Genomic DNA, 238,775 nt, shown 5'->3' with positions numbered 1-238,775 from the left:
GTGACCAGAAGGCTCGCCAGACTCAGACCACGGACTTTAGCCCCAGCCAGGGGGAAAGTTGAAAGAGAAGGCTTCCAAATGCTTTGTGGGTGTGCAGGTATCTCCCAGATACAGGGTGCTAGGCCAGACCCGTAGACAGAGCTGCATCAGACACCCCTGGCCCTCCAGGGGGAGAAGTGGGGCTGGAGTGGCAGGGAGACCTCCCTGGAGGAGGGGACATTGGGCTCTGCTTTAAGGGGTGAGGAAATACGAGAGGGTCCATCTTGCAGATAGGAGAGAGGCATGTAGGGTACTGGCACCACAAGAATTGAGAAAAGTCAAGAAATGAGGCTGGAGATTCAGATCAGCCCAGAGAAACCTGAGCTTCACGCATGAGCAACAGGCACCTGGGGAAGGAGGCTCTCAGGTCAGGGGCCAGAAGATCATCTTGTCACCCAGGCTCAGAGATGGGACCCAACTGTCCCATGGAGAAGGGGCCGTGGCTGGGCCTGGTTGTGGGTATGTGAGGGTTAGAATTTCCCCCCAGGGGATTCCCTGGTGGTCCAGTGTTGTGGCCCGTGTTCAATCCCTGGTCGAGGAACTAAGGTCCCGCAAGCCACGTGGCACGGCCAGAAAAAAATAAAAAATAAAAACTGGACCCCCTAGGGCAGGAAACAGGTGGGCACCGCTCACCCTGTTTCCTGAACCCACGAGTATCACGTGGGCAAGAATCCGAGGCTCGTTGGAGGGGTTGACAAAAAGCTGCCTCCTAATTCTCCACCCTGCAACCCCCCTCCCTGGTCCAGCCCTGCCCCCTTGCATATGCCCTCAATGGAGCCCAGCCTCCTCGAGGCTGTTCAGAACGCTCCCAAGCCCACCCCACCTTGCTCCATGACCCCACCACCAACCCCAGCCTTCGGTGCCTCCTTTCTGCTGCTCATCCCCAAGCCTGAGCTATTTTTTCCTGCCAGGAGCACCATTACCAAACTCCTCATCAAACTGACTCCATCCCCACTTTATAATCTCAGCCACCCCTTGGACCCCATCCCTTGGACCTCGCCCACGTGAGCAGGGGTTCAGGCTACACGGAAGGAACACAGCAGAGAATCACGGAGTCCTTCAAGGTGTCCCCAACCCTGGTCCCTGACCGTCTGCCTTGAGTTGGCCCCCGGGACCAGTTAAAACTTCACATCTGCACACATGTTTAAATTTGTCTGTGGCCACCGCATGAAAACTCAAATCCAAGGGCACTAAAGGGAACTCTGCACCCAAGCGGATGAGGTTCTTCTGTCAGCGCGCACATACAATGTCCACTTGATCCGGGGCTGGAGGGAGGTCTGCAGAATGTGAAGAGTTTAAAGGGTCCCCCTTCGGGGTCGAGGTCGAGGCTAGGATGCCTGTGCCTTAGGGTGAAGAAAGAAGTGCAGAATGAGGCCCAGGGAACGAATTCCCTTAGACTGAAGTGGCCTCCAGGACACAGAAGCGGAAGCATCCTGAGGCATCGTATTCTAGCATTGGTAGAGAGGGAAACCGGATGGGCGACGGGGACTGCCACTGGGGACAGCGCAGAGTCCGGCGAGGCTATCAAGGCGGGGAGGGGCCACTGCGAGAGGGAGGGGCCTCGCAGGGCAGTCACAGCGGGAGCTCGAAGGGCAGTCACAGCGCGGGGGCGACCTTTGCGCAAGGCGGGGCCGAGCCGGGCTGGGTCCCTGGCAACTCCGCGCTCAGAGGCACCGCCGCGCAGAAACCAAGCCGGGGTCCCGGCGCCGCCGCTATGGACATCCCGCCGCTGGCGGGCAAGGTCGCAGTTCTGTCGCTGGGCGCTCTCCCGTTGTCCTACGCGCTCAACCACGTCTCGACGCTCTCGTAGTGCGTGCGGGGAGGGGCCGGGGCGGCCTCCTCGGGGGCTGCGGGGCTGGGCTGGGGTGTGGAGGGGGCGGGATGGAGGATGCGCGGGCTCCCACGAGCCCAGCGGCCCCGCGCCGCTCCGGCCCGCGAGGACAGGGGCTGGGTCAGAAGAACCCCCCCACCTCCAACCGGAAATCGCCTTCCAGCAGGCCCGGAGCTGTGTGGTGGAGCTGGGGGCGCTCCTGGGACGTTTGGGGCCCGGGGAGGAGGGACTTTGAGAAGCAGAGCCCCTAACAAGGCAGGGTTTTGGAGGGTTTCTGGTGTTTTCCCAGGGATGTGCCCAGCACAGGTTCCAGAGTCCCCAAGGGTCAAAGTATTGCCCCAGATAATGCCCCAGTGACCCGGCTCTTGCCACACACACGCTCTGCTGCACCACCCCTACCAGACTGTCCCTCCATTGCCTGTCTCAGGCCTAGGACTTGCTTCTCTTCAGGGCTGGCCCACCCTGTCCCTAGCCTCAGTTTCCCCTACATACCTCGGCCTCCCCTGTCCCTATCTCCTAACACTAGGCCTCAACCCCGTGGATCCAGCTACTGGGTACCAGGCAAGCACAAGCCCCTCACACTCCCAAACCCAGTGCAACCCAAGACATGGGGTAGAGGGAGTCTTGACTGGGGAGTTGGCTCCTTGGGTACAAATTCCTGGCTCCATCCCCCTGGACCCAGAGTGAGCCAGGTTGCCCGGGAGCCTCAGTTTCTTCACTGTGTAGTGAACATAATTATAGAGCTCATCCCGTGGTTACAGTTAGGGATTACAAATTGTGTGCCAAGACGCTGGTGTGGTCTCACGTGATTACTATAATTGTCATGTTGGTTAGATGGGGCCAGGAATGGGGATCCTAGGGGTTAGAGGGGTTCAGGAGAAGGTCGGGGCCTGGAGAGAGTGGGGGGGGAATGTGTGACCTTGGGTATGTCTCCCACCGTCCCACCCTTGGCCTTGGTTTGCCAAGAGTTGGGGGCTGCCCAGAGACCTGGCTTCTGTGGCTGGTTGACTTGCCTTATCAGGTTGATGTGAACACATCAGGGCAGGGGTGGGGTGGAGTTGATGGAAATATTTGGACTTTACCTGAGGAGTCAGGAGCTTCAGACCATGAGGCGTACAGAGCTGAGCACTAGAGACCCTCTGGCAGGTGTGGGCACTGGGACTGGCCACAGAGGGTCTTGGAGCTGTTGAATGACAGAGCAAGCAAACTGTCACACACATCACCAAGTGACTGGATAAATCATATAGTCAGAAGTGTTGACAGATGCTCTCTCTGTGCCTGGCCCAAGTCAAGCAATGATCCTTTCTGAGGAGTCAGGGAGGGCTTCCCTGGAGGAGGAGCGATGTAGATGGGCCATGAAGGATGAGTAGGAGTTTGCCAAGTGGAAAGGAGACTTTTGGAAGGAGTTTCCAGAAGAGGGAAACAGCTGGGGCAAGAGCCTGATGCTAGGAAAGGGGAGTTTCAGGGAATGGCTTTTCTGGATGGACAGATGCTTCAGCCTCCTCACCTGGAGCTTCCTGGTGTCTGCTCTTGCCCTAGGGTGGGGCAGGACCTCAGAATGGGCCTGGCCTCCCTGACTTGGTTTTCCTCTCCACAGCTCCCTGGGGGTGGTGTGGATGAGCGCCCTGATCCTGGGTCTGCTCTTCTTGGCTATATACAGCTTGTCCCGAAGTGACATCTACTATGACCCACTCTATGCCGGTGAGTTGGTGGGAGGGTCTTAGGGAAGAGAACTGCCTGGGCAAGGGCCTCCTCCATCAGACTGGCAGCCCTTGAAGGGCCTTCATCAGACTGGAGAACCTCAGAGACTGGAGAACCCCTACTGATTGGGGAACCTCAAGGGGCCTCCCCCTTCTGACTTGGGACTCCTGAGTGCAGGGACAGCGCCTTTCCCATCAGCCTGGGGACCCCTAAAGGCAGGGACTGTGCCTCCCTCTGAGGCGGGCTGTGGGTCATGTGACTTGTGGGGTGGGGCCTGGGAGCAGGTTTGTGCAGAGGCTTTGCGGGGAAACTGGGAGGCCGGTCACCGACCTGCAGTCCTAGGCCCCGCCCACGCGTGGTCTGTGCCCCGCCCACACCCTGCCCATGCCCTGGCTGCTCTCCCTGTAGTGTTCGCAGTCTTCTCTTTCACCTCCGTGGTGGACCTCCTTATCGCTCTCCAGGAAGATGGCTACATGGGGAGCTTCATGGCGTTCTACACCAAGGAGGTATGTAGGGAGGGGTCTGGGATGCCCGCAGCCCTACTGCCCGTCTGAGCCCTGCACCTGCCCCTGCAGGGTGACCCGTACCTGCGCACGGCACACGGGGTCTTCATCTGCTACTGGGATGGCATTGTTCACTACCTCCTTTACCTGGCCATGGCTGGTGCCATCCGTAAAAGGTGCGTGGGGTGGGCAGGGTGGCACCTGGACCCTGGGAAGGAGGTCGAGTCCTTAGGTGGGAGGTCCCAGGTCAGGATGAGGCCAGAAGTATCTGTAGGGGAAATCAGGAAGCCTCTCTAGGGCTCTAGACAGGAGTGGCCAGGAGAAGGATCCAGGGAATATCACAGGTGTCAGTGATGGTCGGTTCTCTTCTCTACCACCTTGTGCCTGGGCAGACAGTACTGTCCTTGGACAGAGCATTTGACTGTTCATTCCCTCATTCAACTTCCTGTTGTCCCTTCTGTCCTGGGTGACACTGAAGGGATCCAGAGCTGGGGATCCCAGATTGGTCTCTGGACCCTCTCGGGGGCTCTGAGACTGGGAGACAGGGATCTACTGGTCACCTCTCCATCCCCTGCCCAGGAAGAGGTACCGGAACCTTGGACTCTACTGGCTGGGATCCTTCGTCATGAGCATCCTGGTGTTCCTCCCAGGGAACATCCTTGGTAAGGACTTGGCTCTGAGGAATCCTGTCTCCCTGGGCTGGGTCACTGCCCTGTGTCTGGAAGTTCCCAGTGGATCCTCCATACCCTCTCCAATGTCTGCAGAGGGCACCCTCCTCCCCACCACATGCCTCTCCATTCAGAGCCTAAGCCAGCAGCCTTTCCCCACCTCTCCCCCATTTTCCTCTTGGAGGAGCGGAAGCACATTCCATTTCCTCCCCAGCTAGCAGTTCCTGACCCCAGGGACTTGGCCCAGAGTGCTCTTGACACAAGAAGGGAATTTTAAGGTGGATCCAGAGGGCAGAGTGAAACCTTTGTAGGTAGGTCTTAGGAGGCGAAGCAGAGAAGGCAGCCAGGGATGTGGGGATGGCTGTGCAAGAGGAATATCCAGGGTGTTTCTAGGGGGAGCAAAGAACAGCTGAAGTGTAAGAGCCGTGTCCAGAAGGTAAATTGAGGCAGGCCAGGCTGAGGAGCATGGACATCATCTTATGGGCACTCGGGAGTTCAGACGTGTTAGGGCTGAGCTAGGATGGCATTTGTGAATCACAACTTCCAGCCAGGGGCTCTGACATGGCCCAGCTAAAGGGTCCAGCCGGGCCTGGGAGATCCTCGCTGCGTGACACCCTGTCTCTCCTACCATGGCAGGCAAATACAACTCAGAGATCAGGCCTTCCTTTTTCCTCACCATCCCCTACTTGCTGGTCCCCTGCTGGGCTGGCTTGAGGGTCTTCAACCAGACCCAGGCGCCAAGCTGCTGTACTCCCAACATGGTGAGTCCCTTGCCCCCAGATAGGCCTTGTGCCAAATGCCTGAATGTCCCCCATTTGAGTTGCTTCTGGTCAAAGACGTTATCTCCTTGGAAAGATCTCCTTGGTCATTAGGGAAGAAGGGATGAGCCTTCATTGAGTGCCTGTTGGATACCAGACTTCTCATGCTGTTTCTCATGGGGCAGGTGGAGGAGGAACAAAGAAAGGGTCTTCTGCAGCGCCCAGCTGACCTGGCCCTCATCATCTACCTCATCTTTGCTGCATTCTTCACCCTCTTTCGGGGCCTGGTGAGTCTGCACTGGCCAGCCTACCTGCCTCCAACTCCCCAACCCCAGCCCATCCCTCCCTCCTTTATCTTCATTATCCAGTGCAAAAAGGCCACTGCTCTCCCATCTGATCATCCAGGGAAGTTCATCGAGTCTAACCTGAGTGTTCCATCACAAAGCCCCATTCCCTGTAGCCTTCTCCCCAGCTCAAATATCTGTGGATTCTCAGCCAGAGGAGGGAATCAAAGCTGGGGCAGGCCAGAGCAAGGGGTATGGGCCCCTCCCGGGAGGCCAGGGAAGGCTTCCTCTGGGAGGGATATTTGAGGCTGTTGGTTTGTCTGTGGGCCCCAGGTGGTGCTTGACTGCCCCATGGATGCCTGCTTTGTCTACATCTATCAGTATGAGCCATACCTGCGGGACCCCGTGGCCTATCCGAAGGTGCAGGTGAGAGGGCAGATGGGAGGAGAGGGCCACAATCCTGCCGGGTTAGGGATCTACTGGGCCCCTTTGAAGCAGGTGCCAAAAACATAAGTCAAACTGGTGGAAGCACAAATGGAATTTATTGTCCTAACAGAAAAGTACAGACATTCTCTTCAGGTATGACCGGATCCAGGAGCTCAAGGATAGCTCTGTCTCTAGACTGTGTTTTCTGTACATGTGCTCCACTCCCAGGTAGTGCCTTTGTGGTATGGCAGAGACAGCCTTGGGTAGCTCTAGGCTTCCATTCTTTCTACTTAGCCACCACAGAGGAGTGTGAGCCCTTAATTCCTCAGCTTAAGTATAAGTCTCAGGCAGCCTCTGATTGGCCAAGTTTAAATCACATGCTCATAGCTGATTATTATGGCCAGGGGGCTGGGGTGTTCTGATTGTCTAGGCCAGGGTCACATGCTACTTCTGGAGTAAGGTGGGTGGGCTCAGTGTGTGGGAGTGGGATGGGTGGGGAAACCCAAGGGAAATAAAGGAGCAATTTGCACAGGGTAAGATGTGCAGAGAGCCCCAGTCTTGGGTGGGGTCTGAGGCTGGCCAGATTCTCCTTGGGGCCACCACCTGAGGGGTATCAGGAGACTCAACTGGGGCAGCCACTCAATCCATCAGCTGTGTGCCCCCCAGATGCTGGTGAATATGTTCTACGTGCTGCCCTTCTATGGCCTGGCCATCTATGCCCTCATCTTTCCTGGCTGCTCCTGGCTGCCTGACTGGACCTTGGTATTTGCTGGAGCCATTGGCCAGGTGAGGTGGGGTGGAATGGGGTGGGGTGGGGTGGGCCAGTGCATAGGGAAGAAAGTTTCTTCCTGCTCATCAATTGCTTTCGTGCTCACCCTGAGCAGGGTGATACTAGGCCCCTGACAGGCTCCATCCCCAGCTTAGTACCCCAGGATTCCCTAGTGTGGGGGAGAAAGAGCCAGACACAGACACCCCAAACCCCATGAGATTAGAACTGAATAGAGGGAGGCAGAGAGTCTGAGAGGGATTCCAGAGGGGACAGATTTCTTAGAAAAGGGGGCATAGGCTTTATTTTTTTCCTCTATTGTACTTTACTATTTATTTTTTACTTTGTTGCGGCATGATTGTATATTCAAAGTACAATAAAAGAAAATACTCATTGTCTACTTCTCTTCTGGATATTATTATCATTGTTATTATTATTAGTTTTTTCACTAACGATGACTGTCAAAAATAATTTTGTTGTACAGAAGAGTGCTATAAAAATCTCAGCCATCTATCAAAATTGTTAAGAATGTCTCATTTCCATCCAGCTCTTTAAAGGCAGAAGAACTACTCTTAACTTGGTTTCTTTCTTCTCTCTATTTTGCTTTGGAAGCTGTGTTCTGAGTCCGAAGGCTCTGATTACCAATATTTAAAGTCAAGCTTTGGAGATATTTTTGCTATTTCAAAAGATTTCTCATGCATAGGCTTTAAAAATTCTTACACACAATATTTGGTTCTTTATTCCATCTGTAATTTATTTTTCTATGTGATGTGAAGGAAGAATCTGAAAATTATATGTTTCTCCTTATGATACTCAGTATCCGAGGTATTAAAGAAGTTGGAAGTATCTAACTTGACAAGTTGAAGAAATTGGAAACCTTATTTCAGGAGGAGGGAAATCTTCTAACATTGTAAACCAGAAGGACTGGACTGATCTTGCTGAGCCCCAGCTATCATCCTACTCTCTGTTTTTATTTTGTGTATTCCTATCTAATTATAAAGGGTTATTATTAAGGGAGAATAGTAATTCAAGCATATTCAAGGCTTTGTGTAGAAAATTTCTATACTCCTTTTAAACATAGATTTTACTTTTTGCATAGTTTTAGGTAGCAAGCCAGTTAGGACTGTTCAGAATTTCTGAAGCAAAGAAAATTTACATGAAGGAATGTTTTGGGCTTCATGAGGTTTCTGAACTCTAAACCCCTATACAGAAAAAAGGGCTTGGCTGGGCTTCCCTAGTGGCACAGTGGTTGAGATTCCACCTGCTGATGCGGGGGACATGGGTTCGTGCCCCGGTCCGGGAGGATCCCCCATGCCGTGTAGCGGCTGGGCCCGTGAGCCATGGCTGCTGGGCCTGCACATCCAGAGCCTGTGCTCCGCAACGGGAGAGACCACAACAGTGAGAGGCCCGCGTACCGCAAAAAAAAAAAAAAAAAAAAAGGGGCTTGGCTAACACTGTGCTAAGAGAGTTGACCAAACTTCAGTTTGACTTCCACTTGAACTAGGTTGTAGTTTGTGTCCATAAAGATGACCCCAGCCCTCATGCTGAGTCTTTGCTCAAGAAAATGTGATCCTGCCAAACCACAAAATGTACATTGTCTAACCCACCTTGCCAAACCATTTGCAGTAATTTTTCCACTTACCCTTTTTGTAATTTTCCATTTCTTTTTTTTTCAAATAAATGTTTCTTTTTTTTTTTTTTTTTTTGAGCTCTGGAAAGATATTACTTTTTTTTGAATTTTTGAATTTTATTTTATTTATTTTTTTATACAGCAGGTTCTTATTAGTTATCCATTTTGTACATATTAGTGTATATATGTCAATCCCAATCTCCCAATTCATCACACACACCCCCGGGGGCATAGGCTTTGATGTATGGGTATGAGTTCTTCAGGCAGGGAAGGGCATTCCAGGAATGGGAACAGCATAAGGAAATGCACAGAGGGGGACAGTGTTTTAGAGACCCATAACGTGGGTAAAGGCAGAGACAAGATAAATTGACAGCTAGATGCTAAGGGCTTTGAACTCTGGGCTTGGGGGCTTGTGCTGAGAACAATGGGAAGCTGTAGAAGGTGTCTGAGCAGTGGAGGGCCCAGTCAGAGCTGGGGACATGTTGCTGGGTTTCTGATGCGAAGTGATAAAGGCTGGGCCCTGGCCAGGGCAGTGGGGCCAGGGGGACATCCATTGGATATATTATTATTTTATCGATTAGGGGTAGAATTGAGAGGATTTGTATCAAGGCTGCCTGGGGTGGGGAAGACCAGGGGGAGGAGCTGGACTTAGGGCAGAGAAATAGGGTGCAGGGTCCAGCAGACCCTGAAGATCATTCTGGTTAGGCAGCTGAGGAGAGGCTTACAGATAGATGGATGAGGATAGACAGGACATGTTGGGACAGGGATATTTAGAGACAGATGGATTGAAGAGGGGAGACAGGTAGGTCAGCAGAGCCAGCGAGATAGGGATGGGGACATTTTGAGCTCCCCAGGGTGGGATGCTGGTGACGCTGGGACTTGTTTTCTCCTGGTCTGTGACATCCATCCTCCCTTTTTGGCCACCAGGCACAGTTCTCACACATGGGTGCTTCCATGCACCTGCGCACGCCCTTCACCTACCGTGTGCCTGAGGATGCCTGGGCCAGCTTCTTCGTGTGCAACCTACTGTATGCTCTGGGGCCTCACTTGCTGGCCTACCGCTGCCTGTGGAGCCCTGCCTTCTTCCTACGCCCACTTCCTGGCCCCCCAGCCCACCATGAGAAGCAGCACTGAGGGGGCTGTGGGACTCCCCAAGATCCTGTTTACATACCCAGCTGGCCCTGCCCCTGGGAGGGTGGGTTGGGTTTTTTAGAGGCAGGAGGTGTGTCTCTGGGTGCCTTCAGTCCTGGCTATGGTACTTTCAGGGTGGGATGGGGGGGCCCAAGGTCCAAGTGTTCCAGCAGAGAAGGTCACGGCCATGCTCAGCTGTCACCTCACCCAAACTCCACACTGGCACCCTCCTGGAATTTATCCATCATCCCCCCATGGATCGTTTCAGTAAAATTCCTTTTGATGCATAAAATGTTGCTCTGAGTGTTTCAGGGGGCAGGGTCAAGGGACCCTCTCCTCCGAACCCACGAGGGCCCACTCATCACTGCCAGAATAGTCATCAGGAGCTGGAGGTGCCGGACAGCAGAAGTCTACCTCTGGTTGGTGTGCCCAGCCCCATCTTCCAGGTAGGGAAAACTGAGGCTCAAAGAGGACCAGAGACCTGCCTGAGGGCACAATCAGGAGAGAAGGGTCCAAAGTCTAAGCTCCACCAATAAATTATAATAACTAACAGTGTGGCACAGTTATTAAGCACCTACCATATACCAGGCCAATGGCTAACCTCACATGCTACATGCTGGATCGCACCGCATATTCCAGATGGGGAAACTGAGCCTGCAGGAGGTGAATGTCCTGGTCCCAAGTCACGCCTCCTGGATGCAGCTGAGTTAGGCAAGGAGCCCCAGCCCCTTCAACCACAGAGCCCATAACCCTACCTCTGCTGTCTGACTGGCTTATATTTGGGGGAAACTGAAGCTGGGGAGGCAGCCAAGAAGCTGGGAGAAGGGCTCATTGCCTCCTGGTTTGATTTTTGAAATTGAGTGCAGGTCCAGGTTCAGGGGTAACTCCTGCCCAGACCACTCTGGGTCAGGGGGTTGATCCCCCTGCTCCCTGCCCTTACCAACACTTATTAGGCACCTGTGTCTAGCCATTAGATCTTCACGAAAGACCCAGCACTCCATATCTCAGATGTGGAAACTGAGGCATAGAGTGAGGGGCAGGGTCCCTCTGCAGAGTGTGATTGTTGTAGGGCCCGCATCCCACAGAGTGAGCACCCTTTGGCTGCTGGGGCCCAGGACCCTTTGATGGTCACCCAGTGACAGATGGGAAAACTGAGACGTGCAAGCCAAGCCCCTTTCCCAGGTTACTCAGCGCCCCCTGCCCATGCAGGGCATCATCAGGCTCCCCCCCTCCTCCATTTTAAAGAGAGTTAAACTGAGACCCAGAAAGTTTCCTCCGGTGGCCCAAAGTCAGCCAGCAGGGAGGCTGGGACCTGGCTCTGAACTCACTGTTCAGGGCAATCCTTCCTCCGTCTGTGCCCATCATCACCTCGCCCCCAGCAGGCGTCACCACGTCCCCTTTAACGCCCCCCCCAACCCCGTCACCTCCCTCCTCCCCTTGCAGGCAGACGCCGGGATTGCACCACCTGCAGGGACCTGCCCAGTCTTTCCTGGGTGTGCGGGGAGCGCAGTCCCAGCACATAGGGGCCGCTGGTCGGGGGCCGCACCGGCAGAATGGTGAGTGGGGCTGTGGGTTCGGTAGGTCCTTCTCTGGGATTCTGTCTCTGTGTCTCTGATCTACATCCCTCAGTGTTTCTCTCTTCAGTCCCTCTCTCCTTCTCGTCTCTCCCATCTCTCTGTCTCTCATCTTGTATCTCTTTCCCTCCCACTCTCTCCCTCTCTGCTTCTTCTCTTATTCTCTGTCTCTCCCTACTTTTCTCTCCCTTTTTTGGGGGGAGTCCCTTTACGCTCCCTCTCTCTGAGTCTCTCTGTCTCTCCCTACCCCCATGTCTCCCTCTTCTCTGTGTCTCTCTCTCCTTTCTCTCTTTCAGTCTCTGTCGCTCCCTCTCCATCTCTGTCTCTCTCCATCTTTCCTTACTCTTCTCCGTGTCTCCCTCTGGCACTCTCTTCTCTCTCTCCCTTTGTATCCCTGTCCCTCTCCATCTTTCCTTCCTCTGTCCGTGACACTTTCCTTCTGTCTCCATCTCTCCCTGCCCTTCTCTCTGTCTCAGTCTCTTTCCCTGTTCTCGCCCTCTTTCTGTGTCTCCCCCTCTCTGCCTCTACCACCCCCACCTGCACGGGTTTGCTGCAGTCTCCTGGCGCACGGATAACCTTGCCACTGCCGCTGCTCCAGCCCCTCCTCCCTCCTCCCTCCTCCCCAATCCTTGGTCTGGGCCAGAAAAGAGAGAGAGAGAAGGGTGCGGGGCTCCGAGGCTCTGGTGTTGGGGTCAGGGGGTCAGGTGGGTTGCCCGTGCAGAACTAAGGGAGAGTGAGTCCAGGGGCGTGCGCTTTGCCCAAGGGCAAGTGTGTGAGATCTTGGGAGAGTGGGAGGATCTGTGGGTGGGAGGGTCTGCTAGCCTTCTCCTTGGGGGAGTCCTCTGGGATCCTGGCTGGGCTGGGGACCTGGGCATGTAAGAAGTCCTCGCCACGGGAAAGGAAGGCCAGGGAGTCAGTCTTCTGAAAGGCAAAGGCCAGGAGGCTGCACTGAGCGCTCCGTGCCCCCAGGTGTGTGCTCCGGCGGCGGCCCTCGGTCGCGGGGCGCTCTGGGCAGCTGCATGGGGAGTCCTGCTGCTCACCGGCGCCGCGGAAGCGGAGCATGGCCGGAAGAAGGTCGTGCACGTGCTGGGTGAGTCAGGGCCATGGAAGCGGATCTTGCCCCGCAGAAGCCATGACCAAGTAGGATCACCAGGGTGCATGGAGCGGGGAGGACGGAGGGTGCTGGGCGGTCCTGATGGCCACAGTCCCCGCCCCCTCCCTAGTCCCCTTACGGAGCCCCTTTACCCTTCTGATCTCCTGATCCTCACCCAAGTTTTCTTCCCACATCCCTTTCCGTGAGTCCCCCTCCCCAGGTTCCCCTGCCGCGCCCCTAGAACCTCTTCTTAACCCTCTTTGGTTGCCCATAGAAGGGGAGTCGGGCTCGGTGGTGGTGCAGACAGCGCCGGGACAGGTGGTCAGCCACCGGGGTGGCACCATCGTCTTGCCCTGCCGCTACCACTACGAGGCAGCCGCCCATGGCCACGACAGCGTCCGCCTCAAGTGGACCAAGGTGGTGGACCCGCTGGCCTTTGCCGATGTCTTCGTGGCGCTGGGTGCCCAGCACAGGGCGTTTGGCAGCTACCGCGGGCGGGCTGAGCTGCAGGGCGATGGGCCCGGGGATGCCTCCCTGGTTCTCCGAAATGTCACGCTGCAGGATTATGGGCGCTATGAGTGCGAGGTCACCAACGAGCTGGAGGATGACACTGGCATGGTCAAGCTGGACCTGGAAGGTGACTAGCCTGTGGGCAGGATGAGGCTCATTTCTAAGGGAGAAGAGAGGAGGGTATTGCAAAGGACAGAAATCTAATCAAGTCGGCCTGAAGGAATTCAGCGGCTTGGTGGGGTAGGATAATGGTTCTGATCTGGGGTGATTTTGCTACCTGGGGATATTGGCAATATCTAGAAGTAGGTTGTGGTGATATAGTGGGTAGAGACCAGGGATGCTGTAAACAGCCCACAACACACAGGACAGTCTCCCCCACAGCAAAGAATAATCCAGTCCAAAATATCAATAGTGAAGACACTGGGAAACCCTCTAGTAGGATCCAAGCACAGTGAGATCCAGGCATTCACATCACGTCAGAAATCCTTCCTTCAGCTCTGTTTCCCTGGGTGGGCTTTCCTTGGAAAAGTTTCTCCTGATGGAACCAAAAAGTAGTGCCAGGCTTCCACCCTCCCAGCTTGGCAATTGATTTCCTAGGAGTGCTAGCTAGAGTCCCAGAGTTGTCCTTCATTGGCCCAGCTTGAGTCATTTGCCTATCCCTGGGCCAATCACTGTGCCTGGGAGATGGGATGCTCTGATTGGCTGACTGTGGAGCTGGGAAGTAGGGTTTCTATCTGAAGAATTCCCTCCCATGTGGTTTGCCTTCTTCACTCCACCTCAGAAGATGCTAGAGAGATTTCAGAGCCCTCACTTGCTGAACTTCCCAACAATAGCGAAAAACAGCAACAATAATAGAAGCAGCTCTCCTTTATTGGGTGTTTTCTATGTGCCAGGAGCTTGGTTGAAGAGCTCTCTGAGCTTTCATTTAATTTTCCCAAAAACCCGGAGGGCAAAGATATTACTCACAGAGGGGCAACTGGCTCAGAGAGGTTAGAGCCTTGACCAGGGCACATACCAGTGAGTGGCAGAGCCAGGACTGGAACTCTAGTCTGTCAGGCTCCAGCTGTTCTCTCTGGCTCTTGTTTGATCCTTCCTGCATCTGCTGAGAGAAGCATCTGCACCTGTACCCCTAAGGTCCAGCCCCAAAACACAGACACACAGAACGCTAGTGAGCTGAGATGACTGTGATTCTGATGAGGGACGAGTTATAAGAACTGAAGGTAGAAGGGAAACCAATGGGAATTGGCCTGGACAATGCTGGAGATCAAAGAGGTCTTTGCCCAGGGTCAAACTTTTGTGGGCTCCCAGTGTGAGGGAGTCAGTTTTGTGGGTTCAGGATTTGACAAGAAGGAAGATCCCAATGCTGGAAGAATGTCAGAAGCACGTAGAACTGAATGCAGGAGGGTTGTGGGAGCTGGGTTTTGAAGGATGAATAGTAGTTCGACAGGTAGAAAGGTGGAAAGAACGTGAACAAAGGTCTCCAGTGGTGGAAAGGAGGTGGACATGATTAAGTATGTCAAGGGGGAGGGTCAAGTGAATCCCAAGCTTAAGGCAAAGGGAGTATGAGGGGTGTGAACTGGGGAAAGGCATGATCAGCTCTGAGGCCATAGTGAGGGATGGCCTGAAAGGTCTAGGTTGAAGAGTCACACGGCACCACAGACGTCAGGTAGGTGGGTGAGAGTTGGGGGGTCCGAGCTGACCCTCGTTTATCCTCTCAGGCGTAGTCTTCCCTTACCACCCGCGTGGAGGCCGCTACAAGCTGACCTTCACGGAGGCGCAACGCGCGTGCGCTGAACAGGACGGCATCTTGGCGTCGGCTGAGCAGCTGCACGCGGCCTGGCGCGACGGCCTGGACTGGTGCAACGCGGGTTGGCTGCGCGACGGCTCGGTGCAGTACCCGGTGAGCCAGCCCCGGGAACCCTGCGGCGGCCTGGGCGGGGCCGGGAGCGCCGGGGCTGGCGGCGGAGCCTCGGGGGGTGTGCGCAACTACGGCTACCGCCAGAACGCCGAGGAACTCTACGACGCCTTCTGCTTCACATCCAACCTCCCGGGTGCGTAGGCTCCACCCCTGGGAGAATGGTCCTGCCCTCCGCTGGCCCGGGCCCCGCCCCGCGTATGAGACCCCACCCCCACACAGGTACCCCTCCCTCTCAGACTCTTCCCCACTCCGCCCAGGTCTCTCTCCCTGTCCTTCCTCTCCACACCCGCCCTCGGGGGTCCGAACCAGGAGATCCCTTCCCTAGTGCTGCCTAGGCACGGCAATCAAAAATCGCCTGGCAGGGGCTTCCCTGGTGGCGCAGTGGTTGAGGGTCCGCCTGCCGATGCAGGGGACGCAGGTTCGTGCCCCGGTCCGGGAAGATCCCGCATGCCGCGGAGCGGCTGGGCCCGTGGGCCATGGCCGCTGGGCCTGCGCGTCCGGAGCCTGTGCTCCGCAACGGGAGAGGCCACAACAGTGAGAGGCCTGCGTACCGGGAAAAAAAAAAAAAATCGCCTGGCACCACTGCTCTAGCCGAGGCTGTGGTCCCGGGCTGCAGGGGAGGGGGTGTATCTGAGCCCTGAGACTGAGGTCCTAGGCTGCAAGCGGGAGGGTGTCCTGAATCCCGAGGAAGCCGGGTTCCTAGAGCGGCCCTAACCACTCCTCCCCACTCCCCTGCAGGCCGCGTGTTCTTCCTGAAGCCGCTGCGGCCTGTGCCCTTTGCGGGAGCAGCGCGCGCCTGCGCGGCGCGCGGAGCGGCCGTGGCCAAGGTGGGGCAGTTGTTCGCCGCGTGGAAGCTGCAGCTGCTGGACCGCTGCACCGCAGGCTGGCTGGCAGACGGGAGCGCACGCTACCCCATCGTGAACCCGCGCGCGCGCTGCGGCGGCCGCCGGCCAGGTGTGCGCAGCCTCGGCTTTCCTGACGCCACGCGCCGCCTCTTCGGCGTCTACTGCTACCGCGCGCCTGGTGCACCGGACCCCGCACCTGGTGGCTGGGGCTGGGGCTGGGCCGGAGGCGGCGGGTGGGCAGGAGGCGCGCGAGACCCCGCCGCCTGGACCCCGCTGCGCGTCTAGGGCCGGGCCGTGGACCACTGGGGAGCTTGGCGGCTGGCCGAGTGCCCTATGGCCACTTGGAGATGGACCACACCCTGGAGACTGGCCATGCACCCTGCGGTGCCCTGCAAGTTGACCAGGCCTCCTGCGGTCCTTAGACCCTGGCCACACCCTCTGAGGTCCCCAGAGTCTGGCCAGTCCCGGGAGCCAAGTCCCCTGGAGTCCCCTGGAAATCGACCAAGCCCCTCCTCTCCTGGACAGTGGATTCCTCTCCTCTCCCAGCTTTCTCCAGGAGACAGGGCACACCCTCTGAGAACCACTGGGGACCAACGGAACCCGAGGTCTCCTGAACACTGGAAACGTCTCGCGAGGTCTTCTGGAACTACCCCCAAGGTCGCCGGGAGGCTGGACCCCCGGGATTATCTGGAAACTGGGCACACGTCCTATGCATCTCCCTGGAGACTGAAGACTGGTCCCCTAAGGTTACCCGGACACTGAACCCTCCTCCCTATCACCTGTAGAGAAACCAGAAACCTCAGAGTTCGTCAGTTGACCATGCCACCGTGGTCACATGGAGACTGTGGGCTCCTGTCCTCTCCTCTAGGGTGACCTGGAGATTGGTTACTCCCATTCTCCCCCCTTCTCCCACGAGTCCCCCAGTTTCCATAGTAACAGGCCATGTCCCCAGGTCACTGTGGAGAACAGCTCCACCCCTCCAGTTTCAGGGGAGACCACCCTTGTCTGTCACTGTTAAGACAGATTGACATGCCCTAGCTGGCTCGCATTACTGGCAGCCCTGGCCCATCCCTTAGGTATCTCTCTGAGGGAGCAAATCCGTCTTGACCTGACGGCCCCTTTCCTGGCTGTCACCTAAGAGACCATCTCCCAGGCCCAGAGACCCATAAAATCTATGTCATTCACTATAGAGAGAAGCTGCCCCACTTCCCATTGTTACCAAGGCGACCAGCCCAGCTTCTACCTGTCACCTAGAGTCACACAGCCCTTCCTTCATCAGTCACACCCATGGAGTTAGTGCCTCCCTCCTGCAGCTGTAACCATGGACACCGCACGTTTACTATCTCACCCACCTTCACCCCAGAGACCTACAACTTCACTCCCACTGTCCTCACCCTGACCAACAGCCATGGAGACCAGCTTCTCCCCTAACTGTCCTGAGAGTGACCCAACATTCGGTTCTCCAGCTCTCACCATGGAAACAGGCTGCTCCTTTCCGCGGGGCGCCCCAGCTCCTTGCTACCCTCCAAGCTCCGCCCCCAAGCGGCTTGGACACACACACCCCGCCCCCCACCCCCCACCCGCAGCTGTTGCCATGGAGACCACTCTCCGGTGTCTGAGGTAACAGAACACCTGTCCCCCTAGGCTTTCCGTTTCCCCAGGACAACTGACTTCCCAGTTCCCAGGAACTTCTTACGCCCCATAGGGCTTAATGGCTGCCCCTTCACCAGATGGGCCCAGCTCCAGGCAGCATCTCAGACCCAGGTGGACTTCTGGAGCTGCTGGATATCCTCCGTTTGCACGCTAACTATATTCCAGACAACAGCTGTTCACGAGACACACTTGTAGCACCCAGATGAACAAACTGAGGCTCTGGCGTGCCCCTACCCTTTGTGCTATGCAAGCACTAGCCTCCCGCTTCCTCTCTGAGACCACGTCCCCATTCTCACTGAGTTCCTCTCTCCTTTCCTAACCTCCCTCCCCCGACATTTTCCTTCTTAGAGGTCCAGGAGAGGTTGAATTGTCTTTAAACCTCAAAATCCTCTCTGAGCTCCATGTTCTAAAGGGCAATTTGTGCCAAAAAGTCAGGACCCAAACTCCCCAGTGTTAATAGCTAGCTCAGGGAGACTGTCCATGAACAAGGCCACCCCAGCTTTTGGAGACCCCAGTTTCGAGGTCTTGCCTGGAGTGGCACTGGGGTCCCTCCTGGAGCCCTCCATATTGTCACATCCATCTCCAGGAAACCCATCTGTGGGTTTTGGAACCAGGTGTGCCTGGGTTCGAATCCTGCCTCTATGACCAAGTGACAAAACCCCTGATCCTATTTCCTCCTCTGTATCAAGGCTGTTCTAAGGTCCCGGTGAGTGCAAAGTGTACAGCAGGGGCTCAATAAATTTTTTTTTTTTGATGAATGAGAAAATGAGACTGCTCGTGGGTAGTTACTTCAAAAATGCATTTTGGTGGGACAAAATGTTTTTCAGCTGGGGGTGCTTGGTGACGATTCGGTTGGGAAGCATCTCCTCTCATTCCTCAGGACCATCCCCTCTCCCCAGTCTCTCTCCCCTCCCTTCCCCCCATCATCGTTCCCTCACTCTGTCCCTTGAGCCACCTCCCATGGGTCTGGCCCTTCTCAGCCCTGTCCTAATTGGGTCACTAACCAATCCAGTGATTCCTCTCAGTCCCCTGGGAATGAAGTGTGTGAAACTGGGTGTTGAGTTCCTGCATCAGGAAGGCAGAGAAGGTGCAAATTTTCCCTGGGTGGGTGTGGAGGTGGGGGTAGGGAGAGTGTGGGCCGAGGAGTATTGAAAGTTTCAGGCATACAAAGAAAGGGAGAAGAGGAAAAAAGTGTAAATGTCTGATATGGTTGTAGAAGTGGGATGGTCGATTTAACTGCTCATGCTTCCATGTCAGATGGGACAGAACTCCTAGAGATTCCAACCACTCATCTGAAGCCAGGGTCCATTCCCTTGGTTAGACTGCCTTGGGCTCCAGCTGTGCCTTAGCTTCCTTGACTAGAGGAATGGTAGGGGCATTTTTCTGGAGATGAGTGCATGGGATTTCTTTCATCCCACCTTTTCCCTGCTGAACATCCTTTCTCCCTTCCATGGGTTCCAGCATTCTGATTTTACTTCGGGTATGTAAGTTTCCCTCCTCTCATTCTGTGAGTCAGAGGGGCTGACTCCACTGGGCAATGAGTGCTCTGGCTCATCTTCCTGGGCAACCCTAATTGGTCCAGGGGTAGACATGGACCCAGGCAGACCAATGAGACTGCCTGAGATTTTGACGGACCAATAGGACCAAGGGAACCCTCTTTCTGCTGGGTCTCTGCACTGTTGGAGTGGAGGTCTTCGAGGGTCCACCTGGAGGAGACCTAAGGATGGCAACCAGGGTAGAGCCACTCCTGAAGCTAGTTATTCAGAAAAATTTCTCACTCCTATCTTCCAGCACCCACTGCACTTCTCAGAGACATCTAAAATTTCTTACATGTCCTTCAAAAGATGTTTTATATTCATTCAATCAAACATGCATATATTGTTTTCCTCCCACTTCTACACAAATGAAAATATGCAACGTATATTTTTTATGTTGTAAAACTTCACATAATATGAAATTCAACATTGTAAACATTTTAAAGTCTTCAATTTAGTGGCATTTAGTACATTCCCAGTGTTGTTCAACCATCACCCCTATCATTTTCATCACCCCACAGAAAATCCCATACTCATTAAGCAATCACTCTCCATTCCTCCCTCCCCACTCCATGCCCTGACAACTGTTAATCTACTTCCCATCTCTGTGGATTTGCCTAGTCTTGACATTTTGTATAAGTGGAATCCTACAGTATGTGTCCTTTTGTGTCTAGCTTCTTTCACTCAGTATAATATTTACGGCTGAATAATGTTCATATATATGTATATATATCACATTTTGTTTATTCTTTTATCAGTTAATGGATATTTGGGTTGTTTCCACCTTTTGGCTATTGTGAATAATGCTGCTATGAACATTTGTGTGCCATATATACTTTATTTTATAAACTTATTTATTTATTTTTGGCTGCATTGGGTCTTCGTTGCTGCGCTCGGGCTTTTCTCTAGTTGTGGTGAGTGGGGGCTACTCTTGTTGTGGTGCACGGGCTTCTCATTGCGGTGGCTTCTCTTGTTGCGGAGTGTGGGCTCTAGGTGCACGGGCTTCAGTAGTTGTGACTTGAGGTCTCTAGAGCGCAGGCTCAGTTGTGGTGCACAGCCTTAGTTGCTCCGTGGCATGCGAGATCTTCCCGGACCAGGGCTCGAACCCGTGTCTCCTGCATTGGCAGGTGGATTCTTAACCACTGCGCCACCATGGACGCCCTCATTTTTTTTTTTTTTTTTTTTTTTTGCGGTACACGGGCCTCTCACTGCTGTGGCCTCTCCCGTTGCGGAGCACAGGTTCCGGATGCGCAGGCCCAGCGGCCATGGCTCACGGGCCCAGCTGCTCCGCGGCATGTGGGATCTTCCCAGACCGGGGCACGAACCCGTGTCCCCTGCATCGGCAGGCAGACTCTCAACCACTGCGCCACCAGGGAAGCCCTACACTTTTAAAGTAACTCTTATTTAACAATATATTTGGGGATTGGTTTCCTTCAGCATGTAAAAATCCGCCCCCTTCCCCCACCAGCATTCTTTTGAAGGTTGGCAAAGTAGTCCCTGTTTGGATGCACCATAATCTTTGTAATCAGTCTCCTAATGGTGGACATTTACATTGTTTCCCATATTTTGCTGTTAGTAATAAGTACCATGGTCATCACATAAGTGCAAGTATAACTGGAGGATGATAGCAGGAATTGTTGGATCAAGGGGTCAAAACTTGCCATTTTGTTAGTGATCTCGAACTCTTCTTAGAGGTGAGGTCAATTTATAGCCCATCAGTAACAGATGTACTTGCCTATTTCCATACGTCCTCAGTAGCATCGTGTGTTATCACTTGTTACCTTAGCCAACCTGATAGGTGAAAAATAATATCTCATTGTGGTTGTCACTTGCAATTCACCTGTTATATGAAGCTGACTATCCTCCACTTTGACTTTAGATGCAGGCAGTTGAGTAAATCATAAATCATTCTCAGTTCAGGTACATTGTCATCATTGAAATATGCAAGGCCCCTCTCTTGTGAGATTTGTCTATTCCCTTTTATTTATATGTCCTTATTTGTGTATCTTGGTGATCTGAAAATTGTGTATTATTTTGTTGAGCATATGTTGTAGTTTAGGAGCCATCTGTATTTCCTTTTCTTTGAGCTTTTTGCTCATATCCTGTGCCCATTTGGCTATTGGATTATTGGGGGATTTTTCATATTGATTTGTAGGAGCTCTTTATATATTAAGGCAAAGTTCCTTTATCTCTGATTTGAAGAATTGTTTCCAAGCTTGGCATTCGCCTTTTGACCTTGTTTATGTTGTTTGTTGCCACTATTGCTTTAGAATAAAGCCCAAACTTCTCATTACAGCCCATATTGCCCTGAGTGATCCATCCTCTGCCTCTCTGACCTCATCTCCCTCCACTGTCTACCTCTGTCACTCCGCTCCAGCCGCTATGGACTCTTTGCTGTTTCTCAAATGAACCATATTCCCTTCTGCAAGAAGATTTGCACTTTTACTCTTCCCTCTGCCTGAAACTCTCTTCCTTTCTTCCCTTCTTAGTCTAGTTAATGCTATTCATCCTTTAGATTCCATTCACCTCCTCTAGGAAGCCTCCCCTGACCACCTCCCAGGGGTCACATCTGTTCTGTCCACCACTATCTCCCCAGCATCCAGCACAGTACACAGCATATAATAGCTGCCCAGTAAGTCCTTGCTGAGTGAATGAATGAAGGAAGGTGTCAGGAGGCAAGTTGAACTGTTAAAAAATTTTATTAAAATGTCCAAGGAGTACATTAATGTCCATAGTGTCAGATACCACAGACCCACGGAACACTGCAGCTGACAGCATAACCAACAGAATCCAAAGCTGTTCACACGCACACACACTCACACGCATGCCACACACGCGGCACACGCAAACACACACGCACATCTCAAAGGGAAAGACCAAAAGACAAGCCACCCACCTTAGAAAATATCAGAGCCCTGTCCCACCATGGAGCTGGGGTGGGGGCAGGGCAAGGGGCTGAGGTGGTCAAGGGTAAGGAGCATAAACCAAGACACCCCCAAAAAAGTTGCATCCCCAGAGCCCCCCACTCCAAACAAAGGAAAATTCTTTTGTGACATGGATGACTGAAGATGTGTTATTGTTTTTATATTTCTTAAACCAAGAGGAATTATCAAACCTAGAAGGCAAACCTATATCCCTGGGTTTTCTCAACAATAACCATAACATGGAACAGTGGATAATGTCTGTAGCAGGGAACACTAAAGACCATGGTCAAGGATGCGGGTCTAGTTTGCACTTCTCAATCTTTTCCTAAATCTTCCTGTGTGTTAGAGCATGATTACGTTTCAATTCCTTCCCCCCAAAATAAAGAGCAGGGTTTGGAGTCAGCCAGAGGCAGGACCGAATCCTTATTCCTGTCTTGCAAGCCAGTGCCTTTCTCTTATCTGAGCCTCAGTTTTGTCTTGTGTAAAATGGGAAAATAATGGTTCCTAAGTCACTGGGCTGTTGAGAAGATTCACGGAGGCAGTGTGTGTAAGTCCTTAGCATGGTACCTACTCCATAGTTGCCAACTATGATTAGTACTTCCCAGGAGGGATACAGGCTCAGCCAACACGTTTCTTTCTCTACTGAACCCTTAGATGGACTGTATATTTGCTTATTTTTCTTTCCTGCAGAGGGCCATTCTCCACTGTGGTTTTTAACACTAATCCACAGATGTTACCCAGACTAGAGAGGTTGAGAGTGGACAAAGGACATGGAGGAAAAGCTGTGGATCTTTCCTGCCAGAGATCAGGAAGCTGAATCCCGACTTCTGGCTTGGGGAAAATTTTTACAGGTTTCAGATTCTGGGGAGGAAGGCAAGGTGAGTTCTTTACCACTTAAAAAATTTAAAAACTAAGAGAAAAATGTGTGTGTGTGTGTTTCAGTTTTAACACTGCACATCTCTCTACATGACCGCAGGTAGATGTCACTACTTCAAGTTTTAAGGATTTCTAGTCCACCAGGCGATGAATGGAGGAGACAGGAATAGAGTAGGGGTAGGGGTGGGACCCATGGCAGGGGCACTACCAATGTCTGCTTGAGGGATGGATATGGGCACTGAGCTAGAAAACTTGGCACCTCCTTGGCCCAGGAAGGAGGTTCTTTGTCTCCCTGAGAGATGGAGGGGGAAGAAATCTGGGTTCGTTGAGCCCTAAACATCCTCTCATCTGTGTGTGCGTGCGTGCGTGTGTGTGTGTGTGTGTGTGTGTGTATATAAAATTCACCACACATGCAGAACCACCAAATCTCAGCACTGGACTAGACCTGGGAGGGCAAGCAATACAGCTTCCCTTCATTGCCCACAAATTTCTCTGACTATTCTGACCCCTAACTCTGAGGGCATGGAGGGATGTTGTTCTAAAAACATTCCTAAAATTCAGTACATAGGAATTCCACACTCAGTTCATCCACCAAGACTAAGGACTGACTTAGGCTGAAGTCCAAGGTGAAGGAAGAGCAGTCATCAAGTTCAGGCAGTGTGTGTCCATGTAATTTTCTACTCCCAAAGCCAGTGACCTTCACTATAGGCTTCAGCCTGCATTTAGGAGATCTGACAGTTTACTACATCTGAATCTCTGGTGGTAAAAGCAATTCCTTAGTGCGAATCCAAACACACATTCTTGCACCCTTATCACAGCCTTATTTCCACAACTGGCAGTCAGCCTTGCCAACAAAAGACTAAACCAGTGCAAAGAATGATCTTTGCCGATTGTGCTTCCTTCCACTGGGAGATGCTCCCAGAGTTCATTCAGTCTGACTAGAACTGACTTTTCGGACACATGGCTACACCTGCCAAGAGGACCTTGTATATGTAAGAAAAAGGAGAGAGGAGCTTTTTACAGATGGTTATGTATGGGGGGATGTGGTTTGGGACTCAGGGGCTTCCAGACCCTCTTGTTTCTCTCTGGGCTGTGCCTCCCCAGGTGAAGGCTCCAGGGGAGGTGTGGGAAGGGGATTGTGCTTTCTTTTGCCTGGTTCTTCAGCAGAAATTCCCTTCCTCCTTCTCCCAGTCCTCTGCTGGGTGCTTCTTGTGTTTTCTGCGCTCCTTGCGCGATTTGTGGTGGTGATGCTGGTGGTGGTGTTGGTGGTGGTGATGGTGTCGCCGCATCCGATGGGATCGTCTGGCTGCAGGGAAGCGAGGGATGACAGGGACGTGGCAAAAGCTGATGAGAGGTGGGTGGCCTGATGGGACAGGCTTCCTCGGGGGAGGGGGAAATGGAGGGAACACCAGGCAAGCTAGTAAGTTCTCACTTATCTGCAAGGCCATATTATCAGGCAGACATTCAACCAGCTCAATGTGTGTAGCCATGAGATGCTTAATTGGAGACTACAAGTAGCTGGAAACTTTTGTTGGGGTGTCTGGGGGAAGCCACTTACGTTTGGTGCAGACGATTTGGGGCCGGTCCCATTTGCCATTGCTCCGGCATCGGATGATGGCCACATGGTGCTGGGCAAATCCTTCATCGCACTGGTAGCGTACAGTGGCGTGGACGTTATACTTGGCCTTGCGGGCACCGATGGGCAAGGCATTCTCCACTGCTGGAGGGGGACCACACAGCACTGGGGACAGAGGAACCTCCAGTTAAAGAAGTGGATGGGACTGGGGCTGAACTAGTTTCATCTCTTGTTGAGATGAACCCTCAACAGATCCCACCTTTTGCCCAGCTGTGACCTCAAAGGGCTAGAAGTGAATGTCTCCTCCACCCAAACCAGGAGCTGCTGAGGGGCAGGAACCTCCTGGACACATCCCACCCCCTAATTCTTGTGCATGATGGGAATGAAGGAGATGGGAGGCAAGAATAATCTGAGCAAATGAATGGAAAAAAGGATATGAAAATTGGCAAAGAAACAGAAGCAAGAATGAAGAAAAGTATAAGAAAGGTGGACTTGAGAATATACATATACATATATATGTTTCCTTAATATGTAAAGAGCTCTTAGAAATCAATAAGACGAATGAACCGATAGAAAATTAGGCAAAGGAAATGAACTGGTAGGTCACAGGAAATCAAATACATATAAACAGCTTATCAACATATGAAGAGCTGGTTATTCTCATCCCCGAAGACGTGCAAACTATGATAACAATGAGATACTGTTTTTCAGGACTTAGATGAACAAAGAACAAAAAGTTTGATAACACAGAGTTGGCAAGGGTGGGGGGGAAATGGGTACCCTCACATAGTGCTGAAGAGTGAAAACTGGGCTGGACTGACTCCTACATTTACAAACTTAAATAAAACAACCAACCAGTGATAGGTAGGAGGGAAGGTCAGGGGAGAAGGGGTGGGAGGGAGAGTAGCAGCATACCTGTGCCCTTCTTACAGACATAGGGGAGGTTGTAGTTGCAGGGAACATCATTCCAGTGCCCACTCTCATGTGACACCATCACCACACAGTCCTCCCCACCCGCGAAGAAATTGTCGGGCTGGTTCTCCCTCCAGTTCTCATATTGCTGTAAGAATGGGGAGCAGGGGGTGCTCAGGGGACATGCAGCCTGTCCCAGGCTCTGGCACTGGCACTGTGCGATCCCCCTGGCCAGACCACTCAAACTCTTAGGGACTCAGTGTTTCCATCTCTACAATGAGCACTGTTCTGCCTGCCCTGAGGGTGGCTGCCACTACAGTCCAAGTCAACCCTCCTCTACCTGCGAGGCTGTGGTGCCCTCCTCCCTGGTCCTCCTGCCCCGGCTCACTCCCTGACAGTCTGTTTTCCACATGGGTCACTCATTGTTAGGTAAATAGTTGAACAAAAGGTGACCTCAGACTGGAAGTCCAGGAGAGCTTCCCTGAGGAGGCAACAGGAGAGCTGAAGGAAGACTCAAGGATAAGAACAACGCAGGTAGGGAACAGAGTTCTAAGCAGAGGGAATAGCTAATGCAAAGGCCCTGAGGCAGGACTGAGCTTGTCCTGTCTGAGGAACAGAACAGAGGCCAGGAGGGCTGGGGCTACTTGATCCAGTTTGAGTGTAGTCAGAGGGTGGGCCGGGGCCAGTTCTCATGGCAGAGGAGAGGAGGTGGATTTCTTTTCTAATTGTGGTGAAAAAGACATAATATAAAATTTACTAAAGTGAAGCCAGAGGGCCGGTTCATTGCAGCTTACCCAGAACTCTCCATTCTAGGCAGGGCCCAAGTCAACAGTCTGACTGCAGGGACCCAGGTCCCCAGGCTGCCACCACTCACCAGCCCCGTGTTGTCCGTCCACTGGAAATCCCTCTCCACGATCCTGTCGTTTAGGCCGATCCACGTGTTTTCACGCCCAAAACCTGTGGGGTGGGGTGTGTCGTGAGGGCTGGGTACTTGCACCTCCCCCAGCCTAGGTTGCTGGCTGGAGGTCAGGTGGGGGGTGTGGGAGGGGAGACTCAGCCCCCTCCCCAGCCTGAAGGTGGGCTGGAAGGGGAAGTGGATGAAGATGAGAATGGAGGTGGGGGGTACCCAGAGCCCCTCCCCCAGTTTTGGGTTTGAGCTGAAGGGGAGGACCCCAGCCCCTCTGCCAGCCTGGGGGGCATGGGCTGGAGGCCACATCCCCCCATTCCCTAGCAGGCTGAGGCTCTGGCTGCCCTCATACTTGGGGAGTGGGGTTGGGGCATGGAAAGGGCTGGAATTTGGCTCCTGGCCTTGTCACAATTTGTGGCTTAAACAAAAGGCCAGAGGAAACAATAAAGACAACTCAGATCTTTGCAGAAATGAGAGAGTAGGGGCTAAGAGAGCCAGCGAGCAAGGCTGGACAGGGCAGGCAGGTGAATCTAAATGAGCCAGTCAGTCACTGAGGAGGGAGGAAGCAGCTGGATGCATGTGTGTTTGATTACATAGAGGAAAAAAGCCAGTGAACCAGGGAATGAACAAATTAAAGAATTAACAGGGGATGGGATGGGGAAAATGTGAATAAATAAATGGACGAAAAAGGGCAGAAGGAATAATGAGTAAATCACTAAATGCTGGATATAGTTTATGGGACACCCCTCTTTCTCTAAATCTCTGCTCCTCCTTCATTTCATCCCCTGCACCACAGATGCTTCTCTGTCACCCTCTGTCCCCTGGCCCTGTTTTAACTGTCATCAGTGCCCTGAGAAACAGCTAAATTTTAGGATAGACTTATTTAATTAGATATTTACTTGTTTGACTATATCCTCTTCAAGAACGTCACTCCCTAGGGACAGGACAATGTGTGTCTCTGTGCCTGGAACAGTGCCTGGCACATAGCAGGTGCTCAGTAAATAGTCGGAGAATGAATGAAGTGAATGAATGAACTGACAAGTGAATAAATAGACACTTGAATTAATAAGTGGTCAGGGCTTGCATTAATGAACATAGCTTCAGAAAGGTAGTGTCTTCAGGACCCTGGGGGGATCCCATGACAAAGGGACTGTAAAGGCCACCCCTGCCCACCCCAGAGTCCCTACTGTTAATGAAGCCGTGTTCTTCGGGTGAGTGGATGCTGGTCAGGTGGCCGGCTCGACGGCGGCAGTCCCTCTCGGCATCCTCCCATGCCCGCCGATGGGCGAAGTAGCGGTAGCAGTGGCCCTGAAACTTGTGCCAGCCATGGTCACAGCCCTCTGTGTCTGGGAGGTGGAAAGGGAGCATGAAGGGGGCTGGCCTCAAGCCGAGGCCTGCCTTGCCAGCCATGAGCACACCAGCCTACCAGAGAGAGGGCCCAATCCAAGGTCACTGTGGGGCTAAATCAACCCTCTCTCTGGGCCCATCCCCCAGACCCCACTCTGTCCCCCCCCCTTTTCACCTCCCTCTTCCCATATTCACTTCTTTTCTCTGTTGCAGGAAGAGATTCAACTGGAAGATCATTACACCCATCCCCTCTTATCCCAACTCTAATGTCTCATTCTCTGATCTGGCCGCATCCTGGGACCTCAGGAAATGGTCTCAGGAAGGCCTAAAATTTCCCTCCTGGGAAAAAACTCAAATAGACATTTCTCCCAAAAAGATATACAAATGGCCAACAAGCACATGAAAAGATGCTCAACAACGTGAATCATTAGGAAAAACAAATCAGAATCACAATGGGATACCACCTCATACCCACTAGGATGGCTATAATTCTTTTTTAAAGGAAAATAATAAGCGCTGGCAAGGATATGGAGAAATTGGAACCCTCTTGCATTGCTGGTGGGAATGTAAAATGGTGTAGCCCCTGTAGAAAACAGTCTGGCAGCTCCTCAAAAAGTTAAACATGGAATTACCATATGACCCAGCCATTCTACTCCTGGGTACACCAAAAAGAATGGGGAAAAAACAAAAAGAATGGAAAACAGGTATTGAAACAAAAACGTGTACATGAACATTCATAGTAGCACTATTCACATTAGCCACAAGGGGGAAACAACCCAAAGGTCCATCAAGTGGTGAATGGATAAACAAAATGTGGCCCATCCAATGGAATACGATTCAGCCATAAAAAGGAATGACACTGACACGTGCTACAATGTGGATGAACCCTGAAAAACATCATGCTGAGTGAAAGAAGCCAGATACAAAAAGATACACAGCGTATGACTACATTTATATGAAACATATAAAATAGGCAAATCCATAGAAACAGAAAGTAGATTAGTGGTTGCCAGGGGCTGGAGGGGAGGAATGGGGAGTGATGGCTAATGGGGACAGGATTTCCTCTGGGGCTGATGAAAATGTCTTGGAACTAGCTAGAAGTGGTGGTTGCACAACATTGTGAATGTACTGAATGCCACTGAATTGTACACTCTAAAAAGGTTAATTCTATGTTAGGTGAATTTTATCTCAAGAAAATTATTCACCTCCTGCCTGTCTGTTTCACGGCCATGGAACCAGAGGCAGAGATCTGGAGCTCCATGTGTGGGAAGCTTGTGGTCCAGCACCCAACCCTGCTCCTGGTGCTGTTTCTGGGGTCTTGGCAGAGACTCACCTTTCTCACAGAGGCTGCCCCCGTAGCTGGGGAGGCAAAGGCAGACGAAGGCGTTGACCTCGTCAATGCAGGTGCCTCCATTCTCACAGGGGCTGGAGATGCAGTCATCTATATCTGGAGGGGAAGGTGGGGCTAAGTCAGAGGCCAGCCTCCCCGTGGCTCCCAGTCCCCATGGAGAACCAGGCAGAAGATGCAGTCATAACCCTACCATCTATCCCAGACCTGAGTACAACAGCGGTGGTCTGCACTGATGGCCCAATGACTCTGGAGGTCAAGGGGGTGGAACCTCACACAACTCATGTGAATTAGCATCAATGAGAGGAGATGACACTGGGCTGGCTGAAAGCCAGAGTGTGCAGGACGTTCCCCCTGACTCCAGAACAGTGAAGGTGTGTCTGGCAAACAGACCCATAGAATGTTGAAGCTGAAGGGTCTTCAGAATGTGGAGCATTTACAAGAATTGCACAGAATCACGAAGTTGTTTGTAGGTACAGGGAGCAATCAGTTGAGCACCTCTTCTCCCAATCCCTGTGTAGATAGTGCCTGAGGCATGTACGATGCCAGGCAAGTCACTTGCCCTCTCTAAGACTCAGTTTCTTTTTTTTTGCAAAGTGGTGATAATAATAGCACCTCCACAGTGGTGGTTGTGAGTAGAGTAAATGGAAGAGCTCAAGAAATTATATCATTTATAATTATTGTTATAATTTCATAATTTGTCATATGTCTTGTGTTGGGCTTTGGGGCTAGCTTCCAACAGTTCTGGTGGTGGTGCCTATACCCCTGCCCACCCAGGAGAGAGTAGGCGACCCCCTGGGGCCCTTTGCTGGTGGGAGTCTGAGCCTTACCATCCTTTTGTCTTCCCCTTCCCCACCTCTGCCTGGTAGTAATGGGAGGCAGCACACCAGAGCCTCAGCCCTGAGGATGAAACCTCAGACGGTTGTTGCTGAGGCTGATTTACTGGAGCCAAGGAGTGAGGGAGGGGAAGGGAGCATCTGAAGCCAGCATTTTGTGATCCCTGATCCTCATGGGGATGGCTGCTGGGATAGACCCTAGAGCTCTGAGTCAGACAAGTCTGTGATCAGATCCTGAGTCTGGGGTACTCACCGATCTCACAGTTCTCTCCAGCAAAGCCCTGGTCACAGCTACAGCCATACATGGTGCCATTGGCTTTACAGGTGCCCCCATGCAGGCAAGGGTTGTTCTCACAGGGATCCGAGGGAACTGCAGGATGGACAGGAGTATGGGAAGGAGTCAGACCACCAAGTCTGCCTCCCAGGGAATCCAGACCTCAGACCCCTAAAGGCCCTCTCGTTCCACCCCTCTCTGTGGAGTCCCCTCTATAACTTCCCAATAACTGATTGCCAACTTCCTCTCACATACCCTTGTGATGAGCTTACTCTTTCCAGGAACTGGCCAAAGCACCTGTGGGATGCCCTGGCTATGGCAAAGTCCTTCCTTGGACTGAACTAGAATGGGATTCCTGCAGCTTCTCTTAGGAAGTCTTCTCATAGAACATGGTTTAAGTGTCCTCCTTGACTTATCCCCATTTTTCTAGAAATACCCACTGGTCATTGTGCTTCTCATACTTTGGAGCAAAGAAGTGGACATAGGTTCTAGATGGGGTCTGAACGGCACTGGGACCAGTGGGAACCATCACTTCCTTCATCCTTGTGGCTCAACCTCTTCTGATGCAACCTCAGTGGTTACAGTGTGGAGAAGTGGTGGATTATAGCAGTAATAACCATAGGCTGTGCAGTCAGAGAGGCTGGTTCAATTCCTGCCTCTGCCACTCACTAGGGAACCCTGGGCAAATTACTTCTGTGAATTTCAGTTGCCTCATTTACAAAATGAAAATAAAAACAGCTCATCCTGCTCTCCCAGTCCTGACCATAATGCCATGACTGGCTCTCTGTATATCAGCCTGGGGCCTCTTGAGGGGTCTCAACATTGCTTGACACGGACAGGGCATCCAGGGGGAGTTGAATGTGAGGCCCTGTCCACCTCTCTCATTCCTCAGCTGGGTTTCCCTGGAGGCAGGAGGGTCACCCCTCCCCATCTCAGGGGCTCAGAGGCCTTGGTGGGTGGTCTCTGGACCACCCTGGAGTCTTGGAGGGGCAGAGCAAGAACCCCCATGTACCCCAGATGACCCCTATCCCTTGTCAGGACAGTGTCAACACTTCCACTGCAAGATACCAGAAATGAGACCCAGAGAAGAGCAGGGCCTAGCTCAAAGCCACTCAGCAGGACAGTACAAGAGCCAAGACTGGCCTACGGGGCTCTGGAAGCCCAGTTTAAGGCCCTCTCTCCAGGCCCTAAAACCTAGAATTTGTTTCTGTTTTGTCCTGGTCTGGAGGCCCACAAGAAACTGAGACGATGACAAGCAGTTACCTCCTCCCTGATCTTCTGGACTCTGCCTTCACCCTTAACAGGTTGCTCTCCCCACAGCTGCCATCTCTGCATGGCTCCTCTCTCACCTCCTTCAGGCTTGCTCATCCTAACCCCCCTTCCAAAACCAAACCACCTGACCACTCCTTCTCTAGTTCCTTTGGCCTTGGGCAAGCTTACCCCCTCCCCAAGACCTCAGGGCATTTTGTTTTGTTTTATGTCAATGAAATAAGCATCTTAGAGCCCAGTGATTGAGACAGAGACTGTTGTCAGACAGCCTGGATTCAAACATCATCCTGGATTCAAACATTATCCCTCCTCTGCCTAGACTCCTCCATGGCTCCCCATTGCCCTCATAGGAAAAGCCAAAATCCTTACCTCAGCCCACAGGGCCTGGTGCAATTTTCCCAATATCTCCCTGGCTGATCCTCCTCTCCCTCCTTCACTTACTCCGCTCCAGCCACACTGACCCTACTGTTCCTCCTACACACCAAACACGGTCCAGCCTCAGGGCCTTTGTACAAGCTATTCCGTCTGCCTGAACTGCTTTTCCCCTAGATCTCTGCATGGCTCCTCTCTCACCTCCTTCAGGCTTGCTCAAATTCATCCTAACCCCCCTTCCAAAACCAAAACCCACCCACGGGCATCCCTCACCCCTTGCTTTACTTTTCTCTTTTATATTTATTACTTTCTAACCTCCAATATAATTTATTAGGACCATCATTTCTTATCCATGCCTCCCCCCAGAGCTGTGATGTTCCACATGCAGCCACGCACAGCTATTTAAGTTTAAATTAATTAAAATGGAATAAAAGTTAAAACGTAGTTCCTCAGTCACACTAGCCACATTTCAAGTGCTCAGTAGCCACCAATGGCTCGTTGCTATTGTATTAGACTGCGTAGCTCGAGAACATTTCCATCACTGGGAAAGTTCTAGAGCATTGCTCTAGAATGTCAGCTTCCAGAGGACGAGGGACTCGGTCTCAACATGGTGCCTGGAATACAGCAAGCACTCAATAATTGCTTGCTAACTGCATAAAGGTAGCTGCTGGCCTGCCCACAGTGACTGAAGCCGGTCCCTGGGGCAGTGGCGTGTACCACCACGGATGGCCAGAGAGGCCTGTGGCTATTTCTGTGCCTGGTGCCGCCCTGGCACGTGCAGGCACATGCGTGGGGCTGCCAGGCGCCAGGACGTGTAAGCCCCACCAGGTGCCCCGAGCTGCTGACACCTGCCCACAGACTGGCGGTGACTCAGTCGCTTGCTGGTGCTGCATTTATTTTTGGCTTCATTAGCATTTCTGCTGCAAGCAGTAGGTGAGTAGGCGCCCAGGTCTCCCCCAGCACTGGCTGCCTCCCTCCACCCCGGCTGCTCATGGCTTGAGTCTGGAGCTGAAAAACCAACAAAGTCCAAGACAAATCCAGCCGTGGCCCTGGGGGCTCCTTTCAACACACTTTCCTTAGCACACTTCTTTGTGGTTTCCCTCCCACCTGACCACTCCTTCTCTAGTTCCTTTGGCCTTGAGCAAGCTTACCCCCTCCCCAAGACCTCAGGGCATTTTGTTTTGTTTTATGTCAATGAAATAAGCATCTTAGAGCCCAGTGATTGAGACAGAGACTGTTGTCAGACAGCCTGGATTCAAACATTATCCTTGACACTCCTCAGCTGCATGACTCTGCACAAGTCACTTGACTTCCCTGTGCCTCAGTATCCCCATCTGTAAAGTTAGGATCGTACTAGAACTTGTTCTTCAGGACATTAAAAAGATTAACCAAGATGATTCCACTAAAGTGCTCAGACCAACCCAAGCACAAATGCAGTCACCAATAAGCATAAGCCTTTATTGATGCAAGTGCCCCTGCCCAGGGTCCACCTGCCTTCTGGGCATCTAAGAAAAGAAGATGCAGCCCCAGACACAACCCAGAGATGACAGGGTGGGTGATGAAACCCTTCATCCGCTGTTTCCATCACCACGACACTTTGCCTTCAAAAAAAGGAGCAAGTGGGGCTTCCCTGGTGGCGCAGTGGTCGAGAGTCCGCCTGCCAATGCAGGGGATGCGGGTTTGTGCCCCGGTCCGGGAAGATCCCATGTGCCACGGAGCGGCTGGGCCCGTGAGCCATGGCCGCTAAGCTTGCGCGTCCGGAGCCTGTGCTCCGCAACGGGAGGGGACACAACAGTGAGAGGGCCGCATACCGCAAAAAAAAAAAAAAAAAAAAAGAAAAGAGCAAGTGTTATTGATTGATTGTAAAACCAATCGTGTTAATAAGAGTGTTTTGCAATTCAGAAAAAGTGTGACTTTTAATTAGCTGCTTCTTCTTCGTTTTTTTTTTTCTTATGCTCACTTGACCGAAAGAATAGCTCAATATGGCAGGACCTAAAAAATAAAGGCCTGCAGTTTGCAGGCTGAGTTATGGGCAGACCTGGCCCCAGGAGAACAGGGTGATGGCTTTCTCTGGACTCCGCTGGGCATACAGCAACCAAGGCACATGTGGATTTGGGTACCAGTTGAGGTTTGACCACTGACTAGCTGGTAGTGACATACCTCCCTGAGCCTCAGTTTGCTGTCTACAAAATGGGGGTAATGCCCACCACTCCCACCCCTTCCCAGCACCCACTTTACCTGTGGCTTGAGGTCCCCCACGTTTTGCACCACTGAATTCCAGCTGCAATTCAACACTTGTCCAGGAAGGCCTCCCTGCCATGCCTCCTCCCTCCGGCCCCACCCCAGGGGGGTTGCCTGTAACCAGCTCTGTCTTCCCCAGACTGAGGCATCGCTGAAGGCAGGACCCCAGCATCACACAACACTGTCAGCTGAGAGTGGTCATGAACATGATTTGCTGACTGTACTCATCCCCAAAACCAAACTCCGCCCAACACCTCATCATCGCCTCATTACTCGCTGTGCATAAAACACATCAAACGTAACTTCACCTCCTGGCCTTTGCCCAGGCTAGTGCCTCTGCCAGGAATACACTTTCTGTAATTCAACTCTGCCTAATGAACTCCCACATTCAATATCATCCCCTGCTAGAAACCTTCCCAGGCACCCAAGAACAATCCTTCCTCCCAGCTCTGGCCTACCCCAGCCCCTGGTTCCTGAGCACAAACACAGTGACCTGGATGAGACCACGAGCTTCCAACTCACCCTCCTCTGCACTCCCATTTGCAGGGGTTCCTGGCAGGGCTGGCTCTTCTCCACTTGCTGCCTCCGCCCAGAAGCTCTCCACACCTGGGCTCCCCGCCAGGACCTCCAGCTCAAACTCCTCTGGGCCCAGGGAGGCAGGCAGCAGGGTGCTGGGGGAGTCCCACGGCACTATAGGCTCCCCCGAGGAAACTGAAATGGGCTTGTCCTTGCTGGCTGCTGTCGGTGTCCAAGGAGGAAGAGCAGGCTCCCCTGAGGGGCTGCCCTCATGTGGAGGCTCCAAGCCTCTCAGGGTGCCCTGGGTCACCATCTGGCCCTCCGGCTCTGGATGGGGTTGGGAGCTTGAGGAGGCCATTGTGGACATGGCCAGGACCCCAACCTTGTCCTCCAGGTCCAGGGACATGAGGGACATCACCACACTTGTATCCACAGCCATTTGAGGGCTCAAGGTGGGGCTTTCAGCTCCCTCAACCACGTGGGATCCACGTTCCCAATTCCCACCAGCACCACTGGTGTCTAGTGTGGCCATGGAATTCATGGGACCCACTGTGGCTCCTCCATCTGTAGCAGCCGAAGGCTCCAAACGCGGGGTGACCTTGGGCATCAAGGAGACCCCAGGGACCCCCAAGGGTGCAGATGGGGAATGGGGGTCTAGCCCTTCACTGTGCAGTGACGGCCACATGCCCTGTGCCTCGTCCATGTTGGCCTGCAAGCTGGAAGTGGGGGTCTCTGCTGTGTTGAAGACCCCAGCCTCAGACCCCAAGATGCCTCTGGTTCCCATGGGCTCAGTGGCAGTCTCAGTGGGAGTGACGGCTGCCACCACATTGCCATCCACAAAAGCCTGTGGGTTGGATCTGGGGTGCTCAGCTTTGCTGAGCCCAGTAGGGCTGGTCCCCCCAATTTTTCCGAAGTCTGCTCTGAAGGAGTTAGGACCAGCTCCAGCTTGTGTGTCTGTGGCTGCCTGCAAAGGAGCTGTAGGACTTCCTTCTCCATGGCTGCTGAGTGTCAGGGATGTGGCCTCTCCACCTTGTCCCATCAGGCCCGAGGAGGAGGGCAGGGAATACACTTCTGGATGGATGGGATCCTGGGGGCTGGCCTCGATCTCTGAGGCAGGGGAGGGTGGGGCAGCGGCCATGGCTTCACTATACCCCTTTACCTCACTGGCATCGGTGGGGAGGGGCGTAGGGTGTGACAGGAGCCACAGTTTGGGGGCACGAATCATGGCCATGACAGGGAGGTCTGGAGAAATGACTGTGGGAGAAGCCTCCCAGCGGGCAGTGCTGGGGCCCTTCAAGGGGTTGGGAGCCAAGGTAGTGGCCTCCGAGGAGGACCAGGGCAGGTCGGGGGTGGCTGGCCTCACACTGGGGCCCTTGGCTTCCTCTAGTTCCAGGCCAAGGGTGATGGGTGGGACCATGGTTGGGGGCCACAGCCAGGGCTCTGGGGGGCTCCTGCCACCAGGGGAACCTGAAACAATATCAACAGTAATTATAATTATCTCTCAGCAGCTTCTTCTGCTGATTGTCTCCTTGGCTCCAGGCCTGAGGAAGAGGGGTCTTCTGAGGCTTGGTGAGGCCAGGGGACCCAAGTGTGATTCAGAGCCTCCTCCCCTGTCCCCCTTACATCCCCAGGCAGGTCCCATCTCCCCCTTGGACCCCACTCACCAGCTCCAGGCACATCCACCTCATTGGTCAGCACAGCCCAGGGGCTTTGGCTCCGGCCACTCCCCAAGGCATCAGTGGCTCCTGTGGCCAGGGGAGGCTCCACGTAATTCCCAGCAACCTCTGGGGTGGGGGGCTGGACGCTGGCCTGGAGCACCCCCTTCAGCCCTCGCTGGGGTTCCTGTTGCTGGAAGTGGCGCCCGTTCAACCCTTTAAAGCGCCCCCTCCTCCTGGGCATGGGGCTGGCTGGGGTTGCCTCTGTGTGCATGCCCACCACAGTGCCTGCCTCCATGTTGCTGGGGGCGGGGGACACCGTGCTCAGCCACACCTCCTCAGCCTCCAGAGCAGGCCTTGAGGCTAGTGTGAGGCCCCCAGTGGCAGGACTGGGGGTCTCTCGAGACTCCTGCTTCTCTGCCAAGATCAGAGGCTCTTCTTCCCCACTGGACACCAGAGGCTCCTGGAAGTCTGGGGTGACTACCTCCTCCTCCTCCAGGCTGGACTCCAGTTCTTGGGTGGGGGGCCCTTCTGCTGACAGAATCTCCCCCTCATCCCCAGACGACAGGGTCTCTGGGTTTCCATGTTGTGATGTAGGGTGATGAGCTATGGGAAAAAGCAGAAGAGGTTGTGTTAGGCCCAGGGGCTGGCTGGGAAGTTCTGCCTGAAGTCTACCCACATTCCAGCATGCTACAGCAGAGACCTTCTATGTATCTTTGTCTCTCTGCACCCCTCTGTCTCTCTGGGTTGTTTCTGAGATCCCCCGACTGAGAAACCGAGGCGCAAAGTTATCATCCTCACTGTTCAGGCTGGGGTCCACTGTCAAGGTCAGAGTCAACTGGTCACAGTAAAGGGTAAAGAGACAGCTTGGCTGGTGGGTGAAGCTCAGGCAGTGGCCAGCTCTCACGGGGGCAGGTCAGACCTAGGCCATGGCTCCTCCCACGGAAGGGAAAGCGCCTAATGGGCATGGCCTTCCAACGAAGAGATTCCTCCCCCCCCCCCGCCCCCCGCACCGCTTACACATAAGACTCAGCTCCTTGGACTTGAGGTTTTCAGCTTCTGAGGGTGTGGCCCCATCCCTGGTCCCATCCCTGGGGGTGTGGCCTTGCTCAGGGGTTATGGCTAGTTGAGGCATCACTTCCTCCCCAGCGGGTGCTCATAGGCAAGTCTCCAGGTGAGAACTGCTCCATCCAGGGGCGTGTCTCTCAGACATCTCTGGAGACATAGCCCACCCACTAAACAGGACTTCCCCCCAGAGCTTGGTCTTCTCTGGGGCTCTTCCTCCTCTAAGGCGGGGCTCCTACGGTAAGCTTGTCTCAGGGGTATGACCTTTCCCTCGGGGCGTGGCTCACCGCGGAGCAAGTTTTCTTGTGTCTCTCCCCTGCCTAGCCTCCACCTCTACTAGAAAGCAAAGCTCCCGGGGGCGCGGCCGGTTATCAAGGTGCATGCCCTTGGGACGTGGCCACCCGGGGACGCACACTCAAGGGGCGTGGCCTCACGCGCACCTCGGAAGCAGTAGGCGTCGTAGCGCTCTCCCGGCGCCGGGAAGCCGGTGCGGTTGGCGAAGCTATAGACGGTGCGCACGCCCGGGACTGGGCCCCCGCAGCGTCGGCGCGGCGTCTGGATCGGGTAGCGCACGCTGCCGTCGGCCAGCCAGCCCGGGTCGCACTGGTCCAGGCCCTCATGCCAGGCCAGGTGCAGCTGTCCTACCGAGGCCAGCACGGCGCCCTGGCGGCGGCACTGGGCACGCGCGCCGGCCAGTGTCAGGCGGCGGGCCAGGCCTACGTAGAAGACCTCGCCTGCGGGAAGGCGCGGGAGAAGGTCAGTGGGGCCCCAAGAACCTTCCCACGGAGCCCGGGAAGGGGGTCCCACCACAAATAGCCCTGATCTGGCTGGATGTGGGCTGTGGCAGCCGCAGCTGCGTGCCCCCATCGCCAGAACATCACTGTCGTTACCTCTCATGCAGTGCTAAGAGGGGGCTTCACTTTCTTTTTCAAGTGAGGTAACTCAGGCCCCTTAACGAGTTGAGCTTCAGAGAGAGGGAGGGCCTTGGTGAGGCGGGCTCAGTGAGGAGGGAAGTAGGAAGAGGGAGGGGGGGCAGGAAGGGGGAGAGACTCAGAGAAGGGGACAAGGCCTCAGAGAGGGAAGAGGCTCAGAGAGAGGGAAGGGGCACAGAGAAGGAGAGGGGCTCAAGGAGTGGAGGAAGGTTCAGGGAACCGGTGGGCTCAGATCATGGCTGCAGGTTTAGAGAGGGATGAAACTTAGGAGAGCTAGGAAGGACTTAGGGAAGGATGGGGGTTAGGGAGGGTAATGGGGCTCAGGGAAGGGGGTGTTCTGCCAGCCCCAGACTTACCCCCCAGCTCACGGGCAAAGCAATACACATCGTAGAGTTCCCGTGGGTCTCGCCTCCCATAGTTCCTCACCCCTGGAAGGCTGCTACGGTCACCATAGCAACCAGGACGGGACTGGGTGATAGGATACCTGACAAGACAAGGTGGGGGTCCCTCTCAGATGTGTGCTCCTGCGGCCCCCAAGGACCATCTTTCTCCAGGGGCTAGCTCTCCATCTCCCCACCCTGTGTACCCCCTCACCGAACAGTGCGGTCAGAGAGCCACCCGGCATCACAGTTGTCAAAGCCATCCTCGAAGGCAGCCTGCAGGTGCCGCGGGGCTGCAATGGTGGCCGAGTTGAGACGGCAGGCCTCCTGGGCCTCAGCGAAGGTCAGCGAGTAGCGATCCTGGGCTGCTCGGTAGTGAAACACAACACCTATGGGGAAACATCCAGGATGATTTCTGCTGTAATCCTCAAGAACAGACCTCGCTCTTGCAGAATGCCCCCCCCCCAAGTCTGATAATAACAGACCTGCTGCCCTACACTGCCCTGTACCATGTCTGTTCACTCAGCAACAGGCATAGTGCTAGGGTGATGATGGGGAGTGAGTCTGATACGCTCCCATTTTACAGACGAGGAAATGATAGCAATGGCCATAAAGGGCTAGAATTTGTTAAATATTTGCTATGTAAAAAGCATTTATAAGCATTATCTCATTGAAATCTTACAACAACCCTATGATTATCCCCATTTCCAGAGGAGCAAACTAAGGCTCAGAAAGGTTGAGGGACAGGTCTAAGGCCACATAACCTGTATGAGGGAGAGCCAGAAGTTATATCCAGAAAGATCTGACTCCAAAGATAGCACTCTTCATGCCTAGGGTTAGGCTCTGGAGGTGACAGGAGGCATGGAGAAGAGTGAGAGATTCTGCCTTTTAGGAATTAAGTACATGCATACATAGGGGAAGCAAAGGCAGCAATGGGTGATCAAATGTGGGTTTTTAAAAATATATATTTATTTATGTATTTATTTTTGGCTGCATTGGGTCTTCGTTGCTGCGCGCGGGCTTTCTCTAGTCGTGGCGAGCGGGGGCTACTCTTCGTTGCGGTGCACGGGCTTCTCATTGCGGTGGCTTCTGTTGTTGTGGAGCATGGGCTCTAGGTGCGCAGGCTTCAGTAGTTGTGGCACGTGGGGTCTAGAGCACAGGCTCAGTAGTTGTAGCACACAGGCTTAGTTGCTCTGCGGCATGTGGGATTTTCCCAGACCAGGGCTCAAAACCGTGTCCCCTGCATTGGCAGGCAGATTCTTAACCACTGCACCACCAGGGAAGCCCCCAAATGTGGTTCTTGCCCAGCTTAGAAATGGAGTCACCGGAGGCTTCCTGGAGGAGGTGACATGTAAGCCAGGACATGAAGCATCAATAAGCTCACTGTGACTCAAATTCTGATTTAGGGATGAGAGAAATGGCTGAGCAAAACAAAGGTATTAAACATTTCGCTCCATTTTATCAAGCTGAGAGCTCCCAGAAGGCAGCATCTGTGTCTCACTCATGGCTATGTCTCCAGCACCAGGCTGGCATGTGGTAGCTGCTCAATAAATGTTTGGCTGAATGAACGAACTAACCAAACCGAGGTGGAATTCTCTTCTTTCACCACTTATCAATTTTCTTTGAGGTTTATCAGTTTTGAGAACAAGGCCTTGGAAAGGGGATGATTGGGTTGACCCCATAAAATATGCAGTGAGACACTGTTGGCTGGGGAAAGACTGTGCTCCAGAACAGAGGGTGCAGGGACTTTGCTCATGGCCAACACAGGTTGAGGGAAATTGACTTCCCAGTAGGAGTCCACAGGATATTCTCCACACAACAATCCATTCATTGGGCTTCCCTGGTGGTGCAGTGGTTAAGAATACGCCTGCCAATGCAGGGGACACGGGTTCAAGCCCTGGTGCAGGAAGATCCCACATGCCTTGGAGCAACTAAGCCCGTGCGCCACAACTACTGAGCCTGTGCTCTGGAGCCTGCAAGCCACAACTACTGAGCCCACGGGCACAACTACTGGAGCACATGCTCTGCCACAAGAGAGGCCACCGCAATGAGAAGCCCGCACACCGCAACGAAGAGTAGCCCCCACTTGCTGCAACTAGAGAGAGCCCACGCGCAGCAATGAAGACCCAAAACACAGCCAAAAAACCCCACAAATCCATTCATTGATTCATTCGTCAAATATCAATTGATCATCTTCTGTGTGCCATGCCCTGTCCTAGGACTTTGCTTTAATAATTAAAAAAAAATTTTTTTGCCTTGTTCATCTTGATTGGTTAAGAAAACAGAAACTACACTGACTATTTCAACAGAAACAATTTAATATAGGAATTGGTTACACTGATGACTTATTTACTTTATATTTTCAATCCACTTTTTAAAAAGAACTTCACTTTTTAAAAACTTGTATTTATTTTAAAAGGAAATTTGTATTCCTATTTTAAATAGAAAGCCAATATCCTTTGCCTTATGTGAAGGTAGGTAACCATGAAATGGACTTAAAACAAGGTTATGAAATCCTATGAAATGCTGTGGTCCATAAGAGACAGCCAGAGGCTGCTCTCTCTTAGCTAAAAGAGAAGGAGAGGGTTTCCCTGGTGGTGCAGTGGTTGAGAGTCTCCCTGCCGATGCAGGGGACACGGGTTCGTGCCCCGGTCCGGGAAGATCCCACATGCTGCGGAGCGGCTGGGCCCGTGAGCCATGGCCACTGGGCCTGCGCGTCCGGAGCCTGTGCTCCGCATCGGGAGAGGCCACAACAGTGAGAGGCCCGCATACCGCAAAAAAAAAAAAAAAAAAAAAAAAAGAGAAAGAGAGAGATGTTAAAGAGAGAGGCGTATCCATGGAGACTTTCTTCCTGACTTTATCAGAAGAACTGAAAGCAAATCACTGTTCAGGGAGTGATTTCTTTTTCTTTTCTTTTCTTTTTTTTTTTGCCTGTGGGATCTTAGCTCCTTGACCAGGGATCGAACCTGGGCCCTCAGCAGTAAAAGTGCAGAGTCCTAACCACTGGACCATCAGGGAATTCCCCAGGGAGTAATTTCTAAGGTGACATTCAGTGGATGGGCTTCCCCATCCCAGCCTTGGCCCCTCCCCTTCCCCCAACTGACCCGTCACTTCCAGGGGCACCAGGTCCTGCTCATCCTCGATGCCCCTCACCACCTGGCAGCGGTAGAGCCCAGAGTCGCTGGCCCTCAGTGGCCCCAGTAGCAACGTGGCGTTGACCCGGTGCCGGGGGTAGGCAGGTAGTGACACGCGTCCCTGCCAGCCCTTGGCCACTCGAACCACGTTGTCCTTGGCCACTAGGATGGGCAAGTCCTGCCGTTGGCCTGATGCAGTCCGCACCTTGGTCCACTTGATCCGAGGGGCTTCTCGGGCTGCACCTGGCCGTGGCCACAGGGTGAAGAGACAGGGCAGGGCCACCAGCTCTGCCAGCGCAGCCCGCACCGACCCAGACCCCACCTTCTGCATGTGGAGCCCCTTCTCGGCAGTGGCAGCAGCAGTGGCGTCCTGTGTGCCTGGGGTGGAGAAGGTGGAGAGAGGGCCTGACTGAGAGGCAAGGACCCTCTGACTGAGGCCAGAGAGGTTAGGTTGTCTACACAACATCACAATGCCATACACAGATCTGTGATCTGCAACCCAGTCTGTGAGCAGAAGAGGGGTAATGGGGTCGAATCCCTTCATAGTTCTGCCTCCTCTCAAAGTCCAGACCCTGGAGGCCAGGGATTTAACTCTCACTGTCACTGACTCACTATGTGTCCATGGGAAAGTCACTATTCTGCTCTGAGCCATGGTTTCCCCAAAAGTTAAGCGATAGGCAGCCATTGGAAGAGAAACAGTGTTTGTGGAGTACCTTCTATATAACAGGCACTTTATAAATAGCAATCAGCTCATTTGATTTTCATAACCATCTGCAGAGGTAGCCATGTCTCATCCTCTTTTGGGGGAGTTGAGGAAATTGAGGCTCAGATACATCATTATAATTGCGTAAGGCCACAGAGCAAATCAGGAGGCATTTCTAAAGTCTGGGCTTTTGACCGCTACTGGGGAGATGCCAGGGAGAGGCACACAGACCTTTATTTCTATTGTCCCACCCATGGCAGGCATCACTAATCAATCTTCATACTATTCTCTCTCCCTCTTTTTTTCTCTCTCTCTTCAGCTCATCTCAGCAAAACAGTGAGAGGCGGGAAACTCCAGCCTCCGCTGGCAATGACTAAAAATAACCTCTCAGGTGTCTTGTTCGCTTTTGACTGTTCAAAGACTTTTTTCATCTATTCTCATTTTATTCTCCAGACCAAGCCAGAGAACCAGCAGGAGAAGGCTCTCAAGTTAAAAAGCTGCCCCATCTTGTCAATTCTCCAGACCCCAACCTCTCCCACCCCACAAGCCAACTCACCCTGTTCCCCAGCCACAAAGAGCAGCATCTGGAGAATCAGGAGGCCTGAGACCCAGACAGACATGGCCCCCATCCTGGACCTGAAACAAGATGGAGAGGAAGGAAGGGGTGAGTACAACCCTCCTAGACAGTCGGCATAAAAGGACCAATTCCTCCCACTCTACAGATCTGGAAACTGGGGCTCAGAGACGCCAGTGTTTCACTCAAGGTCACACAGTCAGCAAGCCAGGGCTGAGCCAGAATCCGAACCCAGGACTAACTGACTTCAGGATCCGAGCAGTGAAGTCCTATGATCAGAGCATGGGTGCTGGAGGGAATCAAACCTGGGGTTGTCTTTTGCCTGTTCCTTGCTGGGTGACCTTGAGCAAGTAGCTTAGCTTCTCTGTGCCTCAGTTTCTTTGCAGGTCAGATGGGGATAACATGAGGTAGTTGGAAGGGATAGATGAGTCAATATAGTCAATAGATATAAAATGCTTAGAACTGCCTGGCATGAAGGAGTAAATTTCAGCTGCTATTATTATTATTGACTTTAACATAGCCAAGATCAAAGTCCCATTTTTCAAGTCAGCCTCCGAAATCAAACTGGGGGCTCCTAGAGAGCAGCAGCCAGTCCTAGTCTGCCTGGGGTCCCCAGTTCTGGCAGCAGACTGGACTCCAAGCCAGCCTGTAATCTGGTTTGCTGACTGACACGATTCTCAGCTTCAATTCCAGGATTTGGTTGTCGCCAAGATTCTATTCCTGGTTTCTGGGATTTTTGAAGAGCTGCCAAGTCCCAGCTGGAGGAAGGGACCTCGCCCTCGCCCACCCCATCCTCCCCCTGAATTCATACTGACTGGCAAAGATGCCTTCTAGGTCCACAGAGAAACTCCAGTTGTGGGTCCAGACTCCTTTAGGGGTTGTGGCACATGAGCATAAAGTGGACAAATATCGAGCACTACCTGTAAGCAAGGCCCATTCCAAACACTGGGATACAGCAGTGCCCTCCCAAACCTCACATTCTTCCAGAGACTAGAAACCCTGGGGTGGTGGTGCGTCCCACCCCTTTGGAACCCCCTTCCCCTTCCCCCACTGGGGGCGCTCAGAAGGTGGGGGCAGATGGGAAGTTAGAACATCACCTACAAACCCAGCCCTTGTACCCTCCTCCTGATAAAAGAATAGCCAGTGTGGATGGAGTCCAGAATAGGGTCCTGTGGGGGACAGCTGGCCCCACCATAGGGAGGCAGGCCGGGGACCTGTCCGTGGTGCTGAACTCTGGGGCAGCAACGCAGTGGCACTACCCACCCCCTTGGTCTCCTTCTTGCCTTCTTAGGGCAGCATCTCGGGGTCCAGAGAGGGTGAGCAGTTTGCCTGAGACTGCACAGCAGGGCAGAGGCCAGCTTCTGGGACGGTGCCCCTAACTACCGACCTGTAAACCTCAGCAACCTCTGCCTCCATCCCGGGCTGTCCTCATTTCTCCCCCTCGGAACCCTGAGCGGGGCGGGGTCCCCTGATGGCTGTCCAAGGCCTGGATGGGTATTAGAGGGTGGGGCAGGACTCTGGGCTACGCCTACCCCAAGAGACTTTTAGGAGGGGGCAAGTTCAGAGAATTCTCATGCACGTGCACACACACACATACTCTGTACGGTTAAGAGCTCAGACTATATCCACATGACTTGGCTTCAAACCCTGCCTCTACTCCCTACATGTTGCATGATCCTAGACAGCTGCTTCATCACTCTGTGCCTCAGTTTTCCCACCTGTAAAATGGGGATCAACCAGCACATACTTCAGAGTGTTATTGTGAGAATGGAATGAGCTAAGACTTGTGAAGTCCTGTGAGAATGGAATGAGCTAAGACTTGTCAAGTCCAGGAAATGTTCACTTAAACAACAGCTTCTTAGACAAAAGCCTTGTGTACACGCTCAAATATGCAATGGTGGTCCAACAAGGTGACACACAAAGGTTCAGTTGCACTCCCCCCCACACCCTCCCACACACACTCCATCCCCTCCAGTTGCACCTCACACACCCACACCCCTTCTCTTAAAATACCTCTTCCCCAGGGCCACAAGAGGTGAGCATTTACACAGCTGTCTGGGGCTTGTCCCCTCATTAATAATGCATGAGCCTCATACATATGCAAGTAGGGGCCTGTGGGGCTTTGTGGGAGGGGTGGCCCAGGAGAGGAGAGAGAGAGACAGAGACAGAGAGAGACAGTGTGTGTGTGTGCGCGTGCATTTGTGTCTCCTCCTCCCTCACATCCACCTCCTGTCTCAAGCCACTGAGTGACGGTGAGTTTGCCAGTAGGCATTTTGTGTGTTTGTGCCTGGGTGTGGGTCCAGGCAAGGATATCCATGAGGTTGCCCCCTGTGGTGTGTGAACATGTACGAGGGTCCACAGCAGCAATATGCACTGGGTGGGGCATAGGGGACCCAGTGTGGTCTCTGGATGTGTGGGTTCAAGTACCCCTCAGCAGGGGCTATGAGCACACGTGTGTATGTGTTACTGGCCTTGGACTCAGAGCATATTTGTGTGCATGGGCTTGAGCATGGAACTCCTTGGAGAAGAAAGGAAACCGGGCTCAGAAAATCATCCCAGGTTGTCCCTTGGAGACCTGAAGCCCTGTCAGTGTCTCTCCTATTAGCTCCCCAACTCTGTACACAGACCACATCTCATACTCACCCACTCAGGGTCCACACTGCTAATCACATGGAGAGGACCCTTGCTGCACACACGGGACACATACACAGCCACACACTCTAGGCTCAGAGCCTAGGAGACACACACACTCACAGATTCACAGTGACATTAACAAAGAGAGACAATATGGGCACTTACAAGCCAGGCAGCACGTCTTCTGCACAAAGACACACACCCACGGTCTCAGGCTCCCCACATAAACCCCTCGATGAGGCCACTCTGTCAGACACAGTTCCTCACACACACTCACTCACGTAGCTGCCAGCCCCTGGCACAGACCAGGCTGGATAAATTGTGGCTTTGGTGACTGGTGGGCACACATCATTTTGTAACCTGGTGAAGTGACCCCCAGCACAAGTTTCCTGACAAAGACACAACCTTGGTCACATTAGAGTCACAGAGGACCCCGGGTCCCCCCATAAGCACACTCCTTCTCCCAGTACGGGGTAGACACACACACACACACACACACACAAAGTCCCTACCTCCTGGGGGACGCCTTCTGTTTGGAAATGTCCACAAGCCAACCAGGCTGCTGAGGTCTGGGGTCCCATGGTCTACCCAGCCCTCCCTCCTGGCCCTTGCCCCACATCCCCCGCTGGGGCCCAGCGCCAACCCTCTCCTCAGCCTGGCTGTCTCCCATTAATGCTGCTGAGAGGAACAAAGAGGAAGAGGGATGGGGATTGCTCCTGCCCAGGCTGGGCCTGGGGTCCCAGCCCCCTCCTTCCCAGCGCCTGTGCCCCCAAGCCAAGCCAGGACTTCCACATGCATCCATGTGGCCAGATGGAACGGAAGGGGTGAGGTAAGGATCTGTGTCTAGCTGTGGGATGTGGCCAGATGTGGAAGTACTGGGGTGGCTCCCCTCTAGAGACTGGGTGCTTTTTACAGGTCCTTGGGATCCATAACTGGGGGCTTTAAGAGGCTCTCAACTAGAATTCACCTCGGAGACACAATGTGCTCCCTGGGAGAAGGGACAGCACCCCAACTCCAAGTCCCAGGGAACAACAGGGACCACCTTGGGATGGAGCCCCCAGAGCCTCCTCCCTGAGTCAAGATGTGGTGACAAGACTTGAGCCAAAAAGACAGGGAGACTGCAGGGCACCCCTTCCCTGTTGGGGTTCACTCTCAGTGCAGACCCCGTCCATTGGGCTCAGGCTGGTCTGGGGGCCCCCTCCCCGCTGCAGTCCAGCCTGGAATCCTGCATTCATCTGCAAATTGGGAATCCCCACTTAAAATCGTGGGGTGTCTCAGCTCAGACACGGGGTGCCCTGCTCCAGAGTCCCCCACACAACGTGTGGATGTCCCCCTCTTCTCTCTAAACTCGGGGTGCCTCTTCCCTAGCCTTGGTTCCTAGTGCCTCCCCAATTCTAAGACCCACCCCCAGCCCGGCCCCTTCCCCATCGCGGGGTCGTCTCCGAATTCCCCAGACAACCTTGCCCCGAAATCCGAATCCCCTTAACATTCCCAAGCCCTCTCCCAGTGTGGGTTCCCTCCCCAACCCGGGGCTTCCCTCCCCCTCTAAGCCCCCTCCCCATTCTGGGGGCTTCTCTCTGATCCCCCCCTCCCCAATCTCGGGCTCTGTTTCTATTTTCAAGGACCTCTCCCCCAACGCGGCCCCCTCCCCACAACGGACCCCCACCTGGCTCCTAGCTCGGACGCATCCCGGGGCGGTCAACCGGCACAAAGGACGCTCTGGCTGCGCTCAATCCGCGCCGGGTCCACCCTTGAGCCCCGTGCTTCGCTCGCCCCAGCGCCGCCTCAGCGCTTATAAAGGGGCTGCGGGGCTGCTCTGCGCATGCGCTCCTGTCAGCCCGACGCCTCCAACTGCGCGAGGGAGGGTGCTCCCTCTGCCTAAAACCCCCTCTCTATTCCTACGACCACTCACCCCACCCCGGGGAAGACTGTTCCTGACTTCCTCCCATTCACTTCGCCCCAGGTGCCACGTTAAGTGTCCCCAGACGCCCCGCAATGGGGCCTGCTCCATCTTACAGATGGGGAAACTGAGACCCCAGGGAGCCAAAGTTTCTCCCAAGGTCACGCAGAGGGGAAGGACTGAGCTGGGATTCCAACCCTGGTCTGCCTGACTCGGCAGGTTCACCGTTGAAGCGGTTTTGACTACAGTTACTGTTTTACACCATGTATAGAGAGGAAGCTGAGGCTCAGAGAGGACAGAAAGCCCCCTGGTTCACACAGCTGGTAAGAGACGTGCAGAGTCAGAGCCCAGGTGTGTCACACCCAGAGCTGTTTCTGCCAGCACCAGCTAGAACTATCATTCATTCATCCCCTTATCTAGTCAACTTTTATGGAGCACCTGCTGTGGACCGGGTACTGTTGTTACAGAAATACTTTTGCTTTAAGCAGGCAGCATGTGCGTGTCTTTGCAGGGAGACCCCGATCTTAAAAGGTCTACAATGGAATATTATTCAGCCATAAAAAGGAATGAAGTACTAATATATGTTACAACATAGATGAATTTTGAAAACGTTATGCTGAGTGAAAGAAGCCAGACACAAAAAGTCACAGTATGAGTCCATTTATATGAAGTGTTCAGAACAGACAAATACAGAGGCAGAGAGTAGATTAGTGATTACCAGGAGCTTGGGGGAGGGGGAATGGGGAGTGATTGCAAATGGGTACAGGGTTTCCTTTTAGGGTGATGGAAATGTTCTAGAACTAGATAGTGGTGATGGCTGCACAATAATGTGAGTATAGTTAATGCCACTAATTGTACACTTTCAAATGGTAAATTTTATGTTCCGTGTATTTTACCACAATGAAAAATGGACATGAAGGAGAACAAATACTTAAAGAAATCAACCCTCTACCCAGCTGGCCTTCCTTCCCAGGGTCTTAGTTTCTCAGCACTGAGAATGGGCTGTGCTGGTCGGAGGGTCTGTGCACTCCACCAGTGTCCTGCATCTGTGTGTATGTGTGTGTGTGCATCTCTGAGGGTGGGTTTCAGTCTGGTGGGGGGACAGACAAACAGGGAACTAGATGATTCCGGCAAGATTACCAAAAAGGGGGTGAGAATGAGTGAAGGATGAAGACCCCAGGGGAGCAAGGTTGCCCTGGAAGGTCTGTAAGCGTCAGACTGCTGTTCCGGGGGTGGGCTAGTGGTGGTCCTAGGGGCCAAAGTGACACAATGGGGAACTATGCTCACTGTCCAACTTCTCATCACAGATGAGGGATGGAGGTGGGGGATCACACTGATATAAGTGTCTGCAGGTGACAGGCGGTGGGGACAGGGGTCTGGGTGACATGTGTGGGAGCTGCAGCTTGGCCTCACAAGTCCACAGTTCAAAACCCCTCTCTGGGGAGTTCCCTGGGGGTCTAGTGATTAGGATTCGGCACTTTCAGTGCTGTGGCCAGGATTCAATCCCTGGTTGGGGAACTGAGATCTTGCAAGCCGTGCGGCATGGCAAAAACAAACAAAACCCCCCAAAAAACCAAACTCCTCTCTGCAACCCCTAACAGTGATGTAACTCTGGGCCAGCCATTTCGTCTTTCTGTGCCTCAGTTTCCCTGTCGAAAACAGGGATAATTAAGAGTAACCACTTTACAGCGTTGCTGGGAGAATGAAATGGGAAGTAAACACACAAGCTGGGGGCTGCTATCATGCTGCTGCCCATTTTCCAGCTGGGAAAACTGAGGCTCGGGGAGACAGGACATGCACTTGAGGTTGCAGAGTGTGGGTAGGGGCCAAGTGGGAGTCCAGGTCTCTGGCTTCAGAACCAAGTTGATCCCCATCCTGACTCCCCCCACCCTTTCACTCCCCCACCCCCTGACTCCCCTGGCTGGTGCCAGGGCTGAGCTTAGAGGGGCTGGCCTGGGGCCCGGGAGCAGGCTGTTGCTGGGGGCTTGAATGAGGCAACCTTGCCTGGGAATCTGCCGGGCTCAAAGAGCTATTTATAGGCCTGCACTGGGAATGGGCCAACCACCCCCTCCTCCAGCCCTGAGTGCTCTCTCTGTCTCCTCTACACTGGGGCCTGGGCCAGGGGCTGCTGCGCATGGGGGGAGGGAGCAGGGGAGGGGGCTTGTGTGCCAGAACAGGAGCAAGGAGGCAAGACCCTTGCCTCCTTGGGGGTGGACAGTGTCCCCCGAAGTGCTTTTCACACACCCAAGGTGACATACTGACAGGGCACATGCAACCACATTCACTCCTGTCACATACAATGTTACCAGTAACCACTGATACAAAGTCATATGCCAGAGACACAGTGACAGCACAGGCAGCTCATATACAACCATACCCAGCCAGGCCACATATAAGTCACACTGGCCATACATAAGTCATGTCTGCTGCACAACCAAACTCACAGCTGTGAGCCCGGCTGCACCTAGTCCCTTCACACTCAAACACACCCATTGCTGTGTACACCCACCGAAACTTAGCCTTCCTGGCAGCCACAAACAGCCCACATTTGCCCCATGTTGTTTACACCCTACTATGTTTACAGCCGTGGCATTACCTACAGACAGCCAGCACCCAACCATGATCACTTGACACCAAGTCACCAACATGGAGACAGTCCCCCCGGGGCCATGCTCACAGCACAGCCACTCATGCTCAATACTCAGCACGGCCAGTCGGCCAGTCGTGGCCCTAGGTGTTCTCACGTGAACTCAGCTCAATCCCTTCATGCTTGGCTGACCCCTCTCATACCTATTGTCATCTCCACTTCCACAGGCTTCCAGGCTCCCAGGCTTGCCCCCTGCCAGGACCAACAAGTCCAGCTGGAAACAAGTGAGCATCCGTTTACTCTGAGCTGGGCCCTGTGGTACTCATGCAGGCCCCGGTGGATAAATCAGACCCGGACCTGCCCCATAGAGGGGCTGCCAGCCCAGGGGACTCCATCACCCCCACCCCACAGACCCTCCAGGCTGGGGTCTTGGAGCAACCATTACACTTATTCCCCAGGGGGAACCGAGGCCTGAAGCAATCTGAGGGCTTTTCCCTGCCCTACTCTGGGATGACAAACTCATGGGAAGTGGGACCTGTTTTCTGCCATGAGTGTGGCTGCCTCCCCAGAGAGAGTCCCTGCTGACCCATACTTGCTGTGTGACTTCAGTAAATACCTGACCCTCTCTGAGCCTCCAAGTCCTCTCCTGAAAAATGCAGAACCCATCTCAGTGGAGAGAGTGAGCTCTGGAGAGAGCTCCAGAGTCAGACTGGGGTTTGTATCCCAGTTCCCCTCGGTGACCTTAGCCAAGTGACTTCTTTGCTTCCGTTTCCCTCAGCCAACCAGAGTTACAGCTCCTGGCTCTTCTAGACCTCCCTCTGCCCCATCCCCTGGGGTGAGGGAGGAGAGAGTGCCTAGTCTCTTCTCACTAAGGCAAATGAATGGACCACTTTTGGCTGCCCTGCTGGGAGCTTAGAGTTGCTAATTCCCTGGAGAAACAGGAGGCTCTTTCATGACCAGGCACCGGTGGGGTGAGGAGGCGGGAAGAGGGTACGAAGCTGGCTTTATCCCAGTGGGCAAGGTGGCTCCATGCCAAGACCAGGAGTGGCAAGGGGGGCCCTGGGGCCATGCATATCCTCCCTGGGGAACCTTGGCTGCCAAGTGGCTGAGTGGCCATATCCTCAGCTGTAAAATGGGAGTGACAGAGACCAGCACAGCAGATTTAATGATCCTGTGGATGGAGACAAACGTGGCTTCAAGTTAAACACAGGGTAGGCTCTCAACAAATGTCAGCCACTGTTGTTATGTGTCAGCCTGAAGAGCCCACTGAATTCTCCAGCAGTCCTATAGATTTCCCTCCATTTCACAGATGAGGAAACTGAGGCTCAGAGAGGTCAACATATTTGTCCAAGATCACACAGCCAATGAGTGAGTGGCCCAACCAGGATTTGAACAGGATCTGGGCCCTCCAGGGTCCATGCTCTTCCTAAATTCCTCTAGGGGTAGGGAGTTGTTTTTTGACACCCCAGCCCCGGCCCTGAGACCAGCAGAGTCAGGTCTGGATGGCACCAGGCCATGACTGAATGCAGGAAATCCTGGCAGGCAGGGGCTGATGGGGCGGTCCTTCCGCTGGTGTCCCAGTTTCCCAGCCAGCCTCCACTCCTGATGTGGACTTGGGCAGACACTAGTAGGACACCAGGAGGACCATTCCCCTAGCCCTTGAAGAACGGGACTGGATCCCAGACCATTCAGTTAATGCCAGGAACTGCAGCCTCCTGCCAGTGGCTGCTCTGTCTCAGAACCCTCCATTCATGCAGATTGGACGGGTGTGCAGCCCTTTCTCAAACACCTTCTGTGGCTGCTTTAGGCCCGCAGGATCTGGCTCCACATATTTTATTCAAATTCATGGTCTTTCATCCAACTAGGCCTTTGCTTATGCTGTTCACCCTGTCTGCCCCCCCACCCCCCCAATTTTTCTCACCCTGGTGAATTCCTGCCCACCCATTAAAGTGCAGGACAATATCCCCTCTCCCAGGAAGCCCTCCCTCCAGGTAGACCCCCTGCTTCCCTAGCCCTATCTCTCCCCCTGGCTCAGCCCTGGCCCCATGGGGCTGGGAGTGTATGTGTCTAGTTCTGTCTTCCCCAGATTTGGAGATCTTCAAATATGGGGCTGGAACTGAGGCCTCTCACAGTCCTCAGAATCACTCAGCACAGGGTTGGGCAGTAGGGAGTGGCAGTTGTTTAGTGAATCAGAGAACCAAACCTTTAGCCGTGTATCTGAGGCTTTGTATAATCCAGTTTGGCAAACTCCTCTTCATTCTTCAAAACCCACCTCACATTACCCCTCCTCCAAGAAGACTGTCCCAGGCAGCATTTACTAAGAAGACAGATTTGGAAACCGGGCCTCCTGTGTCCCAGGGGGGACACGCGAGGCTGATAAAGACTCCTAGTACAGTACTCGCACCATCGTAGCCTCTTCCTCAACCCTTCCTTTGGCCTCTGGGAAGCAGTGAAATGCAGGGGTTCCCAGGCGGCAACTGCAATCAGGGAATGAATTCGGCCGACTTCATTCTGCCGGTAGGAAGACATCATTATAAGAAGGCTCTCGGACACCAGAACTAGGGCTCTATACCCGCGGGCACCAAAGGACAGCTCCCACACACAGTAGGCACACAATTGCTTTAGATGCCGGCCTTTTTCCTCCAGCTCCGAGGGATAGGCAATCACTGGACGAGGACCTTTTAAGAGGCAGGCGCTGAGGGGGCGGGGCTCAAACTAAACCGCGCCCCGGGAGCGGGGGCTGGGCGAGCTTGAGGCACTCTGCGCCTGCGCGGCGTTCACGCGGTTCCGGGTATTGATGTTGGTTTCCTAAGCTGTTGGCAGAGAAACTGAGGCACCGAGAGGGAGCGACTGCTCCCGAAACCCACAGGAAACCCGCTTCCCTTCCTTGGACCCACTGTGAAAGGCTTGGCCTCGGGTCATCGGCAGTGTCCCCGAAACTCCAAATTTTTCTGGCAAAGGGGTGGTCAAGGCGACATTTAGGACTGGAGTGACGGAGCAGTGACTGTTCTTGTGCCGTGCTACAGGTGAGGACGTGAAGACTCTGAGACTCTGAGCGTGAACAAGGTCGCGCTTTGGCGGCCGGGATTTGAACCCGGACTGAGCCCAGCTCTGAGTCCTGCGAGGCCGTGTGGAACCGAGATGACCCACTCTTTGGTTTGTCCAGAGACAGTGAGCAGGTGAGAGCCCCGGGCGGAGGTGGGGTGTGAATGGCAGCGGGCAGTAGCGGACGGGGCCGTTGGCCTGGGATAGTCCCTCCCTAGTGGACAGAAATGGGGGAACCGGTGGCGAGGGAGGGGTGGGCCCGGTAGTGGGCGGGCCCTCGCCGCAGGGCTCAGCACCTCTCCACGCGCCGATTCTGGTTGCCTCTAGGGTGAGTTCGGTGCTGAATCGTAACACGCGGCAGTTTGGAAAGAAGCACCTGTTCGACCAGGACGAGGAGACCTGCTGGAACTCGGACCAGGTGAGGCACCCTCTCCCTGGATCCTCCACCCCTAGTGTGAATCAGAATCAGGGGTCTAGGGCGCCCTGAGAATTTGGGTGCACCCCAGCTGGGCAGTTAGGTTGGCCAGGGAGGGAACCCGTGCTCACTGTGCTCCCCACCCACCATGGACTCTGTGAATGAGAGGCACAGCAGGGCTCTGAGTCTGGAGTGACCATGGACCTCTATTTCTCTGCTTCCAGGGCCCCTCCCAGTGGGTAATACTGGAGTTTCCCCAGCGCATCTGTGTCTCCCAGCTGCAGATCCAGTTCCAGGGGGGCTTTTCCAGTCGCCAGGGCCGCCTAGAAGGTACTGGAAGGCCCTGGAAGATGGGGGATTAGAGGGGGTACGCTGGCCTCACTGCTCCTTTCTCTGCTGCAGGTTCTCAGGGGAGTGAGGCTCTTAGCAAGATTGTGGACTTTTATCCTGAGGACAACAACTCGCTTCAGATATCCTGCCCCAGCCTCTGGGTGGGGTGGTCTGTGCATCTGAAAGCGGTGGGCCCTGGCGTGTGACCTCGAGCAACTGGCCTCTGGGTCTCCACTGCTTCACCTGTAAAATGGGCTGATGATAATCTGTTCTGTGTTAGAGTTTCAGAGGGACCCACAGTGTGCTGGGTCACCCAGCACATTTGTAGTACCTGAGCTGGGGCTGGTGGGTGGGAAAAGATAAGGCATCTGTTTCCCTTGACTGCCCTGCTTACACTTTCCCTGTGCCATCTGCTGAGGTGGACCGGCTGAAAGTGACATTTGAGGACGCCACTGATTTCTTTGGCCGAGTGGTCATCTACCACCTGCGGGTGCTAGGGGAGAAGAAGGTGTGAGGCCACTGGGTGGCTGCCTCCTCCAGGACGTCCTCCGGGAAGCACAGTGAAGTCCTTCAAGTTCTGCACAGAAGGTTTATTGGTTCCTCTTGGAAGGGCCCCCTCCCACCGTCTGTCCAGGAGCTGCCTTTGAAGCCAGTTCTGGGTTCCCCCAGCTCTGGGTCGACCATTTTGTTCCCTGAGTGTCTGAGTCCCTGGCAGACGGCGTTCACTCAGGGGTGGCGGGCACCAGGTTGCTCTGGAAGAGTTTAAGGATGTGGTTCTCGATCACCTGTTGCACTGGAAACAGAACAGGGAAAAGGTGGGCCATGAACTGAACAGCGGCTCCAAGGGCACAGGCCAACCTGTACCTTCCCCTCAGGGTAAGAACAGGGGCCTCAGCCCTGGGACCTTGATGGAGGACCCATTTCATACACAGGAAGTCCAAGCCCTTGCCAGAGCACAGCTGGGAAGACGGAGGCCCCCCTCATAGGAACCTCTATTTCCCCTAAGTTTGTAAAAATGCATTTTTGGAGGCTTTTCAGAATTATTAAAATATTCCTTACCAAACAAAATTGTCCAATTGGAACTTTTATGAAGAGATGAGAGGGACTGTGAGGAATTACTTGTCTCAAATGGAATAAAACTCCTTCAAGGAAGGAGTGGGATATTTCCCACACACCCCCACATGACCCCAGGGGGTCAGTTCTGTTAGGATCCCCCCATTTTCTGAAGTGGGGAGTCAAACTGGGGTCTGCCTACAGCCCCTACTCACACCCACCTCTTGCCGTGGAGGGGGCTGGGCTCCATGGCCATGTGAACTGTGGCCCTCCTGGTATCCTCACCCTGCCAGGGCCTCCTTTGGGCCTCTCAGCGCCTACATGTCCCCCCATTATGGTCCCTGTCACTAGCCCCATGTGCCTCGGGCTGACCTTTCCTATATCCCAGGGCCACGGCGAGGTCCATTGGGGTGTAGCCAGAGTCTGCCTCAGTGGTGAGATCAGCTCCTCGGGCTGCAAAGCAGAGCAGACACTGCAGAGAGGGCTGGGCCTGGGGACCGGGAGCCCGGGTGGGGCACGGAGACTCGGGAGGTCCAGTGACTACCCACTGTGCAGCCAAAGGTCTGCTGGTTGCTGTGTGGTCTTGGACAAGAGCCTGACCTCTGATGAATGTGGCCAATAGAATCTCCACCTCCAGGGTCTCTGAGGCACACAGGGTGTGGGTTCTCAACCCAGTCGGCCAGACCCCTGTGCTATTCCTGCCACCAGTCCCCACATCAATCCTCTGGGCAAAGCAGGCAGCAGCCACCCATCCCAAGAGCTGTTCAAGCAGAGCTCAGACCCTTCCCTGGCCCTCAGGATTCCTGCAGAGCCAGGTGGGGCTCTAGGGCCCCTCAGGCTAGCCTCTACTCCTACTCACCCAGCAAGGCCTCCACACACTTCACATGGTTCCCACGCACGGCGTACAGAAGTGGTGTCCCTCCATTCTGTTAGGGACAGGGGTAGGGGGCAAGCAACACTATCTTTTCCAGATTCTCACGACACCCCACACCCACCAATTTAATATGGTTCCTCCTGCTTGTCACTTGGCCCATCTAGCTTCTCCTTTGGGTCTCAGCTTAGATGCCCCTTCTTCCAGGAAGCCCATCCTGACTGCCCTTGGCTCTACAGGCAGCCTCTGGGCTCTTGCAGCTAGCTGTCTGTGTATCTGCCAACATAGTGTTATTCACTATACCTGAGCTGTTTATGTGTCGGCGAGCCCCGACCCCCCGCAAAAAACTGGGAGCTCTATGAGGCTTGGGGATAGGTCTGTCTTGCGTTCTTAGCGCCCAGAGCCAGCCTGGTACCCTGTGAGGTGCCCAGGGCCAGTGGGTGGCGCCTTACCCAGTCATAGGTATTGATGTCCACGTCGCGCTCCAGCAGCAGCCCTACAATGTCTGTGTAGCCACCCGTGCTGGCCAGTGACAGGGCGCTCTCCCGCTCCTTGGCCAGGATGTGGGGGTCGGCACCCTAGGGGGAACAGAGGGGGGACAGTGACAGAAGGGGGGCAAAAGGAGAGGTGGGTGCATCCCCTGCAATCTTGGGGTCCCCATGTTAGCTCCATCTTACAGACACAGCACCAGCAGACTCAGCTGAGACCCTGGCCCACCCTCGAGTCCCCAGGAAGCCCCCAGCCGGGCTGGGACGCACCCACTCAAGCAAGAAGCGGACGGTCTCGATCTCTCCAAAGGCGGAGGCCCAGATGAGGGGGGTGAAGCCTCGCTCGTCCGGCTTGTTGATGAGGTTGTCTCCTGGCAGGAGGGGGGTGGTACCACTGGGATGCACCCCTGCCCACTCTCCCCAATGCTGTGGAATTGGGGGCAGGGCAGGCAGCTGGGGTCAGATGTGGGGCGGGGAAGCATACATGTGGATGCACACACGGACATGCTCAGACACACGTACAGACATAGGTACACATGTGGAGACTCAGGTCATGTCAGCAGCCACATGCACACACCAGCATGTGAGGTCACACAGGCACGGACACACCGGCACACGAGCGTGGGCACACACCTTTCCTCAGATGCTCCTTCAGTTGGCTCAGCTCCCCCTGGGCCGCAAGCTGGTGGATGGACAGGGCTGGGGCGCAGAGAGATAGAGTCCTCACCTGTCCCATCTGAGCTCCATGCCCCAGTTTATTCCTTGTCCAAAGTTGCTCCTCTTAATCCCTGCCAGCCCGCTACTTCTCTCCCCCGTGGGGACCGGGGTCCCACTCACAGTCCAAGGTGGCCGGCAGGGCTGATACCTCATTCCCCCGCTGCCGGTTGGTGAGGGTTGTGGAGTGCTTTAGGGAGCTGCCTGCTGGGAGAGAGAGAAAGGGCCTCAGTTTCCCCTCATTCCCCAGTATGTCTTGGGCCTCAGACCAGACCCTGGGGGCTTGGAACTACCAGAGACAGTGCGTGTCTCCACTATTCACTCACTCCATCCTCCCAGATACCCAGGGTGTGGATTTCTCCTCCGCCCCTGGCAAGATTCTGCACAAACGAGACAGTCCCTGCCCTCAAGGGACCCATGGGCAAGTTGGGGAGTCAGACAGAAATGGAGAAATAGAATGAGAGCTTAAGTTAAAATACGTGTTCAGGAGAAATGAAAAGCAGGTGGAAGGGGGTGGAAAGAAGGGAGGGCAAAGGGTGAGTCCCTTTTAAAGAAAATGGTCAGGGAGCGTCACTCCAAGGAGGTAACACCAACCGAGAGCTTGGCCAGTTGAAGAAACCTGGGGAGAGGTGTGGGAAGAGCATTTCACACAGGGAATGGTAGAGACAAAGGCCCCAGGGCGACTGAGTTAGACATGTTCAAGGATTCCAGTCAGAAGAAACCCTCGGGTTCTCGATAAGTCAAACAATTATCATCTGACCCAGCAATTCCACTCCTAGGTATCTACCCCAAAGAGTTGAAATCATGTGTTCAGACAAAAACTTGTACACGAATGTTCACAATAGCACTATTCAGTCACTAAAAGGGGAACAACCCAAATGTCCATCAATGCATAAATGAATAAACTAAATGTGGTCCAGCCATACTGTGGAATATCATTCAGCTATAAAAGGGATGAAACACTGACACACCATACAATGTGGATGAACCTTGAAAATATCTTGCTGAGTGAAAGGAGCCAGAACGGGAAGGGACACATGTTGTATGAACCCGTTTATATGAAATGTTCGGAACAGGCAAATCCATAGAAACAGAAAGCAGATTTTTGCTTCCCAAGGGCTGGAGGAGGGAAATGGGGAGTGACTGCTAATGGGTTTGTGGGGTTTCCTTTGGGGGTGATGGAAATGTTCTAGGACTACATAGAGGTGGAAGTTATACACCACTGTGAATGTACTTACTGCCACTGAATTGTAAGCAATTCTGGTTAAAATGGTAACTTTTATGTTATGTGAATTTTACCACAATTTAAAAAAATAATAATAAGCAACCCCTCACAGGGTGGAGATGGAAGACACATCCAAGGACACAAAGACAGAAGTCCCATCTTGGGCCTGACATTCCACCATTCTTGCATCCCAGAAGCAGGAGTCCAGGGTAAGTATCCTACCTTGAGGTGAGGAGGTACCAGCATCTGGTTCAGGATTCCCAGGCTCCGGGGTGCAGGGGAAGAGACTGAGGACCACAGTGTCTGAGCCGTCAGGGGCCTCACCCCTGGGGTCTTCGGGGTCCCCAAATTCTGGGGTAGAAGGCTGCTGGGTCAGGCTGAGATCCTCTGCAGGCTGGGTGGGCTCCATGGGGAAGCTGGTGGAAAGGCCAAACAGGGAAAGATGGCAATAATTATTGACAACTCATTAAATAGGCACTGACTGCATACCCAGCCTCACACAGTGAGGGTGGGTAAACTAAGACTCAGCCAGGAAATTAAAACCAGAGTCCAACTGCTTCTCAGGCCCACTCCTCCCCAACACCAGAGCATATACAATATGCATTGCTTAAAAGCCCTGGCTCTGAGGTCAGCCATCTGGGTTTGAATCCCTCCACTAATAGGCTGTGAAAACTTGGGCACATTACTTAATTTCTCTAAGCCTCAGTGTCTTCATTAATAAAATGAGGGGAAAGGAGGACTAAAAAAAATCATGTCTGTAAATATCTAAGCAGGAGGCCTGATACACGGGCAGATCTTAAACGTCCGCTGTGCGGTTTTTTTTGGCGGTGGGGGGGAATCCCTAGAATGAGTGAGGGCTCAACAAAGATGTGATTGATTGCATCCCACCCGCCCCTCCCAAGTCAATCCAGGAGGTCCACTCACCTCCAACGAGCCTCCTCTGTCACTCCACGCCGCAGCCCGGGTCCCCCCAAACTTGGGGGCCCAACTCACAAACTTTTCTCTTCCAATTGATGTAATGGGTAGCAAAATGGAGCCTGGACCCTCTACGCCCTGGCTTCTTCTGCCGGGACAGAGAGCAACTTGATACGCGACCGCTACCCACACCGCAGAGTGCCTCCACTGCGCCTGCGCGTCCCCAGCCCCCCGAAAGTGCGGAAGGGCTGGAGCTGTAGGAGCTGTTTCTGGCCCTTTAAGGCTTGGGGGAGGGGCGTGGCTTCCGCTGGGGCACGAGCTATGGAATTGCGCCTGCGCTTCCTCGACCCCGCCGCTCAGGAAGGAGCCTAGTAGGAACTGGGGGGATGGGCGGGGCCTCAGAGGGCTCTCAACAGTTCCCTGACCTTGTCCTCCCTCACCCCCAGCACCACACACAGGTTTTCCCAGATGGAGCCAATTGGCTCCACCTTCGGACAGACGGCGTCCCCGTCCATAACAATGTCTCCTGTGCGGTCCTGGGGGCTCAGGAGTATGTGCAGGGATTTGGTGGCAGCAGAGGGGTACAAGAAGGGAGTTTATACAGCCCGAAGTGGGCAGTGTGTGGAGTATTCCCCCAATTTGCCCCCGGAAAAGGGGTTCGGTAAAGGAGGGCGCCCTTACCCCTCCCCTGCCTGAGGGTCCCTCCTGGAGCTTCAAGGGGCTTCCGGCCCCTCTTCACCCACCTGCCGATTGCCTCTTTCCCCAGTCTCTAACTCACGGCCCTTCTCCTGTCTGGGTAGACTAAAGATCGAGGAGGGTAGGCCAATGAGTAGCGGAACTGGAGAAATGCGGTGCCCCAGTTTCCCAGGGATGGTTTAGGCAGCTGTCTCCACCCCAGACTTCCGGTTCCTGTCCTTGAAATAGGGCCGCAGCCACCATGGAGGAACCGGAGATGCAGCTCAAGGGGAAGAAAGGTGGTGAGGGGCCCCGGGCGGGCGGAGGGGTCAGGAACTCGCAAAAGGGCGACCTGACTGGGCGCGGGAGGGGGCCAAGGCGCGGAGGGAGCGTTTGGGAGGTGTGATTGAACTGCCACGAAATCGCGGCTCGGCCGCTGACTAGTTTTGAAACCTTTAGAAAGTCTTTGTGCCTCGATTTTGTCATCTGTAGAATGGAGAGTATAATAGACTCCCTCCCTCCCTCCCCCCATGAAATTGTTGTGATAATTCAGTAACTTGATATTTTTTAAATTAATTAATTTATTTTTGGCTGTGTTGTGTCTTGGTTGCTGTGCGGGCTTTCTCTAGTTGCGGTGAGTGGGGGCAACTCTTACTTGCGGTGCGGAGGCTTCTCACTGCGGTTGCTTCTCTTGTTGCGGAGCACGGGCTCTAGGCGCGCGGGCTTCAGTAGTTGTGGCACACAGGCTCAGTAGTTGTGGCTCACGGGCTCTAGAGCGCAGGCTCAGTAGTTGTAAAGCCCGTGCTTAGTTGCTCCGCGGCGTGTGGGATCTCCCCGGAACAGGGCTGGAACCCGGGTCTCCTGCATTGGCAGGCGGATTCTTAACCACTGCACCACCAGGGAGGCCCACCAGGGAAGCCCCCCAGTGAAGCCCCCAGTAATGTGATATCTGTAAAGCATTGGAAGAACGCTTGGGGCGTGGCAGTGGCTGTGCGTATTGTTTCCTTTGTATTTATGCATTTGCATATGTTTACATCGACTTATCAAATACATGTAAATCACATAGTTACAAATTACAAAATGCCACAAGTTATTTTTAAAGTATAAATGTCTTTGTTACTTTATTATATATGTTATTACTAGTTAATTTTTTCTTTTTCTTTTTTTTTTTTTTACAAATTTATTTGTTATAGTTTGTTTGTTTGTTTTTGGCCGCGCTACCCGGTTTGTGAAATCTCAGTTCCCCCACCAGGGATTGAACCCCGGGCCACAGCAGTGAAAGCCCGGAATCCTAACCACTAGGCCACCAGGCAACTCCCACTAGTTAATTATTTAGAAGTCACAAGTACATGTAATTCCATATCCTTCATAATAGCACTGTAAGGTGTAAGCTACTGTGCTCATTTTCAAAACAAGAAGGCCTGAGGAGGTAAGAGGACACATAGTTTGGAGGTGGCAGGCCGGGGTCTGCCTGAGTCAGGACACCGTGGTGAGCTGGACAAACCCAAACTGGACAGACTCATATACATCCTCCCTTGACTCCCAGACATACGTGGGTTCTCTCCCTCACCAACTACACTGCCCTGCTCAATAGCATGGGATCCATCTCTGTAACAAACCTTGAGGTGAGTACCTTTTTCGTTCCATTTTTGCATATGAGGAAACAGGCTCAGAGAAGCCCACGCCCTCACAAATCAAGTTTTAGGTAAACATGTAACCTAATAAAGAATGAGAATTTTTACATCTGAAACTAACACAATATTGTAAATCAACTGTACTCCAATATAAATTTTAAGAAAAAAATAGAGTGAGATTTTAAGTATAAGGGACATGAACAAAGTGCTGAGGCTGAGAGTGAAGGTGAAGGGACATCTGATTAAGCTTGGTGATTAGGGAAGGCCTTGCCCAGGAGGTGACATTTGAGCTGAGACATGAGGGATTAAGAGAAATGAGGGTTGGGGGGGAGGCAGGCAGTGTCATTGGTGGGATCAACAGGTATGAAGGCCCTGAGCTGGCAAAGTGTTCAGAGCTGTGCTGCAACACAGTAGCTACTGGTCATAGTACTTATGCATATTTAAATTAATTAAAATTAGATAAAATTTAAAATTCAGTTTCTGAGTCACATCAGTCACATTTCAAGTGCTCAGTAGCCATATGTGACTAGTGGCCACCATATTGGGCAGTATAGATTATAGAAACTTTCCATCATTGCATAAAGTTCTTTTCGACAGTGCTGAGAGTGTCCAAGGACCAGCTAGGAGGCCATTGTGCCTGGGGCAGTGGCTGAGGAGGGCAGAGGCGGGTAACAGCAGGTAGAACAGACAGGACCTTAAGGGCCATGTTTAGGAAGGCAGATTTAATTTCTGGCTGATGGGAGTGTTTCAACAAAGGGAAAGACATATCTGATATGTTCCTTAGGAGCTCATGCCATCTGTTTCGTGGGGATTGGATTGTTGGCAGGAGTGGGCACTGGGAGACCAGGGAGCAGCTGAGTTTGGCATCCAGGTGGGAGACAGCTATGTCTGGACCAGTGAGGGCAGTACAGTGTTAAGAATGGGTGAGTTCTGGGGCTTCCCTGGTGGCGCAGTGGTTGAGGGTCCGCCTGCCGATGCAGGGGACACGGGTTCGTGCCCCGGTCCGGGAAGATCCCACATGCCGCGGAGCGGCTGGGCCCATGAGCCATGGCCGCTGAGCCTGCGCATCCGGAGCCTGTGCTCCGCAACGGGAGAGGCCACAACAGTGAGAGGCCCGCGTACCGCAAAAAAAAAAAAAAGAATGGGTGAGTTCTGGGCTTTGTTTTGTGACAGAACAAGCAGGGTCTGCTCATTGATGGGGTAGGAAGGGCAGGGACAACCAGCTGGCTGCTGTTCGTTGAAGCAGACCCTGGGATGAGGATTTGTGTGTAGTCAGCTTACCAAGAGAACCCCACAGAGGAGAGGGGGGAAACAGGACAGGGCTGGGGAGGAAGCTGAGCAAGGAGTGACCTCAGGTAAAATCCTGCAGAAAGAAGCCACAGTCTGTTCCCACAGGGGAGCTCACGGGGATGGGTCACACCTCTTGAGTTGTTCCAACACACAGCGCAGGACATGGGCTTTCCTACCCCTCGGTGCTCAGTCATGGCTGAGAGCCATCCACCCATGTAAACTTCCAGGCACTTTTGGGTCCGGTAGCCAGTGGGCATCCAAAGAAGAATCTTGGATTTTGTCACTGGGGTAAAAGGGATGTGAGTAGATCTGAGCAGGTTGCAGCAGTGTCCACTGTAAGTGGGTTTGGGAAGGGGAAGATCATGAATTCACTGGACACATTAATGTCATCAAGATTGAGACCCTGCGCTCTAGAGCCTGCGAGCCATAACTACTGAGCCCACGTGCCACAACTACTGAAGCCCGTGTGCCTAGAGCCCATGTTCCACAAGAGAAGCCACTACAATGAGAAGCCCACGCACCACAATGAAGAGTAGCCCCTGCTCGCCACAACTAGAGAAAGCGCGCACGCTGCAACGAAGAACCAACGCAGCCATAAATATATACATACATACATACATACATTTATTAAAAAAACAGATTAAGGCCCTTTTGTGACTCCCAGATGGAGTTGTTCGGCCCTGCTCTGACCATCTCCTGCAACCCATCACCGGGGCCACAGGTGACCCAGCCGCTGGGTGGGACACTGGATACTCCTCTCTACTCTGGCTGGACTCACGGGTTGAGCAACCAGGAGTCTGATGCTTTGTCTCCTTGACCCCCTGTCCACCCTACCCTCCCGTCCCACTTTGCCGACTGTCGATCCTGGACCCAGTAACAGACAAGTTCACTGAGAGTGTCTACGTCCTGGCCAACGAGCCATCCGTGGCCCTGTACCGGCTGCAGGAGCACGTGCGCCGCTCTCTGCCCGAGCTGGCCCAGCATAAGGTGAGCCGTCCCCGCCCCAGCCACCGACCTCTCCCAGGGTCTGCACCTTGTGAGCTGGGGCCTACTCTGTTGGTGCAGGAGTCAAGGCTGGGACACCAGCGAGGAGGCACATGGTCACCAGCCCAGATTGGGGCTGGGTGGACAGATCTGGGGCAGATTTGGAAGAAGGGGACAGCAGGGTCTGCATTAGTTGTGACCTGTGTGGTGAGAAGGAGGCAGCTGTGTGAGGGAAGGATATGCCAGGCAGAGAGAACAGCCTGCTCAAAGGCCCTGAGCCGTAGTCGCCATGTGTTCACAGAAAGCCCAGACTGATGAGGGGTGGGAGTGGCAGGAGGAAGATCAGGGGCTGGAGGGGGCTGCCCTCTACAGCCATGGTGATTGGTGTTTGGGTGCTGGGAGGATGGAGGTAGCAGCCACCCCTGCTAATAGCCCCCAACCCCCGCCCCCGCAGGCTGACATGCAGCGGTGGGAGGAACAGAGCCAGGGAGCCATCTACACGGTGGAGTACGCCTGCAGGTGAGCGCCACAGCCTCCGCGCTGCCACGGCTGCCCTGTTATGCCCCGGGTGTTCAGGGGCATCTCAGCCGGCTGCCCGTGAGCCTTGCCCTGCGGAACCCGCCTGAGTAGAGGCATGCGGATCTGGACTCACCTGGCCACAGGGCAAAATTCCAGCCCAAACCTGTGCTGCTCGCTATTTGACTGATGCCCGTGTGTCTCAGGCAGGCTTCTTCCCGGCCCTCAGTCCTTCCCCATCTGTCACAGGAGGGGCTGATAAGGACTCCAGGAGGTGCCTCAAGGGGCCAATGTTTCCCACCCACTGTCGGGACCACAGACTGGCTAGTGGGGTGGATGGCAGCTGGGGGGGAGGGCCAAAACATGAACATGACAGTTTATTTTTAAAATTTTATTTCTTTCCAGTTTTTTATCTTGTGGTAAGATGCAAATTCATCATCTTAACCATTTTTAAGTGTACAGTTCAGTGGTATTAAATACACTCATAATGCTGTGCAACTATCCCCACCATCCATCTCCAGAATTCTTTTCTTCTTGCAAAACTGCAACTCTGTCCCCATTAAACACTAACTCCCTATTCCCTGCCCCCCATTCCTGGCACCCACCATTCTGCTTTCTGTCTATTCTAGGGACCTCACATAAGTGGAATCATACAGTATCTGTCTTTCTGAGACCATATTCTTTCACTTACCTTAATGTTTTCAAGGTTCATCCATGTTGTAGCATGTGTCAGAATTTCCTTCCTTTTTTAGGGCTGAATAATATTCCATCATATGGATGGACCACATCTTGTTTATCCATTCATCTGTTGATGGACATTTGGGTTGCTTCCATATTTTGGCTACTATGAATAAAGCTTCTGTGACCGTGGGTATACCATTTATTATTTTTGTTTGTTTAAGTTTCTCTAAACATCCAGATTTTTTTTTTTTTTTGCAGTACGCGGGCCTCTCACTGTTGTGGCCTCTCCCGTTGCAGAGCACAGGCTCCGGACGCGCAAGCTCAGCGGCCATGGCTCACGGGCCCAGCCGCTCCGCGGCATGCGGGATCTTCCTGGACCAGGGCACGAACCTGTGTCCCCTGCATCGGCAGGCGGACTCTCAACCACTGCGCCACAAGGGAAGCCCAATATCCAGATTTTTTAACCCCAAGTGAAAGACGTGCCTGAGAATAAAAAGCAGTAGTTGGTGTTTCTTCCCATTGTTGCAGCTTTGCTGGCCTTGCCTCCTGTGCTTCTGTTGGTTGTGTTTCCCATGACTTTATTTCATGACCTGGCTTGTTCCGTTTGCTTTAGGAGTTGGCGACTTTAATTAGGAGTGCTGTTTGCCCCTGGCTTGGGCTGTGGGTTGTCTTGGTGGAGGCTGGATACTCCCCAGCAGCTCTCGTCCGTGGCACTGTGCAGTTTGCCTGCCTGTTTCTGTTGTGTGGTCGAAGGTTCCTTGACAGGAAGTCGTGCCGCTCGGAGTTCTGCCTTCACCAGCCTTGGCCCTTCCGCTGGTGACCCAGACAGATTGCATCTTCCTGAGGATGGTGGTCACAGACACCCTCCTTAACTCCAGGAAAAGTAGAAAAGAAATGGGAGTTTTTCTCGCAGCTGCTGAATAGTTCCCAGACAGCCCAGAGTTCATCAGAAAGGTCCAGGTTCAAGGAAGAACAAATCAAAGTCTGTACTTTCTCCCAATTCCTCTAGCCGTGCTATCCAGTGCAGGAGCCCGGATCCCAGGTGGCTGTTTACACTTAAATTTTAATGAAATAAAATGAAAGATTCAGCTCCTCAGTCTCATGAACCATATTTCAAGTGCTTAGCAGCCCTGGGCTAGGCAGGGGGCCAGTCTGCTCCGAGCTCTGAGCACTTCTCTTTAGTGAGATGTGAATTTCTCTAATGCTGAAAGACTGTTTCCTTTACGGACATGAAAGTGCCTTTTTAGTTGTTGAAATACTTTGTGCAGCGTTAACGGTTGGTGTAAAACTGAAAGATATTAAAATGGTATATTGGTTGGGGTGAACTATTCAGTAGTGAGCTTATGTTAGATAGCTTTTTATCATGGCGGATGGGCACTAGGAAAGCTGACTACATTTGGTGGTGTCAGATGAGCAAGTTAACAGAGCGGCCAACAGCCAACGCTCCCGCCTTTTCGTCTCATAGCCATAAGCAGGTCCCTGACTGATAATAAATGGGAGTGATCTCTTTGTCTTTAACAGAAGGACTTTAAAACGACCCTCTGGGCTTCCCTGGTGGCACAGTGGTTGAGAGTCCGCCTGCTGATGCAGGGGACACGGGTTCGTGCCCTGGTCCGGGAAGATCCCGCATGCCGCGGAGTGGCTAGGCCTGTGAGCCATGGCCGCTGAGCCTGCGCGTCTGGAGCCTGTGCTCCGCAATGGGAGAGGCCACAACAGTGAGAGGCCCACGTACCACAAAAAAAACCCAAAAAAACCCCGACCCTCTTATTTTTACTGCAGGTGTCGTTGCACAGGCAACTTTCTGGTGTTAGCAAGGCCCTGCGTGGCTTGGTGAATATGTTCCTGTAGTGCTGTTGGAAGGGACATTTTCATTAGACATCCATCAATGTGGCTTCAACACCAGAGCTTAGCACAGCTTTGCAGTAGTGCCCCTCTAATGGCGATGAGTCTAAACTCACCTCTAGAGCTTTTCACAGTCCAGTTGACAAGCTTCCTTCAGAGGCAGGAATAGATTACCTAAGAGGAAAGCAAGATATTTTTGAGGTCACTGTTGCATGCTTATAGCTCCTTCAAAGCATTAGATAGTCTAGCAGCCATTAAGCGAAAGTTGCATGTTGCCATCCAGTGCTCTGTTGCATATGGAAATCTAAACTTTAAGCCCACAGTGAGCCCTCAGGGAGGCCCATGGAATCCTCCAGGTGCCTGATGAATGCTGGCCCGCACAGGCATCCGCTGAGCTCTGGTTGGGGGGCGAAGAGAACGTGGTGCCGCTGACTGGATCTATCCTCCCATTTCAGCGCCGTGAAGAACCTTGTCGACAGCAGCGTCTACTTCCGCAGCGTGGAGGGCCTCCTCAAACAGGCCATCAGCATCCGAGACCACATGAACGCCACAGCCCAGGGCCACAGGTAGTTCCCGGGACCGCCCGCCCCTGCTGCTCTCAGCCTGCTTGCTGTAAGGACCTTCGCTGCTCAGCCAGGAGCTGCCACTTCTCGCTCCTTAGACAACTCCCTCTCTTCATCTCACGGTGGCCGGTGACTTCCTTTCATCCTTCGGCGTCTGTAGTGGGAGAGTTCAGTCACTCGGCACCCAGCTCCTGAGCTCTGCTGTGTGCCTGGCCCTGGGCTGGGTGCTGGGGACACGGTAGTGACCAAGACAGGTGTGCTCATAGCTTCATGGGGAGACACACAGCAACCAGGTAAACACGGAACACACAAGAACATTTCAGACACGTGAAGGAGGAAAAGGGCTGTGGGGGCCTCTCTGGGGAGGCGGCAGAGGTGTGAGCAGAGGCTTGAACAATCTGCAGACAGAGATGACCTGGGGTTGGTGCTCCAGGCAGGGCGGTGGCAGGGCAAAGGCCCGGGGCCTGGTGAGCTGGGTGTGTTGGAGGAACATGTGAGGCGGGTGTGGCTGCCGTGGGTGAGCGAAAGGGAGACGGGTTCGGAGGGTGGGCAGGGGCCTCGAGGGCAGCTGGGAGAGCGCCCGGAGCTGAAAGAGGCTTTGAGCCAATGACCAGACGGTCTAAAAATGAAAACTACTTACAGTTCTTACATACCGGGGAGAGAGTTTTTGGAGAAGTAGCTCTTTTTGTTTTGGTTTTCATTATAACTTAATAAACACACATGTAAACACATACACACGTGCTATAAGCCATCACTCGACCTTGAGATGTGTCTGGCTCCTGCAGTGTGGGGTTCTGGTATGCCTGTCCCCAACCAGGCACTTAGAAAGAAAAAGAAACTGTTGCTGCCTGTGATAATTGAGACAAAAGAACTGTCAAAACCAAAAAAGCCTTAAAAACAAAAAACAAACAACAACAAAAAAAACCCAAAAAGCCTTATGTGTAAGAAGGGATATGCAGCAACCTGCCCTCTGAGGGTAGCGTGAGGGCTTCATGATGGTTCACTTGCACTAAATAACCATCTGGCTCTGGCTGCTCTGCCCCTGGTAGGTGACAGCCATTGGGACTGGATTTCACTGCGTCAAGCCTTGCACAGTGCCGTACACAGAGTAGGGCCTCAAAAACCATAGCTTTTACTTTTAACTCAGTTTCCCAGCTGCTTCCAAAAGCCCTGCTTCTGCCTGCTGTTGCGAAAATGCAACGTGCCTCTGAAAGACACCAGTAGCAACTTGCGTAGTAGCTACTCACCTGCTATTGTGTCTCTTTGCAAGCCCCGGGGGTTTGAAGCTCCCAGTCCTACATGAGACCCAGGCATGACATCTGAAGTGGGTGACTGGTCCCATTTTTACAGAGGATGCCCTGAAGGCTCAGGCCAGAGGTCTTGGGGGACTGGAGTGTGCCCCAATGCACAATCCAGCCTAGCCGAGCAGGCCTCATGGCCTCTGACCTCAGCCTCACGGATGCTGCACATGTTTTGTTCCAGCCCCGAGGAACCGCCCCCGCCCTCTTCAACCTGATCCCGGAAGAGACTTGGAGGTGCTTTGGCCCCTCTGACTCAGGTCAGTGCCAAGTGGGGCCATAAGCCTCTCTGTGCTCCTTGCTCTGAACTAACCCACGCTCTCGGCATCCAAGAACGGACCTACTTGACTAACCACTCGAGTTTTCTCCCTGGGCTTGTAGGATGGTTTTATCCATGGGAGGCTAGAGGGTAGCGGCACCTTGTGCCCTCTGCTGCTCAGGGCTGTTGTCAGCCCATCTCCCTTGTGCTTTCTCTGTCATCTTCCTGCCCCTTATCCAGGCCACAGGCCCTGTCCTGATCCCAAGGACCCCTGCCCCCCAAGACAGAGGGGAGCCCCATTTCCCATACCCTTCCACATGCCAGCTGCTTGCTTTACCCAAACACATTGTCTCAGGCAGAGCCCAGCAGGACTGTTATTCACCGAGCTCTGGATTCATCATTCTACTGCTGACCTGCTGTGTGACCCTGAGCAAGTCCCTCCCCACTCTGGTCTCTGCTTTTCCCTTCTGTCAGAGTGCTTCATTAGGTGCAGCTGCATACAGTGATGTGTATTGTAGCAGTCAGCTACTGCTGCATGACAAACTATCCCAAAACTTAGTGGCTTATGACACCAATCATTTGCCTGCTTACGGTCGTGCAGTTTGGGTTGGACTCAGCCGGGCAGTTTTGCTTGTCTCACCTGGGTGCTACTTATGGCTCTTGTGGGAGCTTGATGGGGCCAGATAGTCAGAAGTAGCCTCATATCTGGCCCTTGATCAGTGCTGTCTGCTGCTGGTGGGGAGGGGGGTGTCTGGTCCTCCACGTGGCCTCTCCAGCAGGACAGCCCAAGCTTCTCCTGGTGGTTGGGCGCCCTGTGTGCACGTGTTCATCCAGCCTTCCCTTGCTTCAGTTATGGCTGTCCCATTGGTCAAGGCCAGTCACGTGACCAGGACCAGATGGGCGAGGACTGCAGGAGGGCTTCAGTACTGGGAGGTGTGGTTGACCATCTGAGGAGAGCATGGCACCAAGAAAGGCCTAGTGTTTTGTTATTCTGAGCTCATGCAGGGCAGACACAGGCAGATTGGAGGTACCCAAGGCACTGACTGAGCCCGCAGCTTGTGTAGCTCTCACAGCCCCCTGCTCATTTGCTGTGGTTGTGCTCTGTGCTGTGGAAGTCTTCTCAGAGGGTCAAGGGAGGCGTGGGAGGGGACAGGGCCCCCACAGCTCCTAGAGCAGCAGCCCTGAGAGCCAAGAGGCAGGAGAGTTCATGGGTGTGCAGTCAGAGTTCTTACCGGGCACTTGCTATGTGATGGGCTTAGCTCTGGGCATAGGGGTGATGAGGAATCCCACAGACTGTGGGGTCACTTGGGGGACATCTGGGAGGGCCTGCAGCAAGAGGGGCTGCCAAGGGGGTCAGCAACCCACCCCATTTCCCCACCCAGTGTTGCCCACCAGCCTGGACCCACACCCCAAAATCTCCCCCATCCTATCCCCTGTGCCCTGGTGCCTCCCACCCTCAAGCCTCAAAGATGCTGCCCTCTCCACCCGTCCACAGTCAGTGTGTTTCTCCTGCTCCTGCCTGGAGCCTCCAGGCAAGCCGTGAACATCCTGGGTCATCTGCTGTCCCTTTACTGCTACTGCTGCGCCCCCTCAGAACAAACTGCTCTGTGGCTCCGCCCGATCCCACCTGGGTACCTACAGACCCCGCTCTGCTCCCCAGGATTGCCGCCCCACTCCCTACCTCGGAGCCTCCACTCCCACTTCTCCCCAGACTGCTCCCCCCCAAGGGTTGTAGGTGACCTTCACAGGGTCAAGTCTTGGCCTCCCCTGCTTCTCCAGGCCACGGGCTGTACACACAGCCTCATCTTACAGAAGAGGAAACTGAGGCTCAGAGAGGCGAGAGGCAGGGTCACCACCCGTGACCGGAAATGCCAGGATTCACACCCAGACCCTCTAACTCCCAGTGCTTCACCTCTTCCCTCAGCCTCGCCCAGGATTTTCCTCAGACGCCACCTCATCAGGGCTACCCTGCAGCCCTAGGGGTCTCTCAGACTTGGCCTTGACTCACCTCTTGCCCCCCAGCCCGACCAAAGCTTGGACCCTTGGACACAGCCTTGTGAGACTTGGCAGGGACAGAAGACCAAGTAAGTGTGGCCAGCGCATTCCTCTCGCTCTTGCCTGGAGCCTCTGGGCCAGCCATGAATGTCCTGAGACGAGGCTTTGCTGCCTCTGGATTCTCACCCGCCCCCACTGGCCATGGACACAGCTATGGCCCCCCGGACCAATAACTGCCACCATGACGATCCTGATCATGCACCTGCTGTGTGCCCAGATCTGTGCTGGGGGCTTCACAAGGGTCATCTTTCATCCTCAGCCCTATAAGGCAGATGTCACCCAAATGCAGATGGGAAAAGAGAGGCTCCGAGAGGTGGCATTATTTGTGTGAGATCACACAGAGAAGAGTAGACCCCGGCCTAGTTTGGTCCCAGCCCTGCCTCTGACATGCTATGTGACATGGGCCTGGCACCGACCCTCCCTGGTGCTACCTTTCTCCATCTCAACAAGGAAGGCTGGACTGGACCTTCTCTACAGGCTGAGGCAGGCATTCGTGTACCTGCCTGCCTGGACTGCATTCTGCCTCGAGCAGGAATGCCCACCTCAGGCTCAGGCCATAAGGAGAAGCCACCCTAACTCCAGGGGTGGATGTGGGACCCTGGCCTGGCTAGTCAGAGCCCCCCATCTCCCAGGTGATTGGTTTGAGATGGGCATGCGATCCAATGAGAGGTCTTCCCTGAGGATTTTGCTGGAAAAGTACCATCTTCCTTCTGGGGTTGGTGAGCTCAGCAGATGGACCAGGGGACCTGAGAACATTGCCTGGGGCCCTGGATCCAGCTGTACCTGACACTAGAAAATCTCAATTCTTCAGTTTCATGAGTCCCTAAAATTACTGTATTTGCCAAAATTGCTTTGAGTCTGTTTCTGCTGACTTGAGAAGAGCCCACGCTGATCTGATCCCTGCGAATTCCAAGCCTGGGAGATCATGGCCCATGGTTTGTACACCTCCGAGGCCAGCTGTGTGCCAACAAAGTGCCCAGCAAAATGTATAAGGAAGAGCAGAATGGAGTTGTCGAGGGTAGAGCCAGGGTGGGTCCCAGGCTCACTGCTCTGGGAGGATCCCCCAGCTTGGCCCAGAGAAGTGGTTGGGAGAGAGGGGTGGCAAAGGTCAAGGGCACCCTAGCAGAGACAGAGAGGGTCCTGGTGGGGTATCAGGGCTGTGGAGGGGCCTGAGGGCCTGGGAGTAGGTTCAGGAACACAAGAGGTATTAATAATTGCCTCCCACCACCAGGAAACAGGGTCAGCCCTCTCTCACCTCTCCTAGGGTGTACTGGGGGCCTGTGTGCCACCATCCTGCCTTCCCCCTGCCCCAGCTCAGTTGAGGGGGAGGGAAGAGCCTCAGGTTCACACTATTTTAGGCCCTGCCTGGTGTGTAGCCCCCACAGAGTCACTCTCCCTCTCTTCGCCCACTCTGAAGGCACCTCTCGTCCATCTCTCCTACCATGCAGCCATGTATCCATCAAACATTGACCGTTCTCTCTGAGCTAGGCCCTGCCTGACCAGGGGATGCCCTGGTGAGCCAGACAGACCAACCCTGGCTCCAGGGCTCAGACCCGCTGGACAGACGGGCAGCTAAGTGAGGTAATTGCGTGTATCCCAGAGGCAGCCTTGGATGGCTCAGGCGCTGTGAGCTAGTGGGGGGCAGTCATGAGGTGCCCTAGACCTTCCGAGGGCTCCCTGTCACCCACGGCTCCTGAACACGACCTTAGCTAAAGACTAATAGTACTCTCAGAGAGGTCTGTGCAGGACTGTGGGTTGTTAGATGCCCCACCACCCCAAATCCTGGGGCTCACCGAGGTGCTGGTTGTTTGCCCGCCCTTTGTGTGGCCGGCTCGCCTTTCATGCCTGGCGAACGTCCGTCCCCTGCCGGCCGCAAGGGGGCGCAAGAGGCAAAGCCTTGGCCGGGCACTCCGCCTCCAAGCTGTTCTTAGCCCCTGTCCCCAGTCTTGGCCGATCCTGAAGGGTGCATCGTGACCCTCCGCCCTTTTTCACTTTATACGTTCTTGCTTCCATTTTCTAGAAAGCGAACTAAGGCTCCGCAAGGCCAGATTACCCAGTAACACCTCGCATCTGCCTCCACGCTCTGGCCGACTTACCCCCTCCCCCCCGCCCCGGAGTGAAGGGTGTGGGCATGCCCAGACCTGGCTCACTAAGACTTGCTCCCAGAAATAGGTGGGCAGCCAGGAGAGCGACAGGGAACTCCCCGTGCCACGGGGCATTCAAGTAGGGAGCCTAGCACCCACGGGTGGGGGTAACCTGGAAGGGCTCCCTGGGTTAAGTGTTGGAACTGACCCCCCGCCCCAACCAGTCTCCTTCAAATTTGTGCATGGAGTAAAAGGAGGCCCAGGATGGCAGTGACTTGTCTCCAGTTGGTCCACAGTGGTCAGGATGGGAATCAGACTTGAGTTTTGGCTTTTTGTTCTTAGCCCCTGGTCCAAGTCCTAGTTTTGTTTGTTTGTTTGTTTGTTTTTCGGTATGCGGGCATCTCACTGTTGTGGCCTCTCCCGTTGCGGAGCACAGGCTCCGGACGCGCAGGCTCAGCGGCCATGGCTCACGGGTCCAGCCACTCCGCAGTATGTGGGATCTTCCCGGACCGGGGCACGAACCCGTGTCCCCTGCATTGGCAGGTGGACTCTCAACCACTGCGCCACCAGGGAAGCCCCAAGTCCTAGTTTTTTATTTCAGGCCTGCTCTGTACTCTGAGGGTCCTGCCCCTGGGAAGCCCCTTCCTGGCCCCTGCCTCATCCCCCAGCAAGGCCTCTGGATGCCCCAAGATTGGTCCGCATGCCCCTACACTACTCAGGCCCTCTCCAGGACTCCAGTTCTTCAAGAAACCCATGGAAATACCCCTTTTTTGCTACCACAATGCACGGCCCAGGCTCCGGGAGACAGAGCTGGACACAGACATTTCTAAACCACGGGGTCACACTGAGGTGGAAGGAGGGATGGGGGTGTCAGAACACCAGATGGGAGAGGGGATAGCTAAGGCTTTTGGAGGAGGAGGGGGCATTGGAGGCCGACCTTGAAACGCTTCTCCCCCACCAGAGGAGAGACTACTATTGTCCCCACTTTTCACATGAGCAAACAGGCTCAGAGGGGTGAAGTGACTGGCCTGAGGTCACACAGCGAGTGGGAGTCAGAGCTGGGATGGGAACCCAGGGTCCTCGAACCCTGAAGCCCTACCCACCGGACCACACTGTCCTTGCCATGGAGGATCCTTCAAAGGCTTCCCCTGCTGACATTCTGGGAGAGGATCTGGAGAGGGAGACTTGGGGGGAGCAGCTTCTACACCTCCTCACCTTCCCATCCCTGTCTCCACCTTCCCTGTCTTCCAGGCCCCTTTCCCAGATCTTCCTCTCGCCTTTTCCATTCCCTTCTCCCCCGAAATCTCCCTTTCAACCCCCCAACCTCTTACTCCAGCACTAAGAGTGTCCCCTCATCTGAGAAGACTGAGGTCGAGACTTGATTGGCCCAGTGGGGGGTGTGGGTCCACACGGGGTAACACAGCCAGCGATGGGGGAGGGTATAGGACAGGAATGGGTAAAGGCAGAAAGAAGGAGCCATTATAGGAAACTGTGTGAATGATGGAAGATGGTATGGACCGGAATGGGAAGGGTGTTTGGGAACATGAGTGGTGGAAGGGGACAACGTGGCAGGGGCAAGAACACAGGAGCGAGCCCCAGTGGTGAGGGGGCAAGAGGTGTGGCCCATAGTGGGCAGCCCCGGCTGGCTCAGCCCAGGCTGCTCCCAGAGCTGCTCCAGCTGCTGCCCTCACGTAACCAGAGCGTGCTTGTTGCATCAGAGGCAGGCAGGCGGTCTTGGGTAAACAGAGCAGCTCTCGAGGGCCCCAGGGGTCCCCAGCCACTTCCACACTCCCCAAGCCTTGTTCTGTGCCTTTGAGCCCGGGCAGAAGCCCCCAACCTGGCCTAGGCCCTGGTGTGTTCTTGGGACACCTGAGTGTCTGGTGTTGGGCACTGAAGGGCAGCAAAGACGGGGTGGGAGAGGCAGGAACCCTGATCCCCACCTTTATGACACAGTGTGAACCCCAGTTTTTTTGGTCCAAAGAGAAATCTGTGCCCAGGCTGGGGGTCCAAACTGCCCATGTCACAGATGGAGAAACTGAGGTGTGGGGAGAGTCAGGGTCTCTGTTCCCTTCCTCAGTGTCCCCCACATACTAATATCTCCACATGCTCCCCCCTGAGTCCAGGGGTCCAGTCACCTCCTGTTGTCTTCTTAGAAGGTGGATACCAGGCAGCCATTGCAACCCACCTGCTCTCCCCTTTCATCTGCCCCAGTGGTCCCCCTCCCCCTATCCCCAAGCCTCTCTTTGGGTGCCCAGCTCAATCTACTTCCAGTCACTGCTCTGGCTTCATCTTCCCCCACCAAAGAATGTTTTGCACTCTTTCTCTGAACCTTTGCAAGTCCTATTCCCTCTTCTTCTACCGGTGGCAAACTCCTACTCATGCTTCAAGGCCCAGTATAAATGCTCCGCCCCTCTTTGGGGGAAGCCCTCCCTGACCCCTCTGGCCCAGTTCTGATCCCACAGGGATAGGGAGTATGTGGTAGCTCTGCTTCCTCCAGACTGGGGGCTTCTCCAGGATTGCCCAGTCAAATGTCATCTTCATCCTGTAATTCTTTCCACCTTGATTCACTCATTAATCCTGCTCTGATCCCCCTCTGGGCCTGGACCTGTGCTGGGTGGTGCTGGGATCCCAGGGAGGGGATCCAGTCCTGGAAGCTGACCTTTGAAGTGGAGGAGGGCGCCCAGTCACCGAGGGGTCTGTCACCCTCCTGTCTAAACACGTGGGTCACACATTCAGCTGCAGGAGGCACACAGCTGGGCGAGGTCCCTCAGCGACCCCAGAGCCCCTTTCTGCAGTCCCTCCATTTGGGTGAGAGCAAGGGTCAGGGTTGGCTTCGAGAAGGTCTCAGTGCCTGGGGCCTCAGGGTCCCGGGTCGGAGTTACATTTCACTCAGGTTGGAGTTAGCCCAGAATAGGAGATAGCAGGGGGTTACAGACAGGGTCCGAATTAGGGTCAGGCTCAGCAGGTCAGGGTCGCCCACTGACATCGGGGGAAGCCTGGCAGGTCTGATCCAGCTCCCTCCCGGGCCCCCCTCCCTCATTATACTATTCCCCCACCTCAGAGTCTTCCAGCGTCTGAGTCCCGGGCCCCAGAACTCCCGGGACCCGGCCACGCCCAAGTGCCCCGCCCGTCGCAGCCCGCGGGCACGCCCTCTATGCAAATTTACGCCCCGGCCAATCAGCTCACGGGGGCGGGGCCGCCCCGCTCGGAAGGCCCTTGCGGCTGCAGGGCGCTCGGGGTTCTGAGCCGCTTCCTCCAGGTCGGTGCGCGAGCGTCCAAGGGTCCAGGTGTAGCAGGTGCGTGTTGCGTCGGGCCGAGGTTTGTGCGGTGTCCTTTGAATGGCATCTGTGGGCTGGGTTGAGTTTGAAAGTCCGAATGTCCTGCTGTACGAGGGAGAGTTGTGTCTAAGAGGTGTGCAGTCCTAGGATTGTGAGTTTGAGAGGTTATGTGTCCTGGGTTTGTGTGTCCAAAGGGTATGTGTCCAAGGGGTGTGAGTCTGAGGTTGTGTTCGAGGGGTGGGGTTCAAGGGTTGTGGTTCTGAGAGGTTGTGTGTCCGAAAGGGTGAGTGTCCCAGGGGTTGCATGTCCAGGAGTTATGTCTGAAGGAGTGTGTGTCATGTCTGAGGGGTTGTGTGTCCAAAGGGCATGTGTCTGAGGGTTGTGTCAGTTGGAGAATTGTGAGTCCAAAGTTGTGGTGCCATGAGCCCCTGGTATGCGACTGTGAGTTACAGTGGTCCCCTTTCCTGGGTCACATCCCTTTGTGCATCCTGGAGCCCCCTGTGCACAACCACGACCCCATGCCTTCCTGCTGTTGGTGTGCCCTTGTGTGTCGCGGCCGCAGACCTGCAAGTGGCATGACATCCACGTGTGCCTCTGACCGCCATGACCCTCACCCACCCCATGGGGTTTGCACCTCATGCAGTGAACATGGGGCCTCAGCTGGGCCCACAGGATGCCTCTGTGGCTGAGGGCAGGATGGTGGGCACAGAGCCCTGAGTGGGGCACCACAGCTGCCTGGGCCACTTCCTCCCTGTGCCTCAGTGTCCCATCTGGGCCATGGGTATAGGAACCATAGTGACAGCCCTCCAAGGTTGTCAGCACATGACAAGACCGTGGCTGCGTTACTTTCATGGTCATGGTCCCCACCCTCTGCCTCTCTCAGGGTCCAGGGCAGCAGACATTGCCCACTGGGGTCCCTGGCTATTCCCAGTCCCCAAGCTGCAGACCCAAGAAGTCAGAAATAGCTGAGGCCTTCTGCCTGACCAGCTGAGAATCCTCACTGGGGAAGGTCAGGACCTCTGGATCTTTGGCGTCAGGGATGAGAACTTTCAGACTCTTGGGGTGAAGGAAACGGGGTTCAAAAAAGTATTTAGACTTGGAAGGACAAGTGTATGGGGTTTGATTTCAAAGGTCAAAGGAGCTTTGGGAGAAGTCAGCCTTGCTCCCTCCTGTCCCCATACCTGCCTTCCACTACCTGTCTGAGTCCAGGAGTGAAACTTGGCCTCCAGGGAATGGAATTTTGGGACATTTAGAGTCCTGGGGTCTCACCTGCGAGAGCTGGGAACTCGCTATCTGATCTGAAGCTGCCACTTTGCAAGAGTGAAGACTGAGGCCAGGTGGAAACACCCAGGCCCCTCAGCCCCTAGGAGAACTAAGCCCAGGAGTGAGGGGCCCCAGCTTCCTCTCTCCTCTCTGTGTGACCTCAGACAAATCGCTACCCCTTTCTGACCCTGTGACCTGAGCAATTTGAGCCCGGTCTTACTTCCCATCTCCAACTAATGATTGATTTCATTAAATCATTACCCAACCAGGCAGACATCTAGAAAATGCAAATTAGAGGAGAAAGGGAATTAAAATAATTTGTCACCCCAACTCAGATGCAATGAGTGTAGACATGTTGGGGGTCTGACCTTCTGGAATATTAGAGGCACACATGCACCTGGAGACAGACGTCATTTTTCAGAGAGTATTTATCACACTCCTGGGATCCCATGTGGGGTTGGAGAGGTCACCCCAGCCCAGGCCCATGAATCCGAGTGGGGTGTACACAGAGGTTGGGTCCCATTTCTCAGCCTCCCAAAGGTCCTCGCTGAGCCTGCATCTTGGGGGGGCTCGTGAGGCTGCCCACTGGCCCCAGGGAACTCAGGGATGAGTGTCTCAGATCCCACTGCTCCCCAGGCCCACTTCCCAGACTGGGTCGGTGGGGGTGAGTTTGGGGCACGGCCGGACAACCCTGTGGTATAAGCCCACGCTTGAGCGAGGATCTGGGGTCCCACCGTGTGGCCCTGGGAAGGAGCCTGCTTCCTCCTGTATAAAACAGGGCAGGGCTTCCCTGGTGGCACAGTGGTTGAGAGTCCGCCTGCCGATGCAGGGGACACGGGTTCGTGCCCCGGTCCAGGAAGATCCCACATGCCGTGGAGCGGCTGGGGCCGTGAGCCATGGCCACTGAGCCTGCGCGTCCGCAGCCTGTGCTCCGCGACGGGAGAGGCCACAACAGTGAGAGGCCCGCGTACCGCAAAAAAAAACCCAAAAAAACAAAAAAACAGGGCAGCCATCTCCGCTTCAGTGGGCTATCTGAGTCAAGCTGGTCCTGTGTGTAAATGAGGTGGAGCATGGGCCCGGGCAGACAGCAGGCGCTCAGTAACAGGAGGTGCCATCCAAACTATGACCGAGTGGACGTGCCTGTAAGCCCCATCCAGGTCCACCCTCACCCCACCCTCCACCAGGGACCAAGTAAGCCTCAGGCCTGTCAGCTTCCCTGTCCTGATCTCCTCCAGGTTCAGGTTCACCAGAGGTTGAGGTGGGGTCCTCGGAAGGGAACAATCCAGGCAAGTTGTGATAATGAGTCGCTGCTGTGGGCACAGGCCTGCCTCTGTCCAATTTCCACAATCAGAGCCCCGACCCTCTCCCACTGGACGCTGTCCTGGCCTCCTGCTCCCAAAGGACTTCTCCCCACAGCAGCCACGGAGTCTGCTGAAAATCCTGAATTGCACCACAGCCACCCTCCACCCCCGTTCATGCACCCTCCATGACTCTCCATTGCTCTACAGCCCACTCTTTCACCCTGATCCCCAAGGCCCCTTGCAGCCTCCCTGCCCTCTTCTGTCTCCAGATGCCCCTTGCTCACCCATACCTGGCAATACCAGCCACGCCTGCACGTGGAACCCACCCAGCACATTCCCACCTCAGGGCCTTTGCACCTGCCATTCCTTCCACCAGGCAGTCTCTCACCCACACCCCTTCATGGCTGGTGTCCTCTAGTCCTTGAGGTCCCCTTTTCAAAAAGTCCCTTCTGGCCCATCTTTCCAAAGCAGCTCCCTCCCCTACCACCTCCCCCACTGCCTCACCCTATAGCTGTGGTCCCCAACCTTTTTGGCACCAGGGACAGGTTTCATGGAAGACAATTTTTCCACAGACTGGGGGCAGAGGGGATGGTTCAGGTGGTAATGTGAGAGATGGGGAGCAGCAGATGAAGCTTCGCTTGCTCGCCCTCCACTCCCCTCCTGCTGTGTAGCCAGGTTCCTAACAGGCTGCGGACGGGTAGCGGTCCACGGCCCGGGAGTTGGGGACCCCTGCCCTATAGAATTTCATTGGTGAGGGCTCTGTCCCTGACAGTTTACGTGTCTGTCTTCTCCCCCACCAGACTGGGCAATGGGAAAGGCCAGATAGGTCTGTCCACTCCCTGCCCTTGTGTCCCTGGCACCTTGGTCAGCTCCCAGACATTTCTTGGGGAAGAAAGTGGGGACCGGGGATGCCTCAAAGGCCCCATCTTGTGTTCCCCACTGGCTGCGTCTTGGGTCTGCTGGGCTATGGGCTGAGTCTCTTCCGCTCAGCTCTGACAGATGTGCTAATTTCCCAAGCAGGGAGGCCTGGGCCTCTGGGGATGAATTTCTGGGGCCCTACGGGGAGGTCTTTCTTTGGAACAAAGAGAAGCCTTGGGTCGTTCCTGCAGCTGCCACTGCAGCTTAGGGGACATCGTTGGGGGCCTTTGGTGGCCGAGGGCTCTGACCTGTGTGAGATAGCAGAGTTGGGTTCTGAATGTACGGTCTCTCTCACCCCCAGGGGTAGGAGTCCCAAGCCCCATGGGAGGTGGGATGGGGCACATCTCCATTTGCAGTGGCCGTGACAGAGAAAATGGCCTTCCTGACAGGACCTTCAGTGGACCGTGCGGGCAGCCAGGTCCTGCATGACCCCGGGACATAGTTTCCTTCCAAGGTGGGCACTGGAACCTTCAGAGGGTCAGCCCCTTGGCCTGAGAGAAGCATGAGCACCATCCAGTGGGCTGTCGTGCTGTGGGCTGTTTAGAGAGGGGTAGAGGAGCAGGGGCCCCCTCAAACTGACGGCCTGTGGGCCAGATGGGACCTCAAATTTGTCTTGTGAACCATGAGGTATTTAAAAGAAAACGGAACCCGTTGCCAATGTTTCTTCCATTTGTTAAGCATTTGTTTGCTCATTCATTCAAGGAAGGGTGATTGCAGACCTACTGTGTGCCAGGCACTGGGAAGGCTCCATCCTTGCCCTCGTGGAACGGACATCTTAGTGGGGCAACAGGATCATCAAAGAAAGTAACAAAGAAGCACCAAAAATATCTGGTAGGACTAAGTGACACAGGGAAAGAGAAATCTGGTCTGGGGAAATTAGCACCTCTAGAAAGAGAGATTTCTGCCCAGGCTTGAAGGATGTGTAGCAGCGTCTCAGACCTGGGTGAGTCTGAGAAGGGCGTTCCGGGGAGAGGGCACATCGGGGGGCAAAAGCCTGGCAATGGGAAAGTGGCAGGTCTGTCTGGGGCTGGTGTTTCAGGTGCCTGGAAAGGGGAGGAAGATGAGCTGGGAATCTACTGGTAGATGAGGCCTGTCTAAAGTAGAGGGACAGGTGGGTGAGTGCCTGAGGCGCCCCCAGGACCCATGGTACAAATGGGGAAACTGAGGCTTGGAGCATGTCAGGCAATGAGTGTACAGTGGAGCCAGTGGAGTGGATACCCCCATCTGGCTGTTCCCGTAGCCACAGCCAGGCCATCATACCTCTCAGCTCATGGAGCAGGCCTGGGGAGGGGTCTGTGGAGGTGGGTCTGAGGGTCCCCCACTGGGCCTCCATTTCCCCATGAGTGCCAGAGGGATCTATACACAAAGGGACCCCACAAAGGGCTTTCTCCAGCTGGAACATTCTGGGTTTCTGGGATTCAGAGCCACACGTGGGTAACACACCCCACCCTCAGACCCCCACAGTCCCCAGGAATACCCTGAAGATCCCCTCACCCCCCTGCCACTTGCACCAGCATGGCGTGTGTTCCCCATGCAGTGTCTGTACGTGCGATCCCTGAGATCTTCACACCCCACCCTCAGAACCCCCAGCCCCGAACCCACATCTCTCCCCTGGGGGGTGCTCCCACCCTGCCTCAGGAAGCCAGAGAGTGGGCGATACCCCTGCAGGAGATAGAGGCCCTATCTGTGTCTGGGGGCCTGCTTATAATGGGGGACTAGCATGGATTTGGGGAGTCTACATGTGTTTGGGGAGCTCTGTGTGTGTCTAGGAGGGTTGCATGTTGTTGGGGGTCGTGTGTTTGGGGGCGTCTGCATATACTGGGGGGTTTGTGTACATTTGAGGGATCGGCAGGTGTTGGGGGACTCTGTGTGTGTCTGAGGGGTCTGCGTGTAGTTGGGCATCTGCGTGTGCAGAGGCCTCTGTGTGTTTTGGGGATGTGTGTATTTGGCAAGCCATGTGGGTTTGGGAGGGGTCTGCATGTATTGTGGACTGCATGTGTTTTGGGGACTTATGTATGTGGGTGTTTGGGGGTGATGCATGTGTTTGGGGGGTCTCCCTGTGAGGGGAATCTCCCAACCCCCCCCATCTGTACGTAGGAGGAAAGGGCTTTCTCCCTGACCCCCTGTCCCCACACCCTTCCTGGGTCTGCCCGGGGCCCTCACTCTGAGCTGGGCACCCCAGGGCTGAGGAGAGGTGACCCCAAGGCCTTCTGGGAGGGGTCAGGCCCAGTGATGGCAAAAACTGCCTGCATAGAGAAAGAGGGTGATATTATCTCCAGAGAGCCCCCCAACTCAGGGAGGTGTCACCGACTCTCCCCATCTTCTGGGGTAGGAAGCTGAGGCCCAGAGATGTTTGGTTGCACAGTAGTCACTGCTAGAGCCCGCCGTCTCCCCAGGGCAGGTGAGGGACTCCAGGAGACGTTGTGGGCTGAGCCAGCCCCTAGGTCACCCACAGTGCCCCCCCCAACCTGGGCCACCATCTCCCCAGGCTCCCAGGGGAGGAGGCGGCCCAGGGCCCCGGCTCGGGGAGGTGGGGTGTCACCAGCAGCTGGGGTGGGAGCCGCTGGAGCCCTCAAGAGAGGGGAGGGGGGGTCCCGACTTTCCAAGGGGCTCTTCCTGTCGCCTGTAATGAGGTACTTGGGGAGCAGGTGATGAAACCACCGCCTGGGTTGCGTGAGGCGGGGCCACTGGCCTGATTTGCTGCAGGGCCCAGGAGCAGCGCCCCCTCCCCGCTTCGCCGCGTCCCGCGGGCCCTCACCTCCCCCAGGCCACCCACGTGCCTCTCACTTCTCCTTTCCTCCTCTCCTTTCTTCGCCGGCCCGGGTCCCCCACCAAGCTGAGGCCTCTGAGCTCAAGGGTCTGGCAGCGTGACTTTGCCACTTGTCGCTCCATTAAAGCCCCACTGGGAGCCAAGAAGGGGAACTTGACTGTTCCTGATCTTTTCTCTCAAACCTCACTGCAAAGCCTTTGAGATCAGGATTCTGTGACCCATTTGGTGGGGGAGGAGGAAGTAGGGGTCTGATATCGCCCAGCGTGTCACAGTAAGTGTCACTGTGGTCTTGCAAGATGGCACACTGACTCAGCATCCCCAGTTCCAAGGCCCTTCTTCCTTCTGGCTTCTGGGACGCCAGAAGGCAAGGTTGATAGATTCCTCCACTGCCCCCTCCTCCCCAGCTGGTGGGAGAAGGATTCTCGCTCCCATTTACAGGTGAGAAAACTGAGTCCTTCCACAGGGAGAGGCCAGCAGTGAAGGGTCAGTGGGAGGGTGGGATTCCTTCCAGACCCCCATCTCCATCACCAGGGGGCTAAGAGACCTCTTAGAGGGAGATGACAGTCATGGCCTGAAGGACTGCAGTGGTGTTTGTTGATGGACTTAGTGACCACAGGTATCACCTTAGAGAGTTTATGATGCTCCAGGCACTCATGAAATCTTCCTTTGTACACCCAGTTCCCCCCTCCAGATCAACGCTCAGGCCAGAGACCCCAGGCCCCCTCCCAACCCCAGGCATATGCCACCAGCATGTCCTGTCCCCTTGGTCGCCAAACAATCCATCCTCTTCTGCCTACCTGCAGCCCCCGTCCCAGTTCAGGCCCCACATCTCCCACCTAGACACCTGCCCCAGCCTCTCCTGGCCACCTTGCTCCTGCCCAGACAGATGCTGTTTCTCATGGCAGCCATGACTAGGGACGAGGTTTGTTTTAGGGTTTTTTTTGATTTTGTTTTTGTTTTTTTGGCCGTGCCGCACAGCATGTGAGATCTTAGTTCCCAGACCAGGGATCGAACCCATGCCCACTATAATGGAAGCGTGGAGTCTTAACCACTGGATGGCCAGGGAAGTCCCCAGGGACGAGGTTTTTAAAAAAATCTTTTGGTTGAGATAAATCACATAGAGAAAAATGAAAAAATCATTGGAGTAGGGCTAAAAAATTTGCACGAACTGAACACACCTATGTATCCAGGTCCTGGCCCGGGGAACAGGACACCCCAGCCCCCGGACTCCTGCTGTCCTGTCACAGTACCTGCTCCAGGTGGCCACTGTGCTCATATCCATCACTGTAGGTGAGTTTTGCCTGTTCTGGAACTTCATATAAATGGAATCACATGGTGTGTCCTCTCTGTGGAGCCCAGTATTGCTGAACTGGCACATGGTCTGGGAGATTCACCTGTGTGGTTGCATGGAGGTGGAAGGCATCCTTTTTCTGTGCTGTATAGTAGTCTTGCATAGAATCTACCAAAAATCATTTACCAGTTCTCCCCTGGAGGGCATTTGAGTTGTTTCCAATCTGGGGCTCTGACAAATGAGGCTGCTGAGAACATTCTTGTCTGTGTCCTTTGGTAAAACATGGACACTTTTCTCTTAGGTGAATATTGAAGAGAAGCATCGCTGGGTCAAAGGGTAGATGCATGTTCAGCTTTAATAGGTGCCAGACAGTTTTCCAGAGTGGCTCTACCTCTTTCTCTTTCCACCAGCAATGCATGGAAGTACAAAGGGATTATTTAACCTGTAAAATCATATCCTGACCCTCCCCTGCCTCCAAAGTCTCTGTGGCTCCCTAATGCCCTCAGAGTAAAACCCACACTCGTCGCTGTGGCCCACAAGGACCTATGTGATCCAAGCGCCACAACTCTCCCCACCACCAGTCCCCTCCCCTCTCTCCCTTGCTCGCACTGTCCAGTCATAGAGATTTCTTTGCTTTTTTCAAAATGCCAAACTCATGATCACTCTGAGCCTTTGCACTTGCAGTTCCCCCTGCCTGGAACACCCTTGCACCAGATCTCCCCACAACTGATTCTTTGCTTGGCTGTGTCTTTCTTGGGCTTTGGGTCTCAGTTCAGATGTCACCTCTTCAGAGAGATCTTCCTTGAAATCCCTGGCTTCTAACATTGCCCCTTTCGTGGTCAATACTTCTCTCTTTTTAGACTTAGGTTCTGACCTACAAGAGCTTCATAGAATGACTTGGGCAGTTCCCATTGTTTTCAAAGGTCTGAGGTAGTTTATTTTTTATTTTATTTATTTATTTTTTTCTTTTTGCTGTATGCGGGCCTCTCACTGTTGTGGCCTCTCCCGTTGCGGAGCACAGGCTCCGGATGCGCAGGCCCAGCGGCCATGGCTCACGGGCCCAGCCGCTCCGTGGCATATGGGATCCTCCCAGACCGGGGCACGAACCCGTATCCCCTGCATCGGCAGGCGGACTCTTAACCACTGCGCCACCAGGGAGGCCCTGAGGTAGTTTAAAGAACATTTCACTTTCCTGTCCTTTAAGATTTGATAAAATAGCCATAAAACTGTTGGGGCGTGTTGTCCTTTTAAAGGTAGGTCTCAAGTCACTTTTCTAATCTTCTGTGGTCATTGGTCTACTTAAGCTTTCTACTTCTTTTGAGGTCAATTTATCACAATGGTTGGCACTTGATAAATGGGGGGCAAAGAAAGGGATGGGAGGTATTGGACTCTTGACTTCAGATGCCCACTCCCCTGCGCATCTGCTCGGGGCCCCATCCAGCCCTTCCACTGAGGCCCAACTCCATGCTTCCTCCTTTGAGATGCCCTCTTGGATTTCTCCTGACTCTTCTTCCCTTTCCTGGGTTGATGAGTCCACCTGTGCCTCTCTGCTGGGCAGATGCCACAAGCTCTCTGCTTTCTAGCTGGACATTGGTGGGGGTGGGGGGAATATGCACACAGAAGAGTACTCCCCTAACCTCAGCCTCCCCCCTCGTGCCCTGCAGATTCAGCACGCACCACCACCTCCCCCCAGCAGTTCCGGTCACGCCAACATCTGGAGAAGGGGCCGCCAGGTCTGTCTGCTGCTTGGGGTGGGGATTTGCATGTGAATACAAATATATATGCACACCCTGGGCCTTCCGCCTCCGCATTCCTTGGCTGGCCCTTCACACCTGGGCCTGAGGCAGGTCAACGCTGAGTGGCTGGATTTGCATGCCCATGTATTTCTGGGTAGGGAGTCAGCTGGGGGAGTCTGAGAGGAAGTTGTTGAGGGAAGCTGGGGGGAGTTCAGACCTGTCCCTTCAGATGTGACCTGCTCCCTTCACCAAATCTTCCCAGTCACCCCTCTGACTTGTCCTGAGGGTCTTCCAGTCTCGGGGAGAAGGAGAGAGCTGGATATACGACCCCCTTAGCCCCACAGAGTCAGAACTGGAGGGGATGGATGGAGGCTGTGGGAGACCAGAGTGAGGGCAGGGAGGGCTTCATGGAGGAATGGATTTTTTTGAGCTAGGTTTCTGAAATGTGAATCGGAGTTGGCCAGGTGCAGAAGGGGCAACAAGGGCTTTTCAGGCAGAGATATTTTGTTGAGGGTAGAGAACGGTGGGCAGGAGCTGATTGGGGCAGGGCCTTTTTTACTTTTTTAAAAATTTATTTTATTTATTTGGCTGCGCCGGGTCTTAGTTGCAGCATGCGGGATCTTCGTTTCGGTGTGCAGAATCTAATTCCCTGACTAGGGATTGAACCCAGGCCCCCTGCATTGGGAGTGCAGAGTCTTTTTTTTTAATATTTTTCTTTCTTTTTATTTATTTATTTATTTATTTTTGGCTGCGTGGGTTCTTCATTGCTGCGTGTGGGCTTTCTCTAGTTGCGGCGAGTGGGGGCTACTCTTCATTGCGGTGCGCGGCCTTCTCATTGCAGTGGCTTCTCTTGTTGCAGAGCACAGGCTCTAGGTATGTGGGCTTCAGTAGTTGTGGCACTCGGGCTCAGTTGCTGTGGCTCACGGGCTCTAGAGCGCAGGCTCAGTAGTTGTGGCGCACAGGCTTATTTGCTCCGCGGCACATGGGATCTTCCAGACCAGGGCTCAAACCCTTGTCCCCTGCACTGGCAGGCAGATTCTTAACCACTGGGGAGCGTGAAGTCTTAAGCGCTGGACCACAGGGAAGTCCCTGGGGCAGGGCCTTGAATGGCAGGCTGAGGACTGGAACTTCCTTCCTCCTGAGGGCAGTGAGGAGCCATGAGGAGTGCATGAGCAGTGAAGGGACACGATCAGCTGTGTGCTGGGTAGATCCCTCAAGGACCAGGGTAGGGGATGACTTTGGTTCCTGGGTGAGGATTGGGGGCTCCAAGGTCATCAAAGTTCAGAAGACTCAAACCCCTGTGTGAGCCCATCTGCACCTGTCAGGCCTGGCTCCAGAGATGGCAGAGGACCTAGTGGCTTCTAGAGGACCCAAAGAGCCCTAGAGTACAGTGACTTAAAGTGCAAGATTCAGGCATAGCACAGAGGGGGCCTCACCCCCAGTCTCTGCCCAGATGGACACAGCCCTGGCCTCCCGGTAGTTTCCTGTCATCTCTACCCCTGCCGCCAACAGTCCTGCTCCCCATGGCAGCCATGGCCAAGTTTTTTGTTTTGTTTTGTTTTGCGGTACGCGGGCCTCTCACTGTTGTGGCCTCTCCCGCTGCGGAGCACAGGCTCTGGACGCACAGGCTCAGCGGCCATGGCTCACGGGCCCAGCCGCTCCGCGGCATGTGGGATCTTCCCAGACCGGGGCACGAACCCGTGTCCCCTGCATCGGCAGGCGGACTCTCAACCACTGTGCCACCAGGGAAGCCCCATGGCCAAGTTTTTAAAGTCCTGTGCCTTCTTGCTCAAACCCCTCCCATGGCTGTATACTGCTCTTAGACCAAAACCCACAGGCCTTCCTGCAGCTCAGAGGACCCGGAGTGGCCCTGCCTCTGCAGTCTCTCCTGCTGGCCTCCTCACTCCAGTCTTCTTGATGCATCTCCTCCCTCCTGAGGGCCTTTGCACCTGCCATTCCTTCTGCCCGGAACTTACTTCCTGTCTTGGCTCTTGGGTCTCAGTTCAGAGAAACACCCCCTGACCTTCTGACTCTTGGGGCTCCCCCATTATGTGAACCCTGCCCTAGCCAGGATGTCCTTGTCTAAAATGGGGACAGAGTGAGAAGGGGCCAGAGTTGATCTTCCAGGCCCAGAGACTCATGTCCAAGTCCCATGTTCCCATGGGACCCCAGGCGTGGGGTGCATTTCCTGAGTCATCTTGGCACCGAGACCTCCCGGCCAGTGCCCTCCTTCTGTCCCCAGGGACCTGTCAGGGCGGGGATAACGCATCCCAGCCGTGGGAACTAGCCTGATTCCAGCCGGGGATTAAAATTAGCCCCAGAGGTTAAATTTAGCAAGTTAAGCTGGAGCTGGGGGGCTGAGATGGGGGCTTTCGTTGGCCTGGGATTTGCATAGTTGTGACTGCTCAGAGACCCAACCCAGAGAAGGTGGAGGGTGTGTCTGGGGTGACACAGCGGGCCGCATATGACGGACTGGGGCGTCTCACACTTCCAGCCCTGGGTCTGTGGGAAGATGAGGCACCCTGCTCAGACCCCTCGGGCTGGGGTGTGGGAAGCAGGTATGGCTACTCCCAGAGACGGACCTACATTTCCCTATACTTCCCAAGAGCTCATTCCCAGGCTTTGTGCCAGGTACTTGTATTTCATACCCACCCCATTCACAGAACAGCAAACTGAGGCCGAGGGAGAGGCCTCCCTTGCTAAAGACCGCTCTTCTGTTCAGAGACTGGCTGAGACCTGAGGGCAGGCCCACTTCACCCTGGGCAGGCCTCAGCCACCTATGACATGGGAGGGCTGGGGGAGTGGAGTGTGGTCATAAAGTTGGCAGAGGGGATCTCGGGGGCCACAGAGTGGCTGTCTGTACAGTGGGGTGGGTGCCGCTGAACAGGCAACATGATTCCTTGATTCCAAGGAGCCCTGCATGAGGGCTGCTGGGAGAGTCCTGGACCGTGTCTTGGGCACATGCTGAGCTGCCCATTCCCACCCTTGGGGCCTCCACCAGGGAGATCCAAGATCCCCATGAGGAAGGTCCAGAGTTTCTCTCCAGTTTGCCTGGGCCCACCCCATCCCCCAGTGTGAGGGTTCCAAGCTTAAGTCTTTCCAGGGCATTCCCCCCTCCTTCCGCTGGATGGTGGGGCAGGGATAGGGTTTCTCTTATGCTTCCCCCCAACTTTTTATTTCATTTTTATTTTTATTTTTTGGCCATGCCACGCAGCATGTGGGATCTTAGTTCCCCGACCAGGGATCGAACCCGCGCCCCCTGCACTGGAAGCGTGGAGTCTGAACCACTGGACCACCAGGGAAGTCCCTACACACACAATTTTTAAAATAGAAATCTATAATCACTGAGGGACAAATGTTAGAAAATTCAAAAGATCAAAAAAAAAAAAAAAAAGACAAAAAGCCCACACATTGTATGATTATTCCATTTATAAGGAGTGTCCAGAACAGGCAAATCCATAGAGAGAGAACGTAGATTAGTGGTTGCCAGGGGCTGAGGGGAGGGGAATGGGGAGTGGCTGCTAATGGGGCTGGGGTCTTTTTTTGGGAGGATGAAAACTTTCTGGAACTAGATAGATGTGATGGTTGTACAATGTCGTGGATGCTCTAAATGCCACTGAATTGCACACGTTAAGATGGCAAGTTTTATGTTATGTGAATTGCATCTCAATTTTTAAAAACGGGAAAAAACTCACCCATAAATTTCCACCCAGCGTTGACTTGCAGCTTGAGCATTTCCTTCTAGTCTTTTTTCCACTCTCAATACAGTTTTTTTTGTTTTTGTTTTTAGTTTTTTTTTGCGGTACGCGGGCCTCTCACTGCTGTGGCCTCTCCCGTTGCGGAGCACAGGCTCCGGACGCGCAGCCTCAGCGGCCATGGCTCACGGGCCCAGCCGCTCCGCGGCATGTGGGATCTTCCCGGACGGGAGCACGAACTTGTGTCAGGCAGACTCTCAACCACTGCGCCACCAGGGAAGCCCCTCAATACAGTTTTAAATATACGTTTTATATATTTTTAATATATGTTTTCTGGTAACCACAGCCCTCAACCTTGCTCATCAAAGGGCTATTGTGGGATTGAATGAGTTCAAAAGTGTCTGCTGTGTGGACCAGGCTTACTTTCAGAGGCTCAGGATCACTGAGCACCGCTGGGTACCAGCATTGGATGGCCCTCCAACCTGGCCTGTTGAGAACTTTTAAGCTGTCGCCAGTATTCATAACAGCAGTGCATACACAGCACCTGCTGTCTGCAAGGCAGATCTGAATGCCCTTTGTGGGTTAGCTCATTTTATGCTCCAGCAGCACTGGGCAATGCACCACACTGTTATCCCCGCTGCACAGACACGGGGTCAGGCTCCCCCGAGGTCCCACAGTTACCAGCTTGTTTTGCTTTAAAGCTTCAGGTAGGGGCACCCATACCTCTCAATCTTTCCCCCTTGGTCAGCCTTCTCCTTATTAAACATTGGTCTGAAGGTGTTCAATGAGCATTTGCTGCATCCTGGGCTGGTCTAGGGTGTGGGCTGTGGGGATGACCCAGCCTGCCTTGATGTCCCCCATCATCTCCCTTTCAGCACCTGGCAGGGGCAGGAGGAAGATAGGGGGTAGACTGGGGTGCCTGTCCCCACTCTCCACCCACCTACTCTGTCCTGTTCTCCTCCCCCCCGACCCCCAGACCAAGGACACTCCACCCAGCCTGGGACAATGGGGAGGAAGAAAATTCAGATCTCACGCATTCTGGACCAAAGGAATCGGCAGGTGAGTTCAGTGGCGGGGGACAGTGGTTCGGGGAAAGGCATTCCTGGCAGGGGACACGGCCTGGGAAAAGGCCTGGCCAAAGGCCTGGCCATCTGGGAGAACTGCAAGGGAATAAGGACACTTGATGTAACGTCAGGAGTTTGAGAGGTAGCATTTACTCATTCTCATGATGATTAATTCACTGATTCTCCTTGATGACTGGAGCCCCAGTCACAGGGGAGATGGAACTCAATACAGTTACACCCAACTCAAAGCACTGGACCAGAGAGAGGCACAGAACTGGGGAAGCTCAGAGAGGGAGTGTGGGCTCTGCCTGGAGGCCAAGGTAAACTTACCAAAGGAGAGGACATTTGGGCTGGGTTTTGAAGCATCGATAGGAGTTTGCCATGTTAAGAAGCGAAAAGGAGTAGTATAGCCAGAAAGAACAGCACATGCAAAGGCATGGAATCACGAGGCATGTTCAGGGAACAATTAGGCCCCTCCACCTCCCCTCTCACCATCCAAATCTTTGTCTTCTCCTGCCCCGCCTGTGGGTCCTGGGTCCAGGTGACATTTACCAAGCGCAAGTTTGGGCTGATGAAGAAGGCCTATGAGCTAAGTGTACTCTGCGACTGTGAGATCGCCCTCATCATCTTCAATAGTGCCAACCGCCTCTTCCAGTACGCCAGCACGGACATGGACCGTGTGCTACTCAAGTACACAGAGTACAGTGAGCCTCACGAGAGCCGCACCAACACCGACATCCTCGAGGTACCCCTGGGACCCACCTCCCCGGCCTCCTGAAGCCCAGCACGCTCTCCTCACTCAGAGCCTAGGGACTCTTGGTTCGCACAAAAGATGAGCGTCGCAATTTGGCTTTGCTGCTAGTCAAAGCAGGTTTGGGGTAATAGAGTGTCCCTTTTAGGGGCAACTTCCTGGATAGTGGAAATAAAAAACATCGAGGGCCCCACTATGTGCCCCTCACACACATCATCTCATTTGCTCCTGTTACCCATTTGGTGAGTACAGACGCAGAGAAGAAAAGGTACCACAAAGCAAACAGACCTCACTGAGGTCCAGGAATGTTTTTTTTTTTGCGGTACGCGGGCCTCTCACTGTTGTGGCCTCTCCCGTTGCGGAGCACAGGTTCCGGACGCGCAGGCTCAGAGGCCATGGCTCACGGGCCCAGCCGCTCCGCGGCATGTGGGATCTTCCTGGACCGGGGCACGAACCCGTGTCCCCTGCATCGGCAGGCGGACTCTCAACCACTGCGCCACCAGGGAAGCCCCAGGAATGTTTTTGCTTGAGCCGCTGCATCCTCAGGAGAAAGAGGCAGGAGCAGCCCCTGCATTAGCTGGGCAGCCCTCACACCCACGACCCAGGATGGGCAAGATCACTGTCACTTTGGATGTGGGCATCTTTACCCAGGGCGGGAAGCTAAAGCCACTGGGCTGGAGAGAGCAGCGGGCTAGGACTGCACCCAGGAAGCCCCAGTGTGGCAGAGGGTGGGGAGAAGCTGGCACAGGAGAGGCAGGGGTCCAGGAGTGTGCTGGTCACTGCTCCCAGGTGGGTGGCAGCTTAGGAGAACCTATAAAGTTGTCCTCAGGTGCTCAGTCAGCTGACATTTATTAAGCACCTACTGCACACCAGGCTCCGAGGCTGCACGTGGGTGCAGAATGGAGGAACCGAATCACGCTCAGGAGCAGCGTTAGGATAATGCCAGCAGGCCTGGGTGCATCTCGGCCTCTGCTGTGTGACCCGGGCCTCTCTGGTCCCAGGGCAGGACAGTCCCTCTCTCACACACAGTTGGAACTTACTAGGTGATAACTCACTGGGGTTTTCGGTTAATAGGATTTGGCTGGAGCAGGCTGTGCCTGCACCCTGCCTGCCCACAGAGCTGGATGGGATAGGTCCTCCCCTCTCCCGTAGAACCAGGTTCCTTGGCCAGGATTGGGGGAGTGTCACCCTGTTGTCTCCCCCTTCCACAGACACTGAAACGGAGGGGCGTGGGCCTTGATGGACAAGAGCTGGAGCCAGAGGAGGGGATTGAGGGGCCAGGAGGGAAGCTGCGGAGGCTGGCAGGTGATGGGGGTGACCCAGCCTTGCCCCGACCCCGGCTCTATGTAAGTGCCTCCCTGCCCCGCCATGAATGGGGCCCTTCCCCCACTTCTGAGGTCCAAATGGCTGAGGCCGAGATTGAGAGAGAGACTTAAGACCAGGAATCCTAGAATTTGGGGGCAGATTTCTGCCTGGGTGGGCAGGGAAGGCCTCCTGGAGAAGTGGGCATTATAGCAGGGGCTTTGAAGAATGGAAAAGAGTTCAACAGGCAGACAGTTCCTTCCTTTTTTTTTTAATTTTAATTTTAATTTTTGGCTGCGTTGGGTCTTCATTGCTCTGCGTGGGTTTTCTCTAGTTGTGAGCGGCGGCTACTCTTTGTTGTGGTGCGCGGGCTTCTCATTGCAGTGGCTTCTCATTGCAGTGGCTTCTCTTGAGGCGGAGCTCAAGGCACGTGGGCTTCAGTAGTTGCACGTGGGCTTCAGTAGTTGCAGCATACAGGCTCAGTAGTTGCGGCACGTGGGCCCTAGAGCGCACAGGCTTCAGTAGTTGTGGAACGCGGGCTTAGTTGCTCGGTGGCATGTGGGATCTTCCTGGACCAGAGCTCAAACCCGTGTCCCCTGCATTGGCAGGTGGATTCTTAACCACTGCGCCACCAGGGAAGTCCCAGTTCCTTCCTTCTTTATTTCTTTGATTCATCAAACACCCTGGGAAGCCCCCTCAGGACCAACCCTATGCTGATTAAGAAGCCTCAGCTCTGGGCCTAGGTGTCAAGGAGCGACAGGGGCAGACACAGGCTCCCCCAGCCATGTGGCGTTAGGCCAGAGGGAGGAGTAGTGAGGACTTGCAGAAGGTGGAGGCTGGCGACTGAACTCATTGGGATTTTCTGTCTTGGACTTGATGCCCTCATTTCCACATTCCTCAGCCAATCCTGTCCTCTCTGCCCTCAGCCAGCAGCTCCCACTATGCCCAGCCCTGACATGGCATATGGGGCCCTGCCCCCACCAGGCTGCGACCCCAGTGGGCTTGGGGAGGCCCTGCCTGCCCAGAGCCGCCCATCCCCCTTCCGTCCAGGAGCCCCCAAAGCTGGCCCCCCAGGTGAGCATGGGGCATAGGCCCTGGGGGAGGAGGGGTGGTGGTCCCAGGGGGGCTGTGCAAGGCGGGAATATTGGCTCTGGCCCTGCTTGGCTGTGGGCATCACTCTGGACTCCATTAGATGACATGGCCACCTGCCCTCTCTCTGGGGGTCTCCTGCTCCCCAGGCCTGGCACACCCTCTCTTCTCAGCAAGCCACCTTGGCAGCAAGACACCACCGCCCCTGTACCTGGCAGTGGATGGGAGGAGGCCAGACCTGCCTGGTGGCCTGGCTGGGGCCCGAGGGGGACTGAGCACCTCGGTGAGTGAGGGGAAGGTGTGGAAGGGCTGTGGGGGCACGGTGGCCTGGGTGTGGGCCTCAGTTTCCCCTTTCCCCTGTCTCTCCACAGAGAGGCCTCTATGGTAGCCTGCAGAGTCCGTGCTCCACTGCCACCCCAGGACCCCCACTAGGGAGCTTCCCCTTCCTCCCTGCAGGTCCCCCAGGTATGCACCCGCTGTGGGAGGCGTCCACACACCTGCCTGCCAGGGGTTCACACTCCCCCGCCCTCCAGAACTGAAAACTGGCCGGTGGGGTGGGTCAGGCTTGGGCAAGGGGCTCCCTGAGGTCAGGGCCTCAGTTTACTCTTCCTGCCCCCCCCCCAGAATATGGCCTGGGAGACCCCCCTCCGCCCCCAGGCTTGCTGCAGCCCCCCACCCTGGCCCCCTGGCAGACCTCCAGGGGTGATGGGCCCCCGGTCACCACCGCCCAGCCCAGGTAAGTGCCCCGACTGCCTCCTTGCACGCTCCCTCCCGCCCCGGGTTCACGGGTGGGGCTCCTCCAAGTCTTCCAAGCCCCAGCCACTGCTGACCCCTGGTGGCCACTTCAGGTTCTGCACTTAGCCCCTCCCGACTGGTCCTGGTGGGGATGGGCGGCTATTTTGGAGGCCCCAAGAGGGATCGCCACCCCCTCCTTTCCCAAGGTCCTCCTGCCCAATCTTTGCCCAAGCCATGCCACTGCCATGGCTTCCCTCGCTGAGCTCACGGCCCCGCTCCTCTCTCCCTGCAGTGGGGGCCGCAGCCTGGGCGAGGAAGGCCCCCCAGCCCGCGGCGCCTCCTCGCCCACCCCACCAGTCAGCATCAAGTCCGAGCGCCTCTCGCCGGCTCCTGGAGGCCCCGGCGACTTTCCAAAGGCCTTCCCCTACCCCTTGCTCCTGGCCCGGCCCCTGGCAGAGCCCCTACGACCTGGGCCCCCCCTGCGCCGGCTGCCCACTACCGACAGCTGGCCCCGGTAGTAGGCCCGGGGGTGGCACCGATTCTGCCCCTCACATCAGGCGGGGTGAGGGCACGTGGGGTCTCAACCTCCCTCCCTGCGTCCTTGGAGAAGACCCAGCAGTTACGACCCTCTCCGCGGCAGGGGCCTGGAGGGGGGAAAGCCTGGTTCGGATCTAAGGTTGGGGTGCTCCTTTCCCCCTTCCCGTGTGTGTGTATCCATCAATAAAACACACGGGGCATCCGTGAACGAAACCGTCGCTGCTCAGAGCCACACCCCCGTCCGGGTCCTCCCATCTCTTCCCCAGCGGCCTCAATCTTGCCTTGTCGTGTCTTGGGTACCCACTCCAGAACCTGACCCTGAGAGGAGGACTCCAGTGCTGCTTGGGAAGGCAGGTGGAGGGGGAAGCGGGGTCGGGGTTGGGGGGGACGGGGACGTAAGGGGAGGAGCCCTGGAGGGGGCGCCAACGGGCAGGTGACGTCGTGGGCAGCCAGTGCTCAGCCCGCTGGGGACCCTAGGGCACCGCATAGGGTGGGCACCTAGAGTGGTTCCACCCCAGTGGTGATGGGCTGGGCTATTTACGCTCCAGCTCCTGAGGGTGTTGGGTCGAGGGCTCAGGCTGGGTTGCAATTGCTTGCAGCAAGAGGCAGTGGGGAACCGTGAATGCTGGGCTATGGGAGCGCTGGAGCGGCCGCTACACTCTTCATCTTTTAAATGGGCATATCCCTTGATCTCTTGACCCAACGATTTCCACCGGAGGAAGGAGGGAGCCAGGCGTTTATCCACCCACTTTGGGGTGGTGCAAACTCCCTCCACTTCGGCCTGTCCTGTGTAAGGGCAGACTTGGGCGTCCAGGAGGGAGCCAGAGGGAGCTCCATTTGTTCCTCCCCTCCAACCACCCCCCAGGTGGTCTCAGTGGGATCTTTATAACACTCAGATCTGACCCCTGACCTTCCTGAGCTCCTCAGCTGCCCTCACCCGCTCTGTCTCCTGCCCTGAGGCCCTTAGAAATACTTGCTGTTCCAAGCTAGGGCCATGCTGGTCCTTCCTCCTGGGCCACCTCCTGCAACCCCCAACTGGCCTCCTTTTTAGACTGCTTCCTACCCTCCAAGGCCCAGCTCCCTGACCCCTCCTGCAGGAAGCCGTCTCACTGCCCCAAGCTGAGAAATGGCTCTGACAATTCTCAAAGGGTCTGCTTAGTGGAGATCACCGACCTGGACAAGAATGTGAAAAACACACGGTGTTGGTATCAATGTTTATAAGATTTGTATGCCCCTACCCCACCATCATTCTACGAAGATCCAAAGCTGATTGGTCCAGCTTGGCTGTGGGCGAGTCAGCTTGACCAATAATTTCAAGACCCTTGTCCCCTGTCACCCCAGCCCTCCACAGAGGACTTTTTCAGTAAAATTCAATGCCTTGCATTTCCACCGTTAGCGCACACAGACCTGGATGTGGATACAGAGGCAAAAATGTGTGCAGCCTTCTAAAAAGGTCACCTCCCTTTCTCCTATAGTCCCCCTTCCCAGCCAAGACTTTCGGTGGACTCCTTTGACGGGTAGGGAGAGAGGGGAAAATGTGTAAAGTGCCAGACCTTTTTTTGTGACATGAGCGCACTTGCTTGAGCAGCCATATATATAGCACCATTCATATGCCAGATCCAGCCTGGACTTTGTCCTCCAATCTTCCTGGTCCTCGACACCTTCATCCCCAGTGAAGTTGGGGCTTTGGAGCCCTAGTTTCCAGGGGAGAAACATGGCATGATCAAGGTTTGTGAAAGCCTCCCTCCCTGGGGCTTCTGTGGCGTGAGGTGGAGGTGGGGTCCAGGAACAAAAGAGGCAGGAGGCCGAGGGACAGTGGAGGGACATTCCAGGGTGTGTTTGGAGGTAAGAGCTACCAGGACCTGCAGATGGCTCGGATGTAGGGTAAAGGGTTTCATGGGCAACTCGCAGCCCCCTCTTACAACACAGGGAAACGTGCAGAGAATGCAGAGTGTGTGGGGTGAACTCAAGGCCTCTGTGGAGTGTTTAAGTTAGGCTGGAGAGCTCTCTCACCCAACTCAGATTCAGGTTCTAAATCCTCCCCACCTGCTCCCTTCTGTCCCTTCCCACCCTCAGAGGAGGGCTGAGGCATTGTCTCCACCCCAGCCTATGACAGTAGCCTCTGGGGATCCAGCTGAGCACACAGCCCCTGCCACCCCAGCAGCACCATTGCCACATGCACTATGGTCACCACGCAGGTGCAAATTTCTCCAACTGGGTTACGCTTCTGGGGATCCCCTTCCTCAGGTCGCAAGGACCCTGGCCATGCACATGGGGTGGATGAACCGCCAACCTGGTGGCCCCCCGCAGTGTCGCAGTCACAGCTCCCCGTACAACCAGACGCAGGACCAGGGACTTGGGAGGAGGAGAGAGGCCAAGGCAGCAGGTCCTCTGGGGGAAACTGAGGCATGTCCAGAAAGGGCCCCTTTTTCAGCCTCTGGATCTTACCCACATTGTGGTTAAGAAGGTGGGCCAGTCTCTGAAGTCAGTGCCCACAGGGTAAGTGCCGAGTGTGGAGTTCATAAAAATGTGGGCTGCTTTCAAACGCTGGGGAGCCCCAGGGCCATTTGCTGTGGCTCTATGTCGTCATCCTTGGGAGGCTGCACTTTTACCATCTGCCGTTAGGTGGCGCCCAGTAGTGTCCTTTGGATTCTGAACTCCCCACTAAAAAATTTAAAATAAAGTGGAAATAAGAATAAGTAAATAAAATCTATCTTGCCTTCCAGGGAGTCTGCCCCATGTTTTTAGTCTATGAGCCTGGGGAACCAAAAAGGGCTGTGTCACATGTCATGTGTGTGGGACTATACATGTACAGCTTGAGGTGCTCTGGGCCATAAGGGGACAGTGGACATGCTACTAGGTTCTGGAAAGTCCTCTGGGTCCAGACCCTAGCTCTTCCCCTGCTGGCTGTGTGGAGGAGGAAGCAAGGAGGGTTGTGTGGAAGTGTCCTACTGCCAGTCTTTCTAAGGACACCATGGTGATGTTGGCCAGGGCCAATGTCACTATCAGATGGGTTCCAAGCCTCCCAGGGGCTCGGTCACTGGTTGGAAGCACCATAGGAAGTATGGCCTGGGTACGAACATGATGATGGAAGTCAGAGATCTGAGAGATGCATTTTTGAGAGCACCACAGAGATGCATTTTAGAGAGCACCATAGAATGAAACAGTGTGGAATGAGAGTGTGGACCTCAGTGTAGACAGAGATTGTGGGACATTAGCATAAACAAACATAGGGAGTGTCCAGTGAGGATCAGGGAAAATGGACTACCCAGTGTAGGATAGAATGTGGATTCACCCAATGGAGAATAGACGAGGAAGAATGTCCAGTGGAGAACAGACCACATAGCACATGACATGTAGAATAGTAAGTGAAGAACAGTCAGTGTAGAACTGAGATGCTGAGCAAACAACGAGGGATGGAGTACATGGGCCAAGAGAAGACTTTGGCATTTGTTCTGTGTGAGGTGGGAGCCATGGATGATTGTGAGCGGAGGAGGGACACGGTCTGGCTTAAGTGTTAACAGGTGCCCTCAAGCTGCTCAGGGGAAAACAGATTGGGGGCGGGGAGCAGGGAATGGAAGCCACAGGAGACCAGGGAGGAGGGGACTGCAGGTGGGAGATGATGGAGGCTGGATTGAGTGGAGGCTGTGAAGGGAAGGAGGCTGGTTGGGACAATGGTTACACTTGGAAGGTGAAGCCATCAGGAGGGGCTAACAGGTCAGGTATGGAGCAAGAGAGAGAATTCAAGGCCAACTTCAGAGTTTGGGGATAAGCACCTGGAAGATGGAGCTGCCTCTTCTGCAAAGGGGAGGCTGCAGAGGGAAGATGCAGAGCTCCTGGGGCCAGGATGTGTGTGAGCTGCCTGTGGCTCACCACATGGGGGTGCTGTGATGCCTGGACTCGTAAACCTTATGCCCATGGGAGAAGTCAGGGTGTGAATTAGATTCGGGCCTCTCAGAGTCTCAGTAACTTTATCAGTTTAATGGGGACAATTGTCCCACCACCCAGAACTGCTGGAGAAAGCACTCGAGTCAGACCCCCAGCCTGATGAGCAATGGGCCTGCAGCAAATGTCCCCCTTTTTTCTTGGTCCACCTTTTCTGACACCCTCCCCAGCTTCCCTGGATCCCACCTGAATGCTGTAGCTCTGAGGGGTGTCTCATGACCCCCATGTAGGTCCTGGGAAATCCCAGTGACCCTCACTGCCACTGCCACCCACACTCTCTCAAGCCAATGCTCTGAGTCCAGAGGACCAAAGTCACAAATAGTTAATCCCTTGCAAACAGACATCCACATGGGCTCATATACAAAGACAAAAACACCCACAGAGACAAGGCAATCAACTGTACATGATCCAGCCAAAACAATCTTGAGGGAAAAAAATGGAGCTGGAGGAATCAGACTCCTTGACTTCAGACCATACTACAAAGCTACAGTAATCAAGATAATATGGTACTGGCACAAAAACAGAAATATAGGTCAATGGAACAGGATAGAAAGCCCAGAGACAAACCCACGCACCTGTGGTCAACTAATCTATGACAAAGGAGGCAAGGATATATAATGGAGAAAAGACAGTCCCTTCAATAAGTGGTGCTGGGAAAACTGGACAGCTACATGTAAAAGAATGAAATTAGAACACTCCCTAACACCATACACAAAAACAAACTCAAAATGGATTAAAGACCTGGATGTAAGACCAGACACTATAAAACTCTTAGAGAAAAACGTAAGAAGAAAACTCTTTTTTTTTTCTTTTTTTTTTTTGCGGTACACAGGCCTCTCACTGTTGTGGCCTTTCCCGTTGCAGAGCACAGCCTCCAGACGCGCAGGCTCAGCGGCCATGGCTCACGGGCCCAGCCGCTCCGTGGCATGTGGGATCTTCCCGAACCGGGGCACGAATCCGTGTCCCCTGCATCAGCAGGCGGACTCTCAACCACTGCGCCACCAGGGAAGCCCAGAAGAACATTCTTTGACATAAATCACAGCAAGATCTTTTTTGACCCATCTCCTAAAGTAATGGAAATAAAAACAAAAATAAATGTAACCTAATGAAACTTAAAAACTTTTGCACAGCAAAGGAAACTATAAACAAGATGAAAAGACAACCCTCAGAATAGGAGAAAATATTTGCAAATGAATCAACGGGCAAAGGATTAATCTCCAAAATGTATAAACAGTTCATGCAGCTCTATATTAAAAAAACAAACAACCCAATCAAAAAATGGGCAGAAGACCTAAATAGACATTTCTCTAAAGAAGACATACAGATGACCAAGAGGCACATGAAAAGCTGCTCAGCATCACACATTATTAGAGAAATGAAACTCAAAACTACAATGAGATATCACCTCACACCAGTTAGAATGGGCATCATCAGAAAATCTACAAACAACAAATGCTGGAGACGGTGTGGAGAAAAGGGAGCCCTCTTGCACTGTTGGTGGGAATGTAAATTGTTACAGCCACTGTGGAGAACAGCATGGATGTTCCTTAAGAAACTAAAAATAGAATTACCATATGATCCAGCAATCCCACTACTGGGCATATACCCAGGGAAAACCATAATTCAAAAGGACACATGCACCCCAATGGTTCATTGCAGCACTATTTCCAATAGCTAGGTTATGGAAGCAACCTAAATGCCCATCAACAGATGAAGATGTGGTACATATATACAGTGGAATATTACTCAGCCATAAAAAGGAATGAAATTGGGTCACTTGTAGAGATGTGAATGGACCTAGAGACTGTCATACAGAGTGAAGTAAGTCAGAAAGAGAAAAACAAATATCGTATATTAACGCATATATGTGGAATCTAGAAAAATGGTACAGATGAACCAGTTTGCAAGGCAGAAATAGAGACACAGATGTAGAGAGCAAACGTATGGACACCAAGGGGGGAAAGCAGGGGGTGGGATGGTGGTGGTGGTGGGATGAATTGGGAGATTGGGATTGACATATATACACTAATATGTATAAGATAGATAACTAATAAGAACCTGCTGTATAAAAAATAATATTAAAATAAAATTTTTTTTAAAGTGGAAAATTACCATTAAGCAAACACACAGGAATAATTGTTGCAATCAAGAATCATCAATGGGCTTCCCTGGTGGTGCAGTGGTTAAGAATCCGCCTACCATTGCAGAGGACACGGGTTCAAGCCCTGGTCCGGGAAGATCCCACATGCCACGAAGCAACTAAGCCTGTGCGCCACAACTACTGAGCCTGTGCTCTAGAGCCCGCAAGCCACAACTAGAGAAAATCCGCGTGCAGCAACGAAGACCCAACACAGCCAAAAATAAATAAATAAATAAAATTTAAAAATCATCAATAGATGCTAAAATTAGAGGTTTACGGTATGATGAGAAACAAGATATTTGGTCAAGAAGTACCTGTCCCCAAGATACCTATTCATTACAAAGGGAAAACTAGTAAATTTACCATGGGGATGTCTGTCAGATAAATGATCAAAGATGACAGCAGTAATGAGACATAGTCCCCAAAATATAATTTATTCACTGTGAAGTCCCCTGCTTTCATTTTCCTTGTTATACTTGAAAGTTGCTAAGACAGTAGTATTTTTTTTTAATTTTATTTATTTACTTTTGGCTGTGTTGGGTCTTCATTTCTGTGTGAGGGCTTTCTCTAGTTGTGGCAAGCGGGGGCCACTCTTCATCGCGGTGCGCGGGCCTCTCACTATCGCAGCCTCTCTTGTTGCGGAGCACAGGCTCCAGACGCGCAGGCTCAGTAGTTCTGGCTCACGGGCCTAGTTGCTCCGCGGCATGTGGGATCTTCCCGGACCGGGGCACGAACCCGTGTCCCCTGCATCGCCAAGCAGATTCTCAACCACTGCGCCACCAGGGAAGCCCAAGACAGTAGTATTAAATGTTCTCACCACACACAAAAAAAGGATAATTAGGTGATAGAGGTGTTAACCAATCCTATGGTGGTAATCATTTTGTAATATGTGTGTATCACATCATCACGTTTAAACTTACACAATGCTATATGCTAACTGTATCTCAATAACGCTGGAAAAAATTATACACAATCTAGGCTTTTGTTTAAATAAACTGTTTAATTTAGAACAATTTTAGATTTACAGAAAAACTGTGAACATAGTACAGAGAGTTCCCATATACCCCACACCCAGTTTCCCATATTATTAACACCTTGCATTAATATGGTACACTTGTGGCAATTAATGAACTAATATTAAAAATTGTTATTCCTTAAAAAAAAACACAACTAAACATGATCCACTCATAGGCCTCATAAAGATCCTCACACAGTCACGCCCACATATTATGTCCACACTCAGGCAAACATACTTATCCACAGAAACAGAGCTGAAAAACTTGGGCTCGAAGCCCTTTCCTCTAAGCCTTGAAACAGAAAACATCAGATTCCTGAGGCTGACATTTAGTCCTTGATCTAGCCACGCCTGAAGCTGACAATGCTTTTGGAGTTTTCTGTTACGTTAGCTAAATTTTTCCCTTTTTTGCTGGAGCCCATTTAAGTTGGACTTTTTTTTTTTCTTTTTTCTTTTTGGCTTGCAACCAGGGTTCTGGCTGATAGAGATAAATAAGGCTTTTGCCAGGTGAAAAAAAAGGGGGGAGCGGAGGAGGAAGGAGGCACCCCAAGATGGAAGATGGCATTTACAGAGGCCTGGAGATATAAGAAAGCATGGCCTGTGGCTAGCTGTACTATAGCGCGTACAATAGTGTTGGCGGCAGATTGAAGTCAGGCAGAGGGTTCTGAATTGAGTCTGAGCAACTGGAATCTAGTCATTGAGGGCCACCGAATGTTCTTATTTTTTATTTTTTATTTTTATTTATTTATTTATTTTTGGCTGCCTTGGGTCTTCCTTGCTGCGTGTGGGCTTTCTCTAGTTGTGGCGAGCTTGGACTACTCTTTGTTGTAGTGAGCGGGCTTCTCATTGTGGTGTCTTCTCTTGTGGACCATGGGCTCTAGGCCCGCAGGCTTCAGTAGTTGTGGCTCGGAGACCCTAGAGCGCAGGCTCAATAGCTGTGGCGCTCGGGCTCAGTTGCTCTGCCGCTTGTGGGATCTTCCTGGACCAGGGCTCGAACCCATGTATGCAGGCGGATTCTTAACCACTGCGTCACGAGGAAAGCCCCCACCAAATATTCTTTTTTTTTTTTTTTTTTTTTTTTTTTGCGGTACGCAGGCCTGTCACTGCTGTGGCCTCTCCCGTTGCGGAGCACAGGCTCCGGACACGCAGGCTCAGCGGCCATGGGCCACGGGCCCAGCCGCTCCACGGCATGCGGGATCCTCCCGGACCGGGGCACGAACCCGTTTCCCCTGCATCGTCAGGCGGACTCTCAACCACTGCGCTACCAGGGAAGCCCCCACCAAACATTCTTGATCAGGGGAGTTCCACGCTCAGAAATCCCCAGCGGGAGGCAGTGATTGGATGAATAAGTGTATTCCACTCAAACGTGCGAAATACGTGCAGGTGAGGAGACTGAGTCTCAGAGACCCCGGTCACCCTGGGGTCCCAGAGACCCCAGTCGGAGCTCGTTGAGCAACTTTGAACTACAACTTCCGGCATGCAATGCGAGAGACTCCTTGTCCTCCTGATTTGCCCCCCCGGCTCCAAGCCTGACGATTGGTTGGGTGGGCTGCTTGTCAGTTCAAAGTCGGGTTTTGATTGGTCGGGTTCCGAGCTGTGCTCCGAGCTCCAGGCCCATGGGTCCCAGCACAGCGCTCCTGCAGGCAACATGGTAAGCCGGCAACTCTTAGCATGGGGGGCCCTGAGGGGCTAGGGGTTCCGCCGAGGGGGGTCCAGGGAGACACCGAGGAGACCGGGATCCCTTTGTGGGCACTGAGGTCTCTGAGGGATTTGGGATCGCGCTGAGGGCCGTGTTTCCCTGTCTGAGGTCAGGGTCTCACTGCGGGACCTATGAGGGGGTCGGGGGTTGTACAAGGGAACTGGAAGGCCTTGAATGTTCTGGGCTTCTGACAAGTCCCTCGGGGGCCCTCTAGGGGCCTGGGGTCCTGCTGAGGGTGTCGTCCCGTAGAGGGTACTGGGGATCTGAACACCTTCGGAGCCCCGTGAGGGAGATCTGGGGTCCCCCGGGGCCCACTCTGGGGATGGTGTCCTGCGGGAGCGTGGGGGCCACGCCGACAGGGTCCATCGGGGCTCCCTACGGGTGTGGGGTGTGCCGAAGGACCAGGGAGAATCCTGAGAGGAGGGGGCCATGCGGAGGGGATCTGAGTGGGCTCAGGGCGGGGGGAGGGCCCCAGAGTTGGAGACAGCACAGTTGGAACCCTCAGGTCTCACGTGGTTCTGGGTCCAACCCATTGAGTTTATTCTTCAAGCTTAGCCTGGCCCCTGTGGGTCAGGCTGGTGCTGGACGAGGGCGGAGACCCCCCAGCCCCTAGGACTGGACAGGGAGAGACAGGATGGAGGGGCCAGGAAGGCGGCCTGACCTTGCTTGGGGTGGGGGGGTGACCCCGAGGAGGGGCGCTGGAGGTGGGTCTGAAGTAAGAGCATTGATGGAAGGAACTGATGAAAGTGGATGTCGTTCCAGGGTGCGGGACGTTGTGGGAGGTGAGGGGAAGGGCTCTCAGAAAGACGGAGGATTCTGGGATCACAGATCCAGGGAAGAGCTTTGAGCAGGGGAGGGACATGGGCTGATGGGATGCTTCAGAGATCTTTGGAGATCTGCATAGCGTGGACCCTAAGACTGGAGGCTGCTGGGGGCGGGCGATGAGAAACATCCCTGGACGGACCTCGGGAGCCTTAGGTGGAGGGATGCATGTCTTCCCCCCTTCCCTTCTCTTCCTTCTTCATCCTTCCTCCCTCTTCTTCTCCCTTCCTCTCTCTCCCTCTCCTTCCTTTCTAACGTCCTTCCTCTCCAAGTGCTGGGATCGCAGTTTGAACCATGGGTCTCCTCCCTGGGAGGTGTCCGAGGGTAATGGGGTCAGCGATGGAGAGCCCGGGGGTCTGGGAGGGTCTCTGAGACCCGAATGGTTGGGCGCAGAGGACGCCGGGGGAGAGAGCCAGGTTGGTCCTGAGCTGGGTCCGCCTGGCCTTGTGGGCTGAGGAGCGGAGTTGGACGTTTACCGTGAGACTGGGAAGGGCCTGGGCCGCCTGGAGGAGCCGAAAGCCGTGTCCACGGGAGTGATGGGTGGGTGCTGGGGCCTCCAGGGAAGGGCCTGGAGGAGGCATGGTCTGCGAGCTCGGCAGAGAGGTTCTGCCAGGGGATGATGGGTCACTGTCTGGAGAGCCAGGGAGACTGGGGAGCAGCTGCTGGGAGGTGCTGGGTTTCCAGGGAGGAGTGGAGGAGGGGTCCTGGGAGGAAGGGCGGGGCCGCTTCGAGGGGCCCAACTGTGCTCTGGGTCATTAATGCCTGCTAGCCAGTCTGCACTTGGGTGGGGGGGCGGGTGAGCAGTGAGACCAGAAAGATGACGCCCCACCTCATTACTGAATAAACGTTCCTGGTCTCAGTTTACAAGTCACAGCATAAAGAAAATATCCTATTAGTCTTTTATTTATTTATTTATTTATTTATAATAATTTTTTTTTTTTTCGATACGCGGGCCTCTCACTGTTGTGACCTCTCCCGTTGCGGAGCACAGGCTCCGGACGCGCAGGCTCAGCGGCCATGGCTCACGGGCCCAGCCGCTCCACGGCATGTGGGATCTTCCCGGACCGGGGCACGAACCCGTGTCCCCTGCATCGGCAGGTGGACTCTCAACCACTGTGCCACCAGGGAAGCCCAGTCTTTTATTTTAATGATGGATTTCTCAGCAGTCATTCTGAATTACAGTGCTAGGCCCGATAGCCATCACATTAGAGCTTTCCCTATTAAAGTTAGCTTATTTTTGCCTGATTAAAGGATAATTTTAACAATTAGTTTTAATATTAATGTAATCTTTATTTCATTTTAGTTGTTAATACCATAATACTAGCAGACAGCCCTTCTGAGCACTTAATTTTACATAATTACTGAAAGCAAATTGGTATTTACTGCATTCAAGCAGGAAAACCCAGCTTCAGACTGATTACCAAAAACATTTTTTCTAAAACGTTTTAAAATAAGTATTTGAAAATGTGTTATGAATTGTTCTTTAAAAGTTTGTTAGTAGAACTTGGTAAGAAAATTCCTAATTAAAAAAAGTCATCCCACTCAAACGTGTAAGTCTTTATCCTGAAAGAGGTAGTGGGCCAGAAATAGACCGCTTTCCTCCTTGGTTGATTACAAAGGGAGGGAGAGGGAGAGAGGGTGACTTCAGTTATCAGGGATAATTTAAGATGGGAAAGACTTGGGGGACAGAGCCACCTGGGTGAACGTTGAAACTAAAAGCTCACCTGAGACACAGTTACAAAAACTGCGTCCGTGGGACCGTGGGAGAAGAGCGCTTCCACTGGGTGTGCCCGGCTCGTTGTAGGTCCAGAAGGTGGTCGTGAGAGTACACAAAACAAAATAGGAAGCACCCCATTTCCAGATGAGGAAAACTGAGGCTTGGGGAGATTTAAATCCTTAGCACAAGGAGGAAAGCGAGCCCCAGTGTCTGCTCCAGCACGTGCTCTCCGCCGCTCCATACCCCAGCCAGGTGGTGGGGAGGGACGTGCGTTTTGCTGGGGCTCCCAGGGTTGGGTCTGAGCCCACCCCAGGACCTTTCCCCAAGAAGCAGCTTGAGCCAGGGTGGCCCTGCCTCTGCCACCTGGCCCCAGAGTCTCTATAAATAGCCGGGCTTCCGAGGCGTGAGCTTGTGATCCTCTGGCTGGCACTGCCCTTCATGTTTCCTCCCCCCAGGCTGTCCTTGGAGTGCAGCTGGTGGTGACGTTGCTCACTGCCACCCTCATGCATAGGCTTGCACCACACTGCTCCTTCGCGCGCTGGCTGCTCTGCAATGGCAGGTGAGCCACACCCCCTCCCCGGGCGGTGGGCGGAGCCCCTAAGGCCCCGCCCTCGCCGGTTTTTCTCCTAGCCCCGCCTCAAGCCCTGCAAGGCGAGGTTTTTTTGTTTTGTTTAAAAAAAAGAAAACAACCAACTTTGTTGAGATGTAATTGACGTACAATAATCTGAAAATATTTGAAGTACACCGCTGGATCAATTTTGACAGATTGTACACATCGCTGAGACCACCTCCGCACTCAGAAGAGCAGCTGCTTCCCCCACTCCTGCTCTCCTTCGTCCCTACTCTAGCTGTAGATCTGTTTCCCGAAACTCTTTTTGTCCCGGTTTGGGTTTCGGACCCTTTCTGAGAATCTGGTGGAAATTGTGAACTCTCTAGGGCAGTTCACATGGCAGTTCCTTTCCTGACTGCCTGTCTCTGCCCTCAGTCTCTTCCGATACAAGCACCCTTCCGAGGAAGAGCTTCGGGCCCTGGCCGGGAAGCAGAGGCCCAGAGGCAGGAAGGAGCGGTGAGTGAACCCCCAGCCTTAGGTAAGTGGCTCCCTTCCAGGGGAGGCCATGAGGGCACAGGGCCTTCCCTGCCCACTTCCAGGCACTGCTCTGGGCACAGGAGAATTGGGGACACCCCAGGCTGAGGAGATGGTCACTGTCATTCACTGGTTGCCTCCAGTTGGCGTCTAATGCTTATTGGAAGTTTGCTCTGGGCCAGCCCTATGGGTGAGTGGTGGCCACACCCTGGCATTCAGAGGACACCCAGGCTGGGGGAGAAGGTCCCTCCTAGGCCTCCTGTGCCCTGCGGGTGAAATGGTAGAGCCTCTCAGGCTGGGGTGGGGTGGACCGCCATGGCTGCCTGGGGAAGGGAGGATGGAGGATGCTGTTCTGACACATTTCCCCCCTCCTCCCAGGTGGGCCAATGGCTATAGTGAGGAGAAGCCATTATCCGTGCCCCGAGACACCCCTTTCCAGCTGGAGACCTGTCCCCTCACAGCCGTTGATGCCCTCGGTAACAGCTGAGTCCCCAACTCCCCTGGCCCTTGGCTCACACCCTGGTGGGGTTGGTGGGGGGAGCATCCTGGGCGGGCTAAGCTGGGGACTCAGTTGCATCCTCCCCACAGTCCTGCGCTTCTTCCTGGAGTACCAGTGGTTTGTGGACTTCGCGGTGTACTCGGGTGGCGTGTACCTCTTCACAGAGGCCTACTACTATGTGCTGGGCCCAGCCAAGGAGACCAACATCGCTGTATTCTGGTGCCTGCTCACCATCGCCTTCTCTATGTATCCTTCCTCTTAGCTCCCCAGGTGGGGAAGGTGGAGGCATGTGGAAGCTGGACCCTAGGCTCCTTGTCGCCCCAGAAACTCAGTGGTGTAAAGCAGTCACTATTTTATGTTTTCCTGGGCCGGGGCTCAGCTGTGTTGCCTCATATCTGCTCCAAGTGGGCTTGCCTTTCAGCGGTCTAGCGCAAGCTTCCTCACCACAGCGGCCAGGAAGGAAAAGGGGGCACTGCAGGCCTCCTGAGGCTTTGCCTGAAGTCGGTCCACCCAACCCCTGTCCATTCTCTGGGTCAAAGCAACTCAGCAGTCCAGAACAGATGCAGGGGCTGGCAAAGAGATGTCCCTTCTGTAATTTTTTTAGGAAGCTGCATAGAGAGCAGAGAGGCAAAACTGTGACTTTGAGGACCCAAGTCGTAGACAATGTCCTTGTGGAATGGGCTTGCAAAGAAGGGCAGATTGGAGATAGAGACTGGTATCTCTTGTAGACTCTCAGAGGAGCAGGAAACTCAGGAGCTGTGAATTCAGCCAGGAGGCTGAGTGGGTCAGGGAGACTTGACCTCCTGACAGACAGACAGAGACAGAGTTGGCCATTTCTAACTGACCACAGGCAGTGTGATGAGGCCAAGCTGGAGGCCTGGCTCAGGACTGCCCACTGGCTGGTGACACAGGCCTGAGCAGCAGTGAGCCTTGTGTCCTGGGCTTGCCCGGCAGCTCACTCCTCTGCTCCCCAGGACTCCAAGCCTGAACTTCCACGTTTGTGCTCTGGAGTCGGGGGGTCACTGGTTGGGGGGGTGGATGGGGGAGGGGTCACTACAGGCACTGGAGGCCTCCTTAGCCCTGCCCCCAGCAAGGTGTTCCTGACCGTGACCCGGCTGTACTTCAGTGCAGAGGAGGGGGGCGAGCGCTCAGTTTGCCTAACCTTCGCCTTCCTCTTCCTCCTTCTGGCCATGCTGGTGCAGGTGGTGCCGGAGGAGACCCTTGAGCTGGGCCTGGAGCCAGGTATGTGCAGTCTGGGGGCTGGGGTTTTTGCTGCAGTCTGGGGCCTGGGGTTTAAGCCTCTGGATTATTGCTGTCAGTGTTTTCTTTATGTATTTTGAGGCTAATTGACAGGGTGTTTACAAGTTTAAAATTGCTACGTCTTCCTGGCAAATCATTTTTTTCATGATGTATGGACCCATTTTGATTCTAATAATACTTCCGTCTTAGTCTAGTTTGTCTGGTATTAATATAGCCTTTCCAGCTTTCTTCCTTCCTTTCTTCCTCCCTCCCTCCCTTCTTTCCTTTTTTTTTTTTTTTTTTGCGGTACGCGGGCCTCTCACTGTTGTGGCCTCTCCCGTTGCGGAGCACAGGCTCCGGACACGCAGGCCTAGCGGCCACGGCTCACAAGCCCAGCCGCTCCGCGACATGTGGGATCTTCCCAGATCGGGGCACGAACTCGTGTCCCCTGCCTTGGCAAGCGGACTCTCAACCACTGCGCCACCAGGGAAGCCCCCTTCTTTTCTTTTTAAGTTGATATATACTTGACATATTATATTAGTTTCAGGTGTACAACATAATGATTCAATATTTGTGTATACTGCAAAATGAGCACCACAATAAGTCTAGTTAACATCCATCACGACACAGTTACAATTTTTTCTTCTTGTGATGAGAACTTTTAAGATCTACTTGCTTAGCAACTTTCAAATATACAATACTACCTTTCTTTTGATTAGTATTTGTTATATCTTTTTGACATCCCTTTACTTTCAACCTTCCAGTGACTTCATGTTGAGGTATGTCTACTTTAAAAAAAAATAGATATATAGATATAGATATTTTCTTTATTTATTTTCTTTATTTTTTAATTTGACCATGCTGCATGGCTTGCGGGATCTTGGTTCCATGACCAGGGATTGAACCTGCACCCTCAGCAGTGAAAGCTCAGAGTCCTAACCACTGGACTGCCAGGGAATTCCCTATCTGGATATTTTCCATCAAGTCTGAGTCTGTATCATTTAACTTCAAAGTTTAATCCACTTACATTTATTGTGATTTCTGACATATTTGGCCTTGTCTCTACCATCTTACATTTTCACTTTCTATTTGTTCCTTTTCTTTTGTGCTGTTGACAGTGGCTGCCAGCTTAATTGTCCTTCCTTTTAGGTGATCTGTCATAACTTCTGACTGCTTTGTGAGCTCTTTGTTTTTGGTATTCTGCAGTTTTGCCACAGTGTGTCTAGGTATGGATTTCTTTGTATTTATCTGGTTTTATATACTTTGTATGTATCATCCATTCTGCAGACTTCTCAATCAATAATTCCCTTTCAATATCTCTTCTCCTTCATTCTCTCTCTTCTCTCCCTTTGGGGTTCAGACTTGACTTATATTGAACTTCCTATTCTGTCCTCCTTATCTCTTAATCTTCCATCACATTTCCCACCTTCCTGTCTTTCTGAGTCAGAATCTGAGTGATTTCTTCAGATCCAATTCATTAGTTCCTCCTTTGGCTCCTTCTAAGATGCTGTTTAACAACTTATCACTTCAATAATTATATTTTCCTTTTGGAAGAGCTTAACTGATACCTTTGTAAATCCACCTGGTCCTCTGAGGTAGTCTCATGCCACCTGTTCTGCAATTCCAACTTTTATTTTCCTCAGGCATTTCACACAGAAGCCTTGGGGTCTAAACTTGTCCTTTGTTTTTTTTCTCCTGACTCACCTTTATGGTAATTTGTTGTCTTGTGTGTTTGGTGATTTTGGTTGTGAACTCACATTATTTGCTTTTACTCCGTGGAAAATGTGGGGGCCTGAACTGAGAATTCTTTCCAGGACTTTGATTTCCTCCTGTGGAGCCCTTCATGACCCTCCAGCCTCGGGGAAGCTCAGACTCAGTGCCCTCCACCCCCATGTCCCTCAGTCTAGTCAAGGGTGTCTGTCTAGCACATTCTCCTGAGCTTCACATAACTGGAGAACAAAATTGTCCTCACGCTTGTCACAGGGCCTGGCTGCCAATAGTGTGTTCCTACCTGGGGAACAAAAGGATGTCTGGGAGGGGGGCAGAGTAGGCTCTGAGGCCCCAGGGGTCTATTTTAGACACCACCCTCTCTTTGTCTTCCCCAGGCCTGGCCAGTATGACCCAGAACTTGGAGCCACTTCTGAAGACACAGGGCTGGGACTGGGCGTGAGTCCTGGGAAGGGAGGGGGAGCAGCGGCATGCTGCGACCTGCAGGCAGGGTGCTGACCTGCCGCGGGGCCCTGACCCTTCTCTTTTTCCCAGTCTTCCTTTGGTCAAGCTGGCCATCCGCGTGGGGCTGGCGGCAGTGGGCTCCATGCTGGGTGCCTTCCTCACCTTCCCAGGCCTGCGGCTGGCCCAGACCCACCATGATGCACTGACCATGTCGGAAGACCGGCCCATGCTGCAGTTACGTGGGGGACCGGGTGGATGGAGCGTTAGGGTGCCTAGGGGAGGGGCTGGTGAGGATGGTGGGTGCCCAAGCCTACCCGCTCTGCGCCCTTGCCCTCAGGTTCCTTCTGCACACCAGCTTCCTGTCCCCCCTGTTTGTCCTGTGGCTCTGGACCAAGCCCATGGCGCGGGACTTCCTGCACCAGGCTCCCTTTGGGAGCACGTCCTTTTCTCTGTGCGTATGGAAGTGGGAGGCAGGGCAGCTGGGGCCCCCTCTGGCTACTCCAGACTCTGAGGCTAAGGGAGGAGTGGGTCCTGGGAGAGGATCCTGGGGCAGAGGGCAGCCTCACTAGCCCCCTCGCCCCTCTCGGCGCAGGCTATCCGACTCGGCCTTCGACTCGCTGCGTCTCTGGATGCTGGTGGCACTGTGCCTGCTGCGGCTGGCGGTGACCCGGCCCCACCTGCAGGCCTACCTGTGTCTGGCCAAAGCTCGAGTGGAGCAGCTGCGGCGGGAGGCCGGCCGCATCGAGGCCCGAGAGATCCAACGGCGGGTACCGGCGCGGGCGTGGAGGGAACCTGGGCCTCAGGGAGGGGTTCCCTGTCCCTCAGGCGTGGGGTTACCCGGAGCCCGAAGGTCCCCTGCTGCAGCCACTGCTACCTGTCCACCAGGTGGTGCGGGTGTACTGCTACGTGACAGTTGTGAGCCTGCAGTACCTGACTCCGCTCATCCTCACACTCAACTGCACGCTGCTGCTCAAGACTCTGGGTGAGAACCCGCCTGGGCGACGGCGGGGGAGGGGCCTGGAGTTGGAGCGGGGCGGGGCTGAGCCTGGAGAGGGGCTGGAGTTGTAGTTGGGTGGGGGAGGGGAGGGGAGGGCCGGAGATTGAGGGAGGCGGGGGCGGGGCCTGGCTATAGAGGGGGCGGGGCGGAGGCTGGAGGGCCCTGAGATGGGGCGAGGTCAGAGGCGGAGCCTGGGGTGGGGCCCGAAGATGTGGTGCGGCAGAGCCTGGGGTAGCCGAGGTGGTGGAAGGAGGCAGAGCCTGGGCCGGGGCGGGTGAGTGTCAGCATGGGTGGGGGTCCTGGAGGCCAACTCCGCCTGCGCCTCCGCCCATCCCTCCCTCCACCCTGTTTCTCTCGCAGGCGGCTACTCCTGGGGCCTGGGCCCCGTCACCCCGCTGTCCCCCACCCCGTCCTCAGCCCGCGATGGCCTGGTCGGCCCCGAGGAGGACGAGGCCCAGCAGACCGTGGCCCTGATCGCCGGGGTCCTGGGCAGCCTGCTCACGCCACTCTTCCTCCGCGGCGTCCTCGCCTTCCTCATCTGGTGGATCGCCACCTGCCAACTGCTCTCCAGCCTCTTCGGCCTGTACTTCCACCAGCATCTGGCGGGCTCCTAGCCCGCCTGCAGACACTCCTGCAGCCCCAAGGTCTGGTCCTTGGCCAGCGGGGGGCGGGCCACCCACTCAGTGTCCCCAGGTTAAATGTGGTCCTGGGAGTCCCAGATGCGTCCGCTGTGCCAGTCCCCTTCACTGCATGCCTGAGCCGTGGTCACGCCTTGGACCCTGAGCTTCTGCCTAGAAACTGATTCCCCAGGCCCAGCGGCAAAGGGTCCCACGGCCAGCCATTGTTCCCAGATTGCACTTGCCCAGTTTGACTGCAGTGGGGGTGGGCGTGGGGGTGGGAGGGAGCACTCTTCTGAACAAATAAAGGAGCAAGCCGATTTTTTTTTAATTAATTTAATTTATTTATTTTTGGCTGCTTTGGTTCTTTGTTACTGCGCACAGGCTTTCTCTAGTTGTGGCGAGCGGGTGCTACTCTTGGTTGTGGTGTGTGGGCTTCTCATTGTGGTGGCTTCTCGTTGCAGAGCATGGGCTCTAGGCACGTGGGCTCAGTAGTTGTGGCTCGCGGGCTCTAGAGTGCAGGCTCAGTAGTTGTGTCACACGGACTTAATTGCTCTGCAGCATGTGGGATCCTCCGGGACCAGGGCTCGAACCGGTGTCCCCTGCATTGGCAGGTGGATTCTAAATCACTGCACCACCAGGGAAGCCCGAGCAAGCCGCTTTTTACAAAAAGGATCCAGGCGGTTTGGGAGGCGGCTTTCTGCATGCTGTCAGGTTAAGTGGTGCAGGCTGGGTGGGGAGTCCGGGGCTTCAGTGCTGAAAGAAGAGAATGATGGAGGGAGAGCATAGCAAAGGCCTGGGAGGAAGAAACGAAGAGAGAATGAAAGGGGGTGAGAAGAAATGGACCAAGGGTGAGAAGTGAGAGAAATGGGGGGAGAGGGAGGTGGGTGAGCCCATGGTACTGGGCAGGGGGCCATGGGGGATACCGCCCTCTTCCACAAGTACAGGGGGACTGCTTTCTTATCAAGGTCACACACAGCAAATGGGCACATTGTTGAGGCCATGGTGACCCGGGAGAAGGAGGACGAGGGTCCATCACCGACTGGCGTTTTCCTGTAGCTGTGGCCATGCGGTGGGAAACCCGTGTGCGTGCACGTGTGTATTCTAATGTACGTGTTGTTAAAATCCAACTGAGTACATTTTAAAGATCTTATTGGCTTTATATAACAATTCATGAATCGGGCTGCATCCAATCCAGCAGATAGAAAGGAGTTCTGAGGAGCTGTATAAAAGACTTTTGTAAGGCAGAAGGGAGTGGGAACAAGGAAGTTATATTAGCGAAAAGTGGACTTGTGGCAAGGTCCTTTTCCTTTAGGGGATGGCAGCTGTCTATCAGGTAGATCACCTCACTCGTGCTGATCAGGCGTTTCTGATTGACTGGTTTCAGAGTCCATTTCTGGACGAGTTGAAACTGTAATTAAGTCTCGGTTTGGTGACATAAGCCTTAGCATAAGTGACTCCGTTTTGAGCCCGTCTTGTTTTTTTCAAAATGTAATCTTTTAGCATATGTAAAATGTACATTAAGAATAAAAAAGACAAGGTGGGACTAACCTGGTGGTCCAGTGGTAAAGAATACGCCTACCAATGCAGGGGATGTGGGTTCGATCCCTGGTCGGGGAACTAAGATCCCGCATGCTGTGGGGCAACTAAGCCTGCACGCCACAACTACTGAGCTCACACGCCTCAACTAGAGAGCCGGCGTGCTGCAAAGAACAGAGCCCACGTGCCCTGGAGCCTGCAGGCCACAACTAGAGAGAAGCCCACGCACCGCAACGAAGAGCCCGTGTGCTGCAACGTAAGATCCTGCATGCCTCAACAAGATACAGCGTGCTGCAACTAAGACCCGACGCAGCCAAATAAATAAATTAATAAATAAATATTTTTAAAAAAAAGACTAAAGAAGACAAAGCAAAGCCATTTCCCTCACCAGGATGGAAGCCAAGGGCGTAAGTGATGGTGTGGGACCCAGCATAGCTGCCCAGCCAATGCGGCGAGCGTGACCCACCCCGGGGCCTTGCGCTTTGCTCCGGGCTCCCTCGCCTGTGTGTGTCACCTGAGGGGAGAAGCGCCCTCACCAACCTCTCCTCCCAAGCCCAGCTGCCCCACTGATTTGCTACATATCTTGTACAAGAACCACTAACAGGGAGCATGATTTCACTTAGGGAAGTGAGGTTATAACCAGACACCCGAAGAAAATGCTGACATGTGGGGTGGGGGAGCCGGGAATGCTGTTGTCCTGGCCCCTAGACGGGTGTTTGACTTTTGAAACTCTGGGCTTCTGTTGCGTGGATAAAAATGAAAAATGTGTTAAATACAAGGCTTAAGGCGAACTAAATGCATCCTCTTGTGTTGATCCTTCTCAAAACGCTAGTAAAAGTATAGAGGCTACAGAACATTCCGAAGGTGGGAATTAAGAGAGGAGCCACAATTGACTGCCTGGCCCATGGATGCCAAACCCAAAGCCCAGCCAGATTTACCTGTAGAACCTTCCATAGGCAGTGAGTGCACCAGGTCCCACTGGGCTGGGCTGAAGATGGCAGTGGAATATGGAGGCCTCTGGTGTGGAAGCTGTTTGGGAAGTTCTCAGGTACCTGTGTCCCTCCCACAGTACCACTGGGCAGCCAGAAGGAGGGAAACCAGGCTTGGTAGGGGGTGTGGTGGCAAATGGGGTTAAGTGACTACACATAAAGCTAAATGGAGAGAGCCACCATCTCTTACCCTGTGTGCAGATTACAGAATCTTCCAGGCATGAGACTGAAGACTCCTGGGGAATCCAAATGGCCAAAGAAGAAAGAGCTAAAGACACTGGCACATGGAGTTCTCATCAGCCGCCAGTTGAGCTGTGCCCCCCTCAGTGTACCCCCCCACCCCCATACAGTCGGTCTTCCAATCTGCTGGTTTCAGTCCCCATTCTTTGTCATGAGCAGATGTCCAGGGGTGTTCAGGGATCTGAGGAAGTGTCCAGTTACAGACTCAAAGAGCAAAAAAAGCAAACTGGGGAAATTGACTCTCCAGGGAGAAGAAAACTTACAAAACAAACAGTCCAGAATGTTCTCAGGAAGAAGAGATTGTATTCATGAAACAAGAAGAGAACACTACAAAAAGGAATAGTTAAGGAACCTTTTTTGTTTGTTTTTGAGCTCTTGGAAGATGAAGTTGTGGAAATCTTGCAGAAGGAACAAAAGGATAAAATATACCGAAAACAACAGGGGACAAAAAGGAAACGGAAGGATTGACTCAGAATAACCTTCCAGACAGTGAGAGTTCTGGGAGGAGAAATCCAGCAAATAGATGACGACACTGGCTGGAACAAGGGAATTCTCTGGGACCAAAAGATGTCAGGTGCCTGAGTCTGGGTGACAAAAGCCCCATCCCAAGGCACATCTCTGGGAAGTTCCAGAATGAGGACCAACTCCCAACAAGGACACAACAAGTGACACCTAGTGGCTCAGGAATCAAAGATGATGGAGTGTTGTCTCCTAGCTCTATCTGCCCAGCATCCCAGGAATCACCAGGGACTTCCTGACAGCTGAAGCCTGACTGGGCCCTGAGCCCACAGGGCACAGCCCCCCGAGCCCACAGGGCACAGCCCCCCAGCAGTGGCAGCTCAGGCCACCTGGCCCTTCGCTTGCTCAGCCTGGGCTGTGGGTACTCTCCACTCTCGGAGCTCAGCACCATGTGGTTTAGGGACACATAGGAAGGTGGAAACACCATAAAGAAAAGCAAGAGTGTTCCTTAAAAAACTAAAAATAGTTATGATATGATCCAGCAATCCCACACCTGGGCATATATCTGGAAAAGATGAAAACTCTAATTCAAAGATACATGCATGGGGACTTCCCTGGCAGCCCAGTGGATAAGACTCCACTCTTCCAAGGCAGGGGGCACGGGTTTGATCCCTGGTCGGGGAACTAGGATCCCACATGCTGCACACTGTGGCCAAAACAAAGAAACAAAACACCAAAAAGATAACATGCACGCCAATGTTTATAACAGCACTATTTACAATAGCCAAGACATGGAAGCAACCTAAATGTCCATGGATAGATGAATGTATAAAGAAGATGTGGAACATATATGCAATGGAATATTACTCAGCCATAAAAAAGAATGAAATAATGCCATTTGCAGCAACATGGATGGACCTAGAGATTATCATACTAAGTGAAGTCAGTCAGACAATGACATATATCATATATCATTTATATGTGGAATCTAAATGAACTTATGGTGCCTGCATTGCACGGCCTCTCTGGGGAGCCCTTTGGCAGCACCTAGAAGAAGTGACCTCATGGCCAGTGGATTCCTTAGGGATACATCCCAGGGAGATTCTTGCACATGGGTGAATTGTGCAAGCGTGGCAGGTACTAAATTATTTCTGACGGTAGAAAGCTGACCTAGGAACAAGTAAATAAACTGGGGAAAACTACATAGTTGGTAAGAACATGAAAAATTGAGTTCCTTTTAGGAGGGAAGACTTCCCAGATGGACTCAGGGGAGAAACAAACAAAAAAGCAGGTAGCGTTAAATCGTGAGATGCCATTTTTTAACTTGTCAGATTATGGAAGATCAAAAAGGCTAGTGTTTATGGGCTGAACTGTGTCCTCCCCCAGATTCTTATGTTGAAGTCCTAATGCCCAGGCCCTCAGAATGTGACTGTATTTGGAGATAGGGTCTTTAAGGGGTGATTAAGTTAAAATGAGATTGTTAGGGTGGACCCCGATCCAATAGGACTGGTGTCCTTAAAGAGGAAAAAAAATTTTTTTTTACAGGAGGAAATTTGGACACGAACCCATGTTACCTGAAAACTGGGTTCACCTCTTGGTGGGTGTCGAGCCAATAGACACAACCAAGCCAAAGATGGGGAGAAGGAGGTTTTACTATGACTTTCAGCAAGTAAGGGGAACACTGGGGACCTTTCCCGAAGCAGTGTCTCCCTGAACAGTGAAATTGGGGAAGTTTTAAGCTCAGGGTACATGCATATTCATGAAGGGGCTTGAGCAGAGGAGACTTCAGCATAGAATTGGGGCAAAAGTCCACAGAGTCCAAGCTTTAGTTGACTGAAGTCAACAGGGTCCACATCATCATTCCACCCTCCACCTGGTTAGGGGCCTTAGTTCCTGCAGAACTCAAAGATACATTATTATAGGGAAAAGAATCTGAAAAACAATGTGTGTGTGTGTGTGTGTGTGTGTGTGTGTGTGTGTGTGTGTGTGTGTGTGTGTGTGTGTGTGTGTGTGTGTGTGTGTGTGTGTGTGTGTGTATACATATCACGGTGCTGTACACCTGAAACTTACATAATATTGTAAAGCAAACTTTGATTAAAACTTTTTTTAAAAAAGATATCATGTCTATCCCTTGAGGAGGAACTAGGACTCTGCTGAATCACTGCACTACTGTTTGACTGCCTTTTCTCTGTTCCTGAATTCCTTTGTTCCCTTCAGATCATTAATTACTGAGACCTGTTCAAGGGCAAGCATTGCTGCCAGGCTTAGCTCACAAAATGGCTTAGGCCAAAATGGCTTCTCTTATGTCAAGAGAGCCATTCCTGGTTCTCTTTCTCTGGGGACCCCCCTGCTTACACAGGCACAGAGGAAAGACAAGGTGAAGACACACGGAGAAGACAGCCAGCTAGAACTCAAGGACAGACCTGGAACACATCCTTCCCTCGTGACCCTCAGAAGGAACCAAACCTGCCAACACTTTGATTTTCGACCTCTGGTTTCCAACACTGACAACATTAACATCTGTTGTTTTAAGCCACCCAACCCATGGTACTTTGGTACACTGGCCATAGGAAACTCAGACACTGAGGGCATGTGGTGTAAATGGATAACATCTCTTTGCAGGAGTAGCTGATACTTCTGTTCATCTTTGGATAGATTACCCCAAAAGATGACCCTGTCTCTAGGTCTCAGGGCCCTCGGCCTGAGAGGTGACCTCAGGAAGCCCCTATGAGGGTCGGAACTTGAGACAGGGAGGGAAGGAGCCCTGCAGGGGTTGCCAGCGAGCAGGCGACTTTGGGCAATCTGGGCTGGGTCCTGCTGGGGACCTCAGGGGGGCAAACATAGCACACAGCCTGAGCGTGGTCTCACCCAGGTGGTGAGGGGCTGCACTACATACCCTCCAGCTGTCCACAGTCATTGGCTCCTGGACTGTGTTCCTGAGGGGAACCCCAGGCTGGGTCCAAGTGGCTTACAGCAAAAAAACAGTTGGTGCGAATCATGAATTCCAGGCTTGGCATCGGCATCAACTGTACTGTTAATACATCCCTGATCTTTATCCAGCAATTTCATTCCTCGAAACTTATGCCATAGGCACACTAGCTTATGAACCCAAAGAGGTACCTACAAGGAGGTTTGTTTCAGAAAGTGCCAGGAAACTCAACTCTGTCTTAAATAAAGAGGATAAAATGACTCGTGTTGCTGGAAGTTGAGGCAGTTCAGCTTCAGGTAAAGCTGAATCCAGCATCCCAGACAAGGTCACCAAGAATCCAATTTCTCTGCTCATCTCTGCTCCACTTCACCCTGGGGTTGGTTCCTACCTTGCAGTCACAAGACAGTGCCAACGACCACCCGGGGTTGGGGTTTCTTCTCCCGGGGCCAGTGGAAGAGGAAGGGTGCGTCTCAAAGCTCTCCCTCGAAGAGGTTAGCAAACATCTTTACTGTCACAGGCCCAGATGAGATCGTGTCCACCTCTATACATTAGAGGATGCCACAGTGGTGGAGGAGAGTGGGGAGAGGTTGACCTCACCCCTCAGGTTCAGGAGGTGGTGTGAGAAATGGGACCGACCAGAAATTGGGGTGGACGTGGCGGGGGGGTGAGCTCAGGAGCCCCAAGGAGCCACTACCACGTTTTTGTGGCAACAGCTCACTAACAACCTAGCTACCCATCAATAAGGGATGGGTGGATCTCATCACAGACCATCCCCCAGAGGAACACTAAACTGCTGCTAAACAATGAGGCCTGTACACAACAGGGACCGACGTGATAGAAATACAACTGGATGGGGCTTCCCTGGTGGCACAGTGGTTGAGAATCTGCCTGCTAATGCAGGGGACATGGGTTCGAGCCCTGGTTTGGGAAGATCCCACATGCCGCGGAGCAACTAAGCCTGTGCGCCACAACTACTGAGCCTGCGTGCTGCAACTACTGAAGCCCACGTGCCTAGAGCCCGTGCACCACAACGAAGAGTAACCCCCGCTCGCTGCAACTAGGGAAAGCCCACGCGAAGCAACGAAGACCCAACGCAGCCAAAAATAAATTAATTAAATTAATATATTTTAAAAAAATCTGTCGAAATAACTTCAACCCTGTTTTTGGTTCATGGGGGGTGAGGGTCAGAGCTGAAGAAGAGACATGGGCAGGAGAAAAAGTCATTTTAATTTTTATTAAATATACTCTCTTGTCACAAATCTTTAAAATATATAAACATTATATATAAACAAAGTGTCTTCATGGCGTCAAAATGTAACTCTAAATCAGGCCAGGCAATCAGTGAGAGGGGTGACTGCCGAGCGTGCAGGTCCGACTGTGTGCAGGGCTGGGGGGTCGGGGGCGGTGCTGCCGAGGCTCGCTTGGCTGGGGCTGGCAACCCTGGGGGACCCTCCCCGCTCCTGCCCAGCCTGCAGCTCAGAGGAGGGTGCTGCCTAACCACCTACTTGGTCTCACCCGCCTGGGGTGGACCTCCAGTCCCTGCTGTTCCTGCCTGGGGGCCCTCACGTTCCCATCCTGTCTCCCTGTGATGGACGCCCCTGCCTCTCCTGAGCACTGGGCAAGGCTGGGAGAGAAGGTGGGTCGGATGCTTACCCAACAGGACAGCCATCACAGGCTGCTTGGGCCCCCGGGAATGAGAGTCTGGGGACAAGACTGGGGCTGGCTGGTGGAAACATGCAGGAAAGACAGAAAGAGGGGTCTTCACACCCATGGGACTAAGGCAAGAAAAACAGAAACAGGACAGAATGAAGGGAGGAAATGAAAATCACAACTGGAAATGCATGTGTGGCAACAAAGATACCCTCTCAGACCCTTTCACACATCATGGCTACTGAGCCCACTGTGAAAACTGACCCTCTGGTGGTCCTGGTCCTGGAACCAGATTGGACTTGTCAGGGTTTACTGTGTCTAGACCCAGGGCCAGCCAAATTGCAAAACAAAACCCAAAAAAATCAAACTCCAAATGTCATTAGGAAACAGGTGTTTCCAAGTCTCTGTGATTCCCGGTGGGCCCTGGGGGGCCTCCTCTGTGAGGCCAGATCTCTGGGGTGCCCTGACTCTTCCAAGCCTCCTGCACCCAGGCCAGATGCTGTCTTGGGCTCTCACTTTGGGAGAATCAAGGCGGCCAGCTGCCTCCATGTACTCCATACGGGAGATCAGACAACCCCACAGGCCTTGAATTGCCCCACGTCCCAGCCAAATAACTGCTCAGGTGGGGAGCCAGGGATGTGCCAGATGCCATGGGTCCCCCCCATGAGCCCCCATGCCTATGGGCGGAGGGTCAGGGCCTGAGGCCCAGCCTCCATTAGTGCAGCCAGTGGGGCAGGGATGAGAGCTTCCTGGCAGCCCAGGCAGATGCTTCAGGCTGGGGCTCAAACCCAAACCCATGGCAATTCCTCAAACCCTGTTGCCCGGAGGAGGCATGACCCTCCTGAGAACATTACAAACTGGGGCGTGAGGGGGCGCAACAGAGGGGAAGACCCAATCCCAGGGGCCTGGGATAGAGTCTGGGATCGGGGTAACACTCTTAGGAGAAGGCTGTGCCCAGCTGTAGACTCTGGGGACAGACAAGGAGTCCTGTTACCAGGGAAGTGGTGAAGGCAGGAAAGGCGGGGGCAGGCAGGGCGGGGCGAGAGGCTGCATTTGTAGCCACAGCTGAGCAGGAGGCTGGTCTCATGGGGACAGGGCAGGAGGCCAGGCCTCAGCCCCACACTCTCTGGGGCTCCCCCTGCCAGAGGACAGACTCTGAACGGACATAGACTCGGAACAACAGGGGCAGGCGGGGTCTGGCTCTGAGCCCAGGGGGGACCAGGTCACTAGAACCAGGGGCCTGTCCAAGGACACAGAGCACACCAGGAAGCAGTGCTGGCCCCTCGTCACTCAGGGCGTTCATGGTAATACCTCCCGGGGCGGCTCGGGCCCTGCTGAGTCGGGAAGAGGAGAGCACGGGAGCTCCGCCCCCACCCCACCCCCCGCCGCCGTCCCAACAATGCACTTCGAGGGCCACTGGCTTTCCCCTCAGACCTGTGCGCACTGAGCCCAGGCCCCCCAGCTTGTTCCACAAGGCGCATCCACGCACCTCCTGGGTGGAACCCAGCGCACCCTTGCTCGCTGGGCTCAGAAACAGAAGGGGTCAGCGGTCCACCGCGAACTGAAGCTTGAGAGCAGCCGACCCCACTGGCCCCTAGCTCTGCAGGTGCCGCAGCAGGATCTGCATGAGGTCAAAGGTGGTGAAGCTGATGCCCACAGCGATGGGACCCTTGAGCCAGTTCATGCTCAGGCCTTTGTAGAGGCCGCGCACCACGCCCTCCTCCCGCACAATGGTGTGCATCGTGCGCGCGATGGACGTGCGCTGGTGGCCCGTGACGCCGGCCGTCTGCATGCGCCGCCGCACCACGTCCAGCGGGTAGGAGGCCGACTGCCCGATGAGGCCCGCGCAGGCCCCGAAGATCATGCGCTCAAAGGGGTAGGGCTGCGGGCGGCCGCTGTACTCTGCAGGGGGAGGCGGGGGAGGGGCTGTGAGGGCGATGGGAGGGGGCGCACACCCAACGGCGCACGGGCACCCACCCGTGCACCCCGCGCCCCGCGCTCACATGCGCCGGCAGTGTCACAGCGGCATTTCAGGACCTGACCGGCTCTCCTGGGCCTTCCCACCCAGGCCATAGCTTCCCTACTTCCTCACCTACTGGTCCCTCGTTTTTAATCAAATTTGAGAGAGAAAAGATTTTTACAAGACAGAAAAGCACAAAGAATCATATAACCAAGTCCTAAGACCAAGAACGAGCTCACACCCAGTCACTCTTGTTTCTCGTCTAGTAAAGAAAGAAAACATCACTCAGTGGGAAGCAGCCGCATAGCACAGGGAGATCAGCTCGGTGCTGTGTGTCCACCTAGAGGGGTGGGATAGGGAGGGTGGGAGGGAGACGCAAGAGGGAGGGGATATGGGGATATATGTATGTATAACTGATTCACTTTGTTATACAGCAGAAACTAACACACCATTGTAAAGCAATTATACTCCAATAAAGATGTTAAAAAAAAAAACTGGGGAAAAAAAAAAAAGAAAACATCACTCAGGTCTGGAACCCTCTCCACGGCCCAGCCTGCTGGACAGGTGCCCTCCCCTGGGTGCTGTGAGGGCAGGTGGGCTGGAGGAAGGGGCAGCAAGGGATCACAGGGGTTCTTTAAAAATGTGTTGCAAATTGGAAACTAGGAATTAAAAACAGGGAGATGCCCTATTCACTCAGCAGCACTAGGGGTGAGAAGGGGGCAGGGTGCCAGGGCAAGAGCAGTCACTGGAAGAGCAGAGGGTGGAGAGTAAAACCAAAAAAATGGGGTCTCACACCCACACAAGGAGAGGAGCTCTTGATGTCAGCTGATCACAGAAAACCCACAAATGGCCTCACGGCACCCCAACGGGGGACCCCCCCACATCCACTGCTAAAAGGATGGGTCAGAGCTGCACTACCCGGAAGTGCAGGAGGTGACTGCTCACTTGCTTCCCATAACCAGGAAACAGCACAAGGCTTGTTCCCCCTAACAAAAGCGCAGGTAGAGGGTTTCCAATGGAGGTGAGGGGTGGAGCCCCACCCCTAATAAGGAGGCTCAGGGGAGTGGGGCTAGGGCTTCTGGACAAGGGATCTCAGCTTTACCTGGACCGTTTTCCTTCTTTAACAAAAAACATCCTGGAGCAAATAAGGCAGTTTCTTAATGACTGATAGGACGGGCGGGGGTGAGGGTGGGGGGGGCAGGTATGGGTGGGGTTACAATGTTCTTTGTACTTTTCTAGTTTCTCAAAATTACCAAAACACACGAGGGCACTTCCCCTCCGTCTAGGTTTTACCCGTAGGCGTGTGTGCGCACCAGGGACCTCCAGCCCTCTGGGTGACACTCTGGACTTCACAAGGTTGCTCTCAAAATGAGGCATTAAAGGTCAGGAGTCCAGCTTCCCCGGGGCTGGCCTGATATGTGTCTTCTGATCCAGACCCTGGGCCCCCGGCCTGCCCCTCCCAGGGGAGTCTAAGTCCTCTAAGTCCTCTGCCTCCACCCGCCTCCACACTCCTGACCTCTGTGCAGGCTCTTGAATGTCTCGTAGGTGAAGAAGCTCAGGCCGGCGTAGGGAATGACCCCCAGCACGGTGGGAATGAATCCGTGGTAGAGGGTCTTCAGCCCCTCTTCTCGGGAGATGCGGATGAAGACGTGAAAGATGTTGCTATACCTGCAGGACAGAGCGGGGTGCGGGGGGGTGCGGGGGAGGCCTCAATTCACTAATTCTCGCCTCTTCCCACGTCAGCGGGGACAGGCCTGGATGCTGACCAACAGAACCTCACAGAAGTTCTGGCATTCGAGGGGGCCGTGCATGCCCAAGGCCATAGCCACCTTCACCACTGGGATCACGCTGCCGTGCTCAGCGCTTGGCTGTGTCTGACTCCACATGAACACTTTGGGTTGGATGGAAGCAGAAACTGATCCCCAAGCTAAGAGACCCAATTACGGCCTTTCTGGAACAGCTGTGGAGCCGCACACCTGGCCCGCCCTGCGGTACCGGGGGAGGGGGAGGTAGCAGAGCCTCAGCCCAGCTCTGTCTGCAGCTGGATGTGGAGGCCCAGACCCAAACCCCAGGGGCCCAATGGAGGGAGCCCACCCGGGGACCCCACTAGACACAGAGCCCCCGCTGCTGGTGAAAACGTCGCCGTGCGTGGTTGGACTCACATTTCCTTTGGGGTCACGGCCATCCGTGCCCTGACCAGGTCCAGGGGGTAGGTCAGCGAAGCGGCCGTCGTTCCAGCCAGTGCACCAGCGAGGAGGCGGGGCCAAGGGGGCAGGGCTCTGAAAGAGGGTCGCGGGGAAGGTCAGAGACCAACGCCCCGGGTGCCCACAGGTCTGGGGGGCGGGAGGGATGGAGGAACGGGCACCGGCTGCAAGGAAGCCAGCCAAGTTGAAGCGGGCAGCGCGGGGGAGAGTCTCTGGGTGGATGCCATTTTGAAGTTCCCCTGGCTGCCCTGCCTTTCCCCCTCCTCGTACGAATGAATGAGCAACGAGCACCTTCCCTACCCGCTCTGGGGCACAGGTAGGATCAGTGGCCGTCCTGGGACTTAGGTTCTGAGGGGAGACCGGATAAACAAGAGAAGTTCTGAAACGGTGAGCAGGTGGAAGACAGGAGAACAGGGTGATGTAATCGCGCTGAGAGGGGTTTTTTTTTGGGGGGGGGCGGGAGGGAGGGCTCACTCTCCGCGGAAGCCGTAGTAGCTGCCCAGTAGGCGCTTGTACTCCTCGTGCGCGCTGAACTGGATGGCAGCGTAGGGCACCACGCGCACCATGGTGGCCGAGTTTCCGCGCCACAGGCTGAGGAAGCCTTCGTTGAGGTAGGTGAAGTAGAGGACCCGGAAGGCCTCCTGGGGGGAGGGCAGGGGAAAGGGGCAATGTCAGTGCCCTCCACCTCCGCCTGAGCAGTGTCTTTGCTGGCAGAGCGCTAGACCTCCCCGCCCACCTTACGTGGCCCAGCCCTGCGCCTGGGGGGAGCCATCGTCCCCCTCCCCCGCATTCTCTGGGCTCTGCGCTAGGACCCCAGCACGCCCAGCCCCAGTCCTCCGGCCCTGGGAACTGGAAAGCGAGCCAGGGGGAACCAGGCTTGCAAAGCAGGCTCAGAGCCCCACAGAGGGTGTTTTGTTGGCGTCTGGTAGTCTAGCTTTTAAAAATACTCTTCTTTTCCTTTATTAGGAAGGTAACACCTGCTCCGTGTTTAAAAATAAATCAAATATGACAACTGTGAGTTTAGACTGTCAAGTCCCCTCACCGCTACCCCAAGGATAGGGGGGGTCTCCCGTCAATTCCCAGGGTGGGCTGTGTCCAGGCAGAGCTCAGGGTGCAGACGGGAGGCCTTGGCCCTGGTGCCTGACAGGGGAGGCCTTAGTCACCCGGGGGCCCTGGAGCTGGCCTGGGGCAGGGGTGGGGGAGAACCAATGGGAAAAAGCACCTTGAAAAACGTTTCCCCAACCTCTACCACCCTCCTCCTCTGCCACTGCCAGCCCAGCAGGGCGGAGGTGAAGGTCCTAGAGCCGGGGCTCCTGACCTAGTGGCTCACCTTGGCAGAAAATCTTTTTGAGGACACTGGAAAAAAACAAAACAAAACACAACAGAGAGTGTGAGATATGAAGGATGGGACCCTCCCGCCAGTCTGCATGACCCGCTCCGCAAGGGTCTGGTCTGAGCATGGGGAGTGAGAGCCTCCCCTGGGAATGCCTACCCCCCCGCCCCGACCCCTACAAGGGCTGAGGTGGGGGCCTCCGCAGCAGAGTCAGCCTCCTCCCAGGAGCCTCCTTACCGCCCCCGGCCCACGTCCAGGCCTCTCTGCACACCGGCTTCTCCCCAGGAAGGGGAGCCCAGCTGCCGCCTGACCCCCAGGACAGTGAGGATCTCTGTAGGGGCCTGTGGGAGGACGCACCCCTCCGGGGTTGACAACCAGCAGTCCCCACCCCTGCTGGACCCCAGTTCTGCCAGACCCCTTTGGGGGAGGCATCCCAGCCACCAGCCATGCGGGGGTCAGCCAAGGGGCTCTGGCTCCTGCAGGACAAGGCCACGGGGGTGTCTGACATCTGCAGCCTGCCCTCTCTTCTCCACGGCCTGGCCCAGGAAACCCTAGTGCCCACTCTCCCGCTCTCCTGGGCGGCCTGGCTCACCCCCCCATCCCCCGTTTCCCAAGCATCGGCTGTGTTCCCAGGACATCGGCTGTGTTCCCAGGATAGCCTTGAGCTCCCGTCTGCGTGGACGTATGCACACCACCTGCCTTCGGAGTTACACCCGAGCTCCCTGTAGGGCGCTACGCTGAGCATCTGTTCCAGGAACAACACAGCTGCGTGCGTGCGTGCGTGCGTGCGTGCGTGTGTGTGTGTGTGGTGGGGAAGGGACGTGTGCTCAGCTGCAGGCCCGTCCTTTCCCACGTCAGCTCACTCCTCCACCCCCTCCTCCTCAGGGAGGAGGTTGATATCAAGGCTCCTGTTATATGGATGAGGAAACTGAGGCCCAGCAGTCCTCTCCTCCCAAACAGCTGAGGGGTGGGGGTCCCAGATTGTGACCGTCCTCCTTCCCAGCACCCCTCAGGCACTGGCCACCATCTGCAGGACAGAAAGACCTCATCTTCAGGGGACCCTGTGCCTGCTCAACCCTAAGAAGGGAGGGAGATGGATTCTTGAACTGTGTCCTCCCCAGAGATATATCCATGTCCTCACCCCCCGCGCCTGTGAACACGACCTTAACTGGAAACAGTCTTTGCAGATATAATTAAACTGAGGTCATACTAGAGGAGGGTGGGCCCTAATCCAGTGACATGGGTCCTTATAAGAGGAGAGGACCCAGACACAGAGGGGAAGGCAGAGACTGGGGGGAAGCAGCCACAAGCCAAGGATGCCTGGAGCCACCAGAAGCTGGAAGAGGCAAGGAAAGGTCCACCCTCAGGGCCCCAGCAGGAACCAATCCTAGAGACACCTTGAATTGGGACTTTTGGCCTCCAGAAAGTGGGAGAATAAATTCCTGTTGTTCTAAGCTGCCTGGTTTGTCGTACTTTGTGACATCAGTCCTAAACACTAACAGACTTTCTAAGTGGAATCTACAGAGGCGTTTTAAAAACCACTTTGCAGAGCAGCCTGGGGGGCCGTGGAGGAGGAGGAGGATTGCTTGGCAGCTTCTCTATCACATGGGATAGATGGACAGGCAGCGTTTACCTTGGAAGATTATTTTGGTTCGGTCCAGGGGAGCTACCGCCGTTTTGGCAAGAGCGCCAGCCAGGGCCCCTGACAGGAGGGAGTTAAGAACTTGCCTGTGATCACTCTGCAAGAAAACACACGAACACGCGGTCTGTCACCAGAGAGGGAGAGGAGGCGTCTGTTCTGCTCGGGAAAGTTTCCTGAGCGTCTTCCTTCTCCCCCTGGTCCAGGGCTGACAGACACACAGTGGCCAGAGTGACACAGCCCTGCTAGGCCCTGAGCATGCTGGGCACAGGCTGAGCCATGGTGGGTCCAGCAGCCACAAAGCCTGGTGGGACACAGTGAAAACCTCCTGGGCCACAGGGACCAACCACGAGAGGTCATGCCCTGGCTGGGCTGTCCCGTGAGGTTCCAAGTTCTCGGAGATGGCCTACGACGGGACAAACTCCAAACATAAGCGTCACCCCTGACCTGTCCTACTTTCAAGCCTTGGTTCCACCCACCACCTGTGTGTGAGGGATTCTCCCGTTGCAGTGTTTCAGGGTGAAGGTTCCTGGTGGTCTGGGGAGTGGGTGGGGCATATGAGGCAAGCAGACCCTGACTGTTCAGTGTGTCTCCTTTCCACAACTTTCTATCAGGACTTCAGGGGCTGGCTGGCATCTGTGGCTCTTCATCCAGCCAAGGCAAGGGCGATGGTGACAGATGTGGCTGACCAGCACTGTGCACCCCTGTGGCCAGCCTCAGAGCCAGTGCTTTCCCAAGTCTTCCTGCGGCTCCCCAAGCCCCGGCTCCAACAGCCCTCCTTCCCTAGAGGCCCAGGGAGCCCTGAGTTGTCACACAGGAAGCCGCCTGCTCATCGGGTTGGAGTCTCCATCCCCGCTGCTGACTCAGCCACTGAACTTTCTGGAAGTGCTCTTCTGGACATGCCCCACATGTGCTCACTCTGCAGCGTGCAAGGCTGGTGCGGAGCAGGTGGCTCAGTGACCCCAGGAATCTGTGAAGTCCGCTCGGACCAGGTGCCCTCAGGGGCCTGGAGACACATGGAGCAGGGAAGGGGCATGTACAGGCCTTCACCACTCCCCTCACGGGGCTGCCAGTCCACGGGGGGAACCAGACATGAACTAACTCTTCAGACAAATGTGTGAAGAATCACCAACCTGGGAGGGGCTATGGGGAGGGGCTATGAGGAGGGGGCTCGGGGCTCCAGGAGAATGCGGGGTGAGGGGTAAGGGACCAAGGTTGAAGGATGAGGTACACCTAACTGCAGGGCTTGTGTGTGTGTGTGTGTGTGTGTGTGTGTGTGTGCGTGCGCGCGTGTGTGACACTCTTAGAGGGGGAGGAACGCAACACTCAGAGGCCCCAGTGAGAAGGAGTGGGGGGCCCTGGGGGACCACAAGGAGGGCAGGGTGGCTGACACAGGGAAAGGGACGGGCACAGGGAAGACAGAAGAGACGAAAGGTGGGTGGGGCTGGACCCCACAGAGTGTGGAGGCCTGACAAGGAGGCTGGTCTTTGCCTAAAGAGAAATGGAGAAGTGTGGAAGGTGAACAGGCTATTTTAAGTGGAACCAGAGAAGAGGCAGCTCCTGTGAAACCCAGGATGGAGATGGCAGAGGATGGGACCAGGGGAGGCTGTGAGAGAGGCCGGATGAAGGGGCATTTGGGGGTACAACTGGTAGCCTGGGTCCGAGTGGGCATGGTGGAGTCCAGGGCTACGCCCCAAGTTTGCTCAGCTCAGCAGCTGGCTCAGGGGGAAGGGCTGGGTCTGTCCACACTCCTGGCCTGAGCCTGGGCCCGGCGCTCCCTTCACCAGCCCAGCTGACCTCTCCCTAAAAGAACAGAGTCCCGCAGCAGTGTTTTCCCCTCTCAGTTTCTGAGGCCGAGCTTCACCATGGGGTTCCATCTTCTTGCTTCACAGAGGCCTGTCACTGGGGACCCCCGCCTTTTCTGGGTCACACAACAAGGTTCTCGTCCTTTGGTCCCATTGGCTTTAAGGGTTGTGGACATCTGATGCCAGAAGGCTCAGTGGTGTTCCTGGCACCAGCTCCAAGGCCCTGTGCCTCAGTTTCCTCTCTGTGAATCAATGTGGTGACAGCTGACCTCGAGCCACCGTGAGCACAGGGAATGCCCTATGGGGAGTCCACGTGCTCTGTGGGCACCAGAAGTGGAGCCGATGTGTCCATCTCCTTCACCGGGTTACTTCCTGTGCAACCTGTGGCGCTTACAATCACAAAGCCAGCTCTGCACATGGGGAACACACATCCTTAAACCTTAGCTCTCAATACGGTGCTCCAGGGACATGCTGTGAGTCCATTTCACATGCTTAGTGGAGGAGGCTGCTGCTGCCTTCGGCAGACGCTCCCAGACTTTTTTTTTTTTTTTTTAAAGAGGCATCGGGGCAGCACATAGCTTATTTATTTATTTATTTATTTATTTATGTATGGCCGTGTTGGGTCTTCACTGCTGTGCGCAGGCTTTCTCTAGTTGATGACAGTGGGGGCTACTTTTCATTGTGGTGCGTGTGCTTCTCACTGTGGTGGCTTCTCTTGTTGCGGAGCACGGGCCCTAGAGCGCGCAGGCTTCAGTAGCTGTGGCACGTGGGCTCAGTAGTTGTGGAGCACGGGCTTAGTTGCTCTGCAGCATGTGGGATCTTCCTGGACCAGGGCTCAAACCCGTGTCCCCTGCATTGGCAGGCAGATTCTTAACCACTGCGCCACCGGGGAAGTCTCCACTGACCCTTTTTTTTTTTTTTTAATTTTATTTTTTTGGTTGTGTTGGGTCTTCGTTGTTGCACATGGGTTTTCTCTCGTTGCAGCTAGCGGGGGCTACTCTTCATTGCAGTGCATGGGCTTCTCACTGCGGTGGCTTCTCTTGTTGCAGAGCACGGGCTCTAGGTATGTGGGCTCAGTAGTTGTGGCACACAGGCTTAGTTGATCTGCAGCATGTGAGATCTTCCTGGCCCAGGGCTCAAACCCGTGTCCCCTGCTCCGGCAGGCGGATTCTTAACCACTGCGCCACCAGGGAAGCGCCCCCCAACTGACTCTTAAATGACCACAGCTGGCTTATTCTTTAAAGAGCTTGGTTGGCATAGGCATCACTGAATGGTCAAAGTCTCCATACCCATCATATGGAGAGATCCTGCAAATGAAAAAGGAGGCAGGCAGCCCGATAGTGAGGAAACAGGTGATCCACAGATGGGATCCACACCAGCGGTGAACATCACGAGAAGATGCCTGGCTCCTTAACCAAAGAAATGGGACTTTGCAGAGTGAGCTCCCTGCACTGGGCTGGCCAAGCAGGCCAAGACTGACGTGGGTTGTGGCAGCCAGCGCAGAGGAAAACCGGCGCTGTGTGTGTCCCAGTGCACGCCAGGCACGGGGGCCTTTGCTGGGCATGTCCGCTTGGCGGGACCCATTGGGCCAGTGGAGGGAAAGCCATGTCTCCCTCACGCTCTGCCGCGAAGTTCACTAAACTGTGAGGGATGGGTGCCTGCTCTGGGGCTTGCACCCCCCTGCCCCCAGCATGGTGACGGTGGCCCCAAGAATCAGTCCTCCTGCCCGCCTGGCATTCCACAGGGAGACTTGGAATTTGGGGAAAGGTCAGGAGGGCCAGAGGATGATGCTGCTTCAGGCTTTGAGTCCATGGACTTTGAGAACTGCCTGCGGGTGCCTGAGCCAGCCTGGCAGTGAAGGTGGGTTAGTCCATGTTCTAGGTTCAGCTGAGAGAACTTCTACCAGCTTCTATGGTGAACAAGCACAGGGCTGATCCAATTTCTTTTCTTTTTTCTTTTTCTTAAATATTTATTTATTTGGTCACGCCGGGTCTTAGTTGCAGCGGGTAGGCTCCTGCAGGTGCAGCTCACGGGCTCCTTAGTTGCAGCACATGGGCTCCTGAGTTGTGGCATGTGAACTCTTAGTTGCAGCATGCATGTGGGACCTAGTTCCCTGAACAGGGATCAAACCTGGGTCCCCTGCATTGGGAGCGCACGGAGTCTTCACCACCATGCCACCAGGGAAGTCCTTGATCCAATTTCTTTATGAGGGAATAAGGCTTTTGTCTTCAGTTGAAGGGCGTAATCGGAGATGAATTTCAGAGCTGAGGGTAAACTCCTCCCTGGAGTGAGGAGTTCCCCTGCAGCCCACCCCACCTTGGGCTAATTCTTCTGCGTTGGCAAATCTGAGTGAGAAAAGGGGCTCAAGGACACCTTCAACATCCCAGCCAAATTTGGGCGAGGTTTTGGCTTCTTGCCAAGCGGTAGAGCAGCTGGATCGACAGCACAAATGGGGCTTAAAAATGGAACAGGAGGCGGCCTGCATCACCCCCTCACCCCCCGGCCTCACCCTCGGCGTGTCAGGGGGTGATTTGTAATGGGGTGCGAGTACAGAAGAGGGACTGGGTGAGAATGCCCAATGCGGGGGCCAGGGTACTTGCCTTTGAAGACACATGAGCGGGCAGGACGGGCTCGGCATCCTCACGCAAACGCACCACCCCTTCCTTCACACCATTACCCATTCCAGGCCTGCTCAGGACAGCGGGAGTCTCAGTCCTGGGGAGCAAGAAGGAACGAGGTGAGAATCTGGCCTCTTCCACCAGCCTGGGGCCTCTGATTCATCCTCAAGCGGCCCGATGCCAGCACTGCCCCAGTTGCACGCTTCTCCTAACCTGGCTTCTGTCTCTCTGCAGGATAAAGACACCCGAAACTGCACGTGGATGCCACAGTCCCCTGACCTGACTGCTTAATCATTTACAAAAGCTCTTCTCATCAGCTCTTTTATTTCATCCTCACAAATGGGCCTCTGAGTCCTCTGGTTTTTTACCCTAGTACCAACCGCCCAGATTGGCTCAGAGAGGTTAAGCTGACAGCAAGGTCACACAGCAGGAGGCAGGGGCGTGGCAGGGTGTAGGGTGTGGAGGCTGGAGGGCTCCACCTGCTCTGGAGCCCAATGCCCTCTGGGCTTATGCCAGCTTGGACCTGAGACTCCGTCCACAGAAATACTTTTAGCAAATTAATCTTTGTCCTACTGTTTGGCTGCCTGCCCTTTGCGGACAAGTTATAGTAAAGTGTCCTAATACTTGAGGATTCCTCCCTGGAAACCTGTAAGCAGATAAGTTAGGGGGTCCCTGGAGAAAGAGAACCAGGAATGGCTCTCTTGACATAAGAGAAGCCATTTTGGCCTAAGCCATTTTGTGAGCTAAGCCTGGCAGCAATGCTTGCCCTTGAACAGGTCTCGGTAATTAATGATCTAAAGCAAACAAAGGAATGCAGGAACACAGAAAAGGCAGTCAGACAGTAGTGCAGTGATAAAGCAGAGTCCTAGTTCCTCCTCAAGGGATAGACATAATAATAAATATATCTTTGAGTTCTTTGGGAACTAAGGCCCCCACCCAGGTGGAGGGTGGAATGATGGTGACCCTCTTGACTTCAATCACCTAAAGCTTGGACTCTGTGGACCTTTGCCCCAATTCTATGCTGAAGTCTCCTCTGTTCAAGCCCCTTCATGAATATGCATGTACCCTGAGCTTAAAACTTCCCCAATTTTGCTGTTTGGGGAGACACTGCTTTGGGAAAGGTCCCCGGTGTTCCCCTTACTTGCTGCAAGTAATAATAAATCCTTCCTTCTCCCCTCCCCATCTTTGGCTTGGTTGTGTCTATTGGCTTGACACCCACCAAGAGGTGAACCCAGTTTTCAGGTAACACAGGCTCGTGTCCAAATTTCCTCTTATGAAAGAATGTTTTTTCCTCTTGTAAGGACACCAGTCCTGTTGGATCGGGGTCCACCCTAACAACCTCAAGTAATACATCCTTCCTTCTCCCCATCTTCGACTTAGTTGTGTCTATTTGCTTGACACCCACCAAGACGTGAACCCAGTTTTCAGATAACAAACCTACCTTTAACCTCCTAGTACAGGCGCACTCAAAGCTCAGCCAACCACAGGGAGGGGACCAGGAGGAAAAAAGGATGAAGCACTGGTGTCGTGGAGATGCCACTGGGCACTGGTATGCTTGGAGGTATCCCTTGCTTTAAAATCACCCAGTGAATCAATATGCTTTCCTGTAAAATGATGCAAATGAGGCAGATGCCCCCAAGCCAGCTCTGGAAGCCCCTCCTGCCCTCCAGGTCCTCCCAGGCACCCGCTGGTATGGAACATCCTAGGAAGCACAAGCAGGATTCTGTTCCAAGTGGCCTCTGCCGCTGTTTCCTACCTAAAATGGTCCCTGGCTCGGGAATGAATAGCTGCTTCTAAGACGGGGCCAGAAACTCAACGATGAGCCTGGACCACCCTGAGGTGTCAGGCAGGAACCAAAGTCAATGGGACTGTGAAAATAGGACACAAAGGCAAATCAAAGAGCTCCTAGTGGCCAAAGCAGGAACACTGTGAGCAACAAAATCAATAAAGCAGTGTTGGGTTTTTTTTTTTTTTTTGGCTGCACCAAGGCATGAGGGATCTCAGTTCCCCAACCAGGGATCAAACCCGTGCCCCCTGCAGTGGAAGCATGGAGTCTTAACCACTAGACCACCGGGGAAGTCCCAGAAGTGTTGGATTGTAACCAAAGTGTAAGATAAATAGCCAAGAGTCCACATGGATATAAATAAATGATTGAATAAATAAATAAATGAGGGAGAAGAGACAAATCTCCCAGGCAGAAGAATCCCAAATAAGTTACGCAGAGGCTCAGTGCTGGAGGAAGGGAAGCGTAAGCACGACCCCTTAGGTGTGGGTCATGTGGCAACTTCCTTCCAAAGGGCACAGCACAGAAAGGGGGAAGGGAGTAACTTTACAGTGAGGACACCTGACAGACACCACCTCAGCCACGTGATCAAGGTAACACCACAGTGATAAGTCACACTGACAGCACGTGCCCTGGATGTGTGTGTGTGTGTGTGTGTGTGTGTTGTGTGTGTGTGTGTGATGAGAAAGGCACTTCCCCTCTGAGGTCCTCCTCTCCAAAGCCCAGTCCAACCATGAGAAAAACACCAGACAAATCCCAACCAAGGGCCAAGGGCCACAGAACACCTGACCAGTTCTCATCAAAACTGTCAAGGTCGTCGAAACCAAGAAAGTCTGAGAAACTATCTTAGCCCAGAGAAGCCTAAAGAGATGTGACGACTAAAGGTAACGTGAGGATCCTGGGACAGAAAAAGCACATTAGGGAAACACTAAGGAAATGTGAATGAACGATGGACTTCAGTTAATAATAATGTATCGGGCTTCCCTGGTGGCGCAGTGGTTGAGAGTCCACCTGCTGATGCAGGGGACGCGGGTTTGTGCCCCGGTCTGGGAAGATCCCACATGCCGCAGAGCGGCTGGGCCCGTGAGCCATGGCCGCTGAGCCTGCGCTCTGCAACGGGAGAGGCCACAATAGTGAGAGGCCCGCGTACGGAAAAAATAATAATAATAATAATAATGTATCAGGATTTGTACATCAGTTGTGACAAATGTACCATACCAAAGGAAGATGTTATTAATACGGGAAAATGGGTGTGTGCGGTGGAGGGGAACTCTGTATTACTTTTGCAATTTTTCTATAAACCTAAAACTGCTCACAGACAAACAAACAAACAAAGAGAAACTAGGCCTTAGGGATCTTTTCCAGCTGGTGGCTGGGGTGTCAGTCTGTGGAGGACACTGTGACTTTGTCACCCTCCATGCGTCCGGCTGCTGCTCAGTGGCACCCCCAGCACTATGGACCCTGGGGGACTGTCCTCACACCTGGGCACCCAGATGCAGATGGTGCAGCCTTTCTTTGTTTCTTCTGGCTGTGCTTCGCAGCATGTGGGATCTTAGTTCCCCGACTAGGGATCGAACCCGTGCCCCTGTGCCCCCTGCAGTGGAAGTGCGGAGTCCTAACCACTAGACCGCCGGGGAATTCCCGGTGCGGCCTTTCTTAGGGCTGGGTCAGGCATGGTGAATGTGGACGCGTTCTGCAAAACTGCCCTCCTGAGAAAGGATCCAGCCCTTTAGTCCCGGCCTCATACAGTCTAGAGTCTGAGCACTCGCCTCCCTCCCTCCCTCTGACTCCTGCTCTAAGCTCCCCAGGAGGAAACAGAGTTTCCCCAGGCAGGTGGTGCAGGCTCAGGCCCAGGCTGCTCGTGTTGCCCTCTGAACCATTCTGTCACCCCTGGCCCGGGCCCAGGGCCTGCCCTGGGAGCTCTGCAGACGGCTCAGACAGGGCCTCGGTGTGGTGGACGCAAACAGAAACAAAGGCACCACACAAACCAGTGCATACCTACAAGAGCGTGTCACTGCAGGTGACAGAACGCCAAGGCTGAGTCAGGGGAAGGCACCTGCAGGGGGCTGAATGGTGCCCCCCCCCCGCCCCAAGACATGTCTCCCTGGAATCTGTGAATGTGGCATTATTTGAAAAAAGCCTTCACAGATGTAATTAAGGTAAAGATCTAGAGATTCTTACCCTGGATGAGGGTTGGTCCTAACAACAATGACAAGTGATCTGATAAGAGACAGAAAAACAGACACAGGCAGGGAGGCCGTGTTTAGACAGTGGCAGAAATTAGAATGATACACACAAGCCACAAGCCAAGAAACACACAGAGCATAAAAGCTGGAAGAGACAAGGAAGAATCTTCCCCTAGAGCCTTCCTTAGGAGTGGCTCTACAGGAGGATTAATTTGGGATTTCTGACCTCCACAACCGTGAGAGAATAAACTTCTGTTGTCTCAAGACAGTTTGTGGTGATTTGTTACAGCGGCCAAAGGAAACTAAGATCCTTTTTGGAGGAGAAGCTGGGGTGCCTCAGGCCCCCCAACTCCAAGCAGAAGGGGCAGCCAGAGTCTGCAAGCTGCTTCCCAGGGCCTGGTGCCTCCAGGAAGCTCCCCAGGATTGCAGGGCGGAGAGAAGGAGATTCCTGTCCTGGGGCAATGGCGGGGTTGGGGGTGGGGGAGGTCTCAAGTTTTTGCCTCTTAGGCCAAAGGTTATTTTCCTAGGAAGTAAAGAGCTCTTTGCCCTTTCACAACAAAAACAAAAAAAAACTCAAGACAAAGGCAAAGAAACAGCCGGGTCACTGGGAAGGAAAAAAAATAACTTAAAAACATGACAGGTACCAGACTGCACTCATAATGAGAAAAGTGGGATTAACCTTTGGTGGGGGGCTGTTGGCATGTGTGGGGACAGTAATGCAACTGGTAGATGAGACTGAGGCAGGTTGCAGGGAGCATCTCTCTGCAGGTGATTTGGCAGACGCTTTGGAATGTGTGCTGTGCCCCCAGACAGGTGAACATGAAGCCTCGTGGGCCGGTAAGGCCACAGCCAGGTGCGGGTCCCAGTGAAGGTATGAAGGTCTGGATGGAAAGCTATGGTGGAGCGAGGAGAGGGGGACAGGGAGAATGTGTGACCTAAGCCCTCACAGGAGGACACCACCCAGCCTGTCACTAATGAGTGAACCTACCTGAACCCAGGTGGGAGGCTATCTTGATGCAAAGACTGGAAGCAGACCAGGTGTTTATAGAGTGCTGTCAACAGTGACGGGGGGCTTCCCTGGTGGCTCAGTGGTTAAGAATCTGCCTGCCAATGCAGGGGACACGGTTCGAGCCCTGGTCCGGGAAGATCCCACATGCCGCAGAGCAACTAAGCCCGTGCGCCACAACTACTGAGCCTGCACTCTAGAGCCCATGAGCCACAACTACTGAGCCCATGAGCCACAACTACTGAGCCCGCGAGCCGCAACTACTGAAGCCCGTGTGCCTAGAGCCCATGCCCCGCAACAAGAGGAGCCACCGCAATGAGAAGCCCGCGCACCGCAACGAAGAGTAGCCCCTGCTCGCCCCAACTAGAGAAAGCCCGCGTGCAGCAATGAAAACTCAACGCAGCCAAAAATATAAATAAATAAATAAATAAATTTATTTTTTAAAAAAACAAAAAAAAAAAACAGTGATGGGGACGCTCCATACAGGGGAGGAGACAAGGGCACGGAGGGAGCCTGACTGTGGATGCACATACTTTCCAGCAGTTGGCATTTTGCCTCCCCGCACTCACCTCTTCAAGAACAACAGAGGACACAACCCACATACGGCTGACCCAACCCCCGCTGTGCCCATCCCAGGTCAGAGCCCCTCCCCCTGCACTCAGGCACCCCCGCCATGCCCCCTACTGGCTTCCTTCCCCCAAACTGTCACAAGGTTCTGAATTTACCCCCCAACCTGCCCCGAGAGGCCTCCCTCACTGAACTGGGGTTCCCACTGCCCACACAGCATCCATACTCAGGACAGTTGCCAGGCTCCCTCTGCCACCAGTGTGGGGTCACTGTGCCTGGGACTTCTCTGTGCCCAGCCCCCCAGGTCAGGCCCCCTTATCTGTGCCCAAGAACATGGGCTCTTTTGGGTGTTGTCTGGAGTCCATCATTGGTCAGATGGTGACAACAGCCCACGTGGCTGAGGGTGAGGCCGAGTATATGGCGGGTGGCCTCAGCTGGCGCTTGAAACTCTGAGGCCGGAGCCCCCTCCCTCCCGACTTCCTCCAGGCCCTGCGGCCCCTGCTGCCTCCCTCTCTCCAGGGCAAGAGGCCTGGGCTCTGCACCAAGGCAGGCATCTGGGCCAGATGGTTTCTTCACATTCTTTTGTTTCTATTGTACCTTGTCCCTTCTGTTGTTGCCAGTAATACCAAATTTTTAAAAATTATTTTTATTTATTTATTATTATTATTTTTTGGCTGCATTGGGTCTTCGTTGCGGCGTGGGTTTTCTCTAGTTGAGGCGAGCGGGGGCTGCTTTTTGCTGTGGTGCGCAGGCTTCTCATTGCGGTGACTTCTCTTGTTGCAAAGCACGGGCTCTAGGCATGTGGGCTTCAGTAGTTGTGGCACGAGGGCTCAGTAGTCGTGGCTCGCGGGCTCTAGCGCACAGGCTCAGTAGTTGTGGTGCACGGGCTTAGTTGCTCCGCGGCATGTGGGATCTTCCTGGACCGGGGCTCGAGCCTGTGTCCCCTGCATTGGCAGGCGGATTCTTAACCACTGCGCCACTGGGGAAGTCCCTCTTGTTCTGTTTTTGTTTTTTTACTCCGCTCTGCAGGGCATGCGATGCAGGATCTTAGTTCCCCAACCAGGGATCGAACCCGTGCCCCCTGCAGTGGAAGCGTGGAGTGTTAACCACTGGACCACAAGGGAAGTCCCTGGCACATTTCATCTTGTAAGTTTCAAAACCAATGACAAGGTAGGTCTCCCATTCTGGTCCTCATCTCATAGTCGGGGAGGCATAGGCGGTCAGAGGTTCTAAGCTTGGGTCTACTATCATGGCTTGCCCACAGCAGCCTGGCCTCGATGTGAGGCCCTCTCCTACATTTCTCACCAGCACCACGGACCAGGTCCTTCAACCCAATCCCCTCTCAGGACCCTCTCGTGTTCCCCAGCCCCTCGGCCTTCTCTTGGGTCCCACAAAATCCAGGCTTGTTAGTTGCCTCTGCTCATAATGTTTCGTCACCTAGCTAACTCCTTGCTGGCTTTCAGGTCTCTGGAAGCCTTCCCGGCCCCCTGAATTAGCATCCCCAGCCTCTGCTCAGGACCAATCAATTACAGTGCCCCAATCGCTTGGGGAAGGTCTGAGCCCCATCCATGTTCCGTACCCTTCTGAGCCAGTGTTTCTGCCTCCTCCACACCTGTCCCTGACCCTGGCACAGATATTTACAGATTGTAGAAAAATTGTATTGTAAGGCTTCAAGTTTGTTCCATTCCTGGAGGCCGTGCTGGTGCTGGCATTCCTGGATGCTGTAGAAAACGTTTGTGTCTTACAATGGCTGGAAGCACGGTGCTATGGGTGGGTTGTTTGAAGGAGGACAGGGATCTGGATTCAGGACAATCTAGGTCTGTCCTAGCTTCCCCATGTTCTCCCTATGTATCTTCGGGCAAAGGTCCCCTGAAGCCTCGGTCACCTTTCTGTAAAACTGGGATGATCTAGGACCAAGCTCACAGCCTGGTAAGCATGTGCCAAAGGATGGCAGAAAGCAAAATGAAGACATAATGTTCACTTGTCTGGGTGCTTGCTAGCTCTGAGCAGATGCCCCCATCTTCCAGCAGGAAGGCAGGTGAGTGAGGGAGCCCACAGGGGCTGCGCATATGGACCATCTGGAGGGGCTGGGAAGTGTGCCCCGACCCTGCTGGCCTTGTCTTGTCTGAAATAGCAGAGGCTGCTGGACAAGCACCTTCCTCAATAATGCCCTGACAAGAATTCTGGCTTCACAGCTGTAGGGGTTACATGAGGTCTTCCGAAGTTCATGTCCACCCAGGACCTCAGGAAGTGACTTTATTTGGAATAGGGTCTTTCAGGTATTATTAGTTAAGGATATCAAGATGAGATCACCTTGGGGACTTCCCTAGTGGTCCAGTGGCTAAGACTCCATGCTCCCAATGCAGGGGGCCCGTGTTCGATCCCTGGTCAGGGAATTAGATCTCACATGCCGCAACTAAAAGACCCTGCATGCCACAGCTAAAAGATCCTGCATGCCGCAACAAAGATCCCATGTGCTGCAACTAAGACCCTGTGCAGCCAAAACAAACAAACAAACTAATTAATTAATTAAAAAGATGAGATCAGGGCTTCCCTGGTGGTGCAGTGGTTGAGAGTCCGCCTGCCGATGCAGGGGACAAGGGTTCATGCCCCAGTCCGGGAAGATCCCATGTGCCGCGGAGCGGCTAGGCCCACGAGCCATGGCCGCTGAGCCTGCGCGTCTGGAGCCTGTGTTCCACAACGGGAGAGGCCACAGCAGTGAGAGGCCCATGTACCACAAAAAAAAAAAAAAAAAAAAAAAGATGAGATCATCTTGGATTTGGTGGACCCTATATCCAATGATGGGTGTCCTTAAGAGGTCTCACACACACATACACACACAGGGAAGAAGGCCATGTGAAGATGGAGGTGGAGATTAGGGTGATGTGGCCAACAAGCCAAGGAACTCAAGGACTGCCTCTGGCAGCAGAGACGGGGAAAGATTCTCCTTCAGGAGCCCCAGTAGGAACCAACCCTGCTGTCTTAGTCAGTTCCGGCTGCTGTGACAAAACACCACAGGCTGGGTGGCTTATAAACAATAGAAATATATTTCTCACAGTTCCGGAGGCTGGGAAGTCTAAGGTCAAGGTGCCAGCAGCTTTGGTGTCTGTTCAGAATGCTCTTCCTGATTCACAGATGGTGGCGTCTCTGTCCTCACATAGCACAAGGAGCAAGGGAGTTCTCTTGGGCCTCCTTTGTAAAGCCATTAATCCCATTCATGTGGGCTCCACCCTCATGACTGAATCATCTCCCAAAACCCCACCTCCTAATACCTTCACACTGGGGATTAAGTTTCAACATATGAATTTTAGGGGAGACACAAGCATTCAGTCTATAGCACCAGCCAACACCTTGATTTTGGACTTCTGAACTCCACAACAGGGACAGAATAAACTTCTGTTGTTTTAAGCCACCCAGCTTGGGGTTATTATGGAAGCCTCAGGAAACTAATACAGCAAGAGTCTGAGTCCAAGCCCCCCAAGTGTGTACTGTCCCTTGGTTAGTGACCTGCCCATGACCCTGAGGTCACTGCAACTCTCTCTGGACCTCACAGGTTGCCCAGCTGGCAGAATTTCAACAGAAAACCTGGCTTCTCCTGATCTTTGTTGAGACCCTGGAACCCAAGCACTCAGCTGCAGCAAAAGGTATTCAGTGAAGAAAACAAATGTTGACAAGCATATTTTAAAAATAGCACAGGGGGCTTCCCTGGCGGTGCAGTGGTTGAGAGTCTGCCTGCTAATGCAAGGGACACGGGTTCGAGCCCTGGTCTGGGAAGATCCCACATGCCGCGGAGAAACTAGCCCCCGTGAGCCACAATTACTGAGCCTGCGTGTCTGGAGTCTGTGCTCCGCAACGAGAGGCCGCGATAGTGAGAGGCCCGCGCACCGCGATGAGGAGTGGCCCCCACTTGCCGCAACTAGAGAAAGCCCTCACACAGAAACGAAGAGCCAACACAGCAATAAATAAATAAATAAAATTAAAAAAAAATAAAAAATAAAATAAAAAAATAAAAATAGCACAGGGACCAGGGAGGGGCCACTGGGGGAACATTCTACTTCTTAAACTGGGTGGTGGTTTTGTTATTCTTTCTACCGTCTTTCTTTTCATGCACACATTACATACTTTTATTATTAAGAAGTATTTCACACTTCAAATAAAAAATACAATGCATTTTTAAAAGAGCTGGCTTGCAAAACCCAAACAAGCTAATAGCTCTGATCATCTCAATATTCCTCTAATGTCTAATTGCCAAAATAGAAGAGAAGAACCAAAAAACGGGATGACACATGGGAAAAGACCTGCCCTCAGTCTGATGACGCCCTCCACCTGGCACCAATAGTGGGAAATCACCGACAACTTAAGAAAATCTCAAGACAACTTCTTAAATAGATTTAACATCTGACTTGTCTCAATCTCATCTGACACCTTCATTCTTTATCCCGGTGCTTAAAAAAAAAAAAAAAAAAAGAGCAACAGCCAACATCTCAGACCTCCCCCCCTCCTGGGACTCCAAGTGACGCCTGCATCTCCTTCTCTAGAAGGCCCGCCTCCCCTCCACCCCAACCCCCAAGTTTTCCTTCAGAGCTTTGCAGAGGAGGGACTCAAATATTTCTTGGACTGAGCTTTAGACTCTGGAAGAGAAACAGAAATCTAATGTTTAATCACCACCCCCATGGGCCAGAACACCTCAGAGACAAGATAAGAAGACTGGAGAGACCAGAACACTTGATAATAACCATCCTGGCTGCTGGGGGAGGAAACAGGCATTCCAACTTCACAGCTGAGAGAATACTGATGACAGCACAGCCTCCACAGAGGAACATTAACCATTTAAATGGACATGCCCTTTGGCCTGGCCACTCCTAGGAAGTTGCTGCAGTTGGAGGTTAAACTCCATGAGGACAGAAAGGTTTCCACGCGTCTGTGCACTGCTGGAGCCCCACACACGTTTACTACATATTTGCTCATGCAAAATTCTATCTATCCATTGCAGTTCGGTTTGTAAAAGCAAAATACCAGCAACAACTTAAACAGCCATCAGTAAGGGACTTGTTTGAAAATCACTCACCCTTTTGATAAAATTTGATACAAATTTACCAGTGGTTTAAAAGGGGTGGTGAGGGGGAATATGCACATCTTCCCCACAGCCACAGACTATCTCTGGAAGGGAACATTATCATACAGGAGAAACTATTAACAATGAGGGCCTCCAGAGGGGGATGGGGAACCAGAATGGGGAGGCCTGCCTGTTTTTTTACTGTTATGCCCTTTTGTACTGTTTGATTTTATTTATTTTTTTACCATGTACATCAATGACCTTGTCAAGGTTTATTCATATATTCACACATGTGTGTATATATATATATATATATAATATATGCATGTACATACGTATATATAAAATGTGTGCATGTGTATATATGTACATATATATATATGCATATACATACACACACATTTTAAATGACTCCTTTTGAATTTGGACAGAAAACTCCAATGGCTTCAGTTTCCACTAAAGCTGAAGGTGACAAGACCCTCCAGAACATTCCAGCACCATCTTTGCAGGGAGAGACAGGATTGGGATAAGAAGTACTATGCAAGCATTACAGGAAACGGCATGTTATTGCTTTTTTAATAGTAAAGCCACCAGCCTCTTTCCACAATGCACACTTGCAAATCACCCTCCAGGGAACTTGAAAAGTTCCAGAAAAATCTTTATCCCCAGCACCATGCCAAGCTCCAGTTTTGCAGTTTGTGTCTAAGCGGCTGAAACATTAGCTCTCTCACTCTGAAGAGTGTTGCCTTACTCTCTCGGTTTATCAGCTTTAAGGCCCCAAGAGCTCTCCCGGGTCAGTGAGGGGCCTCAGTCTGTAAGAGCTGGGCCAGAGGGCGGAAGCCCAGCAAACCCCACCACCACCCCAGGTGACCCTACCAGCTGGGCCGGCGGCACCCTAGGTGTTGAAGTCCAGCGGCAACAGGGCCCCCGTCTCCATTAGCCCCAGGGCTCTGAGACACGTGTTCAGAAAGCGACCGGGGCCGCCCTTTCCAGCTCAGCCTTTCCGGACCCAGTCAAAGACAGGACTCCTGAGGAACAGCTGCAGGGAGGGTGGGGGTCCCCTCCCCTGCCAACCCCTCAGAGATAAACACAACAGATGGGCAAAAGTGGGGGAGGTCCGCACAGAAGCGTCAGCAGCAATGCTCAGGAAGGGGTGGGCAATGTCACCCCAATTCAAATCGCTTTAGGTTTGTTGCTGGTAAAATGGAGATAATTCCGGTTTTGTCTGGCCCATGGGATTATTCTAAGCCCAGAAATCACTTTATAGACCGTAATAAGGGAAAAGATAACATCTGGGTGCGCTTTTCCTTGGGTGGGGGTTGGAGGTTGCAGTGATCCTGAGATAGCAAGGCTTGGGTGAATATTGGAAAACCTGGATTATGGAGGGGGCACAAACACAGGTGCATGTGGAAGAAAGTACGGGTGGGTGCACAGACTGGGGGTGTTCGAGTCAGAGGGGGCTGCCAGGGGTACTGGGCAGGCAAGTGCATGTGTGGAGGGAGTACCTGAGGGCACTGACCCAGATTAGTAAAGGTGGGGGGCAGTGAGAGGGGCCCAGACTTGGCTGTGAGAAAAGCCAGCGAGGGGATAGGAACAAGCACAGATGTGAGTGGGGGACGGTGAGTTTGGGGTCACAGGCTTAGGTGTTGGGTGTGGAGGTGCAGGCCCAGGTGTGGTGGCGCGGGGACCGGGTGTGTGTGTCTGGGTGTGAGGACGCCCTGTGGTGTGGGGCTGTCATAGAGGGAAAGTCTCAAGCGACGTGTCGGTGGGTGTTCATGAGCGGGGGCACGGTGTCAGGTGTGTGAGGGGGAATATAAGTGCGGGCACAGAGTCAGGTGCGTGTAGGGGTGCAAAGTCAACTGTGCGGGGCGCCTGGGGGCGCGGCCCCAGGGGTGTGGGGGATGTCAGCGAGGTGGACAGTCTCAGGTGTATGAGGGGAGATGTCAACGAGAAGGGATGTGGTGTCAGGTATGTGTGGGCTGACGGAGAGAGGCTCCGATCCGGCTGTGGGAGCCCCAAGAGGGCACCAGAATAGCGGTGTTGGGGGCGGGGGGGGGGTAGGCTTTAACCTCTCCCAGTCCCCGCGATGCTGCTGTCACGCCCCGCCTCGTCCGCCCCTGCCCCGGGCCCATGACAGCAATGGGCCTCGCCCTAGGTCGGCCCGAGGGGCGCGGGCCCCCTCGACCCCTGCGCCGCCCCGCGCCCCGCGTGCCCCCTCACCGACTGGGACGTGTCGCTGCCGCCGCTGCCGCCGCCACCTCCAGCCGCCACAGCCCCGCCTCGCGCACCCTCCGCGCGCGCCGCGGGAGGGGTCCACGCCGTACTCCGATTGGCTGCGTGCTGGCCAACCATCTCTGGAGACAGCTGAGATTGGTAGACATGAAGCGGACGGGCAGCTCCTGGAGCCAATCATTGAGGAGTAGAGGCGGGGCTATCCGGAGACACAGTGTGTGCCCAGGGTGGTCCTGCTGGGCGCTAGGTACTGGGAGGCTAGGGCCTGGAGGCGGGCGAAGATTGGAGCTTTGGAGGAAGACGGGCATCCCTGGTGACCAATCGCTACGGAGTGAGGGCGGGGCTCCGAAGAAGCTGGCGCTACTGGCGCAAGAGGAACGGAGGGCGTAACCCGGAGAGCGACGAAGATTGGCTGCGATGCGAAAGACAGGCAGGGCTGACGGCCAATCGTAGAGGCCGTGCGCCCTGGACAAGACGGAGCAAACGAGGTGCAGAGTTTGGCACTGAGCGCGGTGGCCGGAGGTGGCCTCGGGGGTCGCGCGCAGGGTCCCCTGAGGCTGTGGCAAAGTCAGACCCTCGGGCCACCCAACGCAGAAGCAGGACCTCCAACTTGGGCCCTGAGCTTGGCCATCACGGCTGAAGGACTCGTGGATAATTCTTCATCTCCTCACTACCCGCTGTTCCCCTGCAAATGATACGGAGAGGGCAGAGAGTCGCTGGAGGTCACTCAGCTGCAGCTCCGGGTAGTGCGAAGATGTGGAAATAGGTGGAATCCTACTCACCACTCACGCACTTTGTGATTTTCCGGAAATGTTTGACTTCTCCGAGTTCAGGCTTTCTCCTCCACAGGATCAAATGACCTCCCTGTCGGGACCACCTCCCTGCCAAGCCTTTGGTGAATTAACCAAATCCTAACCACAAGTCCATGAGGTCAAAGAGACCACTGGCCCCACTTTACAGAAATCAGAGCACAGAGAGGTCAAGTTCCTTGCCCCTGGTCACAGTGCAGTTCAGCAGGCCCAAAGTAGCCTGCTTTTTTGGAAAAGGGGTAAGGCAGTGTCAGGGCACAGCCACTGGGGCCCTGAGTGACTAGGGTCTGAATACTTGTCCAGCCACTGTCTGACTGCATAACCTTGAGCAAGGCATTTATGAGCCTCAGTTTCCTCATGGGACAATGATTCCTACACCTTCATCTTTCCTCTCTGGGGCTTCACCCCTGGGAGAATTTATATTCCAGCCCTCACCTTGACCTTCTGGTGAAAGCCTTTGACCCTCTGCAGGTACATCTGGCCTGTGAGCCCCAGCTTTTCTGTGAGGTGCGGGGTCATGGGATTCTTTGCAGATAGGGAGGCAGCTGCTGTCCAGTGCTAGGCTGTGTCATTGGCACCTCCCCCAAGCCCACCCTGTTCTCTGACTCACCAAGTGCTAGGGCAGAGAGGATTACATATGTTCCCAGATACTGGCTCTTATTTCCTCTAGGTGTGGGCCGGGGTTGGTGGAGATCAAGTTCAGAACCAGGGAATCCTGAGAGGGAGCAAGGCTGAGCTAGGCCCCAATATTAGCTCACATTTCAGGGCTGTGCAAGCCCCCTGCTAAGTGCGTAATCTATAACTTCTCAAAGGGCCCCTGTGAGGAAACAATGGGGGGCTCACAAGTGGGAGTCACTAGCCTGCGGCTACCATCTGCCTCCTGATATTCCCAGGATATTCCCACCTGAGCCTCCTCTCAAATATCTCCCAACTTGGTTGGCTTCCCTGCAACTTCCAGGCCCTGGTCTCCATTCTGCCCTCTGGAGAAGAGGAGGAGCTGAGTGCTGAACACCTACTGGGTGTCAGGTTTTTGCTAAGCCAGGCACTTCTCAAACACCATCTCATGACCTGACTTCCAGATAGGGGTGATGGTGCCCACTTTGCAGATGGGAAAACTGGGCTTCGTGCAACCACTGTTTCTTGCTGGAAGGGCCTGGGGCTGGGTTTGAATCCCTGCTCTTCCTGACTAGCTGGCCACAGGACCTTCAGCAAGTGACTCGAACTCCCTGCCTCAGTTTCTCCAAGTAGCTCCCAGAGTTGATGGGAGCATTAACGAAATGAATGGAAGCAAACCACAAACATGTTGGTCTACAGCAAGTGCTTGCTGAGTGTTGGTTGGATAAACTGTTCTTTTCGGGGCTTCTGTCTCCCTCTCTGTAAATAGCACTTGATGGAATGTAGACACAGACCAACTATGGGCGTGGTTTGCCACCCAAAGTGGGAGATATTTATACTGGAGGAGTCCCCACCTGCAGCACCCACCTGCCAGGTCCTGTGAGGGAGGCAGTAAGCTCCTGGAAGGTCTCACAGTACCCCCAGGGACAGTGCCAACTGAGGCAAGTGTCAGGCAGTGGCCCAGCACTGGGCTGCCTCTCCTGATGGTGCCGGTGGCGCTGGCTGGGCTCTGGCTTCTGTTCACTCATCAGCAAGCTGGTGCTGGCCAACCTCCCTGCCACGTCCCAACAATGGCAGGCAGTGCCTCTTGGCATCAGCAACTGACACCCCCCACCATGGGCACCTCGGCTGTACCTGGCGAGGGTGCCCAGGGGATCCCAGCTTTTCCCTGTCTGCCTGGCTTACCCTGGGCAGGACACTGACTCTCTGCACCACCAGTTCCCGCTACTTCTCAGGAATCCCAGGAATCATCTGACACGATGGCCGTGAGCCAGGCCTGGGCACGGTGACAGGGCTTAATCAACCGAGGCTAGAGAGCCATTTGCCCAAGGTCATGTTAGCAACGCTGGCAACAGAGGAGGGGCACGGAGGCAGGCCGAGCCAGGTTCTCATCCCATGTCGGCCCTTTGAATGCCGACAAGTCTGTTTCTTGTCTGGAAAATGGGGTTCACAGGCCCTGCCTCTCAAATGTGTTCACAGTGAAAAAGCAACAGTGTTCCTTTCCCAGGATGCTGGGCCCTTCCCTGGCTGGAGGGACACATCCTTGACAGAGATGACAGTCAAGACTAACTGGGTCAAAGGCAGCCTCACTCAGCCTCCCAGAGGCTCAGAGAGGTCAGTCCCCTCCTCGAAAAGCACACAACAGTAGAGGCAGAACTGAACGTGCTGACCCCTCCCTTGTAGCGGTTTCCCCCTTAGCCCATGTTTCCGTGTCAAAAACAAGGACAGGACGGCAAGCACTCCTTAAAAGAGTGCTCTGTGCCAGGCATCCCCTGAACCAGGCCTTGCCGTGGCCCTGTGCAGGGACACACTTAGCTCATTTCCAGGTGAGGAGGCAGAGGCTCACCTGAGGTGGCAGAGGAGGGACTGGAACACAGGCCTGGCGGACCTCAGTGAAATGTGGGGTCTTTAGCTGGAGGCGGGGCCTCACCCAGCCTGGGGATGTCCAAACAGGCCCTGACCCACACCCACTAAAGACACCCTCAGGCAAGGTGGGGAGGACTGATAAGCAGGAGCCACCCCTCCTGGAAGAAGCCTGCAGCTGTAGGAAGGCTGGTTGAAAGCCCAGGGGAGGGGACTGGGGCTGCAGGGGCAGAGGCCGTCCCTTCAGCCACCCTGCGTACCTATTAACTTATTCAGGTGTACATTCAAAAACCTTCATGGGAAACTGAAGCAGAGCGGGGACCCAGGAGCCTGCCCATATGGAGCTCATGGGTGGGGGGGAGGGGCAGACAAAGGAGAAAAGCCTACAAGTGAGGTGACCTTAGATGGGGTCAGAGGTCAAGGACACAGCACAAGTAGTGATTGGCCGGGGCGTGCGCGCGCATGCGCGTGCCAGGGCAGAGGAACAATAGGGCATCTCTGAGAAGGCAATGTGTGATCTGGAACCTAGTGCCAGGAAGGAGCTGGCCACGGGGAGGGCTGGGGAAGGATGCTCCATGCAGCATAAATGTGCAAAGGCTCTGAGGTGGGGAGGCTGGAGTGACTGGAACTGTGATTAAATGGGAGCGTGGGGAAGATGCGGGTGGGAGGTGGGTAGGGCCTGGAGGACCGTTTGGTTTTATGGAGAGGGCAATGGGGAGCCACAGGCAGGTTGAGAGCAGAGCTAAGGCAGGAATTACAGGGCTGGCACCTCAGACTTCCCCAGAAATGGACTAGTAGCACCCCCACCCCCACGAGACAGATGAAGAAACATGATGCTCACGGGGCCCCAAGGACTGCTCCAAGGTCACAGGAATGACCCAAGGTCACATGGGCGGCCAACGTAGAAGTCAAGTCGGGGCAGCCTGGAGCAGGTGTGGCTGAGTCCCCAGTGAAGAAGGTCAGGGCCGGGTGACGGGGTCAGAGGTTCTCATCAGCCCCACTGAGCTGGCAGCCCCCGCCCCCCATCCAGGGGTGGAGGAGGTCTGCACACCACAGGAAGGTGGGACCAGGGTGATGCTCCCCCCATAGCTATTCGCATGGGCCAATTTCCATAGAAACCAGAAGCCTTCTGGGCAAGGGCCTGAGTTGATGTCAAGGACTGAACTCAAGACATTCTTCAGCCTAGAGGAGGTGAATGACCAGCAGTGGGGTGAGGACTCCGAGAGGTGAGAGGAGCTCCTAATGTATGAGCTGGAGGTGTCAGGCATGGCGCCTGAAGCCCACCAGGGGGCCTGAGGCTGCCCTGACCCTGACTGGGCCATGCGGGATGCACGAGCTGCCAGGTGACCACAACATGACCCTGAGGGTGAACACAGAGGAGAGCTGGGGTCTGCCAGGCACCGCTGCCTGGCGACCCCTCCAAGACACTTGGGGAGGATGGACACTGGGGGCAGCGACACTGATCCCCACTTTACAGATGGGGAAACTGAGGCTCAGAGAGGGAAGCCAGGCTGCCCAAGCCAACCAGTGAGCGAGGACCTCAACGTGGCCAGGCGGGACAGTGCAGGACGGTTCTCCCAGGGTGACTCGGGTGCTAAAGCTAGACGATCGGGTGTCTCCCACGTGCCCAGCTCTGCTCCAACACCCTTCGGAGGGGGCTCTATCCCCTCCCCTCTCCCTGCTTTACGGAGGAGCAAATCAAGGCTCAGAGAGGTTAGGTCACCAGCTCAAGGCCACAGAGCTGGGTGGGGGCTAGACACTGAGCGCTCCAGCCCCCGAAAGTCAATGCACATTGAGAACAGCAACCTTGGCACCCTTGGACCCCAAGTCTGACAATGACCCCAGCAGCCCACCCCTCTGAGGGTGACAGTGAATCGTACATCCCAGGCTGCTCTCAAAACCCCTTCACTTTCCTCAGTGAACCCATGACCTCCCCGAACATGCACCCCTCTCCCCTGTTCTTTGAGGCCACTGGCTGTGGCTCCCATGCTGCATGGTGCTACGGAAGAGGCCCTTCCATTGATCAACCAACAGTCTTTTATTACCAGGCATCACTGGCTGGCCTGGGACACCTGGAGACAAATGAGCCTTGGTCCCTGCCCTCTGTTCAGCACAGCAAGGCATCTGTGATCCATTTTACAGGTGAGAGAAGCAGTAGCAGGGATGAGCATGGACTTGTAGGAACAGAAGTGGGATCCCTGCCCTGCTTTGAGATTGGCCAGTATGGTTTCCAGGTTTCAGACAGACCTCTGGCCCTAAGCAATGCTGAGGGGGCGCTTCTACTAGGAAAGGGCAGTGGGGTTGGGTGGCACAGGACGGATGAAGCTGATGCTGTCAGCCGGTGAGCAGAACAGCATGCGGGGAGGCTGGGACCCAGGGGCTGCTTTCTGCTGTGTAGGCACCTCACTGATGCTCCCTTCCCACCCCCTGGCCAATGCTTGGTACCCATCAGAAAACACCTCCTGTTAAGGGGGGAGGAATCTGGAGGCAGAGTAGTAGGACATGATTCCTGCCCCCACCCTCTCCCCAGCTGTTCCTGAGTCACATGACTCACCCAGTCACAGCTCACACTGAGCCTGGGGTCATGGTGCCAGGTTACCCTTCTGGCCAGTCCACAGCTCTTGGAGCTCGACGTGGCAGCCCAGGTCCCTCAGGGCGGCCTTGGCCACGTCCTCACAGTCGCGATGGGTGGCACGGGCCCGCGAGATGAGTGCCTCAGCCCCTAGGTCCAGAATGGGCTGTGAGAAGGTCTGGCTTCGGGCCACCAGGTTTCGGATCAGCATGCAGGCCTGTTTCTAGAAGGGAGAGCAGAAGGCAAGTGGCTGTGAGCCAGCAGGTAGGAGCTGGGGGTGGGGTCCACTCTGACCTCAGAGTCCTCATCATAAGACAACATGGCTGCAGCCAACATTCAGCAGGTGCCTACGCTATGATTCATCAGGCTAGACTCATGCCTCCACTTCATCCTCTTGGCAGCCCTGGAGGCAGGGCTAATCACCCCAGCTCCCAGGGGAGGAGACTAAAGCTCAGGGTAGCCAAGTGCTTGGCAGGTGGGGCTGGTCCCTCAGGTGGGAGACCCAAAGTCTCAGCGCAACATCCCCTGATGCTGGCAAGAGCCTGGCCGGGCGGCAGGGGAGGAGGGCAGGGAAACAGTGGGAAAAGCGGGGTTGCGTACAGGGTCCATCTGTCAATTATACTGTTATTCATTCAGTCGGCATTTGTGCTCTGTGTCTCTGCTGGGGGTGGGTGCTGAGAAGCACCCCAACATGGCATCCACCACCAGTGGGAGAGCAGGTGAGAAGCAGGTGAGGTGTGAGGGCCCACCCGGCCGGGGTGGTCAGGAGTGGACAAGGTGATGGGCCAGCCAAGGGCACAGCATCCTGGAGGAGGGAGCAAAGGTCCCCAGTGGGACCAAGCCTGGTGTGTCTCAGGACCAACAAGGAGGCCCCTGTGCTGGGAGGGTATGAAAGGTGGGAGGCAGGGAGTGCCCTGGGGGCTGCTGCAGGGAGGAGTGTGGGTTTCTGGCAGGGCTGTGCATTGCCCTGTCTACACTTCACCTCTGCTGACTCCCCAGCAAGGCGTGGACAATGGCCCCACATGCAAAACACAAAGCAGCAGCCTAAGGTGGGGCAGGGAACCTTTCCCAAACCCCAGCAGATCCCCAGCTGCTGGTCCCCCCCACTCCTCCTCCTCCTCCTCAGATCCCTCTAAAGAGACTGTTAGGAAAGGAAAAGAGCAAATGCAAGAAGAGCAAAGAAGACAGCAGCGGGCAGAATTCAGCACATTTCTGGAGGATGGGAAGTAGACACAGGACATCAGGGGCTGAGAAGGAAGGAGACCCTGGAGCCTTGGGTCATGATGGGGATGGGACGGGGACAAAGAGGACCTGCACCCTCCCCCTCCCGCCCCCAGCAACGTGCACGCTGGCCTCTTGCTCCACCTGCCCACCAGGCTCCCGTCCCCTCCTCCCGTCCCCCACGCCTACCTGCACGCCAACCTCCTGCGGGTGTGCCTTCATGGCCTGCAGTGCAGCCAGGGCCCCGCCGCCCTCCACGATGACCCGGCTGTTCTCTGGCTTGCGCAGTGCCAGGACACACAGGGCCGCGCAGCTCTGCTCACACACCTGCGGGGTGGGTCACAGGGATGGCTGAGAGGAGGCGGACAGACCCCCGCTGTCACCCGCTCCCCAGGTGAGTGCCCTGCAACCGCACCTGGACAGACCGCTGTCGGTCCACGTGTGTACTGGACCAGAAGTAACAGAAATGACACCAGGTGCATCAGCCAAGCTCTTAGGGGTGACGGTCGCACCCCAGGCCCCTTGCTCGCCCCACCCCGGCCCTCACTCACCCTGCCCCCAGCCTCTTGCTCGCTGACCTCACCCTAGGCCTGGCCCTGCTTCGGGAGATGGGAAAGACCATTATGTAGATACGGATACTGATCTGGGACTCCAGCCATGCAGCCCCACCTTGTGTGTCCCCCTGCCCTGGGGTGGGTACCTGGGGACTGGCCAGGTGCCGGGTCATGGCAGACACAATGGTCTCTGTCCCGCCAGCACGGACAATGGCATCCTTCACATCATCGTTGCCTGCGATAGCCCTCAGGGCGTTCAGCACTTGCTTCACAAGGTCCTAAAGAGAGGGCAATGCACGGTCACACCTGGCCACACCCCTCTCCTGAGAGGCACCCAGGCATTAACTGCTTGGTTGCTGGATGGTGGGAGGGGGTCTCGAGGGAGGGTCTGGGGCTGTTTCAATGTCTGCTGTCTGAACACAGGAGGGCCACCCCAGGGCGTGCAGCTGGCATGGAAGAGCAGGGTTATTCATCACTTGCTGTATAGAGAAGGCAGGGGAGGCTCGGGGAAGTGGACCCTGTGGTTCAGGCCACCTGCGTCCAGGCGAGGCGTCTGGATGATTTCAACCCCTGCCAAAACACACACAGAGGGGCGTGTCGCTGGCTCAGGCCAGTGAGCAGAGCACGGGTGGCCTCACTGAAGCATCACACACCTGAGCTGGGGTCTGGACCAGCCCCCCCCCCCCCCCCCGCCAACTAAAGGACAGTGAGAGAGAGTGGGTGGGTTTGTTTTCCCCCTAAATTTGAGGTCCTTCTCATGGGTCATGAGAAGTGAAAACTGATCTTTGGATCTGGGCTCAGCAGACAGGGCCAGAGTGTTCTGACTCAAGCCTGGCTGGCTGATCGGGGCCTAGAGGGACAGAGTTCACTGGGAGGCCTGGAGCATTCCCCAGGTGTCGAGAGAAATGACAAGAGTGAAACTCAAGCGGGGGGACTTCACACCCTAAGACAGCTCTGGACGCCCACCTGGTGGTCACTGCAGTCGGCCAGCAGGGCCACCAGGACGCTGAGGCCCCCGAGGTCGACGATCTCCTGGCAGAACTCGTTTCGGACAGCCAGGCGGGACAGGGTGCTGCAGAGATCACTCAGGATGCCGGGGTTGTTGGGGAACGCTGTAGATGGAGGAGGAGGAACCGCTGGGGTGAGGAGAGAGAAAACCAGCCCACGCTCCGAGCCAGTAGTCCTGGGAGGAATCCTGAATCCTGCTCCACCAGCGAAGCCTGGCCCCTCTGCCTGGCCGGGGAGCCGCCTGTACCAGGAGGGCCCCAGGGACCACAAGGTGCGGGGGTGGGGGCGGGGTGCTGCCTGGGCCTGCAGTGCCCCCTGCTGGCTACCGGGGAAGACACAGGACTGTGCCCCAGATACATTCCAGACCAACTGATGATCTCGGCTAAAAAAAGAAAACCATAATAGTGCTATAATAAGACATCCGAGACTATTTTTATGATCTTGGGTAGGGAACGACCTTTCTAACTGCAACAGGACACCTAGAAGCTGCAGAGGGACATATGGATAGAGTTGACCTGAGCAAAATTAAACACAGATGCTGAAGACAAAGCTCAGAGGCACCAGGGAGGAGAGGCATGACTGAGAATGAAGAGGGGAGGAGAGTTAGGGAGTTAGCAGGGGGGCACGGAGAGCCATGACACAGAGCTCAGTGATGGTCATTTATAGGGCCCCCCTGGCCAGGCCACAGTCCCCAGTGACTCCATGAATACTAATCCGGGTGTGCCGTGGAGGCATTCTCTAGATGTGGTACATCCACGACCAGCTGACTTCAAGGAAATGACCCTTGACTGTCTGTGTGGGCCTCATCTAATCAGCCAAAGACCTTAAGAGGGAAACTGAGGTCTCCCTGAAGAGGAAGAAGCTCACTGGCAGAGTACAGTGTTGGTTCCTGCCCAAGCCTCCGGCCCACCTCACAAATTTCAGATTCAAAAGCCCCACGACCACATGAACCAATTCCCTGCAATAAATCTCTCTCTCTATATATATATACATATACACATATATATGTATACATATATATACAAAAATACACCCCCCCCACACACACACATCCTACTGGTTCTGTCTCTGTGGTAGCACTCTCACTGATAGGAGCTCCTGCAAATAAACAAGGAAGATGCAAAGCACCCCTTGGAAAAGCAGCCCAACTTTGCAGCTGGTTTTCACCCTCTCTGGAGGTGTGAAGGGGAGAATGAGGCAGGCCCCACTCCCCCACAGACAGGGCCAGAGTCGCACACACAGGCCTGGCAAGACAGCCGGAGCCACAGGAGAGGCTGGAAAGGGGAACTCATTCTTCTAGCACCTTCTGTGCACCAGACCCCAGTCAGGCCTTTTCCAGTGGGTGCAGTGGACAGAGGTCAGGGGCTTTGGTGCCCAAACGTCACTGTTGTGACCTCCCTTGGCTGCCTCATCAGGGTCACCCCAGAGTCAGGCACATGGACATGCACAAGAATGGGCGGCCAAGTATGAACCAAAGTGTAAACCTCTGCCTGGGAGCGGCCACAGTGAGTGCCAGCAACACTCCCCCATCTTTGGGAAACAGCACCCTTATTTTTCCCTTTGAGGAGCCCTCTTTTCCACTCTCAGTCTGTGTTGCTGGACAGAGCCAAGCCCCCTCCCCAAATGGTTTAGAGATGAGCGTGGGATGTGGTCTGGGCCAATGAGCGCTGGCTTGGAACTCTCTTGGAGCAACTAGGAGTAAGGACACTGTTATGCTAGGGCTGCCATGCAGGTGGGACCAAGCTGACAAATACAAGTGGCGCCCAGAGCCAGCCAGACCTGAAGCAGTCCTAAACCCTGACTCACTCTTGCCACACCTGCTCCTACCTTTGGCGGCCTCAATGAGCACCTTCAAGCCTCCATTCTCCTGCACGATCATCTTGGCATGGTCATGGGCACGGCCGAAGGGCACACGAATGTCATCATCAAAGGTCATGATGCGTAGGGCCCAGCAGGCCTCCCTGACCACGTCGGCACAGCAGCTGTGCCGGGCAATGGCGCCAGTCAGCAGGGGTAGCACACCGGCCTTCACCAGGCTCTGCCGGTTCTGCTCGTGCTTCAGGCAGGCGTGGCGCACACAGCGGATCCCCGAGCAGGTCACGTTGGCCGAGTCAGCATTCTGGGCCAGTGTGGCCACCAGGAGCTGCAGGCCCTGCGTGTCCAAGAGGTCGGGCTGGCCATCAGTCAGGGCTGACAGGGCATTGAGGGCCTGGAGCAGGAGACCCTGGTCACCTGCTGCGGCCAACTTCCAGGTGGCGAGGAGGATGGGGTAGGCCCCCTTCTCCGCTGCCAAGAAGCGGCATGCCTTTTGCTGCTTGCACTGCTCACAAAAGCGGGCGAGGTGTGCTGACACCTCCTGGGGGTGAGAGCGGGCCATGGACTCCTGCAGGTCATCCAGAGCCTAAGGGACATGGGAGAAACCTCAGTGTCAGCTCAGTCCAAAGACGGTCACAGCGACAATGCTGCACCCCTGTGGGATTCCCTCGTGTGGGATCTGGGCCTTGGTGGAAGTTCTGTGGGGCTAGTTCCAGCTGTGGCAGCTTCCACACTTGTGCTTTTATTTGTTTATTTTTAAAATATTTATTTATTTGGCTGTGCTGGGTCTTAGTTGCGGCATGCAGGACCTTATAGTTGCAGCATGTGGGATCTTTAGTTGCAGCATGCAAACTCTTAGTTGTGGCATGTGAGATCTAGTTCCCTGACCAGGGATTGAACCCGGGCCCCCCCCGCATTGGGAGCGTGGAGTCTTAGCCCCTGGACCACCAGGGAAGTCCCCACTGAGCTTGAGAGGCCATGGAGGAAGGGAGGGAGGGAGGGAGAGGGAGAGAGAAAGAGAGAGGCCCTGCCATCTCAGTGTCCCTGACAAGGAGCCACACACACGAGTACAGACATTAAACATTCTAGCTCTAGCTGCCATTGCATGAGAGGCCCCCAAGTGAGACCAGCAGAAGAACCATCCAGCTGAGATCAGTCAACCCAGCAAAATCATCAAAAACAATAAAATGGCTATTGTTTTGGGTTGTTTGTTGTTTTTTGGCCATGCCACGTGGCTTGCAGAATCCTAGTTCCCCGACCAGGGATTGAACCCGGGCCCACAAAAGTGAAAGCATAGAGTCCTAACCACTAGACTGCCAGGGAATTCCCCTTGGGTTGTTCATTATGCAGTCATAACTAACTGACATACCCACCAATGGCTAGCTCTCTAAGGAAGGTGAAAGCCACCTTTACCAGTCCTGTCCATATCATATACCTCCTGTTCATCTCTCTCATTCACTCCACAAATATTTACTGAGCACCTGCCAAATGAAACCATGCTGTACACACGGTTGGTTTACCTATATTCAACTCTAAGCCCTTGGGGAAAAAGCTTATAATGAGAGAAGACAATTTGAATAGGGCACACAAGTCTAGTAGCCACTCAATGCCATGACCTGAGGACCTGTCTCAGCTTGAGCCCAAGATGAATCCATGCCCCTTGAGCTTATGACATCATTTGCATCCAGCCCTGGTGAGGGTGGGTCTACAGATACCATCAGCCCGAAGTGCTTTGATTTGGCCTCAACTGCCATGAAAGTCAAGAATGCCTGTCAGCCAACCCTCGCTGAGCTCTGATTTGTGGACTTAACTAAACATATGTTATGATGAAACAGAATATTAAGAAATAGGTTAGGGCTTCCCTGGTGGCGCAGTGGTTGAGAGTCCGCCTGCTAATGCAGGGGACACGGGTCTGTGCCCCGGTCCGGGAAGATCCCACATGCCATGGAGCAGCTGGGCCCATGAGCCACGGCCGCTGAGCCTGCGCGTCCGGAGCCTGTGCTCCGCAACGGGAGAGGCCACAACAGTGAGAGGCCCGTGTACCGCAAAAAAAAAAAAAAAAAAAAAAATAGGTTAATTGGCCCAACATTGTAAATCAACTCTACTTCAATAAAAAAGAAAAATTTTTTAAAGGTGAAAGAAATAGGTTAAAACCTATTTGTGTGTGTGACTTGAATAGACATTTCTTCAGAGAAGATACACAAATGGCCACTAAGCACATGAAAAGATGTTCAACGTCACGTCATTAGGGAAATGCAAATCAAAACCACAATGAGACACCATCATGCCATTAAGGTGGCTACTATGAAAAGAAAAACAAACAGAAAATAACAAGTGTTGGTGAGGATGTGGAGAAACTGGAACCCTGTGCACTACTGATGGGAATATAAAATGGTGCAGCTGCTGTGGAAAGCAGTATGGTGGTTCCTCAAAAAATTAAACCAAGAGATCCAGCAATTCCACTTCTGGATATGTACCTAAAAGAATTCAAAGCAGGGTCTCAAAGAGATATCTGTACACCCATATTCACAGCAGCATTATTTATAGCAGTCAAAAGGCAGAAACAACCCTAGTGTCCATCAATGGACGAATGGATAAACAAAACGTGGTGTAGCCATACAATGGAATATTATTCAACCACAAATACTACAACATGGATGAACGTTGAGGACTTTATGCTAAGTGAAATAAGCCAGTTCCAAAAGGACAGATACTGTATGATTTCCCTTAGGTTCACATCCACGGCTGTCTTCCCCTCCTCCTCCCTTTTTTTTGGGGGGGGGTGGTCCGTGCTGTGTGGCTTGTGGGATCATTTCTTCTCTTTGGATCTCAATTTTCCCATCCTTTAAATGGGGATGATAACCCTACCCTCACAGGTGTCTTTGGGTTAATAACTGAAATGGCATGAGGAAAGCACCTGGCACAGAAATGAGGCCACAGCCGGTTCTCAATAAACACTGGAACCTTCTGCTGTTTTACCAACAGTTTACCAGTTTGATGGATGACCTTAAATAAAGGACTAAACCTCTGTGAGCTGTACTTTCCTTGTTTGGGTCCCTGGAGAGCAAGGGCAGGCTCTGGGCCTCCGTTTCCCCATCAGAAAGCCAGAGATGACACCACCTACCTTGCAGGCCAGTTTGAGTGCTAAGGATGGGCTGTAATGTGTCAGTAAAGAGTCGGTGCTCAGTAAGTGACAGCCTTACTATGATTGCACTCTCTTTTCCTGGGATTCCTGTCCAATTTTCTGAGCAAATTCAGTGGTTGGGAGGCCAGAGAGGCTCCTCCAGGGGGGCGTCCACCCCAAGGCTCCCAACACCGAGACAAACATGAATGCTGTCCGCCCCTTATGTCTGGACTGCTACCCACTCCCTGTCCACTCTAACAGCTCCAATCCCAGAATGTGGCATGTGGGTGGGTGGACAGATCACAGTGGCCCCTGAGAGGCCCTCTGATGTGGACTCAAGGAGCCCTGGTTGCACAGTCAGGCTTGCCTGTGCTTGCTGAGTAGGCTCTGACCTTCTGAATCTGTGTCTGCCATCTGGGGACCAGGGAAAGGGTGCCCCCGACAGAGTTATGAGGTGATGCAGGACCATGCATGTAAGGCCCAAGTGGGCTGCCCTCTCCTACCTGCAGGATGTCATGTGTGGGCTCCTGGGGTCCATCCGCAGAGACTTTCGGCGTCATCTTTACAATGTTGCCCAGATCAACCCCTGCGGGGGATGGGGAAGTCAGGAAACAAGTGACAGCCATCATCCCCAGGGGCCTGCTGGAGTCACACCTCATGTCCCTTCAGCTGGGACCACTCTACTCTGGAGGCCTTCAGGGATCTGCCCAGCTCCCCCCCCCCACTCCCTCCCTGCCTGGGCAGGGCCCAGCAGCCACGCCCACACGGTGATGTGGGGTGTGGGGGTCTTTGTACCTCGGCCCCGTCCAGCCAATGGGAGCAGAGGAGTAGTGAAGCTCCGCACCAGCGCCGCAGTGAGGGACACACTCTGCCTGGTGGGCCGAGAAGGGAAGGGAACCCATGGCCTTCTCCCTTGGGGCTCCCATTGTTCTTCACCCTGGCTGCATCCCCAGCCTCATCTGCACCCCCGAAGGAAGCCCTCACTGTGCAGAACCTGTCTAGGTGCCCCACCAGCCCCTGTCCAGTGTCTATACGCTACTCTGTGCCCGGGACACCAGCTTCTGACCTCGAACGCTGGATCCCCAGTCTCCCTTGCCCTCTGGCATCTGACTGGGTTTGGTCAACGGGAAGCCGGACTCAAGATCAGGGGCACGAGGAGTGGGAGGGCAGGGTGTTCATCCCGCTTCCTGCCTCTGCCTCTATCAGACGACCCTCATCCTTTGCCTTGGCCTGTCATGGGAAGGGGGAGGTCCCTGCTGTAGCTAGCAGGGTCTAACCCTGCCCACATTATTGCAAAGAGCTCCCTCTTAACCAGTCTCTTCCACGGCCTGGCTGGAGCATGCCACCTGTTTCCAGAGGCTGGTGACCAACACCCCTTCTGCCTCCATGAACTCGAGCTGGGGTGCAGGTGGGGCAGGGAGACAGGTGGCCCTGTTTCTCGGGAGGTGGTCAAGAAAAGTCTCTTCAAGGAAGCGACAGTTAAAATGAGACCCACCTTGAAGGACCCAGCCCTGCAGATGTCAGGGTAAGGTCCAGGCAAGTAGAGAGTGGGCTCCAGCGAGGTGGGAGTGGGTGGCCAGCGTGCCTGGGGCAGAGTGTAGACAGAAGATAGTGGCCAGGGCTGTCATTGCCAGGAGGGATGTGGTCATGGCAGGATACCACTCTTTTCACATTAAGAGCCATGGACTGGAGGCGACTCTTGGGCAAAGAGCCAGACCAGCGCTGAGACCGAGCCACACTGCCTTACCTTGTGATTCAAACTGCTCCACGGCCTCTTTCACTGCCTCCTCTGGCCCCATCTCAAACTCCTCGATGTTCTCCCGAACGGCTGCATCAAAGGTCTCCTGGGTGATGCGCTTGGAGGCCATCTTCATCTCCTCTGTGTGGGGTCAAGGGCACCCAGTAGTTGCTCCCAAGCTGAGAAGGTGAGAAGTAAGCATCATCAAGGGTCAGAGGGCAAATGAGAACCTGGCTACCACTTAGGGAGCATCTACCAAGGGGCCAGAGCCTATAACCACCCTGGAAAAATTCTTACAACCTGAGTCACAGGAAAGTGTGATCTCCCAACATCCACAGAATATCTAAAAGTACAGCCAAGGGCAGGTAGTTCAGTATATTTTATCTAAAAAATGGGGAATGTTAATACAATGTATGTCCTTATAGTAAAAAGTAGTAACAGTAAAATAAATATAAAATATCTTAATAATATTATGCTGTACGTTGTATGATTATAATATACTATATTATAATATAAACAATATTATTCACATATTACTCTATTATATAGTTATGTACTTCAAATGTACTTATCTAATGAAATAATGTTATGATAGCATACCATTGCACTAATAAAATATAAAATGGTATTAAATAATTACTTATTTAATTAAATAACAACAATAAGTAATGTTTATTACTGTTACTATAAATATTTATTATTATTACTAAATAATAACAAATAAAAAGAAAAGTAAATCAAAAGCTAGTAGAAATAGTTACCTGTAAGGGGAGGTAGAGAAAAGGATGGTGAGAGCAGGAATAGAAGCTGCATTATTCTCTCTTAACATACCTTGTTTTACAGGTTTGAATTTGGAACTCAACTAAATGCTTTATGTGATTAGGAAAAGAAATACGCCAAAATAACCAAAATAAAAATAAAAGCAATCCCTAAAAATCAAGAGCAAAATGGAAGCCATGAACCTAACAGTATTTCTACGTGGATCAGATCATTTCATGCAATTTTAAAACACAGTGATATGACTGTATGTTCTTACTGGGATCTACCCTAAGGACAAAACTGCAAAAGAAAATCTTCAACAGTTTTCAGTAATCATATTATTGGAAACCACATTAGAAATATTATTCAGAAACAATTATAGATGTAGCAAATAAGTAATAATGTTTATATCATTAGGAATGAGCATAAAAGAAGAAAGATTCTAACATAAAATCAAAGAAGTGAAAACTCAGAACTCCTAAATTTGAACTGGAAATATGATATGAACTCATGATGCATTTTCTCTTGAGCAAATAACCAATTTTCTATTAATATGAACTGAAAATGCCTGGAGAAAATGATACCACAGCAGCAATGAGCAGCACCCTGAATACCAACTGTGGTCTCTAACTACCATTTCCCACCAAAGAAGCCAGGGCTCTTGGAGTAAGAGTTGATTCCAGGTCTGGGCAGGAAATGGGCCAGAGAAGCCAGGAGCATCAAGTGAGACCAGAAAGCAAAGAAGCTTCTGAAGACCACTGGGGTCATGCTGTGTGGTATGGCCAAAACTTTAAAAAATGAGAAATACATCACTTTTCAAACTTATAGTAAAGTTGCAAGAATAGTACAAGGAGCACTGTATAAGCGGAAGGATCTCCTAGCTTCACCAACTGTTAACATTTTGCCATGTTAACCTCTCTCTATGTGAGGGAGTGTGTGCCTACGAGTGTGTGACATGTACATCATTTGAGAGTGTGTTCCAGTCATGGGACCCCTTCCTCCTACAGATGTCAGCATGAAAAGGACACTCTCTTATACATTCATGCAAAACTGAAATTTAACACTGATACAATGCTATTTTCTAACATATAGCTCACGATGGACTTTCTTGATTGTTGTAATATCGTCTTTTAAAACAGTTTTGTTTTTTTCTGGTCCCGAGTCCATTCCAGAATCATGCACCATAGAAAGTACAGAAAGTGCGTTAGGGGGACAAAGGCACATGGGGGCACTAGGACTGTGGCATGGGAATGTGCAAATTTGGGCTGTGAGGGAAACAAGCCACCCATGCCCTCACTTCTCTTTGTGGAGGCAGCACAGGATGTGACTATTCCATCTGTGTTTGCGCATATGCTTGGGCTGGAGGTCGTGGGGAGGACAGGTTCCAGAGCCAGCCAGGGGGGCTCAAATCCCTAGCCCTACACTTAACCTCACTGTTGGTCAATTCTCATGTGTGACACAGGGACAAACACAGAATCTACCTAGAGGGCTGCAGTGAAAATTCAATGCATCAATCTCTACAAAGCACTTAGAACAGGATTTGGCACAGAGCTCAATAAACATCACCTAGTTGTTCTTTTCCTTTGTTGCTTAAGAGGTAATTCAGCCAGTTTACTGGGGGGTGGCAGACATAAGGCATCAAACACCTCACCTCACTCCCTTGCAGATATCCCCTTCTTTATTCTCCAGAAGAACAGGGAGCCTGTTTAGGGATTGCTAAGGATTTCCAAATCAAAGGTGGAGGAAAAGAATAAGGATTTTCTGTTTCAAGATAAAGAATTTCTCACTGGGGAGCCCAGGCTGGTGGTGGTGGGGTGCTCCCGGCCAGCTCTGAGGGGCTGGATGCTGCTGGAGGGACTCTGCTTCTGGCTCTGCCACCAGACGTTGCTTCCGCTACTCTGGCCACGCTTCAGACCCAAGTGGGCCATTGATGAGTGGCCACTCGGTCATAGAAGCACAGTCCTAAAGGGAAATGTCATTGTGCCTACTTTAAGGATGAGGAATCTGAAGCTCAGAGAGGCAGCAAGAGGCCTGGCCAGGATCCTATCCTGTCTCATTAACACTTTCCCTCCACCTACGTCCTCTGCGGAGCTTTCACCAGCCCTTCCAGGCCGCCTCCTCATGGGAGCCTTCCCTAGCTACTCAGACAGAGCCTGTGTACTCTCGGTACCCCCCCACCCTCCCCGCCCCAAGAATCTCCCTCTGCTCAGCCCTGAGATCCCTGAGCTGGGGAGGTCAGTGTCTGGCTCTGGAACCACCACTTAGGACAGTCCTTCAGGGTCCCCTGGGTCCAGCACAGACCTGTGGGAGGCAGGGACAGGGATGAAAGTACAGCTCATGAGAAAGATGGTGCCTGGGAACGGTCATCTGGGAGCCACCTGGGGAACAGCCCAGGCCAGGAGAGGAAACAGCATTACCGACCCCCACGCTGCGTCCAAGGTATGCTGAGGGGAAGGGAGTTATCAAGGCTCTCATCTGACAGCCTGCTTCCCTCTCTAAGCCATGGTTCTGCTTATCAAGAAAACGGTGCCCTGACAAACCGGGGACCCTGAATGATTCATCTTCCTCCACCTGCCACACCCACCCTGGTTTAGGTGGCCTCACCTGCTTCCTCCCTGCCATAACCCGTGCCTCTGTGCTCTACAAGGCAGCCACAGGGAGACTTGAAAGCACAGAGACCGCCTCATTCACCTATTCAAAATCCTGCAGTGGCTTCCCAACCCTCTCAGAACAAAACCCAGTTCCCTTACCAGCCCTTTCCCTACCTACACCTTCTCACCTGGGCTTCCCCGCCTCTTTCTCATTCTTCCCAGCTACCCAAGGGACATCCTTCATAACCACTTTGTTTAAAGCAGCCCCGCTCTCCTACCGCATCACTCTCTTTTAGTATTTTAAGACTATCTCAACATGGAGCGAAATGGTTCATCTATTTATTTGTTTTTACTGTCTAGTCTCCTCCCCAATGATATTTAACCTGCATGAGAGCTAGGGCCCGTTTTGTTAAACACTTTCCCTTCCAACGCCTAGGATGGGGCCGGACATGCAGCAGGCAGTCAGTACATACATAGGTGGTGAAAGAATGAATAAATGAAAAAAAGCGAAGGGCAGGGAAGTGGGTGATTTTGTCCCTGGGCAGCTTCCGTAACAGTCTTGCATTACCCAAAACCAAGTCCCAGAAGGGCGCGCCACAATCACTAGTCCGACCCCGCGGCGTCCACTCCCTGCCTCGCGCGCGAGGGGGCTCGGCGGCCACCGCTCCTCACCCGGTCTCTGCGGCCACGTGGGGGAAACGGTGAGGTTCGCGGCTGTCACCGGCTGCGCCGCTTCTGGTCCCTTTCGGCCGCCGTACGTGCGCAGGCGCTTTGGCGCCGCCTCGCCTCGGCCTCCCTCAGCCCTGTGAACTGCTCCCGGGGTGACCAAGGGTGACCGTAAGTGCATGTAAAGCCGAGGGAGCCAACAGGTGTGCGGCGGTGGCGTCTTTGTCTCCTTTTTCGGGCGGTTCCCGTTGCCGCCGCTCCAAGCAGAAAAATTTTTTGCCTCAGGAGTGTCCGCCCTGAAGACGGGGCAGTGCGCCTGCGCAAGAGGGTTTGGCGGCGGCTGCCTGCGCCTGTGCATCAAGGCTCGGCGGCGGCCTGCGCCTGCGCGGCGCGGCGCTGCGGAGACCGTTGGCTCATTTGCATGTCCCCGCCTCGCGCGGTGGCGGCGGCGGTTGAGGAACCTGAGGCGGCGGTTGGGGGCGGCTCCGCGTGCGGTGGGCTCGGGGTGAGGCCCGGGCCAGGGCGTTGTCGACGGTTGGGCCCCGGGGTGGGGGCTTTGGGCTGGACCCCGGGAATCCCGAGTCTCCACGATGGCGCCGCGGGCTCGGCCCTTGGCTGCGCGGCGGCCGCGTCGCGTCCGGGTCGGCCTGGGGGCTGTCTGCGGCCTGCCGGGCCCTACGCCCCCTTTTCTTCGTCCTCGGAGGCCGGTAGGAGGCAGGCCGTGCCCGAAGGGGTCCATCCGTTCGGTCGTTCATTCATTCAACCTGAGCCGGGAGAGACCCCTCTGGTGGGGCGATAACGGCGGCGGGGCGCTGAATCCGGCTCTTTGCCATTTTTTAACTGGTTCAGTCCCCACAGCAACCCCCATCATGAGCTGCCCATTCCATAGATGGGGAAGCGGAGGCACGGAAAGTTTAGGTCACTTGAATTGATCCCGGGCCACCTGGCCAGGAGACCCTGCCCTTCGGTAGTAGAGAAAAAGGGGGCCCCGGGAAAAGGGCTGAAGGATAGTAAAAGGGGGTGATGGTTATAAGAAATGACTATAAGGCAGGGGCAGACTTGGGTTGTGAGGCTGGAGGTTTCAAGATGGAAGGGAAATCTTGGTGGGTAAGGACACTGCCACTGGATTGCTCAGTGTTGCTTCTCAGTCTTTTTCTACTCAGTCTTCAGGGTTTTGTCCCCACTTCCAGTGCCCTGTTTGCCAGGTTTCAGTCTGGGCTGGCTGACCTTGGATGGGTCACTTAGCTTGAGTCTCCCTTTTGCATTTTGTGTAATTTCATTCATAATAGGACCCACTTCTTTATTGGGTTCTTGCAAGAAGTAACCGGGATTGTGGGAGTCCCTCCCCTGCAACAGGACCTGGCACAGAATAAGCTCTGTCAGTAGGTCATCATCACTGGTTAGGGATTTCTCCACTCACTCGTTGAGACACCTCTCTCAGAGGGGAAGTTAGCTCTCAGAGCCTCTTCGCCATGTCTGTGAAAATAGGAAAATAGAAATGGGAAAGATCACCTCTTTCCTAACCACCATTTGCAAGGGTTATGCTCCTACTGCCCTACATTGTTGTGTTTAGTTATGTGTGTTGCTTCATGTAGTCCTTCAGCAACCCCGGAGGTAGGACTCCTTTAATAGAGCTTCTTTTAAAGGACTCTGGGAAAATGGGCTCAGAGATGCAAAAGAAATTGTCCAAGATCAACATGCTTGTCTTGCTCCTTCTCAGCCAATACTCACCTGTGAGGTTCATGAGGGCAGAGCTCCCCTTAAAATAATCCGGCCTCCCTCTGAAGTACCGTGCCAGATTATGGATTACTGCCTCGTTACTTTGAGGATTAGGTGAAACAGATCAGGCTCTGTGAGCATTAGTTGTCATTCTTAGTGCCTTTCGTTTCCCCTTCTCACTACAGGTCAGAGAAACATGGCAGCAAGGAGAATTGCACAGGAGACTTTGGATGCTGTATTGCAGGAAAAGGCTAACCGATATATGGACCCCAGTGGTGAGGCTGTAGGGGAAGCTCTTCAGTTTAAAGCTCAAGGTAAATTAAAGTGCCTGTTTTTTTGGGGGGGAATGGAGCGTGTGTTTAGGGTTGGGACAAGACCCCGACCTGCAACTCCTCAGATCCTACCTTCTTATTTGTTAAGGGGAGAGAAAATTTTCTCTTGGTCCACCTGTCATGTCACATCATTATGTAGAAGGAAGTATTGTCATTATCTCGAGGTTCTTCTCCCTGGGCACCTTCCCCCACCTAAAGACGGTTCTTAAATAAACCTCGTGGCTCCATCCCCACCATCGCTACCCAGGTTTGAGCTCTTATCAGTTCTCACCTGGATTATTGCAATAATCTCCTCCTGAAAGGTCTTTCAGCTTCTGGCTTCATTTCCTCAAATCTGCCTTCCCCACAGATCTCTTAATGCCAACCTTGCTGGGCCAAGTCCCTGCTTGGAACCTTGGGGCTCCCCATTTTGGGTTTACATCCTCAGACAAGTGCAGGAGCAGCCAGGTAACTGGTATGTGCAAGACAGGAGGGCCTGGGGGGCCTGTGGAGCTGCTGAATGTAGGCCCTGCCTGAAAACATTCATTTTGCAAAGTTTTGAAACATCATGCCAGCAGAATTAAAAACGGTGCCCATGGGGCTTCCCTGGTGGCACAGTGGTTGAGAGTCCGCCTGCCGATGCAGGGGACACGGGTTCGTGCCCTGGTCTGGGAAGATTCCACATGCCGCGGAGTGGCTGGGCCCATGAGCCATGGCCGCTGAGCCTGTGCGTCCGGAGCCTGTGCTCCGCAACGGGAGAGGCCACAACAGTGAGAGGCCCGCGTACCGCAAAAAAAAAAAATGGTGCCCACACAGATTGCAGACAACTTGGAGGTCCTTCACAGCACACGAGGCTCCTAGCCCTCATCCCCTGCTTTGGGCCTGTTGTTTCAGTTATACCGTGTGCCTCTCTGTGTTTTGAATCCCTCATCCCAGCTCTGCATGGTTAATTCCCTCAGGCACTAAGACCCAGCTCACAGGTGCCTTCCCCCAGGAGGCTCTAGTAGGCCTGGAGATTGATTTTTCACTGTGTACTTGCTCCTCTGCCATGGGCTGGCCTCCTCCAGGCCTCCTTTGGGCCTGTGCTGTTTGCTGCTGCACCAGCCCTTGAGCCAGCTGAGGTGTAGAGGAGGCTTTCTCAGTGTTGGCTGGATGCGCCTAAGTGCTTGGGGTAGGGATAACTGTTATTATGTGCTTTGGACCTGGAGAAACAGGCTTAGAGGCTGTCTCCAGATTCTGAGTTTTCAAAAATGAGTAGCAGACAAAACTATTCCTGTTACGAAAGATGGGAAGAATTAAGTAGTTAAGAATAGGATGTAAAAAGCCTCTTTGCTGTTTCCTTATCCTTCAGAAGTAACCATATCTGTGGTGTTTTGTGCATCCTTTAATTCTTTTAGCCATATGTGAATCCTGAATACTTAATGTGTTTTTATATATACATACATATACGTGTGTATATGTATGTGCATATATATGTGTATATACATAAACATGTGTATGTATATGGGTATTTGAATCTTGGTTTACCTTTATCTAGAGACTCAAACACTAATACATATCTTTTTTTTTTTTTTTTTTTTTTTTTTTTTTCGGTATGCGGGCCTCTCACTGTTGTGGCCTCCCCCGTTGCGGAGCACAGGCTCCGGACGCGCAGGCTCCGGACGCGCAGGCTCAGCGGCCATGGCCCACGGGCCCAGCCGCTCCGCGGCATATGGGATCCTCCCAGACCGGGGCGCGAACCCGTATCCCCTGCATCGGCAGGCAGACTCTCAACCACTGCGCCACCAGGGAGGCCCACTAATACATATCTTAAGTTACCTCAGGGAAGGTTGGGGGCAGGGGAGACTGTGAACCCAGTAGGGTGCTAGATGGTTCTGGAACCATCTCTTTGTCACAGAGCTGCATGGTCCATCGGTCAGCCTTTCTCTGTGCGCGTGCTCTACTCTGCACTTTTCCAGTGCCTTGTAAACCAAGTCATTGGAAGATCCTGTTGTGTAGAATCCAGCCACTGCTTTACCTCTAGTGCTACCACCCTCACCAGGCCACCAGTAACCATCACTGTCTGGATTATCTTGGCGGACTCCTTGCTGGAACATCCACATCCACTCTTGTCCCTTTGGTCTGTTCCCCACAACAGCCAGTGAGGTCGTCCCTCTGCTCCAACCCTCCCTCACCCTCCACCCCCATGGCTTTCTGTCTCGTTCATAGTAAACCCCAGAGTCCTGTCAAGGGCCTGAGTTGATCTGGTACCCACCCCGTTCTGTTTGCATCTCCTGTCATAATAGTTCCCTAATTTTGCTGCACATTAGAATCATTTGGGGGCTTTTTAAAAACCCTAATGCCCAGGTCAAACCTCATTCTAGTTAATTAAGTCAGGATGCCCCAGGGACTTAAGTGTGCAGCAGAGTTTAGGTTCTGCCTTCTTACCACTTTGCCCCTCTTTCCCTCTTTTCCATTCTGGCCACATTTGTCCCCTCCTCGTCTTACCTCAGGGCTTTGTCCTCACACTCCCTGTGCTTGGTAGGCTTTCCCCACAACTGCCGGTTCTGACCCCCACAGCAGGTCTCTGCTACTCAGATACATTGTTTCAGAGTTGCCCACTTTGACCAGCCTGTCTAAAAATGTCCTTCCCTCCTCACAGTTCCCGCCTGTTTATCTCTTATTGGCACTTCCTTACACCTCAAGGGCTTTTTATGTTTGGCTCCCTCAACTGACAGGTCCAGGAAAGTGGGGTCTTTGCTATCTCCTTTCCCTGTTGTAACTTCAGGGCCTATAACAGCGCCCACATGCAGTAGGTGCTTAGAAAGTACTGGTTGGACAAATAAACTTGGATTTATACAAAGCCCTGGCTTCCTGTGGCCTCTTGGCCCATCACTACTTCCTGGCATCTCTCTCTCCCTTTTCTTACATTTGACTTTTTGACTAGGTAATAGATTCTGATTCAAAAGCTAGAAAGTAAGAAAGGCACTCTGTGCAAAGTCTCCCTGAGGCCTACTGTTCTCATATGCCCATAGTTCACTTCTGTTGCTGGCATCTTACAGTTTCTTTTATTTTTTTCTTTTTTTTTTTTTTCTTGGCCACACCACGCTTCTTATGGGATATTAGTTCCCCACCAGGGATTAAACCCAGGTCCTTGGCAGTGAAAGCGTGGAATCCTAACCACTACATTGCCAGGGAATTTCTCTTACAGTTTCTTTATGTACAAATGAGCAAATGCAAACATAGTTTCCTATTTTTCTCATTTCTCCACAGAGGAGGACAAAAGTACACAGTGTTTAGTTTCCATTGTGGCCTCTGTTGTTGTGGCTTGTTTAGCTTCTGTCTTCCCTCCTATCTGCTTCAGTCTCTGTTTTTCCAGGAACTGGTTGGCCTAATGGACCTTTCTGAGGGAGCCTATCAGCCAACTTTGGGTCAGATGCTCAGCCAAGGCCCAGCCAGCTGTGGTGGGTGCAGTGTCAGATATGGCTCCTGCCTCAGTGGCACTGTGGGCCAAGAGTTCCTCATAGGAAGCAGGGGAAGCAGACATCCTCTAGAAAACCCATCTGCTGTGTGATAGAAGTAGAAATACACAGGTGTTCTGGTCGCAGTAAAGAAGCCCAGGTTACTTGGGGACCAAATACCCTTCCCTGAGTCTAAAAGAGGGCTTGTAAAACAGAGCCAGGGCAGGAGAACTGAATGAGTGAGAGGCACTCCTGCCCAGCCTTGATGGACTTTCATCAGGGCAAACGCAGGCCCAGTACTTGTAGGTCTTCTGTTGTTTTTTTTTTTTTACTTTTTTTTTTTGCGGTACGTGGGCCTCTCACTGCTGTGGCCTTTCCCGCCGCAGAGCACAGGCTCTGGACGTGCAGGCTCAGTGGCCATGGCTCACGGGCCCAGCCGCTCCGCGGCATGTGGGATCCTCCCGGACCGGGGCATGAACCCGCGTCCCCTGCATTGGCAGGCGGACTCTCAACCACTGCGCCACCAGGGAAGCCCGGTCTTCTGTTTTTATAAGTAGTAAATCTATTTTTAAGTGAAACCACACACGTTTTAAATGTTGGCAACAAATATGAGCTTCTAAAATGCACTCTGACTGATAAAGCACCCCTGCTGGCTGGTGGTCTGTGGATCATCCGTTTGCAGCCTGTGGTCTAAAGTACGTTTGTGTTTCTTTTTGGATTGTTTATTTCAGATCTTCTAAGGACAGTCCCAAGAGCCAGAGCAGATATGTATGATGACATTCATAGCAACAGCAGATACACTCTGGGCGGATCTGTAGCTCATCCTCGAGACACTGGGAGAGAAGGCCTGAGAAGTGATATATTTCCAGGACCTTCCTTCAGATCAAGCAACCCTTCTGTAAGTGACGACAGCTACTTTCGCAAAGAATGTGGTCGGGACCTGGAATTTTCCCACCCTGACTCCCGAGACCAGGTCTTCGGCCACCGTAAATTGGGACATTTCCGTTCTCAGGACTGGAAATTTGCACTCCGTGGCTCTGGGGAACAAGACTTTGGCCATTCAGTTTCTCAAGAATCCTCCTGGTCACAGGAGTATAGTTTTGGTCCTTCTGCATTACTGGGGGACTTTGGCTCCTCCAGGCTGATTGAGAAAGAGTGTTTGGAGAAAGAGAGTCGGGATTACGAAGTGGACCGTCCAGGAGAGGCAGACACTGTGCTCCGGGGCAGCAGCCAAGTCCAGGGCAGAGGCCGAGGTCTAAACATCGTTGACCAGGAGGGTGCCCTCCTAGGAAAGGGGGAGACTCAAGGCCTGCTCACGCCTAAAGGAGGGGTCGGGAAACTTGTCATGCTGAGAAATGTGAGCACAAAAAAGGTACCCACTATAAGTTGTATCACTCCCAAAACTCAGGGCACTAACCAAATTCAGAAAACCACCCCAAGTCCTGATCTGACCCTGGGGACAAACCCAGGGACGGAAGAAGTCCAATTCCCCACTCAGAAAATCCCTTTGGGGCTTAATCTGAAGGATATTCGGCTCCCCAGAAGAAAGATGAGCTTCGATCTGATAGATAAGTCTGATGTTTTTTCGAGGTTTGGGATAGAAATAATCAAATGGGCAGGATTCCACACCATAAAAGATGATGTTAAATTTTCCCAGCTTTTCCAGACTCTCTTTGAACTTGAAACCGAAACCTGTGCTAAAATGCTCGCCTCATTCAAATGCTCCTTAAAACCAGAGCACAGAGATTTTTGCTTTTTTACTATCAAATTTTTAAAGCACTCTGCTTTGAAAACACCCAGAGTTGATAACGAGTTTTTAAACATGCTTTTAGACAAAGGTGCTGTGAAGACCAAAAATTGCTTTTTTGAAATCATAAAGCCCTTTGATAAATACATAATGAGGCTACAAGAGCGGCTGCTGAGGAGTGTCACACCCCTGCTCATGGCCTGCAATGCCTATGAGCTGAGTGTCAAGATGAAGACCCTCAGTAACCCCCTGGACTTGGCTATTGCCCTGGAGACCACCAATTCTCTCTGCCGGAAGTCTTTAGCTCTTTTGGGACAGACGTTCTCCTTGGCCTCTTCTTTCCGGCAAGAGAAAATCTTAGAAGCCGTCGGCCTCCAAGATATAGCTCCCTCTCCTGCCGCATTTCCAAACTTCGAGGACTCTACTCTGTTTGGGAGAGAGTACATCGATCACCTGAAGGCCTGGCTGGTCAGCAGTGGTTGTCCACTCCAGGTCAAGAAAGCCGAACCCGAGCCAACCCGAGATCAGGAGAAAACGGTTCCTCCTACCAAACCTGAAATTCAGGCTAAGGCTCTGAGTGGTCTGAGTGATGGTAAGGAAAGCAGCAAAAGTTTCTATTTGTTGTGATTTGCTTGCTTTTCATGTTTTCTTGTAATGTCTCTCATTCTCTTTGATATTTGTACATAAAACTCCTTTAGCCAGTTGGAAACAAATCAGAATTTTAGTAGTTAACTCACAATGACCCAGTATACATGCCTGCCATTCATTCTGTAAGCATGTAAGCATGCATTAGGAATCTTTTGTCTGTTACAGAAGTCCTTAGACTTTCTGGGTCACAGACTCCTTTGGGAATCTGATGAAAAGCTGTGGTCCTTGCCAGGGAAAATACATATATGTTTGTACACAGTGTTGCACTTTCTGGGGTGTTTGTGTCATCCTACAGCCAAGTTTTAAGAAGGCTTGTTCCAACAGCACCGCTTCTCTACCCGCGCCCCCCCCAAGTTATTACTAGAAGGGAGAGTAAATGCTGGGCACAGGCTCTTAAGAATTCCCCAGGCTTCTAAGGGAAAGAAGTCACAAAACCCAGCCCCTCCTTTACTGGGATTAAGGGGGCTATAGGAGAGGCCCCAGCTCAGCTCAGCATGGGGAGTCGGGAAGGCCATGTTTGAGCTGTTTTGAGGGATGCGTGGTGGAGGCACCTTTTCACCTGCTCGCTTTTCTAGACTAGCTAAAGGTTGAGAGATCACTTAGGTATACCTGGTAACCTGCAGTTAACGAGTTGGCTTACTGGGGAGGGGAAAGACCTAGAAGAAGGTAATAGAAATAGAAATGACTGGCTGGTGTCCCTTGTCCCTCCCCCTTTGCTCTCAGGATGGACGTTCTTACAACCCAGACATCCCAGAGGTCATGAGCACACATAGTGGCCATGTGGCCATTTAGGAAGTCCCCTTTCCCTCTGATACAGTTTTCAGCTTCCATTGCCCCAGCCAAGTTGGGAAGTCTCATTTGTCCCTGAGTCTCTTCAATCCTCTCCACCCTCATGGAGCCCTGACTGTGACAGGCACTGGGTAGGTCACTCCACGGATGGACGGCCACACCTACTCCCAGAGAGAGAGCCTTCCAGTAGTGGGCTCAGGGCTGAAGCAGGACCTCTCCCCACATCCCCCAAAGCAGTGGGGTGGAAAGTCAGTATAACAGCGATACTGAAGAACTGTAAGGACAAAAAAGTCCCCCATAACCTAAAGTTGCCTGCCACCGTTCCCTGGTTGTGCTGCTATGCAGGCATGCCTGTAGCTGCAGTCTTGCTGTACTGAAAACACTACAATCTGCTCTTTTACAGGATTATCAAAGGCTCTTTTCTGTGTTTCTGTGGCATTTGCAGCATCATGGCTAAATGTGAATTTACCTCACCTCTCCTTTGATGTTGGACTCATGGTGCCTTTTACTAGAGGCTTCTGAGGCTGAGCAGAGCTCGGTTCCCATGAGATTGGCATCTGCAAAGCATTGGCTCCTTTTCTGGTCAGCAGGTAGACAGCACCAGCGCCCACGTCTTATGGGGCGCTGCCCTGCCATTACTTCAGTACTGTTAGAAATGCTGGGATGACATCTTTGGTTACATTTATTATTGCTGTTATTTTCGTTAAAAATGTTTTTGAATCCTCCCTTAAAGGAGATACTCACAGAATGATTGCTGGGCCAAAAGTAGGACCCACTTTCTGGCTCTTACTATGGTCATCTTCTCTAGAGATGGTTGCAGTGATGCACAAATTTCATTGTCTTTGAAAGCTTCTGACTGAATCTCTTATTCTTTTGTAAAATCATATAAAACTAGCAGTTCTATAAAATAAGAGCCACCAACAAAAAAAGGGAAAGTAATTTCAGAGGGGAAATGACAGGACAATTGAAGGATTGACTCATCCTGTGTTAAGAACTGACATTGATGTTTAAAATACCATTCCACAGAGCAAACTGGAAAACCTCTCTAGTTTAGGGGTGATTTTTATTGAATGAATGAACAAATAGACCATTTGTGCTATTAAAACTAGCAAATATCAGAAAACTAAACAATCTTAGTGTGTAAGGACATAATGCTCTTCTGCGTTGCTAGTGGCATTGTAAATTACAAGTCATTGGAGAAAATTCACACTTTAAGAAATCTTTTCTTTTCATACGTTCAGCAGATACTTTCTGTGAACACCTACCTTGGAACTACTGACTTTTTTTGTTTGCGGTATGTGGGCCTCTCACTGTTCTGGCCTCTCCCATTGCGGAGCACAGGCTCCGGATGCGCAGGCTCAGCGGCCATGGCTCACGGGCCCAGCCGCTCTGCGGCATGTGGGATCTTCCCGGACCGGGGCACGAACCTGCATCCCCTGCATCGGCAGGCGGACTCTCAACCACTGCACCACCAGGGAAGCCCTACTGACTTTTTTAATTGGGAAATTTTTCTTTGTAAATTTATGTATATGTTTTATGATTACAAAACACATGTATGTTTAACTTTTATAGATAAAGCAAACACACAAAATGAAATCCCTGATAAATCTACCACCCATAGATAACCTCTGTTAACTTTCTGGTATATTTCCTTCTAATTTTTTTCTGTGTGTCTGTATTTATGTATCTCTTTTCCTTTTTTTCGTATTGCAACTCACAGTTTAGATATACTTTTTACATATTTTATACCTAGATACATTTTATGTCTTTTGTGCTCCCCTTAATATTGTGAACATTCAAGTTAAGATGTATGCAAAAAGTGGTTTGGAGTTGCTACACACCATTTTCTCCTATAGAATATGTATATATATTGCTCTGTACAGTCATCGTAAGTTTGTGACTATTTCTCTCCTAGCGAATATGCTGTTATAGCTTTTGAGAGGATATTTTGCATATTGGTTTCGAGAATAACAGGCCCCTTTCCTCTTTTCAATGCTGGTCTGTCATGAACGAGGATTTCAGTTCCTGGTGCCTGCTTAGGCTCCATCCTAAGCCTTCAGTTCTGTCCTGGTCTTCCCAGGACCCATGTGGTCCAGTGTGTTTCTCAGAAAAGCCCTTCTGTGTGTTCCAGAGGTCCCCCAGCGAGCAGACCACAAGGTGGTGGACACCATTGACCAGCTGGTTACACGTATTGTTGGAGGCAGCCTGTCTCCCAAAGAAAGAACTCTTCTCAAGGAGGACCCTGCTTACTGGTAGGTCTTTTTTTTTTTTTTGCGGTATGCGGGCCTCTCACTGTTGTGGCCTCTCCCGTTGTGGAGCACAGGCTCCGGACGCGCAGGCCCAGCGGCCATGGCTCACGGGCCCAGCCGCTCCGCGGCATATGGGATCCTCCCAGACCGGGGCACGAACCCGTATCCCCTGCATCGGCAGGCGGACTCTCAACCACTGCGCCACCAGGGAGGCCCACTGGTAGGTCTTTAAATGTTGCTCTTCAGAATTCCTCCCATTAAGTACATGGCAATGTTTTTGTTGCTCTGATGATGTCCAGAGAAGAGGGTGAGATGTTTATTTTGTGCTGTGGTGTAGTCAGTGGGAAGAGCATGAGGGTGGATCAGGTTCATATGGGTTCAAGCTCCAGCCTGCTGCTTACCTGCCATGTGGCCTTCTCTTATCTGGACATGGAGCACTTTGTCCCTGCTGTGCTGGTTTGAGGATGAGGTGAGAGGTGTATGCAAAGAGTGAGTGTAAGATAAAGAATATATCTCAGCAGTTGTTTGTGATTTATTGCTACTGTTTGTTAAACTTTTTCCTTTTGCCTTATTGCCTCTTCACTTGAATAGAACTTTTTAAAATTAAGGTTTTCACCGTAAATACAGTATTTGCTCATTAGAGAAGGTAAAGAAGAACAGAAAATTGGGCAAAGCCACCTGTGTGCTTACTGGCATTCACTGGCATTTTTGGGTATTTGCTTCCAGTCTTTCTGCTCATTGCAAGCTGTTTGGTTTTTAACACAGTTGTGATTATGCTGTGATATACCCTACTCCTTTTAGATAACACAGGAAAATGCTCGTATTCCCTACTTTTTGTAAACATTTCAGATGGCTATGTTTACCAGTTCGCAGAGTAGGTGATCAGTTTATCTAGCCATTCCTCTCTTGTTGGATTTTTAGAATATTTTTGATTGTACACTATTTTTAATTTTTTCTGTGAATAGCTTAATGCGTCACATTTTTGTGTGTGTTTAGGATTATCTCTAGATTAGATTGCTGGAAGTGGAAAGGTTTTATATACTTCGTTAACTTTTTAAAAAATGATCAAAGTGGCATATGCCCTTTGTCAAAACAGAGAAAAGTAAAGAGACAAAGATGGAGTTACTCAGAGCTCTCCCACTTTTCCCCCACAGTGTGTGCTCTGTAGTTGTGTCCTGTGTTTTTTTTTGTTTTTTTTGCAGTACGTGGGCCTCTTACTGTTGTGGCCTCTCCCGTTGCGGAGCACAGGCTCCGGACACGCAGGCCCAGTGGCCATGGCCCACGGGCCCAGCCGCTCTGCGGCACTTGGGATTCTCCCGGACCGGGGCAGGAACCCGCATCCCCTGCATCGGCAGGCGGACCCTCAACCACTGCGCCACCAGGAAAGCCCGTGTCCTGTGTTTTAAACTTAACATAATTGTCCTTATTATCAATGAACGCATACTATTCCTTCTTACACAGTATACTACATTCAACCATTGCCCATTGGTGGATTCTTAGATTCTAATAACGTTATGATGAATGTTGTTTTGCTTTTATTTATGTCTACATTTCTGGCAGTTTATTACGGTAATATCTGGGAGTAAAATTGCTAGTTTAAAAGGAAAGCTCATTTTAGAGGCTTTTGATCTGTGTCAGTGTTTCTCAACTGCAGCATTATTATTATTATTATTATTTTTTTAAAGAAGATGTTGGGGGCTTCCCTGGTGGCGCAGTGGTTGAGAGTCCGCCTGCCGATGCAGGGGACACGGGTTCGTGCCCCGATCCCGGAGGATCCCACGTGCCGCGGAGCGGCTGGGCCCGCGAGCCATGGCCGCGGAGCCTGTGTGTCCGGAGCCTGTGCTCCGCGACGGGAGAGGCCACAGCAGTGAGAGGCCCGCGTACAGAAAAAAAAAAAAAAAAAAAAAAAAAGAAGAAGATGTTGGGGGTAGGAGTTTATTAATTAATTAATTTATTTTTGCTGTGTTGGGTCTTCATTTCTGTGCGAGGGCTTTCTCTAGTTGTGGCAAGTGGTGACCACTCTTCATCACAGTGCGCGGGCCTCTCACTATCGTGGCCTCTCTTGTTGCGGAGCACAGGCTCCAGATGCGCAGGCTCAGTAGTTGTGGCTCACGGGCCTAGTTGCTCCGCGGCATGTGGGATCCTCCCAGACCAGGGCTCGAACCCATGTCCCCTGCGTTAGCAGGCAGATTCTCAACCACTGCACCACCAGGGAAGCCCAACTGCAGCATTACTGATGTTTGAAGCTGGATAATTCTCTGTGGGGGGACTGTCCTGGGCATCCTTGGCCTCCACTCACTAGATGCCAGTAGAAGCCTCCATCCCAGCCAAAAATACCTTCAGACATTGCTCAGTGTCCCCTGGGGGACAAGTTGTCCCTGGTGGAGACCACTGATCTTTATCATCAGGTTATTTTCCGTGATTGACACCCTCACTGCTACTCCATACATGTGCCATGCCCTCACATGAGTGTTTTGACTTAAAGATAATTTCATAGTGTGATGTTTTACCTTATATTCTTTTGTTAATTAAAGAGATTATGTGTTTACTCATAGGATTTATAGTTGCAGTTCCTCTTTTTTGAGTGGTCTGTTCAGGTCTGGTATAATCAATGTTGTATCCATACCAAACTCTCTATTTTTGCTGTTGTACTTACTAAAGATGCTTGAAAGGTGTAAATTCTGGGTAATGGCACCAGGGCTTTGGTCCTAACCAGCACGATTTTTCAGGAGAAGAGTTGGAAATTGTTATGGTTTTATTTTTACAGGTTTTTTTTTTTTTTTGGCTGCACTGGGTCTGTGTTGCTGCACTCAGTCTTTCTCTAGTTGTGGCGAGCGGGGCTACTCTTTGTTGTGGTGTGCGGTCTTCTCATTGCGGTGGCTTCTCTTGTTGCAGAGCACGGGCTCTAGGTGCGTGGGCTTCAGTAGTTGCAGCACACAGGCCCTAAAGCTCGCAGGCTTCAGTAGTTGCAGTGCTTGAGCTCAGAAGTTGGGGCTTGTGGGCTGTAGTGTGCATGCTCAGTAGTTGTGGCTCACGGGCTTAGATGCTCCGTGGCATGTGGGATCTTCCCGGACCAGGGCTTGAACCCGTGTTCCCTGCATTGGCAGGTGGATTCTTAACCACTGAGCCACCAGGGAAATCCTTTACAGAATTCTTGAATTCATCTAGATTATGTTCCTGTGTTGAATAAGATAGGTATGTAACTTAAAAGGTAAAAAAAAAAAAAAAAAAAGAAAGAAAAGAAACTCAGTAACCTAATTGCCCCAATATCATTTATTGAATACTTTTTATTTAGCAAATACTTTTGCTTTCTGTGCACTTGGTATCATTCTAAGCACTTTACTGCTTTAAGCATTAGCTGGCCGAACCCTCATAAACCTTTTGAGTTAGGTATGTTGTCGTCCTGATTTTACAGACAGAAAACTTGAGGCTCAAAAGAGACCTCTTGCCTCAAGGAGGCACAGCTAGTAAAAGACAGAGCTGAGATTCACATTCTGGCTCTGTGGTCTCAACCAGCGCTCATACTGAAGGAAGGAGGCTAGATAGCCTCAGATTGACAGATGAAAGCAGAGACCAAATCCTCTGGGTAAGATGTCATCTAGACTTGGAAGACCCAGGGGCAATTTCCAGGTGATTGTCGAGGTGATTGGGCTGGAGGGAAGGGGAACCCTGAGAGGACTAGGAGCATGCCTCTCTGCCACATGACCGCTGTGCACTACCCAGCAGGTTCATGATCTCTGACAGTCAGGGGTGGCGGAAGGAAGCATAGCCAGAGCTGGGCGTATGTGTGGCGGTGGGAGGGGGTTGCAAATCAGAAATGAATATTGAGCTCTAAACCAAGTATTTGAGGGAAACTGGCAGCACGAAAGAGGGCCACCCAACCCAGCAGATCTGGCACCTAAGAAGTTACTAGAAGGAAAAGAAGATTGTCTACAAGTACAAATGTGTAATTAATAGTCTTGGGTGGATAATAGCATATTGTATCCATGAAATAGGAACTGCTTGTTATGGAAAAGAACCAATTAAGGATCTTGGAATTGACAGATGTGATTGTTGAAATGATCTCAGTGGTCGGCTGATAGAATTGACCTGGATGAAGAACAGATTAGGGAGCTGGACTCAGAGACTTGATCACCTGTGACTTCCTTCAGAAAGAATTACCCAGAGACTGTAAGAGGAAAGAGTGTGCAAAAAACAGTGTTAAAGAACTAGTAAACACATGAAAGAATGCTCAACATCATTAATCATTAGAGAAATGCAAATCAAAACTACAGTGAGATATCATCTCACACCAGTCAGAATGGCCATCATCAAAAAATCTAGAAACAATAAATGCTGGAGAGGGTGTGGAGAAAAGGGAACACTCTTGCACTGTTGGTGGGAATGTGAATTGGTACAACCACCATGGAGAACAGTATGGAGGTTCCTTAAAAAACTACAAATAGAACTACCATATGTCCCAGCAATCCCACTACTGGGCATATACCCTGAGAAAACCATAATTCAAAAAGAGTCATGTACCAAAATGTTCATTGCAGCTCTATTTACAATAGCCCGGAGATGGAAACAACCTAAGTGTCCATCATCGGATGAATGGATAAAGAAGATGTGGCACATATATACAATGGAATATTACTCAGCCATAAAAAGAAACGAAATTGAGCTATTTGCAATGAGGTGGATGGACCTTGAGTCTGTCATACAGAGTGAAGTAAGTCAGAAGGAGAAAGACAAATACCATATGCTAACACATATATATGGAATTTAAGAAAAAAAATGTCATGAAGAACCTAGGGGTAATATAGGAATAAAGACACAGACCTACTAGAGAATGGACTTGAGGATATGGTGGGGGAAAGGTAAGCTGTGACAAAGCGAGAGTGGCATGGACATATATACACTACCAAACGTAAAATAGATAGCTAGTGGGAAGCAGCCGCATAGCACAGGGAGATCAGCTTGGTGCTTTGTGACCACCTAGAGGGGTGGGATAGGGAGGGTGGGAGGGAGGGAGACGCAAGAGGGAAGAGATATGGGAACATATGTATATGTATAACTGATTCACTTTTTTTTTGTTTGTTTGTTTTTTTGTTTGTTTTTGCGGTATGCGGGCCTCCCACTGTTGTGGCCTCTCCCGTTGCGGAGCACAGGCTCCGGACGCGCAGGCTCAGCAGCCATGGCTCACAGGCCCAGCCGCTCCGCGGCATGTGGGATCCTCCCAGACCGGGGCACGAACCCGTGTCCCCTGCATCGGCAGGCGGACTCTCAACCACTGCGCCACCAGGGAAGCCCTGATTCACTTTTTTATAAAGCAGAAACTAACACACCATTGTAAAGCAATTATACTCCAATAAGATGTAAAAAAAAAAACACTAGTAAACAGGTTTTTGGTGTGTATATTTGAATTCTTAAGTTAAAGTAGTACTTGTATGTGATTTACCAAAAAAAATGAAATAAACACAAATGGCAAAATGTTTCTGCCATGATATCGATGGCAGAAACCATGGCTGTGTCTATGTGGCATGCAGGATCTTAGTTCCCTGACCAGGGATTGAACCTGTGCCCCCTACAGTGGAAGTGCAGAGTCTTAACCACTGGATGGCCAGGGAAGTCCCCAGTTCCACTCCTTGGAGACAGTTGCTTTTAGTTCATTAAACTACTTTTAACAGTTACTTCTGTATCTCTAGAGATGATAAGCCTATGTTGCTCTTTTTTGTTTTGTTTTGTTTTTTATGACCACACTGCAGGTTTCGTGGGATCTTAGTTCCTCAGCCAGGAATCGAACCCGGGCCCCGAAAGTGAAAGCACCGAGTCCTAACCACTGGACCACCAGGGAATTCCCCAAAGCATTTTCCTTATAATGAAAAGTGTATAATTCAATCCTCACAGCAACATGATGAAGTAGCTTATTATTATCATCTGTCTCATCTTACAGATGGAGAAACTGAGGCACAGAAAGATTCAGTAAATCTCACAGCTAATAAGTGGCTACACTGGGATTTGAACTATGCTCTTGATGTTATGCTCCACTAGAACTAAGGGAGATGGGTTTGTGACATGTCCTCACACAGCATGCACTTGGCATTAGAACCGACTAGGGGAAAGGGACTTACATCTTGGGTATCCAGGTCACCTGGGCACTGACTCCACTTTCTGCCCTGGATTAGGGGCTGCGTTTGACTTGAGAACTGGAGCTTCTGTGTTGGTCAACCTTCCCTTATGTGGCAACCCTTGCTTGTTAGGGTGCAATCTTGCAGGATGCTGCTGTTGGCCCAGCAGAGTGTCCAAGGCAGCAGAGGAGCCAGCACACAGGCTGTTTCCTCAGATCCAGCCAGACCTTGACTGTGCAGTGAGCATCAACAGGAGCTTCATATGGAGCTGCCCACCAGGGACATGCCACATCACACGGTGCTGCCAGCGTTCTGCTGTGCGCTGCCACCTCACAGCCAATCAGCTTCTGTTATTGGTAATTGGGAACCTCATCTAATATATGATCTCAATGTCAAGCAGTCCAAAAGCCCCATGAAATATTGCCACACTCACCAAACAGTACTCGTTCTTTAACACAAACTGAGATTGAACGTTCACAAAAGCCTTGTTATGAATGAGGTCGTGGAGAAAATTACAGAATATCCCAGGAAAGGAAAATCACGTGGGCCACATTGTGCAATGCATAGAAGTTGAAACCAGCAACAGCCAAAATAAAACAGGCTTCTAAATAACTTTTGTATGAAAGAGAATTAGAATTGGAATTAGAAACTCTTCAGAAGGAAGTAGCAGGGAGAGCATTGCATATAGAATGCAGCCATTAACAGCGGTTGGGAGAAAGGTGCGACCTTGTGTGTGTATCAGAAATAAAGAGTGAAGGTAAGCATTCAACTCATGAAGCAAGAAAGAAATGGTGCAAAAAGCCCAGAGACTACAAGGAAAGGATTAATAGAGATGAAAGAAAGTGCTAATGAAATGGTCAACAAAGTAAATAATGTGACCTTCCCCTCCTAACCCAGTCATTCCCCTTTCTAACCCATTCCTTGAGCAAATCCTTAAGTTTGCTTTATATTCTTTCAACCTATGTGAAAAAAACAAATATACGTGGATGTCATGTACACAAAGCAGTTTCATATGATATGTATCAGTGTTGGTCGTCTTCTCTAGTTTGCTCTCCATGGGCTGTATTACGGATCTCTTTCTATGTCAGTACATGTAACTCAAACTCCTTTCTGTACTGTTCTCATTAAGACTCTGGCACATGATTTCACAGCAGTGGCACACTGGCCTTAATGATGTAGTTAACAGGTCGCTGAGTGCCCACCATTTGAAGGGCGTCATCTCCTGAAAGTGATGTCCAGGAGCAACACCTGCCACTCCCTGACAGCAGAGCACTTCCATGGTTTCAGGGTAACTGGATTGTGTTGTGAGGCCACCAGGAGCTGGGAGCTCCTTCATGGCTGCTGATGACGGAAATTGAGGAGGAATCGACCAGTGTTCGGTCAAAGCTCCTGGTCACCCTGTGGTCACTCTGAGCAGGACAGATGACCAGGGCCCAGCTCTGGGTCTTCGGTGGAGCTGGGCAGAGTCTCTCCAACAGCAGGGAGGCCACCAAGTAGAAAGGGTTTGCAGAAGTGTATTTACAGTGACAATTTGGTTATGCTGGTGTATTCACAAATGTTCTGCTATTCCTGTTTTGTTATATAGGTTTTTATCTGATGACAGTAGTCTGGAGTATAAATATTATAAGCTGAAGCTGGCAGAAATGCAGCGGATGAGCCAGACCTTGCCAGGAGCAGATCAGAAGCCGATGGCAGCAGCGTGTGCAGTCCGGGCCATGCTATATGCCCGGGCGGCCCGGAGCCTCAAGAAGAGGCTCCTACCAGGGCGGCGGCGGGGGCTGCTTCGAGCTCAAGGACTCCGGGGCTGGAAAGTGAGGAGAGCGACCACCGGGACCCAGACCCTCCTCTCCTCAGGCACCAGGCTGAAACACCATGGCCGGCAGGCTCCAGGCTCCTTGCAGCGAAAGCCGCCCCAACCAGATGGAAATGATGCTGCCAAGGACTGCCCACCAGACCCACCCGGACCCTCACCTCGGGACCCCAGCCCAGAGGCCTCAGGCCCATCTCCCAAGCCAGCAGGAGTGGATGTCTCCGAAGCCCCTCAGACCTCTTCTCCCTGCCTGTCTACTGATGGTGGGTGCTTACTCCTGTCCCCCTCCTTTGGGCCCCAGCCCCAATGCTCATCTATCCCCAGGGGTCTCTGCAGAGACAGGTGGCTTCAGTGGGCTGGGCTGGGCAGCAGGCAGCAGCAAAAGGGACCTGGCCAGGATGGCACACACACGGGCACTCTCTCTCCTCTTGCTTCCTCAAGGGGCTGGCCCTAGACTCCTGCTGCACCCTTCCTCTTATCCTGAGTGTGGAGCTGACACGAGGTGCTGCCTGGTGACTCTGTGCTTCCCTGCAAGGTCCTCCTGCTGGCCAGCAGGGTGTGCCATGTGCCCGTGCTTAGGGCTTTGAGCTCCTTGATCCATTTCTCTCTATTCTTGCCCGTTACATGTTCCATAAGGCTGCCCGTGTTCTCGTTCTGCTTCCTCTTTCCCGCTAAGGTCTCTGTTTCCTTCCTTAGAGTTAGTTGAACTGCAGTTTCTTTTGTTTCTCCCAGCCATTACCTTCTCCTGCTGCAACAGGCCTGCCCTCTGGCCAGTGCTTCCCACTCAGCACTAGGTGGGAATGGAGAGGGAAAAAAATCTACACAACTGCTACATTTCTCTAGCTGTTGCTACATAACAAGCCAATCCAAACTGTGGCTTCAAACAGGAGGCATCCAATGTTGCTTCAAGTCAGCTGGGCTGGGCCTGCAAACTGTCTGCAGGCAGCAGCCAGTTGTCTGGAACTGTCAGCTGAGGTGATAGGGGTAGTGGGCTACATGCCTGTCACCCACCAGCAGTTCACCTGACAGTCGGGTTTGGCTATCCAGGAGAGGCAGAGGAGGTGCTTGAGCCCTCACAGGCCTGGACTCCACATTTCTGTCACATTCTTAGCCAGCAAGAGTTCCAGGGCCAGCCCCAATTCAAGGGGAATAAAGAGAGTCCACCTCTGCTGGACAGAACTGCAGAGTCACATGGCAAAGGGCAAGGGTACAGTGAGGGGCCGTCTTTGTAATCAGTCTCCACAACCCCACGATGTTCACATGGGAATTGGCAGCTCAGAACCAATACATGACAGTTGCTTTATTTTGTAGTTGATATGAAGACAATGGAGACTGCAGAGAAACTGGCCAAATTTGTTGCTCAGGTGGGACCAGAGATTGAACAATTCAGCATAGAAAACAGCATTGACAACCCCGACCTTTGGTATGTACCCATCACACCCCTTTAATCTGAGGCCATGAGTGTCCTGAGAGCCCACAGGAGTTCACCCCATGGGTGTCCTGAGAGCCCACAGTGGGTCGCCCTGGGATAAATCACGACTTCACTTCTGCTGAGCTCAGGGCTGTTAGGGAGCATCTGTTCTGGGTTGTTGGGAGACCTGCCCTCATCTGGGGCATCAGGAAAAGCCTCCCCGGGAGGGAAGTTTAAGCTGGATCTGAAGGTTCAGTGGGTGTTGGCCAGGGGAAGGGGGAGAGAATGCCCTGGCCAAGGGACTTATAGTTTCCCCAGGACCTTTGCAGAGGCAAAGAGGAGAGTGTGTCCTTGCCCATGAGTCTGAGGAGGAGGAGGGCACTGTCCCTGGTCATGCTGGCTACTCTGGCAGGATGAGAATGTGCTGGTCATGTAGCATGTTGGTGGGTTTTGGTCCAGATGTGAGCAGCAAGCACTTTCACGCAGTGATGGCGTGGCACCCTTGTGCCAGGAGGGGGCACCATTATCCTCTCCATTCTTCAGATGGCGTAATCATTCAACACTACACAGCCCAGAGGCCACAGAACCAGAGCCCCACTCTGCCTGCGGGGTGCGGATTCTCCTTCAAGGAGAGGCTGCCTGAGGGCCATGTGTTCCCAGTACTGAGCCGTAACCCGGCTGGGCTCCCCTTGGAGTGTGGGGTTCCCACGCTGTGTGGATCGTGTCCTATTGCCAGCTAGGGGTTCCGGGCCCTCACCCTGCTCCCAACATGCTAGAGAGTCGCGCCTCCGCTTAGTTAAGAATACAGGGCTTCCCTGGTGGCGCAGTGGTTGGGAGTCCACCTGCCGATGCAGGGGACATGGGTTCGTGCCCCAGTCCGGGAGGATCCCACGTGCCGCAGAGTGGCTGGGCCCGTGAGCCATGGCCACTGAGCCTGCGCATCCGGAGCCTGTGCTCCGCAACGGGAGAGGCCACAACATTGAGAGGCCCATGTACCGCAAAAAAAGAAAAAAAAAAAAGAATACAGTTAAGGGTTCTCTGTTGGCACAGTGGTTGAGAGTCCGCCTGCCGATGCAGGGGACACGGGTTCGCGCCCCGGTCCGGGAAGATCCCACATGCCGCAGAGCGGCTGGGCCCGTGAGCCATGGCCACTGAGCCTGCGCGTACGGAGCCTGTGCTCTGCAACGGGAGAGGCCACAACAGTGAGAGGTCTGCGTAACGCAAAAAAAAAAAGAATACAGTTAAAAACTTTACATTTTCTGGAGCATTTCTGGGACCCAGTAGTGGCTAAGCGCACACTTCTAGTTTGGCCTTACACACAATCTCTTTGTGTTTGTGGTGAGAATTTTTAGGTATCTTCCAGAAGGGGATTGTTGAATCATAGTTCAATGCAAACTAAGTTTTGTTAGTGCAAATTCCCCTCCCTGAGGGCCACTCTCCTAGGAGTGTTATGAGTGCCTGTCCCCACCCCCCACCTTTTGGCATGCCTTTGAGCCAGTGGGATTGGTGAGGAATTTCTAATTTTCTCAGTGAAGTTTTAGTTTGCATTTTTCTTATGAGTGAAATTGAACCTCTTTTCATAAACTTGTGTCCTTTGAATATCTTTCTGTAAACTGTTCATATCATTTGCCCTTTTTTTAAAAAAATGTTTTGTTGAGGTATAATTGACATGCCATAAACTGCACATATTTGTCGAATAAGTTTTTTTTTTAATTAATTTATTTTTGGCTGCATTGGGTCTTTGTTGCTGCGCGCGGGCTTTCTCTAGTTGCAGTGAGCGGGGGCTACCCTTCCATGCAGAGCACGGGCTTCTCATTGTGGTGGCTTCTCTTGTGGAGCACGGGCTCTAGGCGTGTGGGCTGCAGTAGTTGTGGCACGTGGGCTCAGTAGTTGTGGTACATGGGCTTGGTTGCTCCGCAGCATGTGGGATCTTCCCGGACCAGGGTTCGAACCATGCGTTGGCAGGTGGATTCTTAACCACTGCGCCACCAGGGAAGTCCCTGTCTAATAAGTTTTTATGCGTGTTTACACTCATGCAGCCATCACCACCATCAAGATGATGAACACATCCATGACTCAAAAGTTTCCTTGTGCCCTTTGTCATACCTTCCTGCAGGCAGCTGCTGATCAGGGCTCTCTCACTGTAAATAGTTTGCATTTTCTATAATTTTGTGTAAATGCAGTTTGTTCTCTCCTTTTGTCTGGCTTCTTACTCCACATAATTATTAGGGTTCATCCATGTAGTGTGTATCCATAGTTCATTCCTGTTTATTGCTGAGTGTATCACATTGTATGGCTGGACCACAATTATTTACCTGTTTAGCTGTTGATGGCATTGAGATGTTTCCATTCTGGGACGATTTCAGATAAACCCTCTGTGAGCAGTCATGTACAAGTTCTGCTTTTATTTCTCTCCAGTAAAATACTGAGGCAGAGAAAGACTGGCTCACATGGTGGGTCTGTGTTTAACTTTTGAAGAAACTTCCAGACCGTCTTTCTAAGTGGTGGCACAGTTTTGCATTTCCAGCAGCTTGGGTGAGAGTTCTGGTTCCTCCCCATCCTCACCAGCACTTGATAGTGTCAGTCTTCTTCATGTTAGCCCTCTTGGTGCGGGGGAGGGGTGTTTCACTCTGGTTCTCATTTGTGTTTCTTTGAGGACTAACAGTGCTGAGCATCTTTGCATGTGCTTATGTATTTCTTTAGTGAAGTGTCTGCTCGGATCTTTGGTCTATTGTTTTATTGGGTTGTTTATTTACTTATTAATGAATTTTGAGAGTTTGTTATGTATTCTTGATAAAAGTTATTTGTCAAGTGTGTGGTTTGCAGATAATTTCTCCCAGTCTGTGACTTGTTTTCTCATTCTAGCAGTGTCTTTTAGAGGGCAGAAGTTCTTAATCTTTGCCCTTTTCTCGATTGGGCTTTTTGGATTTATTCTTTCTAGTTTCTCTGACCTTTTACCTGTAATGTAATTGTATCTATTTCCTTCATAGTTGGATATTTATCTTTCACTTTACTTATGGTATGTTCTGCAGTGCAGAAACGTTTGATCTAGTAAAATTTCTCAGTTTTATCTCGTTGCACCTGGAAACAGTTACAGTTAGAAAGAATCTCCCTACACTCAGATTATAAAGACATTTATGTATTTTCTTCTACAACTTGTATGACTTGGTTTTTACATTTAGATCTCTGATCGGTGTGGGGTTATTCAGGAGCAGAGAGTACAGCATAGGTCCAATATAAATATTTTTGTAAAAAGCTGCCCAGTTGTCCCAACACCATTCGTTGAAAAGACTGTTCTTTTTCACAGTGATTTGAGAGGCCACCTTCATCAGATACTGTGTTTCTGGCCTTTCTCTTGGTCTGTCTGTCCATAGACAAGTACCACGCTGTTTTAACTATAGAGGCTTCACACACCTTGTAATACCTGGTGGAACTGGGCCCCTTGTTGATCTTGTTCAGGGGTTTCCTAGATAGTCTTACATACTCATGTTTCTATATGAACTTAAGAATCATGTTCAGATCCAGAAAAAAATGATGCTTTTACTTCTATACATTAATATTTAATTAAGGGAGAATTAACTTCATTATGAGCCTGAATTGTCCTGTCCAAGAACAAGGGCTGTCTTTCCTTTGGCCCAAGTAAATTTTGTGTGTTTTCGGTTTCTCACACCAGCCGCAGCTCCAAGCTGTGGCTAGGGCCATTGGACTCCGAGGCTCAGAGAGACCTTTTTGCCAGCACATTCACGCAGCTTTGCTGCAGGACATGAGGCAGGAGGTGACACACCTCTCTCCATCTCATGGCTGGAGTATGGGAGGAACCAGAGAGTCACAGTGAGCACACACAGGCCCAGAGTGGCCAGTGACATAATCAGAAAGAGATGAGGTAAGGCCCAGGTCGGATCTCCTGGCTGTAGTGTTAGAGCTCGTTCTAGCATGTTCTCTGGTCGTCCCTGCATACCTTGTTCCTCCAGCTCCCTCCCTGAGAAAGCAATAAGGCCTCTTATGTTCTGGCTCCTTCGTTAAATTACTAATACTCTTCAAGCTTTCTATCTCATTGTAAAGCTGCCCATCAACCACAGCTGGTGGAAAGAGGTCATGTGTTCGCTTCTTTGTCCCACCCCCAGCTTTGTCAGGTCCATTTGGACAGTTTCAGAAAATACGAATGTTTATAGAGAACCCTCTCGTTAACCAATGTATTTCATCTTTATCCCAGGTTTCTACATGACCAAAACAGTTCAGCTTTCAAATTCTATCGAAAGAAGGTATTTGAACTGTGCCCATCGATTTGCTTTACTTCATCTCCACTGAACCTTCATGCCATCAAGAGCGCCGATTCTCAGGAGAGCCCCCTGGAGCCCATGGAGGAGGAAGGAGGGTTTGAGGATGAGCCCTCTCAGCACGAGGCTGAGCTGGAGAGCCCAGAGGTGATGCCTGAGGAAGACGAGGACGAGGAGGATGAGGAGGAGGACGAGGAAGGGGGTGAGGAGGCCCCCACTCCTGGAGGGGCCTCCAGGCCAGCAGGAGGGTCGACCAAGTCCGAGGGCTCGGAGGGCAGCCCCCCAGCTGATGGCCTCCTGAGTGAGGTGGCCGAGGATGGCCCGGCTGGTGCACCTGCCCTGTCACAGTCCTCCTCAGGGGCCTGCTTCCCCCGGAAGAGAGTCAGCAGCAAGTCGCTGAAGGTCGGCATGATTCCGGCTCCCAAGAGGCTGTGTCTCATCCAGGAACCCAAAGGTAAGTGCCTGGCTATTGACACAGTGCCCCCAGCACGGTCTTCTGTTTAACACCTGAGGAGGAGTCATGGTGCTCGGTTGTGGGCCATGAAAAATTGTGGAGACGTTGTCTGACTGTTTTGAAGAATTTACCTGGCCCTCAGCCCAAGTTCAGGTGCAAGATGACCAGCTGGCCCCCATCACCCTTTCCACCTCTGATTACTCCAGCTAACCTGGACATTACCTTCCAGAACACTCCCAGGGCCAACACAACATGGGGTTCTTCGGTCTTATGTTTTTAACCTAAAATAGTCCTATTGGTTTTGCACACGGTCCAAAATGTTCATGAGAAACTGACGTTTCCAGTTGGTCTGAGGTTGGCACTCTAAGGAGATGCTGCGTTTGGCTTCTAGCACCCCACATGCTGCTTGTTATTTTCCATTATTGCTCAGCTTCCAACAGGGGAGTCCTGGCTGTGGACGGAACGGGCCTGGGTCATCTTGGTTGTTTCCTGCCTGTGATCTTGAGGCGTGCCCAGCTTTCTGAGTGCCCCCATCTCCCCAAAGACCCCAGAGTAGTGATGACTGCTTAGTGACGATGAGGTAGGAGGACACGGACTGGGACCAGTCTTGGGCACCCGTTAGTGGGAGCTGTGCAATCCATGCTCTGCCAGCCTTGGCCATGGAAGGCCATCTCCTTCCTGCCTGTGGAGAGGGTCAAGGTTCTTGAGGTACAATTTACCAGCAGTAAAGGTGCACCCTTTTCAAGTGGACAGTTCACAGAGTTTTGGCAAAGGTGTATAGGCATGAGCCCCCCAGTATGGCCGAGCTGGAGCTCGTCCCAGAAGTGTCTCTGTGTCCCTCTGCAGTTTCTTCCTCTACCCAGCCCGGGCAACCACTGACCATCTTCTGGCCTTGTGATTTTGCCTTTTCTAGGCTGTCAGTAGGCAAATCACATCATGTCCCGCCTTTTGTTGGGCTGCTCGCTGCCCACCCAGGTCTCCACACAGCCGGGCCTGTGTGGGGCTGATGCTGCGATGCTTGTGTGGCAGGTGGTTTTGGTGAACAGGGCTCCACTGTGTGCGGAGAGCCTGTGTGTTCTACGTTATTGAGACCATCAAGTTCACACCCAGCAGTGTCAGTATAGTTTCTCCTGCTAAAGGAACAGTTCTAGTGGTTTGTGTTTGGAAACCTTGGTGTTGCAATGGATTTCTAACTGTTCTACTAAACTCTTATGTCCTTCAGAACTTATCAGAGTATAGTAGCACATCAGAATGCTTGTTAAGATGGCTTTCATGGGGGGAAAGTGGAATTCTTTCTACTTCAGAAGCTCTCAGTTATTTTGATAGGGTGGTTGATGAGATAGTACCAGACCTGCTGATCTCTCCTTTGTCAAATATAATAATAACAATAATAATAACGTGATGTGGTGCTGTGTATGAGAAGCATGGTTGTTTTTACTATAAAGTTCTGAGTGGACTTTACTTCTCTATCTATGGAACAGTCGCAGGGACATGAGGAGGGCACAGTGTTGCAAATAGCTCATTTGTTGAAGCAAAATGTATTCCTACGGTCATGGAAAATGATCCACGTGTCAGGTCCTTTGTCATAAACATGGGAGTCACGCTTAGGTAGACTCTCCCACAGCAAGGCAGCCCTCAGTTGAGCCTCTGTTCTGCCTCTGCACTCTGTGGGTCACACGATTCCTGAGAGGAGCCAGGGCCAAACGGCTGGCCCTGTGGTGCAGCTCCTAGCCACCTTCTGTCAGCAGAGGGGCTATAAGCCAAAACTGCAGCACCTTCATCCTCTAAATAATTTGGGGAAAGTACATATATGTGTATATATACATTTCTTTTGTCTTCCAGTTCACGAACCAGTTCGAATTGCCTATGACAGGCCTCGGGGTCGTCCCGTGACCAAGAAGAAGGTGAGTGTGGCTGTGAGTCCTCACGTGTGATGTAGTCAGAGTTTGCCAGAGTTCCAAAGGGCACTGGCGTGACTAAGCTATACTCATACTTCAGGCCAGGTGTCAGCATACAAAGCACAACACACAGCCTTTTCTTTCCCGGGACTTCTTAAAAGTGTTTTGCATTGCCCAAAACCACAAGAGGGAGTAATTAGTCTATTTAACGGATGTGTGAGGCCTGATATGTGCAATGGATTGGAGAGATGAACAAGATAATGTCTCAGCCAATGAGAAGTTCAGATTTAGTAGACTATAATTGTGGTTAAAAGAGTGCGCTACTTTGCTAGTAAGCCGAGTGCATGTGCCTGCGCGTGTGTGTTTATTAACTGGTCAGCACCTCTTGTGCTCCCAGCTCCATCTGCCCACCTAGAGGCAGCCGTGAGCGGGGCTGGCAGCAATAGAAATGTGCAGGACCGGGAATGGTGGGTGCTGTGGGTGCAGAGAAGCAGGTCAAAGGGAGGCAAGCAATAAGGTGGGTTGGGGGGTACCCTTTAAGCAGGGAGGCCTAGGAGAAGCCCCAGATCAGTCACAGGTCAGCAGGGAGCCCTTTGTGCCTAGAATGGAGTGATGGGGTGAGGAAGTAGAGGTGGCAAGCACCCAGGTCACATAGGGCTTGTAGATGGATGTCAGCACTGTGGCCCCTTCTCTGGGAGAGGCATTGGAGAACCACGGTGGGGATTTGGGTGGAAGACATGGCCACTATGGCTGCTGTGTTGAGAGCAGCCTGTGGGGTGGGGGGCGAGGCAGAGCCGGGGGGCCAGGAGAGGTGAAGGTGGAGTTGGTGGGACTTGCTCACGGATTGGATGTGGAACAGAGAAAGCCAAGAGTCCAGGGTGACTCCAGGGTTGTCGGCCTGGACAGTTAAGAGAATGGAGCTGCCATTGACTGAAATGGGGAGCCCCTGTGGGAGCAGGTCATTGGAAGGAGACGGGGGCACACTCCAGACAGCTGGGCTGACACATGTCGGGGCAGGTGAGGCTAGACAAGCTCACCTGGGATACATGTGGGGACATCACAGGACTCTAGAGGTCAGGGAGGTGAGTGGGGAACCAGGCGAGGTCTCTGCTGTGTCAGGGGGTGAGCAAAGCCCAAGTTGTGGCTCAGACCTGTTCTGAGTGCATTGCGTCAATGTCAATGGCCAAATGAAGCATCAGTGTGACCCCAGTTACAGCTGAGAGCAGGGACCTTCCTGTACCCGAAGCTTGTGGTCTTAACAGCTGTGTTGGGTTTTAACCTGACCCAGCACCTGGGTACCCATCTGGTGGCCTGGGTGAGGCACAGCCTGGTGAGAAAGCAGCCTTTTCAGGCTCAGCCTGGCCATCTAATCTTGGCATGTGAATCCTGAGGTTCTATTTGTACATCTGGAAAGTGGGGCAGTTGCACCTATCTTGCAGGTAGGAGATACCTTGAGGATTAAATGAAATGTATGTTAACCCGGTGTGCAGCCAGCTGGTATCCTGCAAACATGGGTCTCTCTTTGGGGTGACTGCAGGCAGGGAGGAGGTCTCCCCTGCAGCTCTCTGTACACACCTCAGCCTGGCCTATGGTGCATGGCTTTGCTCCAACCCCAGGAAACCAGGCAAGGTGATTCTTAGACACAGTTGAACACTCACAAAGATCTGTCCAGCTGAGTGGACCCCTGTTCCTCCTGTTGCTCCCACCTGAACAGCTTTCCTGAAGGGGGATGCAAGCCTGCCATTTGGGGACCCGTGGCCAGCCTTCCCTCTGCCTTCCCCATCCTCTTCCCGTCCCACACTTGTCCCCTGCTCAGACCCTCTCCACTAATCCCAGCTGCCTTGATCAGGACAGAGGAACCTTCTCCTTGGGAGCATGTGAGGCCCTGGGGACAGGCTGTGTTCAGTGTTTAGTAAACGGATTAAAGAAATAGGCTCAGGCGGCAGGGACTCTGAGCCCCCAGCTGCCCAGCGGTTCCAGCACACTGTGGGTGCTAATGAATATTCATGAGTGAATGGAAATCCCCTTTGCTCACACTGGGCAGGCTCCTCCTCCAGAGGCCTCTAGGCTTTTTAATTTGTCTTCCCACAGTTAGCTCTGGAGCCCAGACTTCCTCTAGGGCTTCTTACCTTTCCACCCACAAGGTCTTTCCCAGGCCCCATCCTTCTTCCCAGCTGCACTGGCTCTCAGTGAGGTCTGCTCTGTGCTAGACATGGACCCTAGAGTCCAAGTGAAACCCGGTCCCTGCCCTGGGGAGCTCTCAGAGCTTCAGACCTGGGAAGGACCAGACAGACACATAGGTCAGTCAGGTTTGCTGAGTAATGCCTGAGGGCAGCCAGGGAAGCTTCCAGGATGGGGTCACTGCTCAGAGTTTTGGAAGCCCATGGGAATGAATGAAGCAGTGGGAGAGGAGTGGGGGTCAAATAGGGAGGACCCTTTGAGCCTGTTTTTCTGTACAGCCTCTCTCCACTGCCTTTCTGGATCCCTCCTGCCTTAGCCCTGCTTCCCCTCTGACTCCTGCACTCCAGGGGCCTTCCTGCCTCAAGTCCTCTGCCCTGTGTCCCTCAGCCTGGGATATGCCCTCTGGTCATCACAGGGCCACTCTCTTTATCCAGGTCTCCACTCTGGGCTCTTCCTACTCACCCTTTGGCCCCAGGACCCACCATCCCCTCACGAAGTTTAATTCACAGTCTCAACACTGCAACAAGAGTGGTCATGGTGAAGCCTGAGAGGCTGGTCTGGCGTGGTTCTGTGGGGATACCTCAGGCTGGTGACCTCCAACCTTCAGAGGTCTCAACCCACCCAGGGAATGTTGCCAGGACCATGGCTTGATCTTGAGCATCTGTGGAGTCAGGGAGGCATTAGGGGTGTTAGTACTGGACCATGTCCAGGTATAACCCAGGGCAGACCCTTGCTCCAGGGGCTTTGCTGCACCTCACGTGCCACACTCTTCTCTCTCCTCAGAAACCCCAGGACTTTGATTTCGCCCAGCAGAAACTGACTGACAAGAACCTGGGGTTCCAGATGCTACAGAAGATGGGCTGGAAGGAGGGCCACGGCCTGGGCTCCTGTGGGAAGGGCATCAGGGAGCCCGTCAGCGTGTACGCAGCGGGTGCTGGGGGCCAGGGGTGGGGATGGGCAACCATGCCTGGGGAGATGAGGCTTTCTGTGGGGTTCTGGTCCTAAGTCCTTTGACCTGAGCCTGATTTTTGGTTTCCTTCATGTCTCAAATGGCTTATAGCAGATCATTTACATATGCAGGTGTTATATAGCTCCTTGCTGCACTTGCATAGACTTGGTCCCTGGCATTTGGCCACATTCATTATTATCATAAAAGCCTGAGTGGTAATGCTGGGTAGTTACGCCAAGAGCCACTTCCCTTTTCCAGGAGCCCACATGCAGACTAGCCAGGGTAGAGCACGGCCCAGAGTTTATTAAGCCCCATTAGCATCCAGCAAGCATTTCAGTTAAAATTGAGCTTAGCACCTGCTGGGGAGGCTTTCTGCTGTAATCAGGGGCTGGCTTCTGAGCACACTTCTCAGAAAGTTCGCTTGCTTGCACGGGTGAGTATCCCTTGTTCCCCACTGTGAATTGTGTCTTTATTTTCCCCCTCCCTTGCTGTCACTGTTGTGTGTCCCTCATACCTCTGTCCCACTCAGATGGCTCAGGCTGTTTTCCATCTCCTGGTGGCCAGGCTCTGGGCTCAGGTGTGGCTAACTCTCCATTTTGCTCCTTAGGGGAACTGCCTCGGAAGGGGAGGGGTTGGGTGCCGACGGGCAGGAGCACAAAGAAGACACGTTTGACGTGTTCCGTCAGAGGATGATGCAGATGTACAGACACAAACGGGCCAACAAATAGGTATGTGTGTGAGCTACTGTGGGGGGCATTCTGCCTAAGCTGATGTTCTGGTACACAGAGAAGCTTCCTCCAGAAAAGTTAATGTGCCCCACTCCTCAAAACCCAAACATCAAAATATCACTCCCCCCAAAAGATCATAAAATTTTGTGAGGGAAACAAAAGGAGTGTTTGGATGTGGGTGTGTCCCACCTCTCACCTTCCAGGCTGAAGGAACGAGCCCCATGCTCGCCAAGCGCCACTGCACGCAGCCCATGGTGCGGCCTCCGCACTGGGCTCCCAGGTGTGACTGTACATGGCCATCTTGTGGAAACAAGCCACCACGGGAGTGGCCTGGTGTCTTACGAGTGTAAGGGTGACCTGGAAGCTGGTGCTGCAGAGGATGCCACTCTGCCTCATCCCTTTCTGAGGATCTTCAAATCCTTTTCCTTCTGAGGGGCCTTTGGCCTATAAATATCCTATCTTTCTCCTCTCCTTTTAGTTGTCCTCCCCACCCATAATTTCCATCTCAGTTTTGAACAAAATCGTTCTCTCCCTGAATAGATGAAAACCATTGGTGAGAAAGATAAGGCTTGAAGCAGCAATTACTCTTAAAACGGCACCTCTGTCCCGGATCTGCCCTGGAACCAGTGCCCAAGTAGGTTTGGTGTGTACACGAAAAACAAACGTCTCTGCAGTTTCTGGTGCGGAGGTTCCACCCGCTGGCTTTTCTTTTTCTTAAAAGAACGCACCATTTCCAATCTGCTTTTGCCTTTCACCCTCTTCCAAATGCTTTTGGCAGCAAGTCTTCTCCAAGTCTCCCCTGGTTCCGCTCAGAAAGTGGGGCTGCCCTTGAAAGCACCAGCGCCCTATACGTACTCAGGAACCAGCCCCTGTCGGTTTTCCTGTCCTGGGACACATTGCTCTCTAAAAGTGATCTGCTTGCAAACTTGATACCGAAACAGTCACAGATCATATCTTCTCAAATTTAAATAGGGAATATAAATCAGTAATAATGAGGTCTGTGCTCTGGTACCACAGCTGTCGGTCGGAGTGCTGAAGCTCTTTAAACAAGTGGAGGTACTGGATTCAATGAATGTGTTATTTATGGAGTCTCATCTCTTAAATGCATCCCAAGAGACTTGACGAAATTTCAGCAATGTATTCAGCAGCTGTATTCAGTGGGGAGTAATCATTACACCGATGAAACTTTCCCCAAATTTACGTGTCTCTTAGATTCCACAAAGCAAACTACAGTTTTTTTTTTTAAACCACATATGGAGTCTCTCCTACAAAGGGGTGGGAGGTGTAAACTCTTCAAGACTCTTTATTTTTTGCATGTGTGGCAGTGTAAAGAATTGTTTTATTAGGGCCTTTGTACAGAGCAGAAAGGATCCTCTTGGGGTGGGCTCTGCAGCTGTTTGCTATTTCAAGGCGTATGATTGCCGCCCCTTCTAGCTTCTCGCACTCTGCCTCTTGCAACTACATGCGAAATTCTCAGGCTGTGGGAATCTCTCAGCCCTTCCTCATAAAGCAGCAGTGTTGAAGTTTTAAATACATGCTAAAATCTGGAAAACAGGATCCTGCTGATACTATAAGCTTGGGGGACACAGCAGTGAGTTACCCTGTCAGCCACTTGTATTGGCTGTTATGAAATCCTTGCTTTCTCAAAGCCCAAGACCTCCTGGGCTGTAGTCCCAGGCTCCTCTGGATCTGTCTTGTCTGTCTGGCCCACACTCACCAGCACAGCATCATGGGCCTGTGCTGGCATCTCACGTGCCTGCCTGATGTTGCCCTTCTTCGTACCACAGGTAGTCCCCAGGGCTCTGCTTGCTTCTGGTCACTTTTGTTGCTTTGGCAACTGGCAGATCTTTATGGCCATGGACATGCTGGAGGTTCTTCAGCAGAGTTGAAATAACCTGCAGGGGTGGTGTGGTTTGGGGGAACCACAGCTATGGGGGTTCACCTCCTTTCTTTTCTAATCTTTCCAACAGCCTTCCATGTTGGCTGGGGGTCAGGTAAAGGGATAGAACTCTGAGAACAGGGCCTCGATCCCGCATGGCCTTTCACAGAGCACCCTTTGGTGCTGAGTGAGGTGTACACCCCCCAGCATGGGTCCTGGCTCTTTTTTCAAGCATAGCTTTGACCATCATATTCGCTTTGTCCTAGTATATTCATTCTTGGCTTTCTCTGCTTTTATTTATAAGTAAAATATTTTAGGAATTCCCGGGGTTTGAGCCCTGTTCCCACCGCCTCCTGCCACTCCTCCTCCTGGGGGTGTCCTGCTTTGAGCTGACACTGTGAGCCTTTGGCAGTCGTCAAAGGGAGCACCTACTTCTTGAGCCTGGAAAGTCCTGTAAGCACTCAGGTGGCGCTTCTGTGGAGTTGGCATTGAGGCAGTGAAGGCGTTGCGTGGGTCGGGGAGGAGCGTGGTGGTGCGTCCCTGTGCCAGCTGTCGGCTGGGGACCAGTGCGCTGGCCCTCTGTGCCCGCCCTTGCCCTCTCCAGCAGAGGCCGCTCTGCGGGGAGCACGCGTGAGAGCAAGTGCAATGTGCAGTTGCATAGCCTTGTCAAAGTCACAGTGTCTTTTCTGTCATTCTAGTTCCAGGGTCTCTTCCATGAGGACGACAGGCATCCGGAAAGTGCTAACTCACCACTTTGGGTGCTTACTGTCTCTGCCTTGTTTCCATCACTGGAAATCATATAGAGAAATTTAGCGTTTTTGGTCCTTGGTAAAACCTAGAAGACGTTTGTGATGTTACAAAACGGAAGCTTTGGGTTTTTTTTCTTTTTTTTAATCTAAGAAGTTGTGGATGTTGTTAATCATTTAGCTGTTGAAATAAATGTAGAGGAAACCTAATTTTCCATGGTCTCCGTTGATGTGTTTTTAACTCAGACTGGTTGGGGAACACATGGTGGATGTTGTAGGGCCTACGTGGAGCCCGATCGTAAACACTGCTGCCTCCCAGGCATGCCCTCTGCCTGCGGGGCCTTTCTGACTGGCTTGCTGCAGCTGGGGGGCCTGGTAAGTCACTGGGAAAGCCTAGAGGGTGCCGGGAAGCAGATAGTGATCAGGGCCAAACATAGTGGGTGGGTCCACCCTGTTTTCTGTGGAGAGGGGGGTTTATTGCTGGGTACAGAAATCTGCCTTTGAGAGGGTGTCGGGACATGGGAGCTTTACCTGAGCTGCCCACAATTCACCTGCCCACCTCAAGGCCCTCCCTGATCTCAGGGTCGGGGTTCCAGCTGCCAGAGTTAGACCAAGGCCCACCTGGGCTTCCCCCTGAGTTAGGAGCTGGCCTGTGGGACATGTTCAAAGCTCCCTGCTGTTCCCATATTCTGCACAGCCTGTGTCTGATTCCTCCATCAGCGGCCCCTTGGCCCTTCTGGTGAGGAGGGAGGGTAAAGAGCACATAGGTGGGCAAGACTGGCACCTACAGGACCTGCAGGGACCTCCACCTGAGCACAGTGTAATGGGCAGGAGCCTGGGATATGGTTGTGCCCGGGGTAACAGGGAGCCCAGGAAGGGTTTGGGGGGCTTTGTCAGCAAGAAAGGTGGGGATGGAGGAGACAGGGCCCCTTAGGAAGCTGGTGTCAGACCCCTGAACCTCTCCTCTCACTGTGTCCCAGAGGACACTCAGGAGTGACGAGGACCCATATGATCATGATGGGAGCTCTTGTCATCCAAGAACCTCCCACATGTTTGCTATCATCTTCACCAGAGCCCTGTAGGTTGGTGTCTGACCATGAGCTTTAGTGCCACTCCCTGAGAAAGTTGCTCAGAACCTACAAGGACCCCACCCATTCTCCTCCTCCCTCTTGGGAGACCCCCTTCCCAGCTCCCCTTTATCACTGTGCAGGGCTGGGGAAGGTCACTTAGACAGAGGCACACAGAATGAGTTTCTCCAGCCCAGGACACTGTTCAGGCTTTGAGCTCTGGAAGGTCTCTCCACCTCAGGCCTCAGTTTCCCCTCTGCGATTTGGGAAGGATTTCTTCCTCTGCTACCTTGTCACTGAGGGCTAACTGGAACCTGAACATGCTATTGTCAGCCTGGAGGGCCCCTCCCCTCCACATCCTACCCCCACAGCCTCTCCTCTCCCTGGAAGCCTTCTGGACCAGGACCTTGAGAGGCAGAGGGTGCTGCCAGAGAAGCTCCAGTCTCCAGTGTTAAAGCAGGCCTTTGCTATGCCTGTGCACGGACCTACATAACATGCACACGTAATACATGCAAATGTGCCCGTTCAAGCAACATGAGTACATTTTCTTTGTAAAAGATTTTTGAAAATGCAAGACCCAGATACACGCGGAACAAAGCACAGAGGTTTCCCCTCTTTCCCACTCCCATGTAAAAATAACAAAAAATAAATTTAATAATTTAAAGTAAGGCTTACCATGCATGCTGCCTAGAGACCTGCTTCCTCGTCGTCTCAACAGTCTTTCCACGTGAGTTTAATTTCAAGTACTGTTTGTGAATAAGTAATGCCTGGCTAAAGTCAGAAGGTACAGAAGTGTGTTCTGTGGGAAGATAATTTTCCACGACCCACAGCACTCAGGTATCAGATCCCTATGTGTAGATTATTTTATTTTCTTTATTTATTTTTGGCCGCGCAGCATGTGGGCTCTTAGTTCCCCAACCAGGGATCAAACCTGTGCCCCCTGCATTGGAAGCGTGGAGTCTTAACCACTGGACCGCCGGGCAAGTCCCTAGATGATTTTATATATGGGCATATATTAGATACCTTCTTAAAAAATGAAAATTATACTTCACATTCTGTTTTGCCTTTTGCTTTTTGCCACTTAACTTTCCAAAAAACATTTAAGTATGTATAACAATGTCTTGGACTGTCATTTATCTCACGAGTTCCCCATCCATAGCCATATGAGTTATCCTGAAACTTTGGCCCCAGTTAGAACACCTTTGTGGATAAAGCCCTGCAAATGGCATTTCTGGGGTCTGCCCACCTCACTGCCTCCCTCCAGTGTTCCTGTCATCCGACTTTGGGGGCAACCCTGGGGGTTCCCCTGTTTCCCCAGCCACGCCTGCCTTTCCAGGGCATAGTGGGGCTGTGGACCCTGGGAAGTGCTCCACTGCAAACCAGAGCCTGCAGCCCTGACCCCTCCGGACCATGTCCTTGCACTATATTCAGGACACAGGTCCAGCTGCCACCCCTCTCTTCTACCCCCAGATCCCTCTAACCCCGTCACCCACTCCCTCCAATTTTGACCGTTCTGGAGCCAGCACAGCTGCAGCAGTTGACCTTGTTTTCCCAGGGGGCCCATCGGCCTGGGCAGGGGACCCTGCCTCTCCAGGCCTTGACTTCCCCCTCTATCCAGTAATTGGCCAACAACCACCCAAGGGGCATCATGAGGGCTGGATATGCACCACCTGGGAGTTGCGGGGAGGGGAAGGGGAGCCTGCCACAGCAGGTGATGGGACAATGTGCCTGGTTTCCTCCAGTGAAATGGTACAGCCGATTTGCAGGGTAATCCAGGACCACTCCTAGAGAGGGTTTAGAGGGACTGGTTTTGTTACTGATCCTTCCATATCCTGTCCTCTTGGGCCTCAGTTTCCCCACCTGTGAAGTAGGCGTTGTCCCTGAGGATCCGTAACCCTCTTCACTGCGTGCCCTCCTCACCCCTCCCTGGCCAGCCCGAGGGTGGGGTCACACCCCCAAAATGCCCCCTTCCACTGAGGAGGGGCTGAGGCCTAGGGTCCAGCCCCTAGGAGAGGGGTAAATTGCCAAACTCCCATGTGTTTAGGGCATGGGGACAGTCAGAGGGGAGGAGCAGGGGTGACAGTTATTGCTGGGGCTGGAGCCAAACTCCTGCCCAGCTACATGACTGCCAGCTGTCCTGTCCTATTGTACAGATGGGGAAACTGAGGCCCAGAAAGGGGAAGAGCCCGGTCTCAGGCTGCACAATGAGTTCTCCAAAGTCTCAGTGCCTGCTTGAGCCTCAGTTTCCCCATCTGGGTAGGGCTGGCACTGTGCTGCAGCAGGCAGCAAACTTTTGAGCCTGTTGTTGGGACTTACGGTTGAGGCCTGGGGTCAAGCATTGGCTCCTACTCCTGGATGTCAAGTGTTAGGAAAACTCCTAAGCTACGCAGCTGGCCATCAGCGGGAGTGACTCTCCACCCTGCCCCCAGGCTCCACTATGCCTGCCGGACCTCAATTCAACCTTCAAGGCCCACTTCCCATGTCTCCTCCTCCAGGCAGCCCGCCCTGCTCTCCCTGACAGAGGCCCTGCTGCCCCTCTGGCTTCCCCAGGTCTGTCCCTTACACCCCTGGCTTGGGGCGTCCAAGTCTGGACCTGTCTCACCTGGGTTGAGAGCTCCTTCACCTGGGCCTTCTTGTCTTTAAACCCCCAGCATTGAATGAGTGTTTCATGAAAGGACAATGAACAAGTGTATCTTGTACAGTGTCTGAAGGGGACCGCTTTGGGGTGGGACAGGCAGACCCAAGTCAAGTCCTAGACCGGGGGCATGACAGTGGGTGAACTTGAGCAAGCCCCATGACCTCTGGGACTCCATCTCCTTCATCCATAACATCGGATGATGTATGAGCTCGGGGAGTCCAAAATGTACCATTAATTGAAAAGCCACTTTTCTCCAGTATTTACATTGCCGTTTTTTTGTTTGTTTGAATTTTTGGCCATGCTGCATGGCTTGTGGGATCTTAGTTCCCCACCCAGAGATCGAACCCAGGCCTGTGGCAGTGAAAGCGCTGAGTCCTAACCACTGGACCGACAGGGAATTCCCATACATCGCTGTTTTAATACACTGTTTTGAACTATATGGAAATAGAGATACAAACTCAAAATATATACCTGCACCATGAACTGTCACAGACAAAATCTGGAAAACTCCACACCCACCTATCAACAGGGGTTCCTTGGGAAGTGGGCTGAGCTGCAGGTGGAATTTTTCCTGTTTACCTCATACATTTCTGTGTGGTTTGAAAGCTTTGCTTGCATGATTCTAGAGTGACAAAAATTCATTGTCGGGCCTCCCTGGTGGCGCAGTGGTTAAGAATCTGCCTGCCGATGCAGGGGATACGGGTTCGTGCCCCGGTCTGGGAGGATCCCATATGCCGCGGAGCGGCTGGGCCCGTGAGCCATGGCCGCTGGGCCTGCGCATCCGGAGCCTGTGCTCCGCAACGGGAGAGGCCACAGCAGTGAGAGGCCCACATACCGCAAAAAGAAAAAAAAAAAAAAAAAAAAATTCATTGTCTATGAAAACGTGGATGATAAACTGAACCTTGGGTTTGCTTTGAGAATCAAAGGAGATCACAGGTGTCAACTTCGCAGCCTGTAGCTCAGACTATATACTGTGACAAACCTTCTGATAGACAGTGGTCTTTCTGGACTCTAATCTTCACATCCAGCGGAAACTGGCCCATTTCCCAGTGGAGAAACTGAGGCCTGGGAGCCTGACTCCAGACTCACACTAAATACCAGGATTTCCAGTTGGTCTCATCTGGTTTTGAAACTCCCCATATATACACACGTGTGCATGTACATGCATACGTACACACATACAAAGACGTGTGCACGTGCAGGCTCAAAAACACGTATATATACAGACACAGATGCATGCACACACGTGCACAAACACACATGCATGCACACGCACCATTCCTATTTCCCACCAAGCCCATACTCACCGCCCTGAGAACTTTGACACAGGAATTGCAGCTCCACGACGAATCTGACACCAGCTGCTTCCTTCAGGACCCAAGGAGGGGGACCTCATGAGCTGAGCTTTTCTTTGCTTGATTTTTCTCCAGAGATTCCTCTGTTTGGACTTGTGGGAGCACCACTTCCCAGTTCCTGGAATTCCTGGTCCAGGTGTGAGATTTGAGGTTTCAGCTTCAGGATTTCAGTGTCCACATCTTGATAATTTGCTTTGCCCAGAGGCAGGCAGCTCAGAGCAAAGCAGAACTTGAGGGTTTGAGTCCTCAGTCCTGTGCTGTGTCACCTGGGGTGAGTGATCCACCTATCTGAGCCTTATTTTCCTCATTTATAAAATGGGAGAATGGTAGTATATAATGCCAGGCTTCTGAGAATCAGCACCAGCATGCTTCGAAGCCCACAAACGTTCACTGCACTGTTTCCATTGTTCTGTGCCACTGGGAGTCTGTCATTGAGGTTTCCTGTTGGCCTGTTCCTCCTAAAAATAAAGTCCCAAGTTTGTGATGTGATGGGAGGACCACATGGGTGATCTTACAATATTCACTTCACCCCTTGGGACCTCAGTTTCCTCATTTGTAGAATAAGGAGATTACCCCCGTCCTGGAGCATCAACTGAGAAGTGTGTATGAGCAAGGGATCTGGAGGAAAGCAATGCAGGCAGCCAACAGGTACCTGAGAAGGGGAGTCTTTGCTGACCACACGCACAGACAAATGTTAGAATTGCTAATGCCCAGTGGTTACCTGTGTTGGCAGGGGCAGCACCTCCCTCCTTGCTGGCTTCCATGAGGATCACCCCAATTTTTTTGTTTTTTATTGATGAAAAATTCACATAACATAAAATTCACCATTTTAAAATGAACAATTCAGTGACATTTAATACATTCACAGTGTTGTGCAAGGACGATCTCTATCTAGTTCCAGAACATACCCATCACCCCAAAAGGAGACCCAATGGTCATTAGCAGTCACTCCCCAGTCCCCCCTCCCCCAGCCCTAATAATGTCTACTCTGCTTTCTGTCTCTATGGATTTGCCTGTTCTGGATATTTCATAGAAATTGATCATATACTATGTGGACTTTTGTGTCTGGTTTCTTTCACTCAGCCTGATGTTTTCACGGTTCATCCATATTGTAGCATGTGTCAGTGCTTCATTCCATTTTTTTTTTCTATTTTTTTTTTTTGCGGTACGCAGGTCTCTCACTGTCGCGGCCTCTCCCGTTGCGGAGCACAGGCTCCGGACGCGCAGGCTCAGCGGCCATGGCTCACGGGCCCAGCTGCTCCGCGGCATGTGGGATCTTCCTGGACCGGGACACGAACCCATGTCCCCTGCATCGGCAGGCGGACTCTCAACCACTGCGCCACCAGGGAAGCCCAGTGCTTCATTCCTTTTTATGGCTGAGTAATATTTCATTGTGTGGCTAGACCATATTTTCCTCATCCATTCATCTGTCAGTGGACATTTGGATTGTTTACTCCTTTTTGGCAATTGTGAATAGTGCTGCTCAAAACACTCGTGTTTAAGTTTTGGCTTGAACATCTGTTTTCAATTCTTTGGGGTCTATACATAAGAGAGTGGAATTACAGGGTCCTATAGCAACTCTACGTTTAATCTTTTGAGGAACTGCCAAGCTGTTTTCCTCGGGGTTGCTCCATATTCCAGCCTTTTTTGCCAACTGATCTGGGCGTCTTTAAAAGCCATGATTCTCTCCCTCATGGGGCAAACCCACTGAGGTCAACCCAGGGCATGACTCTCAATGTCCACAGATAGGAGGCGGAATCCTGGGAACAAAGCAAATAGAGGGAAGGTAGGGAGAAGTTAAGGGGTCTTTGGATGTAAAATATGATGACGTTTTTCACAAAACAGACCCTGGAGGACAAAATCCAAAGCGTGATGTGATTTTTGTAGGATCCGAAAGGATGAAATTGCAAAGTGTGATGTGATTTTTGTAGAAAATATATAAAATGTAGACAGATTCACCCACGCAGATAGTGAGAGGGGTCTGCTCCAAACTGTCTGAGTCATGGGGAGTGTGGGGGGGGGGCGACGAGGGAGAAACTCTTCCCATCCCTTCCCCAGCCATGCGCCTGGGCACACCAAGAGTGCATGCTTATGCAGTTTGAAAAGAAAACCCATTGAAGAACATTCAAAGGAAGTAAAAATGATGAAGCATGTGCTGGCGGCAATTGTCGGTCTTTGTTTCAGAGGCAGCTGTGGTCTTAGGAGAAAAAAGCCCCAGATGTGAATCTAGACAGTCTCTTCCTGTGTCAAATGGGTGAGTAAACATTGCTTCCTCCAGGACCGCTGTTTGGAGGCTGCCATGAAAGTCCCGCCAGCATCTCCCTGACAGTCTCTCAGTAGCCTCTGTCCATCTATCTGTTGGTTCACTCGTTCACTCACTCATTCATTCACTACATATTTGAGAAACACCTAACTGCTCCTTCTGGGTGGAACTTTCCTTCCAAGATCTAAAACCAGCATGAAATTATTGGGTGGGCCAAAAAGTTCATTTTTTCCCCCCATAAGATGGCTCTAGTAGCACTTAGTTGTCTTTAACTTCATTCAAAACAATTTTGTTAGATTGTATGTGACAGCTGTCATATCGGCGTGCATTTAAAAAAAAGACATCAAAATTTGTGTAGCCATTTTAATATTGAAGATGGAAGATAAAAAGCAACATTTTGGGCATATTATGCTTTATTATTTCAAGAAAGGTAAAAATGCACCTGAGGGCTTCCCTGGTGGTGCAGTGGTTGAGAGTCCACCTGCCGATGCAGGGGACACGGGTTCGTGCCCCGGTCCAGGAAGATCCCACGTGCTATGGAGCGGCTGGGCCCGTGAGCCATGGCCTCTGAGCCTGCGTGTCCGGAGCCTGTGCTCCGCAACGGGAGAGGCCATAACAGTGAGAGGCCCGTGTACCGCAAAAAAAAAAAAAAAAAAAAGCAACTGAAACACACAAAAAGATTTGTGCAGTGTATGGAAAAGGTGCTGTGACTGATAAGACGTGTCAGAAGTGGTTTGCGAAGTTTCATACCGGAGATTTCTCGCTGGATGATGCTCCACGGTCGGGTAGACTGGTTGAAATTGATAGCGATCGAATCGAAACAATAATTGAGAACAATCAATGTTATACTACATGGGAGACAGCCAACATACTCAAAATATTCAAATCAAGAGATGAAAATCATTTGCACCAGCTTGGTTATGTGACTTGCTTTGTTGTTTGGGTTCCACATAAGTTAAGTGAAAAAAACCTTCTGACCATATTTCAGCATGCAATCCTCTACTGAAAGGTAATGAAAACGTTCTGTTTTTAAAACAAATTGTAACGGGTGATGAAAAATGGATACTGTATAACAATGTGGAGCAGAAGAGATCGTGGGGCAAGCGAAATGAACCACCACCAACCACACCAAAGGCCAGTCTTCATCCAAAGAAGGTGATGTTGCATATATGGTGGGATTGGAAGGGAGTCCTCTATTATGAGCTCTTTCCAGAAAACTAAACAATTAATTCCAACAAGTACTGCTCCCAATTAGACCAATTGATGTATTTGGTCTAATTGGACGCATTTGATGAAAAGCATCAAGAATTAGTCAACAGAAAACACATAGTCTGGGACTTGCTTGGTGGTCCAGTGGTAAAGAATTCACCCTAAAATGCAGGGGACGCGGGTTCGATCCCTGGTCAGGGAACTAAGATCCCACATGCCACAGGGCAACTAAGCCCGCGTGCCACAGCTACTGAGCTCACGTGCCACAACTACAGAGCTCGCGTGCCTCAACTAGAGCCCGCGTGCCGCAAACTAGAGCCCACATGCCCTGGAGCCCGCACGTCACAACTAGAGAGAAGCCCTCACACCACGAGAGAAGCCCTCACACCACAGCGAAGATCCTGCATGCCGCAACTAAGACCCGACTCAGCCAAAAATAAATAAAATAAATAAAAAATAAATCTTTAAAACAACAAAAAAGAAAACACATAATCTTCCACCAGGGGGCTTCCCTGGTGGTGCAGTGGCTGTGAGTCCACCTGCCAGTGTGGGGGACGCGAGTTTGAGCCCTGGTCTGGGAGGATCCCACGTGCCGGGGAGCAACTGGGCCCATGTGCTGCGGCCGCTGAGCCTGCGCTCTGGAGCCCGTGCACCACAACTGCTGAGCCTGCGCACCACAGCTGCTGAGGCCCACGCGCCTGGAGCCCGTGCTCTGCAGTGGGGGAGGCCACCACAATGAGAAGCCCAAGTACAGCTGCGAAGACCCAACAGCCAAAAATAAAAATAAATAAAATAAAGAATTAAAAAAAAAATCTTCCAGCAGGATAATGCAAGACCACATGTTTCTTTGATGACCAGGCAAAAACTGTTACAGCTTGGCTGGGAAGTTCTGATTCATCCACTGTATTCACCAGACATTGTACATTCGGATTTCCATTTATTTCAGTCTTTACAAAATTCTATTAATGGAAAAAATTTCATTTTCCTGGAAGACTGTAAAAGGCACCTGGAACAGTTCTTTGCTCAAAAAGATAAAAAGTTTTGGGAAGATGGAATTATGAAGTTGCCTGAAAAATGGCAGAAGGTAGTGGAACAAAACGGTGAATACGTTGCTCAATAAAGTTCTTGGTGAAATGAAAAATGTGTCTTTTGTTTTTACTTAAAAAACCAAAGCGGGACTTCCCTGGTGGCTCAGTGGATAAGAATCCGCCTGCAGGCCTCCCTGGTGGCGCAGTGGTTGAGAGTCCGCCTGCCGATGCAGGGGATACGGGTTCGTGCCCCGGTCTGGGAGGATCCCATATGCCGCGGAGCGGCTGGGCCCGTGAGCCATGGCCGCTGGGCCTGCGCATCCGGAGCCTGTGCTCCGCAACGGGAGAGGCCACAACAGTGAGAGGCCCGCATACCGCAAAAAAAAAAAAAAAAAGAATCCGCCTGCCAATGCAGGGGACGCGGGTTTGATCCCTGGTCTGGGATGATGCCACATGGCGTGGAGCAACTAAGCCCATGCGCCACAACTACTGAGTCTGCACTCTAGAGCCCGTGGACCACAACTACTGAGCCCACGTGCCTCAACTACTGATGCCTGCGTGCCCTAGAGCCCACGCTCCGCAACAAGAGAAGCCATCACGATGAGAAGCCCACACATCACAAGGAAGAGTAGCCCCTGCTCGCCACAACTAGAGAAAGCCCGCGCACAGCAAGAAAGAGCGAACGCAGCCAAAAAACAAACCAAAAAAAAACTGAAGGCACTGTTTGGCCCACCCAATACAAACTGCAGTCAGTGATTTGAAGGAAACATCCAAGGTACAAAGAAAGGCCCATAAGGGAGCCTGGTCTGGGAGATAACATTTCACTGGAGAACTGAAGGATGAATAAGGGCATGCCAGGCAGAGGCAGTGGCATGTGCAAAGGCCCTGAGGTGCAAATGATCTCAGCTGTGGGAAGAGGAGTGAGATGAAGAGAGGAGGGTGGGAGACAAGGGTGAGGGGTTTCTGGGGTGGGAGACAAGTATAGATTTTGTCCTAAGGCAATGGGGAATCACGGAAGGCTTCAGAGCACAGAAGGGACATGGCCCAATTTATCCTTTTTAAAAATTGTGGTAAGGGCTTCGCTGGTGGCGCAGTGGTTGAGAGTCCGCCTGCCGATGCAGGGGACACGGGTTCGTGCCCCGGTCTGAGAGGATCCCACATGCCGCGGAGCGGCTGAGCCCGTGAGCCATAGCCGCCGGGCCTGTGCGTCCGGAGCCTGTGCTCCACAACGGGAGGGGCCACAACAGTGAGAGGCCCGCGTACTGAAAAAAAAAAAAAAAAAAAAAAAATTGTGGTAAAAGTTACATAACATAGTTACCATTTTAAAGTGTTTAATTCCATGGCAGTTAGCACATTCACAATGTTTTATAACCATCACCTCTATGTAGTTCCAGAACATTTTCATAATCCCAAAAGGAAACCCTGTCCCCATTAGCAGTTGCTCCCCATTCTCTGTCCCCCAGCCCCTAGCAACCACTAGTCTGCTTTCTGTCTCTATGGATTTGCCTGTTCTGGACATTTCATGTAAATGGGATCATACAACATGTGGCCTTTTACATCTGACTTCTCCAGTGTATACTTTTAAAAGAGCAACTTAGAAGGACAAGAATGCAAATAGGCACTGTGCTGCTCCATCCACACTCCTCCATCCCGCTCCCTGTTTAACAACAGGCACCTGTGTGATTGCCTGTGATTGCCAGGGGCTCCCCTGGGCTGCTGGAGCACCCGTTACCTGCATGACCAACAGAAGGCCAGAAGTGCCTTGAGTTGACATCCCCTAGGGCAGCCCTGATCAATAGTATAAGGTGTTTCCAGATCTCCCAGCAGGATAGAGCCAAAGTCACCCTCCAGGGACTCTGCTGGATGCACGCCCCTCACCACTGAATCCCAGTCTCTGCTCTCTCCCCTTTTCTGAGCCTCAGTTTCCTCCTCTGTAAAATGGGTCCTAGGGAGGGAGCATATTGCACTCAGTGAACAGTCAGAAGTCACACTGGGTTTACAAAAAGTAAGATCCACATTAAGAGTGCAAGGAAAGGACTTTTCTGAGTGCTGACGGGGTCCACTTTGGGAGAGGTGTCAGGCTCAGGAGTCAAGACCCAGCAGGGAAGGTGTCAGGTGGTTGGGAGCAGCTGGAGGCACAGCAGAGGCTCAGCATGTGGCTGCTAGCCCAGCCCTGGGAGGTCAGCCTCTGAAGGCTGCATTCATCCTCCCAGGAAAATCACAATTCTCTCTTTCCCCTCAGCCCCTCCCCAGCCCCCTCTTCCGCCCTAGTTTATTATTTACCCATTCAGGGCCACGATTTATTTTTGGACAAGAACATCGTTCCTCCTCACTCTCGTGGCCACCCGCCAGAGCCGCGCGCTGGCCACGCTGCGGGAAGGAAGGCCAGAGGGAATCCAGCCTAGCTGAGAGAAGGCGGGTCCTCGGGGGGGGGTCTTGGTCACGCCTGGCTCTTGATTTTTTGTTTATCCTCATAGACAGCAACTAGGAGTGCCGGCGGCTGAATTTTCGGATTTCTCCACACTCCTGACGAACGAGACTGACATGCCAGTTTACAGCACTGTCTTTGCTGTAGACATAAACAACGTCACTTAGAAATTGACATGGGTGAGCCAGGCATGGTTTGGGGTGGGTTGTGAAGTGTCCAAATATACACTCCTTTAGTTCATGCAGACAAATAAGGATGCATTCATTTTCATTTTTAAAATTATGTTTATTTTATTTTGTTTATTAAATTTTACAAAGTTGAATTCACCCTCAGTCCCCAACTTCAACTTGGCAAACTCCTATTCATCCATCAAAACCCAACACACAGACTCCTTCCTCCATCCTTCACATGTCCACACAAATGCTACATCTTTCTCCTCTCTGTGCTGTAAGAAAGGAATCCTCCAGTACTATGGTCACCTGTTTATGACTCTGTGTCCCTCTCTGGGCTCTGTTCTAGCACCCAGCGCAGTGCCTGGCATATAGTGGGTGCTGAGTAAATGTGGAGGTTTGGGGGAACATTTTTAAAAACAGTTTTATTGAGATATAATCCACATATCATTCAATTCGCCCATTTAAAATATATAGTTCAATGGTTTTTAGGATATTCACAGATGTGTGCAGCCACTACCAAGATCAATTTTAGAACACTTTCACCACCCCCAAAATAAACCCTGTGCCCATTTCAGTCACTGCCACTCCTCCTCCCCCCAACCTCTGTCAACCACTAATCTACTTTCTTTTTTTTTTTTAGCTTTTTTATGTGTGTGGTTTGAGAGATGGAAATTATTTATTTGTTTGTTTGTTTGTTTATTTATTGGCGTGTTGGGTCTCTGTTGCTTTGCATGGGCTTTCTCTAGTTGCGGCGAGTGGGGGCTACTTTTCGTTGCGGTGTGCAGGCTTCTCATTGTGGTGGCTTCTCTTGTTGCTGAGCACGGGCTCTAGGCACGCGGGCTTCAGTAGTTGTGGCATGAGGGCTCAGTAGTTGTGGCTCGCAGGCTCTAGAGCACAGGCTCAGTAGTTGTGGCGCACAGACTTAGTTGCTCCACGGCATGTGGGATCTTCCCAGACCAGGAATCAAACCCGTGTCCCCTGCATTGGCAGGCGGATTCTTAACCACTGTGCCACCAGGGAAGTCCCACTAATCTACTTTCTGTCTCTATGGATTTGCTTTTCTGGACATTTCATATAAATAGGATCATATAGGGCCTCCCTGGTGGCGCAGTGGTTGAGAGTCCGCCTGCCGATGCAGGGGATACGGGTTCGTGCCCCGGTCTGGGAGGATCCCATATGCCGCAGAGCGGCTGGGCCCGTGAGCCATGGCCGCTGGGCCTGCGCATCCGGAGCCTGTGCTCCGCAACGGGAGAGGCCACAACAGTGAGAGGCCCGCATACCGCAAAAATAAATAAATAAAATAAATAAATAAATAAATAAATAAATAAATAGGATCATATAAATGGGATCATACTACATGTGGGCTTTTGTGTCTGGCTTCTCTCCCTAAGCATGTCTTCAAGGTTCCTCCATATTGTAGCATGTATCAGTGCTTCATTCTTTTTGATGGCTGAATAATATTCCATTGTGTGGTTAGACCACAGTTCGTTTGTCCATTCTTCTGTTGATGGACACTTGAGTTGTTTCCACCTTTTGCCTACTGTGAATAGTGCTGCTGTGAACATGTACGTGGATGTATGTTTTCACTTCTCTTGGGTATGTCCTGAAGACTCACAGTAAATGTTCATGGTTATATTGAACCCTGTTAAACTGCGAAGAGTCACCTGGGTTGGGTAAATGAATGCTCCAACCTCACAGCTTTGAAATCAGGAATGTGGGCTGGAATCTGCCCCCACTGGCTCATCTGTGAAGGGAACCACAGAGACTTATGGATTCCTCGGATTGCCTTGTAAGAACCTCAGGGCCCCGTGAGTAGAAAATGTCCTTTCATTGTCAGCTGGTGTAATCACTTCCTCTCTCCTGGGTCTCTCCAAAATGAAATTTTTGTTCTTTGAGGCCAACTGGTCCACCCCTCAGGGCTTTTGGGACCAAAGACAACCCTGTCCATGGGACCGGAAACACCTAGATCTGTGATCTGGATCAGACCTCGGGTTTTGGTGGGGGCTGATCTAGAGGCACCCTGCCCTGGGTTTATTTTGATTGAGGGTGGTGGGCTGGGTCAGCACGTTGGGGGTAGCCTGTGCCCAGGACTGTGAAACCTGAGGCCTTGAATGTATGTCCTTGGCCGGCAGGTGTCTTGGGTGGCATCCGAGGCTGAGGGCCTGGCCTGTGTCCAGTCAGGAAAGGCCGAGGTAGGCTGTTCTTGCCTCTGGACACTCTCACTTTGTCAAGGAAATCTCATCTCTAAAAAAGCAAGCCCTGGGGCTTCCCTGGTGGTGCAGTCGTTAAGAATCCGCCTGCCAATGCAGGAGACACAGGTTCGAGCCCTGCTCCAGGCAGATCCCATATGCCGCAGAGCAACTAAGTTCGTGCCCCACAACTACTGAGCCTGTGCTCTAGAGCTTGCGTGCCACAACTACTGAGCCAGCATGCCACAACTACTGAAGCCCGTGCTCCTAGAGCCTGTGCTCTGCAACAAGAGAAGCCACTGCAAGCAGAAGCCCGTGCACCACAACGAAGAGTAGCCCCCACTTGCCGCAACCAGAGAAAGCCCGTGCACAGCAAGAGACCCAATGCAGCCAAAAGCATTTTTTAAAAAATAATAATAAATTTATAGAAAAATAAAAATAAAAAATAAAAAACAAGCCCTGGACTTCCCTGCCGACCCAGTGGTTAAGACTCTGTGCTTCCAGTGCAGGGACATGTGTTCAGTCCCTAGTCGGGGAACTAAGATCCCGCATGCTGTGCAGCCAAAAAACTTAAAAAATAAATAAAATAAAAAGCAAGGGGCTTATCTGGTGGTGCAGTGGTTGAGAATCTGCCTGCTAATGCAGGGGACACGGGTTCGAGCCCTGGTCTGGGAAGGTCCCACATGCCGCGGAGCAACTAGGCCCGTGAGCCACAACTACTGAGCCTGAGCTCTAGAGCCCGTGAGCCACAACTACTGAGCCTGCGCGTCTGGAGCCTGTGCTCCACAACAAGAGAGGCCACGATAGTGAGAGGCCTGCGCATCGCAATGAAGAGTGGCCCCAGCTTGCCACAACTAGAGAAAGCCCTCGCACAGAAACGAAGACCCAGGACAGCGCAAAATAAATAAATAAATTTAAAAAAAGCAAGCCCTGCCTCCCCGCACTGCCAGGCCTCTGGGTCCATGTATCAGTCAGGGCTTTCCAGAGAAACAGAATCAACATGATATATGTATATTATATATATGAAGATTCTTTATTTAAATAAGGTTTTATTTATTATTTATTTATCTTTTTGGCTGCATTGGGTCTTCGTTGCTGCGTGCGGGCTTTCTCTAGTTGCGGCGAGAAAGGGCTTCTCATTGCTGTGGCTTCTCTTGTTGCGGAGCACGAGCTCTAGGTGTGCGGGCTTCAGTAGTTGTGGCATGCAGGCTCAGTAGTTGTGGCTTGCGGGTTCTGCAGCGCAGGCTCAGTAGTTGTGGCGCACGGGCTTAGCTGCTCTGCAGCACGTGGGATCTTCCCAGACCAGGGCTCGAACCTGTGTCCCCTGCATTGGCAGGCGAATTCTTAACCACTGTGCCACCAGAGAAGTCCAAAGATTTTTTTAAATTTTATTTTTAAATTTAAGTTAATTTTATTTTTGACTGCATTGGTGTGCATTGCTGTGCACGGGTTTTCTCTAGTTGTGGCAAGCGGGGGCTACTCTTCATTGCAGTGCGCGGGCTTCTCCTTGCGGTGGCTTCTCTTGATGCAGAGCATGGGCTCTAGGCATGTGGGCTCAGTAGTTGTGGCTCGCGGGTTCTAAAGTGCAGGCTCAGTAGTTGTGGTGTACAGGCTTAGTTGCTCTGAGGCACATGGGATCTTCCTGAACCAGGGCTTGAACCCGTGTCCCCTGCATTGGCAGGCGGATTCTTAACCACTGCACAACCAGGCAAATCCCATATGAAGAGATTTGTTTCAAGGAATTGGTTTAGGGTTTCCATGTTGCAGTCTTGAGGAGAATTCTTTTTTCCCAGGAGACTCAGTTTTTGCTCTTAAGGCCTTCAGTTGATTATATAAGCCCCACCCAGAATCTCGAGGATAACTTCCTTTCCTTAAGGTCAACTGACTGGAGATGTTAACCACATCTAGAAAATACTTTCTATCTTTTTTTTTTTTTTGGCTGCACTGCGTGGCACGTGGGATCTTAGTTTCCCAACCAAGGATCGAACCCACGCCCACTGCATTGGAAGTGCGGAGTCTTAACCAGTGGACCACCAGGGAAGTCCCTAGAAAATACTTTCACAGCACCATTTAGACTAAACCGCTGGGCACCATTTCCTGACGAAGTTGACACATAAATTTAAACCATCAGTATGTTTCTGTGTCCCCACCCCACCACAAACCATCCATGAGAATGCCACCTCCTCTGAGAAGACTGCTGTGATGTTCCCTGGCCACAAAGGAGAGAACATGGGGGCATGTTGACCGGCTGCATCTGGACGGAGGGAGCCAGAAGGGAAGCAAGCAGGGCAGGCATGCAGGATATCTATGGGAAGGCAGTGGAGATGTCAGCAAGGGCAAGAGCTCCAAGGCCAGCCAAGGTTCTGGACTGTGCCCCAGGGCCATGGGGAGCCATAGTAGGTTTTAGGGCAGGAGAGTGATATGGTTGGATACACTAACCATTGAAAAACTTGTCACTGACTGATATGGGTCTCTCAGCACCCCTAGATGGGGCAGCGGGGGTCAAGGCCCCAGTCCAGGCAGGAAATGGCAGGGTCTGGGCCAAGGGCTGTGGGGATGGGGGTGGGGCCGATTTAAGAGTTTCCAGGTACATCAGTCTGGGATGAGTGTAAGTTGCTAAACTGTCATGCTGAGCTCTGACCATCGGTTCAGGCCTCTGATCTCTTCCAGGAGTTATTTCAGAAAATACCTCCTTGGGCTGCACAAGGTCAGTGACCTGACTGTGAATGTCTGTGTCACCAATGCCTCCCACCCCCTGTGGGACCACTGGGGAGCTGTTGCATAGAGATGGCTGCCTCCTCTCCCTGCTCCCAGTGGAAAACCAACCCTTCTCCCCTGGCAGACAGTCTGGCAGGGAAAACGGGCTCCATCTTGCCATTCCCCAAACATGAAAACCTTCTTCCTACCCCAGGGCCTTTGCACTGGCGGTCTCCTCTGACTGGAATGCTTTTCCCACCATTTTATCCATGGCCAGTTTCTCCTCATCCCTAGGCTCAACTTAACTTTCACTGCCCCCAGGAAGCTCTCTCCACTATTGTCAGCCTCTATGACATCACTTGTTTTACCGCTCAGGATTTGAAACAATTTTATTTTATTTTATGCTTCCCCCTCTGGAGTATGGAGCCATGAAGGTGGGAATTTTTTGCCTTGATTACTGCCTCATCCATGGTTCCCACAACACCTGTCTCTCAGTAACTACTTGTCGAGTGAATGAATAAAGAGCCACATCCCCTTCTCATCATTCTCTCACCCTTCAAACCATGACTCTGGACTCATGGCTTCCTTCCCCTCCTCTCCCCAGAGTTTTGATGTCACCATGGAGACGCTGATCCCACTGCTTTCTTGGTTCTCTCCTATTGCTTGCCTGCAGCCATTCCTGCAGCCTCCACCCTCACTCCATCCATTCCATCCCCCACAGCAGCCTTCAGAGGAATCTTTTAAACATGTAAGTTTGGCTACGGGCCTCTCCTGCTCTCACATTCTTTGTGGCTCCCAATTGTCCTCAAGAGAACATTCCAACCCTTCTGCTCATTTTCCAGAGCCCTTCAGACTGGTCCCTGTCTCATTGCTCACTCTTTTCCAAACGCAAGTTGTTCCCTTGCCTAGTTTGCTCTTCCCCACCTCTCTGTTTGGTGAACTCCTATTCAACCTTCAAGACCCCACTCAAAGGGTCCCTCCTCCGGAAGCACTCCCTACCTTCAAACAGAGCCCTCACTCCCCTCTGAGGATGTCTGCATCCAGTTCTGTCTCCCAAAGGTTGGGGACTTTTGGGGGACCCCTGACATCACCTGTGAAAGATGGGTCACACCGTCATCATTTATTTAACGCAGGTAAGCATGTAGTCAGATATTTGAGTCACATTCTGAGTCACCTCTTCTTGGTTTCCATGTTGGGTCCAGACTGTCAACCACACAGACATACATCTGGCTAGCCTAGCCAAGGAGAACTGGGACAGATGCCGCTTGGATCCCTTCCTGCAGTACAGCTCCATCTTTGTCTATAAGGCGTTTTTACATTTCTACATGAACTTGTGAGGTCAAATCTTTCACCTGCTGCTGCGCAGCCCCCAAGCATGTCCCTCCCTTCTACATCTGAGACTGGATTCGAGGAGTTGTGATTCTTTTAGAAGTTGGGATTCTTCTCCAGGTTGTTGAGATTTGTCAACTCTCCTTCAAGGAATGTGAAAAAGCTTAAAAGCTGCATGTGAGCCAAGGGGACATGAGACATGCCCTGTTGGGACATGCTGTAGAGAATTCAGCTCCTCTCAGGAACGTTCTACCTTTTGACACTTAGTTGCTCTGCAAGACTGGTGAGAATTGGAAAGCCAAACATTCTTGCAAGAGGTTGTATTGATGACGTGAAAGGATCTTGCCTAAGGTGCAGTGCTATAGACCTCACAGCAGCCTCACTGGGGGTTCATCTTAGAGTTGAGAAGTTGGAGGCTCAGGGAGACCATCCACCTGATGGTACCCCCTGGGGGAGGCCTGGACTCTGCCCCACCCGCTTGGGACACGGGACATCACTGAGCCTCATGTTCCTCACCTGAGCAATGGGAACCACAGTTGGACTTGGTGAGGAAGTGCTATGTGGGTCCGCACAAGGCAGTGCACAGTAGGACCTCAATCTTCATACTGCTCTTACATTATTACTTTTTTTTAGTTTGTCCATTGGTGGAATATATATAACATAAAATTTACCATCCTAACCATTTTTAACTGTACAGTTCAGTGGCACTAAGTATATTCACACTCTTATGCAGCCATCACCACCATCCATCTCCAGAACTTTTTAATCTTCTCGAATTGAACCTCTGTCCCCATTAAACATTATAAACTTCCCATCCCCATCCCTCCAGCCCCTGGTAAATTCTCTGCTTTCTCTCTCTATGAATTTGACTACTATAGGTTCCTCACATTAGTGGAATTATAAAGTATTTATCCTTCAAAAATTTTTTTGGCTACTGTATAGCGCGGGGAACTCTACTCAATATTCTGTAATAACCTGTATGGGAAAAGAATCTCAAAAAGAATGCATATGTGTATATGTATAACTGAATCACTTTGCTATACACCTGAAACTAACACAATATTGTAAATCAACCATACTCCAATATAAAATTAAAAATTAGATTAAAAAATTTTTTGTAAAATACAACATGAAATTTACCATCATAACAATTTTTAAGTTCAGCAGCGTTAAGTACAATATATTCATTTTGTTGTGCAACCATCACCACCATTCACCTCCAGAACTCTTTTCACCATGCAAAACTGAAACCCTGTCCCCATTAAACAACTCTTTAGTGCCACTTCCCTCAGCCCCTGACACCCACCATCCTTTCTGTCTCTATGAATCTGACCATTCTAGGTGCCTCATGTTAAGTGGGATCATGCAGTATTTGTCCTTTTGTGACTGGCTATCGTCACTAAGCATAATGTCTTCAAGGTTCACCCATATCGTAGAATGTGTCAAAACTTCATTCCTTTTTAAGGCTAATGTTCTCTTTTGTTTATCCATTCATCCATCAATGAACACTTGGGTTGCTTCCATCTTTTGTCTGTTGCAAAAAAATGCTATAGGGCTTCCCTGGTGGCGCAGTGGTTGAGAGTCCGCCTGCCGATGGAGGGGACACGGGTTTGTGCCCCGGTCCGGGAAGATCCCACATTCTGCGGAGCAGCTGGGCCCGTGACCCATGGCCGCTGAGCCTGCGCGTCCGGAGCCTGTGCTCCGCAAACGGGAGAGGCCACAACAGTGAGAGGCCCGCGTACTGCAAAAAAAAAAAAAAAATGCTGCTATAAACATGTTGTACAAATATCTCTTCAAGTCCCTGCTGTCAAGTTCTTTGGGTACACCCAGAGGTGGAATTGCTGGATCATGTGGTGATACTATGCTTAATTTTTTGAGGAACCATCAGACTGTTCTCCACAGCGGCTGTACCATTTCACATTCCCACCAGCAATGCACATGGGGTCCAATTTCTCCACATCCTCAACAATGCATTATTTTCCTTTTGTTTTCATTATAAACATCCCAATGAGTGTGAAGTGATATCTCACTGTGATTTTGATTTGCATTTCCCTGATAACTAATGATGTTGAGCATCTTTTCATGTGCTTATTGGCCATTTGTGTATCATCTTTGAAGACATGTCTATTCAAATTCTTTGCCCAAAAATGGGGTTGTTTGTCTTTTTGTCTTTGAGTTGTAATTCTTTATATATTTTGTGTATTAATCCCTTATCAGATATATGATTTGCAAATCTTTTCTCTCATTCTGCGAGTTGCATTTTTACTCTCTTAATTGTTTCCTTTCATACACAAAAGTTTTTAATTTTTATGAATTTCATTTTATATACTTTTTTCTTTTGTTGGCTGTGTTTTTGGAGTCATATCCACGGAATCATTGCCAAATCCAAAGTCGTGAAGATTTTGCCCTATGTTTTCTTATTTTTTTTCCTCTTACATTCAGGTCTCTGATCCATTTTGAGTTAATTTTTTTAAAGTCTTTATTGAATTTCTTACATATTGCTTCTTTTTGTGTGTGTTTTGCTTTCTTGGCCACGAGGCATGTTGGATCTTAGCTCCCTGGCCAGGGATCGAACCCGCACCCCTGCATTGGAAGGCGAAGTCTTAACCACTGAACCACCAGGGAAGTCCTATTTTGAGTTAATTTTTGCATGTGATGTTAGGTAAAGTTCCAACTTCATTCTTTTGCATGTGGAGATCCAGTTTTTCCAGAACCAGCTGTTTTGTTGAAAACCCTGTCCTTTTCCCCATTGAATGATCTTAGCATCTCTATCAAAACTTGACCATATATTTGAGGGTTTATTTCTGGGCTCTTTATTCCATTGGTCTATTTGTCTGTTTTCATGCCAATGCCACACTATTCTGATTATTGCACCTTTGTAAGAAGTTTTGAAATCAGGAAGTGTGAGTCCTCTAAATTTGTTCTTCTTTTTCAAGATTGTTTTGGCTATTCAGGTTCCCTTGAGATTCCATATAAATGTTACTGATTTTATTTTTTAATTTTTTGGCCATGCCACATGGCATGCAGGATCTTAGTTCCCCTACCAGGGATCGAACCCATGCCCCCTGCAGTGGAAGCATGGAGTCTTAACCACTGGACTGCCAGGGAAGTTCCAAGATTCCAAATAAATTTTAGAATAGGTTTTTTTTTTTTTTCTTGCGGTACGCAGGCCTCTCACTGCTGTGGCCTCTCTCGTTGCAGAGCACAGGCTCCGGACGCGCAGGCTCAGTGGCCATGGCTCACGGGCCCAGCTGCTCTGTGGCATGTGGGATCTTCCCGGACCGGGGCACGAACCCGTGTCCCCTGCATTGGCAGGCGGACTCTCAACCACTGCGCCACCAGGGAAGCCCTAGAATAGGTTTTTTATTTCTGCAAAAAAAATGTCATTGCCATTTTTATAGGAGTAACATTGAATCTATATATGCCTTTGGGTAGTATTGTCATCTTAACAATATAAGTTTTCAATCTATGAACTCAGATATCTTTCCATCTATTTATATCTTCTTTAATTTCTTTCAGCAACATTTTGTAGTCTTCAATGTACAAGCATTTCTCCTCCTTGGTTAAGTATGTTCCTAAGTATTTTATTCTTTTTGATGCTGTTGTAAGTAGAATTGTTTTCTTAAGTTTCTTTTTGGGTTGTTCATTGTTAGTGTATAGAAACATAATGGATTTCTACATGTTTATTTTGTGTTCTGCTACTTCGCTGAATTTGTTTATTAGTTCCAACAGGGGTTTTTTGTTTGTTTTTTGTTTTGGTGTGTGTGGAGTCTTTATGGGGTTTTCTACATATAAGATCATGTCATCTGTGAAGAGAGATCATTTTACTTCTTCCTTTCCAATTTAGAAGCCTTTTATTTCTTTTTCTTGTCTAATTGCTCTGACTAGGCATTCTAGTACTAAGTTGAATGGAATTGGTGAAAGCAGACATCCTTGCTGTTATAGACTGAGTGTGCCCAACCCCACATTCATATATTGAAATCCCAACCCACAACGTGATGATATTAGGAGGTAAGGCCTTTGGGAAGTGATTAGGTCATGAGGGTAGAGCCCTCATGAATGAGATTCACGTCTTTATAAAGAGATCCCAGAGAGCTCTCTTGCTGTCATTTCACCATGTGAGGACACAACCAGAAGGCAGCTCTTTGCAACCCAGAGGAGGGTCTTCACCAGAGTCTGACCATGCTGGGCACTCTGATCTCAGACTTCCAACCTCCAAACTGTGAGAAATAAATTTTTGTTGTTCATAAGCCACCCAGTCTATGGTACTTTATTATAGCAGCCCAAACCGACTGACACTTGTCTTGTTCCTGATATTAAAAGAAATGCTTTTAGTTTTACACTATAAGTATCATGTGAGTGTGATGTGAGTTGTGGGGTTTTCATGCATGGTCTTTATCCTATTGAGGAAGTCCCCTTCTATTCCTAGTTTGTTGAATGTTTTTACCATGAAAAGGTGTTGGATTTTGTCAAATGCTTTTTCTGCATCAACTGAGGTGATCATGTGATTTTTGTCCTTTTTTAAAGGTGGTATGTCATACTGATAAATTTTCGTATGCATATTAGTTTTGCCTGTGGCAGAATCTCACATAAGTGGAAGTAGAACTGATTCCACAGACGCTGTTGTGGGTTGGCAGTTGGCTCTTTTTCATGGCTGTATAGTATTGCACAGCATGCCTCAAGCACAGAGTCTCCATCCTTCTGTGGATGGGCATTTTGGGTGGCTTCTGGTTGGGGTGACTAGGAATGGTGCTTCTGGAAACATCTGTGTCACATTTCTGTGGGGCAAGTCGCAGGAGTGAAGTTGCTGGCATGGGCATGGGTGCAAGCTAGGGGTGTTTGGATCCCAGCTCTCTCCACATCACACCATGGTTCATCATGTACACGCTCACTTAACCTGGCCTCTTGGGTTGAGTCTGGGGGCCGTTCCCAATTTTCCCCAGTATTAGAAATGTTGGACTTCCCTGGTGGCGCAGTGGTTAAGAATCCGCCTGCCAATACAGGGGACACAGATTCAAGCCCTTGTCCGGGAAGATCCCACATGCCGCAGAGCAACTAAGCCCGTGTGCCACAACTACTGAGCCTGTGCTCTACAGCCTGCGAGCCACAACTACTGAAGCCCACGTGGCTATAGCCTGTGCTCTGCAACAAGAGAAGCCACTGCAATGAGAAGCCCACTCACTGCAACGACGATTAGCCCCCACTCGCTGCAACTAGAGAAAGCTCATGTGCAGGAGCGAAGACCCAATGCAGCCAAAAATAAATACACAAAATAAATACACGAAAAAAAGAAAAAAAAAAGAAATGTCACTGAGCTGTGCATTACTGTGCCAAAATTTCACAGCCGCCTCTCGAGGAATGAGAGGGCAGGGGCATTTGAGAGTCCTTGATGTCCATTGCCACCTGGCCTTCCCTCCAGAAGTCCCCAGTGATCAATGTCACAGGGTTCCTGCATGCTGATTTCCCTTCAAACCTTCCACTTCTTTTTTTTTTGGCTGCACTACATGGCTTGTGGGATCTTAGTTCCCTGACCAGTCATTGAACCCAGGTCCTTGGCAGTGAAAGTGCGAAGTCCTAACCATTGGACCACCAAGGAGTTCCCCAAACCTCCCACTTCTGACTACAAAATTACTAGCTGCCAGTGCTCTGAACTGAGCCCAAAATAAATGAATATTCTGAACTTCTCCTGAAAGAGAAGGGAGTTCCAGGAAGCTGAGGCCACTATGTTCCTGTCCACATCATTTGTTTACAAATATTATGTTGCCACACTGTGCATGGCCCCACACCAAGTAATGCTGGACTCATGAAACCTCAATCCTCAAGATCCCCCCAGTCTGGGGAGCAAAGGCAAACACAGATTCCTCCAGTCCCATGGGGTCAGGGCTGGGTTAGAGGGAGGAATTGGAGCTGGAGGACCCTAGAACAGGGAGGTGGGCCCTGCCTGGGGGTTTAAAGACTTCCTGGAGGAGGGGGCAATGACGCTGAGTGTTGAAGGATGAATAGGAGTTCAGTGGGTGGGGAAGAGACGGCAGTGACCCTGACAGAGGGAATTTGCAAGAGCATGAGTCCGAGGACATTGAGCGAACATGGGAAACTGTGAGCAGGTGGGCACACGGAGGCAGGGGGGACACTGCTTAAGGATCCCCATCTGTAGAGTGACCTCAGAGGGAAGCAGCTCCTGCAGAAGAAGTGGACAGTCTTCCTCAAGGTCAGCCTCATATGCTCCATCCCGAGACTAGCTTCCACGTCAACATCCTGCAAGACTAAAGACTAGAGAGAAACTTTCTCTTACGGGCAACTTACACCGCAGTGTAAGTGGGCATCATCTCTGTGCCTCTGGGAGCAATAATAGGACATCCACTGCATGCTAACTCCTCATGGCCGGAGGCAAAAACAGCAGCTCAGGAAGGTTCAGGGCTTTGGATTTGAACACTCGGCTGCAGGCCTGGGCCAGACGGGGCCATCTCTTCCTTGAATCACTTCATTTCATCTTCATGCCCAACACTTGGAAGGAGAGAGTCAGATCTCCATTTATTGAACCTCCAAGAGAGGATTTCTGCTTGAGGGTTCATAGTGCTGGTGCCTCCAAGGAAATGCAGAACCTGAGACCCCCACCTGCACCCATCTCCCCCTACCCCGAGTTCAAAATGGCAGGAGGCTGAGGCCCACTTTCAAGGCCAGTCCCTTCCAGAGGGAGCACCTGGATTCACCCCAGGGTTTTACATGATCATTTTCCCCTAATTATAAAAATGTTAAGCAATTTCCTGATGGAGAACCAAAAAAACAGAAAAGAAAACAAACAAAGAAAAAAAGACACAACCTGTCCCACAGTCGCTCAGCTCAGAGATAATCTCCCCTGGCATTTCATGTACTGCCTCCCAGCATTTTAAAAATGGCCTTATTATATTTTTATTATCCAAGTAATGTGACTCTCCTGGAGAAGAAGCAACTGACAAGATAAGGAGAAAGAAAACATAAGCAGAAATTACCTATCATTTCCAAAACAAGAACTCTTACTATTTTTTTTGAATTTTTGAATGTTATTTTATTTATTTTTTATACAGCAGGTTCTTATTAGTTATCTATTTTATACATATTAGTGTATATATGTCAATCTCCCAATTCATCCCACCACCACCAGCCCCCAGCCACTTTCCCCCAAGAACTCTTTCTATTTTAAAGTATTTATTTTTCTTAGTATGCAGCACCTCATGTCTACTGCAAATGATTTAGAAAATACAGCTAAACCAAAGGCAGAACAATTTCTTTTTATTCCTTCACCCATAGATGAGCCTCGTTAACTCCAGTTCTATGGTTTCTTCACACTATGAATACTCATGAGATGAAGAACAACAAATGCTTATGAGCAAAGACTCTGGACCCAGACAGCTCAGGTTCAAATCCTAGCTCTGCCAGCTGGCTGTGTGACTTTGGACAAGTAGCTTCACCTCTCTGGGCCTCAGTTTTCTTATCTATACAACAGGAAGGATGATCATCATGCTTCCAAGGCACAGCGAAGATTGAGATAATGCACTTGCTGTGCTCAGAACATTTTTTACAACTTGATTTTTATACTTCTTTCCTCTGCTTACAAAGTTAAGATGTGCATACCATATACACAAAAATACACACACACACTTTATACACAAAAATACACACACACACACACACACACACACACACATAGCAACAGCTAATAGGAAGGGAAATGTTGGCAACCCCACCCAGCAAAACCCAGCCTAAAGCAAGTTAGGGCAAGAGACAAGCTGACGTCCAGCCTCAGCCTGATCCCACAGGGAGCCCTGGAGCATGAACAGCACCCCAGAGCTTGTCTCGCTCAGAGGTGAGGGGGCTGGGCTAATATATCCAAATCCACCCTCGCAGGGGCTATTATTTCTCTCCATTTTACAGAAGAGGAAGCTGGGACCCAGAAAGGGGTAGGTGACTTGTCCAGGGTCCAGACTCGATCCATGACATGGATGAAAGAGTAAAGTGATTAGGAAAAAAGCTAATTCTTAAATTTTTTTCCTTTTGTTATTTTATTTGTTTATTTATTTATTGGATGAAACCATTTTATAGATTAAAAAATGAAACTCCTAAAAAAATGAAACTCCTGCAATTAGTGAAAGTATATATTGGTCCATCATTTTTGAAGTGAAATTTGACATTATATCCCAAAAACCTTGTAAATATGCATGCACTTTTGCTTAGCAATTCTGCACTTAGAAATTTATCTTGAGGAAATAATCACCTAAGTGCTCAGAAAATGTTGTTAATAATAATACAAAACTAGAAACAAAACATTCAGAAATACATTATTGCTTACAAAACTTATGGTACACTTGTACAGTGAAATGTATTTCAGAAATCAAATATGATTATGCCTGCCTATATTTATTGTTATGGAAAGACATTTATGATATGTTATAATATGAAAATCCAGGTTACCAAATAGAGTATGCTCCTTTTAAGGTATGTATAATATGTTATTTTATTTTAAATACAAAAATATTATATGCTCAGTGTGAAAAATTCAAATTTAGAGTCCTGTTGAATAAAGAGAGAAGCCCCACTTTGCCCTTTTGAGAGCAATTTGACATGCATCCTTCCAGGTAGTTTACACCTGCCAGGTATAAATATACAGATGCAGACATTATATACATTTTTTTTCTTATTTTTACAGAAATGTGATTCTACACTACATATTAATCTGCAAATTGTTTTGTTTACATACTGTTCTGTGAATATATGTGCACATCTATATGCATAGATCTACCTCATTTTTTTTCCTTAAATGGACTACTTTAATCCCCCACTGACATTTTTTGTAATGTTTTTAAAAATCTTTGGTAAATGTAAATTTATATTTTTTATTTTTTCTTTATTATTGCGGTATGGCTTACACCCAGGAACATGCATAAAGTGTGTTAATTTTAGGTGTAGATTTTGGTTAATTTTTAAAAATTTTTTTCTTTAAAATTTATTTATTTTTGGTTGCTTTGGGTCTTCATTGCTGTGCACAGGCTTTCTCTAGGTGTGGTGAGCAGGGGCTACTCTTCGTTGAGGTGTGCAGGCTTCTCATTGCGGTGGCTCCTCTTATTGCGGAGCACGGGCTCTAGGCATGCAGGCTTCAGTAGTTGTGGCACACGGATTTAGTTGCTCTGCGGCACGTGGGATCTTCCCGGACCAGGACTCGAACCCGTGTCCCCTGCATTGGCAGGTAGATTCTTAACCACTGTGCCACCAGGGAAGTCCCTGGTTAATTTTTGATAAGGGCACACCCAGGTAACCACCACCCAAGTAAACCTGGCAGGTCCCCTGGTGCCCTTCCCAGTGCATCATGTTTCAAATAGCTGTATGCATCTCACTATCTTCATAGAGGTTGTCCCCCACTTTAAAGAATAATTTTATTGTCTTCCATTATTTTCACTATCTGATCTTAATGTCTCAGCATTGCAAGTCTTTTTCTCCCTTTCATTAAACTTTGGTTTTTGTTTTTGCTTTCAAGTTCTTTTTTTTCTTTGTTTTTAAATTGAAGTATAGTTGATTTACAATGTGTTAGTTTCAGATGTACAGCATAGTGATTCAGTTATATATCTATGTATATGATTCAGTTATATATTCTTTTACAGATTCTTTTCCCTTATAGGTTATTACAAAATACTGAGTATAGTTCCCTGTGCTATACAGCAGGTCCTTGTTGGTTATCTTCATTGAACTTTTTATTTTTAAATAATTCTAGATTCATGTGCAGTTGTGAAAATAAGACAGAGACTTGAAAGCATATGTTCATACAAGAACTTGCATGTGAAAATTCGTGGCAGCATTACTCATAATAGTCAAAAATAGGAACAATGCAAATGTCTACCAACTGATGAATGGGTAAATAAAAAGTGAGACATCTATACCGTGGGAAATCATTCATCCACAAAAAGGAATGAAAATACTGATACATGCCACAGCATGGATGAATCTTAAAAACATTATGCTAAATGAAAGAAGCCAGACATAAAATAAAAGGTCACATGTTATATGATTCTATTTATATAAAATGTTTAGAATAGGCAAATCTATATGTAGAGACAGAAAGTAGATCAGCGGCTGACAGGAGCTGGGGGAGGGGAAAATGAGAAGTGATTGCTAATGGGAACAGAGTTTCTTTCTGAGGGTGATGAAAATACTCTGGAATTAGATAGTGGTGATGATTGTACAACTTTGTGAATATACTAAAAACCACTGAGTTGAACACTTTCAAAGGGTGAATTGTATGACATGTGAATTATATCTCAATAAAACTGTTGAAAACAAAGAAAACATACAGAGAGAATTAGGGTACCCTGCATCCCACTTCAACCAGTGGGAACATCCTGTGTGACTACAGTACATTATCACAACCAGGAAATTGACATGGATACAATCGACAGATTTTATTCAGATTTCTCCAGTTTTACATGCACTCATGTGTGCGCCTCATAGAATTTTAAAGAAATAATAATGGCAGTAACTTGAGTGCCAGCTGCACAGCAGGCCTACTGGGACCCAATCCCACCACAGCTCTGCAAGGTGGGGACCATCTCCCAGAAGAGGCTCAGAGTTTAAAAAGGTGAACTTTTGTGTATGGCATGAGGTAGGGATCAAGGTTTGTTTTGTCCCACATGGATATTCGGTTGCTACAGAAAAATTTCTTTAGAAGTCCATCCAGGGCTTCCCTGGTGGCGCAGTGGTTGAGAGTCCGCCTGCCAATGCAGGGAATACGGGTTCGTGCCCCGGTTCAGGAGGATCCCGCGTGCCGCGGAGCGGCTGGGCCCGTGAGCCGTGGCCGCTGGGCCTGCGCGTCCGGAGCCTGTGCTCCGCGACGGGAGAGGCCGCATCAGTGAGAGGCCCGCGTACCAAAAAAAAAAAAAAAAAAAAGTCCATCCATACCCAAGCTCACACAGGTAACCAGGGATAGGGCAGGGACTCCAACCCAGAAATATCCGACTTAACCCAGAACAGTCTCCAGGTCTCCTGTGGGCCTGTCCCAACGGCTAGCCAGCCAAGCAAGGGTTGCCCTCTCAGCAAAATGGAATGACTTTTTTAGAGCGTTTGCCAGAGGAAGCAGGGTGGGGAGGCACAGGCCAGCTCTAACTTGCTTCCTTCCTGCAGGGATGGCGAAACATCTCACTCTGCCTCCTTCCCACCCCGACCCCACCTTAAAATTTTTTTTTCCTTTTTCTGCCTTCTTCTGAGGGGGAAGGTAGTTGTCTGCACTGTGTGTGCAGTCCCAGTGTGGAAGGTCCAGCATGTCTTTGCCAAGGGGATGTTCAAGCACATGCATACATATAGCACTTTTGTCCACTGGGAGAGATGAACATGAGGCTCCCAGGCCACCTTCAAACTGGCCCAGTTCCCCCCTAGTCTCCCCAAGTCAGGGAGAGGCTCCATCAAGCACCCAAATATCCAGGAGTTTCCCTAGATTTCTTGCCTCCCTCAGCCTCTAGAACATTCCCCCACTGGCCAAATTCTCCCCCTGTTCAGGCAGGCCATGTCTCCCTTAGAAGGTTTGGGGATGGTCAGGAAGCCAGGAGGCCTAGGGGCTACAGTTGGTGCTAACAAATGTTGAATGGAGCCATAGTTATGCTCCATGCCTCCTGACACCACTGTCCCTGAGTCCTTTCTCCCTACAGCAGCCACTAGGGGCTTTCCAGAACTTAAAAACCATATCAGGTTACTCCCCAGCTTACCCACGTCTCCCATCATCCTAGAATCCTACTCCCTGCAGCCCCCCAAAGAGACCCAGTCCCTGCTCATCTCCTTGGCCTCCTCTTTCTCCCTCCCCACCCTTGCTCACCCTGCTCCAGCCTCACCACCCTCCTCAATGTTCCTCAAACACTCCCAGCTCCTTTCTACCTCAAGGCCTTTGCATGTGCTGTGTCCTCCACCTGGGATGACTTTCCTCCTGATCTCAGTGTGCCTGACTCCTACTCTTTCTGCTCTCAATTCAAATGTTACTTCTCCAAATGCACCGCCCCCCCATGCTCTCCCAGCCATCTACCCTTTCCTGTCAATTTCATTCTCAGTACCTATTGTCATGTGACCTCTCCTTATTTATATATTTGCCTTCTATGCTTTTTGTACCCCCCCACTCCCAGCCCAGAGCCCATGACATGGTTAGACCTCAACATATCTTTATGGAATGAATGAATGGATGGATGAATGAATGAATAAATGAAGGGAGAGAAGTGGTTAAGGGAACAGAAGTCACAAGAACCTCTTCTGAGGTCCAGCTATGGGGTAGACTGTTTACACTTTTCCCAATTTGAAGATGACCCCAGTCATGGCCACTGGGCATCTCTGGAAGGGGCCAGGACTGGGGTGGGATGTGAGGATGCAGCCCAGACCTGCACTCACCTGGCTTGGTGCCCTGGGGCAACCCCAGCACTCTGAGCCTCAGTTTCCTTCTCTGGAAAACAGGCATAAAAATTTTGACTTCCTCTGCTCTCCTCTACCTGGTTTGGACCAGGGCATAGTCCAGGAGTATCAGCTGCTGCCATTGCTGGGATGGTTGAGGAGCTGGGAGGCCTGGGTGCCATGGTTACACTCCATGCCCCTTTGGGCTCAGAGTTGGCAGAGCTCCAAGTTATTCTCTCTGCCTCCCCTTACCCCTGCTCCAGGGGCATATGTCATCTCTGCCCTAATTGAACCCCCAGATTGGGGAGTAGGTGGGGAATTTGGTCCTTGGGCTTCCCACCCCCACCTCATCCCAGTGAGGGAACATCCACGGGACCCTGAGCTTCAGGGCAGCCCAGAAGGGGAAACTGAGACCCAGAGAGGCTTCCCTACTTGCCCAGCCTTGAGAAGGGAACTAAAGTGGGGGTCTTCCAAGCGACGCGTCTCTGGACCTCTCCAGTACAGGCTGTGGATGGAACCAGGGGGCCGAAGTTCAGGGAGGTTACCTTGTGCACCCAGAGGTAGAGTGGGGAGGGGCAAAGCCAGGGTTCTCCTGAGACAACAGGGGCCCAGGCTGGCTCTGTGCCCTGCAAGACAATTGCAAAATCAACCCAAACACTCCTGCTTCTGAATGCTGACAAGTGTCAGGTGTATGAGAGTCCAGCTTGTAGAAAAATGAGGTGATTCTGAGCACCTTTCAATGGAGACCCAGGAAATTCCCCCTTCCTTCCTCCCTCACCCCTCCCTTCCTCCCCTCCTTCCTTCCTTCCTTCCTTCCCTCCTTTCCTCCCTCTCTCCCTCCTTCCATCCTTCTCTCTAATATGACCCCAAAGGTCTTTAGAAACATCCTTGCTGGGCTTCCCTGGTGGTGCAGTGGTTGAGAGTCCACCTGCCAATGCAGGGGACGCAGGTTCGTGCCCCGATCCGGGAAGATCCCACATGTCGCGGAGCGGCTGGTCCTGTGAGCTATGGCTGCTGGGCCTGCGTGTCCGGAGCCTGTGCTCTGCGGCGGGAGAGGCCACAACAGTGAGAGGCCCACAAAAAAAAAAAAGAAAAAAAAAAAAAGACACATCCTTGCTTTCTGGCCTCACAAGATGCTCCTGGATCCTCTGGCCCATTTCCTGCCCAGACCTGGAATCAGCCATTCCTCCAGGAGCCCTGGCTTCTTTCGTGGGAAATGGTATTTAGAGACCACAGTTGGCATCAAGGGTGCTCATTGCTGCACATCTGGTCATGTTTCTAGGCCTTTTCAGTGGACAGAGTGAGAGCATACTTCTTCTGTTTGAGAGACAATACATGCTGTATTCTTACTGATTTTCCAATTCAACTATTTAGGATCGCAGAATTTTACTTAATTTCTTTGCTTTATTTGTACATCTTTCCTCTAACACTGAAAAAAATATTGTTTTCTAACATTAACAAAATGACTTAGTTGCTTTATCCAAAATATATATATATATATATATATATATATATATATATATAATAGTTACAGAATAGCAACACCAATATTATTACTAATGCTATGATTCCCCACCAGGGAATATGATTTATGTACTGTATACTGTGTTCAAATGACTGTGTTCTAAAATCATCTGAAATAATTCCTGTTTGTGGGGTTAAGCCAACAGCTCAGAACCACAGTTAGATTCATTTGTCTCTTTCTCTCTCTCTTGTTTTTTCTTTTTCTGGCCACTCCGCAGGGCTTGTGGGATCTTAGTTTCCCAACCACGTATTGAACCCGGGCCCTCCGCAGGGAAAGCACGGAGTCCTAAGCAACTGGACGGCCAGGGAATTCCCCATTTGTCTCATTTTTATTTCAAGTTTTTTGTTTCTCTCTCTCTCTTTCATTTAATTTTGTTTTGTAACTGTGCAAAACATTCACATGATCCCAAACTCACATTTACAAAGCAAGATAAACTCAGATAAATCAGCTTTTAGCCTGTCCCTTTCATCCTGTTTCTTCCTTTTAAATGTTGAGGTTTATTCTTCCATTTTAAATATAAGTAAGTAAAAATACATTCATAATCCCCCTTAGATAAATGATAGCCTATTACATTCAATTTTCTCTATCTTGCCCTTTGCACTTTATAACATACCTTGGAGATAACTCCGGTAATATAGAGCTTTTACTCATTGCTTTTTAAAAAAAAAATATATATATATATACATTTTTTTTTTTTGGCTGCATCAGGTCTTAGTTGCGGCACGCGGGATCTTTTCATTGGGGCGTGTGGGCTCCTCGTTGCAGCGTGTGGGTCTGTCTCTAGTTGTGGCGCACACGCTCACCAGTTGCAGCATGAGAGCTCTCTAGTTGTGGCATGTAAGCTCAGTAGCCCTGCGGCATGTGAGATCCCAGTTCCCTGACCAGGGATAGAACCAGCATTGCAAGATGGATTCCCAACCACTGGACCACCAGGGAAGTCCCATTACTAATTTCTTTTTACAGTGGTGTATTCCACTGGGTGGATGTATGGATAGTTCATCCCATCATCCCCTCTAGGTCATTTCCAGTCTCTGTTATTATCATGTATTTCCCACACTTCTCTTTGGACAAGATTCCTAGAAGTAGGGTTGCTGGTTCAAAGGGCAAATGAACATGCAGATTTGCTGCATACTCCACCATGCCATTATACTATTCTACATTCTTACCAGCGGTGAATAAGAGTGCCTGTTTCTTCACAACCTCACCAAGAATGAAGGGTCATATTTCTATCTCCATGTATATTTTTCTCCAAACAAAATGGAAGTTTATTTTCTGTCTTGTAAAAGTCCAGAGGTAGATGGTCCAGGGCAGGCATGGTGACTGCTCCACAAAGTCCTCTGGAATTCAGCCTTGTTTTCCCTGGTGGCCTCCATGCCCAATGTCTCACGGTTCAAGATGGCTGCCTCAGCTCCAGCCATCACATCTGCATTCCAGGCATAGGAATGATGAAGAGATAGAGAAGGTACCAAAGAGAGTGCCCTCCGTGTAGTTTTAATTTCCATTTCTCTTATTAGAGCAAGGTTGAGCATGTTTTCAGGGCTAGTGTACTTATTTAATGTAATCTCTTGTTCATTTTTAAATATAGGGTAGTTGATTTTCTTCTTTATTTTTGGGAACTCTATATTAGGTATATTAACCCTTTGTGATATATATTGCAAATGTTTTGTCAGACTTGGAGACTGAGGCTTAGAGAGGCCTAGGGGAGTGGGGCTCAGACAGGGGATGGGGATCGCAGTCTCATTTCTCTGCCGAAGAGCTTAGGCCGGCAGACCCCTCCCTTCCACAGTGGACAACGTGGCCCTGCAGCTTCTCGCTGGAGCTGCCAGACACCACAGTTCGAGCACAACCATGGATGGCTGGCCTGCCTAACCTTGCCCCCAGCATATTCTCAACCTCGTGGCACACTAATGCCCTTCCCCAGCCCTGCGCACCACGTGTGACTCCACCCCACCTCGCCCACCAAATGGAACAATCCCACCCCTTCACTCCATGGTTCCACCATGAGTAGCCCCGCCCCACCAGCCCCGTTTAAGCCCATCCTCCCAGCTGCACACGACCTCTGCACAGGTGCATTCCAGCTGGCCCCACCTGATGGGGTAGCCCTGCCCCAAACCCTCTGGCAGCCAGATTCAAGTCTTCTCCTTGATGCCCGCATCTATGTGTCCTCTGGCACCGTGCTGACCTCTGAGCCTCACCTTCCTCTTCTATACACTGCACGCAGGAATAGTGTCACCCCAAAACCTGCTCCGGTACGTCCTTGATGTGTGACCTTAGGCGTGTCACTTCACCTCTGTGACTTCAGTTTTCCTCTCTGTACAATGGGTACATTGAGCTCCCGCCTCAAAACCCAGCCCCTCATCTCCCAGCTGTGTCAACTTGGGCAAGGACCTTAACTGCTCTGTGCCTCAGTGTACCCACTCATAATGGGCTGTTGGGAGAACTTTGAGGAGGAAGATTGGACTCTCAGCATACAGCTGGCACTCAATAAATGTTTGGAGTTGTTCGCTTAGTTCCTCCAGGTAAGGAGATGAGGGAACAGGCAGTGGTTGGAGGAGGTGGTGGCTGAGGGAGACGACAGCAAGTGGAGGGACCCAGGGCCAGCACTGCAGACCCCAGGTGTTCCCATAGAAACCACTGCCCAGGCAAAGGCATGGAGGCTGGAATATGCTTGGTGCTTTTTTCTTTTTTTTTTCTGCTATGGAGATTTTTTTCCCCTAATTTACTTATTTCATTTATTAAAAAAAATTTTTTTTGGCTGTGTTGGGTCTTTGTTGCTGCACGCGGGCTTTCTCTAGTCGTGGCGAGCAGGGGTTACTCTTCATTGTGCTACGCAGGCTTCTCACTGTGGTGGCTTCTCTTGTTGTGGAGCACGGGCTCTAGGCACATGGGCTTCAGTAGTTGTGGCACACGGACCCAGTAGTTGTGGCTCGCGGGCTCTACAGCATAGGCTCAGTAGTTGTGGCACGTGCGGGCTTAGTTGCTCCGCGGCATGTGGGATCTTCCCAGACCAGGGCTCAAACCCGTGTCCCCTGCATTGGCATGCGGATTCTTAACCACTGCGCCACCAGGGAAGCCTGGCGCTTTTTTCTTTTTAATATTTTTTTGGCTGCACCGGGTCTTCATTGTGGCACGTGGGATCTTTTTTTTTTTTTTTTTAGTTGCGGCACGTGGGATCTAGTTCCCTGACCAGAGATTGAACCCGAGCACCCTGCATTGGAAGTGTGGAGTCTTAACCACTGGACCACCAGGGAAGTCCCTGCTTGGAGCTTTTGAGGACGAGATTGTTGAGGCCAGCTGGAGTGGGGAGAGGGGCAGGTGCTAGGCAGCTAAAAGCCAAAGAGGTGTGTGGGCAGCGGGGAGCTAGCCCAGATCCTCCTGTTAGCAGAACATCCTCCCCATGTGGGCCAACCTGAATTGGGTCAGGGAGGAGAAGAATGCATTAAACCTGCAGTTTCATGGGGCACGTGGTGAGGGTGGGGCTGAGAAGCCAAGTCTGGAAGCCGAGCCCTGGCCTGGAGTCTGCCTGGCTCTCCTCACATCTGGCCCCCCAAATACACCTCACGCCAACTCACACCCAAGCCCCATACAAATTAAGCCATTGGGGAGAGTTGGAAGGGTGGGAAGGGAGCCAGGCCCACGTTCAAACCCCTGCACTGTCCCACCCATCCTGGCCTGTGGGCCTGTGGCCATGACCATTACAGTCCTTGGGCTCAGTTTCTGTATCTGTGGCATGGAGACGGTCACGCTGAGCTTGGGAGGTCCAAATACCTCAGAGATGGGGAGGGTCTGGTCAGGTGTTGGCAGGTGCGGGGCGGGGAGGTCCTCTTTAAATGGCTGTAGAATGAGCAAATCCAGTCCACTCAATCTGGCCACTGTTCATTAGCAGTAGTAGTTTGGGGGGTTCCAAAACTGACTCCACGATGAAGACTTGAGGGCCCCTGGATTACTTGGGAGGTGACTCCAGGAAGACTAGTTGGTGGGTAAAGACCTAAGGTGGGGGGAGTTCTGCAGGCAACGCGGTGGGCAACTGGGGCTCCATCCTACTGAGGACCTCGCGAGACAGGATAGCGCACCCCGCAGAGTGGTCTCACCCCAGGGGTGAAGTCACAGTGGTTCGGGCTGCTCTAGTGTCACTGACCTGGCGCTTCCAGCCAGCCCCGCAGGCCCCACTAACATAGCATTTATGTAGTATTAGGTATTATAAGTAATCTAGAGATGATTGAAAGTATACAGGAGGATGTGCATAGCTTATATGCAAATACTATACCATTTTATATAAGGGACTTGAGCATCCACTAATTTTGGTATACAGGGGGGATCCTGGAACCAATTCCCCCCATGGATACCAAGGGACAACTGTAAGACATCTTCTTATCCCAAAGACATCCCTTGTCCTCCCACTTCTCTGCACCCCGATGCCCCCACTGAAGGTGCCCCAGTCTCTTCCCGGAGGTCCCAAGCCCTGCTTCCTCCTCCTCTCCCTACTTTGGCTGCAGCGGGCTTCTCCAAATCCTCCTGTGGCCCCCAGCCCACTAGGAATAAAACCCCAACTCCCCACCAAGACCCTGCTCCATCTTGCCCCTCCCGATGACCCCGCCCCCAAGTGAGTTCAGGCCACTCTCTGCCTGACTCTGGTTACACTGACATCCACCTCTTCCCCACTGCTGGGCCGTTGCACATGCAGCACCCTCTATCAGAAACACCTTCTCCGGGGGACTTCCCTGATGGTCCAGTGGTAAAAAATCCCCCTTCCAATGCAGGGGACGCAGGTTTGATCCCTGGTCGGGGAACTAAGATCCCACATGCCACAGGGCAACTAAGCCAGCATGCCACAACTACTGATCCCACACACCTCAGCTAGAGAGCCCACGCACCCTGGAGCCCGCATGCCACAACTAGAGAGAAGCCCTCACGCCGCAGTGAAGAGCCTGCATTCCCGCAATGAAAGATCCTGCATGCTGCAACGAAGACCCAATGCAGCCAAAAAAAAAAAAAGAAAAGAAATGAAAAGAAACACCTTCTCCAGGACTTCTCTGGTGGTCCAGTGGTTAAGACTCCACGCTCCCAATGCAGGGGCCCAGGTTCTATTCCTGGTCGGGGAACTAAGATCCCACATACCACAACTAAGCCCACATGCCGCAAGTAGAGAATCTGCACGCTGCAGTGAAGACCCAGCACGGCCAAAATAAATAAACTAATTAAAAACCAAAAAAAGAAACACCTTCTCCTGTGCCTGACCCTTTCACCGAGTTCTCCATCCCTTAGCTCCAGCCATCCTCCCAAAGCCTTCCCCAACTCCCCAGCCCAGGTTAGGCCCCCTGATATAGCTCTCATAGAACTAATTCCTTTCTTTCCAAATAGCTCCGTTTAGAGTTAGACATTTATTTCTCTGACTATATCTTCTGCACTGGGTCGTTACTCCATGAGGATAGGCCCAGGTCTCTACCTGTCCCCAGTGGCATCCCAGGCTTAACCCAAGGCTGGCACACAATAGGACTCAATGCATGCTGAATAAATCTCCCCCACCCTCCAGGCCTGGACCTCCTTGTGTATACAGCCCTCTCCATTCTTTCTCTCAGTAAATGTTTATTTGAGTAGCGACTGTGTGCCCCACATGATCTGCAGGATTGCAGGCTGGGAAAGGATCTGCATCCCAGAATCTCAGGCCAGAAGTTCCCTGAATCCCTCTCTCGATGCCATATGTCCCCAAAGCATCCTTGGTCTCAGACCATCCTCCTCATCCACTCTAGACCCCTGAGACTGAAGCCCCTGATGCCTCTCACTCCCAAACCCACATTCACTCAGACTTCTGGTCCTGACAATTCTCCCTCCTCAGTTCTCAGCTCCATCCTGCTGGCTGTCCCCACAGCCTCCCCGGTTCCTGCCCAGACCCGGCCCAGACTCACCCTGGAGGGTCACGTCTCCCCAGCACCCTCAAGTGCTAGAAGGGGGCTCTGCCTTAGCCCTGCCCACCTCAAGGCTGTGCGCAGGCCAGAAGGCCCAGGACAAGGCCAGAGAAGAGGCTGCAGGTTCCTGTTCCACTTGCCCACCTCATCCTAGGGCTGCTTGGCCACAGAGGGAGCCTGTTGTTTGGAGGTCAGAGGCAGGCTGCAGCTCAGTAGCCCCCCAGTCCTATCCCCCAAGGCCTCCAATTTGTGTCCTTACGGAGTTGAGTGGTGCAGCTTCCATTAGTGGCCTGAGGCTACTACCAGCTCGGCCTTGACTGAGTGCTGGCCCGAGTCCCCTCCCTACTGCTCCAGAGCCCTGCAGTTTGCCCACGGCATCCCCCTGGCCTGGCCCCCCTCTCTTAGTTCTGGTTGGCCCACTGAGGCAGGGACAAAGGGCATTCCTCTCTCTCATTTCACAGGCAAGGGAATGGAGGCGTCACAGCACACTAGGATTTGAACCCTAAACTCAGGGTCCTCAGCTGTCTTAACCACTCTATAAGCCCATCACGATAATTCACAAGTGTTGAGTGGCCTCAAAGCAAGGGACATCCTGTCTGTTTCAGGAGCAAACGCTGAGTGTCCTCAAAGGCTGAGCATGGTTTTGCAAGGGGGGAAGGAGTAAAGGCATTCCAAGCAGAGGGCACTGCATGGGCAAAGGTGTGGTCAGGGGAAGGAGCCGGAGGCGTTCTGAGGCCAGTAATTGGCCTGATTTCACTGCACTATAGGGAACGGCAGGAGAGAGATCTGAGGTGGATTACAGAGGACTTCTGATACCTACAGGAACCATAACCGCTACCAAAATCCATTGAGCACCTATACTGCACGAAGGCCGCCTGGCACTCAGTGTTGTGCGTGTGTGATGACTCCTCATGCTGCCCTTGGAAGCCTGTGCTCATCCCCACTTTTCACACAGGCAAACTGAGGCTGGGAACACACTGTCCTGCAGCTGGCAAGGGAGGGATGGAGATGGGATCCCACCCCTCAGCCTGCTTCCTTCCTGTTTCTGTTTTTTGTCTTTGGTTTTCTTTTTGCGGTACGCGGGCCTCTCACTGTTGTGGCCTCTCCCGTTGTGGAGCACAGGCTCCGCACGCGCAGGCTCAGCGGCCATGGCTCACGGGCCCAGCTGCTCCGCGGCATGTGGGATCTTCCCGGACCGGGGCACGAACCCGTGTCCCCTGCATCGGCAGGTGGACTCTCAACCACTGCGCCACCAGGGAAGCCCCTCCTGGTTTTTTTTTTTTTGCTGGGGGGGATGTTAATCCAGAGCATCCAGCAGGGAAGCATGTCTGGCTGTCCCCTGGCTGGTAGAGAGACACACAATGGAGAGATACCTCTGCTACCTCCATGCAAGTCCCACCAGGGGCTTATGTTGGGTTTTTTAAAAAAAAACTTTGTCCAGAGAATGTAAATGCTGACCAGGGACCAGAAAAAATAACCAAGGGACCCCAGGGCTTGGGTTTTGTGTTTAGGGACCACGTGGGTATCATCTCAAGCCATGGGAGAGGGTGACCCTTTTCTCTCTGGCCACTGCTCCCTGCTGAGCCCTGCTGCCCAGCCACTCAAGACCCAGAGGTCCCTCCCTTGGACTGGGGCCCCCAACTTGTCACCAAGGACACCTTCTTTCCCTCCCCTTTAACTTTGGGGAGCCACTCCTGGAAAAATTTCTGCCCATCTCCCATACTCTGTGTGATTAAATGTGCACAATTCATTTGGCCTTTGGCTTTTCATAAAGATAGATATGAGGAAAATACAGACAATCAAGGAGGGCTGAGAATTGTGTGCTCCATCCCCACTCCCTTGGAGTCCTTACCCCCACCCCTTAGCCGGAATGACTCTTTCTGGGTGGATTTTGCTTTTTCTTGCCTGGCTGGGATTTCTCTGTTGTATATTGTGCCTGACCTTTTTGCTGGACAGGATAGCAATAATTGGGTTGTGACTATTGTTTCATAAACACTGATTAACAAATCAGTGATTTTTTGCTGAGGACCTACTGTGTGACCAGCACAGCTAGTGAGTGAATGAATGAATGAATGAATGAATGAATGCCAGGGAGTGATGAGAGCTGTGAAGACAAATAAGAGGACTGATGGAAAGTGCTGGAAGGGGCACAGGGGCTTGGGTGTGGTAGTGAGGAGAGGCTACTGGAGGACATTTGAGCAGAGTTTTGGGGACTTCCTGGAAGTCAGAAACCCCAGGTTGGGGCCTTTATTTTGTTGGTTGGTTGGTTGGTTTTTTTTTTTTTAATTTATTTATTTATTTTTGGCTGTGTTGGGTCTTCGTCTCTGTGTGAGGGCTTTCTCCAATTGTGGAGAGCGGGGGCCACTCTTCATCGTGGTGCGCGGACCTCTCACTGTCACGGCCTCTCTCATTGCGGAGCACAGGCTCCAGACGCGCAGGCTCAGCAGCCGTGGCTCACGGGCCTAGTTGCTCCGTGGCATGTGGGATCTTCCCAGACCAGGGCTCGAACCCATGTCCCCTGCATTGGCAGGCAGACTCTCAACCACTGCGCCACCAGGGAAGCCCTGGTTGGTTGGTTTTGATGTAAAATTCACATAACATCAAATTAACCATTGTAAAATGTACAATCCTCTGGCATTTAGTACATTCACAATGTTGTGCAACCATCACCTCTATCTAGTTCCAGAACATTGATGAAAGTATCCCCCAAATGGAAACCCCATACCTATTAAGCAGTCACTCCCCATGCCCCCTTGGGCCCCACTGAGGGCCTCTGATTTTAATCCACATTTTGCAAAGTAAATGTCTCTAATATTTATGTGCAAATGTCAGATGTTCAAAGAAATGGACACACTCACCCACTGCTGCTGGGAGCAAAGTGAGATATGGGTATCCCATATAGAAATATAGAAGCTGGTGTGGCCCTAAGTATACATAAGAAACCCTGAAAACGTGTGATTCCACTTTTAAGGCTATCTCCAAAAAGCAGCCCTCAAGGAAGCAACCTAGATGCCCAACCATAGGGGATCAGTTTAATAAATCACGGAAGAGCCCCCAGCTGGACAATGATGAAGTCTTTCAACACAAGAAGATAGAATGGTACTGATCAGTGTGGAAAGTGGGCCTTGACTGACAAATCATGTGTACCGTGTGATTCCATTGTGGCTGAGATAAATAAAGGAAAAAAAAATCTAGAGTGAAATAGACGATCATGTTAGTAACAGTGGTTCCTGGGCATTGATTTTATTTTTAAAATTTCAAG

The 238,775-nt window shown here is 52.2% G+C and overlaps 11 protein-coding genes and 1 non-coding gene across 26 annotated transcripts; 7 read left to right on the top strand and 5 right to left on the bottom strand.

The window, feature by feature from the left end:
- The first annotated feature begins 1,624 nt into the window (after positions 1-1,624).
- Positions 1,625-10,029, top strand: TM6SF2 (transmembrane 6 superfamily member 2). Of its 2 annotated transcripts, none has more exons than XM_060093947.1 (10): positions 1,625-1,848; positions 3,468-3,571; positions 3,980-4,077; positions 4,147-4,250; positions 4,654-4,736; positions 5,379-5,503; positions 5,686-5,787; positions 6,118-6,210; positions 6,877-6,996; positions 9,534-10,029. In XM_060093947.1, exons 1-10 carry the CDS (start codon positions 1,754-1,756, stop codon positions 9,738-9,740), a joined length of 1,131 nt encoding a protein of 376 aa, XP_059949930.1. In that variant the 5' UTR covers positions 1,625-1,753; the 3' UTR covers positions 9,741-10,029. The 2 variants fall into 2 exon arrangements, with proteins under 2 accessions (XP_059949930.1, XP_059949931.1); XM_060093948.1 differs by lacking the exon at positions 9,534-10,029 and adding an exon at positions 7,794-8,047.
- An 88-nt stretch (positions 10,030-10,117) lies between these two features.
- On the top strand, positions 10,118-18,056 carry HAPLN4 (hyaluronan and proteoglycan link protein 4). Its single transcript, XM_060093945.1, has 6 exons — positions 10,118-10,183; positions 11,181-11,293; positions 12,281-12,401; positions 12,679-13,041; positions 14,633-14,965; positions 15,571-18,056. The coding sequence occupies exons 2-6, from the start codon at positions 11,291-11,293 to the stop codon at positions 15,960-15,962; spliced, it is 1,212 nt and encodes a 403-aa protein (XP_059949928.1). The 5' UTR covers positions 10,118-10,183; positions 11,181-11,290; the 3' UTR covers positions 15,963-18,056.
- A 5,769-nt stretch (positions 18,057-23,825) lies between these two features.
- NCAN (neurocan) lies at positions 23,826-47,032 on the bottom strand. Its single transcript, XM_060092188.1, has 16 exons — positions 47,007-47,032; positions 42,689-42,768; positions 41,400-41,807; positions 38,510-38,684; positions 38,272-38,399; positions 37,424-37,717; positions 35,928-36,524; positions 35,263-35,730; positions 34,270-35,202; positions 29,845-29,961; positions 28,741-28,854; positions 27,248-27,406; positions 26,028-26,110; positions 25,157-25,301; positions 24,224-24,406; positions 23,826-23,971 (listed from the first exon to the last, which is right to left on the bottom strand). Exons 2-16 carry the CDS (start codon positions 42,759-42,761, stop codon positions 23,826-23,828), a joined length of 4,023 nt encoding a protein of 1,340 aa, XP_059948171.1. The 5' UTR covers positions 42,762-42,768; positions 47,007-47,032.
- Positions 41,241-41,313, bottom strand: TRNAK-UUU (transfer RNA lysine (anticodon UUU)). Its single transcript has one exon. It is a non-coding gene; the product is annotated as a tRNA-Lys (tRNA).
- A 5,571-nt stretch (positions 47,033-52,603) lies between the features above and the next one.
- Positions 52,604-54,685, top strand: NR2C2AP (nuclear receptor 2C2 associated protein). Its single transcript, XM_060093944.1, has 5 exons — positions 52,604-53,006; positions 53,200-53,290; positions 53,512-53,617; positions 53,690-53,758; positions 54,013-54,685. The coding sequence occupies exons 1-5, from the start codon at positions 52,969-52,971 to the stop codon at positions 54,129-54,131; spliced, it is 423 nt and encodes a 140-aa protein (XP_059949927.1). The 5' UTR covers positions 52,604-52,968; the 3' UTR covers positions 54,132-54,685.
- On the bottom strand, positions 54,187-59,705 carry RFXANK (regulatory factor X associated ankyrin containing protein). 4 transcript variants are annotated; one of them, XM_060093938.1, is made up of 10 exons: positions 59,627-59,705; positions 58,893-59,031; positions 58,191-58,384; positions 56,867-56,950; positions 56,663-56,728; positions 56,300-56,400; positions 55,994-56,119; positions 55,530-55,596; positions 55,043-55,123; positions 54,187-54,410 (listed from the first exon to the last, which is right to left on the bottom strand). In XM_060093938.1, exons 3-10 carry the CDS (start codon positions 58,375-58,377, stop codon positions 54,340-54,342), a joined length of 783 nt encoding a protein of 260 aa, XP_059949921.1. In that variant the 5' UTR covers positions 58,378-58,384; positions 58,893-59,031; positions 59,627-59,705; the 3' UTR covers positions 54,187-54,339. The 4 variants fall into 4 exon arrangements, with proteins under 4 accessions (XP_059949921.1, XP_059949920.1, XP_059949922.1 ...); XM_060093937.1 differs by lacking the exon at positions 59,627-59,705 and having other exon boundaries at positions 58,893-59,158; XM_060093939.1 differs by lacking the exon at positions 59,627-59,705 and having other exon boundaries at positions 56,867-56,947; positions 58,893-59,158.
- Positions 59,674-71,527, top strand: BORCS8 (BLOC-1 related complex subunit 8). 3 transcript variants are annotated; one of them, XM_060093942.1, is made up of 6 exons: positions 59,776-59,857; positions 63,357-63,469; positions 63,921-63,985; positions 66,961-67,071; positions 68,551-68,626; positions 70,550-71,527. In XM_060093942.1, exons 1-5 carry the CDS (start codon positions 59,821-59,823, stop codon positions 68,582-68,584), a joined length of 360 nt encoding a protein of 119 aa, XP_059949925.1. In that variant the 5' UTR covers positions 59,776-59,820; the 3' UTR covers positions 68,585-68,626; positions 70,550-71,527. The 3 variants fall into 3 exon arrangements, with proteins under 3 accessions (XP_059949924.1, XP_059949925.1, XP_059949926.1); XM_060093943.1 differs by having other exon boundaries at positions 70,405-71,527; XM_060093941.1 differs by lacking the exons at positions 66,961-67,071; positions 68,551-68,626; positions 70,550-71,527 and adding an exon at positions 64,922-65,753 and having other exon boundaries at positions 59,674-59,857.
- Positions 71,528-80,293: 8,766 nt separating this feature from the next.
- MEF2B (myocyte enhancer factor 2B) lies at positions 80,294-94,549 on the top strand. 3 transcript variants are annotated; one of them, XM_060093935.1, is made up of 11 exons: positions 80,294-80,355; positions 83,485-83,584; positions 85,250-85,318; positions 89,993-90,075; positions 90,622-90,825; positions 92,043-92,177; positions 93,060-93,207; positions 93,396-93,505; positions 93,594-93,687; positions 93,847-93,958; positions 94,250-94,549. In XM_060093935.1, the coding sequence occupies exons 4-11, from the start codon at positions 90,022-90,024 to the stop codon at positions 94,473-94,475; spliced, it is 1,083 nt and encodes a 360-aa protein (XP_059949918.1). In that variant the 5' UTR covers positions 80,294-80,355; positions 83,485-83,584; positions 85,250-85,318; positions 89,993-90,021; the 3' UTR covers positions 94,476-94,549. The 3 variants fall into 3 exon arrangements, with proteins under 3 accessions (XP_059949918.1, XP_059949917.1, XP_059949919.1); XM_060093934.1 differs by having other exon boundaries at positions 93,372-93,505; XM_060093936.1 differs by lacking the exon at positions 92,043-92,177 and having other exon boundaries at positions 93,372-93,505.
- An 8,527-nt stretch (positions 94,550-103,076) lies between these two features.
- On the top strand, positions 103,077-113,309 carry TMEM161A (transmembrane protein 161A). The gene is given in 13 exon segments (XM_060092187.1): positions 103,077-103,106; positions 103,108-103,245; positions 106,288-106,391; positions 106,818-106,898; positions 107,295-107,392; positions 107,505-107,661; positions 108,506-108,657; positions 110,760-110,820; positions 110,917-111,060; positions 111,164-111,277; positions 111,419-111,593; positions 111,712-111,808; positions 112,184-113,309. Coding segments are annotated over 13 exon segments (1,605 nt in total). The 3' UTR covers positions 112,438-113,309.
- Positions 113,310-119,824: 6,515 nt separating this feature from the next.
- Positions 119,825-144,706, bottom strand: SLC25A42 (solute carrier family 25 member 42). Its single transcript, XM_060092186.1, has 8 exons — positions 144,624-144,706; positions 131,788-131,902; positions 127,377-127,482; positions 125,741-125,766; positions 124,885-125,051; positions 124,369-124,485; positions 123,723-123,874; positions 119,825-122,148 (listed from the first exon to the last, which is right to left on the bottom strand). The coding sequence occupies exons 2-8, from the start codon at positions 131,866-131,868 to the stop codon at positions 121,841-121,843; spliced, it is 957 nt and encodes a 318-aa protein (XP_059948169.1). The 5' UTR covers positions 131,869-131,902; positions 144,624-144,706; the 3' UTR covers positions 119,825-121,840.
- A 5,235-nt stretch (positions 144,707-149,941) lies between these two features.
- ARMC6 (armadillo repeat containing 6) lies at positions 149,942-164,330 on the bottom strand. 2 transcript variants are annotated; one of them, XM_060093931.1, is made up of 8 exons: positions 163,977-164,330; positions 159,964-160,133; positions 158,720-158,802; positions 155,105-155,678; positions 153,236-153,381; positions 152,416-152,547; positions 151,905-152,042; positions 149,942-150,717 (listed from the first exon to the last, which is right to left on the bottom strand). In XM_060093931.1, exons 2-8 carry the CDS (start codon positions 160,088-160,090, stop codon positions 150,505-150,507), a joined length of 1,413 nt encoding a protein of 470 aa, XP_059949914.1. In that variant the 5' UTR covers positions 160,091-160,133; positions 163,977-164,330; the 3' UTR covers positions 149,942-150,504. The 2 variants fall into 2 exon arrangements, with proteins under 2 accessions (XP_059949914.1, XP_059949915.1); XM_060093932.1 differs by lacking the exon at positions 163,977-164,330 and adding an exon at positions 163,873-163,966.
- SUGP2 (SURP and G-patch domain containing 2) lies at positions 163,894-197,526 on the top strand. Of its 6 annotated transcripts, none has more exons than XR_009531492.1 (12): positions 164,373-164,475; positions 165,875-166,003; positions 170,172-171,779; positions 174,756-174,876; positions 182,569-183,056; positions 184,105-184,216; positions 188,418-188,935; positions 190,778-190,839; positions 193,798-193,934; positions 194,571-194,691; positions 195,232-195,325; positions 197,269-197,526. XR_009531492.1 is itself a non-coding variant. In XM_060093929.1 (11 exons), exons 2-10 carry the CDS (start codon positions 165,886-165,888, stop codon positions 194,689-194,691), a joined length of 3,285 nt encoding a protein of 1,094 aa, XP_059949912.1. In that variant the 5' UTR covers positions 163,894-164,005; positions 165,875-165,885; the 3' UTR covers positions 195,232-197,262. The 6 variants fall into 6 exon arrangements, 4 of the variants coding, with proteins under 4 accessions (XP_059949912.1, XP_059949913.1, XP_059949911.1 ...); XR_009531493.1 differs by lacking the exon at positions 197,269-197,526 and adding an exon at positions 196,875-197,262; XM_060093929.1 differs by lacking the exons at positions 164,373-164,475; positions 197,269-197,526 and adding an exon at positions 163,894-164,005 and having other exon boundaries at positions 195,232-197,262.
- Positions 197,527-238,775: the final 41,249 nt, after the last annotated feature.

This window comes from Mesoplodon densirostris, chromosome 3 (assembly GCF_025265405.1).
Source record: "Mesoplodon densirostris isolate mMesDen1 chromosome 3, mMesDen1 primary haplotype, whole genome shotgun sequence".
NCBI classification, from domain to species: domain Eukaryota; kingdom Metazoa; phylum Chordata; class Mammalia; order Artiodactyla; family Ziphiidae; genus Mesoplodon; species Mesoplodon densirostris.
Note: the sequence above shows the minus strand (reverse complement) of the source record. Positions and strands in the feature narration are given on the sequence as shown.

Excerpts from the sequence above, each read along its gene's own strand:
- TM6SF2 (XM_060093947.1), top strand. The coding sequence starts at position 1,754 with ATGGACATCCCGCCGCTGGCGGGCAAGGTCGCAGTTCTGTCGCTGGGC. Across the intron at positions 3,572-3,979 it reads CTATGACCCACTCTATGCCG|TGTTCGCAGTCTTCTCTTTC; the intron begins GTGAGTTGGTGG and ends CTCTCCCTGTAG. Across the intron at positions 6,211-6,876 it reads TGGCCTATCCGAAGGTGCAG|ATGCTGGTGAATATGTTCTA; the intron begins GTGAGAGGGCAG and ends TGTGCCCCCCAG.
- HAPLN4 (XM_060093945.1), top strand. Across the intron at positions 12,402-12,678 it reads GAAGGTCGTGCACGTGCTGG|AAGGGGAGTCGGGCTCGGTG; the intron begins GTGAGTCAGGGC and ends GGTTGCCCATAG. Across the intron at positions 14,966-15,570 it reads CTTCACATCCAACCTCCCGG|GCCGCGTGTTCTTCCTGAAG; the intron begins GTGCGTAGGCTC and ends ACTCCCCTGCAG.
- NCAN (XM_060092188.1), bottom strand. The coding sequence starts at position 42,761 with ATGGGGGCCATGTCTGTCTGGGTCTCAGGCCTCCTGATTCTCCAGATG. Across the intron at positions 29,962-34,269 it reads AAATGGGAGTGCAGAGGAGG|TTCCCTCGGATCCCTGTGAG; the intron begins GTGAGTTGGAAG and ends TCCATCCTGCAG. Across the intron at positions 24,407-25,156 it reads TGTCTGTAAGAAGGGCACAG|TGCTGTGTGGTCCCCCTCCA; the intron begins GTATGCTGCTAC and ends CTCTGTCCCCAG.
- NR2C2AP (XM_060093944.1), top strand. The coding sequence starts at position 52,969 with ATGACCCACTCTTTGGTTTGTCCAGAGACAGTGAGCAG. Across the intron at positions 53,618-53,689 it reads TCGCCAGGGCCGCCTAGAAG|GTTCTCAGGGGAGTGAGGCT; the intron begins GTACTGGAAGGC and ends TCTCTGCTGCAG. Across the intron at positions 53,759-54,012 it reads GGACAACAACTCGCTTCAGA|CTTTCCCTGTGCCATCTGCT; the intron begins TATCCTGCCCCA and ends GCCCTGCTTACA.
- RFXANK (XM_060093938.1), bottom strand. The coding sequence starts at position 58,377 with ATGGAGCCCACCCAGCCTGCAGAGGATCTCAGCCTGACCCAGCAGCCT. Across the intron at positions 56,951-58,190 it reads TGGTACCTCCTCACCTCAAG|CAGGCAGCTCCCTAAAGCAC; the intron begins GTAGGATACTTA and ends TCTCTCTCCCAG. Across the intron at positions 56,401-56,662 it reads GAAGGAGCATCTGAGGAAAG|GAGACAACCTCATCAACAAG; the intron begins GTGTGTGCCCAC and ends CCCTCCTGCCAG.
- BORCS8 (XM_060093941.1), top strand. The coding sequence starts at position 59,821 with ATGGAGGAACCGGAGATGCAGCTCAAGGGGAAGAAAG. Across the intron at positions 59,858-63,356 it reads GCAGCTCAAGGGGAAGAAAG|TAACAGACAAGTTCACTGAG; the intron begins GTGGTGAGGGGC and ends TCCTGGACCCAG. Across the intron at positions 63,986-64,921 it reads ACGGTGGAGTACGCCTGCAG|TACGCGGGCCTCTCACTGTT; the intron begins GTGAGCGCCACA and ends TTTTTTTTGCAG.
- MEF2B (XM_060093934.1), top strand. The coding sequence starts at position 90,022 with ATGGGGAGGAAGAAAATTCAGATCTCACGCATTCTGGACCAAAGGAAT. Across the intron at positions 90,826-92,042 it reads CCAACACCGACATCCTCGAG|ACACTGAAACGGAGGGGCGT; the intron begins GTACCCCTGGGA and ends CCCCTTCCACAG. Across the intron at positions 93,208-93,371 it reads CCCCAAAGCTGGCCCCCCAG|GCCTGGCACACCCTCTCTTC; the intron begins GTGAGCATGGGG and ends CCTGCTCCCCAG.
- SLC25A42 (XM_060092186.1), bottom strand. The coding sequence starts at position 131,868 with ATGGGTAATGGTGTGAAGGAAGGGGTGGTGCGTTTGCGTGAGGATGCC. Across the intron at positions 125,767-127,376 it reads AACCAAAATAATCTTCCAAG|TGTCCTCAAAAAGATTTTCT; the intron begins GTAAACGCTGCC and ends GTTTTTTTCCAG. Across the intron at positions 122,149-123,722 it reads ATTCAAGAGCCTGCACAGAG|AGTACAGCGGCCGCCCGCAG; the intron begins GTCAGGAGTGTG and ends CTCCCCCTGCAG.
- ARMC6 (XM_060093931.1), bottom strand. The coding sequence starts at position 160,090 with ATGAAGATGGCCTCCAAGCGCATCACCCAGGAGACCTTTGATGCAGCC. Across the intron at positions 153,382-155,104 it reads GCTCATTGAGGCCGCCAAAG|CGTTCCCCAACAACCCCGGC; the intron begins GTAGGAGCAGGT and ends CTCCATCTACAG. Across the intron at positions 150,718-151,904 it reads CGCAGGAGGTTGGCGTGCAG|AAACAGGCCTGCATGCTGAT; the intron begins GTAGGCGTGGGG and ends TCTCCCTTCTAG.
- SUGP2 (XM_060093928.1), top strand. The coding sequence starts at position 165,886 with ATGGCAGCAAGGAGAATTGCACAGGAGACTTTGGATGCTGTATTGCAG. Across the intron at positions 184,217-188,417 it reads ATTGACAACCCCGACCTTTG|GTTTCTACATGACCAAAACA; the intron begins GTATGTACCCAT and ends TCTTTATCCCAG. Across the intron at positions 193,935-194,570 it reads ATCAGGGAGCCCGTCAGCGT|GGGAACTGCCTCGGAAGGGG; the intron begins GTACGCAGCGGG and ends TTTGCTCCTTAG.